Source organism: Papio anubis, chromosome 8 (genome assembly GCF_008728515.1).
Source record: "Papio anubis isolate 15944 chromosome 8, Panubis1.0, whole genome shotgun sequence".
NCBI lineage: Eukaryota > Metazoa > Chordata > Mammalia > Primates > Cercopithecidae > Papio > Papio anubis.
Genome location: NC_044983.1, coordinates 60,342,338 through 60,630,695, shown reverse-complemented (window position 1 = coordinate 60,630,695; position 288,358 = coordinate 60,342,338). Strand labels below are relative to the sequence as shown.

The 288,358-nt window shown below is 37.9% G+C and overlaps 2 protein-coding genes and 2 long non-coding RNA genes across 7 annotated transcripts; 2 read left to right on the top strand and 2 right to left on the bottom strand.

The window, feature by feature from the left end:
* Positions 1-61,552: 61,552 nt before the first annotated feature.
* LOC116276359 lies at positions 61,553-67,642 on the top strand. 2 transcript variants are annotated; one of them, XR_004185834.1, is made up of 4 exons: positions 61,553-62,642; positions 63,237-63,468; positions 64,745-64,894; positions 67,558-67,642. It is a non-coding gene; the product is annotated as an uncharacterized LOC116276359 (long non-coding RNA). The 2 variants fall into 2 exon arrangements; XR_004185833.1 differs by lacking the exon at positions 67,558-67,642 and having other exon boundaries at positions 64,745-65,634.
* Positions 65,131-69,858, bottom strand: LOC116276360. Its single transcript, XR_004185835.1, has 2 exons — positions 69,737-69,858; positions 65,131-65,180 (listed from the first exon to the last, which is right to left on the bottom strand). It is a non-coding gene; the product is annotated as an uncharacterized LOC116276360 (long non-coding RNA).
* A 118-nt stretch (positions 69,859-69,976) lies between these two features.
* On the top strand, positions 69,977-273,798 carry LOC101022119 (cytochrome P450 7B1). Of its 3 annotated transcripts, none has more exons than XM_017962056.2 (7): positions 69,977-70,060; positions 70,351-70,596; positions 240,687-240,823; positions 248,875-249,462; positions 249,942-250,148; positions 260,218-260,393; positions 267,781-268,068. In XM_017962056.2, the coding sequence occupies exons 2-7, from the start codon at positions 70,475-70,477 to the stop codon at positions 268,066-268,068; spliced, it is 1,518 nt and encodes a 505-aa protein (XP_017817545.2). In that variant the 5' UTR covers positions 69,977-70,060; positions 70,351-70,474. The 3 variants fall into 3 exon arrangements, with proteins under 3 accessions (XP_017817545.2, XP_017817547.2, XP_003902858.4); XM_017962058.3 differs by lacking the exon at positions 267,781-268,068 and adding an exon at positions 260,973-267,767; XM_003902809.5 differs by lacking the exon at positions 69,977-70,060 and having other exon boundaries at positions 70,311-70,596; positions 267,781-273,798.
* A 7,240-nt stretch (positions 273,799-281,038) lies between these two features.
* BHLHE22 (basic helix-loop-helix family member e22) lies at positions 281,039-284,325 on the bottom strand. Its single transcript, XM_003902807.4, has one exon. The coding sequence runs from the start codon at positions 283,894-283,896 to the stop codon at positions 282,754-282,756; it is 1,143 nt and encodes a 380-aa protein (XP_003902856.2). The 5' UTR covers positions 283,897-284,325; the 3' UTR covers positions 281,039-282,753.
* Positions 284,326-288,358: the final 4,033 nt, after the last annotated feature.

Here is a 288,358-nt window from a genome sequence, read left to right as displayed (position 1 = left end):
GAAACTTAAACTAAAAAAACACATATTCAAATGCATATTGGTTTTCAAATTTATATCTCTCTTAGCACAATCTTCAAATCCCTGCAAAAGATGCCTCACTTATGTCCTAGAAGCCTAGAAATAGTTTATCAACACTGGTAATCTCATGAATTATTTTAGAATGTTTTCATGGATAAAGAATATTTTTAAAATAATACTAAAGAACATTGAAATCCTGTCTAGTTTTTTTTAAATTCCTCAGTTTCAAAAATGATTACATGTTTGTCTGTAAGGCACTTTCCAAGTGCTGTGATTTTAAGATCGTACATAACTATTATTCAGTCTATTTCTTTTTTAATTCTATAGGCAGAAGTATTACTTTTTGAAGGCTGTTTTGACATTGTGAAAAATGTTAAGAGAAGAGATTTTTCTGCGTTGAAATTTTAATTGCAAGGCCAGAACATCAAGAGGTTCTTATCTGAACCAGAATTAGGGAACATCTTATATCTCCTGATCTTATTTTCAGAGAAAGTAAGAAATATGTTCATCGGAGGCTGACTCTCTGTAGAGGCTTCGGAACAACCAAGCTAAAGACCATTCAGTATTGAGTATCTCTAATTATTAGATTGTTCTGATCCTCCATCTATGAATTTGCATATAAGATTATAAATCCATCTCTGGATTAATCACATGACTAAATAGCAGACATGAGATGAATTGTTACCACGTGCAGTTCATGGCAGTCCTTAGCTTTGGTTACCTTCTTTTTACAGAATTGTCTGCTTCAAAACCTAAGTCCAGGTCAGCCCTGGGCAGAAGTGTGAATTGATCCAAGTTTATCTTTGGACTCTTCTATAGGTAAGCCCCTTGCTTTCAAATAGTTATCAATAAAAGCTCTGAAACATCTGCTAAAAAAGAAAAATTCAAGCCTACCCCAGACCTTTCCAGAGGTAGTTTTTTTGTTTGTTTGTTGTTTTGTTTTGTTTTTTGTTTTTGTTTTTGAGACGGAGTCTCGCTCTGTCTCCCAGACTGGAGGACAGTGACATGATCTCGGCTCACTGCAAGCTCCGCCTCCTGAGTAGCTGGGACTACAGGAGCCCGCCACCATGCCCGGCTAATTTTTTGTATATTTTAGTAGAGACGGGGTTTCACCGTGTTAGCCAGGATGGTCTCGATCTCCTGACCTCGTGATCCGCCCACCTCAGCCTCCCAAAGTGCTGGGATTACAGGCGTGAACCACCGCGCCCGGCCTGGATTTTTGTTTTAACAGGTAAACTTGGGAAGCAGGAATGATGAAGATGACAGTGAGAATGGTAATCAATAATGAATAACCTTGTCTATAAACTTGGCTCTGTCAGCAAGTACTAACTTGCTGCCCACATTTGCTGCCCACATCTCAACAACTTTGGTTATATATAACAAACAGAAATCTTGACACAATAGTATTCAATAGAACCAAGGTATAATGGGCCAATAGATCTTACAATCAATTCAAGCCAGGAAAAGAGAAGTTAAAGCCATTTTCTCCATCTCTCTGGGGCCAGGAAGTCTTTGTTCTCTGCAGCAGTGCATGTGCCTTGCCAAAAGCACATGAACACACATGCCTGTGCATGGCAGGAAATGGCTGTACAAACCTTGACTCTACACAACTTCAGCCTTTAGTGCTGATGGTGTTTTGATTTCAATTCCAAGGAGAGAGAATCTGATTGTCCCAGGTGGAGTTATGTGTCCAACACTGGTCTATTCAGCTGTGGTCAATGGTGCCAAGACCATATAAAAATAACATGGAGGCTACTAGGCTTACACTAGGAGTTGTAAGGAGTAAATAGTTCTTATATATGAGATTGTAGATCAAGAATGCATCAAAACAAGGGTCTCTTATGCACTCTTTCCTAGAGATACTAATGAGTACTAAACTGTCTAAAGTCACCTTTAGAAAGCAGCTAGGTGTTGTGGTTGAGAATGTGGACTCCACAGTGGCCACTATTCAGGCTTGGAGCAGGCTCCAGCATTCTCCATATGACTTAACGTCAATGTGCCTCACTCTCCTGTCTTATAAAATGGGATTGCATTTCTCATGGGTTTGCTGGGAGGATTAAGTGAGCTGCAAAGGTCTTAGTACAGTACCAAGCATATAGTTAAGAACTATATAAATGTATGTAGATGTTGCGTAGGAAAAATAATAAAAATAAAAACACTTAGAAACATAGGAAAATGCTGGTTCTGGGCAATGTAAATCCTGCAAATGTTTCTTGATCATTTGGGGTATAAGGGATACACCTCTTCCTTAAGGAAGCTATAATGCTGAGAGATTGAATCGTGAATGGCTATAGGGCCTGAAAAAAATCAGTCCATGAAATAGATTTGTAAGAGGAGTAGGAAAGAGCTAAAATACTTCTTGTCTCATTGTAAACATAACAGTGGAACTCTGCATTTGTTCTAAGGCATTTTTAGTACCCTGTGGGCCTTTGATAAACATTAAAAATATTGAATATTACTTAATTTTCCTTGCTGATAAAAAACCAAAAACCTTATGCCACCTAACAGAACAGTCTTCACTAAATAGCAATATATTTGGTTATTTTCCACTAATTAAATATTACAAGATTTTATGGGAAAAAAAGAGGAAATTGTCTCTCTCAAAGAGATTCTTATATTACCCAGATATGATTGTAACAAACATACAGAAACAAGGGTACAGTTTGCTGCCCAGTAAGGAAGTACATAAGGAACGTTTATTAGGAAAAGAGTATGATGTTGGGGGATGGGGATAGATTGGGACTGAGGCTAAGAGAGGGAACAAAGCCTGTCCGTATCACAGAGTGCAACTTAACAAGCATCATTCAAGTGCTTATAGTACAATTGGCAAGTTTACAGGTAAATCTCTTTTTTATTTGCAATACATTAACGTTGCTTCTTGAGATGTCTATCTTGCACACAGGCTGTACATTCTTGGAGGGCTGAGAATGTGCCATTCCATCAGTCTTGCTCCTCTTCCCCCCACATACTTGAACACAGAAAGTAATCAGTAAATATGTAGAGAAGTGAACTTGAGGTACAGCTTTATTGGAGTCCTAACCTAAGATGCTTTAGAAGAAGGACATGCTGGAACATTAGCAGCAAGCCAGAGGGGATGAGGAGGAAGTAGGGTTTATTTTCTAAAGCTAAGCTGGCCATAGAACTGCCCTCTGGAAGAGGTCTTACGAGCATGACAAAACCAAGCTTGATTCAGATCAACCAAACACATTCCAAAAGATTGTCAATTATGAGGGGAGCATGGTAATGGGTTCCATTCCAAACCACTGCTCAACATCATATCATAGAGATTTAGATGCTTGTCATATGGGGCAGGATGCCAATGAAGTCAGGACATTAAAAGCCTCTGGAGAGAAAGTGACCTGAGTTAGGCAGAGTATCAGAGCCTCAGCCCAGGAAACATGTTCAGGTTCAAATCCCATGCAAGGAATTGAAATGTTAATCAGAAAACATAGGATAACTTCCAGTTTGGACAAATACTACAAGATTTGGGAATGATTAAGATTGGCAAATTCATGAGTGACAGGATTCATCCTGGCTTGTCAGATACTAGGCTTGCAAGGATATACCAGCCTACTAATGCATTGCTGACCCAGATTCTGACCTGCTCAAGCATTAGGCAAGTCGGGTTCTACCTGCAGAACAAGAAGAAGGACTAAGGAAAACAATGGCTAATGCCATGTGAATCACAGAGGAAGATATGAATTAGATTACAGAGAAGTTAATGCACAGAATCAAAGATGACACATTCCTTAGCAAATGCAGGACAATAGGGAGAGGTAGAGTAGTGGCACACAAGCCAGGCTATCAAGGAGAGCACTCTGTCGCTTGAGGATGACATTGTTTGTACTGTGGCTCATCTATTGATTAGGAAGGAGTAGAGGGAGGCAGAGAGAAAAATGGGAGGGGCACACCATTTGCCTTGGGAGGAGAGAGAAGATGACCTCATGGCCTCCTATCTTGAGATCTGGATGGCAATCTCATGACTAGAGTATAACTCAAGCGAGATAAAGCATAGTTTTTAATTCCCGTTTGGGTACTCATGCTTAACTTGAGGCATTCTTTATATGATCAACTTCTGCTATGAAAAGAGGTCTCTAAATCATGGCACTTTTTAAAAAACTTTTAATTGTTATAGGTACCATAGTAGGTGTGCATATTTATGGGATACATGAGATATTTTGATATAGGCATGCAATACATAATAATGACATCAAGGTAAATGGAGTATCCTTCACTTCAAACATTTATCATTTCTTTTTGTTACAAATACTCCAATTATACTGTTCTAGTTATTTAAAAATGAATAATAAATTATTGTTGACTGTAGTCAGCCTGTCGTGCTATAAAATAGTAGTTCTTATTCATTCTAACTACTTTTTTTTAATCATTAACTTTCCCTAACCCCCATTACCCTTCCCAGCCTCTAGTAACCATCCTTCTAGTCTCTATCTCCATGAGTTCAATCGTTTTAATTTGTAGTTCCCATGAATGAGTAAGAATATGCAGTTTGTCTTTCTGTGCCTGGCTTATTTTACTTGACATAATGTCCTCCAGTTCTACCTGTGTTTTGCAAATGGCAGGATCTCATTCTTTTTTTATGACTGAATAGTACTCCATTGTGTATATGTACCTTACTTTTTAATCCATTTATCTGTTGATGGGTCCCTTGGTTGCTTCCAAATCTTGGCTATTGTGAATAGTGCTGCAATAAACATGAGAGTGATAATATCTCTTCGATATACTGATTTCCTTTCTTTTGGGTACATACCAAGCCAATTCATGGTACTTTTTATGTATGTTATAAAAACAGATGAGTTCATCTATTGAAAACATTTCTTGTGATAGTTTGAACAATGAGATCACTTGGACTCAGGAAGGGGAACGTCACACACCGGGGCCTATCATGGGGAGGGGGGAGGGGGGAGGGATTGCATTGGGAGTTATACCTGATGTAAATGACGAGTTGATGGGTGCAGCAGACCAACATGGCACAAGTATACATATGTAACAAACCTGCATGTTATGCACATGTACCCTACAACTTAAAGTATAATAATAATAAATAAATTAAAAAAAAAAAAAAAGAAAACATTTCAATTAAAGATGCAAACAATGAACACATTACAAAGAATTAACAGACTCTTAGAAATTATGTCTTTCTGGTTTCCAAAAAGTTAGTTGGTTCTTGATGTAAATGAATCCTGCAAATCTGTATACTGAACTCAAGCAGCCTGGGGGAGGAAGGTGGTATTCTTAGGATTGTGTTTTCACATCAATCAACAAGGACATTCTCAAATAAACCACTTAGTTATCATACATTCATTGTCATATCAATTCATTTTTTAAATTAACAATCAGCTGTAATGAAAAGAAAGGATGAGAAACAAAAGGCAATCTGAAATAACAACACTCACTAACCAGGCTTTTATAAGACACTCTGGGAAACATTAGTCTTTAGATGTTGATTGATAATAATCTTACTTCCCCAAATAAGAATTTGCAAGTGTTTATCTTTGGGTAACTGATAGAGACTGAGAGTCATTTCTTAAGAAGCTCTAGCAAAACCACTTCTTTCCCTTTTATCATTAATCATGATTGTGCAAAGCTCTGAGTAAATTTAAATTGTGCTGTTGAGAAAGTAGAACTGGAACGTGTATTGGCTATATTTTTCAGTTCTACTTTCAAACTTCCAGAAAGTCCTCCAAGTGTTCTTTGTATGTCTGTGATTCCTCTTCTCTCCATGATTCCCAAGGTATTTAGAAATGGAATGATCATTTAATGCGTGGTCCAAATCAGGAAACAGAATAAAAGGGGATGGCACTAAGAATCATTTCAGGGCAATTAACATAACTGGGATGTAGCATTACTCTATTTAGAGAGCACATTGAACTCATCTTGCTCTTATCTTATAAAACAACTTATAAACTCCTTTCACATTATTTTAATCAAATTAAAGAATTTTCTCATTAACCTCCATTTAAAAAATATATATAGGAACAAAATACTGTCCTTAGGAACTATATGAGAGAGGTTCTGACCCGTGAGCACAAAGACTGTTAAAGGCAATCGCAGCAAACACATTCTTGAACCTTGGCACAGTCACCTGCTTCTCCCTTCATTTATCCATTCGTGGCTAGTTATTGAGACTCTCCTGGACTTGGGATGTAATGAATAGTGAGACTTACACTTAGCTGTCATATGAGGCTTTTGTCTGGTGAGCAGACAATTGGAATGCAGGAACATAGGACTGTGCTGAGGTCAGTTTATGGTACTGAAGAAGTACCTCACAGGGGCATCAGACCCAGGCACGAGGGTGAGGGTGTTTGAGGGACAGTTTTCTGGAGAAGCAAAAACTTAGTGATGAGTTCATATCTAGGTGAAGGGAGGTGCACAAGAATGGGAAGGGAAGAAGTGAGGAGAGTATTTCAAGCAAGAACAGCATATATACAGGCCTGAGGACAGGTTGATCAAGCAGAACTCAATATAGTTCGGTGTACCTGGGGCATTAGTCAGTGAGGTAGTGGAGGATAATGTGAAGACACTGCAGATTCTCAGGACTGTGAAAAAAATCTAATTTGGAGCCCAAGGCCTAACATAGGCTAGAGATGGCAGAAGTCTGAATTAAGGAAGTAGCGATGAAAATGCCAGACCATCAGGACTCAAGGGAACTTCCAAATGCCATACTGTATTCTTTACATTAGGCAGAAACAGAAAATATTTGTTCCCAGCTGTCTAGATCCTTGAAACCACAGAGTTTTGCCTGAGAACTCTAATGTGTGTTCAGCTTCCATGTCAAGTGTTCTGCAGCCAGAGCACCGAGGGATGGCACCTGACACGCCCTTGCTGTGGGGAGAAGCTGGCTCCCCTCTTCCTTACTTGAGCAGGTACCATGCACCTCACAGGGGCCTCCTGCCATCCCCGATTCCCATGCAAAGTTGTAAGAAGGTTTCAGTTTATTTCCTACCTCTGCATTTTGTGTACCATTTTAAATGAAAAATAAATTTTGTTTAAAACAGAACAAAAAGTACTTTCCTGGGGTACCTAAAAACCCCCTAGAAAATGGAAGCAATAGGGCAGGTGATGACCACTGTGAAGTTAACCAGGACATATAGGAGCAGATGTGAAAGAGTGGAATTTGATCAGTTCCATAAAAATATACTTCATCAGAAGGCCAGCATCATGCACCAACTGAAACCACAGAAACCCTGTGAGTTGCAAACTCTTCTCAGTGACAGACAGCTGAGGACCATGATACCACCTCTCAAGTGGCAGCTTCTCGCTCTTCCTTCTCTTCCCTCTGACTGCCCCTTTTTTTTCACATGGCCTTGACATTTTCCTGTAACATCATGGCATAGTCTTCTGCCTTCAGTCTGTCACTTTCATTGTATATAGTCAAGGACAACTGAGAATTTTTTAAATACTTGATGAAAATCATTAGCTGCTAATGAGTTATATTAAACTAAATATGTGTAAGTGGGGTTGATTCTAGCAACACAGAAAGCAAAATATTTCATGCTTCTTCATAAGAAATGCATATCTGCATCTGTATACTTTAGTGCAGCTTAATTAAAGTGCAGTTAAGAACAAAACATTTAACTGACCACTTACTGTGAATGGGTCCCTGTGCTAGATGCTGGGCTTCAAGGCTTGTTATTACTCCAGTTCCATCCCTGGGGAACGCATAGCAAAGTAGGGGGATTACAATAAATCATCATGTACAGGGTAGGGAAAGCGTTAAATGATGCTGTGTAGATGATTCAGAAAAACCCTTTCTCGTGAATGTAAAAAGATTTCTGCTGTTTTTTTAGTATCAAATCCTCTTTCACTGACGTAGATATGGGTGTGTGTGTGCGTGCGCACTTGGTAAAAATATATGATGGGAATTTTCTGAAGAAAGTGAGAAAATGAAAGTATTTTGTGATTCATTAGTACTTTGGCCCTAAAGAGACCTTAAGTTCCCCTGATGTTCTGAGGCTGATCAACTGTTTGCTCCATCTTGCTCTGGGAGGAGGCTTGAAGGAGTCTTTGTAATCTGTTGTGAAATCATCTTTGTAGATTAATCATCCTTCATTTGTCTTGGATCATTGGCCCCAAGATAATCTGTTAAAGCTGGAAATCCTACCTTCAGGGAAAAAAAAAAAAAAATTGTCATCCAAATTTTGTATACAATTGGAGGAAAAATTCTCTTCTCCAAAATTCTATGTAGAATTTACAGATTCCCTAACGCCTATCCACAGAATCCTGTTTAAGAACCCCAGGTCTGCACTGGACTTCTCTCCAAGAAGACAGAGAGCTGATAGAAGAAATAATCACATTCATGTTTTATTCCTATTTTCAGCAGAGGGTCTGTCAAAAAATTTTAACAAATAACTAATAGTAATATGACAATATTGGTATTTATCTTATAAAATTTATTAAGTGCTTACTAATTGCAAGATTCTTCTCTAAGCAAGGTAGAGTTAATTTGATGCTCACAGCAACCTTTCTGGTCAATTTTATTATCTTCCTTTTGCAGATGAGGAAACAGGTCAGAGAAGTTGTATAATTTCTTCCTGGTATAAGCTCAGATGTAATAAAGCAAGATTCACACCCAGACATTCTGATGCCAAAACCCATGCTCCTAAATAACAACATTAGGGGAAAAATGAATTAGTTAATTAAAATCCTGTCCAAGTGTCTTAAACCTTAAAGTTCCAAGTTTATAATGTATCGTCTTTAAGTTCTTCTGTTGAATACTTATTTAAACTTAGCTAAGAGATAGTAACTCAGATTTTCTATGGTTCAAATTTAAAAGTAATAATTTATGCCATTCTACAGATAAGGAAAAAAATGCCACCAAATCTTAGCTTTTCCAGTTTCATAGATTATCAATACCAGTAACTTCCCTATAGGTTTTGTCATTCATTCCTTGTTAAGAACAACAACAACAAAAATCTGTGCTGTGTTTACCAAGCAAAAGTTCCAACACTCAGGATAAATTAGTCTTATCATGAAGTTATTTGTAAATGTGGATCACAGGTTTTTCCAAATGGGCTATTTCCAACAGAGAAATGAACACAATTATGAGATCCTTGATTCCACTTTTCTTTTCAACTGGTGTTTTTATTATGATTTGTTGCTGTCTTATTTTCCCCACTTTTAGTTCTTTATTTCATTTAAGTTCTCCCTAACCTATAAACTTGGTGAGCTCCCTATAACGAAAGTAGGAAAGATATTAAAAAATAAGATTTTCCAGGTGGGTTCTCCCAAACTCTCGGCTCTCTCATTAGAATAAAGGTTTTACAGTTACATCTGCATGGTTCTATTTAAAGAAGAAAAAAAAAGGTATATAAAAAGGAAAGATAGAAAATAGTCCTCAGTATGTCATCACTCTCCACCCACCATCATCCAGATGTGCAACGGCATTAGAGAATGGTACAAAGGCTCATGGTGAGAGCAAGTATGTGTGCACTAAAACGAAACGCTCTAAGTCCCTTTATAAAAACATCAGAAGGCCTTTTCCTTCAAAAACCGAAGATGTCCTTACCTACAAATGTATCATGCCAAAAGCTTTCATTCCATATGTATATATATAATATTTTGTTTGATACTTAGTTTATAAAAATTAAAGAAAGCAAACCCCTAAACAATAATGTGATTCAACATGTTTCTAGTTGAAATAAGACAAGGATAAAAGTCCGTTTCATCTCATGTTGCTAAAAAATTGCTCTGGGAGTTATATTTTTATAAGCATCCCCCTCCAACTATTATATTTACTAACTAGACAAATGCTGTAAAATACTTATTTATCTATAAGTATGAATGTCTGAATAGAATACTTAAGTAAATGAGCAAGTAACTAAAATGATGACATGGACTCTAATCGGCTTCTAATTTCAGAATAATATTTCACATTATTTGTGAACTAAGAAAAATTAACCCATGATTTTGTTTGTTTGTTGTTGTTGTTTTTAATTTTATTTTACATTGTGGGGTACATGTGCAGGATGTGCAGGTTTGTTACATAGGTAAACGTGTGCCATGGTGACTTACTGCATCTATTAACCAGTCACCTAAGTATTAAGCCCAGCGTGCATTAGCTGTCTTTCGTGATGCTCTCCTTTCCCCCACCACACACCCCCAAATAGTCCGCAGGGTGTATGTTGTGCCACTCACTATGTCCATGTGTTCTCATTGTTCAGCTCCCACTTATAAGGGAGAACAGGCAGTGTTTGGTTTTCTGTTCCTGCATTAGTTTGCTGAGGATAATGGCTTCCAGCTCCATCCATGTCCCTGCAAAAGACATGATCTCATTCCTTTTTATTGCTGCATAGTATTCCATGGTGTATATGTACCACATTTTCTTTATCCAGTCTATCATTGATGGACATTTGGGTTGATTCCATGTCTTTGCTACTGTGAATAGTGCTGCAGTAAAAATAGGTATGCATGTATCTTTATAACAGAAAGATTTATATTCCTTTAGGTATATACTTAAAAATGGGATTTGCTGGGTCAAATGATATTTCTGGTTCTAGGTCTTTGAGGAATCACCACACTGTCTTCCACAATGGTTGAACTAATTTACACTCCTCCCAGCAGTGCAAAAGCATTCCTATTTCTCCACAGCTTCGTCAGCATCTGTTGTTTCTTGATTTTTTTTCTGGCTGTTGTGATTTGGTATCTCATTGTGGTTTTGATTTGCATTTCTCTAATGATCAGTGATGTGGAGCTTTTCTTCATATGTTCCTTGGCTGTATAAATGTCTTCTTTTGAGAAGTGACTGTTCATGTCTTTTGCTCACTTTTTAATGGGGCTGTTTGTTTTTTTCTTGTAAATTTGTTTAAGTTCCTTGTAGAGTCTGGATATTAGACTTTCATCAGATAGATAGATTGCAAAATTTTTCTCCCATTCTGCAGGTTGTCTGTTTGCTCTGATGATAGTTTCCTTTGCTGTACAGAAGGTCTTCAGTTTAATTATATCCCATTTGTCAATTTTTGCTTTTGTTGCATTTGCTTTTGACATTTTCATCACGAAATTTTTGCCCATTCCTATTTCCTGAATGGTATTGCCTAGATTTTCTTCTAGGGTTTTTGTACTTTTGGGTTTTACATTTAAGTCTTTAATCCATCTTGAGTGAATTTTTATATAAGGCATAAGGAAGGGATTCAGTTTCAATTTTCTGCATATGGCTAGGCAATTCTCCCAGCACCATTTATTGAATAGGGAATCCTTTCCCAATTGCTTATTTTTGTCAGGTTTGTCAAAGATCTGGTGGTTGTAGATGTGTGGTCTTATTTCTGAGTTCTCTATTCTCTATTCTGTTCCATTGGTCTATGTGTCTGTTTTTGTACAAGTACCATGCTGTTTTGGTTACTGTAGCCCTGTAGTATAGTTTGAAGTCAGGTAGCATGGTGTCTCCAGCTTTATTCCTTCTGCTTAGGATTGTCTTTGCTATACACGGCCCAGGATGTTTTAAAATCATCTTTCTTTTGGCCTCTTGTCTGATTCACTTGCTATAGAATAGGAAGGAATGAAAAATCAGATGTCAAAAAACTATTCAAATTGAATGTTTCCTTATAAGTTTGAAAGTTCACCTTTTTCTGTGTGCTGCTTCTCTAACTTGTCCCACGGACCCCCATAAGCCCTTGGTTCTGCCACTCTGCAGTTCACTCTTGGGCTCCTTGGCACCTCTAGCTTTAACCAACAGTTCCTTCTCTAGTGCTGTTTTGTCCTGGGTCTTTGTTCCCACACACTATCTGTTGAAAGACATGTGTCTGCCCTCAGCCCAGGTCAAAAGTGACCTGGGTGGCTGAGTCTGTCCATTCAGCTCTTTATGAAAGTAAGACAACTAGACAAAAGGAAGACACTACCCTACCCATTTTAGCCAGGTGACTGCTGGATGGATGGAAGATCTATAGGCAGGAAGAGTGATCTCCATGAAACAGAGTCCAGAACACCCAGAGAGGACAACAACTGCCAAAAGCAAAGACCATGGCTGTAGCCTGATGTCAATGACCCTCTTCCTCCCAGGGAGTGGAAGTTTTGTTTGGTGTATGAAGTCTCATATTTTTGCTGTTGAGGTTGCTGTTAGAAGTCTGCACCAGTAAACTATAACCTGTAAGAAGAACATTATACTCTTTTTTTTTTTTTTTTTTGAGATGGAGTCTCGCTCTGTCACCCAGGCTGGAGTGCAGTGGCGCAATCTCGGCTCACTGCAAGCTCCGCCTCCCAGGTTCACACCATTCTCCTGCCTCAGCCTCTCGAGTAGCTGGGACTACAGGCGCCCACCACCATGCCCGGCTAATTTTTTTTGTATTTTTTAGTAGAGGCCGTGTTAGACAGGATGGTCTCCATCTCCTGACCTCATGATCCACCGGCCTCGGCCTCCCAAAGTGCTGGGATTACAGGCGTGAGCTACTGCGCCCAGCCTATACTCATTTTTTAAACTTTGACAGGTTATACATAGTGGTTATTCAAGTTATATTTACTAAATAATAAGAGATACACCCAATAATTTATGTTCAAGGATGTCCATCACAGGGTTATAATGGGAAAATCAGAAAATATCTAAACATTCAAAGACGAGGGAATGTGTAAGTCAATTATGGCATGACCATAATACAGGGTTATTTTATATCATTAAAAATTATGTTTTAGGAAAACACGTATTAAAAAAAAATTCATGACAGACCCCTATATTTGAAAAAGGATTTAAAAGTTGTGTACTAGAATAAAATTATGGGGGTGTGTGTGTGTGTATGTGAGACAGAGAGGGAGAGAGGGAGAGACAGATAGATAGCACCATATCTTCTATTTTCCCTTCATATTTGCTCTTGACTTTATTCCACGGAGTCATGACAGCCTGGTTTGTCTGAGACACTCCCAGTTTATGCTCATTGTTCTGAAGTTATTGGCATTATTAGTAATCCACTCCTACTCACTCTCAAAAGTGTCCTTATTCTCTTAAGAGATTTATAGATTTTAAAGTCACCCTCCAGCCCTGCAGCTAGGGTGGCTAAGCTGTGTGGACTGCAATAAGTGGTCTCTTGCCCTTTGGCTTCTGGCTAGGTTACTCCAGGAGAAACAGGTGATTGACCCATAAAGGGAGGAGAGAGAGGCTCCTTGAGAGTTCATTCCCACAGTTTCCTCCCTGCAAAGTCATTCTGAACCTGCAATATATCTCCATGGAATCAGGCAGGTGTCTTCACAGAGCTCCTCCATCTCCCATCCTGGAAACTTCTCCCTCCCTTCACGCTCTCATGTTTCTAGGTACTAACAGGTTCCTTGCTGTTTACACTGTTCCTTCTTGTTTCTCTACAACCAGATCACATCTTATAAATAGTGTCTTTCTAAAAAGTGTCCTTAAATTGTCCCCAGTGTGTTTTCTTCTGGGAACCTGGTTGATCGACACAGACAGCAACAGAGTTACAAAGACAGAGAGAACAAGAAAAAGGGTTGCCAAAATATTCTCAGTGGTTATGTCCGTGGGGGAAAAAATGTAAGTGATATTGGTAGGGGGGACTTTGTGTTTTTGTTTTGAATGTTTTCTAATTTTTCCACATTTAGCATGTATTTAGCATTTAGCACAATGTTGCAAAGTAAGGTACACATTTGTTGAATAAACTAATGAATGACTGAAGTACCCTTTTCCCACCTCTAGAATCAGAGTTTGTGTTCACACTGGATTCATGTTCAAACTAAAATGTGCCAATTATTATTATCATATGTTCAGTTTAAAGAATATTATTATTTATACTTGTCATTTATCAAACCATCGCATGACATTCTATGTGCATTATTTAATTCCTACAACAACCAAGAGGTAGATGTTATTAATCCTATTTTATAGAAAAGAAAATGAAAACTCAGAGAAGTGATATAACCTGCCCAAGGCCACTTAGATAATCAGAGGCAAAGCCAAGATTCTAGCCCACTGCATTACACTTTCTCCCATAAATAATATAGACATGAATATAGACAAGTTAACTGGAGCATGGCATAAAATACCTGTGAGAACAGACTGTTCTTTTGTTCTGAGAAAAAAAAATTAACTGGCCTTTTGATCATGCAAATATAAAATAGGAAAAGATTCTGTTCTCTCTGTCTTTCATGAATGGGCTTTAGCTAGGAGATTTTTGATCAAGGATATTCTTGTTAGTGGTGACCACAGAGCTTGGAGACATGGCCACACCCAAGGTGAAGGAGAAAAGCTGCCAGTTCTGGATTCTTAGAGTCCTATCTACCAGGTAATGTGGTACGGTTTTTGTGCTGTAATTCCCATTTGTTATTTTTTTTTTAAATTTGAACATTTATTAGACATTTAGTGATACTACAGAAACACTGATCATTTTTTTAGGTGTGATAAGTTTGTGATTATGTTTTAAAAATCCCTATATTAGGGAGATACATTCTGAAATGTTTACAGAAGAAATAAATCAGTGCCTGAGATTTGTTTCAAAATAACACGGGATGGAGCAGGACGGGTTGTGGGTTGTATGTGGTAAGACCTGCCCGTGTTTGGTCCACAAGGTTCATTGTACTGTTCTGTGGGCCGTTGCATATGTTTGACATTCTTGTTAATTCAAAAGAGTAAAAAGGGACCCGGCAAGGTCTGAGTTCCCCCTTCCCTTTCAGTCTGGCTCAACTGGCCCCCACCCCTGTCAGGTTAACCCCACAGTCTGGGGAGTGTCATGTACATGGTCTTCAGTGTATCTAGTTAAGGGGCATAGTTTGTTCTCACCCCGGCCAAAGAGAATAATCTGTGTCTGTTTCCTCACTTAGGTTAAAGTGAAGACAGAGAAGGCCAGCAGAGGTTGTGGAACAGTGGTCTAGAGTGAGACCACTGGCCAGGGCAGGTGACCACCAGAACCAAACTTCAGAGCACGTAAGCATCCCCAAGAATCCAGAGATATGTGGCACCAGGGACAGCACCGGTGTAAGACCGGGGTGGGGTTTCTGTCATGTTAATTTAAATATAAAAAGGAAATACGACTCCTGTGATCAGTTTTTATGAGTGTATGAATATAGGATATGTATTTGTAATCTTGGCCAATTTCTTAAGTCAAAAGTTATGTACCATTAAGTTTCTTTGATCATTGGAGTTGATAATGAGGCCGATGTGATCTAGTCTGTTCTACTGATATGTTTTACTATTGCAACACCAGTAAGAAAAAAATAGGTGGAATTATTATTGCTTTATAGCAGTTGTAACTATTTTTAGGGCAAATACCTATATTGCTTGCTTCTTCTTATCAAAATTGTCTTGGTAATTTGGGAGACGGTTTTGCTTACCAAAAATTTTTTAATGATTAAGTTATGTTCTAAAATTTTCTTTATTAGTATTTTCATTAGAATCATAATGACTTTCTGATTAATTTGGGAGTAGAATTCACATACTAAAAATGGTAAATCCTCTAAATTCACAAAGTTTGTATTGCACTCAATTTATTCTACTCTTTCAACCTTGCCTAGTAAAAAATTTCAGTTTTCCTCAAATACTTTCTACACATCTTTGTTAACTTAGTGTTAAATATTTTAAATTTTATCATTAGGAATAGAATTATTTCTCATTAGTGGTAGGTGGCAATTGCTAGTATACAGAAAATGTACTAGTTTTGTAATTACTTCATAAGATGCCATGTTATTGAACATTCATTTTAGTTTTTATTAGTTTTTACAGTTGAATCTTTTATGTTTTGCAGAATTAGAAATAATACAAATACGAATTAGCTCATTTCAAGTATCTATTCTCATTGCATATTTTTCTTGTCTTATATTAAATAGAACTTTCAGAACAAAATCTAATAATTGTGTTGATAGTCAATATATTTCCCTTATTCTTAATGTATAGCAAGTGACTGTAGTGATTACCCATGAGTAGAGAACAACAGTCTAAGATGATGATGCAGGGCTAATCTGTCAGGGGGTATTGTCCTTTTTCTCTGACTGTATCCTATTTGAATTTGTTTTGAAATACAACATTTCACTTTTGATGACAAAAAAGATCTCTATATGAGATGACTAGGAAGGTCCTGAAGAAGTAAAATTTTCTGATTCCTTTAGCTACTCACATATATCCCCACTGAAATTACCAAAATCTTACATATTTATATCTATGCATTAAATTCAAATGAAAACAGTGTTGCAATACCTAAAAATATATGTTTGTCTTTTTATGTGTGTATGTGAGTATATTGATATTATGAATTTAGCATTGTTCTAATTCAGATCTTCATTTTTCCTCACCTAAAGTCAATACATGGTATTCCTTTCACCACCTTATCTTCAACAACCCTGTCCAATTCAACCTGGGTACCAATGTCACTGTTTTATCTTAAATGCAGATTTGGCTGATTCGCTACCCTGATGAAAACCTTTAAGCACTCATCCATGCACAGGGTTAATGTTAAGCTCCTGAATTCAGCATACAGAGCTCTAGGTGATCTGCTCCAGCATCTCGCCTTTGTGTCCTGCTTTGTCCCTACCTCCCACCTGCCCTTGTGCTTCCTAGCACTCACTCCCCTGTCTGGCAGGCTGTGCTTCTGCCCATGCTCTGCTCTGCCTGGAATGCCTTCACTTACTTCCATCAGACTTGGCTGACAGGGTACTTCCTTCAGGAAGCTTCTCCCAACTCCCTCCTTCTCTTCTACACTGGTCCTGTCAGGCTCACTTTATCTGTGGTCCTAAAGTGTATGCCTATTTCTATCACTGCATTTAGATTGTTTTTATAAAGAAGTGTTATTGTGTCTGTCAAATTCTTGAGGTAGTGGCTATATCCTATTTTGTATTGTATTCTCTGTCCCTGGCGCAGTGGTTGGCACGTGGGAAGAGATCAGGGTACTTCCTTTAAACTGAAAAAAAATAAACAGAAACAAAGATGTTTTTAAAATAAATTGCCTAGATTTATTTTCTCTTTTTAGGAGTTCTATTGCCATTTACGCACCAGGTATCACATCTGAAATTTTAAGATTTTATTTTACAACGTATATTCCTGAATTTTTTTCTCTAAATTAAGTCTTAAAATGTTTTCCTGTGCCAGGCGTGGTGGCTCATGCCTGTAACCCCAGCACTTTGGGAGGCCAAGACGGGTGGATCACAAGGTCAGGAGATTGAGACCATCCTGGCTAACATGGTGAAACCCCATCTCTAGTAAAAATAGAAAAATTAGCAGGGTGTGGTGGCAGGCACCTGTAGTCCCAGCTACACGGGAGGCTGAGGCAGGAGAATGGCGTGAACCCAGGAGGCAGAGCTTGCAGTGAGTGGAGATCGCGCCACTGCACTCCAGCCTGGGCGACAGAGTGAGACTCCGTCTAAAAAAAAAAAAAAAAAAAAAAAAAAAGCTTCCCTGTTGACTAAATTCCTTGGGGGAAATAGTGTTTGTTTTACGTTTATAATCAAATTGTGTAAAGGAAAATGAGTCTTCTGAATTCAATATTCAGAATATTTAACATTATGTAATGATATTTAACCATTTAATTTAGTCACAACATGTTAATATAAAAAGGGTCAAATCCAATTGAGGTACTGTTTAATGAGTTCTAGGAAAACAGGAGTATATAAATATCATTTATAAAGCATTTATTATGTATCATGCTCAGTGCCTTATATACCTAACTTAATCCCCAGAAAAACCTCTGTTAGTTGAATGCCATTCTCATTTTTTAAAATGAGGAAACTGAGTCTCAGAGAGGTTCAATGATTCTTTTAATGAAATACTATTCCACTTATTTTCATGAGCTAGACTTTCCAAATGAATGAGCTTGTCATATTTTCTACTTCCTCATTTTTACCTCTGAAAACATGCATCCTTCACTTTAAGAACTTCTCTCTTTTTATTTCACTAGGAACCCTATTATAGAGACGAAAAGGCTAGCTTTTGCAACCTACGGTCAGAGAGCAAGTAGCATATATTCTAACAGTTCCCTCTAAGTGTGTCTTCCCTAATGACAGGCAGACCCACTCTGATTCTAGAACTCTTTCAGTGTCAGTCGCTGAAACAATCGCTCTAAGAAATGCATTCGGTAGATCCTTCCTTTAACATATGAAAAGAAACATATGAAAGCTGTCTCTACTAGATAGCTCCCCTAACCAGAGTTCAAATATTAGCAAACTTTATCCGTCTGAAACATAGTCAAGGAGCAGAGAACAACCCAGAGTGCTTTGAACAGTTCAGGCACAGGGAAGGAGTACTGATGTACATTCACTTTGCTACTCTATAAACTCCCTTCCTCACTCAGAGCACATTTACTCCTATTTAGCAACTCCTATTTGTTTTCAACAAATCTGTTTCTATTGTTTCAAAGCCCATTTCATATAAATAGTAGAAAATCACCATAGAGAAAAGCAGTCATTTCCCTCAGATATGGTGGCATGCACAGGAAATGGCAATTGAAAGCAAGGGAAGAAAACAGGAAACTGCAAAGGCATGGCAACTGTTAATATCAATTAGTAAAATGTTTAAAGAGACATTTGTCTAGGATCAACACAGTAGATGTTTTTTCAACTTGATATGTTCAAATAAGGATATGATGACAACAAGAGCTTCTGACCAGTTCTCACTGCTTCAGCCCAGGATCCTGAACTCTGACCCGCGCAGGTAAATGACGTATTGTTTAAATTGTAATTAAGCTGTTTAAGACAAAGTATAAAGTGGATTTAAACAGTCCTGCAGTAGTACAAGTAGAGTCACAGCAGATGACCAAAAGCATTTTAATTAAAAAGGGAAGCAAATGGTCTCAAACCAAAGCTTGCAGTCAGCCAGGCTCTTGATGTTAACTTCACAGGTAAAGTTTTGAACATGGTTTACTTTTCTCCTTTCTCAAGTTTGCCTAAGGCAAAACAGCTTTACTCCTTCACTACTGTCTGCAATAAGTGTGTTGTGTTGTTTTAAAAATAGCTGTTTCGTAAGGTGTATACATGTGTTTGAGTGTGTGTGTGATTAAGTAATTCTTTATTGTGGCAAGGAGCTACTATCGCTGATGAATTGATTTCATTTAGCCAAATTAACTCCGTTAGTTACATGAAAGATTAGGCACTATTACCTTATACTGTTATGCAGAGAGCTACAGAGAAGTACAGAAATGTACATCGAGGGCCAATTACACGTGAAGAACTACTGATAATTATGAGAGCTGGTTAATATTCCTGAATTATTAAGTCTGACAGCATAATCCTGCTTTCTGTGTTGCTTAGTCTATTGTACCAGATGCTTAATGCATAGTAAAATGTGGCAGTGTAGTAGAAGTTAATGCGATTCTGCAAAATAAAGGAAGTTTACTGTGTGGAACACGAAATGCAGCATGCAGAAGTCAAAAGTTAGAACTGATTTTAAACAAAAGGGTGCCTGGAAATCTGAAAACTTACTAAACTTCAAGCATTTCTCTTATTTCCGCATGCAGTGGGGGATAGACGGCTGCAGTCCCCTTCCACCACAACAGCTGGTTAGAGATTACCCCCTCTCCTATCCCTGTTACTGTTTGGCAAAGTCCATTTATACAATGATATAATAACATGCCTTCCCTTGAATGCTGAAACTGCTGTGTATATCCCTTTTGACAGTTCATGTCCAAATATTCATTGGAACGCTCCCACCTGCAAACGCATTACTTTGGGGCCATGGGTCATTTACCATTAAGCTGACAGTCAGCCCTGGTTTGCTGAGGATGATGATGAGCTTTGTTTTTTAAGTATTCAAAAACAATTTCCACAATGCAGCATCAGAGATAAGTGAGAACCATGCACTTGACTGGTTTGTTTTTTAAAAAATGCTAGTTATAAAATTCACTGACATGAGGGAGAAAAATGCACAAGGGGCATTTATGCATGGTATCCTACAGATGATTATAAAAGTTGATTAATATTTTTGAAATTTTAACTCTGACAGTACAATCATTTTTTTTGTTGTTGTTCCTTCTGCTGACTTCAGATGCTTCATGCAGAGTATAATGTGCCTCTAATATTTTCTGCTGTTTTCATGGGTAGAACACATAGAAAGTACACACTATCTGTGTGTGAATATGAAGACATATATAACATATAAGACAAAACAGATGTGTTCTTAAGAATTTTCACTCTCATTTAAAGTGGGTGGAATCCCCGATAGAAAGAATAAGTAGGAGGAAATTTTCTATGACCGGGGATGGCATTTCGTCTCTTAGATAATAAAATGTGTCACTTCTGTTAGTTGGTATAATTAGTTGCAAAGGTGATGAGATATTACGTACCAGATTCTACCCACTCAAACTGAAATTTCAGTTGATATCAAGTCTAGTCAGTGCAGTTTCTTAATATAATAGCTAGCATTTATTTAGCTCTTATAATATGTTAAGGGCACTGCACGAACCTTAATCTCCATGACACCCCTGTTAGGTGGCACTATCATTATTATAATAAATCATTATTCTTATTCTACAAATCTTTAATCCAACGGAGGCATAGACAAGTTAAGCAACTTGCCTAATATCACACAGATAGTTAGTGGTAGATTTGAGATTTGAACTTGGGGTATCTGGTTTCTGAGGCCACACTCTTAAGACACATATAAACACCATCACCATGGCCAGCCTGCTCCCAACACCCTAATTCTTCCCTTCTCCTTACCTCCACCCTGTTGTCTAGTACAAAAGTCATGGCTTTAGTTGATGGGGAGAGATAGAAAGCCTGTATCTTCTTGCTTATAGAAGATGAAGATAAAAAATGTGTAACCATAAGAACAGGCAGACATTTTTATATGCTCTTTAACAGTGGTTTACATTTCATGGCATAAAGGAAATATTTCAGGTAAACAGAGTCTCTTATTTACCAGACCACTCTCAATTCTACCATCATTAATTGCTGGCTTAGTCAAACAGTCATAGAATTTTAATTTTAAAGAGCCTAAGCAATCAAGAAAGCAGAAAATGCTGAGACTAGAGATGTCTGTATTTGATGCCAGCTTATGGAGGTTAGTTTTGCAACAATGGCACCATTGGTTATATCAGCATTCATTTATTTTATCTTGAGATAAAATGAAAATAAAACTACAAACAACTTGAATTTGTTTATCTACAAAGTTGGCCGGGAAAGGTGGCTCACACCTATAATCCCAACACTTTGGGAGGCAGGAAGATCACTTGAGGCCAAGAGTTTAAGACCACCAGCCTGGGCAACATAACAAGGTCTCATGTTTACAAAAAAAATTAGAAAATTATCTGGGAATGGTGGCATGTGTCTATAGTCCTAGATACTCAGGAGCCTGAGGCAGGAGGATCATTTGAGCCCAGAAGGTTGAGGCTACAGTTAGGTATGATCACACCACTGCACTCCAGCCTGGCTGACAGAGCAAGACCCTATCTCAGAAAAAACTTTTAAAAACCTGTCAGATTCCATGGTTTTAGACTACTTGATGTTTTACTTCCAAATTCTGGAAGATATTTTTAGGTAGAAAAATAAGATTTTATATTAGCAAACTATTTCAAAGAAAGAAGAATATTTCCTGTGTATATATAAGGGGCTAATATATACCAATTGTTATTCAAAAATGCTTTAATATGGTTTATATTATCACAACAACTGTCATCAGAATTTCTTTTAGGAATAGACATGGCTTTCCAAACAAAGACAGTCTTTGAGTTGTGGGGAGAAGGGAGTGGTGAATTACTGAAAGGAAGGAAGAGAATGTATATTGAGAGACAACTAGCAGTTTATCCCAGAATTGCACGACTTACTACCTTCCCTTGTTGCCAGAATGGTCAGGAAAGTGTAACAAAACTCAGGAATATTCTATGCAAGGGGCTGTCTAGTGAGTGTGAGCAGCAAAGAAGGACTGAGTTTCCAGCTGAAGTTCACATGTTGCAAGCAGAGACAACTTGAGCCAAAAAGTTGAAGAGGCTGGGAGAATGCTTATTCTCTATGAATTTGTAGAAATCTTGAAGATAGCTTTGGATTCCTAAAAGCTTGGGAATTGAGATGTTGAAGGCAATTTCACCTGGAACATAAGTGGTAGAGTAGCCCCAGCCTGATCAAATCTGCGTCTCCTTATTAACATTTGGAAGATGCTGCAGTTCGGATAGACAGGAGTCTTTATATTTGGAAGTTTAGGGCACACAGATAAAATAAGCAAGAATGGCAAGACTATTATTATTCACTTTCTAAGAAGAAAAAGAGAAAGAATAGATTTGGGATATTTGAAGATGCCTCTCTATGAGATCTCTTCTCCCCTCCCTTCCTCCCCTCCCCTTCCCTCCCCTCCCCTCTTCTCTCCTCTTCTCTTCTTTCTTTTGAGATGGAGTCTCACTCTGATGCCCAGGCTGGAGTGCAGTGGTGCCATCTCGGCTCACTGAAACCTCCGCCTTCTGGGTTCAAGCGATTTTCCTGCCTCAGCCTTCTGAGTAGCTGGGATTACAGGCGTGTGCCACCATGCCAGGCTAATTTTTGTATTTTTAGTAGAGATGGGGTTTTGCCATGTTGGCCAGACTGGTCTCAAACTCCTGACCTCAGATGATCCTCCCGCCTCAACCTCCCAAAGTGCTGGGGTTACAGGCGTGAGCCACAGTGCCTGGCAGAGAACATTTTATTTTCAATATGTCTAGTGATATAGAACACTAGGCCACACATTTGACTTTGGGGCAGTGGTATTTTGGAATTCAGTAGCACAGTGGTACTCAATGATGATTGAACATTACATTCACCTATAGAGCTTTTTTAAAAAAAAAATCCTAAGGCCTGGCTCCATTCAAAACCAATTGAAGCCAATTTTCCAGGACCGGGGCCTAGACATGGTATTCTTTGTGTTGTATTCTAAGCACCAATTGATTCTATATCTAGTCAGTGTTGAGAAACACAGCATGAAGGAATGTTCTATTAGTACGACATGTTCCCATGGAGCATATTAATTAGGCTTTCTACTGATCATACACTAGCAGTTTCAGCTTCAATTATTTTTTATTGATTAGGTATAATTGTAACCTGGAGAACTAAAACACTTCCCCAGATTGAGAAACTAATTTAAGAACTTCAGACACACCTTGGATTGCTGAAATGTTGAATGCCAACCAGTAGAATATTACTTTCATTAATTTTTGTTACAAAAAAGGGAAATGTATTATGTAACATGTTTGTACATTTAGCTCTTTGATAAATATTTTTTTCTGATAATGCAAGCATTATCTTGCAACTTTGGATCTTTGAATTCCTTCTAAGGTTAAAGAGGGTATAATTGGAAATTTGCACATATGCAAAACGTAGTTTGAAAGTGGATATCTTTCAGAAGCAGATGATGCAAGTGGTAGACTTTGCAAGGAGAAAATAGTGTTTTCTTTAGTTAGAAAAAATTTAAATGATAATGTCCCCACTTTTTATAAACTATATTATCTAGTGCATTATCTCACCAGTTGCCAAATTTGGGATATGGTAACATTCTCAGATGTTTAATCTCTTTTTTCATCTGAGGATTTTCAAGTGTGTTGTGACTTGAATATATTATTTTGAGGTTTAGAATTGGGATGTACTCAATTATATCCAACTAGATGGTAGGTACATTCAGCATGCTGGGAGTAAATATAAGGTACTCCCAATACTTGTAGATAACATTGGTCTCAAATAATTTGGACTAATAAAATATTGGATTGTTTAGAAAAATGTCTTACAAATTAAAGCCACTGGCAAATCTTAACTTTAATTTAAATATATATCCAGAATTTAACTACTTCTCACTTCAACTTGCCAGACAAACCACCTGTGAGTCCCTATACATTCTGGCCAGTTATGCCAAGAATGCAAGGCCCTGACCACCCTTCACTCAGGACCTTTCTCAGGGTTGTGTTTGTGATGAGCATCCTGAAGGGTTGGGGCAATCCCACCCCCCAGGACAAAGAGCAGGTTTGCTTATTGCCTATTACCATTATAAAAGAGATGGATTTCCCAAACTCAGTGTTCCTCAGCTGCAATACATGCCTACCAATTATGTAGCATTCATCTAGGCCTGTCCATATTGCCTCTAAGGGACTTGGCAGGACAAGAGGAACCAACACAAACATAAAGCTCATGCTGGTTTCTATGCCTTGGGTAATAAAGTCCTTTGCCTCTGACCCAGGAGTCTCATATATTCTGCCAGGTTCTGTGAAACAGTTACAGTTTAACATATTAGAGTATAAGTGGAGTAAAATCAAATCCGAGACCCCTGACACTCATCAAATACCACGCTAGCCAAAGACACCATCATCTCTTACCTGGATGACTACAGTGGTTTCCTTCTTGGTCTCTCTACTTGTGGTCCTTTACTGTCTGTTCTCAACACAATACTCAGAATGATTCTGTCAATCATGTCTAATTAATGTCACTCCTCTTTGTAAAACACTTCAGTGAACTCTTGTCTTATTCAAACGAAAGTCACAATTCTAACTATGACCTAAAAGGCTCGACATTATCTCTCTTGGCCTCATCTCTTATTACTTTCATCCTTTTTTCTATTTGCACTGTCCCCTTTTCCACCAGACACACTTAGAATTTCCTGAGTTATTCACTAGGTTAGCTCCTTCATTTCTTGCAGGTATTAACTCACTTTCTCAGGGAAGCCTCCTCATCCACCCTCTACAACATTTCCACTGCTCCACTCATCCCTCAGCATTGTATGTTTTATCTTTTGCTTGTTTTATTTTTTTCTTCTTAGCCCTTATAACTTATCTTTTTTATTGTCTGTCTCCATCATTAAGATATAAGATCAGTAAAGGAAGGGGATTTGCCATTTCTAGAATAGTATCTGATATATAGAAGCAATAAGTATGTGTTACATGAATAAATGAATAAAAAGGTCTTGCAAAAGTAATCCAAAAATATTGAATACAAAAGAATAGGAAGCTTATTGAATATCATAATCTAGTTGAAGCAAAAGATGTATTGAGGGACAGTAGATGATTGTTTCTAGAATGTATTGCTGCATTACATACCATCCCAAAACTTAGTGGCTTAAAACAACAATTTATTATTTTTTCTCACAGTTCTATGGTTTGACCACCCTCAGCTGGGCAGCTCTTGATTGATATCTCTCATACATTTGTGGTCAGATGAAGTCTGGGACTATAGTAATCTAATGTGGGCTGGCATTCCAGGTGGTTCACTCCCAGGGCTGGAGGCTGATGCTGACTCTTCACTGTGAGCTCAGCAGCGCTTGCAACTAGCAGGAAAGAATGTTCTATTAATTAGTAAGTTGTACTTTACTTTGTTAAAGGAAAAGTTTGTGATGTCTTCCCCCTGTCTAGGGCATATACATCCTCCAAACCACCCATTTCCTAATTTCTTTTTCTATCCGTACTAAATCACGTATCTGATTCACTATTGGTACCCTCAATGGAGAGTTCAAGTATTTCAGTACTTGAGAAAGGCAAATTAACACATTGGCATTTGATTTACATATCCACCCTTGTCATGTTATTCAGTGTGAATCTATTCTAGACAATCTGAATTATTCTGATCTGCATAAAATCAAATTTCTTCACTTACAAAACCAGAGCCCAGTGGCCCCACTAATAAACTTCCACCTTGTGAGATGCCATATCAGCAGCCAGATGATCTTCCTTTATGTCATACTTATCTTACTTCAACCGAAGATTGCAGGACTTTCAACATGTATTATTTTTCATATAAAGTAGAGAGCAATACTATTGATAACTCACCATTAAACCTACAAAAAATCTTATTGCTTTAAGTTTTCTCTATATTCAGTATAGACTGTAGTAATGATTTCTTTATATTTTACTCATCTGGTTATGGCACTTAATTTACTTAAAATTTAAGTCTATTGAGTTCTTACTGTGTGCTAGGCATTGTATTACATGCCTTATATGCATCATCTCACAAGTGGAACCTTTTACAGCAAAAGAAATAAAGCCACAGGAAGGCTAAAGAACTTGTTAAAAGTCACTCAGCTAGTGGTAGATGCTAAATGGCCCTATTTCTTTAATTATTTTCTATAATCTACCTTGCTTTGTATTTTTTATTATTTGAAAACCTGATACGCAATTTTAAAGAAAATAAGAATTGACTACAGAAATTTTACATCTGCAATGCCAGTGTCAGCTTACTGTGGCTTTTACTTTATAGGCATATTATATATAAATTATGTTATATATCATATAATTATAATTATTTGTATAACACATATGTGATTATAATATATTTTTAAACTTAAAAGTAGTCTCTAAAAATTCCAAATTAAAGCAAGCTAATTAGAAATTCAGCTTTATTTGCTGGATGTTATTTACAAAAAAAGATTAGAAGAAAAAAAATCTAGTATTTCTTCATCAGGGAGTATGGTTTTTGCAAAAGTAGCCAGCCAGCCTAACCTGTTGGATTCATACTTTGCTAAATTGGGGAGAAAATCAGCTATTTCCCAAAATACATTAGCCCATTTTGTGTTGCTATAACAAAATACCATAGACTGGGTAATTCCTAAGGAAAATAAATGTATTTCTTACAGTTCTGGAGGTTGGGGAGTTCAAGATCGAGGGGCCCACCTCTACGAGGGCCTTTCTGCTGTTTCATCCCATGGTGGATGGCAGAGAGCATGAGAGGGCAAGAGATTGAAATCATTCTATCAGGAACCAATTTCTGAGGCAAATACTAACCTACTTTCAAATTAATAGCAATAATCCATCCCAGAGGGCAGAGCCCTCATGACCCATGACCCTCAAGAATCGATCATCACAACACTATTGCACTGGAGATTAAGTTGCCAACACATGAGCTTTGGGGGACACATTCGAACCACAGCACAGCAGTTTAATTTAGCAAAACAGTTGATTAAACTAGTTACTTAGTTGTAGTAAAATATAACTAGGTGGCATGTGCCTATAATCCCAGCTACTCTAGAAACTGATGTGGGAGGATTGCTTGAGGCCAGGAATTGCAAGCTGCAGTGAGCTATGATCTTACCTATGAATAGCTACTGTGCTCCAGCCTGGGCAACATAGTAAGGCTTCATCACTAAAATAAAAAATAAATAAATAAAAGTTTTTAAAATTACACACACACACACACACACACACACACACCCAAGCTTGCGCACATGCACGCACACACACACATATCTGCTGTTGGAGTTGATGTTATCAGTGCTGTTAGAAGTCTTGGCCTCTGTGTTTGGATGGAATTGGATAAGAAGACCTGTCTGACGTTAGGAAGCTCTTAGAATTCTTTTGCTGATCTAGATGCTCTGATATTAGGTTCATGAGGGGCAGGGAATTTCCCTTGAGGTAATGTACCCAGTCATACAAGATTCATTATTTATAATGGTATTTAGAGTTATGTCCTACTTCCAAAAAATTAAAAGGTTTTGTAAGTTACAATGTCAAAGTGCAGTAACACAATTTTCACTAAAATTAAATGGAAAAGTACATGGAATCTTAATGTCTACTGAAGACTTATAGCAATTATCCCTTACTGACAATTCTTTGTTGAGCATCTCATTTAAACTTATAGGAACAGTTTAGTTGCCTGTTTTACCTTTCATCTTTGAATGAGAAGCATTATTTATATGCATTTCCATAGATATAACTGTTTGAAATAGCACTGTTTTAGTAGGATTTCTGCCTCCATATGGCTGAGATTAAAAATGCATACAACTACACATCTGTCAGATGCAACTCATTTTTTAATGAGGCCTCAGAATGCTAAGACAAGTTTCTGTGTGCTTGTTTTGCTGTGTGGCATCACTTCTCTTATGAGCTCAGTACAGTGACCACTTTCTTTTCCTTTTCTGTTTTCTTTCATTTATTTAAATTACTCTGTAAAAAATCTAATACATACCTCATGCTCTGAGCTACATGACATATATAAACTGCATCCCCAGTTGCTAGTTTCCCTCTTCCCAATTCGCCCAAAGTAACCACTTTTTATAAAAAACTGACTACTTATCAGTTACTGGGTAAAAATCAATTACTTGAAGATGCTCAGAAGAAAAGCATGAGAATAACAAAAATCCTCAGAGAGATCTCATATAGATTTCATTTTATCCATGAATGCACAGTGTATTTAAAGAACAATGGATTCTATGAGCAGTTCAAATACATAGTACATAAAGGCAAGTGAAAACTTCATCTTTGGTCAAATCTACATAGAATGATTCAAAAATAACATTGGAAAGGGTTTAAATCTCTTTTCAGAAAAGTCTTCCTCCACTGAGTGGCCAGTGCTTTGTGGAAATTGGGGAAAACCCAAGGAAGAAATACAGGAAAATTAATTGCTGTTCTTACACAAATCACATAAATCCCTTTGCATGAGGATAAAAAACATGATATAAACAAATAGTTTTTACATCTTCCTCTCCTCAGCCATACTTGGCAGAGATTTTCATTCCAATGGATGTGGATGAGTCAGCCTAGCTGAAAAATGTGCTTATTCTAGTCCCCAGTGCCCACTGGTGGAAAAACTGTGTGCGGCTGACTTTCATTATTTTCATGAAGACGAAAAAATGACTGTTTCCAAGAGATTCAATAAGGGATGTGCTATGTAAAGGCTATTTAAATTCAAGTACCTTTGTTCTTCTTGCTGAGAATTGACTGTAACCTTTTCACTTTGCCATTTTAGGTTTTATGGGAAAGTTCTCCCTTATCACACTCAACATGTAATTCATGCGTGAAGAAGACAACAGAACAGAAAGTAAAAACGCAGTAGTCCTGATTGGCAAATACAACACCCCGGGGCAAATCCAGGTTGTTAGGGGAAGCTTCTCCCCTATCACACTCAACATTTAGTTCATGCATGAAGAAGACAACGGAACAGAAAGTAAAAATGCAGTAGTACTGATTGACAAATACAACACCCCGGGCAAATCCAGGTTGTGTTTAACACCTGGCTCTTCAGGTACGAGTATACGCAAAGAAATTCAGCTTTTGTGCCACAAGTCAAGGAAGGTCCAAAGTGAACAAGACACACCTTCATGGAGCATCTGTTTTACTCCCAAGGGCAAGTAGAGGCAGAAAACCATTTGAACCGACAATATATTTAAAACATTATATTAATACTACTAAAATTTTTCTTGATGTTGACATTAAAACATTTTTTTCCTTTTTTTTCTTTTATTTTTTATTTCTTATTTTGAGACAGAGTCTTGCTCTGTTGCCCAGGCTGGAGTGCAGTGGTACAATCTTGACTCAAGGCAACCTCTGCCTCCCAGGTTCAAGCGATTCTCCTGCCTCAGCCTTCTGAGTAGTTGGGATTACAGGCATGCGCCACCATGCCCAGCTAATTTTTTTATTTTTAGTAGAGATAGGGTTTCACCATATTGGCCAGGCTGGTCTCGAACTCCTGACCTCATGATCCGCCTGCCTCGGCCTCCAAAATAAAGCATGATATTTCAAATAAACATTTTTGTTTCAGCTCCCCGATTGAAGACCAGGCTCAGACCACATGCAGAGTAAACTTTTGTCTATATTAGTGAGAGTGCTTTTGTAGGAAGGTTTAGGGGAAGGTAAGGAACGACTGTAGAAGGGAGGGGAAAAAAGGGAACTTGTGCATAAAAACATACACAGTCCTAAAGGACACCATGTGGGAAGCATTCACAGAGGATCCTGGGGCTAAGGGATTAGAGTTTAAGGCAAGCAGAACCTGGGATCAAGAGGTAAGAAGAAAGGTACTAGCAAAATGGAGGGGTAAATTCCTAGGATTGTAAAAGAGCTTTGCAAATGACATAAAGCTATCTCAGTTTCCTATTGCTGCTGCCACAAATTATCACAAACGCAGTGACTTAGAACAATACAAATTGACTATCTTACAGTTACTCAGCTAAATCAAGATGTTGGCAAAACTGAGTTCCTTCTGGAGGCTCTGAGGGAGACTCCATTCTTTGCCTTTCCCAGCTTCTAGAGGCTCTCACACTTGGCTGTGGTCCGCTTCAATTTCCCAAGCCAGTACTAGCATTACCCTGACCCATGCTTCCATCATCACATCGCCTCCTCTGACCTCCCAAGTCCCTCTTTCATTTATAAGGACCCTTGAGATTACACTGGGTCCAACCAGATAACCCCCCACCTCAAGGTCCATGATTTAGTCATATCTACAAAATCCCTTTATCGTGTAAGATAACACATTCGCAGGTTCCAGGGATTAGAGTGTGGGCATCTTTGGGGGATCATTTTTCTGCTTACCCCACACAAGGATTTGGAAGGTAGACTGGGGATACTTGAATTTTGACACTGGAAACATTTGAGGCATTAACTTGCTCCAACACAGCAATGAGGTCTGGCAGGTCCGGAAGTATTAGGTAAATTTTACAAGGGGAAATACTTAAAGAACCACATCTGTGATTTCTTTTACCCAGACTACATGCCTCAGAACTATGGTATTTTAAAGATCCTAGGACAATGTTTGAAACCCCCCATAATATATATATATACACACACACACACACACACACACACTTTTATAAAGTATATACACTTTCAAATATGAAAAGAAAGCCTAAAAATTAATACATTTTGATTAAAAGTCAATAAACTATAACATCCTGTCAACCTCATTACATATTTCTTAAATTTAGAATTCAAAGAAATAGAGTAACGTTATAAATAATTTTTCATTTTGATTTTGTTACTTCTCAAGAATTCCTAAAAGGTAGAATGATGGCTGATAAAGCATATGCAATAAAAATTTCAATAAATTTATTGAAGCAAATAATTTCTAAAGCAAAATTATAAAATATTTTTCATCTTCACAGCAAAGACTTCACAACAAAAACTTCACTATTTTTATGGTGAGCTGTGAATGTGTTTTAATCTCTTTAATATGGTGAAGGGTGGATATTCCCAAAAGAAGAGTGCCTAGGGCCTTGCATGGTCTTATAGCACACACAAGAGGCAAAACCAGGGCTCATGACTAGACAAATGGGTGATGGAGATTTTACCAATGGGTGAACTCTCGGAAATGAATCTTTGATGCAATAGATATGAGGAAAATCTAACTCCATCAGCTTCCTCCAACCCATGAAGTTGTGTAAAAGGAATTAACTTTAGTTGTCTAAATAAAAAGTCCTCCATTTGTTTCCAAATGTTTTGAATTGGAAATAAACATAAGGGGAAATGAGAAAATGAGCATTTTCCCTTCCACTCAATTTTTATATTTGAATCATTTATAATTGATCAGCATTGGCCTCTTCACAGAGGAATTTGAAATGCATAATCTCATTCAGTCTTCACAATAATCCAGTAAGATCAGTATCTTTAGCTCCACTGCACATATGCGAACACAGCTTCTGAAAGGTTCTTGACTTACCCAAGAAAAAACAACTGGGAAGTGGCAGAGGCAGAATTAAATACCAAGTTTACGGCACTCCTACAACTGGTTGATCTTGAGAGTCTTTATAGCATCCCAATTAGGCAAACAAATTATGAGATTCAGAATTAAAGGAAATGGAAATTTGCAAGAATGCAATAAAAGAAATAATTAAATTTGGGGGAAAGGATTCTAGAGGAACTCTTTCTGTCATCATGTAAAAAATCCTTACAAAAGACACACACACGTGTTTATCTGCACCAAAGAATAACAGGATGTCTTTTTTTTTTCATTTGAGTGTATAGGAAAGTAGAGGAAATAGCTCTTTGAAGGAAAAACAGCAGGTGGAGAAGGCCAAACTTGGAGAAGTCACTTTGAAAGCAGGCATGAGGAAAAAGGTCAGGGAATCGTTAGTAACTGATTAATTTTGCATCTAAGACAAGGGAACTGGCTCCGGCATGTTAAATAGCTGAGTAAAATGAAAAGGGCCCTAGTATACTTGTAAAGTTCCAGGTGGCAAGTGAACTGGCTTTTTCTCCCCTTCCTCACTGGAACAAGGTTAGTAAAAGAAATCATCACAGTCTGTATTAGCGTTTGTATTAGCAAATAGTGACTCCTCTCTTTTCCCACCTTGTGCTGGGTACACTACCCTGTCTCATTGCTACTGGACTCGGCCATGTGATTGCAGTGCAATGTTAGTAAACAAGGTGCAAGCAGAGGCCTTGAATGTCTTGTGGGGATCAGTAACCTGACAATCTATCATGGAAAACATGTGCCTCAGATAGTGTCTAACCTTTCAGCCTGAACTTTAGAATGAGACACATGAAGCCATTCACATGTGCCAGGAGCTGCTGGTTTGGGAAGATGAGAAACACATGTCTCCTGACAGGAACCCAGACAGCAGGCTAGAACCTGAAATCTGAAGTCCAGCTCAGCTTAGCCAACTTGCAGTCAACCTGAAGACCCACAGGCATGAGAATAAGTTTTAAGTCTCTGAGTTTGGGAATGCTTTTTATGTAGCATTATTATAGCAACAGCTAATTAAGGCAGAGCTATGCTCCAGAAATTCACCTCTGTCAAGTACTGTAATCTATTAGGAAAGGAAATTCTTATTTTCATCGTTCTTCTTTACAAGCACCTCTGTAGGATTTGGGTGAGTATTAGGGGGTGTTTTTTGTTTATTAAAGAATATTTATGCACATTAAATAATCTACCATTATATTTGTTGAAGCAAGTATAATGCATTATTATTTCTAAGAAGTCTACAAAGTTGGCATACTTTTGAAGAAGTTGCTTCATCAAGAGAAATATGAGAAAATTAAAATTTTTTAATTAAAAAAAAATTTGCAGAGACTTTTACTTACAGGGAGATGGAGTGGAGGTATTTTTTCCTTTTCCTATCTCTACATACAACTAAAGTCTTTGGACCCTATATATATGACAAGTGTAAGACTTGGAAAGGATGGGGGAAAAGGAGACTGACTAGGGACTTTGGAATCCAAAGAATAACATGGTGGAGGGTTCCTGAGTTTTTCTTTGGTAGCAACTTGGAAATGTCAATAGGCACAGACAGAAAACGCACCAACAAAAGCCTGCTCTCTTAAGCCAAAGAACAGGATAGAGGCAGCACAGCAAGACAGAATGCTTTTACACAATAACCGCTCTACTCCAGCCAAACTGCATGAATAAAACTGAGTCTACCCTCATCCATGTCACGAAAAGCTGAGGGGAGCCTGGACTTGCACCCTTGCAGACTCTAGCATTGCTGCGGGGCTGGTGTTAGGGAAAGTTGAGTCTGGAGTTTTCACCTCCACGTGGTAGTAACAAGGGCCCTTCCCTCCCTGTGATGTTAGGAGAGACCACATGAGGAGCCTACAGTTCTGCTCCCTGTCCACACTAAGGTGCTGTCAGCAGAGCTCATGGGGGAACAAGGTACTCATACCTCTCTCAGCCAGGAAGTTTTCAGTGGAGGCTCAGTGGGGAACAAACTGCCACTCCTGACCAGCAGTAACAAGGAGTCACTACCCTTGGGATATCAGCGGGGGCCATGTGGGAAATTTGGGCTTCTATCCTCAAGCGGCAGTAATGAGGCAGTGCCTCTTCTGCCTCCACTGGAGCACTGACAAAGGAAGCAATCAAAAACAGAAAGTTTAAGTGAAATCCAGAATCTTACAACATAACACCCAACATTTCAAAATTTCTGTTGGAAATTACTGATCTTACCCGGAACCAAGATCTCAAACTGAATAAAAAGGATAATCAGTGAATGTCAATACCATGGTGGCAGAGATGTTAGAATTATCAACCATCACAAAAATACTTCAATAAGCAAGTAAAAACACACTTTAAATAAATGAAAAAAAGATTATCAGCAAAGAAGTAGGAGATATAATATAAAGATAATCCAAATGAAAATTTTAGGACTTTAAAACACAATAGGCAACATTAAAAACAACAACAACAACAACAAAAAACTCATGGATAGGCTTAATAGCAAATTTGAAGAAAACTGGAAAATCAGTGAACTGGAAGATAGAACAATAAAAATGACCCAATCTAAACAATAAAGAGAAAAAGATTGAAAAACAAAAGGAGAACATAGAATACTAGGCTTGTGGGACTTAATATAAGATGTAAAATTAATGTCATCGGAGTCCCTGAAAGAGAGGAGAAACTATATGGAACTAAAACAATACTTGAAGAAATAATGACAAAAAACTTCTCAAATTTGGTAAAAGGCATAAGCTTACAGTTTGAAATTGAATGGAGTTCAAATGATGAAGTCAAGAAATCCAATGAGATATCAAAGATAAAGGAAACCTTCAAAGTAGTATGACAGAAATAACCCATTTATAGGGGAAATATAATTTGAATGACATCAGATTTCTCATAAGAAACCATAAGAGACCATAGGGAAACAGCAATCAATTTTGAACTGCTGAAAAAAAAGAACTTTTAACCCAGAATCCCATATTTCTTGAAAAGCGCATAAAAAGGTAAAATATTCTCACTTCACTCAAACTGGTAAAATGACTACATACTATAATACTTAGAGTAGCCACTAAAAAACTATGCAAAGAGGTACAATTGAAAACGTTGTAGAGAAATTAAAATATAATTCTAAAAGATGTTCAAGTTACTCACAGAAAGGCAAAAAAAAGAAAACAGAAAAATGAAACACGGAAATAAAAAGAAACTGTAGCAGGCACAGTGGCTGGTGCCTGTAATCCTAGCACTTTGGGAAGCCAAGGCAGGTGGATCACCTGAGGTCAAGAGTTGGAGACCAGCCTGGGCAACATGGTGAAACCTCATCTCTACTAAAAATACAAAAAAAAAAAAAAAAAATTAGATGGTATGGTGGCAGGCACCTGTAATCTCAGCTACTCCAGAGGCTGAGGCAGGAGAATTGCTTGAACCCAGGAGGCGGAGGTTGCAGTGAACCGAGATCGCGCCATTGCACTCCAGCCTGGGCAGCACAGCAAAAACACCGTCGAAAGAAAGAAGGAAAGAAAGAGAGAGACAGAGACAGAGAGAGAGAGAGAGAGAGAGAGAGAGAGAAAAGGAAGGAAGGAAGGAAGGAAGGAAGGAAGGAAGGAAGGAAGGAAGGAAGGAAGGAAGGAAGGAAGGGAGGGAGGGAAGGAAGGAGGGAGGGAGGGAGGGAAGAGACGAAGGGAGGAAGGGAAAGAAGGGAAAGAAAGAAGGTTAAAAAAAGGAAAGAAAGGAAAAGAAAAGAAAGGGCCGGGCGCCATGGCTCACACCTGTAATCCCAGCACTTTGAGGGGCTGAGGCAGGCGGATCACAAGGTTAGGAGATCCAGACCATCTGGCTAACACGGTGAAACCCTGTCTCTACTAAAAATACAAAAAAATTAGCCTGGAGTGGCGGCACACGCCTGTAGTCCCAGCTACTTGGGAGGCTGAGGAAGGAGAATCGCTTGAACCCAGGAGGCAGAGGTTGCAGTGAGTCGAGATAGCACCACTGGGTGCCCGGGCAACAGAGTGAGACTCCATTTCAAAAAAAAGAAAAAAAGAAAAAAAGAAGGGAGGGAGGGAGGGAGGGAAGGAAGGAAGGGAAACTGAACAAGCAGAGTTAAGCCCTAACGTATGAATTAAATGTAGATGGTCTAAATTCATCAATTAAAAAGCCAGGTATTGGCGGAGTGACCCATGCCAATGTTTCACAAAAAACAGAACTCAACTGTATGCTGTCTACAAAACATTTACTTCAACTATGATATAGCCAGATTGATAGAAAGAGGAGGAAAAGATACATCATGCAAACATTAACCAAAAGAAAGCAGGAGTGGCTGTAGTAACAGCAGATACAGTAGATTTTAGAGCCAAAAAAAATTGCCAGAGACAGACATTAGCATCATATAGAGAAAAAAGAATAATTCACCAGAAAAACATAGCAGTCTTAAATGTGTATGGGCCAGAAAACAGAGCTGCAAAATACATGAGGCAAAAACTGATAGTACTTAAAGGAGATATAGACAAATTCACAATTATAGTTGAAGTCTTCAACATCTCTTGCTCAACAGTTGATAGAACAGTTAGACAGACTATCAGCCAGAATATGAAATAATTCAACAGCACTATTAACAAAAAAGATCTAGTTAATATTTAGAGAAATTCCACTACATAAGAAGCAGAATACACATTCTTTTCAAGGCTCAGTGGATATGCACTAAGACAACATTCTGAACCATAAAACAAACCTCAACAAATTTTTCAAAATTGAAATTATACAGAGTGTGTTTTCAAACGAAAATGGAATCAAATTAGAAATCAATAACAGAAAGGTAACAGGAAAATTTTAAATACTTGGAAACTAATCAACACGCTGTTACATAATTCTTGGGTCAAAGAGCAAGTCACAAGGGAAATGAAAAAATTCATTAAGCTGTAAAAAATAAAAATACAGCATATTAAAATTTGTGGGACCCAGCTAAAAGAGTGCAGAGAGGAAAATTTCTAGCGCTAAGTGTGTACATTAGAAAAAAGATAAAAACATCTCAAATTAATACTCTAAGTTCTCACCTCAAAAACTAGAACAAGAAGAGATAGATAAGAACCAAAGCAAGGAAAGTAAAAAGTAATAATACAGAGCAAAATCAATAAAATTGAAAACAGAAAAACAACAGAGAAAATAAGTGAAAACAAAAAGTGGTTATTCAAAAAGATCAGAAAAATTGGCATACCTCTGGCAAGATTAATAAAGAAACAAGAGAGAATATACAAATAACCAATATCAGGAACAAAAGTGGGAATTTCACTACAGTCTCTGAAGACATCAGAAGGATAATAAAGAAATACTGTAAACAATTCTGTACGCATAAATTCGACAGCTCGCATAAAAATGGATCGATTCCTTAAAAGATGCAAACTGCCATAACTCACCCAATATGGATAATTTGAAATGCCCTATAACTATTAAGAAATTGAATTCATAATTTTAAAACCTCAAAATAGTAATTTCCAGGCCTAGACGTTTTCACTGAGTAATTCTACCAAACATTTAAAGAACAAACACCAATTCTATACAACTTCTTCCAGAAAATAGAAGAACACTTCTCAGTTCATTTCATGAAACTGGTATTACCCTGATACCAAACCAGACAAAGGTAGTACAGAAATATAAGGCTGTACAAAACAAAACAAAACAAAAAAACCCAAAAAACTGCAGACCTAGAATACTCAGGATTAGAGACACAAAGATCCTTAACAAGTTAGTAGCAAACAGAATTCAGCAATGTACAAAAATACTATGCACCATGACAATGTGAATTTTATTCCAGGAATGCAGAAGTGGTTTAATATTTGACAAGTGATCAGTGCAATTCATCATTAACAGACTGAAAAAGGAAAATACATTATAATATCAATCTGTGTAGAAAATGCAGTTTATCAAAACTCAGCACATGTGTATGATTTTAAAAACTCCCAGAAAAATAGCAGTAGGGAGGAGTTTCCTCAGTTTGATAAACGGCATTTACAAAAACCTGCATTATACATTATGGTTAATGACTGAATGATTACCCCTTAATATCACGAAAGGAGTAAGAATGTCTGTTTTGCCACTCTTGTTAAACATAGTACTGGAAGTTCTAGCCAGCACATAGGTCTAGAAAAGGAAAGAAAAGATGTGTAAACTGGAAAGAAAGAAATAAAACTGCCTCTATTTACAGATGATATGATTATCTATGTACAAAATCGCAAGGAATCATACATACACAGAACTAGAACTAATAAGGGAGTACAATAATGACAGAAGATGCAAGATTAACATTTAAAAATCAATTATATTTCTATATACTAGCAATAAACATGTGGACATCAAAAATGTAAAATATAATATTATTTGCAATCACAAAAATTTAAGTACTTGAGTATAAATCTAACAAAACATGTATAGAACTTATATGCTGAAAACTACAAAATATTATGAAACCAACAAAATATTCAGCATTATGAAACCAACAAAAATCTATATTAATGGAAAGGCATTCTTATACACACACGTGTGTATATATATGTACATACATACATACTCTCCTGGATAAAAAGACTGAACATAGTAAAGACGTAAATTTTCCTGAAATATATATAGGCTTAACACAATTTCTTTAAAAATCCTAGCAAGATGTTTGTAAATATGAATAAGATTATTCCAAAATTTATGCCAAAAGGCAAAGAACTACAATAACTAAAACATATTTGAACAAGAAAATGTGGGAAGAATCAATCTACCTAATTTGTAAACTTATTACAGAATTACAGTAATCAAGATGGTGTGGTATTGGTGGAAAAAGGGACACATTGTTTGACTGAACAGAATTGAGAACACAGAAATAGACTCAAACAAATATCCCCAGCTGATTTTTGACAAAGATGCAAAATCAATTTAATGGAGAAAAGACAGCCATTTCAACAAATGGTACTGGAGTAATTAAGTGGATATCTACAGGCAAAAGAACTCAGGTCTCATGTCTTAAAAAAGAATTAACTTAAAATGGACCCAGTACTCTAATATATAATGGTAAACTATAAAACTTTTTGAAAAAATAGAAGAGTAAATCTGAGGAGATTTGACAGCAAAAACAGAAACCATAAAATAGTAAATTGATAAAACTGTATTTCATCAGAAATTTAAAATTTTGCTTTGTGAAGAACCTTGTTAAAGGGAAGAAAAGACATGGTATGCACTGGGAAGAATTATTTTTAAACTACATATCCAACAAAAGATTAACATCTAGAATACAGAAAGAACTCTGAAAATTCAACAACAAAAAAAAACAAATAATTCAATTAAAATATAGGCAAATCACACAAAGAGACATTTTACCTAAGTTGACTTATAGATAGTAAATAAACACACGAAAAGATGTACATTACTAACTATCCAAGAAGTATATATCAAAATGTACAAAGATACCATTACACACGTATCAGAATGACTCAATGTAAAAATTAGGGACAAAACCAAATGCTGGCAAGGATTTAGAGAAACTGGAACACTCATATCTTTCTCACGAGATTGTAAAATGGTACAGCCGTCCCAGAAAGTGGTTTGGCATTTTCTAAACAAAAACAAAAACAAAACCTAAAAATGTAACTGTGTAACTACTGTATGAGTGAGAAATTGCACTCGTGAGCATTTATCCCAGATAAATGAAAACTTAGGCTCACACAAAAAAATTGTACGTGAATGTTTATAGCAGCTTTATTCCTAGGAGCCAAAAACTGGAAAAAAAACCAGATGTCTTTCAGTAGCTGGATGGTTAAGTAAACCGTGTTGTATCCACACCATAAAAAAACTACTCAGAAGTAAAAATGAATGAATTATTTATACACATAATCTGGAAGAATCTCCAGAGAATTATGAGAAATGTAAAAAGTCAATACCAAGAGGTTCCACGCTATGTGATTCCATTTATACAAACTTCTCGAAATGTAAAACATAGAAGTAAATAACAGATTAGTGGTTGTTCAGGATGAAGAAGGGTTGGGGGTGGGAGGGAAGTGGATGTGACTATAAAAAGGTAACGTGGGATCCTCACCACCATGGAATTGTTTTCTATCACTCTTTCAACGTCAATATTTTAGTTGGGATATTGTGCTATAGCTCACCATTTGCTACAACTGAGGGTAAAGGATATGAAGGATCTCCCTCTATTATATCTTGCAACTGCAAGTGAATTTATAATTATCATAGAATAGTTTAGTTTTTTTAAGTATGAGTTTATTTGGTTAGTTATTTTTAGTCACATTTGAACCTTGTATCTCAGAGCTTCAAAATAGCTTATTTTTATTTCCACTGCAGGCCATAAAAAATGAGAGGGAGAGAGAGAGAGAGGAAGAGAGAAGGAAAGAAAGTGAGAGAGACAGAGGGAGAGAGATCATTTTATAAATATTTATCTTATACTGACTATATGCCAAGCATTGTGTTATGTCATGATGAATCAATGGCAGAAAAGTCAGAGTTCCTGCCTTTATATATATATATATGCACACATATATACACACACACACACACATTCACAAATATAAACAAAACCTTATACACCATATAGATATTCATTTAAAATATATGCATAATTGTTTTTAATAATGAGCTCTCATTTCCTCAAATACACCAGTGTTATTAACTTACATAATTAAGTTACAGCTTTTTAAAAACTTTCAAACGGTATGTTTGCAGTAATGTTTTAAAAATGGAGGGCAAAGTTAGTGACCTTGAGAACAGATAAATCTAGGGCTTCTGCTTTCTAAGAGACTGAAAAGTCTTCACAAAGATCCTTAGCATACCCAGCCTTTTAGCTGTGCATTGGCTGCCAGATATTACTGTCGATACCACAGGATTCTCGAGTTATTACTGCTCAGGGCCATTAGGCACTACATTGGTAGAGAATTTTGTGCAAAAGACCTAGAAAGACAGATTAAGTTGGAGAAAAATTAATGTTAAAATCAACACATACATACATTCCACTTCCTTTGAATCTGTTATTTAATCTTTGAAATGTCTATTTTATAAAACATGAGCATAAATGAGCATGCTAATTTATTAAAATGTTTGGAATTTTATATAAGTAATAGGTTAAAAAACCTATTTTCTTATTTAAACAATTAAATCTTGGAAAAAGATATAGTGAATCATTCTTCTTAAATATGTTTGAGATTTTTTTTAAGCACAGGAAAAAGCAAAAATCCTACAACAGAAGGCTAAAGAAAGGAACAAAATAAGCAAAAATTACAGATGATTAATTCATTCAGAGATAATACATGAATTCAGAAAACAGAAGAAAACTACCTATAATGAATGCCCCTCAGAAAGAACATTAATTCTATGAAGTAATAAATCACAGATGAGATGATAAAACAACACATTTATAAAAGGAGATTCCAGAGCTAGATAAACATAATTAAAGCAAAAGAAAACACCTCCACTTAAAACTAAAATATTAACAAATAAATAAAACTAAAAATAGTAACAAGAAATCACACAATTAAGTGCTAAAAAATTCATTAATGTTATAGGGGAAGGTTTGAGGGAGTCTTAGTGAGTCCATGAGCTGGTAATGGCAGGAAGAGGGGCTGAGAAGGTAGAGACCAAGAGATTAATGTACATGGAGAGAAGATAATGGAAACAGAAGACAGGGATAGACCTAAGGATAGTTGAGAAGATGAGAAACCAAGATATAGAAACATGAAGGAAGGGCCAAATAAAGGCATATTCTATTTCAATAAAAGTTATGTATGGAACAATAGATATATATACATATATTTCAAGGAGCATTTATCTATCTTATTATCTATCTACCTACATATATATGTATATATCTTTGAAGCCTCAAGAAGATTTAAAAAAAAAAAAAGAATGTTTAGCTTCAATAGAAAAATCATCACCATTTACCCTCTGGGTTCAACTGACACTTTTAAAATATAATTTACAAAAGTAAGAATAAAAGGATAGTGAAAAACCACTTCATTTGAAATTTTACTAAGAACTTAAACATAGCAAAGCCAAACACTCCTTATTACCCTATGTTTGAAGGTATATACACACATACACACACATATGTATATATTCATATACTCTATGCTCCCCAAAAATATATATACAATTCCACACCAAAAATGGGCAGTGTAATTTGAATGCAACTAAATGCTTAGTAACACTTATGCATGAACCTGGAATACATAAATCTTGTCCATTGATTCCAGATTTCAAGTTAAGGCTATACATTACTATTATTTTTTAGTTCTTTTTCTTTCTTTCTTTTCTTTCCTTTCCTTTTCTTGGGGGGCACTTGCATTATCAAAACACAATAATTCTGAAAACTTTGATGGCTCCTAATTTTGCTAAAGAGAAATGGACTTTGTCTTTGCTCCACAATTGCAAAATATTTTCAGTTTTAGACTTATAGACATCATTTAGAATGCTCAATTGAATGATTTTTTTTCTCATTCCTACTTTATCTAATTTCCTTTGGGTAAATGCCTGCCTTCAGCATTTGTCCATTTACAAACTATATCAAGTAAATACTAGTGCACAAATTTTATAAAAGATAAAAGAATTCTGATACATGCTCTTTTAGCAAAATAAAAGATTGTGAATGAATTCCTTCTTGTTGAGTGTCATTTTTCACCTTTTCCTTAGGAATATATTGTTCACTCATTAATTCTTGAGTGTGAGAAAATTCCTCCAGAACATCAGACCCTGAAAACTCACTGTCTGAGATTTTGCTGATGGTCAATTTCACCAACATTGGAATGTTACTATCTGTTTCAGAAGGATTTATCTTCTGCTTCATTTAGTATAAAGTATGGAATATCTTCCTCTGACAATAATTTTTTGTCATGATGGATAAAAATTAAAAATTTTGAATTATCAATGATGTGTAATGAAAGCTTTAAAAAACCTACAAAAATCTCCTGATTTCTTTGATACATTCTTGAAATACATTTCAATACTTCAGCAGCATAATATGACTGCCACAGGATCCTTTTAAATAACATTAAAACTATGGCATAAAATAGCAGACCTAAGGCAATATGTATCTACTCTTACGTCAGGAAGCACAGACAAATTTAGTTATTAGGAGGGGGAAAAACACCATCAGATGGATTTTAAAAAACACTATAAGATATATGAAAGTTACCTAGAGTTCTGTTTCCCAGTCATGATAACTTTGCCAGTTATCAACAATTAATCAATTACTTAAACAAATATAGTGAACTCTTGGACACACTACTTGTTATATAGATTGGTAGGAGAGGTTTGTGGACCTCCTGCATCCAACAAACAGGCAAGAAATGTGAATAGAGTCAAGCAGAAAAGGAGGAGCATTGAATGCAGATGACCCATGCTTCTACTTCTTAGAGTCAACAGGAATCAAAGGGCCCTTCTAGAATATTAGATAGAAGGTTGCAAATACGCTAAGGCAGGGCCAAAGAGGCAAGGAGCAAGGTCACAGAGGCAGGGAGCCAGGCCAGAGAAGCCAGGGGTCACAACAACAGGGAGCCAGAGAGACACAGAAATCATCAGGACTGCAGGCAGCAGGGAGAGGTGGTGTCCTGAAGTCACAGAACTAAAGCAGCATGAGATACGTGAACAGCTACAAGAAAGGGAAGCTCAGTGTCAGTCTCTTGTTCTGAGAAGGCCAAAGTGTTTCTAGGATAGGAGCATCTCCAACTTTCCTTTGAACAAAAAGCTTCCTCAAGTTGGGACTATTGGACTAGCACAAGTTAAAAGCAACTATGAACTCATAAAGTCTGCCGAACAAATGAGAAGATTAAGTTATGAATGAAAGTCAAGAAAAAAACAAGGAAGGAATAAATTTAGACACTAGAACAACAGATGTAAAAACCTGCCATATACTATATATAATTAAAACCTGAAGAATAATAAAGATAGTGGAATAATTTCTACAAGTGTTGGGAATAAACAATTCTCAACTTAGGATTGTGCACTCAGAAAAAAAAAAAAATTGACTTTAGGATAAGAATAAATATAAGGGCAGAAGTAACAAAAAATGTTTAAGGAAGTAATACACTGTGAATTTACAAAAACAAGTATACCCCAGGGGAAACCTGAAAGAATGAACAGACATTTAAAGAAATGGAATATTTGGAAGTATAAAATAACCATTGAAATAAAAAAAACTCAATGCTTGATTAAACAGCAGATCAGATACAATTGAAAAGAGAATTAATGAGCTGGAGAATATGTCTGAAAAATTTTTCCAGAATATAGGGAATGTAATAAAGGAAATGGAAAATACGAAAAGAAGGTAAGCCACATTTGAGACAGAATGAAAAGACTGATACATACTTACCTGAAGTCTCAGAAAATGAAATTGGAGAACAAAGTAAAAAGTATTTAAGGAAAATTTTCCAAAGTGAATACACATGATTCTACAGATCCCAACAAGTTACACATTTATATGTATCCCATTGAAGTCCCAGAATATCAAAGACTCAAAGATCATTCAAACAGCCAGGAAGTAAAGACAGATACCTAAAAATCAACAATAGTTAAACCACCTCAGACATTTGACTACAGAAATGGGAACCAGAAGACAGCAAAATGTACCTCCAAACTGTTGGGAGTGAACCGCTGTCAGCCTATTGTGTACCTAGCAAAATTATTGTTCATAAAATAGATAATAATCACAAGGGCAACATTTCTAAAAAATTAGAGATGTATAAAACTGAGGCATTTTGCCACCAAGTAACCTACTTTAAACATACAATAGAAAAATCCACTTCAAGAAGAATCATGCTAGAAGGATGGTCTGAGACATAAGAAATAATGACGAAAATGGAGTGATAAACAGGCATGTAAATTCAAACAAACATCATCAATATAAACAATAATGTCTATTATGTGGGTTTTTAAAAAACAAAATATTCAACAAGAGTACTAATGATATCATATAAGGCATAAGGGGGAAAAACATAAGCTAAACTATTTTTAAATCTTTAAAATTTCTGGGGGAAGTATCAAGATATTATTCAACTTTAAAACTTTGTTACATTACATATGTATGACGAAACTTCAAATGTAGCCACTTGTCCTATATGTTCAATAACAGAAGAAAAAATGTTAAAGCATAACTGTCCTTATAACTTGCAGACATATTACTGGGAATGATAGGAAAGTTTAGCAAGATGGCTGGATTTAATATCAATATTAAAAAATCAGTTGGAGGCTGGGCATGGTGGCTCACGCCTGTAATTCTAACACTTTGGGAGGCCGAGGTGGGCGGATCACCTGAGGTTAGGAGTTGAAGACCAGCCTGGCCAAAATGGCAAACCCCATCTCTACTAAAAATACAAAAATTAGCCAGTGTGGTGGCGTGTGCCTGTAATCCCAGCGGCTTGGGAGGCTGAGGCAGGAGAATTGCTTGAACTCCGGAGGTGGAGGTTGCAGTGAGTGGAGATTGCACCACTGCACTCCAGCCTGGCGACAGAGTGAGACTCTGTCTTAAAAAATATATATATCTTAAAAAAAATAAGTTGGAGTTTTGAGCACCAGCAACAAATAGACAACCTAATTTAAAAGACATCAAATAAATTAAAATGGCCAGCAAAACTACAAAGACCTTAAGAATATGACTAATAAAGTGTATATAAAACTCTAAACACAAAATATTATAAAATATTAATAAAAGAAATTAAAGACAAAATAATAGATACCTTGTGCTCATGAATAGGAAGACAGTGTTGTAAAAATGTGAATTCTCACCAATCAATCTATAGATTTGAAGCGACTTCAATAGAACTCTCAGGAGGACTTTTCATGGAAGTTGACAAGATAATTCTAAAAACCTATGGGCTTTTCTTCCTCTTCCTTTCCCTTCCCAGACAATTCAATTCTAAAGTCATTAGGTGGAGCACAGCCAGGTAGGCTTCATGTGGATGGAAGAGGGGAAGGGATGCCACAGTGGTAGGGGATGGGCTCTCAGAGCCCAAATGTGGTGAGGTGGGTGTGCCTGTAGGAGGGCTGCCCAGAGCAAGTAGGCAGAGCCTGGTCAGGGAGAGGAGGGCCTCCACACAAAGGGGTGGCCCAGCATAAGCATCCGGTTCACCCAGTGGGGAATGGAGGTGTCCATATGGAAGAATGATTCAGAGCAGAATCAGACCCTAAGCAGGATGAGAAGTGCATCTTCTTAAAGGGATAGGCCTTGGGGGTTTGGAGACTGTTGTGAACCAAATGTTTGTGTCCTTCTCCAACTTATACGCTGAGGCTTTAACTCCCAATGAAATGGTATTTGGAGACAGGGCTTTTGGGAGCTAAATAGGTTTAGATGAGGTCATGAGAGTAGAGCCCCCATGATGAGATTAGTGGCATTACACATGCACACACACGTACACACACACACACACATAATCGAGGAGAATGAGCATTAAGATTGTTAGGATACATTTGAAGGAAAAGATTTTACCCACTTGCCAGCTATACTTAATAATGGCTCAGAGGCATACAGGTTAACCAATGAAATAGAAAAGAATGCCCAGAAAAGGATACTTACATTTATGGAGTTTTGACATGTGGCACAGTTGCCAAACAAATCAGGGTGGAGAGATGGCTTATTCGGTAAACAGTGTTTTGAGAATGGAATGTTCCCATAAGAATTCTGGAAAGGCTCCTCTGCTTGTCAAATCATCCTTTAAACTCCACGGCCTGTCCAGGTGCTTAGTCCTGGGGTTGCGGGTCACCCCATGTGATGTTTTATGAATTACCAACCAAGTGTTTTTTGACCTGGGATTTTCAAAAAATTATTGCACTTCTCAATTGGTTGCCAATATTCAAAACTAATAAGTTGATATTACATAAAACTGTAGATGGTTATTCTTATTTTCTTGAAAAGTCATCAGAGAACTTTTCTGTAGGCTGACACTGCCTGCCAAGGCCCTCTAGACAGTAGAACTTTCTACCTGAGACTAATCTAATGTGTTCTAATGTCCCTTAGGGCAGCCATTAGGTCTTTTTCGACTCTGAGGGTCTGAGTCGGGCATCAGTGCTCGTTGCTTTCTAGTTGTTTTGACTTTGCCCCTTTGAGTATTCTCCATTCTGTCTTCCAATTATTTGCTCACATTGCCTTCTTCCCTGAACTCCACTGTAAGTTCATGTATTCTCTGTAAGATTTAAATGATTGCTTATATCTTTTTTAAGGTATGTAGGAGGGGAAAGGAAGGTCATCTAATAAATTTCATTGGAGTTTACTTCATTCACTTAAAAAAAAACCACGCTTTTTGAAGTGTACAATTCAGTGGGTTTTAGCATATTCACAGAGTTATGGAAATATTGTCACTATATGATTTTAGAGCATTTGTATCACTCCAGAAATAAATGTTGTTTCCATGAACAATCACTCGCCATTCTCTGCTGTGTCTTTAAAAGCATTACTCCTGCTGGAAGTATTATACTTTGGTAAGTATTAAAGTCATACAATTCAAGTATCAGACAACAGACTGTAAAGGATCTTGGAGGGTGTGCTTGTTTATCTGGATCTGCTTGGTGTTTCTGAGCTCATCCCTTGTAGACCTCTTAATTTCTCTATTCCTCCTGTCCTCAAGGCTGTATCATCCAGTAGATTGACTCTAAGCAAATGAGGTTTGCCTCTGATAGGTGTCTTCTTCATTCTATAAGTCTCCTAGGATTTTCCAGGCCTTCCCCTTTATTTCTAGGTACCTAGGGCACACTCCTTATCCCCAGCCTCCCAGAGCCTTTCACTACAAGGCTCCATTCAGATGTATCTTCCCTGCTTTGGAATATGCCACGCTGTAAAATGCCTCCATGGTACCAGTCCCACGCCCACATCACTAGAGCTTCAGTGAACTAAAGTGATTTAGGTGTTAGGAAAAAAGCAACAATGACTAACCTTATTCAAATGTAGAAATGACAGCTATTGGCACTTTTTAAGTAAGACTTCGAACTGTGAAATTTTAGGCTTTGGGAGAATGTTGTTTTCACTGAAGGGGTGGAATGAATAAGCACTTAGCAAGATCCTTCCCCGGCGTGAGTGACTTTACACAAGTGGTTTTTCTATATTCTTCATTCTTAAGTGCCGTCTATAATGCTAAATTTTTTCTGCATTTTCTTTTCTTATAGTAACATGGTGTAGTAACAGTTCTAAGCTTTTTATTTGCTCTGTGGTGCAAAGAGAAAGGAATCACAACATTGATAAAAGCAGAATCAGATACCTAGGGCGGCAATTTTCTCTACCGATAAATGTAATACATGCTAACAGTGGAAATTTTGGAAAATGTAGACAAGTACAAAAATATATTTTAATCACCTTAAACCCCAAAAGCCATGTTTTGGTATGCTTCTTTTGAATCTTTCTTACGCTCAATATGCCAATTCCCAAAATGTTTCCTCCTCTTTAACTCATATGAGCTAAATTAAACTACCCTTGATATAAATATTGACTCCTAACTCTAGAATTAGATATTTAAATTTTAAATTACTTTTAAATTTTTTTTTTTAAGCAATAAAAGCTCATTGAGGACATTTGGAAATTGCAAATGTTATAAATGACAAAATAAAAGTCATTTCTAATTCTGATTTTCTTTTCTTTTTTTTTTTTTTTTGAGATGGAGTCTCACTCTGCCGCCCAGGCTGGAGTGCAGTGGTGCAATCTCAGCTCACTGCAAGCTCCACCCCCCGGTTTCAAGGGATTCTTCTGCCTCAGCGTTCCAAGTGGTTGGGACTACAGGCACACGCCACCACACCCGGGGAATTTCTGTATTTTTAGCGGAGTCGCGGTTTCTCCATGTTGACCAGACTGGTTTCCAACTCCCGACCTCAAGTGATCTGCCCGCTGTGGCTTCCCAAAGTGCTGGAATTATAGGCCTGAGCCACCGTGCCAGGCCAAGTCATCTCTAATTCTTGATATAAGTAATAAACACAGGCTCTCATAATTTAAATAAGTTCTGAGTTACAGCAAGGAAACCTATGTCTAGTCTTCACACTGCTACTTAAAATAGTGCAAGTTACTAACGCTAGTATTCTGGTCTGGGCCCATAGTGGAATGATTTCCCAGAGTTAGGGCAAATGAGGGCCGCTTCACACACCTCCAGGCGTTGGTAAGCTCCTGCCATTTCAGTTTTCTCTTAACAGAATTTGTTTAAACAAAAGAACACAGGGATGAAATGAAGGCATGCATACATACATATGACATGCTTGTCTAACAACCAAAAGCTATAATCGTATCGATTAGGACTTGCTTTGTTAATTCACCTTGAAAATTGAAAATTGACATCTTTTCATTAATTCTTTAAACTAACAACTCTCATATCCATTAGAATATATGAATATGGCACTATGAGAACCAATGATCCGGAGACAACAGTTACCTACTGTTAAGTCTTTTTTTTTTTTTGAAACTGATAGAAATGCAAAATTTCATAAAAATGAGGGGAAAAGGTGAAATATCATTTGAAAATGATTTTTCTTAAAAATAGTTAACAAAAAAGTATGCCCCAAATCCAGAAGGCCTAGGCAATTTTGTTGGCACACCTCATTTTTCACCTTCCTTTTCCCCCAGTAATCAAGCGTTCTCTTGATTGTGCTCTGCTCTGAATGCAGAATAACTTCCAAGTACCCCTTTGTCACTATTGCCAAGTAAGCATGCATTCTCTAGGCCTTTCACTGCTCAAGGCCCCTCTGGAAATGCTGAGTAGCAGGGAACTGAGGAGGGCAGTAGCTTCACTAAGAAAATATCCAGCAACGCAGTACCAGTTTTCATGTGCAAAGAGCTCATGGAGTTTAGCAAGAGCCTAAAATTTTTGTCTCCTGTGTCATGAAATGTTAATTTCTATGAGGTTTCTGTCTCTTTTAAACTACATCTTGTGAAAACAAACAGGTGCAGTTTTCACCAAATTTTGAGATTGTATTTGGAATGGCCTGATTTAAACTGTAGACCATATACTATGCACAATCACACAAATTACATGTGGAAGATTGAGGGAGCATAATTTCAAAGATTTCAGTTAGTCATATTGCATTAAAAAATGCTTTATGTTTTGAAGGCAGAGCATCCCAAACGTTCCTGAGTTTTCTAACATGTCTGATTTCAAAACTTTTTTCAGCCACAGTCACAAGAAATTAAATCAGACAAAAGGCAAACTCAAAAACTCGCAGATCTTAGCATCACATCATCAAATGCCTGAAAACAAAAATGAGGACACTGAGTCAAAGTTCGTATGAAAAGGATAACCTCTTGAGGACAATGACAAGAGGCATGTTAGTCAAGGACAACTGAGACCCATGCACGGTGTAAGGAGTGGCTGGCCCCAACAGACAGGCAGGCAGCTTCTACAGCAGCTGAAACTGAGGCCTGAGCAGATGCCCCTGGGACTGCAAGGCAGGACAGGTTTGCCATCGGCAGTTAGAACTGGAGCCTGAGGGAAATTTGGCCACCAGTCAGGAGAGACAACACCACGCATATTAAGATGCCACGGACAGAGAAAACAATGGCTTTAATATGAGCCTCAAAGAAAGGAATGCAGTATCAGTTTAATGTCTGAAATTTAGGCTACTGAAGTGGTTATTAACAGGGCAAAAAGAAAATCACCAAAAAACAAACAAAAAAACCCCACAAAACCCCAAATATTTAAAAAATGACATTAAGATAAAAATCACTGCATGACCTTAGGGTGTAGTAAAAAGGAAAGTGGATCCCTTTTATATATCGGGTTGCACTGAGTCCCTGGCAACATCCTTCCTCTTTTAAACAGCCCCAGTTACCACAGGACATTTCCTTCACCTTAAACATTAGTAGGTCACCAGGGTAGAGGCTTGAAATGAAGGTGCTGACTGGTGATTGAGCTGCTTCCCTATACGATGTGCTGCACAATGTGAATAGCATTCATGTGTACATCACATGTCGCAAATGTATGTACATACATATATCTGAAAAATATTTTTTATAAATCTGAAAACTATTATAGCTCTATTTTAATATTATAATTATAGAAAAACATTACAACACTGACTTTTTAAATAAATTCTATATTACTATGATTATGGGCAGGAACTCTGTTAAGGAAAGCTGAACCATATGGCTAGCAGTAAAAGAGAGAGAAATAAAAAAGAAGAGAAAGGGAGGGAAGTGGAAAAGTGAAATAGCATTGTAGGGATTGACCCACAGTTTAAAATTTTAAACTAAGAGAAACTAAGCTGATTTTTTAAATAAGATGAACCAGAGAGGATTTTGGCTTATGATTGAAAGCTAGGGCGGACATTCCTACTCCTGATACACTTTCCGTTTTTCTGCCAGTAGAAGAACCAGTTTCCGCACCCCCAACATCTTCAGCCGTAAAAAAATCTTCTTTCCTTTTGTTTATTGCAGAGCTACCAATTACAGTCACACACCCATTCCCAGAGGTGGAAACGCCACCGAAGAGCTATGTCAATTGAATTTACCTTGTGATTGAATTAGGGGAAAAGTACACAGGTATGGAAGGTACTTATGGCTGGATGAACCAGTGGAGTCACCTCAAAAACAGGGCCCTCAAATTTCTGCAGCTAAGGGTCACATTTTGGCAAGCTAATGTGTATTTTGCATTTTCTTAAGTCTCGTGTTTTTTGTTTTATGGGTTTTTTTATTTGTTTGTGTATCTTTCAATCAAAGATTTCTTGACTCTATCTCTGCGGATGCAGGGACCATATATAAATTCCCTATTTCATTCTCTGTGCCATCTCTGTACTTAATTCTTGGTAGGCATTCAACTATTTGCTGAGTGATGAAACAGAATGGGTGAATAAGTGGATACCTGTCCTAAAAATACTTCTTGCTCTTAAGATTTGAACAGTAATTTAAATAGTAATTTACATCTTAAATCTAAATAGTTGAGAATATGACAGAGATAAATATATTAATATGAAAGGTTGGATTTACAATGGCAAAAAATTAAAACAAATTTTTAAAAATTACTTTTATGCTTTCTACTACATGTTTTTCTATCTTATAGAAGTGAAGTGTAAGGCCAGACGTGGTGGCTCACGCCTGTAATCCCAGCACTTTGGGAGGCGGAGGTGGGTGGATCACGAGGTCAAGAGTTCAAGACCAGCCCGGCCAAGATGGTGAAACCCCATCTCTACTAAAAACACAAAAATTAGCCCGGCATGGTGGCAGGTACCTGTAATCCCAGCTGCTTGGGAAGCTGAGGCAGAGAATTGCTGGAACCTGGGAGGTGGAGGTTGCAGTGAGTGAAGATCACGCCACTACACTCCAGCCTAGGTGACAGAGTGAACGCCATCCCAAAAAAAAAAAAAAAAAAAAAAAAAAAAAAGAAGTGAAGTGTAATTTATACCCATTTCTTATTCTCATTGGTGAATTGATATTTTAATCAAATAGAAGTGATTATTCATTGATATTTTAATATGTTTCATCTCATTCTAACTTTTGGACATTATTGGATTATCTGCATGAATTATTTTATTTTTTAAGGGCCATCAATTTACTAAAATTTATTGCTACTTTTAATGTTTTTGAGCATCTACACCAACAATTAGTCAAGTGGGTACATGTGCCTGTAAGAATCCATGATAGTTTTCCAAGAACTTTATAGGCAGTAAAAGATATAAGAAAATCCATTTTCATTTTCTCTATTTTTTGCTAAAATTGATCTGCCTAGAATAAGTCTGTGGTCAGGGCTTCAGTTTGGTTTTCCTTTCCCACTTCCCCATCTCACAACCAAACTTATCTCATATTACAAAAGAAAGGGTTATGTTTCACCCATCCAAACTCTTATCACAGTGCCTGCAACTTTCTTTAACCAGGTCACCATAAGCCTTTGATAGGGCTTTTGTCTTTCCGTTTCTCATACATTTTTCTGTCCTAGAAAAAGTGGGAGATTTAAAAATTGTGTATTCTGTCTTTACTTGGATATTCTGAAGTCAGATATATTTGCAGAATTCGGTTAGAGAGGTAGTGACAATTTCCTTTTAAAGATGTGTATCTTCTTTCTCCCCAATTCTTTCCAAAGAAATTACTGATGCTGAGGAAGATCCTGAGAATAAAGCAACAAAAGCGTATCAGTAATAAGTATTGAAGGACATCTTGGATTATGTGATCTAGGTGAGAAACGTTTGGAAAAGCTCTGTGCGCTCTATCTATCTATCTATCTATCTATCTATCTATCTATCTAATCTACCTACCTATCTCAGAATTAGAAGGGTTAAGATTTATAGAAAATGCATGCTCTCTTTCCCCTCTCTCCCTGTCTCATTTCCTTTCTGAATAATTTAGTCCAAAAGCCAGTAGGTAGGGCCGAATGTAGTAACACAAAGAGAGGAAGTAGGAATGCAAGACCAGCACCAAGTGTGGGAACCTAAGCAGGGTGAAGAAAGCATCTACACAGTGGCCCTGTGTGGAATGCCAGAGCCTAAAAGGGGTGAGGTGGTTGTAGACATGGGGTGATGGAGGTGGTGGTGATGGGCAGTTGGTAAGTTGTGAGTGGGATTGATCAGGTAAGTAAATATATTGAGGGTGATGGAATCCAAGTTTCTCACTGTCAGAGAAAGGCGTTCTATATATTCATAGACATGCCTATGTATATATACATATTAAAAAGTGCATTTCTAATTAAACTTTACTTTTTAGGTTTACTTATCAATTTCTACAATATATTTAATTTTCTTTGATAAATAATATGCCAATAATGATTGTATTATATCATAATTCAGATAAAAAATATTAGGTCTTATCATCACAACTAATATTTAGAAAATTCAATTTATATACATATTTTATTGTAATTTTACTATCAATAAAAGACCTTCAAGCATAAAAATATGTTAAGATAAAATTCTATGGGAAAAATGGAATGGAAACATGAGTTCAAAGAGAAAATGGAACAATGTAAAATTTCTGATTATTGAAAAAGAGCTTATTCATATATTTTTTAAATCGATGGTGGTGGGAAAAGCTGCTATTGTATTTATATTGCATAGATAAATTAAAAATAATATTACCATTTTATCATACGTTAATAATTAAAACAGTGCAGAAATCACATCTTTTGAAACTAGTTTACTTTATGATGAAAACATTTTATGTCAGCTTAAAAATGAACAGAAGGATAAATGGATTTCCAAAAAATGTTAGAAGGCAAGCAAGCAGCCCCTAAAGGTAGATATTTTATCCACATTTATTATACAACCAGGAAAATGGAAATTCACAAAAATTAATTAACATTCTCCAGATCACAGTAGTAACTGAGAGAGTCTGTTTGACTCTGAATGTGTAAATTTCCTTCTGGGCTTTCACTTCCCCAGCTTTTCCTCACTCCACTCCACTTCCTGTTCAGCTTATCTTTCCAACTGTTGGCCCAGCTGACCCACAGCGGCCCTAAGACCATCACTAGCTACTTGGCTGTAGACTCACAGAGGCAGAGGCTGCACAGAAGCCATGACTTCTCAGACACGTCTCCATGGGCTTCCCCTTCACAGTCTAGTTTGACATTGGATATGCTGTGCTTCACGAATTCTCTGCAAGCTTTAGCATGTCCACCTGCCATAGTGCTTCAGGTGGCCTGGTTAATGCTTTATCTCAGATCCTCCAAATTTCCCTTTTGCACTTTAACTTCCCCAGCTCTTCCCTCAGTTGGTAAACTCTAGCTCCCCTAATAAATCTTTTATTCTCATAATATGTATGATGGCTCTACTTCTTAACACAATTATTGTTATCTAAAGTAATTCTAGAGTAACAAAATCTTATTATTAGCGATCTAAAACTTTTTTCTTTCTCTGGCTAGATTTGAAGACATTTATGATCCCATTGTCAGTGGCAAATTGGGCAATGGTAGTCTATGAATTTCAGTGGAAAAACACTATTTAAAGTATCATCTAGAGCCACTTGAAAAGACTTTGCATGTCCAAGTGGTTGTTACCGTAAAACAATTTAGTGGGAGTAAGTAAAATTATCATGGATTACCTGATTGTTTCTAAATGTGAGGGAGAACTTGGAGGGAAAAACATGAGATTAGGGCTTTACATTCACAGCTCAAGCTCTTGGTAAGGAACCAAAAGGCTTTTATAATGGTCCTAAAGGTGACTTTTATTTTCTGTAGCTACAGAATTGAGGTTTCTAAAAACAAAATTCAAAATCTAATACTGTGGATGGCTACCATGCAATACAAACCAAATTAACAGTTTCTCAAGGGTCTCTTAAGGGATTGACTGGAAAAAGAATAAGACCCTGAATTTTGAAAGGGGGACAATAAGCAAATTCTGATAAAGCTGAGAACTTTAAATGCTAAATTCTACAGAATTTGCTTTGACAATTAAAGAAACAATTCCAGCCCTCTCTGAGATTAGTCTTCTATTGTCTGACGTAAAAAGTCTCTTATTTTCAGAACACCACCAACCTTCCTCAAGATCTACTCCCATCACCTCTCATTGCTTCTAGATCTATGAACAGATGCAAATGCCAGATGACTCTAGGGGTTCAGTTACCAAATATTACCTCATGATGACATACATACACACCAAAGTAACTGCAATGTGTTGCTAAATTCTAATTGACAGAAACCTTGTGAATATGGGTGGCATTGTAGTCTACAAATATTGGATCAGGTTACAGAAGTCTGGTTGAAAGGGCATTATTTACTAATACGGATGCACTAAGCAGAGGTCATGCATTTGGTGTACTGAATTGAGGTGATGGGAATCACTCTAACTAGTTGCTTAACTAAATCTTAGACCTGAAAGTGGCTTATACTGAAAATGAATTTAAGGTATCAGAACTTCTTTTGCAAAATGTGCAAAAAATCGCTAAATCTACTATTTCGGCATAAACTCAGCTCTACACAATAAGTAAATAAATTGGCATGGAATTATGTTCCCATAAAACTTTATTTGCAAAACAAGGCAGTCAACCTGTGGGCTATAGTTTACTGACCCCTGCTAGAGGAAAACATTCAGAGATTTAGGGAGCTCAGATTGCTGAAATTAATTTATCAGGTAAGACCCGCTCGCATACATCCTAAGTCTCCTGGGAAGTTCTATTGAACATTCTCTTCTCTGAAGTTTTGAGAAATGCACTGATGAGAGGAGCACCAGTATCCCTGAAGAGCTCTCAAGCAGCTATTTTCTGCAGATCATGACTGGCCATTTAAAAAAAAAATGCTGTCATCAAAATTTTTCCCTAAAAACAGATAGCTCTTTGGATTCAGTAGAAATGATGGGATCCCTGACTGGCAGGGAACAAGCTGCAACCACCTTTGTGTCTGGCTACGTTTCTTCCCCTTGACTCTCAGTGGGCTTTGGATGGTGTGCAACTTCTGAGGCTAAACTCTAAAAGATGACAGAGTATCTGTCCTGTTTTATTGGGACATCTGTCTTCGAAGCCTTAAACCACCAGATGAGTATTCTAATTTCCCTGACATCACCATGCTGTGAGTAAACCCAGGTCACATGGAGAGGCCAAGTATAGGTGAGGTCTCAGCAAATAGCCAGCATCTACCACCCAGATATGTGAGTAACAGAACATTCAGGTGATTCTTGCTCCCAGCTGTTAAATAACCAAGAGCTTCTGAGTTATCCCAAGTGAGGCCCCAGACATCACGGAAAAGATATACAAGCCATCCCTGATGTGCACTTTCTGTATTTCTGACCTACAGAACATGAGACCATAACAAGATTGTTATGATTTTATATCACTGAGTTTAGGGTTTCTGTTACTGGAACAGAAGAAATGCCACAGACAAGTGGTAATCTGAATGTTTTAATGCACAGAGATCTTTGGTTTGGGGTAAGTGATTATGATGTCCCTAGAATTAAAATAAATAGGCCACCTACTAAAGTCTTACTTGATTTGTGTAAGCAGAAAAACTCTAAGTCTGGGCAATAAAAGATTGACTTGACTCACCATAAATTATGGTTCCTCAACCAATTCTTTTATTTGAATCAGTTCACAAATCAAATAAAAAGAGTAAGACCTCCAGTGAATGATGGAGAGACCAGTCCCTCTGAAGAAAAGATCTTGCCACACTGCTAAAAATTTATACCTAGTCTTCTCCAAAAGAATGTACAGTCACTATCCTTTGGTGAAAAAGAAATAACCAGAAAGTTATAGAAATTAGGCAGTTAATATAGCTTTGGCTTAGATCCATCTCACAGTAGGATCACTGGCCCTGAATATACCCAATGATTATTTACTCAGTTCCAGAATACAGTTAGAATGAACATATTCAGCAATTAGCAGAATTCTTACATTGGTTCCTTGACCTTGGGAATGAGGGCTATTGTAGGAAGAAAGATTAAATGAAAATCCTCAGAACTGCCTCTACTCAAAAAAACAAAAGTAAACCAAAAGCAATGCAAAATTTATAGAGGAAAGGCAGATATTAGTGCCTCATCAAGGACATAAAGAATACAGGTAATTCATATCATATCCCCATTTATTTTGCCTATGTGGCTCATTCAGAAGACAGATTTTAAAGAATGATAGTAGAATATTATAATATTTATAAGGTGATGGTTCAAATTGCAGCTGCCATTCCAGATATAGGTTATTTGCTGCAGCACATCAACACATTCTCTGGCACATTATAGCCATTAATCTGGTAAGTGAAGTTTGCTTTCAGCTGACAGAGCCAGCAATACACGTTCACTGCCCTACATATATAAAATCTTCAGCTGTCATAATAATAATCCAGTCAAAAGAGACCTTTATCATTTCTTCATTCCACAAGATAACACCTTGGTCCACTAAATTAATGTTATCATGCTGATTGGACCTTGTGATGAGACAATTACACTTTCTTAGACACTTTGCTAGACACACATATGCCATCTTGATGAAATTTTTAGGGGTACAGTGGCCAGAGTTCAAGAAAAACAAGTTGTTGCATACAATTTCTCCTACCTCAAGAAAGAGACACGACACCTAGTGGGTCTCGTTAGATTTGGGAGGCAACATGTACCTCATTTGGGCCTGATATTCCATTTAGGCCTGATTCTGATACTCACTTAGGCCTGATACTATTTACTGAGTAGATCAGAAGGCTTACAGTTTTGAGAAGAGTCCAGAGCAAGTCAAGGCTCTTAACAGGTTCAGGCTGTTATGAAAGTTGTTCTGCTATTTTATTTTTTTTGACCAATCAGATCCTATGGTGACTAAACTATCTATGGAAGATAGAGATGCTGTACGGAGTCATTGAAAGGTCCCTCAATATAAATCATAGAACAAATGTTTAAGAACCACTGTTTCTGTATGTAAATATTCTCTTCTTGAGAAGCAACTTTTGGCTTATTTCAGGGCCCTCATGGAGATAAAACACTTGACCACAGCCACCAAATTACCATTCAACCTGAATTATCCATCATTAACTCGGTCTGATGCACCAAACCATAAAGATGGATGTACACAGCAGCACTCCATAATTAAGTAGAACTATTCTAGATCAGGCTCAAGAAAGTCCTCAAGGCAGAGTAATTTCCATGAACAAGTGGATCAGACTCCCAAGGTTTATATTCTTGCTATATTACCTCCTCTTTCTCAACCCACAACCATTTTCTGTGACCTATTGACTTAAAAAGAAAACAGAAAATCTCAGCTTGCTTTACAAAGAGTGCTGCATAAAATACTGGCACCATCCAAAAGCATCTGCAATACTATAGCCCCATGCAGAGGTGTCCCTGAAGAAGGGTTGTTAAAGGAAATTCTCTGAGTAGGCATAACTTCAGGCAAAGTACCTGGTGGTTTGTTCTTCCTGGAAGGAAAGATGGCCGGAAGTACAGATCTACACTGATTTATGAGTAGTGACTAACTGATTGTATGCTGAGGTTATCTAGAAGAAAAAGTGATTAGAAAAGTGTTGATAAGGAGATCTAGGGAAGAGGTATGTAGATAGACCTCTCCAACTGGGCATAAAATGTAAATATATTTTTGTCCCATGTGAATTGTTGCTCAAAGAACAGCCTCAGCAGAGGACGATCATGATAAGTAGCCTTTTTCCTCAGCTATTCCTGTCCTTGAACAATGGGCTCATGAGAAAAAAACAGCCATGGTGGTAGGGATGGATATTCCACATCTTCATGTTATTAATCTTCCTAAACCTGTTTTCTCATATATAAAATAGAGATTACAAAAGTACCTACTCCACAGGGCTGTTGTGATGTTTAAATGAAACAAAAAATGCATGAAAGACCTTAGCACAGTAAATGGCACACATGAAATGATTAATACATATTGAATGACTTCACTTATTTATCTATTTTATTTATTATTGATTGATTGATTGATTGATCTACTCAACAAATACATGTTAAGCACCAACTCTGTTAAAGACCTTGTGTGAGGTTACAGCAGTGAAGTAGACAGGCAAAATCTCTACCTTCACACATTGACATTCTGGTGGAGAGGCTTTCAACAACTCATTACAATGAATTATTATTTAATGATAATGTCATAAGTACTATCAAGAGGAAGTTAATATGCTGAGTAGGCAAAGAATAGGTTGTACTGACCTAGACTTGGGAATTAGAAACCACTTTCCTAAGTAAATGATGCTTAATTTCAGTTCAGAAAGAGATTTGTAATTTCGCTAGTCCAAGGAGGTATAGATATCAGAAAGCAGGTGTAAGAAGGATTATTTGTAAAGGCTGAAAGAAAACCAGGTTCATTCACTGAACCAGATTGCAGTCTATATTGGAATGAGATCAGGGTTGATGGGGAGAGATGAGGCTAGGGTCTAGTCACTGAGGACCACATAAGCTTGAAGGTTAAGAAGTTTGCATTTTATTCAAAAAACAAAATGATACTATTGTAGGGATTTAAAATATTGTAGTAACTTGATTCAATTTGTATTTTTAAAAAATCATCACTATGGTTGTAGTGTGGACAATGAATGGATGAATGAGGCCAGAGGAAATCTGAGGACATGCAGATGAACAGTGGATGATACTGTCTTGGACTAAGTGATGGCTGTAGAGAATAGAAGGAGATAGATTTAAGATGGATTTTAACAGAGTAGTTAAATGACTCAGAACCAAAGCTGGCGCCTCAATTTTGAGCATGGGCCACTGGATGGGGGGTGATGCTTTAGAAAAAGAAGCAGATGTGGTAGCTATGGTTAAGAGTTGTTTGGACATGCTAAGTTCCAGGTGCTTGTGAAACAACTATGTGGGCTATTTAAAAGACATGTGATGGGGGGCTGCATCTAAAGAAATCTGAAGCCAACACATTTAGGAGATATTCCATAGACATAATGTTTAAGGTACAAAGTTTACCTGTTTAGAGTTTGTAGTAAAAAGAGAGGAGCCTCTGAGATTGAGCCCTTTGACATTTAGTGGCCAAGTAGAGGAAGAATTGACCAAGGGGACAAAGAAGCAACCAGAGAAGTAAGAGGACATTCATGGGAGTCCAGAGAAGAAAGTATTCAAAGAAAGTGAGAGTGCTGCTGAAAGGGCAAGTAGGACATGGACTGAAAAATGAACAGTGAGTTCAGCACCATGGAATTGTGCTCTTGCCTCTGGTTACATTGCAGAAGTCTAGTTCCTTCTCCAGACTTTGGTCCCCTGAGTCCTTTAAGGCTCCTAGGATGCTGCTTCATAAAATAAGAAATATGCTCCTACTCTGCTTCTAATTACATGTGAATACATGGGCCACAAAAGGATACTGCCTTGTGCTTCCACTATCTTAGAAAAATTTTAGCAAAATCATTTTTTCTTTCTTTAATAGCCTTTACTTTCTGAGGTTTCAAGTTTTAAAGGAAATAAAAGAGAGAAAAGAGTGGTAGAATTATAGGAAAAATTAATGGCTCCTCATCTAAAAATTATTCTTTCTCTCTCACACTGACTCTTTATCCTCTGAACAAGCTTACGTATTTCATGTGGCCCCAAATCTCTTATCTGAGTGAACTCATGGAAGTCCCATTCCTTTTTCCCTCAATACACTGATAAATCCCTACAGCAAACACAACTGAAGCTGTCAAAATGAGGTCCCTGATAGACACAATTTGGATGATTTTTTTCTAAAATAAATACCTTCCTGAAGTTTTGTATTCAGGATGTTTTCTTCAAATTAAAACTTTAATATTATGTATAGATACTGACCCAACATCTAGAGATATCTGTTAGAAATGAGCTAAATTGCAAGGTAAGCTTCAATAGAAAGGATCTAGTAATGTATTATATATAATGAGTTATACACATACAGTAGAAAAATACAACTAATATTCATACCAATAAATTAGAAATCATTTGCTTGCACTAACTAGTTTGGGAACTTGGTCAAGTTCATTGGACTCTTGTTCAGATAAAATACAGATGAGAATATTTAGATCAGCAATCAGCATGGAGTAGGTACTCAATACATATTAATTTCATTTCAATTTTTAAATATCAGTTTTCTAATTTTCATTAATTTAGCAAATATTTATTGATAATCTACAAAGTACCGTGAACTCTGCAAAGTGTTACATATACATTGGTGAAAAGAGACAGACAGATATGGTGCCTGTTGCCACAGAGGTTACAAAGGACATACGTAAAGTGAAAATAATACTCAACTCACTGAATTTTCAAGGGGGTCATGTGAGATAACGTTTGAAAATGCATCAACTTAGAAACACTATGCTTGTTCATTTTCAGACTTTTATTTGTAAAATAATTATGTTCTGATTCCTGAGTCAGAGATGCAGAGAAAAGTAGGAGGGTAGAATTCTATTCTTCACTTTAATTTCTGTGTGAGTTTTGGAAGGCTCCTTACAACATTATGTTTGTCTTGGCACAGGGGTTGTGTAAGTGCTAGAGGGCTGTGAGTTTTGCTGAGTCTGGCAGTAAGAATCTAGGTAAGGAAGAGATGTCCAGAGTGCTCAGAACTGATTAAAAAAAAAAAAAAAGTAGCAAAAACAAAGAGACATTGGAAAGGAGAGAGGGGTTTTGAGGTCTTGGCACACCCAAAGGCAGGAAGAAGAAATTCTGAAAAGCAGGAAGAGGAAATTCTGAATTAGCCCTTGTACCTTTCTAGACCAGGAATCCAGCCTATAAAGAGGTGAGGGGCAAGTGAAGAAAAAACATAACATGTCTAGAAATGAAAGTTTCTGAGGTGCCTGTAAATGCAGAAAGGACACATGTTGATATTTGTCCATTCATATATGTTCTGACTGACCAGTCACTGTCATTCGAACATCTTTAAGAATAGGCTGGAGGGAACACCATTCTCCCCTACTTAACCAAATATCTACTTACATTTCTAGAAGAAAAAATGAGCCAGGCATAGTCCCAGCTACTTCGGAGGCTGAGGTGGCAAGATTACTTGAACCCAGGAATTGGAGACCAGCCTGGGCAACGTCATTTAAATTTTTTTTTTGTTTTTGAAGATGATGACTCTATTTTGAAAATATTCCATGCTCCTTGTTCAGAAGAAATTTTTGAGAGCTACTTAGCATGGGAAACTCCAAAGCCTGACTCAAATAAAAGATGTGAGTTGAATTTCTTTGTATTATAAAGGCAGGAGGTATTTGATATTTGCTGAGGAAAATTCTGGAGGGACAGTGGAACCAGAGAGGCTGGACTCTGTCAGAGGGAAGCAGAGGAAAATTCCTATTGCCATGTGGCCCAAGAGGACTGGAGGATATAAAATGTCAAGAATTTTTTGAGTGGGATCCCATGTTCTGTACAATATAAACCCCCTGTCCCCCACCCCAAGAAATCTGCCATAAAGATGTTGATGCCTGCTGTGTTTGGGTTTCTTGCAGAAACAAGTGAAGGTACAGAGTGCTGCCTTTTGGTTACCAGCTGCTGAAGGGCCAAAACAGATCTTGCATACGCAGACACAAGTGCCAGGAAGCCCCTGGCTGATGTCTGGGTTAAGTGTGTGTATACCCATCTTAGTTCTATTGCAACCCTGGCAAGCCGACAATTAGACTGTTTTTCAGACTCATTACAAATCAATTTTCTCATTCATTAGTGCTATGTTTGTTCATAAAGCAGAATATTCAAAACTTCCAGCATATGTATAATTAGTGTTATGAATTGCTTTTATAAATGTCAAAATTTAGCAATTTTTGTTGGTGAAAAAAATGCCAGACTTCAGAGAAGAAAGGAGAAAGAGAATAACCATGGAAATGTTAGTGATTAGAAAGCTGCAGGAGAAAATAAAAGGCCTTAGAAAATCTTGAGGGAATTAATTTGACTATTTTCCAGTAGAGCTTTGGAGAGGAAAGCAGGGGGTTGGGAGAAAGCTGGGAACAGAGCTCACACAATGAGGAGACAGATACGAAGGGGGAGAGAAAGAGAAAGACGTGTTTTTCTAGTCTTTAAAGAAGGGTGTGGGTATGAAAGGGCCCAGTGTGAATCCAAGTGGCAACTGGCCCACGTGGAGTCTCTGCTAAGAGGATGGAGCTACTTCAGGCAAGAGCACCATGATAGGCTCAGTGAGTAAAACGTTAGCATGAAGGAAAAATGGTCCTAAGCCCCTTCTGCCGCAGGAAGCGTTTGCTTAATGAAAATGTATACGTACTTCACAGAAAAGCGTAACCTTCCTAAAAAAATGCTTTAGTAGTTTCCTGATAAAATTTTATGGGATTTAGACGTGTTTGGAGAAACTAGTTATGTACCCTCATTGTCCTCTGTCAGGAAAGAGTTGAATGATTTTAAATCGTTCTTTTAGTTACTCTGATAATGCTTAGGTCACATTCCCTATGTTTGTAATCAGAGCAAATGTTTGAATTGACCTCCTAGAGGCTTTCCTTGTTGCAATATTGTAATAAAACCTGACTCATAAAAATTTTTTTCTTTAATAATAGAATCAACTAATAATAATAATTAGCCAAATAAAATTTGCTTTTATTCATCTTGGATTGTTCCCTCTCTCATTAGCAAAACGCCTACAGTAACACTAACCTCTCTGCTTCTGAGATATTACAACTCCAAAGATGAATGCAAGCAAAACCACCACCTGTGTGCTATTTGCCTCCAGCATATTTCTGTAGCATCCTAGTGGACACTGACTGTATTTTGTCACCCAGATTCTCTGTCAGCGTGGAAGAACCTTTGCTCCAAGCTCTGGGATTGCCTCATCGGCTGCTTCAGGACTCACTCTCAGCTAAAGAGAACCCCATCACTTGTGGACACCTCCCCTTTCCTGCAGGCAGTCTGGAACCAGTGACATTAAAGACCTGAACCCTGCACCTCATCTTGGGACAATTCTAAGGGCCACCTGAGTTCCAGATATTATCAAGGACTCAGCTGAATCTTTTGGTAAGACTGTGTCCCAGTTCAGCTTCTCTCTCTGCCTGTTTCCTTCCCATCAGCATGCCTGATGCTGATCCTATAAGCCTGTCCTAAAACACTCTCTTATGATAATATCCCTCTCAGAGTCTGTTTCCTGGGGTCTTTGCTTCTCAGAGTACTGACCTAGCCAAATGTTTTTTAAAAAATGTTTTTGACTCTAGAAAACATTTCCTTAGTGAACAGAGGTGGATGGGAGTGGGGCTGGAGGAGGGAATGGTTCTCATTAAAAGGAATGCTCAGGGAGAAAGTCTTGTGTTTTTGTCCCTAGAAATATGGGGTCAAGGCTAGTGGGAAAATGAAATGTTGGAATAGCCAGTGTGAGTCAGAGATAGAGAGCGAGCGAGTCTCAAAACTTGGCGTGGGAAGTAGGGTCAGATTGTGAGAATGAGCTAAGGTTTAGCACGGGATTGTGATTTTATAAATCACAGTATTCAAAACTCAAGTGTGTATAAGCAATGCCAAGACTGTTAAACAAGAAATGACAAAACTCTCCAATCTTTTCCTTCCTCTTGGAGATAATCAGAGCCATCTGTTCCACCATTTTTGAAGCTGCTTCAAAATAATTATATTCAGGTCTTACCTAAAATTATACTTTATTAAAAAAAAAGGTTTAAATGGAACTACACTCTATTGTTGGGTGTCACTTTGCTCATTCAACAGCATTTTATTTAATAAGATTTTTGCCTGCCATGTCTATATGTGTCCTGTACCAGACTGTGTGCTAGGTCAGCACTACAAACTGACTTTATTGGAGAAAGAAGAACTAAAGCAAAGAGAAAACAACTAAAATCGTTTAAATTGTAAAGAACGACAGAATAAGTGGAAGCATTTGTGATTTAAGATATTTTTAGTCAAGTTTGGTGCCTGCATCTACGATGCCTCACTATTTACTATGTGCCAAATTAAACAATAACTTTGGGGCTTATAGCAGTCTCAGTATAATGTGATTGTTGCAATCTCAGCTGCAATCAGTTTGAGTAGTAGTCACCTTAAGGAAAGAAGAAAGCCACCTATTTTATATTTTAATTGGGCAGAAGTAATATAGCAATAAGCTAACATCTCAGCTGGGCTGAATTTGTCTGATTAACTTGCTTCTACTTATACCCTTTGCCAGTGGAGCAGAAGGTGCTTAACTGAAAAAAGGAAGCCCCAGGCATTTTCATTGTTATATATATATATATTTACTCCTAACAATTTAATCCTCATAATCCTATAGGGAAGGTAGTCTTATATCATTTTTCAGATGGAAAACTTGAGACCAGCCTCAGAGCTAGACAAGGGCCATGGAGGGCCAAGGTCATGGCAGAGTTCAGTTGTCTCCAAAGGGAGCAGTTATGGACAACTTAAGGTAACAACTGGATCCGTAAAGATTGAAGCAAGAATGACTGAGCAGGTAAGTAAAGGGTTAGTGAAAGAAAACTCTAAGGAGGGCAAGGTGACAAGGTGAAAACTATGGGTGACTTCACAGTTGGACATAAGAGCTGAATAACCATGGGTGTCCTGGAATTCTTTTGAGTCTTGGTTTCTTTTATGTAAAAAGGGATAATAATATCTACATCAGAGACTGGTTTTGAAGATTAGGTGAAACAATGTGTGTAAAACATGTAGCCTATATTCCTTTCTTCTTTCTCTTCTTTCCTTCCACTTCTTTGTAATTTTGTCCAGGGGTGGTCTTCATTCTAATCGAAGGTAATGGGAAATCAAAGTTAGTTACAGTAAAACTCATGGAAATGGGAGAGAGATAAACAGCAGTCAATCATTTAGTTATAGAGGGGTTGTGCTTGGATATGATTCAAAACCTAAACCTAATCTGTATTTTATGTCAAAAGTTGATAGGGCCTTTCAGTGTTGGACACTCAATTCTGACTTTACGGACTTCCTAATACTGGAAAAAGAATGTGTGAAATTCCATTTTGGCATTTTCTACAGTGGTACTTTCAGATGTTTCCTAACAGCTGAAGCCTCTAATCTACCCTCCCCCCAGCATATCATTTGCTTCCCAGGAGCTCACAAGATTGAGGCCATATGGGTACATATCCTTAAATTCCCCCATGGTCACTCCACAATCTTCTTCGAGTGGCCTTTTTACTTTCTCTTATCCAATATTAATATATTTAGTCCCCTTCATCCCGGCTTTTTGAAGGAAGTGACATCTCTTTTTTTTTTTTTTTTTTTTTTTTGAGATGGAGTCTCGCCCTGTTGCCCAGGCTGGAGTGCAGTGGCGTGATCTCGGCTCACCACAACCTCTGCCTCCCAGGTTCAAGCGATTCTCCTGCCTCAGCCTCCTGAGTAGCTGAGACTACAGGTGCGTGCCACCATGCCCGACTAATTTTTGTATTTTTAGTAGAGACAGGGTTTCACTATGTTGGCCAGACTGGTCTTGAACTCCTGACCTCATGATCCGCGCCTGCCTCAGCCTCCCAAAGTGCTGGGAATACAGTTGTGAGCCACCGCACCTGGCCCATCTCATTCATTTTTACAGGTCCAATAGACCAAGTATAGTGCCATGAACATAATTTGCACTTAACAAAAGTCAATGATTAAGTAGGTAGACTTGAATGTTTCAGTCCAGTGTATTAGTATTTTCAAAATCTGGGCAGGAGAATTCGGAGGTACATGTTGAAATGCAAGAGGAAATAGTCATCATTCAGGTTTTGTTTACTTTCACAGAGGCTCTTGGGAATCAAAAGTTAAGGCATGGGGGGAACCAAAGCCAGAGTTCAAGTCCTAATGCTAGATTAGAACAAGAACAGAGAAAGAGGCTAGTCTCTCCGGCCACCTGGTAGATGAGGGTCACTTGGCTAGTGGAGTGAGTCACTGAAGTATAATCTGTCACCCTTTCCCTTTCTTTACTTCCTCTACTCTTTCTTTCTGTCACCCTTTTCCTCCCCTCCCCTCCCTTCTCCTCCCCTGCTTCCTTCCCTCTCTCCTTCCTTCCTTTGAGGGGCCTTTTTACTTTCTTTTATCCAATATTAATGTGTTTAGTCCCTTTCATCCCAGCTTTTTGAAGGAAGTGACATCTCATTCTTTTTTTTTTTTTTTTTTGAGACAGAGTCTCGCTCTGTTGCCCAGGCTGGAGTGCAGTGGTGTGATCTCGACTCACCACAACCTCTGCCTCCCAGGTTCAAGCGATTCTCCTGCCTCAGCCTCCCAAGTAGCTGGGACTACAGGTGTGTGCCACCGTGCCCAGCTAATTTTTGTATTTTTAGTAGAGACAGTTTCACTATATTTATTTATTTATTTATTTCCTTCCTTCCTTCCTTCCTTCCTTCCTTCCTTCCTTCCTTCCTTCCTTCCTTCCTTCCCTCCTTCCTTCTAGAGAGACAGGGTTTCTTGCTCTGTTGCTCAGGCTGGAGTGTACAGTAGTGTCCTCTGATGATAGCTCACTGTGGCCTCTAAGTCCTCGGTGGGCTAAAGTGATCCTCCTGCCTCAGCCTCCTGATTAGCCAAGTAGCTGGGACTACAGGTGTACACCACCACACTCAGCTAACTAGAAGTAGTCTTTATGATGGACTGGCATTCGTTCAGTTAAAAATGGAGGACTCTGTTAGTGAGGAGGAAGGGATGAGCAGATATGGAGAGTCAATCAGCAATCTCTGTTAGAGAGGTGATGGGGATAATGGTATACTTTGGAGTTAAAACTGAATTGAACTGGATGGAATATAATGATGCTAATAATGAGCCACCATGAAAGTAAAAGAAAAATAAAAGATATCTTTAGATTGTTTTAATCTGGTTATAGAGTGAAGGTCCCTTTTAACAAAAGTGGAAAACCCAAAAGAAATATATACTTAAAATGTATTGCATATAGATAATAAAGTTTCCCAAGTAAGCCACTGTGCAGATAACACAGGAATATGATACAGTTGCAAACCAATCTGGTAGATAACTATGCAGGCTTCTTCCTTCCACTCTTCTAAGGCAGGGCAATCAATCGTGGGTTTTTGCTGTTATTAATGTGATAAAATAGTATGTATAGTATGGTGTCTGGCAAATAATAAATGTTCAATAAGTAGAGTGAATTCTTATTATTTTAATTATGTTTTTAAACAAAAGTCATCTAGGAGAAAACAAAAGTATGATGACAGAGACTTCTTGTGAAAATCAGTGAGTGGCTCTCTGCAGTGGTTACAGAAATGCCCCAGCATGGAGACCATCCTGTAAACTGGCTCTGCTGTCCCAGCAGTGATGGAAAGCACTCAATTTACTTTCTCGTGGAAGAGACAGAGTGGCTGTCAGTTTACTGCAATCTTTTGGACTGCCTGGAAAATTGAACATACAACAGGAGAAAGGAGAGGCAGGACACAGATTCTGGAATAGAAGTCGAAGACAAAGAGGCTCGTAAACATCAAGATTCTGGGGCTAATCTAGCCATTCACAGCTTTAGAGCCATGGGCAGTAACACTTAAAAAATACACTATGTTCTAACTACCACAAGGTTTTTCACTCTAGCAACTGAAAAACCACTGGCCTCAGGATTTGCAATATTAAAAGTTGCAGCTCATCCACCATCAGATGCTAACTGACCCTGCTGTTCCACAAGCCATAACTACAACTTTGATTGGACAAGAGTCTGGTTTCAGTAACTTTCTCCTGATTAAGAAGACCACTGACCATTGACTGGTTCTGCCCGTTTACAGAGATTACACACTTACCTACCTTTGTATGTAAAATGATCTTTTGATATATAAAGCATAACTGTAACACATTTAAATGCTAAGTAGCCACCCCAAAGTGAACATGGGTCATATGTTACATGCATGTTTGTTCAATAGGCATGTGTCAGGACCACCTTCATGAATATTCATACTCCTCCTGTAACCAGTTAAATATATATGTTTAGCCAACCTCTTTAGCATAAAGCTCCTACCCCAAGCCCCCCTCCTTTGAAGGGCCTCTCTCTGGTCTTGCCTGGATGGCCACCTTGCAGGCTGTAACCCTTTGGAAGAAATAAAGTCTCCTCTCTCCTTTTCAAAACTTAAAAATTGTGAATTTTTATTTTTATTTTATGTATTTAACTTTTAAGTTCAGGACATATGTGCAGGTTTGTTATATAGGTAAATTCATATCATGGGGGTTTGTTGTACAGATTATTTCATCACCAAGCTATTAAGTTCAGTACTCATTAGTCATTTTTTTCTGATCGTCTCCCTCCTCACTCACTCTGTCCTCCAGTAGGCCCCACTGTCTGTTGTTCCCCCCTATGTGTCCATGTGTTCTCATCATTTAGCTCCCACTTATAAATGAGAACATGCCATATTTGGTTTTCTGTTGCTAAGGATAATGGCCCTGAGCTCCATCCATGTTCCTGCAAAGGATATGATCTCATTCTTTTTTATGGCTGCATAGTATTTCATGGTGTATATATACCACATTTTCTTTATTCAGTCTACCACTGATGGACATTTAGGTTGATTCCATGTCTTTGCTATTGTGAACAGTGCTGCAATGAACATAAGTGTGATGTGTCTTTGTGATAGAGTGAGTTATATTCCTTTGGGTATATACCCAGTAATGGGATTGCTGGATCCTATGGTAGTTCTGTCTTTGAGGAATCACCACACTGATTTTCCAAAATACACGTGGCCAACAAGCATATGAAAAAAAGCTCAAGGACACCGATCATCAAAACTACAATGGATTTTTTAAGTTAATAATGTGAACAGGCTGAGTATGAGGGACACGGTGGCTCAAGCTTGAGTATATATGTGCTGGCAGGGGGATCTGTACAATGAAGACAATTTGTGGAGGGCTTCTCATTGCAGGTGGAGGATATGACTTCCTCACAAAGGCAGCCATTAAGAGTTCTGAACAGATTAAAAGCTGCATAGGTCTGTGTTTTAGGGAGGTGGAAATGGGGATGATGGACTGGAAGGGTAAAAAACCAGAGATCAGTTTTGAAGCTGCTGTACCCATTCCAGAGAAGTGTTGCATTGACAGAGCACCCAAGTCCTGGAATAGGACCATGGTTAGAACGGCAAGTATTTATCAGTTGGAATGGTAAACATTTATCAGGGGAGCAACCAGGGTATTTAATCCGAGTCTCATTATGTCTTCTATAAAATACTCATAAAAAAATAGAAATTAAAAACGTGTGTAAACTATCCAGGGGATGGTCATTACTCAAAACAAGGTATTTTAAAAGTTTCTCCCTTATGCTTTCTGAGTACAACCTGTAGTACCTGAACCACTTCTCTTTCGGCCCCTACCACGATGTTCTGCAATCTCTTTTTACCTGTCTCACCCTCTTCCTGTACTGTGTGCCTCATCGGGACTTCTGAAGGCTTACAGCCTAGGTCTTTGTATTCCGTGTCTCTGGCACGCGCCTCTGCACTCCGTAGGCCTCAACCAAAACTTGTGAGCAAATAGGAATGTTAAGGGGGTGAAGGAGGTGGGCGCGAAACGGTTTCGAGGTCGCTCACTCAGCCGGTTTCTGCCGCCAGGCCAACGCCGCTGGGTTGTATCTAAGACATCGCCGGTGTCAGAGCGCAGCCGGCACCTTCTCAAGCATCTTGAGGGACAAGCAGAATCGCTCCTCCTGCAGGGCGCGGGCTAAGAAGTAAGGAACCCAAGGGGCTCCTGTCCAACTAAGAAGCGAAATCCCCCTCCTCCAGGCCTTCAGGGCTGGTTCTTGGGAAATCCTAACTCTTTCCCCTTCTAACTCCTTCCTTGGCCCTTCTTCCTGCCCTGGAGGATCAAGGGCGCTGTTTTCCAGAAGCTGCCGGGTCGGAAACGGTAGGGGAATGGGGCGGTACGCGTGGGTGGAGGATAGGCGGGGAGGGGGCAGTCCACGAACTTTTGTCACAGCCTGGGAGACCGCGGTGACATTCCTGTCTGCTTTGCCGGCAGGCCAGCCTCTCCGGCCCTGGACTAGGGGGCGCCGCCGAGAGAAGCCGCCGCAGGCTGCAGAGTCGCCGACCGCGCTGCTCGCAGGGAGACCCCGGGCTGCCCACCGCGGCCTAGCGCGCGCCGGATGGCAGGAGAAGTGTCAGCGGCCATGGGCCGCTTCTCGCTGGAGTGGTTGGGCCTCCCGGGCCTGGCCCTCGCCGCGGCCCTGCTGCTCCTGGCCCTCTGCTTGCTCGACCGGCGCACCAGGTAAGCGCCTCGGCCGCCCGGCCACGCATGCGCCCTGGGCCCCGCGGGCCGCGCGCGACCCAGATGGCGAAGGGAGTCCCCCTCCATGATTTCCAGTGCAGACAGTCAGAACTTGCTGCGGGGCACTGGCTTCCTCTGGGACTTTGTAATAACAAAGGCTTCTTCTGTCTTTTTCCCACACATACGCATACATATTAAAGCTTTGGGACCGAATTCCATTTGCTGCTCCAGCATAAGTTGTAATAAGCCCTAGGTTGGCGGTATGCATTATGCATCACAGACACATTGTGTGTCTTGCCACTGTGAGTTGATGTTTTATGGCCTAGAAGTCATAGAGCATTTCAGGAGGGGAATATTCTTACATTTCATTAGTTAAGAGAGAACTATATCAAGAAAATGTCAGTGCATGGTGTGAACAATAATTCTGAGTGCCTCTTCCTCAGTTTACCTCCCTGTACCTCATCTGGAAAGCTGAAATAATAGTACATGCCTCGTGAGATTTTTGTGAGTACTAAATGAGTTAATGGAGAGTATTTTATGCAGTTGCTCTATCATTTTTATAAGGACAAAACAAAACACAATAATGACAAAACCTAGACGTATGTCACTTCTTTAACTAATTTGAATTGTGGAAGTAGAAATAGAGAAGTTCAGATAAAATCATTCACTTTGAGTTTAATCTGTTTTTCCTTTCTTTCTGGGTCCTATTTTCATACTGCTCTGGTGTTCATCGCTTTTGAAAACCAAGCAGATGCATTTTGTTGGGTGATAATTGATACATATATGTATGTATATTTGCATACATATATATCAATGTATAGATATCTATGTGTGTGTGATACAGGTTGTTTCTCAATAGTTTTTGGGGAAATGACACCTTTGCACTGCATACAAATATCTATCGTCATTTCTAGAATGCCTGGAGATGAGTACTGTAGAAGTATTTGCCTTTCTTCCCATGTCAGTTTTCAGAGATGTCCCTGGAATGTGCACTCCTCCAGGATGTCTTTTCCAGTGGCTGTGCTTTTGCTTTAGAGGCCAAGATGAGGACTCAGGACACTTGAACTTCAGTGGTATGTGATTCTTTGTAGGTTCCACCTTCTCTATTTGCAGGGTCAGTCAAAGCCAGTTAAGTACCTCTAGGTATGCCTTTAAAGAGAGGTGGTAAAAGAAGGCTGTTGGTTCTATTCCAACTTTACATGCAGGGTAGAAACAGACAAGCTGACTAGGGCAGTTTGGATCAGTGAAGGTAATTGGTGTGAGAATGTGGAACTTGAGGGACAGGAAGGCGAAAGGGTAAGGTAGGCTTTCTCTCCTAGCGTTCTGAGAATAGGCTGATCTTTATATCATGAGAAATTATTTTACTGAGATATTCATGCCATCAATTGCCAATTCCTTCGTATGAGACTGTTTAATGCCGCATATCTATGGGACACTACTTTGATTATATTGCATTTCAGTGTGTAAAAGATAGCCTCATTTGTCCCAGTACAGAGCCATGTTCCTTATTTCTAGTGTTTGGACAATTTACTAATGCTCTACGAAAATGATTTTTCTGATATCACCTCTAAGAACAGAAACATGGTTAAGAGTCCCTGATATATTCTTACAGATTTTTTTAAAGCTTATGCTAATATGCATGAATATATGTTACTAAAAATAGTGGGGAAATATACCCTATGTTGCACCTTGTATTTTCCACTTTGCAATACATTTTAGTTACCTTCCTATGTCAGTTTATAGAAGTCATTATTTGTAACGATTATATAAATATACACCATACATACACAAAAACACACACACAAAACATGGATATCTTTGAGCTTTTGTGGAAATATTTATGTAGGATGGTGGAGTTGTTATCAAAATGTATGTGTGCTTTACATTTTAATAGATGTTGCCAAACTACTCTAAGCCTCAATTTATGTTACTACTAATCATCTGTGCAAGTGCCAATTTCTCCACATTCTGCCAATACTGGTAATATAAATCATTTTAATTTTGCCAATCTGATACATAAAGAAAATGAAGCTTCATTTTTATCCCAAATTTTCATGTATTTACTTTTAAAGGAATTTGTATATTTCTAAAGACAATAATTGTCTGTTTCTTCAATAATTTATTTTTCTACTGGGTTCTTTTTCTATACAGTCAGCAAAGACTTATGTAATAGGAATTTTCATACTTTTTCATACCAGCTGCAATTATTTTTACTATTGTAATTTGCATTTGTTTAAGAGTTTTTAGATATATGTCCTTGCTTAGAAAGCCCTTCTTTTTCCTAACATGATAAAAATATTCAGCACAGTTTTCCATTATCACATTGAGAGATTTTTACATGTATATAGATTACATTTTTATTCTCATTCCATTTTCATCTTTTGAACAATTAGGCTGAAAAGTGTGTAATATTGCATAGTATAGGAATGCCAGATGTTCCAAAGTAAAAATTTAAATATTACCTATAAAAATGGTAAAAAAAAAATTTTAAAAATCGGTAAAAATCAATTCAGAGGTCATTTATTGCCTTCAGACACTTATCAATTCCACCTCTTTTGGCCACAGTACTTTGATTTCCTTTTGTGAAACTGTCTTTTCCCTTATTGGTTATTATCTGGTGAGACTGTCAATCACAGATGCCATTGCAGTATTTATCAGGAGAGATGACAGTGGCTTGGCCTAGGGTTGTGACTGTGAGGTTGATGGAAGGTGGTTAGAATCAGGATATATTTTTGACAACAGAGTCAACAGAATTTACTAATGGGCTAAACATGATGTGTGAGGGAGGTGGGAATCAACAAAGAAGCTTAGAAGTTTTGTTTCCCTTTTTTTTGTTGTTTTTGGTTTTTTGTCTGATTATTTAGTGGACGGTAATGTCATTTCCTTAGATAGGGAAGGTTTGGGGGAATTGAGGAGATCAATAATTCTGTTTGGGGTATGTTAAATAGGCAGTGAGCACCCAGAGCTCAGGGGAGAGGTCCAGGCAGGATACATATTTGTGAAAGCCACAAATGTGAAAAGGGAATTAAAGCATGAACAAGTTGAGATCGCCTGATGAAAGGGTTTGATGGAGAAGAGGAGGGCCTGGGCCACTCTCCTTATGGAAACTGAGCCTGGCAGAGAAAGAGGAAAGTTTTTTTACATTCCTTTCTGGTCCGTTCCTACCAGAGTTCTGAGTCAGTTTTGTCCATTCTTGAACTTCATATAAATGGGATTATACAGTATCCATTTTTGTGTATAACTTCTTTGTCTCAACATAATGATTTTAACATTCATTCATGTTGTTGTATCTATCATTAGTTCATTCATTCTATTTAATTGTAGTTTGTAATATATATAACACAGGAGAAGATTGAGGGGCATAGAATATAGAGTTTTCTATCCACAACCACTTCTGAAAATTGACACTTTTCTAAGTAATTGTTGATTTTTTAATTTTTTAAAATACTTCCACCAGTAATACATGAGAGTTTACGTTGCTCCACATCCTTCCCAGTATTTATTAATGCCAGTCTATTGGTTGGAAGCACTATCTTTCTGGATTTTGGATTTTGTTTTTTTTCCTCTGAAGTGTTGATTTTTGTTTTAGCATGCAGATACATTTCTGGCTGATTATTCTGAACTCATGGAAGCTTAGTTTTACTCTTTGTCAAGGTGAGTCTATGAAAAGGTTGAGATATTTACAGATTCTCTCTTCTTTGGTGATGCTATGATTTGAACATTTGCTTCCCCTCTAAAATTTGTATGTTGAAATCCTAACCCCCAAGGTGACAGTGTTAAGCAGTGGGGTCTTTGGGTTATAATTAGATCATTAGGTCATTGCCGTCATAAATGAGATTAGTCTCCTTATAAAAGAGATCCCAAAGGGTTCCCTCGACCCTTTGTCCATGTGAGGACACCGCAAGAAGATGGACGTTTATGAACCAGGAAGTGGGCCCTCATCAGATACTGAATGTACTTGTGCCTTGATCTTGAACTTCCCAGGCTCCAGAACTGTGAGAGATAAATCTCTGCTATTTATAAGTCAATCAGTTTATGGTATTTTGCAATAGCAGTCTGAATTGACTAAGGCAGATGAAATTCAAACCCTAAACTCTGTCACCCCAGTGGTGGGCAGTGGCTGAAGCTTCTGTGCAGGATTCCAGCAGATCCCTTCCGCTGGGCTTTTTGGGGGTCTTCCCTGAAGATGCACGCGTCCAGAGTTGGCCAATAATTTGAGGGGTGTATATATACAGATTTTTGAGGTGCTTTCTTTTTTTCTAGATTTCTTTCCTTGATTGCCAGCCACTTCAGTAGCCCCAAACTCTGAAACCCCATGCTGATAATATTTGTAGCTTTTTGCTTGAGTTCCAGCTTGCTGATAGGGAGTGCCCTCAGGGCCAATCCTGTCCACGCTGGACCTCTCTCAATATGGGTCTGTTCTTTAAGCATTGCCTCCCCTCCGATATCTGCCTTCTTTTGCCTGTTCTTCAGCGAGTATAAATTGGTTTCTTTTTTTTGTTTGTTTCATATTTTGTTTTCCGTGGAAATGTTGGGTTGGTTCAAGCAACTTTGCCATTTCTGGAATCCAAACTCTATGTAAGAAAGACACCAGTGATTATTTCTAGGTGACATATTTCTATGGGATGGTTTTTCTTGTCTTTGTTATGCTTATATGTATCTTTAAGGTGATATCAATAAATACGTATTTATTTTACAAAACAAAGAATAATAAATTTAAAATTTTATTTTAATATTTTATTTAAAATAAAACTTTGAGAAATATGTTTAAAGTGTTTTAAATTGTCATTTCCATTGGAAGGACCAGCAGTTGGGTAGTCCTTCCCATAGAAGACTTCTTACTTAGAACTGGATGTGTTATGAAACGCAGTTCATCTACAGCAAGTCATTAATAACATGTTTTTGTCCAATAATGAGATATATTTTTAAATCACTGTGTATCAATAATAGACTTAGGTATAGATACCTACTTCCCAAATTATTGTTGAAGATAACATATAAAAATAGTCTGCATTGCAAAAGACAAACATGAAAACAAAGATGTCTCCATTCTTTCCTTGCTCAATCCCTACAAAAATGAAAAAAAAAAATTAGTTTTTCTGAAACAATTAAAATAAATATAAGATGTTTGAATTCTTTTAAATAAATGAAAAATGGATTAAATAATACCTTTTTTAAATGAGGCACTTAAACCAGAATTAAAAAATTTATAACGAAGAGGGGAAAGTATTTACAGAAAATACGATGGGGTGGGGGTGATAACAGATTTTGTTTTTAACTTGCAGTTCTGGATGTGAGACCCAAAATAGACCTTAGTGAGCTAAATTCAGGGTGCTGTCAAGGCTGTATTCCTTCTGGACAGTCTAGGAAAGAATACATTTCCTTGCCTCTCTCAGTTTCTAGGTGCCACTTAAATTCAAATCTCTTGCTCCTACTCTGACACTCCTGCCTCTCGTGAGGACAGTTGTGATTACACCAGGCGCACATAGGTAGTTTCGGATAATCTCCTCATGTCACGATCCTTAACTTAATCACATATTCTGCCTTACAAAGTCTTCCTGCTGAGCCCCCAAAATTCATGTCCATCCTACATTAAAAAAAAAAAAAATGCATTCACTCCATCCCAAATAGCCCCAAAAGTCTTAACCCATTTACAGTATCAACTCAAAGTCCAAAATCTCATCTGTTTAATAGTTCCAGATCTCATCATCTAAATCATAACGATCAGGTATTTGCGAGGATCTGTGTATGATTCATCTTAGGGGCAAAATTCCGAAGAACTCTGTGGGCTCCCATGTGTGTCACAGACATTCACTCATGAGATATTTGTTTTGCCAGATCTTTTCTGGATAATCCCATCTTTATTCCTGGCTTCTGCTGACATGGTTGAGGGCAACTATTAGTCATTATTTTTATGACTATTAGTCATTAAGATTATTCCTTAATCTTTTCAACAATTGATTAAATACTCCGTACAAATGAATGAGTATGTGTGATGGGTTGAACTGGCTTTCTGATTCTTCCCACTGCTAGCAAAAGTTGTCTAGCCATGCCCTTAGCTTTGTCTGCAGAGCACTGTTTCCCGGCAGTGAATCTCCTAATTTAGTGCCTCTTGCAATCTGGATAGGTGGACAATTTCCCAAATCATCAATTCCTGGTTCCTTTTTGCCTACCAGTTCTTCTCTTAATCTATCTCTTTCCTTTCACATTTTATTATAAATAGTGAGAAAAAAAATAAGCTAACCTTTCAACACTTTGCTTGGAAATCTCCTCAGCTAAATATCTAAGTTCATCATTTACAAGTTTTGTTTTCCACGTAACTCAAGGACACAATAGAGCTGGGATTTCTGCAACTTTATATAAGGATCCCTTTTACTCCATTTTCCAATAACGCATTCCTCAGTTCTTCATTTCATGTGAGTCTTCACCAGCAGTGCCTTTAACATTCCTATTTCTACTGTTTATTTTTGATGACTTAAGCATTTTTTAAGATATGTTCTTTACCATACCCCTTACTTAATTCTTTCTGACCTCTCACTAAGGGGGTTGTTGATGTCTATATTTCTACTAACCATTTGTTCCAGTAAATATAGTTTTCTACCATCCTTCTCAGAATTCTTTTAGCATTTGCCCATTACCCAACTCCAAAGCCAATTCTACATTTTTAGGTATTTGTCATAGCAGCACACTACTTCCAGATACCACAAATCTCTATTAGTTTTCTAATGTTACTATAACAAATTACTACTAATCTAGTGGCTTAAAACAACAGAGAATTTATTCTACAGTTCTGGAGGTTAGAAGTCCTCCTGGGCTAATGTCAAAGTATGAGCAAGGGCTGTGTCCCTTTTGGGAGCTCTCACAAAGAATTCATTTCTTTGACTTTTCCAGCGTCTGGAGGCCACCAAGACCTAGGTCATGGGCCCTTCCCCTGTCTTCAAAACCAGCAGCATGGCATCTCTAAATCTCTCTCCTATGCTGACATTTACACTCCCCTATTATAAGGACTCTTGTGATTATCTCGGGCCTGTGCTCACAATCCAGGACAATGTTCTCATCTCAAGATCCTTAATTTAAATCACATCTGCAAAGTCCCTTTTGACATGTATAGCACCAAATTCACAGGCTTCAAGAATTAGGGCATGGACAGTTGAGGGGCATTATTCTTCCTACCATACCTTTTGATGTCAATAATGACCTTATTAAAGCTTTTACTTGATAGGCACCTGTAATAGTTTTTTAGGGCTGCTCTAACAAAGTACCACACACAAACTGGGTGGCCTAAACAATAGAAATTTGTTGTCTCATATCCTAGAGGCTAGAAGTCTAAGATCAAAGTGTTTGCTGTGTTGCTTTCTTCTGTGGGTTGAGAGAGAGATTCTGTTCCATGCCTCTTGCCCAGTTTTTGGTGATTTTCTGGACTCTATGTTATATCATGGCTTATGGAAGCTTAACCCTGAACTCTGCTTTTATCTTCACACAGAATTCTCCCTGTGTTTGTGTCTGTGTCTACATTTCCGCTCTTTGTATGGATACTAGTTATATTGTTTTAGGGGCCCACCCTACTGCAGTATGCCCACATCTTAACTAATTATATCTGTAATGATGCTATTTCCAATTACAATCACATTCTGAGGTACTAGAGGTTAGGACTTCAACATGTGAGTTTTGAGGGATCATGATTCAACCCATAACAGCATCATTTTAAAAAATAGATTCTTCTTATGTGAGTCTAAGATTTTTATCTCTACTAATCAGATATTGTAAACACTCTTGGGCACATTGGAGGAATAGGAGTGATGGTTAAACATTTGAATTAATTCATGATTTAGGCAGGCAGTGTGGCCTTATGGAAAGTTGAAAATAGATAACTTATGGCATAAAGAGTAAAAAGCATATCGTATTTCAAAGCACCCCTCTTTCATACAGCTAAGCATGCCCTTCCTTTAGCTTTAGGCTTTGATTCCTACTAAAACACATTGGTCTTGGGGCAAGGAGCTTTCAACTTTTCTCACTGGACACTCACACTGCAGAGTAAATGAGTTTCAGATTTTTTCCTTTTAATATTTTAAATGTAATCTCCTAGGGTCCTTTAGCTGCCTTATTCCTGTGGATTTTCAAGCTTGCCTTTAGGTGGAAGTGAACTTTCCTCATCATTTTGCTCAAGTGATACTGATAGGGAAAGAACACTGATCCCGAATGTGGAGTATGGTGTTGGCCCAAAAGATCGAACATTGGAAATTAGAAATGACAGGATTTGGGGTCTTCCAGGCTTGATGTTATTCAGAGAAAATTTGATTATTGCTTGTTGGCGTAAATAGGACCTCACGCTTTTCAAAATGTGGTCACGTTTCTCACATGCTTTGATTCTCACATCTATCTAGTAGCTGGCATTTCCATTTTGTAGTTGACAAAGGTGACTCAGCTAGGTTCTGTAGACTACTCAGTGGTCACTACAGTTCTTGGATCCTTTGAATCATCTGTTGAAGGAAGGATTCTCTCTGAGATAATCTGGGAAATGTCAAGTGCTGAGGCTTCCTCTTCTGGGTTCAGTCTTTGAGATCTTTTTCTTGTTGAAACTTTTCCTATGCAGAGCAGGTTGTGTCCCCAGATGGAGATGTGGATTTATGTAAACATCTGGAATGGCGATTCACCACCTTCACAGGCAGTGGGTCATCTTGGCACTGTGGGTTATATTGAAGTAGGGTTTCTCAACCTGGAAATTTGGTGCTAGATGATTCTTTGTAGTGGGTGCTGTCCTTTGCAGTAAAATATTTAGCAGCTTTCCTTGCTGCTATCTATTGGATGCTTGTTGCATACCCTCCCCTTCCATGAAAATAATGAATGTCCTCAGATATTGTCAAATATCCTTTGGGTGAGGGTGGAGAACCACTGCATTGAAGAAGTGGAGGGCATGCCCACAGTCATATTCTGAGTGCAAAGGCTTGCTTGTAGTTAGAGGGAAATTCCCACTTTGGAATAGGTATGAATTATAAGTCAGATAGTAAAACACTGGGACTCTTATTGCCTTATCAAGGTCCTGGATATGGATGAGTGGCTTTTTACTTATACAGTGGAATATTCTCAAAATTTCTCATGATTGACATAAAAAGTAGTCATGAGCACAGAAAAATTTTGAGATGTATGGTTATGAATCGTATACATTTTTGTATTAAAATAGACTTTTTTTCTTAGAGCAGTTTAGGCTTAAAAAAAAAAAAAAAATTGAGTGTATGGCTGGGCACAGTGGCTCATGCCTGTAATCCCAGCACTTTGGAAGACTGAGGTGGGTGGATCACTTGAGGTCAGCACTTTGAGAAAAGCCTGGCCAACATGGTGAAACCCTGTCTCTACTAAAAATAAAAATAAAAAACATTAGCTGGGCATGGTGGTGCGTGCCTGTAATCCCAGCTACTCGGGAGGCTGAGGCAGGAGGATCACTTGAACCCAGGAGGCAGAGGTTGCAGTGAGCTGAGATCACACCACTGCACTCCAGGCTGGGCGACAGAGCAAGACTCTATCTCAAAATAAAAAAAAAAGGAGTGTAAAGTTCAAAAAGCTGCCCCATATGGTAAGTCCTCACTTAACATCATCTGGATTCTTGGATGGAAACTGCAACTTTAAGCAAGACACTGTATTTTCTACAGTAGGCTAATTGATATAAATAAGAGTTAAGTTCCTACAGCATATTTCTGGTCACAAAACCTCATAAAACTTCTAAATAAGGACCAAAAACACTTGTAATTTTAAACATTGAATTAAATGTGATATATACATACATTTAAGAAAGATGAGCAAAAGCAAGTAAGATTATTATTTACCCAATTATTCCAGTTCAGGGTCTCAGGTGGTCAGACCCTGTCCTGGCAGCTGTGGGTGCATGGCAGGAGCCAGCCCTTGACAGGACAGCATCCATCACAGGGGCCACTCACAGAAACCCACAGTCCCCCAGATGGAGATCATTTAGGCACAGCCACCAACCTCACGTGCACAGCTCTGGGATGTGGGAAATAAAACAGAGTACCTGGAGAACACCCATGCAGACCTGGGGTGAATGAACAAACTCCACACAGACATCGTCCCCCGGTTGAATTGATACTTTTTTCTCATCAAGTTATCACAAATGCCATTGAATGAAAAACAACTGTATTTGGGGACCTGCTATACTCCGTTTACCCCTACCTTTCACTGCCCACTCCTTCAATTCCCTTACTATTAACACCTTGTGTTAGTGTGGTCCATCTATTACAATTGAGAAGTCAATACTGATACATCATTGTTAACTAAAGTTCATACTTTACATTAGGGTTCTTTCTGTGTTTTACATTCTGTGGGTTTTGACAAATGTCCAATGATGGTTTGGTTGTGTCCCAACCCAGATCTCATCTTGAATTGTAGTTCCCATAATCCTCAGGTGTCATGAGAAGAACCCAGTGGGAAGTGATTGGATCATGGGGCCAGTTTCCCTCATGCTATTCTCTCAATAGTGAGTACTCATGAGATCTGATGGTTTTATAAGCATCTGACATTTCCCCTGCTGGCACTTCTCTCTCCTGCTGCCACGTAAAGAAGGACATATTTGCTTCCCCTTCAGCCATGTGTGTAAGCTTCCTGAAGCATCCAAGGCATGCAGAACTGTGAGTGAATTAAACCAATTTTTCAGATAAATTAGCCAGTCTCGGGTATGTCTTAATAGCAGTGTGAAAATGGACTAATACAGTAGATTGGTTCCAAGGGAGTGGGACACTGCTATATGGATTCCCAAAAATATGGAAGCAACTTTGGAAATGGGTAACAGATAGAGGGTGGAACAGTTTGGAAGGCTCAGAAAAAATACAGGAAAATGTGGGAAAGTTTGGAACTTCCTAGAGACTTGGAGGGCTTTGAAGACAGGAAGATGTGGGAAAGTTTGGAACTTTCTAGAGACTTGCTGAATGGCTTTGACCAAAATGCTGATAGTGATATGGACAATAAAGTGGTTTCAGATGGAGATGAGGAACTCATTGGGAACTGGAGTAAAGGTCATGCTTGCTATGCAGAGAGTCTGTTGGCATTTTGCCCCTGCCCTAGAGATCTGTGGAACTTTGAGCTTGGAAGAGATGATCTAGGGTATCTGGTGGAAAAAATTTCTAAGTGGCAATGTGTTCAAGAGGAAGCAGAGCATAAAAGTTTGGAAAGTTTGCAGCCTGACAATGTGATGGGAAAGGAAAAACCATTTTAGAGAAATTCAAACCTGCCACAGAAATTTGCGTAAGTAAGGAGGAGTTGAATGTTAATCACAAACACAATGGGGAAAATGTCTCCAGGGCATCAGAGACCTTCATGGCAGCCCCTCCCATCACAGGCCCAGAGGCCTAGGAGGGAAAAATGGTTTTATGGGTCAGGCCTAACTCCTGTCCCACTGCTCTGTGCAGCCTAGGACATGGTGCTCTGTATTCCAGATGCCTCAGCTCCAGCTGTAGCTAAAAGGGGCCAAAGCACAGCTAGGGCCATTGCTTCAGAGGGTGCAAGCCTCAGGTCTTGGCAGCTTCCATGTGGTGTTGAGCCTGTGGGTGCACAGAAGTCAAGAACTGAGGTTTGCGAATCTCTGCCTAGATTTCAGAGGATGTATGTAAACACCTGGATGTCCAGGCAGAAGTGTGTTGCAGGGGTGGAGCCCTCATGGAGAACCTTTGCTAGGGGAGTGCAGAAGGGAAATGTGGGGTTGGATTCCCCACACAGAGTCACTCCTAGGGCATTGCCTATTGGAATTGCGAGAAGGAGACCACCATCTTCCAGACCCCATTATGGTAGATCCACTGACAGCTTGCACTGAGCACCTGGAAAAGCCAGACACTCAATGTCAGCCCATGAAAGCACCTGGGAGAGGGGCTGCACCCTTCAAAGCCACAGGAGTGGAGCTGCCCAAGGTCATGGAAGGCCATCTTGGATCAGAATGACCTGGATGTGAGACATGGAGTCAACGGAGATTCTTTTGGAACTTTAAGGTTTGATGGCTGCCCTATTGGTTTTTGGACTTGCATGGGGCCCATAGCCCCTTTATTTTGGCCAGTTTCTCCCATTTGGAATGGGTGTGTTTACCCAATTCCGGTAGCCTCATTGTATCTAGGAAGTAACTAACTTGCTTTTGATTTTACAGGCTTATAGGTGGAAGGGACTTGCCTTGTCTCAGATGAGACTTTGGACTTGGACTTTTGGGTTAATACTGGAATGAGCTAAGACTTTGGGGTACTGTTGAAAAGGCATGATTGTGTTTTGAAATGTGAGAAAAATGAGATTTGGGAGGGGCCTGCAGAAGTATGATATGGTTTGGCTGTTCTCTCACCCAGATCTCATCTTGAATTGTGGTTCCCATAATCCCCACATGTGGTGGGAGGGGCCTGGTGGGAAGTGATTGAATCCTGGGGGTTATTTCCTCCATGATGTTCTCATGATAATGAGTGAGTTCTCATGAGATATGATGGTTTTATAAGTGTCTTGACATTTCCCCTGCTGGCACTTCTCTGTCCTGTTGTCATGTGAAGAAGGATGTGTTTGCTTCCCCTTCCATCATGATAGTCAGTTTCCTGAGGCCTCCCCAGCTATGTGGAACTGTGAGTCAATTAAACCTCTTTTCTTTATAAATTACCCAGTCTCGGGTATGTCTTCACAGCAGCATGAAAATGGACTAATACAGTTATAGTGTCATACAGAATAGTACCATGGCCCTAAAAATCCTGGCCTCTGCCATTCATCCCTCTTTCTTACCTACCTAACCTTTGGCAACCACTGATTTTTTTTTACTGTCTCCCTAGTTTTACCTTCCCTAAAATGTCATATGGTTGGAATCATGTTTTATGCTGCCTTTTCACATTGGCTTCTTTCACTCAGCAATATGCCTTTGATGTTTTTCCATGTCTTTTCAAAGCTTGATAGCTCTTCTTTTTATCACTCAATTATTCTAAATTACATAGATGTACCACAGTTTGTTAACTGACAGACATGAAAGACATTTTGATGGCTTCCAAGTTTTGGCAGTTATGAGTAAAGGTGCTAAAAATATTTATGTGCAGGATGTTATGTGTACTTCAGTTTTGAACTCGTTTGGGTAAGTATGCAGGGACAACATTGCTGGATCACATGGTAAGCGTATGTTTAGTTTTGTAAAAGTACTATCAAAGTGTCTTCCAAAATGACTGTATGGTTTTGCAGTCCTACCAGCAATGAATGAGACTTGCTTTTTTCCCACATGCTTGAAAACATTTGGTGGTATCAGTGTTTTGGATTTTAGCCATACTAATAGGTGTGAAGTGATACTTATTGTTTTAATTTTCAGTTCCCTGATAATATAGAATGTTGTGCATCTTTTCATATGCTAATTTGCCATTTATATATCTTCTTTGGTTAGGTTTCTGTTAAGATGTTTTGCCCATTTAAAAAAATTAGGTTGTTTTCTTATTGTTGAATTGTAAGAGTTCTTTGTGTACTTTGAATGTTTTGAAAATATTTTCTCTTAGCTTTGGCCTTGTATCTTTAGTCTCTTAACAGTGTCCTTGCAGAATAGAAGTTTTTAATTTTAATCAAGTTCAATTTCTCATTTTTTAAAATGGAACCTGCTTTTGGTGTTATATATAAGGATTCACTGTCATATTTTTTTAACTTTTTTTGTCAAGTGTTTCCCTGCTTTCTGTTGATCTTCTTGTTAGCAACTGAGGTTTTATACTATTCAAAATAAGTGTGATTCAGTTCAGAGTTATATTTGAACATTATTCTGATGAAAGGCAGCTTTCTATAGTGGCAGGAACATCAAACATTCCTGGATTTGAATCTAGGCTCCATCTCTTACTCATTTTGTTATTATGAATAAAGTATTTAATTTTTTTGAACCACGATGCATTAAGTATCTGCCAATACCAGATACATACTAGGTGCTTGATATATGGCAGTTCTACTGAGACTCTTCTTGAAGAATCAAGACATCCAGAGAATTCTACTGTTGAGTTGTTACCTAATGGCCATTGAGGCTCTAGTCAACAGTTCACTATAAATATTAAATGGCAAAAAGGATACTGAAAAATGTACCAGTGGTTCTCAACTTGTGGAAATGCTATCATGGTGGAAATATAGTGACAGACTGTTAGTCTGTAAGCACAGAATTTATAAAGGACATATTAAGTATTCATTCTTTTTCAATTTTAGTGTTTACTTGCTTTTGTTCTAAGTCCAGCTGTCTCTACTTAGCTGCATTATCAGTTACCTATTCAGCACGCTAAAAGGAATCTGGGATCACAGTAAATAATATCTGCCAGCAAGTACCTTTGAGGCACTACTCTGCCTATTCTATTTGTGAGGGATATTTTATTGTGGTGCTTCTCAAACTAGCTGTGATGAAGGACTGGTTTTCTTGGTATTTGTTTTAATTTGCATCTGTCAAGGACTGATACCTTGGTAAATTAAGAAAAATGATTCATAAAATAAAATTTTAAAAATGATACAAACCTAAAGCATTTTTCTTAATTATTAGATTGAACAGACTAAAAATTGTTCTGTAAAATTGTACCATTTTGCAGTCCTACCCGTAATGAATGAGACTTGCTAAAATTGGTATAAAACTTTCTAAATGTTTACTCTCAGGCTTTGCATTTATCTCTTTGTGACTTATACCAGTCATCTCTGCACTTTGAGTGACACTGATCTTTTTAACTATTGTCAAGTCCCTATTTCTCTGAGCAAAGCTTTGTCTGCAAGCAGGAATGATCTTGTTATCTGTAATTGAGGAAATGAGGTAAAGTCAGAATACCAGATTATCATGGGTTATCTCTATTTGAAAGCTTAGAGGACAGTCAGCTTGCACATTGGGTTTCCTTGGCACTAACCAGAGACTCTTTCCTCTTAGTTGCTATTTGGACCAAAAAAAAAAAAAAAAAGTATGGATTTTTTTCTATCTTTCAGCCCTCTCACCCGACATACATATATATCATTATACTCCCCTCTCCAATGCTGTAATTAGTAAGAAATAAGATTAAAATGCTGTTAAGATAAGTTTTAGTCAAAGTAAGAATTTAATGATTTTTTTGAGTTCCGAGATGTTAAGGTTATATAGATAATGAGTTGTTTTGAAATGTTGATTTGTTGACATCACTGTATCACATAAGTCAATTATTTCTGTTTCTAATTACTTAATTACTCTCAAGCAAGATCCTTCGTGCTCTAGATCCCTCACATTGTTACCACTGCCCAGGGAATGAGTAGAACCAGGCTGCCATCATTAGTGGATGTTTTTCTTGTTTCTTCCCCTTTTCTTATAATACAATATAGGAAAAGGATGTGGACAGCTGAGAGTAAAGTCATTTTCAATTCAAGAGTATGCTGAACTTAACAGATGGATTTTTGTGTTTTTTAGAGGAAGTGACAGGGAGATCTCCAGGCACCTCTGTGGCTCTTGGTTAATAGCAAATCACTTAGTACATCATGTTATGCTTTCCATTATAAAGCCCAGAGGTTGGATTGTTTCTTGTTACCATTTGAGACAGATTTCTGGCTTGCTTCACTGTTACATGTTGTCTTTAAAAAATGGTCCTAAGATAGAGAACATTCTCATTGTGTAATAAAAGCATGATAACCCTAAAATCAAACATCTTGTTGTTTATTTTGTACTTCATTCAAAATAACCATTTAATGATTCATGGGACCTTCAGGAGTGCTAATGGGATCAACATTGATGATTGCTCAATTCTGTCATCACATTTTACTGGTAAATCGTGGTTATTCCTTTAAATACTTCATCTGTTTTGTCATAACAGAAAATCAATTCAGAAGTTGTGTTGGATTAGCATAAATCTCTTATCTCTATCAGAAGAATATCTTAGAGTGCTCACCTAATAATGTGGGGCACTATCTTGGTCTGTTTGGGTACTCTAATAAAAATATAGACTGGGAGGATTAGAAAGATCAAAGTTATTTTTCATAGTTCTGGAGGCTGGGAAGTCCTAGATGAAGGTTCCAGCAGTTGCTGTGTCTGGCGAAGGCTCATTCCTCATAGATAGTGCCTGTTCACTGTGTCTTCATGTGGAGGAAGGGGCAAAGGACCTGTTGGGCTTCTTTTATAAGGGCACTAATCCAATTTGTGAGGGCTCCACCTTCATGAATTAAACACCTCCCAAGGTCCCACCTTCTGATACCATCACCTTGTAGATTAGGTTTCAGCATATGAATCTTAGGGTGATGCAGAAAGGCAGATCATAGCTGGCAATTTGTGTATGTGAAGTTTTCTGCAGCTCAGTCTTTCCCTACACTGGGACCTTCTTGCAGAAAGTGGTGTCGTGGTAGGCAAAGAGCATGACTATAAAGCTAAAATGAGCATAGATACAAAATTCAGCTCTACCCCAATACAAATGGTGACTTTTGAGAGGATGGTAAGGGAAGATGGAAGTGAACATCATTGAGATCCTCCTACGTGCTAGCCTCTGTGCGTAGATATTTTGCATCTATTATCTCATTTTATCCTCACTCATATTCAAGAGGTTAGCTATTATTAAGCAATTTTCAAAAGAAAAGACTAAAATAATAAAAGATTAAGGTGCTGTGCTACTTGGGAATAGACCTGGGTTTTTGGTTGTAGATCCATTAGACCATGGTAGACAGAATAAAGCCTTTTCAGCCCCAAGGATAGCCATATTCTAATCTTCAGAACCTATGAATATGGTAGGCTACATGGCAAAGGGGAATTAAGGTTGCAGAAGGAATGAAGGTTGCTAGTCAGCTGACCTTAAAATAGGGGATTATCTTGCAGTTTTTGAGAGGGCCCAGTGGAATCAGGATTATTAAAACTGGAAACAGAAGGCAGAAAAAGGAGGTCAGAGTTATATGATTTGAGAAATACTTGACTTTTGCTGACTTTGAAGATGGATGGTGGATGAATTAGTCCCTGAGCCAAAGAATGCAGGCAGCCTTTGGAAGTTGGAAAAGGCAAAGAAACAAGAGTTTTCCCTGGAGCTTCCAGAAAGGAATTCAGCCATACCTGCCCTGCCAATACTGTGATTTTAGCCCAATGAGGCCCATGGCCTCTGGCCCATAGAACTGTAAAAAAAAAAAAAAAAAAAAAAAAAACTTTTGCTATTTAAGCCCCTAAATTTGTGGTAATTTGTTACAGCATTCTTAGAAAACTATTGTAATGGCCATATTCCCCATGTTCTTTGCATCAAACTACACTGCCTCTTGCAAGGAGGTTCAAAGGGTGAAAAAGATTGGGAGATTGGACCTTGGTGGACTTTTCTAGTTGCTTATGAGGAGCAGGATGGAAAGTGAACATTCTGTAATAAATACTCAGTGCCTTTGCCGCTGTGCTAATACATCATCATTTGAGAATTTTGGGTCTCAGATTTTACAGATTATCATGGGGTCACAGATTAGTATTGATTTCTGTGTTCCTTACCCATAGATTCACAAGTAAGTTTTGAATGTTAGTTATAAATCTAGCAACTCAATGAATTTTAAAAATTGTTTTGAAAATAAGTCAGTTGTTGAAGGTATTGAGACTCAGATATGATTTGGTTAGGAGATTTTTTCTTGCCCAGACCTGGTGCATACCTACTTATGGTTGCCTGCAGCCTGGAGGAGAAAGCTGAGCTTGACTCTGAGAATTTGAAGGGATCTAAGGGAATGGAAGTTGTACTTCACCGATTTCCCAAAAATAATAGAGAGAGCCATCATCTGCAGAGGAAAAATGAACAACTTCTTGTAGGAGAAGGTTTTTGTGCTTTATACAAAGTAAAATCCCATTGAAACTACTCCAGGTTACTGTTCTGTGAAAGGCAAAGGATAAAATTATAGAAAGCTACTTTGCTGAATAAGAGAAGGTGGCATCTATTATATCATGCATTTTTATAGCTGAATTGCTCATTTTTATGGATTTGGCATTTTTTTCAATGTAGAAGTATTTGGGATGGGATCCTTTTTTTTCTACAGGTAAGTGGAAAGGATTAATTAAGTCTGTAATTGCTTAATATAAAAATTAATAGAAATTCTAACAAAAGTATACCCATAACAGGATTTAAATTCATTGTCATTTCTCCTCATAACTTCATCCTAAATAGTTGACATTAATAAAGAAGAAACTTTAGAAGCTTTACTTTAGTTTTAGCACCTAGCATAATATCTGGCACTGAGTAGATTCTCAGTGGATATTTGTTAGAAGAATGAAGGGTGAATGAATGAATAAATAGTTTGGTACAGTAATTGTTATCTTTTTCCATTATGAATATTTTAGAGTTCTAGATATTGATATCAAAAATACAAACTGCATACAAATTGAAACCTAATGTTACAAAACCACATTTTCTGCTGTTCCATTAAAAACTGAAGATTTCATTAGCAAGTGCTTACCTAATTGTGAATATTTTATAAATGGAGAACATATTAGTGTAACGACTTGTTTCACATAAACCTAACTGCACACAGTAATTGGAGTGCAGATGACCTCTAACATTCCTCTTCTGAAAATTCAGTTTAAAATTATGTATAACAGTACATATTTAGGTTTAGGTACTAGACTTTCAGGTTTAGGTTCTGGATTTGTATAACTGTGCTTAAGATTCCATTTCCTGGCATATGTAGATAGTGTTATTTAACAAATGGGAACTTCTTCGTGAAAGTGCTGAGCCTGTTTTTGGTAATCACATAGAATTACACACATTTGGTTCTTAGTACACTTGAAACAAGTAGTGGTATGATGAGAGCTCGTAAACCATTTAAAAGACTAGTTTTCTGTTTGAAAAACCAAAGTTGTCCAGGTGAAAGCAGTGCTTTTTATTAGCTGTATCTTAGAACTATGAATACTCAAATTATCTTATCTCAGGAAGGCAAGAGGCTTACTGTCAGGTCACTGGCATGGAAAACTTAGTGTTGTAGTGTTGTATTTCAGTAGTGCTGTCCTTTAGGGCTAGAATGTAAAGGAATTCTCTGGATAATAAGCAGATACCGCTTTAGCATTGGCTACTCCAATATTGTTGGTTCCTTTTTATATTTTTTATAGTAAGTGTATAGTATTATGGAATTGATTTTGACTTATAATAAGGATGGCCAACACTTTTGAGAGTTGTCTATGAGCTGATTATACGTAGAGGAAAGTGTCTTATATTCACTATTGTATTGAATTTTATTGAATCCTCTTATGGTAACTTTCCTCATTTTATAGAGGTTGAAAGTAAGTTTTATTTAAATAATGTTTCTAATGTGATGCAGTTCAAACTCACAATGTTTGACTTCAAACTTCTTAACAGTTTTTTCCTTTTTCTTATTCTTTTTCAATCTCTCTTACAACAATATTCTGACATTTGCACTCCCCCTTTACTAAAAATGAAAATATTAAGAGCTAGTACATTTTAAGCATTGCTAGAAGAAATGTAAGTATGATATGAATATACACAATTACACACATTTGGACTTTTTAAAAAGAATATATTAAGCCTAAGAACAAAGCAGGCAAAAATGATCTGCTGTCTCCCTCTTGCACTAGATTGTGTGAAAGCCACACTTGACGGTCCGCATTGGCAAATGCCTTTTTTTTCTCTATCCCATTTACTGGCTATTACATCCACTTGCTTACTGGCTTAGTAGAGGTTTGGTGTCTACTGTGTGCCTAGACTGCCCTATGTCAGATGTAATGGAAGGCAGTAGAGAAGATGCAGGAAGCTGCCTTGTGACACAAGGGTAGTAGCCAGGCAAAAGTCACATCTCAGTCGTTCTGAAAACTTGTAAAATTTGCTTCAAGATTGTTTTCAAAAGTAAAACCAGATTGAAGGAACCTGGAATCAAAGGGGAAGGATATTTTCACCCACTGGGAATTAATTATAGACAGTTTAGTGTGTTTCTCATCTTAACAATCCTTCCTAAATGGATTATGCAAGCTGTTGCATGTGTCATCGCTGCAGTTACTATTGCACTTAGAGAAGCAGCATTAAATATTGAATGAGAAAGTGTTACAGACAGTTCAAATATTACTTTATGTAGCAAAACAGTGGTTCCTGATATGTCTCTTGTTGCTTTCAGGTCTATAGCGAACTTTTAATCTTGTTTTGGATTTTGAATGACCTTTTTCACATGGGCAAAGAACCTTAGCACCGAATACAGAATGCAAAACCTTTGTCCTTATATTTCTTTGCAGTCATACATCCAAATTCTTTCACTTACATGCATGTATATGTGCGTGTATATGTATGTATATGTATATATACATATACATATATACACACATGTATAAATATATGTGTGTATACATATATATATATATATATCTCAATCAAACTAGTTCTACCCTTTTTGCTTCTCAGTGTGTCGTACCATATGGTGTAGAGTGTCGTGCCAAAAGATAAAAATATTCCTAGAACATATGAAATCACCAGTCAACTGAAGAAGGGTAAAGACTTTTGACCAAAGCATTTATGACTCTGATGTATTTGCAGGCAATAGTACATGGCATAATACACACAATTTTAAAAAGAAGACATATTTTAAAGTTAAACTGACTCTTACTTTCTAAGAGAATCCAAAAATAAAGTCTTTGTAAATTTTTTTACAGAAATTGATTCAAATCAGTGTTTTTTTCCTATATTGAAATTCTCAATATCCATTTATGGAATTTGCCCTGCTTATTTTAGTCTCTAGAGTTACCATACAATTTGGCTCTTTGAGTTTTCAGAAGCAGAGACTTGGAGATGAAACCCACTGCAGGTGGATGGAGTCTTTGGGTTATAGATAACATGGCCATTACATAGTTTTTCTAACTTATTCCATGGGTAAGATGTTCTAACTAGTAAAGAAAGGTGCAGAAGATAAGATTTCACAACATTCCTAGGGTCTATGTAATAACGTTGAATGACAGTGTGATTCGGGCTGTTTCTTTTGCATCAATAAATAATAAATGGTCCATAAGTGGTCCATGCTATGCCGTATTTTGCTACTCAGATTTTATTCATTTTAGGGCTCAAGTCGACCTGCATTCCTTTATGCTACATTGAATATTGTTTTCAACTACTTAATTAGACAAAAATAGGGAAAAAACTTAAGTCGTTAATTTCCTAGCTGAGGCTTGAGCATATTTTTTTAGTAGAGAAATAAAGTGTTGCATTAAATAGCATAAGTGCTATTGATATGAAATTTCTGGGTAGCAGCTCTGTAAATAGTGTTCATGTTATATGCCAAAAATTCCATCTTACCCTTCATGTCTTCACTAATTATGCGTATTCACTTTTTATATTTAATCACTTCTAATTTTTTTTTTTTTTTTTTTTTTTTTTTTTTACAAAATGACCCTACCTGGGTTTGGTTTTTACATAATGGATCTATAATAGAGAAGATGTCTTTCCTCATCTATTGCTAAGCTCATGGCTGAGATCCCAATAACAAAAGATATATTAACAAGAGAAAAGCACACACATTTATTTAGCATAAGTTTGATGTGACACAGGACCCTTCAGAAATAAAGACCCAAAGGAACAGGAAAATCTATGTATCTTTCTGACAAGTTTGATGAAGAGTAGACAATTGTGCAAAAGTATGATTGAACCAAGGAGGTATTATCTAAATTGGAGGGCAATTTGCAAACTGTTCAGATTCTTCTTGGCATCTCTGTGTCTTTGAGGATAAGGTTGTTCCTTTCCTCTGGGTAGAGGGAGAGTATCTTTGGAATTAAAGTCTTACGACCTCCTTTAGAGAAAGGGCAGCTAGGTCTTACGACCTGCTTCAGGGGAGAAGGAAGGAGGGGAAGATGAGAGTGACCTTCCTGCTTCTACTGTTTTCTCAAATGCCATGCTGCCATATTGTGGGGGAGCATATCCTAAACCACCACTTGCTAAAGCACATCTGAGTAATGCCTCTCCTCATTTCATGTTTATTAGTTTCTTATAAAAAGGAAACACATGATTGAATTGTCTCAAGTGCTGTGTTTATACGATAGGGCAAGAAGGTTTATAAGTATTTTAGGATGATCAAATTTGTGGGACATCTCATGCCCTGTGTGTGACAAATTGATAATAATGCTAGATTATTTAATCCTGAAAAATTGGTTGTTCTTTATTTGTCAGCAACTTAAAGTTTTATAATTGTATTTAGGATATGCATAGATTCAATTGCAAACCGACCTCCTTCTTTAGAGCAGATGATTATCAACAAAAGGAAAAACAAGCAAGAAACACACAGAGACAGCATTTCTGTCAAAGGATGACTTTAGAAAAGGACCAGAATTTTGGCTCTGTCAGGAGCATACTTTTTGCAGGGTCTGTGAAACATTGGTAAGATCAAATAAAGAAGCATCAATGGCAGTGAGCACTTTCCTCTTCGAACTACGGTTAACAAGCCTTCACTGGAATGCTACAGTTACAACCAGGTCAGTAAAATAACTAATTCTCTCCTTATTGAAAGAGAATAAGTAGGACCATGCTGTTTATGAAGTAAGCATTAATGGAGCACCCACAGCAGAAGAAATGGCATGACAACATTTGTCACTAACTTTCTGTAAGGCTCAGTTTTGTCATCTGTAAATGAAGAAGCTGAACCAGATCATCATTTGGGAATGATATGATTCCACAAGGACATTACTATTCTCACATTGACCACCCCCACATTTCACATACATTTCTGCTGTGTGAAATGTGCCTGTTCTCAAACACACCATGCCTTTTTCTGACTTCATGATACCCTTCTTTTCAGCATAAATGCTCTACCTCTGTGGAATTTTCTCAGCTCTCTCCCAGACAGAATTCACTATCTCCTCCCCTAGGTTCCTGCAGCATGTCAGAATTCACATCACAATGTATTATAATTATCAGTTAATATATATTCTCTGGCTGATATGTCAGCAACTAATATGATGATCAAGGTCTATTTTTTACTCATCTCTGTGTCCTCAGCACCTAGAAAAATGTCTGGCACATTGTAGGTCATCAACAAGTAATAACATTAGTGACTAAGGAAAGAACTATGCTTAAATAAAATCAATGCCCAATCATAACATGGAAAACAGAGCCTGTGGACTATTTTCTTTATAGTCATTATTAGTTCACAATATGCCAAGAAACCTGAGAATACACAGTTTACTATAGGGAATATGAGTCATGGCTCCATATTAGTTGGAGCTAAGGTGGTTATTGAGAATTACTCTTAGACTGCCTGTCAAATAAGAACAGTAGTTTCAAGACTCACTGTATCAGGATCACAGGACGCTGAATCCCAGGGTGAGTTCAGGCCATGGGAAACATCTCATATCTGAAGATTGGAGCAATGCTATTTCAGATAATTAGAATAAGTGGTTTTCTTTAATGGAATTTACTTACTAAGGATATTTGGAGCTCTAAATCAGAGACACAAGAACTCAAATCAGATTGGAACTCAGTTCAGAGACAAGAAAACCATTTGTAAAAGAAATCTGGATGAAACTCTTGTTACAGAAAGGAAACGGAGACGATGAAGTATTTGACCATCTATATTTATACTTGTTTGCAATGTGTCAGGTCAAGATATGGCAGAGTGCTAAAGAGCAGGGCTTTAGAATCAGAGTTAAGGAGGTGTTTGAATACTAGCTCCCTTACTTACTTGAGGTAAGACTTCTCACAAGTTATTTTACCTCTGATGATAGAAGAAGTTTTGGAGGCAAACAGTTGATTTTGGAAAGGTTTTATTGCACAGACCCTTGAAGGAAAGCAGATATGTGCTATTCAGTAAATACTTACTGAACTCCTGCAATGGGAAACCCTGAGGCAAGTAGAAATGATAATAACCTCCGAATTCTGCCACTAAGGAGGTTATAACTGAGTTAGGAAGACATGTATAAATATGGGACCTGTTTATACCCATCTTCCAATGTTCACATTTATGTGTTCTATTAATTCAAGATTGCTTAACAAATTCAAGGTTTGTCAGTGTTTATACGTAGTTTTTTTTTTTTAACTTGATCCCCTAAAGTTGTGACTTGCACTAGGAGGAGAGTTAAGGCTACTAGTAGCAACTGTGCCTATTGACATGACTTTTCCAACAATCACTAAGGCAAAAGAAAGGGACTGTTGACACCCCAATATCCAGCTTTCTAATCTATTAGTCTTTCCATTTGTGTATTCCTTTCAGTTCAAGTCAACAAGTATTTATTGGCTACCTATTATATACGTGCTTTGTTAGCTACTGGTTACATAGAGATGAAAGTCAGTTCCTGTCCTCAAAGAACCCTAAATCTATAGAGGTATGTAAATAATCCTGCAATTCCATTACATGGTGTGCTAGGTAATCAGGATAGTGATAAGCCACAGTAAAACAATTGTTGATAATTGAGCTGCATTGGAGAAATTCTTAGGAGTCAGAATTACTGGACTTGGTGTTGGACTGGATGTGGGAAAAGGGTGGGAGAGAGGGAGGGTATAAGGATGAACTAGGCTTCTGATATGAAGGACTGTACTAGGTGCTATGGTTTGAATGTGTCCCCCAAAACGTCATGTGTTAGAAACTTAATCCCACTTCCCTCACATATGACTTAATGTTGCATCTGTCCTCATGAATGGATTAATAGATTAATTAAGGCTGTGGCCTCATGAATGGATGAATGTCACTGCCATGGGAGTGGGTTCATTATTGTCAGAGTGGCTTTGTTATAAAAGTGAGCTCTCTCTGGCTTTCTTGCTTTTGCCTTCTTGCCATGTGATGCCCTCCACCATGTTATGACAGAGCAAGAAGGCCCTCACCAGATGCCATTGCCATGCTCTTGGAATTCTCAGCCTCCAGAACTGTGAGATTAATAAACTTCTTTTCTTTATAAGTAACACAGTCTGTGGTATTCTGTTATAGCAACAGAAAATGGACTGAGGCACTGGGTTATTCAACAAGACAGAGATTGTATAAGAAGATGAGGTTTGGGGCTAACAGAATAAGCCTACTTTGTTGAACATTTTGAAGGTACAGTGTTTATGGGATACCCTGTTGTACTGTTATCGTTTGCAGTTGTAAACATGCACATTAGAAAGCTGAAGAGTAGGCATGTGACATAAAAATATTTTACTTTGGATTTTTTCAAACTGCAATTGTTAGGGAAGATCCCATTTACCTGCGATACTGAAGCTGTAAAGATATGAGCCTGGGAATAGCTTGCAGCTATTTGCCCTATCTAAAGAGAAGCAAGTGTATATTAGAAGAAATTGAAGCTGATGAGCAGAAAAACCAGAGAGGATATAGCTGAAAACCGTCATCATTTATTCATTCATTCGATAAAATTTATTGAATTTCAAATATATACCAGGCATTGTTTTAGATGCTTGGAAAATACCAGAGAACAAAACAGACAAAAAATATCTGCACTTATGGAGCTCACATTATAAGCATATATTAATTTTAAAGCACAAAAAATACATAGATTATCATATAGGCAGTGATATGCACAGTGGAAAAAATATAGCAGGGTAAGAGGGATCTGGAGTTCTGGAAGTGGCACTGGTGGTAACTTTACGTAGGGTGGTAGTAAGATTAGCTCTCACTGAGAAAGTAATATTTGAGCAAATAATTGGACAAAGTGAGAAGGAGGAGGTGGGATATCAGTGGAGAAAGTATTCCAATCAGAGGGTACAGCCGGTGCAAGGACAGTAAGATGGGTTGCCTTATGTCCCTGACAAATGGTAAGGAGACCAGTGTTGTGGGAGTGAAGTGAAGGAAGTACAAAGTTACTGAAAATCGGACCACTGTGAGACTTGGTTTTTATTCCTAATGAAATGGGGATCCATTGAAGGAATAGGAAGAGAGGAGTCGGGTAATTTGATTTTTGTTCTGAAACAGTGTGCAGTAGACAGGGTAGAAGCCAGACACCTGTAAGTAGGTTCTAGAGAAACAGAACCAACAGGGTGTGTGTGTGTGTGTGTGTGTGTGTGTGTGTATGCCTGTGTGTGCGCAAGGAAATTGTAAGAAATTGGCTCACATGATTATTGAGGCTGGCAAGTCCAAAATCTGCAGGGTGAGGCAGAGCACTGGAGACTCAGAGAAGAGTTAGTGCAGCAGTTCAAGTCTCAAGGCCATTGACTACAGGATTATTTTCTGCTCCTGGAACTTCTTGCTGTTCTATTCAGGTTTTCAACTGATTGACTGTGGCTGGCTCACACTCTAGAGGACAATCTGTCCTACTTAAAGTCCATGGAGCTAACAGTTGATTTCATCCAAAACACCCTTGCAGAAATATCCAGACTAAGGTTTAACCAAATATCTGGGCAATGTGACCCAGACAAGTGGATGAATATATGCCAAGCCATCAGAGATGGGATCTTGCATATGAGAGGAGAGTTGGGTTTAGGCAGAGGCATGGATTATTTCCTTCACAGAAAAAAACAGTAAAGGGAGGCATGGTGTGTGCATAGCTAGTTGGTGGATGATGGTGGTGCTGAGAGTCTGTAAAAATTCTCTTCAGATTACTTCAATTTTCTTATAAAATAGGAAGCAAGGTCATTTTATGAGACCGAATGTGTGTGATGAGGTTTTAGGAGTTTGGGGAAGGAAGGGAAGGTGTGTATTAGTTGCCCAGGAAGGTGGATGAGTGAATGGAGTAGGGAATGTGGTAAGATTGCTGGACAGGATGCAGGATCACCCCAGGTTTGTGGTCATTAATTTTAAGTGACACCTACCAGCAAGATTGTATGTTTCTCTCCGTACATGTTCAGCTGCATGGGCAAAGTATGGAGCAGGCAGAGGATGGTGCTAATGGAGTTATGGTTTTGTCTATGAGCTCCATGTAGAATGAGATGGACAACACAGTTGAGAGAGCGAGCCAGGGAGTGAGTATGATGATTGGCCATGGAATTTAAGCTGGGAAACAAGCAAGAGACTACATCACATGGAAGAGGGACTCAGAATAGGTGGAGGGATCAAAAGACCCCTGAGGGCATTGACCCCTGCTCCTGAGGCCAGTTTTAGTTTTACTCCTGACCTTAGTTATGTGAGCACATTCTTCTTTGTGCGTAAATTAGTGTGGGTTGAGTTTCTGTTATTCGAAGCTGAAGAACTCTATCAATTTGGCAGAAAATATAAAGAAAAAAAGAAGTGAGAACTTAACTGACAGAATGTGTAGACTCCAAACAACTCAATGTTCACAGTGTATCAGAAGTATTATTAAAGCATGTACATTTTTAAAAAGAATGAGGCCGGGCACAGTGGCTAACGACTGTAATCCCAGCACTTTGAGAGGCTGAGGTGGGTGGATCATGAGGTCAGGAGATCGAGACCATCCTGGCTAATATGGTGAACAACCCCATCTCTACTAAAAATACAAAAGATTAGCTGGGCATGGTGGCATGCATCTGTAGTCCCAGCTACTTGGGAGGCTGAGGCAGGAGAATCACTTGAACCCAGGAGGCAGAGGCTGCAGTGAGCTGAGATCGTGCCACTGCACTCCAGCCTGGAGACAGAGCAAGACTCTGTCTAAAAGAAAAAAAAAAATGCCCATAGCCCATATCCCACTCTTGAGATTCTGATTCAATTAGTGAAGATTGAGGAAGTTGTTTTCAAAACTCCCCATATGTTTAGAACTATAGTTCTAAACCCGTCAACTAAGTTCTTTAGTGACAGCGTCAATTTTTAGATGCTGCAAATTAATCTTTGAACTAAATGATCAATTAATGTTTGGATTATCTCTGCATGCTACTGGGATATATATGGGGAAGGGAAAGCATGTTTAGATTTCCCCTGGATGGATTTTATAGCTCTAGCAACTAGCCGTGGGGAGAGCCTAATGAGGTCGGCACATGGACTGTGCGTTCATCCACCCAATGTGTGTAACTCTGGTGTGCCAGGCAGCCTTGAGCACCAAGGAATGGCTGCCACTCTCAAGGAGCTCATCTTTGGGTTTTTATTTGTGTTGTTTGTTTAATGTTTATTATGGTGAGTATATTGGTTTTTGATTTATTGTTCAGTAGTTTTATTTTTATGGCAGATGAATACTTTATTGCATATTAAGTGTCCTTAAATAATCAGTGTGTAAAGTATGCCCCTTTTAATAGCTATTTATAACAGGGCAGAGAATATACTGGAAAGAGCTTTGGTCTGCCTGTCAACAGAGCTGTGCTTGAGTTCCATCTCCATCATATCTCAGCTCTGAGATTGAAGACAAGTTCCTCACCCTCTTTGTGCTTTAAAGTCCCCATCTGTAAAATCAGGGGCTTTTCTGGGAACTCTAAGATCTATTCCAACTCTGAAACTTTATGGCTTAACTATAGTTTAATTGTTTTCCAGATTAGTTTTTTGAGATTTAGAGGTGTTCTATTTGGTTTTATGGCACACTGTTGGTCTCATGTATGATTTATGTCTCCCTCCATGTTCTTGGAGTAGTGCATGGTACTACATTGGAGTAGTAGATGGGCTTGATGACAATCTGCTTCCCAATATGGGTTTTAGGGATGCATTGTGGTGAAACTGAGGACATTCACACACATGCATACACACACACACACACACACACCCCCCCCCACACACAAATGTAATTGAGACTATTAACAATAAAGATGAGATAAGGAGGGATGGTAAGAACATTGGGACTTGCTGGACTTCAGAAAGGAAGGAGTTGTCCCGTACTGTTGTCCCTGTATTGTTCTGCGAAGGCTTGAAGGTGGTGGTACTTGACCCACTGTTTGGAGAATGAAGTGGATCTCAGTCTTTAGGAAGAATAGATTTTCAGGTGTGTGCTCAGTGGGATAGGGGGAATGAAGGTGGGGGTGTGGATGAGGATTACATTTGAGGGAGGAGAAAGCGATCAATTTTCCTTGGAGGAACAAAAGGAAAGGCTGGAAATGCAGAAAGTATGGATGCTGTACCACATGACAGCAGATGGCATTGCTGTGAAGTACAATGGATGGAGTACATTCAAGTGTTAATATTTAACTCTTTTTGTGGAAGGTCAAACAATTAAAATTTAATTGGGCATGGAGGCTTAGGATGGGGTAAAAAAAAGTCTTTCGAAAAAAATGGAATACAAAATTGGGTTGCTTCCCTGGGAGGATATACAGAGGATAGGGTGAAGGTAATCAGGTTTTGGGCTCTCAACTTTTATAGACTTTATTAACTTTTTTTTTCTAACATTGATAGCCCCAAAACATGCTCGTCTGCCAAGGAGCCTTTCCTACTTCATCTTTCGCAATATTCCAACTCTCATTGAATCTTACTATTGTTTCAAGGTATAAAAGTCTCTTGGCTGGGGAGAAAAAAGTAGAGAGTCAAATATTTGTGTTTGTTATGATGTTTTCCATCAAGGCATGGTGCCATCCCCTTCCATAGATCTCATTATGAGATTAAATTCCAATAAATTTTACTTTTTAGGTTTAATAGTAATATATCAAAATGTGTAATGCATTTATTTTGTTTTGCTCAATTGTGTGCAACTAATGATTGTGATAATTTAACAATAATTTGTCTCAGAAGAACATTTTTAACAGAGTGTTATGGTCATGAGCATTACACACAATATTTTAAAATTTAATATGCATAATATTTGTTGTGAAAATGTATGATGGGTGGGTGATCCTTAAAAAAACTGATGTGTAGATAATAATCCTGTGCAACAAACTCATAGAGTTTGCAGTTTATGTTGGAAAGCCCACCAGGAAGTTAGAGCCACTCAAAGGTAGGTGATTCTTTTATTGAGGGCTTTGTTTTATTTTAGTCTGTTGTGGTGTGGCTTAGTTTTTAAATGGTCAAGTCAGACATTTGTTTGTTGCCTAAAATTGGGAAAACCTTTGAATTAAAGCTTAGCCACCTACCACCATATAATCTTAGATAAGCTGCTTTGCTGCTGTGGGCCACATAAGTAAATTGGACACAATAAGACTTATGTCATTGTTTGACATGAGGTATAAATGAAACAGAAGATGTTAAGTGCTTAGTAGAGTTTCATGTGCACAGATAGCTCTAAGTGAATGGTCTGTCTTTCTTTCTCTCATTATATATGAATAACTCAATGATTGTTTATCAATTATAAGTCAAATGTGACTTTAAAAAGCAGCCTCTCAGAAAATTATTACAGGAAAAGGTTTAAAAAATCAATTTTTTAAACAAACTAAATATTGAAAATGCATCAGAAGAGCAAATTACTAAAGAATTGCTCTCTGAAATGTAAATAACACATTTTTTTGTTGTTGATGCAGTTGCAAGATTTAATAGAGTGAAAACAGAGCTCCCATACAATGGGAGGGGACCCAAAGGGGATTGCCGCTCCCTGCTTGAATGCCTGGGTTTATATCCCGATCATCGTCCCTCCCTCTGTGCTCTCAGGTGATATATGATTTGATTATTTCTTTACCTCCTGCTTTTAGCCTAATTTGTATTTTAGTGAGCCCTCTTTACTACCTGATTGGTCGGGTATGAGCTGAGTTACAAGCCCCATATTTAAAGGTAGGTGCGGTTACCTTCCCCAGCTAGGCTTAGGGATTCTTAGTCGGCCTAGGAAATCCAGCCAGGCCTGTCTCTCAGTTCCCCCTCTCAACAGGAAAACCCAAGTGCTGTTGGGGAGGTGGCCGATGACCGCTCTTAACTGCTTCCTGCTGAACTGGGGCATAGTAGGGGTTGTGCAGTTGAGATTTCCTCGGGAGGGATGCCTTCAATGTAATTAACATCGGAGCATGGCATAGCAGTCCGGTCCAGGGGTCCGCAGTAGATCTTAGTCATGGACTGCGTCTGGAGTTCATTTGAAAAACCATTTGTAGTTTTACAGCTTTGATTCTGGAAGAGACAAACTTAACAAAGAGGTTAAAGATACAGGGATTGAAATGTGTGGCCTGAAGTGCAGGGGATTATTTCTTTGGCATACTTCATAGGCCCTGACTATCTGCTTGATAGTTTGGAAAAGGTCTGGGCCACTAAGTAATGATTTGGCCGTCTGATGGGTGCTATCAGTGCCTAAGTGAAAGCCTTGGTGAAGGGTTTTTAAATTTCCATTGGTTAGCTGCAGGCAAAAGTGGTTTTCCTTCTTCGTTGGCTAGCCATCCTGAGGGGAGGAAACTATGTCCTTGTGAGGTTCCCCATTCTATTTCTTCTGCTGAGTACTGGGGCTTGGTTTCCCAGAGGGGATTACCCCATACTAGGGGTTCGTCTATATGCATTTCTAATGGAGGGTCCCACCTTGCGGCTCTTTTGGCTTCAATATCTGCTTGGCGGTTCCCTTCTATTTCCCTTCCTTTTCCTTCCTGATGACCCCGGCAGTGTAAGACTGCCACTTCTTTGGGTTTCTGTACTGCCAATAATAATCTCCTAATGGCTTCCTGATGTTTGACAGGTGTTCCCTTGGAAGTTAGGAATTCCCTTTCTCTCCATATTGCTGCGTGGGCATGGAGGACTAGGTAAGCATACTTAGAGTCTGTATATATATTTACCCTTTTTCCTTCTCCTAATTCTAGTGTATAATGGCCTCTGCTTTTGCTAGGATGTCTCTCCCTAACAAAGGAGTGGGGCTTTCAGGCATAATTAGAAAAGCATGTGAAGAGAGTAAGATTTCCCCAGTCACAACTTAGTGGCTGGGAGAAGTATCTAGTGACTTGCTGTCCTAGGACCCCTCGGATAGTGACAGATCTGGAGGACAGTTGTCCAGGACAGGAGAATAAGACTGAGAAGGCTGCACCAGTGTCCAGGAGACAGTTAACTTCCTGGCCCTCAATGGTCAACCATAACTGGGGCTCCGTGAAGGTGATGGCATGGGCTGGCACTTGCCCTGGGCACCCTCAGTCCTGCTGCTGAATCATCTGGTTAGTGGCTTCTGACTCAGAGGACCTTCATCCCCTGGGGCAGTGAACCTTCCAGTGATTCCCTTGACATAAGGGGCATGGACGAGGGGGCGGCTTATTTCTATTTGGACAATCTTTTTTAAAGTGTCCTGTAGACCGCACTGGAAGCAAGCCCTATTAGGCATTCGATATCAGCCTTTTCCCATTCCAGAGCCTCCAAAGTCCGCTTGCCTGAGGGCCATGACTAAAGCAGTGGCCCCTTCCTTTTTTTTTTTTTTAATCCCGTTTGTTCCAGTCTGCCTGCTCCTCCTGATCTCTATTATGAAAAACCAAGGTTGCCAAGTTCAATAGGGTTTCTAAGTTTTGCTCCAGGCCTAAGGTGGACTTTTGAAGTTTTTTCGAATGTCTGCAACTGACTGAGTGATAAACTTACCCTTTAAGATTAGTTGGCCTTCAATAGAGTCAGGTGACAGAGAGGTATGCTTCCTCAATGCCTCCCTTAGTCTCTCCAGAAAGGCAGTAGGATTTTCTTCCTTTCCCTGTGTTATAGTGGACATCATTGAATAATTTATAGGCTTCTTCCTAGTTTTCCTTTGTCCTTCTAGCACGCGAGTTAGCAAATGTCTGCGGCACCAATCTCCATGTTCTGATTCTGTGTCCCAAAGACGGTTACACTGGGAACTGCCTGCTGGCCTCTGGGGAATTGTTCTTTTTCCTCTGTTGTCATCCTATCATTGACCTGACTGAGATACCAGAGATGGCCAAACTCTCGGGGCTGCAGTTATGGAGGCACTTCTCTCATTTGGGGTTAGTGTCTGATCTAGCAGTAACATTGTATCTCTCCATGTCAGACCAAAGGATTGTCCTAACTAACCCTTGTAAAACATCAATATAGCCATCAGGGTTATCTGAGAATTTACCTAGATCTATTTTAATTTGCTTCAAGTCTGAGAGGGAAAAAGGTACATGCTCTCTGACTGGGCCGAATTCTCCAGAATACATCTTAGGGGCGTTTTTGCCTTGGGGGGAACGTTTCCCATCTGAAAAAAGAACATAGGGATGCCAGCACCCCTAGTCATTTTCCGATGAGCATTAGTCCTAGAGCATCTTGTATGGTCCTAATGCTTATTCCTTTCCAGGTTGTGTAAGCACCCATGGACCTCTGCTTATCAGATTAGTTAGCTCACTGATGTAGCAGTCCTGCACCCTTTCTTGACCACAAAGAAAGGGGTCTGGGCTGCTGGATTCTAGTGGTCCTTTACCAGTGTGCCCAACATTGCCTTTGTGCTCAGGGGTGAGTCCTAGAGCTGGGCTGGGTTCCTGAGTATTTCATAACAGCCCAGTTGTCCCATCAAGATGCGTTCCCATAAACAACAGTTCTTATGCAAATTCATTTCAGCGGGGGTGTAGGTAACTTTTTGAGTCAGGATTGAGATAGAGCTTTTTTTTAAAGATGATAACCATTTTTTCCAAAGTGAACCTCCTTTATATCTGTGGACTAGACTGTCTAAGGCCGCAAGATTAGAATTTAGGATAATACACGTTACACTGCTAACTTTTAGCAAACTTTACTTTTGTTGAAAACTTTGTAAATTTGGGATTTCAATTATCCTTTGCTATTAATAAGACCTTGTTTAGTCCAAATTAACTTAGAATTGGTATAGATTTTTTTTTTTTTTTGGATTCTGCATAAAGCTTGGCTGAGTGCAAACAGCTCGCATGTTTGAGCAGACCAATTATTGGGCAATATTCCTAATTCTGCTTCTACAAGAGTTTCCCTATCAATTACTGAATACCCATTGTGGTTTTTCCTCAATCATCTGGGAGGAACCATCTATCCCCGTCCTGTCCTGAAGGGAGTTCCTCCTAGGTCTGGTCGGAACTTTGTGTGGTAATTAAGATTTAAATCCCCTGTTAGGAAATCTGCTGGGTTAAGGGAATTTTCAGTGGTTAATGTTAAATCACCTTTTTCTAACAGAATTACCCTATACTTTTAGATTTTTGAATTAGTAGGCTACCTTTTTGCTTTTTGACTTAGGATAGTTCTGAACTGGTGAAGTGTGCTCACAATGAGTTTTCCTCTTAAGGTTATTTTTCTACTTTCTTCTGTTAGCAAAGCAGTTGCTGCTGCAGTTTGAATGCATTTGGGCCATCCACGGTTACTGGGTTAAGGATTTTTGATAGGAAGGCTCTGGGTTGTCTGTGGTCTCAGTGTTTTCAGGCTACGCCCTTGTTTACACTAACAACAAGGTTGTATTGGAGTGTTATAGGGTCGTGGAGAAGACCTTCAATGATCAATTATAGGTTTTAAATTTATCCTGGCTTTTAAAGGAATAGGGCACACTGTTTTTTCTTTCTCTTTCTGTCTTTCTCTCTGCCTCTCTTTCCCTTCTCTCTCTTTCTCTCTCTGCCTCTGACTTACTCAATTCGCTTTCATACTGATCTATTATGTTGTCATAGATCCAGTTCCAGTTGTTAAAGTACTGGGTTACCAGTTCTAAGGCCCTGACCAAGGAGTCAAGGCTTGGAGGTTGTATTGTGGTGCTGGGCTGGGGGTGGTGCGGGGTGGGGGGTGGGGAAGCTCGGTAGAAATTGGGGGAGGAGAGCATCTTACACAATGGGAGAGCAATCTTCCTAGCCGTTTACAAACTTGGGGCCCTGGCAAGGGTGGTGGGGAATGGGTCCCAAATAACTGCCCTTGTTGAGAGCTGTATACCTAAATTGGGAGGGACACCAGGGACAAGACTCCCTGGGTTCATAGCCTAGATGCCTAAGGACACAGCATAGAGCTTCCTTAGATCCCTTTGGAGATCCAACTTGCTAGAGGAAATGAAAGTCTAAACCATTAGTACCTAGGAGGCGGGATCGGAGGAAGTAGATTCAGAGGTAAGGAAATTTGGGGCTACACTTTCAAGAAAGTGGTAGTCAGGACCCAGGAGGTATGGGTCGGAAGGAAAGGTTGGGGGGCACACATGGGTGACCATTGAGTAGAGACTTCTGGCTGTGCCATGATCTCAGCTGGCTAATGCTGGGAGTTTGGGACAACAGCTTTCTGCCTCTAGTCGGCCCTCGGCTTCCCCAGGAAATCTGAAAGTGGAATTTGATTTCAGGCAGACCAACTCTTCCAACTCAAAAGGGTTGGAGGTTGTTAGAAAGCCCTTCCCCAGACAGCCTCACATGTGAGTCTTAAGTCTGGCAGCCATGCTAATTGTTTTTAACCAGCCAACAGGTGCTTGGTATTTTCCTCTAATTCTAAGGAAGGATAGGACAGAATAGCAAGCAAAAGTGTTCTGATATTACTCACCGCTTTGGAGAATCCCTGTATGAGGCCACCAAATGTTACTGGCGGGTCTTTGTTCTTAGAGCTCCCAAGATGGTGGCGGGCTGCTCCCAAGATGGTGGCAAGCCTTTTGTTCTCTGACCTGGGGTTCTTGGCCTCATGGATTCCAAGGAATGGAACCTTAGGCCATGCGGTGAGTGTTACAGCTCTGTCAGAAGCTGTGGGTCACAGAAGAGAACTGTGGAACCCAGCGACTGGTGTTCAGCTCAATTGGGACGAACACGGGCCCTTAGCCGTGCAGGAACAATGGCAAGCCTTTAACCTGATCAGGAGCGGCAGTGGGTGCCTCGGTGGATCAGGAGCACAGCGGACACCCTGCTGGATCTGGAGGGGTGGAAGTCAGCGGTGGGTTGGCAACAGCAGTGGAGGTCAAGTCAGCAGCAGGTCTGCAACAGTGGCAAACAGCCCCGGTGGAGGGCGAGCAAAAGCTCAGCTCGAGCCATAACAAACATGGATGAGAAGAGTGTGCAGTCGCAAGATTTAATAGAGTGAAAACAGAGCTCCCATACAGTAGGAGGGGGCCTGAAGGGGGTTGCCCGTAAATAACACTTTTTTATTCAACTTCTCTGTTTTAGATTTTTGTGTACTATGTGTGCCTATTTATCTACTGATTAGAAACATCTGAAAAAATAAGTATACTTTTTTTTACAATGAATAATAGTTTTACAATGAATAATAAAATAGGCAGACAAGATATGCTGGAAGGAAAACCTACTACAGGGTCTTTTGGTTAATTTTGTTCTGAAGATAAATCCATAAAACTGTTATGTAAAAGCTGATTGGAGGGCTTTGAACTTTTATGTGAATAATAGCCATGAAAAATGATTTTCTTTCAAGAGGGATGTGAGCTATTGAAATATATGCCTATAATACTGTGTAGATTTGTGCTATTACAAATGGTTGGTAGCCCCAGGTCATTGCATCGTTAAACCACGTTTTCCAATGCATTATGAAAACTTAGTGAAGTAACCTATTTTTTTTACCTATGTGTATTTTAGTTTCTCAAACTGATTCAACCCAAGTATTGATAACTCATTGCCTTAATTTTCTTGCATGTAAATTATCAACACTACAGAAATTTTAAAATGGGTGCTAGTTGTTAATATAAGTAATATTGGGGATTACACCTATAACTGGAGACAAGTCAGAAGAGAAAATCAATACGATCATTCATGAACAGGTAGTTTTATCCTGATATCAAAAATAATTGTAATACATCTTCAGTTTTAAACTTATGTAGCTTTACAAATAATCATTTTAGATAACATAAAATTACAGCTATAATATTAGTGCACCAAAAAAAAGCTACTATGGTAGGTTTTTGGGCTCTAATTAGGATAATTACTATATTCTGTGACTTTCCATAAGCTGAGTGTGTATGTTCTGTGCTATCATTTATAACAGTTTTAGCAAACTAAAGACATTTTTACATTTGAAAATTTGGAAAGCAGTTCAGAACTTCAACTTTGGAACATGCCTGTCTTTTTCGTTTCCTGCTTCTCTCGTAAACCTTGCATTTCTACTCACCATAGAATATGCATAGGAGCGAACGGTTTGAAGACAGTACTGTACACAGTTCACACAAGGTCTTGTTAAGAAGATGGGACTACATCTTCAACCATATGGAGTGCTGAAATTTTGGGGAACAAACCCAAATGGTAATCTGAAGTCTTATTTAGGAAACAAAACTTGTGTGACTAGAAATAGACCAACTCCTAAATATATTCTGGTTTATGTGCATTCTGGTGTAAAACACATGCCACTAAGTAGGGCTTTAGGTGGTCAGCAGAGAGCAGGCAGATTTTCTACCCAAAGAATATGTCCGGCACTCTGAGAACTGATTAGACTAATTTCTAGTTTGATAATTTCCAGTCATTTCTTCCCTAGTGACAAATCTGTGCTTACGTATATATACATTTTTAAAATATTATTAATCCCTTTGAGGAAATGAGTGTTCATTTTAAGGCATTCCCCTCCCCCCAAGTTTTATTGACATATAATTGGTAAATAAAAATTGTATATATTTAAGGTGTTTATCATGGTGTTATTATATGAGTATATCTTATGTAATTATTCTCACAACCAAGCTAATTAACATATACATCAGTTCACATTAACAATTTTTTTTTGCAATGAGATCGTTTAAGATCTAGTCATTTAGGAAATTTCAAATATACAGTATATTATTATTAATTATAGCTACCAAGCTGTACATTTGATCTCTAGAACTTAGTCGCTCACAACTGAATGTTTGTACCCTTTGACTAACATCTACCCATTTTCCTCACCTTCTAATCCTTAGCAACTACCATTCTACTCTCTGTTTCTCTAAGTTCAACCTTTTTCGATTCCACATATAAGTGATATCATCTAATGCTTGCTTTATTGTGTCTGTCTTATTTCATTTAGCATAATGTCCTCCAAGTCCATTCATGTTTTTGTGAATGACAATATTTTCTTCTTTTTAAAGGCTGAATAATATTCTATTGTAATTTCTTTATGTGTTCATCCATTGACAGACACTTATGTTATTTCCATATCTTGTCTGTTGTGAATAATGCTACAATGAACATTGGAGTGCAGATATCTTTTGAAGATGCTAATATTATTTCCTTTGGATATATACACAGTAGTGGGAGTGCTGGATCTTATGGTAGCTCTATTTTTGATTTTTTTAGGAACCTCCATACTGTTTTACATAATGGTTATATCAATTTATGTTCTCACCAACAGTGTACAAGAGTTCCCTCTTCTTCATACCCTCATCAATACTTGTTATTTCTTATATTTTGATAATAGCCATTCTATCAGGTGTGAGGTGATATCTCATCATGACTTCGATTTGTATTTCTTGGATGATTGGTGATGTCAACCACCTTTTCATGTACCTGGTGGCCATTTTTGTGTCTTTGATATAAATGTCTGTTAAAGTCCTTTGCCCAATTTTTAATCGGGTTATTTTAATTTTGCTATTGGGTGATATGAGTTCCTTATATATTTTAGATATTAACCTTTTATCAAATATGTTTTGCAAATATTTTCTTCCATTCAATGATCCTTTTATTTTGTTATGGTTCCTTTGTTGTACAGAAGCTTTTTAGTTTGATGTGGTCTCACTTTCTTATTTTTGCTTTTGTTGCCTATGCTTTTGGTGTCATAACCAAAATATCATTGCTGAGACCAATGTCAAGGAGGTTTTCAGGCCTTGTGTTTGAGTATTTAATCTATTTTGAGTTGATTTTTGTGTATAGTGTAAGATAAGGCTTTAATTTCTTTTGCACAGAGATATACAGGTTTACCAACACCATTTATTGAAGAGACCATTGTCTCCCCATTGTGTGTTCTTGGCAATATTGTTGAAGATTAGCTGATCATATATGCATGAGTTTACTTCTGGGTTTTTATTCTATTGGCCCATGATTCTATTTTTATGTTAAAGCAATTTTGATTATGAATTATTACTTCAAAAATCTTATATCTACATTTTAATTATAAAAGTTGTATAATATATTCTCTGAAATATTGATCCTCTCTTAGGCTCAAAAAACTGAAAATAAAATGGTGAACTCCTGTTTTAACTTTTACATAGTTTTTTTCTAAAACAATCCATGTTACCCATGATGTGCAGCTGTGATTGAGTGGAAAGACTGTTTTAAAATAAATTTGGAGAGCTGGGTTCAAATCTCTGGACTTTCAAGCAGCAATATCTTTCTCACTAATTAGCTGCCTGACCTTCATGTAAATGGCTTAACCACTCTGAGCTTCAGTGTTCTTATCTGTGAAATAAAGAATTTTGTATTCCATGATCTCAATGACCCATTCTAGGTCTGAATTTTCATTTTCATAAAAGTCTAACAGCCCATATTCATATCATAGTTTGATCATTCTTCATATTTTAATTTATGAGGTTCTTTGTTTGCTAGTTCTTGTAATTTGACATATTGCTATTCTTTCTTGCTGGCCATTCTTTTGATTTTCGGTTCATTTCTTGTGCAGTCAACAGAGGGGAACACATGGGAATTTATTATTGCAAAATAGTATAAGAAGTATAGATATTTAGAAATGTAAGTAATCATAAGCATCAGCAAGTCTATCCATTAAAAGTGAGAAAAGTGATGACAGAATTGTTTCAGGGACTAGACTTCGGTGTAGAGGGAGGATTTGTTAACTCAGAAATTAGCAGATGGATGACCTCTTGCATTTTGTCCTGTATGTAACTCTGCCATCAGCTGTAATGTTTCTACTCTGATGTAATCACTAGTTTGCCACGTTTAAGAATACATCTTTCATCCTGGCGAGCTACAGCAGATTCGTATTTCTATAGCTAATTCCTGAATCATTGATTTAGAGCTGATCAGAGTAGGAAGCCCATCTTAAGAGTTATTTACCTCCTTCCTCCTTCCTTTTCTCACAGTGCAGCAGGACTCCATGGTGTTTGGTGAACTTCTTGGTCATCAACACAGTCACTTCGAGTTTGTCATGCTGTAGATGGTGGTTAAAATGGTGTGAATGTCCCAGATAGGAAGCAGTCTGACAGAAGGAGCAGGGACTAAGGACTTGGCCTTTTTTAGCTGGGCAATACTGATCTCGTAGCCTCAGTAGTCCTTAGAATTTTTCGTTTGAAATACAACAATAATCCTAATATTACTATTGAAACAGTACTCTGGTTCATACGTTATTCCATCTGATCCCTACCACAGTGAAGAATGCGAGGTATGAATTTTATCCTTTTTACAGATGTAACATCTTAAGATAGAGGTTAACCTGCCAAGTTTATGCGATGAGTTACTGTGTATGCTCTTTCCCTGCTCCTTGCATTTTAAAATAAAAAAGGGAGAATAAAATTACATTTATTATTTCCTATATGCCAAAGATCTGGCTAGGTGCTTTAGTATATGGTGTTATTAAATATTAAATAAATTTAAAGAATGTTAAATATTCTTAGAAACAATGTGAAACAAATTATTATCTCTGTTTGATAGATGAGAAAACCAAGGCTCAGAAAAGTTAGGAAAGATCTTTCAAAGTCACATAGCTAATAACTGTTTGAGACTTGAATCTGACCCCTTGGACCCAAGGTTGCAAATGAATTTTATCTTAAGGATTAACTTTGGTCAGCTCATGGAGATTGTCTGCAGTAGTGGAGAGAAGGATTCTGAGGCTGTGTCTGGGCTTGCTGGGAAAGAGCATCTCATTCAGCCAGTGATCTTTGTTAATGGAGTGAGGAGAGGAGACAGCACTCCAACCATTTATTTTTCCTCCATAATGGAGCACTGGACTCTACTGCCCCTTTATTCACTGCAGGCCTTTTCTTCTAGGTAACCATAGGAATAGGTGGTATCTTAGCCTGCATTCCCCTGAAAGTGGAGCCTGAGCCTGAAGCAGAGGCTTGTGCATAGGTAGTTTAATTGGGAATGAGACTCTAGGGAACATGAGCAAAGGATAGGGAAGGAGGGAAAGAAACCAGTCCAAAGGTGTGTTATGGAGGTGGCCCCTACTTGCACTTAGTATCTGGTGTGACTGTCTGAGAAGCTTCATGGAATGTTTCTGAGAACTGTCCCCATGGGAGGATCAAATGGGCAAGAAGCATGCATGCACAGGTTCCCACCCCATATTGGATGAAGGCAGTTCTGTGGGTGTTAACTCCTCCACACTATCCAGTGTCACATGTGTGAGTATTCAGGGTTTTATTGGAGTGTCCCACGCTGTAGTATCAAAGAAGCCCAGAGGCAGAAAGCAAGAAGCCAGCAGTGCAGATCAGAGGTGAGGTACTGCCAAGTTGCACCTGAGTGAAGCTGGTAAAAGCCTGTGCTGAACTTGGTTAGTGCCATGGTGGCTAATGTAAGAACTGGGCCTGAGATGATCTTGAAGTGGTGCCGCATAGGACACTGACCATTGTTGATCTCTGTAGCAACTGTAGGCCTGGGAGTCTCCATGAACCTTATAAAGGCTGTACACATGCTCGGGAAATACTAATGCCTTCAGACTTAACTAATTTCTGAACTTTCCCTTTCACTATCCTTTTTCTATGAGAAATTTGGGCATATAACATCAATGTATAAAAGCATAAGCAGTTGGGTATTAATAGTCCTATTTTATGGAATACCTGTTATGTGCCAGTCTCTGTGACAGACTCTAAGTTCATGACCTCATTCAATCCTAGCCACATGATTGTAGTTGGTATTAGTCCTCTGCCTTGCACAGAGGAAACCGAGTGTAGGAAGCCAAACTGAATTGCCTGAGATTGCTCCTACAGAGCAGTTGAGCTGAAACTCAAGCATGCCTGCGGCTGATTCCTAAGCCCATATTCTTTCACTCTGCTGGTTGGTTGACTGGCAAAACCAGAAGGGCTTCCTCTTGTTTGGCCAATGCTTGAGCTCTCACCCTAGGACTCTACAAAATGAACTCACTTTTGGGACTCAGGCTTGTCAACATCCTCCAAGTGAGTCAACTGGAGACCTGGCTGGTCTCCACAATAAGTGCTGGAAATCCCCACTGCACGTCTGACTCAGAAATGTGTTTCTAAACCCATAAATCTTTAAACCGTCTGGGTAAGCACAAACTGAAGTTGAAAGTTCTTAGAAAATGCACTGTTATTTTCCATAAGTGCTTGAAGGTCACATTTTCTCTGGCGATCAGAAACATAAAGATTAAACAGCATGTCCAAAGTTCCAAAGAAAATTAGTGTCAACTTCTTTGAGTCTCAGTTTTTTCATTTATGAAATAAAGATGTGGATTTTATGATCTCTAAGGTCCCTTCCAAACTAAATTTTATGATGCAGAGGCTACACTGAAGCAGATTGTGAGATGCTAGCGGGCAGGGGCATGGTTTCAACATTTCTGTTTTCTCAGCATTTAGCAGAATCTTCTCGCCGTGCCTTGTTCTTTCTGTGGTTTGCCACATGACAGCAGTATGGAAAGCTGGCAAGCCCCCATTCTGGTTCTTTCCTCTACTCTTTGATAGTTCTTTCTATCCTGGCACCTAGAAATTCTGCTTCCAAAACAAACCCTGAGCTTAGAAAATGTTTGGATGTTTATTTCTACCTTAATGTGAAGGATCTTGTCAATGTATTCTCTTTCTGGATGTATTTGCATGTTGACATGTTTGTCTAACTGTGAAATTAAAATGTGTACCCCATTAAAGACATTTCATTAGTCAGTCAACTTCATTTTTGAAGGACAGAGCTCTTCTGAAACTCCAAAGTCATCTCATTCGACATAAAACCCAAACTGCCTCCACATTGAAGACCAAGAAAGAGTTCATTCCATTAAGAACTAGAGGGGAGGAAATGAGGGAAAAGAGTTAAAAGTTGGACATGAAGTCAAATTACAGACCATGGGCACTACCATGGAAGCCAGACACTTCTTTCTCTGGTTACCTGCTGCAAAACCTCCTGGTATAAAGCACACAGGTGGGCGAATGATGTCACTGCTTGGAGTAGGGCTCAGCAGACTACAGTCAGCAGATCAAAGCCAGCCTACCACTTGTACCTCTTTTTCTTTGGTGTACAAGCTAGGAATGATTTTTACAGGTAAATATTTGCAACTGATTTGATGATTGAGAACACTAACTTAGAACTTCAATTAAGTAAAATGTTGACTCCCCCAAAATAATTTCATTCTTTCCATTAGTAGACCTGTATTACCAAAAAATTGTACTAAATTATTCTTATATTTTCAATTTCATCAATGACAAATATGTGGAAATGTTGTCCCCCTCTTGTTGTATAAATATCTATATAATATAACTGATTTTGCCTCTTGTTCCATAAGTTTAAAATATTTACTATCCAGCTCTGTACAGAAAAAATTTGCCGGTCTCCAGCCTGACCAACCTGGTGAAACCACGTGTCTGCTAAAAATATAAAAATTAGCCAGGCGTGGTGGCGAGCACCTGTAATCCCAGCTACTCTGGAGGCTGAGGCAGGAGAATCGCTAGAACCTGGGAGGCAGAGGTTGCAGTGAGCTGAGATCGTGTCATTGCCCTCCAGCCTGGGGGACAGGGCAAGATTACATCTCAAAAAAAATAAATGAATAAAAACTACAAATAATTTGCTGGTCCCTGGTTAACAGAAAAAGAAACCAGACAGACAATATGTGGGATAACAGTGCTATGGGAGAGACTGAGGAAAGTAAAGTGCTGTTACAAATAAAATGGAAGAAGCAGAATGTCCTTTCACTAGTCATATGAAGCACTTACATGGAATCTTTGAGGACTGGTTGGTTTCCCCTGACCTCTGCAAAAGTTTATCACCCATGTTAAAACACACACATACACGCACACACACGTGCACACACCTGGCAGTCAGCCTGCAGTGAGGCAAACGTGACCCTAAGCACAAATCTCAGGTCTGCCATGAACTTACCATGATTTGCCAATTTATTTCCCCTCTGGCCTCACCATAGGTCTCAATGACTGTCCATTCCCCAAAGTTGCAGGTGGAACTGGCAATCGTTAAAGCCAGTGTGGTTTCCACTTCTTGGTCTCCTTGAAAACTTCACCTGTGGTTCCCACCATGCTGCTCTCAAGATCCTTCAAGATATTTCACTGACTGATTTCTTGATCTGAAATTCCCTGTGGAAATATAGGCCTTACCCAAGGCTCAATCCTCAGCTCTCTGCTTTCCTTTCTTCACACTTTCCCTCAAAGGTCTTACTCCTTGAATCTCAACATATCACTCTTCTGCTTAAAAAACTCTTCCGGGGGTTTTCATCACCATGGCAGAGTTCAGACTACTGTCAAGCCCTTTGTAGCTGCACCTCCATCTACAGGATCCTAACAGTCACAACTCACCTTGCTTTCTTTCCATGGCCTAACCTTGCTCAAGGGCTTGAATCTTCTAACTCCAGGCCTCCCTTCTTCCCTCCTGCTTGCCTGCATTGTCTCTCTGCTCACCTTTGCTGGACTTACTTCCTCTAGTCCTTCCAGTCTCTGACTTGACTCCTACTTGTTAAACAAATTATCTTAAACATTTGAAGATTGTTTTAAATGTAATAGATTATCTTTGTGAGCACTTCAACTTACTGTTAGGGCAAACACAGTTCCAATGATAAAACATTCCCAATCCCTGGGACGTCCTGTAGATCTTAAAAATTAAATGTATTAATGTAATGCACCAAGTTGGGCACAAATATTTCAATTCTAAAAATATATTCAAGGTACCCTGCATTTTTTGGGCAGGACTTTTGTGATGTAATCATATCATGTGTATCACTCTCCTGTTTCAGACTCTCCCCAACTTCCCATTCCTGAGAATAGAATGAGCATCCTATCTAGAGCCACGGGGTCCACACAGAAGCCTCCTCGCACTCTCTGTCCCCTCTGTGTATGGGCACCAATCACACTGGCCTCTTTGTTGCATGGGCACGGTTGTGTATGGGGACCAACCACACTGGCATCTTTGTTGCATGGACATGGTTGTGTATGGGGACCAAACACACTGGCCTCTTTGTTGCACAGAGATGGTGAGCTGGCTCTGCTATGTACCCCTCCTCTTCTGACTAGAGCTCAGCCCTCACATTCTTACAATGGGGTCAAGATTGTCACCCAAAGCGCAGCTCAAGTGTCACCTTCTCAGGCCTCTCCTCACCATCCTTTCTAAAGCATTCCTCTCACCCTGTGAAATTATTTCATTTCATTTCTTTATAAATTTATCTGATTTGAAACTTGCTGCCTTGATGTATTTGTGTACTGGTTCTTATCTGTTCCCAGTGACTACAACGTAGTCCTCATGAGGACGGGAGTCTTGTCTATTTTACCACTGCCCTGGCCCCCGAGTTGTCCTGTCACATATTCCTTCCTTTAGAGTGAAGGGGCATACCTCAATCCCAGTGGTCTGACTCATTCTCTGTAGAGTGGTTTGCTTTTCCTCAAACTGGACATTAGTCCTTGGTGTGACAAGGTTTCATGCTTTGACTTCGAAGAAAGTCTACGTATAGTTGGTTAGTATATAGGAGAAGCCAAGTTGGTTTGCAAAACAAGGAGAGCTGATGTGATGCTAAATGTTAACATAAAGCTTCATATCTCAACAAAGAAGACAGACATTTTGGATGCTATCAATAAATTGGAAATCACGAACAAACCCAGATAATAGGTATTTGGCATTTGTTTTTGGCTTTGAAAAAAATGCTGTTAATATTTTTAATGAGGAGTTATTTTCAGTTTTTCCAAATATAAGTCTATTGTTTCATTTTTAAAACAGTGTTAACCATTTAGAGAGAACCACTGTATTCTGGCACTTTATAAATAAAAGTCTTCTCTTTAAATCTTCAGTGGAAAATAACATTTAAAACACAGGAAAATCTTCATATTTGACCTTTAATTTTTGCACACTCTTTAAACTTTTTCAGATTGTTAAGTGTGTGTGTGTACGCTGTGTGTTCTCTCAACTTTCTTCTGATCTCTTTAATATGTAGCAGAAGTAGTATATGCATATAAATTACTAAAGCTTTCATCATCTCTAAGTGGAAAACCTAAGCCAGGGTATTCAGAGACAAGACATTGATGGCTGCCATTGAAGTGCAGAAGTTTCTCAGATTGCACTTTCTTTATGAATTGCAAGAGAAAGTGTAATAAACATTATATATAGATAATATATATTATCTATATATATAATTTGACCCTATATTTGTACATAGGATCAAGGTTTCAGGCATACATATATAGACTTACATATATAGAAAAAGACATAAGATTTTGCAGTTTCTCTTCAAATACTGTAGTGTGTAATTTCACACAGAGAACATTAGAAAAAGATATTCTCTCCTTGAGTCCCATTCTGTGTCTCTTACCACCTACCTCAGCTCTACATAATATCCCATATGTCTTTCCTCATTACTAGCATATTTTAAAGTCATTAGAACTCCGTGGGTGGCAGAGATACATCGGAGAGCAGCTCATAATTAATATAAACCTCTCAGAGGAACTTTGGAGTTTAACTTGATTTATACATATACACACACACTCACACGCACATGCACGCACACAATTTATTTAACAGAAAGTTGAACAAGACATTTCATTATGAAAATATATTCCAAAATACATAGCCCTGTTTGTAAGTAAACTTCTTTATGTAATTTTTTACATAATTTCAGGTGTGTATCACTCATGATCTAACTGCATCACTGACTTGCTTACAGCACCTGGAACCTTATACAATACTTTAAGATTTTTTTTTTTTTTTCTGGAGTACATACATCATGGATCAGGTAGTGGCATCTGCTGGCAATGAGTGATATTGCTTTCTAATTCTATAGGTGGCCTGGTGTTTCATCACAGTGCATCCCTGGAAAGTGGATCATGTTGTTGCTTTTCTAGAACAAACATATTCATAAGAATATAACTAACACAATTGAGTGGCAATGATAATTTACATGTTGGTTGGTATGTGACATAAGAAAGGAAGAAAAATAAACTTTTATTGTGAATTATTGGGTGCCTATGAGGTGCTATGTTGTTTCACATGCTATTAGAGAGATTAAAAGGTCAGAGAGGTTAGGAACTATGCCCAGCTTTACGGGCTGTTGAAGGCAGGATTCAAAACAAAATCTGATCTTATGATCCTTGGTAAATAGTTAGGATGTCCTAGTTTTTGAGGCAGAAAAGAAAAGGCTTTTCAGACAAGGATGAGCACTCCCATATACTGTCAGTTGCATTGTATATTGCTTCAGTTTTTCTGAAAGACAATTTTCCCATATGCATCAAAAGGCTTAAAAGCATGCATGCCATTTGACTAAGCAGTTGTAATTCTAGTAATTTGTCCCTGGGAAATAATCATAGAGGTGCTTGAAGATGATTAATATATGTACTTATTGCATCCTTATATGAATGCTATATATTGTAGCATTTATTATAATAGTAAAAAATAAATAAACTAAATAGCAACCAATAACAAAGGGTGGTTAACATAATGTTATATCCCTAAAATGGAATTATATTCATATATTAAAAATGCATTGTATAGGAGTACTTAATGGCATGAAAATGTTTATACCATATTATTAAAGAAAGAGAAAAGCAGGTTTACAATTCCATGTGATATCATTTTGTGGATAAAACTCTGTATGTGTGTATGTGAATTGTGTGGGTTTATAAGGAACATATACCTAAATACCAGCATTGGTTATCTTTGAGAGATATGATGACAGGTCACATTTATTTTCTTCCTTTCCTCATCTCTATTTTATAAATTGTCTACAATGAAAACACATTACTTTTAAAATTTAAAATAGTTTACATTTTAAGAAAAGAATTTAGAACGTTGTCACAGGAAGCAACCAGGGACCCAGTATAAAGGGACATCTACTGGAAATGGAACTGGACAGGGAACTGTCCCTGCAGCAGGAAATTAATGAGAAGTTGATGTTAAACAGCGAGAAGATCCAGCAGTTGGCATGAGACTGGTGTCCTGGCATGATGCAAAGGGAAGGTCAAGAAGTGTACAGCGGGACAGATAGCATCAGTGATGCCTGGAGGGCGGGGTGCCCAGCCGTGGTTCCTGGAGAGTAGTCTTAGTATAGGAATCACCTTTGTTCCAGAGAAATTGGGAGACCCTAATGAGAACAAAACACAAAAGTTAAGATTGGTGCTGGGAAGTGGTTTAAACCCAGGGTAGAGGGAGAAGTAAGTTCAACTCAGTATTAAGTTATTGAACAGCAGTCCCAGGGACTCTTCACATTTCCGCTTGATAACACTCCAGAAAAGCTTGGTTCCCTCTCCTGCTACCAGGCTAAGGATTTGGAGAATCATTTGTTTGCAGATAGTCAAAGCACAGTATCTACTGTACTTAAAGGTTGCTTAGGGCTATTTATGTGCTTGGATAAAGTTGGGAAACAGACAAATTAAAAATAAACCAACAGATGGAATCAATATCTTCTTTTCGACTTAATTTTTCCCTAGGAATCAAAGGTGATTAAATTCATCCCTTTGACTTCAAACATGCCCGTAAATTGAGATCCTTTTCAACATCTAAATGTTTTACACCTGTGAAAGGTTTGGGTTGTAAAGTTTTGGAGAGAAAAAGACCATTGGATTTGGGACAGTAGATCTAGATCCTGTTAGTTGCCATGCCTTGCTGGGAAACTGAGGTCATTTCATCCCTGAAACTTCATGACTCCGGACCTGAAACTTTATTCTTATTTTCATGTTCATATCCTCTGTCTCATCTACCCACCCCTAACCTGCAAATAAAAAAGCCTTGAAAGGAAAATCAATCACAGAAAGTTAGACAGAGGGGGAAGCTTGTTCTTTTTTCCTGGAGTATCCTTACAGACTGTATGGCTAAATGTCTAGGAGCATTTTAGCATGCATTTATTCATTTACTTATTCATTCAAGAAACAGTGTACACCTGGTTTTGTGCCAGACATTGTGCTAGGTTTCAGGTAAACACAAAAAAAAGATGCCTCACCTGCTGTCAAGAAACTTTGTATGTAGTTAGTGGAGGATTTTCAACTCCTCTATCATATTTTCCCCTAGAGAAATTGAGCTTCCTTTCTCTTCTCCTCCGACTTCCACCCACCCTGTTTTTAAGAAGAAATATTTCAATGGAAGTTGATTAAATATATGGGTAGTATGGAGGTAGAAAAGTACTGAAAACCGCTGGTCTGGTGCAGGAGACAAACTCATATACAGGGAATTACAAAGTGCCATTATAAGAACTATAACAAGATGATATTCTTTGTACCATAGAAATACAGCAACATGAACATACCTGACCCCATGTATCCTGTCCCGTTTCCCAGAGTTTCTTACATATCTAGCTTTAGGATTCAATAAGTCTTCAAATCTACTTTTAGATAGCTCTGAAATCCACTATTGCTTTCTGTCCCCACTCCTCTCCCTCAGTCCAGCTTGCCATCATCATTTACCTGGATAACTATGGTACCTTTTCTCTCTACCCCCTTCTAATCTGTTTTCTACATTTAGTCAGACTGATCTTTCTAAAATACAAATCTGGACTGGGCATGGTATCTCACACCTGTTTTCCCAGCACTTTGGGAAGCCGAGGCGGGTGGATCACCTGAGGTCACCAGTTCGAGACCAGCCTGGCCAACATGGTGAAACCCTGTCTCTACTAAAAATACAAAAATCAGCCAGGTGTGGTGATGTGCACCTGTAATCCCAGCTATTTGGGAGGCTGAAGCAGGAGAATTGCTTGAATCCAAGAGGCAGAGGTTGTAATGCGCCAAGATCACACCACCACACTCCAGCTTGGGAGACAGAGCGAGACTCCATCTCAAAAAAAAAAAGAAAAGAAAACAAAAACCAAATCTGGTGATGTCGCTCCCCTACTTTTATACATGTAGAATAAAATCTAAATCCTTTGTGCATGTGAGGTTAACCTTTGTGAATTCATCTCTGGAGTCATTCAGTGTTGTAATCATCTGCATAGTTATCTTTCTCTAGCTGTAGACTACACAAGCAGCTCTATGAAGATGGAGACTGTAGTTTATTAATCAGCACATGAATGAGCCTAGCACTCTGCCTGGCACCATGCTCAACATGATTTGTTGAGTGAATGAAGGATGTGAGTTTGGAAGTCATATTTAGCTGAAGTCATGGGCGCAGATAAAATTCGGATGTAGGAGATGTTCAGTAAGGGTTTTGTTGTATGAATGGACAGAAAATAAGGGTTTGTAGACTGAGAACAGGCATAGTCAATAGAACCCTAAAGAATACTAAGCCTTTCACTGGATGGTAGGGGAAGGTAAATCTGTGAGAGTGATTGTGAAAGTCAGAGGAAAGCTAGGAGAGAGTATGGGAGGCATGCTAAACAGCAGAGAATTTCAATAGTGTTTCCTTGGATCTCCAAGACCCAGCACAGGGGCAGGTAAATGAATAGGAGAATGAATGACCAGCAGATTCAAATTCTGCAGCAAAATCAAATACCAAAAGAACTGAGAAGTATTTATTGGATTTGAATTACAGTTGCAGTGGAGTGTTTGGGGCAGAAGACCAGGGAGGGATTGTAGGAGAGGAAGGAGAAATGGTGAAGATAGACCACTCTTAGAAGGAAAAGGAAGGATAATAGACAGGGGAGTGTGTGTCTGTGTGCATTTGAAGATGGTAGATACACCAAGGGTGAAGAGCTCCACTTTTTGCTTTGCTGCTCACCCAACATCAGAGCTCCTCAGCAGGTGCTTCAGTCCTGGGCAAAGATGACTGAATAGTAGATGAACTGATCTTTGTAGAATACAGATCTGATGATGTATTTCATCAGACATCATCACTGCTTCAACATTGGCCATGGCTGGCATGCTCAAAAATCTTCTTGTGGTCCCCAGAAGAGGAGTTTGGGTGAGAAGGACAGCAACAGATCCTGAAGTTGTGAAGCGTGGCTTCCAGGTGCTGCAATGGGTCATAGGCTAGGCAATGATCTTAGTTCTTCCCCTGAAAGTTTTTACCCTTACCCATTGGGTGACTTCATACTTTCTTTTGCTCTATGTTCTCTTTATAATTTCTCTAGAAATGATGATGACAATGGTGATGATGATAATAATAATAATAATGAATAGCTAGGTGCTGAGTTAAGTGCTTTTATGTGCATAATCTAATTTATTCCAGCCAGGAGCCGAGTGAAATACATAAAATTATCCCCATTTTAGTAAAGTTAGTTATATAAATATTATATTTACATATATAAATAATATATACATAGTTTGCCCTTGAACAACATGGGTTTGAACTGCACAGGTACACAAGTATACATGCATTTTCTTCTACTTCTGCCACTCCTGAAACAAGGTCAACCCCTCCTCTTCCTCATCCTCCTCCTTATGATTTTTTCAATAACATTTACTTTTCTCTAGCTCACTTTATTGTAAGAATATAGCATATAACACATACAACATAGAAATGTGTGTTAATTAACTTTTTATGTTATTGGTAAGGCTTTTGGTCAATGGTACGCTATTAGGTAAGTTTTTGGGGAGTTAAAAGTTGTATGTGAATTTCTGACTGTGCAGGAGTGGGGATCAGTGCCCCAGTTTCTACCTTGTTCAAAGGTCAACTGTACACTTTATATATTATGAGTATAGTATATTCTATTAATATATAAATATAATATACTATATGACTTATACTATATTACTGTAACACTATATTAAGTATTATGTTTATATATAAAAACTATATAATATATAAATATATAGTATGTATAAATATGCCTATGTAATATACAATATATACTTATGTATGCTTATATGTAACATATACTTATGTATGCTTATATAGATCTATAAATAACGTAATAAATATATTTAAAATAAATAATTTGTAATTCACAATGAACTTATAATTTATGATAATTCATCAATTCAAATTCATATTGATATAGTTTATATTGATCTATAGTAGTAACTTACAATAAAGTCAATGACTTAGAATTTATTTTTATAATCATACTTTGTATTTAGATTTTAGGAATAAAATATTCTATAAAGTGAGGGTATATACAATTTTATGGATTTATAAATGCAGATTGGGATTAAATATATTCCACAGAAGGTAGTTACTAACAAGAGTATGTCAAATGTTCTTTTAATCTCCTTTGTATCTTTAGAGAGTTATGACATGAATGAGGGGTATTCAGAAAAATATGTAACATTGGGTTTGGTTCTCTTCCAAAATTTTAAATTGTAAATAATAGTAACAAAAAAGTCAATTATGACAATTATAACACGTTTACTTTCCTGTTTCTAATAATTCATTTTTGAAATTGAAATATTTCTCTAAGCTAACAGGTAACAATTGTCTTGCTCTCAATGCTTACTATAAAAATGCAAAGTAAAATAGTATTGAGATCATAGCCACATATAATAGTTACTACTTCTTTTAAATCACCAAAATACTAATGCATCTGGATCAATACTTGAGTCTTCACAGTCATTGCAACCAACTGAATGCAAAATATATTTTAACATATTCTGTAAATGAGTGATGATAGCATGCAGGAATGACAGTGCCTCTTGCGTTATTCTCATTGCAATTCCCTGGACTGATTTTTCTTGTGGTAAAACAAAACCAGGAGAAAAATGCTTTCTTTTTAAAGTAACCTTAAGGCTTGCCTTTAAATAGACAACAGAAGCTTGGGAGATCAATGCTTGGGGACTTAAGCTGTATTATTATTGTTACCATTTAGTATTGCAGAATTACTACCCATACCATACATGAAAGTCTATACAGTTTTAACAAAAGACCTGGCTATATTGACTTATGAAAGGGATTTTTTTCTCACCTCTGAAAATACCTACTTTTTTCATTTTAATTCAACTTAGATCCATCTAGAGAGTTTAAATATATTTAAAATTTTTAGTGGAGAAAATTATCCTTTAATATAAAATAGATTTAAAAACATGCGTTGAATGGTTGACTCAGGGGCTTTCACTAAACTGGCCATGAATGCTGAAACCATCTGTTTTTCTGGACGTTGTCAGGGTGAGTGTGGCAGAGGCAGCTGTTTGCAAAGGGACGCTTTAGATGATGAACCAGCCCATTGTTTCTAAGCAATTCACTTGCATTCAGAGGCTCTACCCAAGCGTACTATAGAGCAATCAAAATCAAACTATTGTTTGTACCAATCATATTGATCTGAAAAGATTGTGGTGGGATGACCCCATTGTAGATGCAAATAGTTGTTCTGAGCAGCTGTATGCTGGCCAATATGTACCTCAGTAGGAAACAGGCTTGGAAGCTAGAGGGCTCTCTGCACCCTACTGGGGGAGGAAAAATGATTATACCCGATTGAACTGCAGTTTAAAGGGACTGGGGGGAATGAAGACACAGGTCTGTTAGTATTAGTGGTAATTTTCCTTCATGAAAAAATTAACTCTAGTGGCAAAGCCATTTTTATATTAAAGCTTTCTGCACACTATAAATTTAGAATCTCCAAAAGATTAGATAATGACTTAAAACTATAGCACAAAAAGTCATTGGCTTTGGTTTTAAATGTCAAGTCCTGATTAGCTCTACCAATTAGAAAATGCACAATCTTAGCTTATCTGGAATTATTCATACACTGTTTAAAGTTTTATAATTTATTTACAACTCAGAAATATGTAGAAACAATCTTGATATTGCAATGTTTGCATAAATATTAAAAAGGACATTTTTGTCTATGCAGAGAGCAAATGGAAGCATACAAAATGAACATTATACTGCTGCATTCTTTAAATAACCAGAATGCTGTATCTTACCCATTAACATTTAAGCTTTTTGGTTGTCCTTGTCACTTCATTGCATGCATGCTAATATCTTCTCATATAAAATTTAATCTGTTGAACTAAATGAAGGAATTAGTATCTGAAAGACATCTTTCATTAAGCAATTAACGAATCTCTCCAACAAATCTACAAAAGCATATGTGTTTATATTTAATAATTATTTGTATGATCAGCCAGTTATAACACATACATACATTTAGTTTTAGTCATAGTATTACTATACCTCAACTTACTGTCATTATACTGTAAAGCCCTAGTAAAAATGTGGTTTAAACTGGTTATTTGCTAAGGAGTACATACATCCGTAGTTTATTGACTTTTGCAAGTCCTTTGAGGTTCAGTATAGAACAAAGAAAATTCCCACAGATAGAGATATTTGGTTGTGGATCAAATCTTGCTTTATATTGCAGTGAAAACCAGAAGTGTTATAACAGGGCAAAATTAAGACAATTCATAGGTTTGTGGAGTACATCTCAAAGAAGGGTCAGCACCATTTGTGCCAGTTAACTTTCATTGTCAAATATAAGGGGCCAGGGTAAGACTTTGAGTGTTTCTTAAGAAAATGAAAGAAAAACATCGTATCTTTAGTTATCCACAATTTCCATTGCCTAAATAATTATTTCCGAGCAACACTTTAACTAGTAGCCTACTCTGCTTTACTTGAATATGTTCAATTGTCTTGGTGTTACTGGGATTGTGACATGGGGTTGAGCTGATGGAGCATTCTACCGTGGCAAATTCTGTCCATCACTAGGTTGGCAGGCCTATGTAATGAGAAAGGGGAAAAAAAAGATTCTTTTTCATTAAATCTCTTGATTTTTTCTTGAATTAACTGGTAGATGAAGATGATTTGATATCTCATGGAAAGGTCATGATATATCTATAAAATAACTCCATCATTTCAAACTTCTTAAATATTTTATGCGGAAAATTAATAAACAGACAATATTTTATTCTTCTAACACATAGTTGACTGTATTTCCCCTCTCCTTTTAGGAGAATAAATCCAATCATAATTTCTAAAAAAGCCAATATAAAGGATTTATTTCAAGAAGTAATTTCCAGGTTATTTTCCTAGAATGAATAAACATTTGACCAAAATTCTCATGCCTATCTTTAGAAATAACTATAGTTTTAGTAAGTGATATTTTGAATGGTGACATGAGGTGCCAAAATGACATGTGAGCAACCAAAGAATAATTATGTAATGCTCATAACACTTCATTTATTATTGGATTCTACTATGTGCTCATGGGGATGTTAAATTTATATGGAAAGAAACAATATTCTGTTCCAAACAAATAAATTAAAAATATATTAGTAGGTATTAGGGGCTGTATTTTGCGCCCCCCCCCCCCAATTAATATGTTGAACTCCAAATATGAGTAGCTCAGAATGTGACCGTTTTTGGAGACAGGGTCTTTAAATAAGTAATTGAAGTTAAATGAGGTCATATATATGGGCCCTAATCCAGTCAGACTGGTGTCATAATAAAAGGAGGTACACTCAGAAGCACAAGAGATGCGCAACTACGAAGAAAAGGTCAGGTGAGGACTCAGTGAGAAGACAAGCCAAGGAGCCAGGTCTTGGAAGAAGTCAACACTGTTGACACCTTGATCTTGGACTAATCCTGCGGACACCTTGATCTTGAACTTTTAGCTTCCAGAACTGCGAGAAAATAAATTTTTCTTGTTTAAGCCACCCAGAGTGTAGTGTTTTGTTATGTCAGTCCTAACAAATTAATATGGTATGCTGAGGCCATGTTGTAATTTACTTTGCTTTCCTTGATTTGGTAAGTCTTTTCTTGCAGCTCACAACTAATTAGTGTTGAATCAATTAACAGATATAGAGCCTACTAAGTAAGGCTAATTATTTCTAGCATCCCTTTCTTTCTTTTTTTTTTTTAATAAGATGAATGAACAGATCTTTTGTGAATGTCCAGGAGCCCTCTGGGAAACTCCAGAGATAGTTTAGATATTTAAAAAATGGAAAATATTTTGTTGTTTGTTTGGTGTTTTTTGTTTGTTTGTTTTTTGGCTAATCTGAATTCTGATGTTAGGAAGGCAAAATCAAGAGTTGTCAGTGAAAATTTGATCATTTCATTAAGAGGGTATCATAGGTGCCTTGGAAGAAAGATTGGCGTTGGCTTGGCTGCCTGTTAGTCAAAGTGGCAATACAAAATTTGTAAATAAAACATAGAAGAAGGAAATGAAGTTATAATGAACCCTAGCATTTAGAAATGAAAAACGTTTTAAAACAGTCAAAGACATGATAAAGTATGCAAAAAGTAGGAAATTATTCTGATGACATATGGAGGGTTACAAAGAAAAAACTTTTTGCCACCTCTGATAAAGAGTAGACTGAATTCTCCAAGACCAATTTGACATTTTAACAGAGAATATAAAATTTGAATATAACATTTTATTGTAAAGCATTCATGGTCTTTTTTTTCTTATTAATAAATCCATCAAAACAGAAAGTTTTGCAAAATTTTAACACATTTCAGTGCTTTTAGTTAGTATTATTTGCAGTCACTAGAAACCAGGGCAATGAAACTTACTTTTTACAAAACTCCTACAATTTTTTACATGTGTTCAAATTATGCCTTTATTATCTTCTTTTATATCTTAAAATAGCCAGGTACTTCAAAGAGGATCTATTAATTACCACTGTAGTTTTTTTTCAGTTTTTATATAACAACTTGGACATATACTCTTTACCTTGCATAGGCAACCTATTTCTCTACCAGTCTACTAGCTTCTCACTCTCTTACATTAACTAAAGCTCTCACAGAATGTATATTTAAATAGGAGGCCAAAATACATATCATTAATTAATGATGGTTATGGGACTAATGGTTCAGCATTATAATTCAATTTGATTGAACAGATGCATAATTTTCTATTTTTTATAATCATAGATTTTATATAAGAATAGTGTTAACCTATCTGATCAGTAAATCAGTATAAGAAGTTTAGGAAGTTTATACTAACTAGCCTCTGTTGATATCTACACAAAAGCTTGCTGGGATTTGATTGGGATTGTGTTGAATTTATAGATCATGTTGGAAAGAATTGACATCTTAAAAATATTGAGCCTTCCAATTCATGAACATAGTTTATCTCTACCATATATTTATATCTTTAATTTCTTTTATTAGAGTTTTGTAGTTTTCTGCATATATATCCTGTACACATTTTGTAAAGCTTGTAACAAGCATTTCATTCATTTTGGTGCTATTGTAAATGGTATTGTGCTTTTCAATTCAAACCCCAGTTTTATTGCTGGTATATATGAGAGTAATTTCCTGTCATATATTAACCTTGTATCCTATAACCTTACTATAATTGATTATTTGTTTAAGAATTTTGGGGGCTGGGCACAGTGGCTCATGCCTGTAATCCCAGCACTTTGGGAGGCCAAAGCAGTGATCTCCTGAGGTCAGGAGTTCGAGACCAGCCTGACCAACATGGAGAAACCCCATCTCTACTAAAAATACAAAATTAGCTGGGCGTGGTGGTGCATGCCTGTAATCCCAGCTACTCGGGAGGCTGAGGCAAGAGAATCGCTTGAATTCGGGAGGCAAAGGTTGCAGTGAGCCGAGATCACGCCATTACACTCCAGCCTGGGCAACAAGAGCAAAACTCTGTCTCAAAAAAAAGAAAAAAGAAAAAACATTGTTCAAATCTCTGCGATTTCTACATAGAAAAATCATGTTATGCACAAATAAAATTTTATTTCTTCCTTCTTCACTCTATCTTCCAGTCTGTACACCTTTTATTTTATTTTCTGGTGTTAAAGCTAACAGAATTTTCAGTAAGATGTTATATGGGAGTAGTGAAGGCAACATTCTTTCCTTATTCTCTAACTTAGGGAAAGAGCATCCAGTTTTTCACTATTAAACAGCATGTTAAAGGTATGTTTTTTATCATTATTTTTTATTAAGTTGAGGAAGATTCCCATTAGCCCTGGTTTCCTTAGAGTTTTTATCATGATGGATCCTGGCTTTTGTCAGATGCTTTTTCTCTATCAATTGATATTATCATGTGATTCTTTAGTCTGTTGATGTGGTGAATTACATTAATTGATTTTCAGATATTGAACCAAATTGCATACCTGGATTAAATTTCACTTGGTCCTGGTGTATAGTTTTATTTATACATTGATTTACTAATGTTTTGTTGAGGATGTTTGCATTTATGTTTAAAAACCACATTGGTCTGTCACTCTCTCTCTTGTAATGACTTTATTTGGTCTTGCTATTAGAGTGGTGCAGGCCTTATATGATGAGTTAGGAAGTGTTCTGGAAGAAATGATATAGAATTGGTATTCGTTTGTCCTTAAATGATTGAAAAAAATTGCCAATTATATCATCTGGGCCTGGTGCTTTCTTTTTGGGAGATTATTAGTTAGGGAATGGATTTTTTTTTTTGATAGATATAGGCCTACTCAAATGATATATTCCTCTTTTTATGAGTTTTGGTGTTTATGTATTTTAAAGAATTGGTCCATTTCACCTAAGTTATCAAATTTGTGGGCATAGAGTTTTTCATAATATTCCTATTAATCTTTTAATGTTCATTGGATCTATAGTGATTACCCCGCTTTCATTTCTAATATTGGCCAGTTATATCTTCTCTGTTTTTTGTTGTTGTTGTTGTTAGCCTGGCTAGAGACTTATCAAATTTATTGATGTTTTCAAACAATCAGCTTTGGTTTTGTTGATTTTCTGTATTGTTTTCCTAATTGTAATTTTGTTTGTCTCCTGTAAGGTATACTATTACATTTCTTCTGCTTGCTTTATGCTTAAGTTGATCTTGTTTCTATAATTTCTTGAGTTGAATGATAGATTATTGATTATAGATCTTTTATAATTAATGAACTTATATCATAAACATAATATGTAAACATATATATTATTGACCGATGTACTTCTTCCTTGACCCATGTTTTATTTAGGAATTTGTTGCTTAATTCTCAAATATATGGAGATTTTTCAGCTTTTATTCTGTTTTTGATTTCTAGTTTAATTTGACTGTGGTCTGAGAAAACACTTTGTATAATCTCTTTTAAATTTGTTAAGGTGTGTCTTACAGCCCAGGATGTGGTCTGTCTTGTTAAGTGTTCTGTGTAAGCTTGAGAGGAATGTTTATTTTACTGTTGTTTCTTCTCCAGTGTTCTTCCTCTCTTTATGTAGATCCATGTTTTGTTTTATTTAACCTATATCATTTTTCTTCTCCCTAATGAAGTTCTTTTAACATTTCTTACAGAGTAGGTTGTCTGGTGATGAATTCCCTGTTTTTTGTCTGAAAAAAAGTCTTGACATATCTCTCTCACTTTTGAAGGATAATTTTGGTGGATATCAAATTTTAAGTTGATTTTTTTTCACACTTTAAGTATTTCAATCCACTCTTCTTTCTTGCATGAAAAGAAGTCTACCATCGTTCTTATCCTCTTCTGGTTTCTTTCGAGATTTTCTCTTAATCTATTTGTTTTTTAGTTTGAATATGATATGTTGAGATGTGAATATTCAAGAGAACCACTTGGTGCTCTTTGAATTTTCTGTGTATGTAATTTCATATCTGTCATTAATTTGGAAAATTCTAAGGCTTTATTACATCAAATATTTCTTCCATTTTGATCTCTCTTTTCTTCTAGTATTCTAATGATACATCTGTTACACATTTTGAAATTGTCCCACAATTCTTTCATTCTTTGAGGTAAACAGACATTTTAGTTAGAGAATTTATGGAAGTCTTGCTAGGTGTTGGGCTGTGTTTAATGTTTGCTGTAGTGGTAGGTGCCGGGGCCTCAACTTCCTCTAGTGTTCGTTTTTGTCTCCACTTTTGTCTTTGAGCTTCTCTAGGAATTATTCCTTAAATAGATTCTATGTGTTTTCTACTCTTCCCAGTAAACTACCATTATACCAGAGTCCTGCTAATATGGTGGTAAGGCATGGGAGAGGAAAAGCATTCCATAATCTTATGATTAAATCTCAGTATTTTACGGGGTCTGTATTCCTGGGCTGTGACCTTCACCAGTGTTTCTTAGCTTCCCTCAGTTCCCTTAGGTGAGAGAGAAAGGCTAGAGAGAGTCCAGTAGGAGAAATGCCCTGTGCCTGGGGTGGGAGTAAGGCTCTGGTAAAATCCTTCCCCCGGAAAATAAGCCTTTGTTATAGAAAATGCTTTGTGAATATTTCACAAATACTCTTTCCCTCTGCCTGCCAGAGACAGAAGGGAATCTGTTTTAGCTCTTCTCTATGAGAACATGGCAGAGTTCCTGGAGGTAAAACCCTTAAAAGTGTTGGGGGCCCAAGACTGTGGCTCCCAGGAGTTTCTCACTATTAACACTAGTCCACACTCACCCCCCAGGAATTTGTCAAAATTAACATTTAAGTGTTTCCTACCAGTTTATGACTCTAGTGGCTTCTGTTTCAGGTAAACTGATCTTGGCTGTCGACTCTTTGGATTAGCCTGATTCTCCAGATTTTGGGGTGGCAGTTTGCCTTGCAAGCTCAGTTCTCTGAAGCTTCCAAGAAAAATTGTTGATTTTTAGTTCATTTAGCTTTTCCTTTTGTACAGACATAAGTGATGACTTCCCAGCTCTTTACATATTGGAGCCGAAACCAGAAGTCTAGTTAGTATCTTGATTAGAAAAAGAACCCAAATTATGTTTTATATGCGTGTGTGTGTGTGTGTGTTTATGTGTGTGTATGTGTGCTTTCTTGTATTATATTCTATCCTGATAAAATTATGGAGAAAACAGTTTCTTTTAAACCAGTGATCAAACACTGAAAAGAGAACAATGATCCGATTTGCCAATGATTCTGTGAACATAGCTTCTTATAGGAAAATGCTTCTGAGCTAGTAGTTTCTTTCAGAAGATTTTTTTTTTTCTTTCTTAATAGACTAGCACATTTAAAGTGTTAGAAATTCAGTTTTTGAAAAAACTTTTCTGGGATTTTTAAGAATGCTAAATATATGGAGTGCTTATTGGTATCTATAAACCAATCACAATCTTTTTTTATTTCTAGAGACTTCACAATATACATTTTTAATTACTCCAAAGTTAGAAAAGTATTTTTACAATTACACATGAGAAGTAAATTCTTTTCTCAGTAGAGGTATGCAGATACTTAGAGAACTTACAGCTTTAATTTTACATATTCAGCTCCAGGTCAGAATAAACCTAGAATATAAAAATTCAGATCTGAAAGAGAATCTGCTTTTCAATGGAAGGTAAGACATACATTTGCACAGACAGAAAAGCAAAAAGACTAACAAACCAATATCTCTGTTGTCTCTCATCTGAAAAAGAGTAATTCCTGTCTCTACACAAAAGAGATCACCAAATAAGTAGAACATAAAACCAAATTCCCAGTTACTACTGCCACCAATCGGGAATAACCTGTTGGCTATGCACAAACAAGAATAAAAACAACATTGGCCAAGAACAAAAACCAAACAAACAAAAACACAAGTCAGAAGAAAAAAAATAGAAAAATTTAGTCAGCGAACCTGAAATTGTGTTGCCTCCTGGAATCCTTTCATTCCAGGATCCAAGAAAAGATGGACTGAGAAGAGGAGCCTAGGAGGTATATTTTCAGGCAATGCAGTTTAATTGACTTCTCAGACATCTTGGTACTTACAAGGCATAATTTTTGAAAAGTTAAAAATATAATTCTTATACAAATATGGAAAGAACATGCATTAACATTTATTTAACTCTTTAATGAGGGAACTAGCAGGATGAAAAAGCTGGATTATGCTTTACAGGTTTGAATGCCAAGCTGAGAGTACCGGATTTGAGCTAGTGTACTTTATCACTTTTAGTTTTGCCATTTGAGATTTTAAATGGCCAATGTGGCCCCACTCTAACAGACTTGCCAATGTAGCTTTTCTTTTCTTTTCTTTTTTCATTAAAAAGAAAAACAAGATTTATGTACATTTTTTCTTTATATTGAGGGATAATCTTTAAGTGGAGCCAGGCATGGTGAGCCATGCCTGTAGTTCCAACTACTCGGGAGGCTGAGACCAGATGGTTGCTTGAGTCCAGGAATTCAAGGTTGCAGTGAGCTATGATCACATCACTGCACTCTGTCTAGTCTGGGTGACAAAGTGAGACAATATCACATACATAAAAATAGACCTTTAAAATTTGACTGATTAAGGATGTTTTTCATTCAGTATATAATCACTTTACACAGAGAGCTCTAGAACATGTCTTCTGTCTCATTAATTTATTTGTTAAAATATACTTATTGAGAGTCAGGTATTGTGCCAAGAATGTAAAGGTAAAAAAGATAGACAGTGCCTCTGTCCCTAGAGATTTTATAGTTCAGCCTCAAGTATTAATTAGGTAAAAATTTAAAATAGCATATCTGTTATAGACAGTAGACAGAATTAGATTAGATATGAGATATGGATTTGGTAAAATGAAAAGTGACTAAAATTAAAGAAAGCAAGCAAATAAAATTTTTGAAACTCCCAGGAATTAAAAAAAAAAAAATTCAGGCTGGGTGTAGTGGCTCACACCTGTAATCCCAGCACTTGGGAGGCTGAGGTGGGAGGATCATGAGGTCAGGAGTTCAAGACCAGCCTGGCCAACATGGTGAAACCCCATCTCTACTAAAAATAAAATAATTAGCTGGGCATGGTGGCAGTCGCCTGTAGTCCCAGCTACTTGGGAGACTGAGGCAGGAGAACTGTTTGAACCCGGGAGGTGAAGGTTGCAGTGAGCCAAGATCATGCCACTGTACTCCAGCCTGGGAAATAGCAAAACTCTGTCTTGAAAAAATAAAATAAATAAAAATTCAGCTTGGGTTAGTTTTTGACTAAAGCAAAGAGATTTGTTTGTATTTTCTTGCATTTTTTGTTTCTCTCGCCCAGCCTTCTTTTTCCATTTGATCCATTCGTGTGTCATCAGAACATTCCATAAGAGATGGATGGAGTACCAAGGGAAGGGAAGCATGTGTCAGATGATTACAATGATTTGAATCTAATATTGGTAGAAGAAGTCGAAGAAGTCACTGATTTGGAATTTATATGGGTGTTTTTCTCGTGGAAAAGGCAAAATTCAGATCTATATTTTTAGTGACACATTCAAGGTGTGTGTTTATTTCCGTAATAGGGATGTAAACACAAAGACTTCCTGATAAATTTATTTATTTTTCTAGATACCTTGATTCTGTAGTGATAATTATTATTTAATGTTGTCAGAAGGAAAAAGGCATTTACTCTCCAGGAAGTGTGTAATACTTAGGGCATAGGTGAAAACATTAAAAATTTATTTTTATTTTTTAATTATGCCCTTAAAAATTTCTTCTTTTAAGCATGCTTTACAACATATATTAGTATTGTAGGGGAAGAAACATAACTTTACCTTCCTCTGTTGATCAGGCACTGTGGAGACAGATACACTAGAGTCCCTCTGTAAGAATTCTTACCCTTTTCCAGTTTTCCCAGGATCCCATCTGCAGGCTCCAGAGCAAGTGGAATGTCCCACAGATCCCATTCTCATTGCCAGAGTTGTAGGGGAAGAATTATAATTTTCTCTCTACTTTTTCTGAGTTATTTGCTGGAACACCCCCCCCCCACCCCCCCCATAACAAGAGACAGATTAATAATATAAAAACAAATAGAGGCTTATTAACATGTATACATGAGAATAAATCTCAAGGAAGGGGTTTTGAGTTCAGATTTAAATATCACCTTCAGCTGAAACAAAGAAACATTTTGGAAAGGTTAGTTATGGAAAAGTGACCAGGAAAAGCACAGCTAACAAGGGTAACTTTTGTTATCCAGATATAAACAGGCACCTTCTCTTGTGATTTTAGTCATCCTTCTCTTCCTGGTACAGAGAGTGGAGACACCCTTAGAAATGGAGATTTCCTTTATAGATACAAATTTTTCTTACAAAAGGGTAACTTCTACTCTGTTTTTGAGCCTCTCCTGTGTCTGTAATTTCTCAAAATCAGTTCAAAATAATTATTATGCCAAAGGGGCATATTTTACAATGACATATTTTTTCTAGTATAGTATATACATTTTAGAATAAATATTGTATATCCATTTTTAAATAAATATATAGATATTGAGGGAACATGCACTTCTTATAGAACAGGAACTCACTGAGACAAGTTTAGAGAGCAGTGGTCTAGGGCAGGGGACTTCAATCCCCAGGCCATAGACCCAGTACTGGTTCATGGTCCACCTCCTTAGCTGCACCTCCTCCAGATAAGTGGCAGCATTAGATTCTCATAGGAGTGACCAATCCCTGGTGCCAAAAAATTTGGGGATGCTGGTCTAGGGAGGCTATTGTCCTAAAATATTTTTCCCATTCCTTTTTCTTGGTAAAAACCAAATGAGTTATAATAGTGACCAACCTAATTTTCACGCAACCAGTATACTTATGCTTTTGTTAAATAAAAAATGAAAAAAAAGTCTATAGAGAAGCGTGTTTATGCTTTTCTGTAGTTAAAAGTTGTGTTAGCAAATAAAGGGGTGTCTTTACCCAGTAGAACAATTTAGGGATGCTTAGAACAATCCTCACATGATATATAGGACTACAAATAAACATTTGTTAACCTAGTAGGTTTTAGATACTAGGACTAGGCACTAGGGATCTGCTGTGGTTTGAATGTTTATGTTCCCTTCAAAATTCATGTTGAAACTTATAATTACCAATGCAACAGCGTTAAGTGGTGGGGCCATTGGGAGGTGATTAAGTCATGAGGGTTATGCCATCATGAATGGATTAATGCATTATGAAAGTGCTTGAGAACCAGGTAGGCCTGGTTTCCGTTTTTGCCCTTCCATCTTTTCTACCATGTGAAGACACAGTATTCAAGGTGCATTTTAGAAGCAGAGATACCAGACACTGAACCTGCTGGTGCCTTGATTTGGGACTTTCCAGCTTCTAGAACTGTGAGAAAATTAATTTCTGTACTTTATAAATTACCCAGTCTCAGGTATTTTGTTAGAGCAGCACTAGTGGACTAAGGATCCAGTGGTAAAAAAGGCAGATGTGATCTCTGTCCTCGTGGGGTACACAGGCGAATTGTTTATCATACACATAAGTTTGTGATTATTATAAGAATTGAATGTGTTATTATTTGTAAAGCACTTACTACAATACCTGAGCACAAAGTAAGCACACAAATACATATACATTTTAAAGCAAAAGTACTGAATATTAACAGAATGTATAATGGAGTGGTGTTCACCTAGTCTGAGCTTCCCTGAGGAAGTGACTTTTATTTTTATTTTTTAATTTTAATTTTAATTTATTTTTTGAGATGGGGTCTGGCTCTATTGCCCGCACTGAAGTGCAGGGGCACAATCATAGCTCACTGCAGCCTCAAACTCCTGGGCTCAAGCAGTCCTCCTTCCTTAGCCTCCCAAATAGCTGGGACTATAGGCATGCACCACCATGCCTGGCTAATTTAAAAACAAACAAACAAACAAACAAACAAAAATTGTAAAGATGGAGTCTCCCTAGGTTTCCCAGCCTGGTCTCCAACTTCTGGCCTCAAGTGATCCCTGTGTCTTAGCCTCCCAGGCAACTGGGATTACAAGCATGGGTCATAGCACATGGCAGAAGTGGTTTTCAACTTGAAACCTCAAAGCTGAGTAGAAATTTCCAAGTACCTTCCAAAAATGCCAAGCCTGTGTCAGCCTTTACACAAAGGCTGGCTTTCTAGGTGTGACTTGGCAAGCAGTAGTAGTGTATGGTAGAGAAGAGCTGTCCTGTGCATGTGGAACTGATTGGCAATCAAATTCTTTTTTGTAAATACTGCTCGCTACTGTTGGGTAGTTGTGGAGAAATAATGCCCATAAAGCACTAGTTAGTCCTCAGATGGTGGGTCAGAAGTGTTATCTCATCCTATTTCACCTGTGTGGGCATCAAAAGCCACTGTGTATCCACTGGAGGGGAGGCATGCAATGCAACCCTGAGGAATTTCAACCTCTGTTGCATCTCTAGCGCATCAGATCATTGTTCATCCTTCGATATAGGAGGGGACCCATCTTTTTTCTTATATTTAATTCCTTCATTTTTTTTTTTTAATTATTTATTATTATACTTTTAAGTTGTGGGCACATGTGCATAACGCAGGTTTGTTATTACATATGTATACTTGTGCCATGTTGGTCTGCTGCACCCATCAACTCGTCATTTATATCAGGTATAACTCCCAATGCAATCCTCCCTCCCTCTCCCCCATGATAGGCCCCGTGTGTGTGATGTTCCTTCCTGAGTCCAAGTGATCTCAAGTTGTTCAGTTCCTCACCCCATGAGTGAGAAATACGCGTGTTTGGTTTTCTGCTCTTGTGATAGTCATAAGAATGATGGTTTCCAGCTGCATCCATGTCCCTACAAAGGACGAAACTCATCCTTTTATGGCTCCATAGTATCTCCATATGGTGTATATGTGCCACATTTTCTTAATCCAATCTGTCACTGATGGACATTTGGGTTGATTCCAAGTCTTTGCTATTAGAATAGTGCTGCAATAAACATAATGTGGTGCATGTGTCTTTATAGCAGCATAATTTATAATCCTTGGGTATATCCCCTCAGTAATGGGATGGCTGGGTCATATGGTACATCTAGTTCTAGATCCTTGAGGAATCGCCATACTGTTTTCCATAATGGTTGAACTAGTTTACAATCCCACCAACAGTGTAAAAGTGTTCCCATTTCTCCACATCCTCTCCAGCACCTGTTGTTTCCTGACTTTAATGATCGCCATTCTAACTGGTGTGTGAGATGGTATCTCATTGTGGTTTTGATTTGCATTTCTCTGATGGCCAGTGAGATGATCAGCATTTTTCATATGTCTGTTGGCTGTATGAATGTCTTCTTTTGAGAAATGTCTGTTCATATCCTTTGCCCACTTTTGATGGGGTTGTTTGTTTTTTCTTGTAAATTTGTTTGAGTTCTTGTAGGTTCTGGATATTAGCCTTTTGTCAGATGAGTGATTGCAAAAAATTTTCTCCCATTCTGTGGCCTCTGTTCACTCTGATGGTAGTTTCTTTGCTGTGCAGAAGCTCTTTAGCTTTAATGAGATCCCATTTTGTCAATTTTTAGCTTTTGCTGCCGTTGCTTTTTGGTGTTTCTTTAGACATAAGCCCTTGCCCATGCCAGTCCTAATGGTACTACTCAGGTTTTCTCTAGGATTTTTATGGTATTAGGTCTAACATTTGGCCCTAATCCATCTTGAATTAATTTTCGTATAAGGAGTAAGGAAAGGATCCAGTTTCAGCTTTCTACTTATGACAGCCAATTTTCTCCTAAAAAGCACCATTTATTAAATAGGGAATCCTTTCCATTGCTTATTTTTCAAGCAATACGTAAGGAAAGAGATTTAATTGACTCACAGTTTAGCACCACTGAGGAGGCCTCAGAAAACTTAACAATCATGGTGGAAGGGGAAGCAAACACGTCCTTCTTCACAGGGTGGCAGGAAGGAGACGTGCAGAGCAGAGGTGGGAAAAGCCCCTTAAAAAGCCATTAGATCTCCTGAGAACTCACTCACTATCATTAGAACAGCATTAGGGGACTGCCCCCATCATATAAACACCTCCCACAAGTTTCCTCCCACAACACGTTGGGATTACAAATCAAGATGAGATTTGGGTTGGGGACACTGAGCCAGACCATATCATTCTGTCCCTGGCCCCTCCCAGATCTCACGTTTCTCACATTTTAAAACACAATATGCCATCCTAACAGTTCCCGAAAGTCATAACTTATTTCAGCATTAACCCAAAAGTGCAAGTCCATGGTCTCATCTGAGACAAGGCAAATCCCTTCTGCCTATGAGCCTGTGAAGTCAAAAGCAAGTTAGTTACTTCCTAGATACAATGGGGGTACAGGCATTGGGTAGATATACCCTTTTCAGATGGGAGAAATTGGCCAAAACAAAGGGGCTACAGGCCACATGCTGTCCAGAATCCAATAAAGCAGCCATTAAACCTTAAAGTTCCAAAATGATCTCCTTTGACTTCATGACTCACGTCCAGGTCACACTGATGCAAGAGGTGGGCTCCCATGGCTTGGGCAGCTCTGCCTCTGTGGCTTTGCAGAGTACAGCCCCCCTCCCAGTTGCTTTCAGAGGCTGGCCTTGACTGGCTGTGACTTTTCCAGGTGCACAGTGCAAGCTGTAAGTGGATCTACAATGCTAGGTTCTCAAGGACGGTGACCCTCTTCTCACAGCTCCACTAGGCAGTGCCCCAGTGGAGACTGTGTGTGGGCTCCAACTCCACATTTCCCTTCCACACTGCCCTAACAGAGGTTCTCCATAAGGGCTCCACCCCTAAGGCACACGTCTGCCTGGACATCCAGGTGTTTCCACACATCCTCTGAAATCTAGGTGGAGGTTCCCCAACCTCAGTTCTTGACTTTATTATACCACAGGCCCAACACCACGTGGAAGCCACTGAGGCTTGGGGCTTACACCCTTTGAATTCATGGCGTGAGCCGTAACTTGGCTCCTTTTTGCAGCTGGAGCTGAAGCATCTGGGATGCAGGACACCATGGCACAAGGGCACCTTGTCACTAAGTCTAAAGACATGGTGAATGAAACCATGTTTTCCTCCTAGGCCTCTGGCCTGTGATGGGAGAGGCTGCTGTGAAGGTCTCTGACATGCCCTGGAGACATTTTCCCCATTGTCTTTGTGATTAACATTCAGCTCCTTGGTACTTACACAAATTTCTGCAGCAGGCTTGAATTTCTCCCTAACAAATGGGTTTTTATTTTATATCTCATCATCAGGCTGTAGAGTTTCCAAACTTTTATGCCCTGCTTCCTCTTGAATGCTTTGCTGCTTAGAAATTTTTTCGGCCAGATACCCTAAATATCTCTCTCAAGTTCAAATTTCCACAGATCTCGAGGGTGGGGCAAAATGCTGCCAGTCTCTTTGCTAAAGCATAGCAAAAATCACCTTTATTACAGTTCCCAACACGTTTCTCCATCTGAGACCTCCATACAGTTCCCATTGTAGTTCCCAACAAGTTTTCCGTCTGAGACCAGGAAGTTCCAAACTTTCCCACAACTTTCTGTCTTCTTCTGAACCCTCCAAATCGTCCCAACTTCTGCCTGTTACCCACTTCCAAAGTTGCTTCCACATTTTTGGGTATCTGCAGCATCACCCCACTCCTGGTAACAGTTTACTGTATTATTCCATTCTCACGCTGCTGATAAAGACATACTAGAGACTGGGAGATTTATAAAGAAAAGAGGTTTAATTAACTTACAGATCAGCATGGCTGGGGAGGCCTCAGAAAACACTGTGATGGCGGAAGGGGAAAAGAAGCACATCCTTCTTCACAGGGCAGCAGGAAGAAGTGAAGAGTGAGGAGGGAAAACTCCCTTATAAAACCATCAGATCTTGTGGGACTCACTTACTATCATGAGACCAGCATGAGGGGACCACTTCCATGATCTAATCACCTCCCACAAGGTCCCTCCCCTAGTATGTGGGGATTACAATTCATGCTGAAATTTGGGTAGGGAAACAGAGCCATACTATTTCATATATACTGTGTGTGTGTGTGTGTGTGTGTGTGTGTGTGTGTGTGTGTGTGTGTGTGTGTGTGTGTATGCAGACAGTCCTTGCTTCATAGGGCTCCAATTTACATGAATTTCAGTAACTATGGTTTAGTTATATAATACCAGTATTCCAACAGCACAGTTCAAATTTTAGGTACCACATTTTGTTAACTGAGTAATTGCATAACATATATATTTGAATGCCAGGTCTTTAGTTCACAAATAATTAGGTAGGATAATAGTACTCTTTATCTTAATCAATGCAGGACTAACTGCGTCACTCTTTTTCAAAGTCTGCTGTGATGGGTCACCTCGTACATCTGGCGATTCAGTTCATGCACAGATCACAAAGCATGTACTTTTGTTGCCTCCTTGTCTCTCAGTGATAAACCTATGGGATATTTTACAAAAATGGAAGCTTAAAAGAGGGAATTGGCCAACAAAGATGACTGGGCATGGTGGCTCATGCTTGTAATCCCAGCACTCTGGGAGCCTGAGGAGGGTAGATCACCTGAGGTCAGGAGTTTGAAACCAGCCTGGCCAACATGGTGAAACCCCATCTCCTCTAAAAATACAAAAAAAAAAAAAAAAAAAAAAAATTGGCCGAACATGATGGCATGTGCCTGTAGTCCCATCTACTCAGGAGGCTGAGGCAGGAGAATTGCTTGAACCCAGGGTCAGAGGTTGCAGTGAGCTGAGATCGTACCACTGCACTTCAGCCTGGGTGACAGAGTGAGAATCTATCTAAATAAAAGAAAATACAGCAAAGAAACAAAAAGTGATGAAACTGTAGGTGAAATTAGAATCAAACATGTATAGAAGACATAGCTGACTAGGAATGTTGACAGCATAGCCATTCAAAAGACTAGATTCACAGCTAGAGGTACTTAGTGAAGGTGAACAATTTACCAACATAAATGAGAAAACTATTTGTGACAAAAAGGACAAAGATGTCCCAGAGGAAGTGACACTGACAAGAAACTTTACATTAAAGGAATGCTCCAAAATATTTCATAACATTCAAAGCACACAGGATAAAATGTTAGAATCAGATCCAAATTTAGAAAGGAATGTGATGATTCATCAGGACATAGGCAAGATGCTTACCCCATTTCTTGTTGTAAGTTTCACGACAAGAAATTCAAGCTATTCTTGGTTAAGATTTTTATGAAGGGAAAAAAAATCTCCCTCTTAAAATGTCTTCTAGTGTTTTAAATTTCACTATGCTGAATAAATATTAGTTTTATTAATTTTTTATTTCTCTAATATTTATAACTAACATAAAAGTTTTTAACGCCTTGACAAACAATTTTAAAGGTCAAAGAACAATAATAAATTTTTCCATTTGTTATTAAGACTGCTTTGCACAGTTCCGCATAAATGGTCATGTTTATGGCTCTGCACCATTATGCAAGTCAAGGACTGCCTTTATGTGTGTCTGAACATGTCTGTGTAAGATTGCGTGTGCATGATTGTATGTGTGTATGTGTGCATGTGTGAATGTGTTTTTGTATGTTCTGATCAAGTAATGAAGGATAGGAAGTCCTGGATTAATATTTTTCACTTTGTTTTGATGTGTCAAGTATCATAAGACCATCTGAAATACATATTTACATTAGCTGTTATCTTAGAGCTTCTCTTTGATATTTTTACAGTTTTTCTGAGACAAAGTGTCAATCTGTTTCCCAGGTTGGAGTGCAGTGGTACTCCACAGTTGTCTGCAGCCTCAACTTCCCAGGCTCAAGTGATCCTTAGACCTCAGCTTCCCTAATAGCTGGGACTACAAGAGTACACCACCACACCCAGCTAATTTTTGTATTTTTTGTAGAGATGGGGTTTTGCCATGTTGCTCAGACTGTTCTCAAACTCCTGGACTCAATGGATTCACCTGCCATGGCCTCCAAAAGTGCTGGGATTATAGGTGTGAGCCACTGAGCCTGGTCTAAGGTAGAATTTCTTGGGTAGGATATTCTCTCTTAACAGTCTTTTTTCACTCATTGCATTATAAACAATTCAAGAAATGGCAGAAATTTCTTGAACATTTTGAAACTGAATTTCAGTTGTTTTCCTGATTTTTTCTAGAAGTGTTTGATAATTCTCTTGAGTTTTTCTTAATGATAATAATAATTCTAATAAACACAATAATAGCAGCCAACATTTACTGAACATTTAGTATGTGTCAGCTTCTTTGCAGAACATTTAATACATATTTACTCAACAATTATAATAACTTAAAATTTGAATACATCTGGAAGGAGAAGTCTTTTACACATCGATTGTGGTTGATGTAACTGACACCTTAAGAGTTTTTCACTTCTGAGGTAGGGGGCTAACGGTGTGGGGAAGGATCTGTTGCTGATCTCTGCACTTTTGCTCACCACATGTGACCAAGTGGCTTTAGTGGCGTGAGACTTGCTCTCTAGAGAGGAGCTGTAAGATCTGACCACTGAAACCACCACAAGGATCTAAAATGTGCTATTACCTTGTATTTGGTAACACTATACTTGGTAACTTGCTTGTATGACATAAAGAAACACGGAAAAAGAACCAGCCTAATAAGTGCCTAGAGATACTGGCAGTCCATGATAATTAAACTCTCCAAATCCTCCCATAGAAAACTCAATGAGCTGTATTTACTTCTTTCTGGCATTATAAAAATTATGTATCCTTTTATGTGCAGAGACAGTTCCTTAGGGATGAAGAGTTATGCATGCTCATTAACAGAAGAATGTGTACCACAGCAGGTACTGCATGCTAAACCCAAGACTTATGACCCTATTGTCCACATGAGTGGCAAGCATAACTTCTCCATTGTGGTGGTGAATGAGAGGATGAAGAGATAATGATGGTAATGAAAGAGGTTAATTTAAATGTTCTTGCTCCATACTTCGGTTGAATATTCAGATATATTTCAAATAAACCATGCTTCTTAAAAGGTTGGAATCCAAGTGTGGATTTTTTTGTTTTGTTTTGTTTTTTGCTTAATTTCCTGTGTTTTGAAATAGAAGATAACATTGGAATTCTGTGTTAGAATTGTCCAAGCACATTGCCCTGACTGTGAACCTTGAGTATTGGTTTTAAGTCTGTCAGTCTAAAAAAACTTTAGATTGTTCTCATCGAGCTTTCTAGACTGACTTTCCCTGACTCTGTGGGCATGTGTATTAGCATAATCTTTGCCTAAAGATTTCTACTTGGTCAACTGTTCCCTATAGTCCTTTTCAGTTTAGAAGAATGCAGTATTGGGACAGATGCGGTGGCTTTGATGTTGGAATCTTCATGATAATTCTTCTTTTCAAAAACTTAGGTCCTTTGTGTCATTTACTATTATGATCAATGTACATATTGTGTGAAGACCTAATTCATGAGAATTATCATGAAAATTGGTTCGTTGACTACATATACATTAAAAGATCTCAAGTGAACAAAAAGTAATTTGTGAGGAAAAAATAATTCAATGAAAGCAACAAATGCTAGGGAATTACGTCATTTGGAGGCCTAGTCAGCAAAGAGAAATGGTGAATTATTATACTTTTTGCTTAAAAGAAATAAGAAGTATAAAAATTTAGGCTCTCAAATGAAGGAAAATGAATTGAGAGCCTTTATAATACTGTATTGTCTCAGATTGGGTTCCTCAGAAGCAGAACTCCCAGGGGAAACCCTTAAGTGGGCAGGGAAAGCACAACAGGGAAGGGAGAAAGTGGAGGAAGGGTTTGACTTAGCTTGGACAGAGTCTCCCAGAGGGGGACTTCATTCAGTCTAACCCTATAGCACTCTGGAGTATGAATTAGACCTATTTGTGCTGCAGGTTCACACTCCTTCACCCCATACTCATTGGATGATAGTCTCAGGGTGTGCAAAGGATCATAGACCCTCAGGCACTTCCCACTTTCTGCGCTTGTTGCAAAGTGGCTCCATCAGCCTGAGAGTTGTTCTCCAAAGAGCTACAGGAGTTGGGAGTGGGGAACTGAAAGCACCAGACTACAAAATCGGGGTGGGGTGCATGCAAAAGCAGCAAGAAGGAATGGGAAGGAATAGTAATGTTGTGTGCTATACAGATGATCCTAAGTTAACTTCAGAGTCATTTCCAAAAGAAATTCTCCCAAATAATAATGATGGTTATCTGTATTTGTACAGGCCACACAAGCTTCTCACATTTATTATCCCATTTAATCTTTGTGTTAGCCCAACGAGGTAGAACACTCAATCTTGCAAATCAGGCAGCTACTGTTCAGAGAGGCTAGGTAACTTGCTTAAAGATACAGTGCCAAAAAATGGAAGGCCAGCAACCCTGACTCCAATCCAGTGCCTGTTCCAAAATAGGAAGTTGCTTCTATTCTGTACTTTTTTAACCTGGTTAGTTTCCCTGTGAGATTCAAACTACTTTTTGTAACTGGGTTCATTACTGGGTCATTAGTCAATACATATTTTCTAAGCTGATTTCAGTTAAATTGAATTTAAAAGGCAGACTTTCTTATCCCCCAATGTACATATTCAGTCTCTACAGTTTCTCAGATACTTGTAGATTTATGGGGATAGCCTATGGGTCATTTTAAGTCACTTCTGAAACAACTTTGTTAATAAAAAGAAGAAAAGGTTTGGGAATAAGAGAAACAATGAAGGGCATTTTTTAAGGATCAAAGGGGTAAAAGAAGATTTCTTATCCTACATGTTTGTTCCATAAAAGGGATCTATATTTCTTTAGTTTCAGACAACACCTTAATTAAACTCCAGTGGGCCAGTTTAATTAAAAAATGTCAGTCAGATTCTCACAGGAGGACAAGATACCCATGAAACAGACGGTCTGCTTCCTTTGTGATTACTCAGAAATCTCTAGCCTTGCAGCCACACGACAGTGGATGGTTGTGGTGGGCAGAGCTTGTGGACACCCACTGAGAAGGGTGGGCTTTTGGTGGACCAGTGAGCAAAGTTAGGGCATGATAAAGGAGAAGAGATACTAGGCAGCTGATCAGAATCTAGATTATCAACGGTCAGAGATGTTCTTCTCTATCACTGTGTGATACTAATGGATTCATAGTCGTATTTTCTGTTTTCATCACCAAAAGATATCTAAGAAGTGTGTCAATCTTCCCTCCCTGCTCCTCCTCCTAACCTACCTTCCTCTCTCCCACTCTCTGCATTCCCTTCTGTGATCTGACAGGCCCAAGCCTTGCAGTTATGTATGTGTATGAGAGCCTTTTAGTAGCTACTTCAGCCCGAACCCAGCTCCCCCTGTCAGCAAGGAAGCCACCTTCTGAAGCCGTAGGGCAAGAGTCAGGGAGAGGGGTTTAAGAATCACAATGTATTGAGGACTTAGAGTAGTCATTCCTGCTTCTAGGTGTTTTAAATGCATTATTCCATGTAATGCTCACTTTAACATTACCTCGCTTGACACAGGGGGAAAGTGGAGAGAGACATTCAGTGATTCTCCAAAACCATAAAGCAAGTGTAGAAGTGGACAAGGTGTAACACCTTTCTTTCTCACAATAAGGGTCATGGCTGATACTTTTATAACAAAACACAGCTTAACAAGAGAAAAGCATAGCATCTTTATGTAAATAATCAACATTTTTATGTGACTTGGGAGCCTTCACTATGAAGACCCAAAGACTCAGGGAACACTGCCCATTTTTATGTGTAGGTTTGGTGAAAAATGGACAGCTATGTAGAAACGCGATTGGACCAAAGGGTGTGATCTATTGGTTATGGACTGATGGGGAAACCCAACAAGGCCTCCTATCTGTTCAGATTCTTCTTGGCTTCTCTGTTGTAGTATTTCTTCCCCGTGGAATGGGGCAGGAACCCTCTGGAATGAGGGTCTTATGACCTACTATCGTACAGGGTTAGGTCAGAGCATTTCTTTATGGCCAGCTTCTACACAGAAAGACAGGGGAAGGTTAGAGTAATATTTCTAGGTTTTATATCTGTCTTTGGGGAAAAGGGGAACTGCCTTGGGGAAGAGGAATTCTGGTTTTTCTGACTCACCTTAAGAGAGAGCTAGGGGCGAGAAACAGGAGGGCAGGAGGGCAGAGAGATCTTTGTTCTGAGGCTGCTTCTGAGCCCGACTCCTTTTAGTTCAAAGTACTCAGCACACCAAAGCACCATACTTTGGGGTATCATTTTCTGAGCCCCAACACAAGCAAATGAAGAAACTAGGAATTAACCTGCAAAGCTTCCCGTTACCTGAAAAGCTTCTAGCCAGACTCGCTTCTCAGACGTCTCTTCTCTATTTGTGAAAATGACTTTATTGTTTTAATCTGATTATTTAACTATTACATGCTCATTGTAAAAATCAGATATATCAGAATAACATGCTGTTGTCATTGAGGACTTTTGAAAAAAAATCATTCTTTTGGCTGGGTGCGGTGGCTTATGTCTGTAATCCCAGCACTTTGGGAGGCTGAGGCGGGCGGATCACCTGAAGCCAGGAGTTAGAGACCAGCCTGGCCAACATGGTGAAACCCCATCTGTACTGAAAATACAAAAATTAGCCAGCGTGGTGGCACATGCCTGTAATCCCAGCTACTTGGGAGGCTAAGGCAGAAGTTGGGAGAATCGCTTGAACCCAGGAGGCAGAGGTTGCAGTGTATCAAAAATGCACCACTGCACTCCATCCAGCCAGGGTGACAGAACGAGAATCTGTCTCAAAAAAAAAAAAAAAAAAAATTATTCTTTTGGTTACCAGCCAACCCTCAACCCTTGTCCCCTACCTCCCCCAACCCCTTTGCTTTCTATGCTTATATCAACAACCTGTACATAGCCTTTCAGACCTTTCTCTGTGGGCATATAATCAGATCAGAACTTTGTACACACATGTACGTGTAGGGATTTTGCCAGTTAGTTTTTTAGAGATGTGTTCTCTGCATCTTACTTTTTATTTAAGAGTGTATCATGAAAAATTTTCCAGTCAACTGGTGTAGCTTTAACAGACTCTTTTAACCTTCTATAATATTCCATATTATTAATGGTCCACAGTTTTTCTACTTTGTTTTCATTTTTTTTTTCTTTTTTAGCCCCAAGAAACAATTCTACAGCAAATATCTTTGATTACATATGATTTAAAATCATATGTAATGGTGCTGTGGTGCTTTTATTTCTGTGAGATTGGTTTCTTAAAGGTGAGGTTTTAGGGTTGAAAATGTTTGCATGAGTTATTTTAACAGATATCTTCAGATTGCCTAAGCAGTTTCTAGAACATGATTATGCATTATAACAAAAATCCATCAGACATAACTATGGACATGTGTTCCCAACTAAAATCTGACTTTTATAAATCTTGACTGTCTTAGTCAAATGTGTTAATAAAGATTTCAACCCTGGATTAGGTACAGACTGGAATGGTAGTATGCTTACTTGTGAATTTCCCTACTGAACTTCTGGGTTACTTAAAATTCACAAAAATTCTAAAAATTTTACTTATTGGGCATTTGGATAACAAATTGTTGCATAGCACATCAATTTTGGCATTTATTGATAGAAACTTGTTGTGTCATTATAGAATGATAGGAATTTAGAGGGGGAAGTGTTACACTGACTAATACTGATTTTATCTGTGTATGGTTCCTCCATATACTGTAGAAAGCACCATGAACTGTAGAATTACTGTGAATCATGTCTTGATGGAATGTGTCATTGGAGCATGCTGCAGAGTTATCTCATGTAGTGCTTTGTTGAAAGCCTATTTCCAAAATGGTTTTCAAAATGTTCAAGTTTTTAGAAAGAAGTAGACATTTATTTAAATTTACTTTAAAGACCACTGATTCAGGACTAATGATTGTATAGTTTATTAATCAAATGTATTTAGCAGAAAAAAAAAGCCAGCTACAATTCACTTACAATTGAGATTTTACTCTATTTTAACGTTATTTTAATGAGCTACAGATTTGAATGTGGGCTTTGTTCATCTGTTGCTTCCGCTCAATTGCAGTTTCACCCTAAGAAGACACAAGACAGATTGATCAGGCTTCCAGTCATTGTGAGGCTTAAATGAAGTGAACAGGGCCTTATGTTTCTCAACCAAATGAGTGGGTTAAGGCAAAAAATAATAATAAAAAAACCCTCTCCCCCCTCCAAAAAAAATCACTCTATACACCCTTTAAGTCATTTGTTTGCTTTTCTTAAATTTTATACTATAAGATCCCAGTTTTCCTAGGTAAGCGTCAGGAAATGAAACCATAAAAGTGAAAATTGCAAATATCCCACAGAACTATTAACATGTGTCCATGTAAGTGAAAAACTACTGTATTATCTCATTTTTTGACACACACTAATTTCAATGCAAAAGTAAAAGCATTAAAATTATGTTAGATTTTTTCTAGTAGATAATGTCCTTATGTCCAAACTTAGAAAGGTATTTATCATTTAATGCTTTGTTGAAATTATTTCATGTTTATATGATTTCTTTACATTAAAATGAATTTGTTTAAATTAAAACGTGATTTTTATGGCTAATATTCATAACCATATTTTCAACACTGAGTTTGTTTTGGGGAACTTCTCTGATGGGCCACATAAGGTCTGGGAAGCACATACTGGACAGCTTTAGGCTGCTCTGTTTTCCATTTGTAAGTACAGTCTACAGAGGCCAGGGCCTTCCAACATGGAGTTTTCCATTGTAATTATACACTAGTTTTGCTGCTTAAGATGCAAAAGGAACTTCACTTTCAGGAAGCAACTTAGAGCATGATCGTCTTAAAGCTACAGGAAGCTGTATGGCAGCTTTGGCCAATTTCATTAAACAAGAAATTAATTATAGTTTCTGAACTTCCGTGGCTCAACCTCATGATAACAAGAAAAGCATTGTGTGCTCCTGTTATGCTAATTTTTAAAATTATAAATGGTTTATAGTTAATTGGAGGTTTATAAGTTAAATTTTTAGACAAGAACAGCCCCTGATTAACAATAATGAAATTTCTATAAACTGACATTTTTGGTGGAATGATACAGATTCTTTTGACTTATTTGAATAATTCAATAAATGAAACATTTACAGTAGATAATGTGATCTATATCATATGTGTCATAATTATATAGGATATGTATCGATATCTATCATAAAGATATAGTGTTATTTACTGCAAATGTTTTTGTAGATATGAAATATATATCTGCAAATATTTTCATCTATATAAAATATTATTTTGTATATATTAGATAGAGTCAAGGACAGTTGTAAGTCATACATATTATTAAGACAATTGCAGGAGGAGAGCCTGCTGTTGCACAAATGTCCTATTGCTAATACTATGCATCACAAATATTAATCTTTCAATCATCTTTCACCTACATTTATACATTGGTTTTGCTTAAAGTGAGACAGACCTAGTTTAGTTTTCCCTGAGAGATTGTTGGTTATTTTAATTTGGCTTTTTACAGATTGATATATTTAGACCCCTAAATGATAGATAGATGTGGTAAGACCAAAATAATATCAAATAAAATACAGAAACTATGATTTTTTTTAAATTAGTGGGAAAAAATGGTATCTATATGATCCTGTTTGAGCAAACCCAGGAATTCACTTAACGCTTTCTAACAGTCAGGACAGATGTTTGTTTTGTACTGGAGCTAGTATAAGTTGGTGAATGACAGAATTGTTTGTAATTTCGACAAAGATAGGCGTTTTTTTTCTGTTTGCTTTTTGAGTAAGATTAATTTCAAATATTTAATACATTCACCTTTAAAGCAAAAAGAAAGCAAAAATAGCAAGAAAGTTTAGATTGACTTTATAGGTTAAAAAAACAGGTAAGAATTAGTTTTCTATACTTTGTCATTTGTGATGTTTGATTTTGTAACATTTTTTATTTTGATCTTTTGTTTCGGTTTTAAATAATAGATTTTTGTTTTAAAATATTTTATTTATATATTCAATTTCTGATAGGTTTTCGCATAAAGAAAAAAGCCTTTGTTAGTAATTTACAAATAGATTAAATCAAAAAGATAATTGAGAAGCTTTTTTTGGCAACCCCTGCTGAAATAGTATATAGCATTTTCATTACCCAGAGACCATTATGCTAGTTATTAATTTTGATAAAATTTAAAATGCATCTACATATAGTTTCACAACTACATAATTTAAGGGAATATTTTTGACACAAGAAATTTATATTTCTTGAAATAATGTGTCTTTTAAAGTATTCACATGGTATATACATTTAGGTCTCAGACAAAGATGTATGAATTAAAGTTATATAATGACATATAGCCAATCTTAAAGAGCTTAATTTCCTCTTAATGGCATGCATATACAACCATTAGTGGATGTTTTTGCATTGCTTTGAGTATTAACATTTCCTCTGAATATTCTATGTATCTAAGTAACCATGTTTGTGGTTCATTTCACTTAATGATCATTCATATAAAATTAAAGCTCAGAGTATTATTATTTGCTTCAGCTAATACCAGTTATATTACTCTTTTATAGGTCAGCTGATATTTTCGCATGACAGATTTTCCCAGTCTCTTGACTTTTTCGTTTTATTGTGTTGTTTCTGTCATTGATATTGTCCTCATAAGTTCAAGGTGAAGTTTTCAACCTCAAAGTTGTAAGTCAGATTTCATGTAAACAATTGGCAACAGCCATCTTCGACATCAACTTTTTATTCATTAAGCTTTGCATTCTGTTATGTAAATGACCATACCTGTGTGTCTGTAAAAAATCTCCATTTGTAATGGTCACATTAAAAAATCCTTAGCTATTCAGTGTTTTTCTGCAAATAAATGTAAAGTGGGTGCATTGTGCCTTAGATTAAAGGCTAGTAAGGCAGACAAAAGGGACACCATTGCAAATTAAACCATAAAGGTCTGAAGTATTATTAAGAGGTTCACAGATACTATGTTCCAATCAGGCTCAATAAGGGTTGAATTCCTATTATGTTTCTAAAGCCTCCAAAAAGACATGGGAAGGGACCCAGAGTTAAAGTCGCCAAATAGAAAGCACTTAGGCCAAGAGCACATGAATGTATGGCTGGGTAATGTGCCTTTCATCTTTGAAATAAAAACAGTTCAGTTCAATTGGAACTGAAGTTTCCACCCTTTGAGAAAGTTTATTTTAATGAGTTTTCATTTTATGCGTGGACTGTTCTTTAATCGAGGCTGTTCCATTGAAGTCTTACCCAATGAAGACGCAAGACAGATTGTCCAAGCTTGCGGCTATTGTTAGGGGTTGATGAAGTGTATGGGCCCTTATGGTTGATAACAGAAGTAGATGGTCAAAGCCAATAAATAAAACCTTAACTCTGATTGTTGGGTGCTTTATGCTGAAAAGGTTTCCATTAGCATGGATTTTTGGTTTGGAAGGACTTGTGAACCCAAAGGCAGCGTGTAGCTGTGTCATACAAACTAAGTCACTTAGACAAGCAGCAATCTGTCCTAGCTGATAAACTCAGTTTGGCTTTTAAAATTTTAGACTTCTTTTCAGAAGTCAACATTGTTAATATCTTGACAGACAATTAACTTAATAATATATGAATCACTGCACTCACTACTGATTTATCGTGAAAGTGTAGTTTAAGGAGGTCATGTATGCTTTGCTTTGTGGGGATCTTAATGATGTAAATTTTAGAAATATAAATTTAATGTATTTTAACTGGTCAATATCTGAGTGTGTGGAAGGGAAAAAGAGACCTTATGGTTTTAGTCATGGAATGAACTAAATTGTCATAAATGTAGGTTGCCCATCAAAATGACCTTTATATGCTCTCTTAAAATTTTTATTATTCTAAATGCCATTTAATCTAATTTCTTGGCAATGGATATGGTCAGTTGTGTATCCACTGTTGTCCTAAAGTTTACCAAAACTGTGTGTTTTGAGCTGAAGTTCCTTAAAAATCTGTTCCAGTGACCTCACAACTATATGTTAGAAGCCACTATATCCCATTATTTCAATCATAATTGTTGTAGTAGAACAGATGGAGCCTTGATGGCGCCAAAGGGGTAGCCCTGCCCATAATTGCCTTGCCACTGGAATGTTGGGACCTCTGGGAATCTACTTTATATTTACCTTCCAGTTACTCTAAGGAAAATCCACTTCTGATAATTGTGGGACACAGATGCAAATGTGACCCTTAGCCCATATCTTGCACCTGCCATCCTACAGGGACCTTGTCTGCCTGGAATGGACCACTCTACCCACAGGAAGCACCATCAAACTTCCACCCCAAACAACAGCCATCAGCTAACCTCAGACCTGGAGGTGAACATAATGGCTGCATGTTTGGCTTTTGGGGGATAGACCCAAGAAGGAAGCCCATGTATGCCACAGAAGGGGACTGCTTGCTGTTGAACAGGGAATCCCAATTTCTGAGCAGCTGGACCATGAGTATAAAGATGGAGGGGCTAGGGCAGCATGTCCCCTTGGTACTGGATTCCTTGCCTTTGGAGAGAGGTGTCAGTCTAGGAAGATTCAGGGTGGAAACCCTGGTGCTTAGTCCTGATGTGCGATCCTCCCGCACTGGCCTCCCGAAGTGCTGGGATTACAGGTGAGAGCCACCATACTTGGCCAAAAAAACAACTCTTAGAGATGTGCATCAGAATGGACATGGTGGCTTGTTATGGCTCCAAATATGTTATTTTATACTACTGAGACCCTGGAATGTATTGTTAACACCATTGACTCTTGGGCTAATGATGAACGAAGAGGTAGTTAATAACTGTGACTTTGAATATTCAGTAGGGATGCAACTACCTGCAGTCAGTGATTTATACTTTATTTAGGCCGTTGAAATGCCATATACTAGATATACCAATATATATTACATAAATAGCTTGAGTTGTACCTTTAATGCTGTTATACAACCATGATCATTAAGGGTGGAATATATGAACTGGTGACTGTATAGCAATTTGTAGTAATAAATATAGAAATTTATTTTTAATTGTTTCATGTCTATAATTATAATGATTTGCTAGAGATGATAGTCTTATATTACAATATTATCATGATTTGCTAGAAAATTTTTATTTAAATTTTTTTTCCAAAAAAAAGCTATTTTTTTTTTTGAAGGCTGGGTCTGGTTCTGTTGCCCAGGCTGGAGTGCAGTCGTGCAATCTCACCTTATTGTACCCTCCACTTTCTGTTCTCAAGTGATCTTCCCACTTCAGGCTCCTGAGTAGCTAGAACTACAGGCCTGCACTACCACGCCCTGCTAATTTTTGTATTTTTTGTAGAGATGGAATTACGCCATGTTGCCAAGGTTGATCTCAAACTCTTGGACTCAACCAATCCTCTTGCACTGGCCTCCCAAAGTGCTGGGATTGCAGGTGTGAGCCACCACACTTGGCCAAAAAAATAACTTAGAGATGTGCATCAGAATGGACATGGTGGCCTGTTATGGCTCCAAATATGTTATTTTATACTTTCGGACTACCTAAAAGGTAGAATAGATACATGATTTAGGGGAATCATACAATTTTGTTTCATTAAACAATTATATCCCAATGGCACTCATGAATGGTAAAGAGCTAGAAAGTCAATAAACAGTTGTGCAATTTTCACAACATTCTGAAATGTTCAAAATGATTGGAAAATTAGCAGTGACAACATGGAATCTCGTTGATAGTATTTTATCTCCATTCCTTTTACAGTTAAAATAATAGAAAAAGTGGAATAGCTATCAATTGTTGAATATTACCAGTAGCCTGAACTCACAGAGTGTTTCTCCCTTTTCTTCAGTTGGGGAACAAATCACAGGGAACTTAGTGGTTTCCCCTGCAACTGTAATTATAGGCTGTGTCTGTGTTAAGAACTAAAAGATTCAGTTGCTTAAATTTATGTTCATGTTACTATGCTATAGAGGTCTTTCTCCTTTCTCTACATTTCCCTCTTTTGGGTGTAGAAAGAAGCAGTGGGAGTTAGGCAGTGAGTTCTCTCACATTTTCCCATTTTCCCTCCTCTGTTGCCAGTGATTTTGCTAAAATCAAAGTAATGTTATGAGGATTTTTGTAGGGGTGTGAGGAATGGAAAAAAAATAGAGGTAGGATCTTGGAAGTGTAGCAAAATGGGATATTCTTTCCTCTTCTCTATATTTTGTAGTAAAATCTATAAGGAGGAATAAAGTGACTAGCAAGGATAACGAGAGAAGTCAGGATAGTGAGGAAATGAGAAGCCATGTGAACAGAGGCCCAAAAGTGTTGTCTGCTAATTTATATAAACTGTTCAGTGGAAGCCCTTTTATGTCCCTTTCCCTTCTAAGCAATACTGTGCATACTTTAGACCCCTGTTCACAGTGATTTTCCACCTCTTCCTCCAAAAGATTAGGTTTTTTTTGTTTTTTGTTTTTTGTTTTTTGTTTTTTTACAGTCTCTTAATATATTTCAGCGGTGTCAGATATGTTTTAAAATTATAAAAACTTTTCTAGCATTTTTCGTTTCTAGAAAGGGCAATTTAAGTAGTAAGATGCCCACTTTAACAAAAACAAACAAACAAAAGTAACAGTCTTTGAAGTGTAACACAAATCTTAATTTCTATCAAATTTCAAAGTAGACACCTTGGAAAGTGACAAAGATACTTCCAAATTTCTGCCCTGTAATTCATGGGTTGGGTGCCTTGGGAGCCATCAGGATCTCAGGCCATTTACAGAAGTGCCCTGCCCTGTTTCCTTATTCCTAGATTTGGCTGGTTTGGTTGTTGGATGGTTTAAATTCCCAAATAAGGAATATGGGCAGTTTTATTCGTACATTGGGAGAAAGGAGTATACGTCTTTTTATAAGACATCCCATCTCTCTGCAACATTAGATTAAATATTTGTTTTAAAAAAATAAATGTTGAGTGTATCCTGTTGATTTTCTTTACCTTTAAAAAAAAAATCTCACCGTCATTGTGTGCAGTCATTCATCCTGAGAGTAGAATGATGGGGACATCAGTTTTCATACGTTACATGACACAGAACCAGAAATGAGATGTTGTTGTGTCCAGACCTGTCCATCACTGAGGATTGACCTTAGACTTCCTGATCAATTCTGACAAGTCACTGACAGTTTGCAGGGGAAGCACATATGTGACAAAGGACAAGCAGGGCTACATGTGTCAGCAGGAACCCTCTGATTCCAACTAGAAGGAGTCAAGTTGCTAACAACTGTAGTATCTGGATGTTTTTAGTTTTCTTTTAAAATATGGTTTCAGAAAATCACAAGTACACATTGCTCCAGATACACAATTTTCCTGCTGATTTAGTCCATGGCTACATGGCAGGTCACAATGGTTTGAACGCTAACATGTTCTTCATCTTTTTGCCAGTTTGTTCATGCATTTGCACACATTTATTGACATTATTTTGGATCCTGGAAGATAAACGGTAAATTGATATTCTTTATAAAAACCACAACTGAATCGTTTTAAGATTTAGCAGTGTTTAGCATGAAAATGGACACATCTGACTCAAGTTTGAGGCTTAAAGTGTTAATATCTGTCCATTGCACAGACGGTACAGAGGCCATATAGCATGGTTAAGAGCATGAATGCTGAAGCCAGAAACACAGGAATACAGGTTTGAGTCTTTGCTCCACTCAAAAAAGCTGGGTGACATTGAGCATGCCATCACCTAATCTTTCTGGGAGTTAGTGCCCTGATCTATAAAATAGGGATATAAGAGATCTTATCACCTTGTGTGTTGGGATTGTATGCGTTACTACTTGCAAAGCATTAAAAACAGCGCCTGACACAAGATAGACGTTTACAATTATTAAATTCTGTTGCTGATTCTTAATATATTTAAAATGCAGTCACTATGAGATAGCATAATGTAAAAAGAGAATACCCATGAGTTTATAATTTTGATCAAATTTTGGGAAAATTTGGGCCCTTATCTCTTGAAGATTTTTTTTGACTCCCTGTCTCTTTCCTTCTGGGATTCCAGTTACTTGTATTGCTTTATATTACCCTACTGGTCATTACTACTTTTTAATTTCTTTAATGTTTTATCTTTTTTTCTCTCTTTCAGATAGTTTCTATTGCTATTTCTTCAAGTTGACTGACTTCTTCTACAGTATCTAATCTGTCAATTTTACATTTTTTTTGTTACAGACATTTCATTTTTCATCTCTTAACATTTCCATTTTTTGTATCTTCCATTTATTTCTTTTCAAGTTCATGTTTCTTCTCTATTCTTGAACAAATGGAGAACATTGATCACATGATATTTTGACTTCCGTGTCTGCAAATTCCATTCTCTCATTTTGGAAGCCTGTTTTATTGATAGATTGATTTTTTTTCCTCTATATTTTCCTGCTTATTTGCTTGCCTGATAACTTTTTATTGCATCCTGGACATTGAGAATTTTATGGTTTGGGATGCTGGATATTGTCAGAGTCTTTGTGTTGGGTTTTGTTCTGGCATGCAGTTAAGCTTTTTGATGTCCAGTTGATTTATTGGAAATTTACATTCAAGGGTGGGTCTGGAAGCAGATCATTTGACAAGTCTCATAGACTACACATATACTGACAATTTTTGTTTGATGATGCTACTTATTAACTTATCAATCAGCTCTCTATCCATTCATCCAAATAATGTTTTATTCAATTTTTCTTATATAATAGAATAAAGATAAACAGGAATCCTCAAGGAGCTTACAGTTCAGGAGAGAAGATCATTTAGGTGTAAAACATTATCAGGCCCTAATTATGTACTAATAGGATTATATGCAAAGTGCTGTAGCATCTGTCAATATCTTACTTTTACCATGTGTATATATGGATGTTCAACCAAAGTATAATCATACAACATTTTCTTTTCTCTTTCAGTCTCACAGTGTTTAAGAAAATTAATTATACAAATTTCTGCACTGTAAGACTATATATATAATACATAAAATATACATACACATAACACACACATATATAATGAGATATATACATATAAAATGAGAAAATGTGTATATATATACATATAAATGAGAAATATATATGTAGGCATATATACATATATAATGATATATATAAATGAGGAGAAAAATATACCCACATTTATAAAAATTCAAGAGTGTATTTAACAAATATATGTTGGTTGACTGTAATATGCCAGTTCCACAACTGGAGCTACAACCATGAAAAAACAAAAAAACAAAATCCTTTCAACATGCAAATTTAACATGCAAGATCAAGTGGTGATAATATATGATGTCTTATAAAATGATGACTCTGTGTTTATTTTCCCACTTTTAAGTGACATGATGATTCTAGCATTGAGTTAATGGTAGAAAGTTGCCCCTAGGCAGGGCTGCCTGTTTTCTGTTCTGAGATCCAGAATGCAAGTGCTGCTGCTGATGGCCAGTTCCAATAAAATGTTTTGTTTTAAAAAGGATTGCTGATGTATCTATAATTTTGTCTGAGAAGGTGCTATTTTTGTAGCTACAAATTGACTTCCTTTTTTAGGATTTTAGAGTATGATTTTCAAGAAGATTCTTAATTGCAAACGAAAAGTCAGGCTATGAGCTACAACTACAAATGTTACTACTGTTGTTGTTCCTGCCTCTGCTACGTAGCTCTGATTTTCTTAATTGTCAACACGTGCCAGTGCTCTGTTAGGCACTGTGTTCTTTGCTTACTTTCTCTCTTTTAATCCTTGAAAGAACTGTGTGAGGTGAAGGATAATAATAGTGCAGAAGAGAAAGGATTGGCCATAAAATCATTTTTAAAGTATTTATGAAAAATGAGACATAGTCACCAAGACAGAAATAATTTTTAATCTGCTATATTGAAAGTGCTATAATAAGACTATTAGCACATGCTACATTGCACATTGTAAATTGCAATTAGCATTGTTGATTTGATGACTAAGTAGATAGCTTTCTGAGCAAGCCTTATTTGGAAAATTCAATTCAAATTCTATATTGTTTTATAGAAGGAAGGCATATTATAAGAATATTTAGAATTTAAAATAACCCCCACAAGGGTGCCTCCTCAGTATTATGCCTTGTTGAAGGGCAAATTCCCCAGTTAACTAGCTCTCTGAAGAACTACCTGAAAGTTGAGTCAGAGACAGATTAGAAGGGTCAGTGTAGATGCACATGGGGAATTCTTTTCTGTAAACCTTGACTTCCTTCTCTAAGGCAGGGACTCATTTCAGAGAGTGACAGATGACAAAACCAACACTGGGCAGATGGCCTTCCCTTGGCACCTCACCCTCTTTGTAGCGCCACCATTTGTCCCTTCCCAGAAAGCAGCGGTGGCGGGCTTCTCTGCAGTGACTAGTCCCAGGCAGTGGGGCCGCCAAGCAGGAGAGGCGCCAGGAGGTTTACCGTGCAGCTGTGAAATCGTTTCCACTCAGCTGTGAGTTGTATACAAATAGAGAACTGGTTTGCTGTGATTCTGCTAGTCTAGAAGTTGTCGCAGATCTCTCTGTGCTGAGCTGACAGCAGATATGACCACTATCATTAGAGTTAAGGGCTCCTAGTGCCTCTACTCTTGTCTTCTTCTGATGTATTAAACTTTGAGAGATTTGAAAACCTTTTACTCCCTCCCTCTCCCTCATCCCCACATCTCTCTTCCCCCTTCTAAAAATATAGAACAGAAATGGGCAAACTGCAATGTGCTTATTTCTATATGTGCAATTTGTTATAATGGTAGATGAATTATTTTTAAGCTGAAAAGTATGTGTGGTTTGATTCTTTAAGATCTTGCAGGAGTTTTCCTAGTTTAAACTACTACAAAGTAGGTATCTGCTTTTAAAATTGGGCTGCTTGAATATTTTATGTATTTTCAAATATGAAGCTTAATTTGAAAGGTATTTTATCTATTTTATAAGGTGCTTTATGTTTACATATTATATATAAGAATATAAATAAATATAAATAAAATATATTTATAGGTACTTTTTATGTGATTTATATTTTACAAGGTGTTTTGTACTTACGTATTCATCTGTTACTCAACCATGGATTTATCCATTCATGAAATTTATTGATGTACTACCGTGTTCTGGGTACTGTTGGCCTACAGTGATATACAAAGGAGGTTTCTGAATCTAAAAATGGCAAGTGTCCTAATTGAGGTGTTAGCAGAATTCAGAGAAAAGAAAGATTATTTCCAAGGTTGGAGGAACTGGGGATGTAAGAAAAGTCTAAGAGAGAAAGTGTCGAATATGGTGCCTGGTATATAGGAGCTACTTAAACAGTATTTACTCCTTGAATGAATGATGAACGAACAAGTGAAAGAGAAGTATCCTTTGGCCTTGCAAAGTGAGTAGGGTGGCCAATGCCAGACCAAAGGCAAGCATTTGAACAAAGGAAGAGAGAAAATTCCAGGCAAAGTTAGGGAATGGAGAGCAATTCAGTCTAACTGGATCAGGTATGGGTGTTTTAAAAATAGAGGGCATCAAACTCTACAGAATTTGAATTTTATTTGTATCATAGGAAGCCATTGAGAGTTTCAGAGAGGATGGGGTGACCTGGTCAGATCTGTGCTTTACAAAGACTGGCTGGCAACAACTGGTAGGCTAGGAGGGATGGATAGATTCCAGAACCACAGGGACTGGTACTGAGACTAATGCAATCAGCGAGCCTGAATCTGCTGTGACTCTCTACTGCTTGAACAATACCCTCAGAAAAATGAGCCGAGTGCCATTGTTGTTATCTGATAAAACTGTTCTTGATATGGCTTGTAGAAAATGTCAACCAAGTACTGTGGCAGGACACAATCAGTCATGAAATCAGACTACAAAAAATTGCTCTCAATAAAGTGTGAGGTGAAATAGCTCATGAGAAAAAAAAATGAACATAGTGAAACTAACACAGAAATCAAGTCCTCTGCAATCTATTTTACTTAATTTTCAACAATCTTAAGTGTTTCTGGGAGAGTACTTTGTAAGTTGATTTATTTTTTATTTTTTATTTTATTTATTTATTTATTTTTCTTTTGAGACGGAGTCTCGCTCTGCCACCCTGGCTGGAGTGCAGTGGTGCTCACTGCAAGCTCCGCCTCCCAGGTTCACACCATTCTCCTGCCTCAGCCTCCTGAGTAGCTGGGACTACAGGCGCCCGCTACCACTCCCTGCTAATTTTTTGTATTTTTAGTAGAAACGGGGTTTCACCATGTTAGTCAGGATGGTCTCAACCTCCTGACCTCGTGATCCGCCCGCTTCTTACAGACGTGATCTACTGCGCCCGGCCGATGTTTTCTTTTTCTTTGTCCTCCTTTGAAAAGGCTATACATTGTGTATGCCACTTATCCTTTTCTTGTGCTTGTAACACAAATTATGATTCCATCCAGATTAGTGATTGTTAAGCCATGTTAGTAATTGGGGAGGGAAACTGTTCATTTCAAATGACAGGTGAATTCCATTTTCAGTGGTTAGCTTTTGATTACATGTCATGTTTGTAGTGGTCTATTGAATTTTTAAACTGCTGTAGTCTGATTGTGTTTGTGAAGTCTCTGTTCACTCAAAAGAAAGGAAGTGGCTACTACAACCTCTTCAGTGCCGAATAAACCGCCCTAGATAAGCTTGGCCTATACTTTGACTATAAAAGAATGTCTACCTGGAGATGATGTCACAAATTAGAGAACTGGTTGCCTAGCCACTTACCAGGCGATATGGCCTTGAATTACACAGACATGTTGAAATAGATATTAGACTCTGGAATCTGGGAAATAATATTGTCTCCAATATTCATTTTCTTGGCCTCTAGGTACCTTCAAACTAAATGAACTCCATTAAGGATGAAAGTATTGCCTTAGTAGAACCCTCAGACTTCCATTTTCTCTCTGGAAGGCTTGTTTTGCATACACATATGTTGCACAACATATGGATTTTTGAGTTGTCGAGGTATAAATTCTAAGTGCATATAAATTTATTATTGTTTAAAGCTGAATCATTCAAGGTTTCTAATACAAATTCTGGTTTTGTGTTCTACTGGGTGGTATTAAGTGGATGAATTGCTCAATTGTTACAACTGCTTGGCAATCCTGTTTCCCTTTTTGATATTGGATACCTTGTTTTACGAAAGTATTTTTTAAGCTGATGATAATCTTTTCTCCTACTTATTGAGGGTTTAGTATGTGCCAATAAGATGCCACTATTATTGTACTACATTGGAGATGAAATTCAAAGAGGAAAGACATGTGCTTGATGTAAGCAGCTTAGCAAGGTCCAACTCAGGTCTTCCTGCTCTCGGTGGTGATTCAGGACAGCCTCTTTATCAAGCAACATCCTTTTTATTATTGTGATTAGTTTACTATTTTTAATAAGGGATGAAATGGACCTAATTAAATCCAATAGATAAGAGTCCTTACTTAGGACAAGAACTTCTTTCTGTTTTCCTGATGCAACCAGGATTTCTTGCTGCAACTTTCATATAAAAAATCAGAGAAATGTAGGGAACTTTTATAATTGCAAAGCTTTTGACAGGTATTTCTATTTCATTAGAATTAAGATCCTGATTAACAAAGAGAGATGAGAAAGTATGTGCTTAAATGATGAACACTTTCTTAGATAGTATATGGAAAGAATGATTGTTTCAGAAACAACCATCCTCCTAGTTTAATAGTATAAAAAGAATGCCTACATTTTAAATATTTTCCCATATGCTCATTATTGGCACACTTTACTCAGGACCTAGTGGTCAATTTTACCATGTATTCTAACTTCAGCTTCACCTTTGTACTCTAAAATTTCCTTGCATTAGGATCAAGTTTAGACATATACTTTTATCTCAAAGTCAATTCTACCAACTATGTTTTCAGAGAGAAATATTATCATAAGCCTGAAATCTTATGCCAGATAATTAGAGGGGCTCTTAATGCTGTTTTCTTTTTCCAGCAAAGTACTTTAAATAGATGCTTCGTTAAAGTAGTTCTTATGTAAATAAAAAAATTTAAGGCTCAGTTTAGACCTTCTTGGTTAAAATAACCTGTTGGAGTTCAGAGCGCTTATATACCACAATGTTAAATACTCTAAATGCCAAAGTACCATTTTTCTGAATTTTATTGTTCTCACTGAATCACTGCATTATCTTGATACTTGCTAGCATTTTCAATGCAATTATTAAAACAGTTATGGTGGCTCTAAAGGAATGTAATTGGAAAAGAAAGATGGCCTGTACTGGGTGAAATTTTTAATTAATCTTTCACTGTTAAATTGTTCAAAATTAATCAAGTATATTGCCTATAAGAAGGCAACTACACTTTACATACTTTAGTATTATCATCACCAAGCCATATATTAAAAGTTAATTTCTGATTTAAAAGTGTACTTTAACTGCAAAACCATCAATTCTAAGTAATTCTATTACTCCCCTCACCCCCAAAAATCTTATAAAAACCAAAGGACATGATAAAGCGAGTGCTTTGTGCTTAATGTTTTGAGATTTTTTTTTTTTGGCGTGGAATTTGCAACATCAAATTAGGATATATGATTTCATGAAATAACTAATCTGAATTGGAGAATGCCATTCATTCACTCACTGATTCAGTCATTCATTCCTGTAACACATCTATGTTGAAAAGTGATGTTTTAGACAATGAGAGTAATGACTGAAATGCAATAGCAATTTTCTGACATATTATGAAACAATAAACAACTTAAATTCTAATCACGGCTGTAGATAAATATCCTTGGGGATATTTGAGAAAATTATGAAAAGGTGGCATTCCCCCCCCTTTTTGAATTATGCAGATTATGTTCTCCACTGGTTCTTGCTCTTTTTGCCACCCTAACATACCAGAGTGATAAGACACAACCTGCCTGATACACTTAGCCCTCAGGAAGTGCTTCTTAGATAAAGGGAGAAGGTCACTTATCTCTTTGCCAGAGCTGGGAATGACTGAAAGAGTTCCTTGGCTCTCTGCCCATTGCTAGGTTGAGAATTATCAGTAAATGAGATCAGAGGTAATTACTGAGTAGGCCACAGTGATAATGTCTAAACACATCTAATGCAAGGTCCTTATGATCCTAATAGTCAGTGGAACTAAGTAAGTGTAGTTGATTTTTTCCCCCAATAAGTCAACTGGTTGTTGATTTAATTGATTAACTAGATATTTTCATGCCACACAGACATACTCTAGATGTCAACATAAAATAAATATATTTATTTTGTTGGATATTTTTAAAGATGTGATTGTTGTGATCAAGACCATTTTAAGATAAATGTGTAACAGGTATTTCTCAAAGCCAGAACAGCACGAAATGTTGTATATCCCTGAATGCAAAAGTCAAGAGGTATGTCTAAGACTTTTCTGCTTTCGTGTTAGAGCAGTCTTGATCTTACCACCTGGCTTTCAGCGAGTATAAGAAGCTATTTCAAAGAGGCAAAGATGTAAAAAAAAAAATGTGCTACTGTTCTTAGAATCAATGAAATAAGGTTATACCTTTTCCTGAAAATTTTCTATGTTCTGATACATATTATAGTTTTAAACCTGCAGGCAAAACACATACAATGCTACACATTGAGACGTTACTCAGGAAAGTAATCTTATATGACTCAAATGGGGAACCCACTGAGATGATTAAGATATATCTGTGGAATTTATAGACATTATTCATCTACCAGATATTGCCTCTTGATAGAATATCCTGGAATGCCAGGTTTGATTGAATGACTTGAAATTGGGTAAAAATCTTTTCTGTACTGGGCTAGCCATACAGTGAAGTCAGCTGACACATGGGTAGAATAGACAAACAATTTAATGTCATGATCTGAGGAAGTTAAAAAAAAGTTTTTATTTCTTCATGCCATGGATTATCTCTGCCTTTCCTCTTTTTAAAAATACAAATGTTTCTTTGAGAGTTAACACATCATACTTCTAACAACTTACTATGAGTTAGTTTTTGATTGCTTTCTGTCCTGACTAGGCATATAGAAAGAAAAGTGCAGAAAACAAAAGGATAACCCTGAAGAAAAACTTGAGCTGTTTCTCTGGTTTGTCTAGTCTTCTGTCAGGACATCATTTATTACCCACAATATTCACTTGAGAAAACAACTTTGAGAAACCAACAAAGAAAAAGCCAAAGAATGAAGATGAAGTCCTTCTATAGTTCAAATCGCTCATGTCTGTGATCTTTGAAATATGACATTGGACAATCAATTTAATTGCTCTTTTTTAAAAGGTAGAATGTTACATTGATTATGATTTCATGTTATCTAAAAGTTTCCAAAAAATGCTGTAAAGAGAGAACCAGATTAAAACAATCACATGTGTCAGTTTGTTTTCTAAATATTCATATATTCTCCTCCCTTTCTGAATGACAGAGCCAGTTGACCAACAGCTGTTTCTATTATGTAGTTTGGGATATGCTTCTTTCGTTTGTTCACCCTATTAATGTGAGGATTTCTAATGTTTCATCCTTCAGACAAGGAACTGGTCCTGATGGCCTAGCTGCTACCTATATTTTCCTGGCTTCTTTTGTATGGTGTTAAATATGATTTAGAGGTTTCATCAAATTGTATTTGCATTAAAGGAAAAAACCAAGCATGTAAGAGCCAGACAGTTTTATAAGAAGAGTAGAATATCATGGCGTAGGGAGTTATGCTGTGCTTCTGTTTTATGTATAATTAAGCAATTCAAGCAAATCAAGATAATTTATCTTAGCAACTAGATGATTGTTTTTCTCCTTTTGAATAGGAACTGTCTTTTATTTTGTTTAAAAATGCATCCTTACCTTCTGTTTTGGAACAGAATAGAAGCATTTAAAAAGACAGAATTTCGTATTGTTGAAAGAAATGTGAGACAAAGCTGACAACCCGTTCATAAGGCCCTTTCAGCCCATCTCTAGGCATGGTGACATTGGTACAGATAGGGTTTGTCACCCATACATTTACAGCTTATTCCAGTCTCTTCATAAATTGACTAAATTTTTTGAAAGAAAAAATATATAGATGTATAAAATACCCAGTTACAGGTTGTGTTCTATTTAGCCCTTGATTGAAACGTATTGCTCCTTAGTATCTTTTAGCTATGAAAATTATAATATGGAACAGAGATTAGAATGAAATTATCATGGCTAGAAGGCATTTACTCAGTGGTGGCAGCCACATAAACCAGGGTCCTGAGAATGATGATAATACATTAGGTTCTGCATGCCCGATATTATTGCCGTACATTATGTATGTTTCATTTATACTATTTCACACACACCAGCAACGCTGACAGATAGGTAATTACTCTCTGCGCCAATGAACAGTTATCAGCACCACCGCTGTTTATTGCTGGAATGAAGTGCGTTTGTCAGTCAAGGTCACTTGTTTGTGTGTCCTCTTTAATAGTTCCTTCACAGTTGTTGAACTTTGCACGCAGTTCTTATTGCAGAGTTCCTGGAGGTTACTTTACTACATAATGTGTTTCTGGTGTTATCAAAGTCACTTGTATTTATTACTTTAATTGATAAACAACGAAGTCACAGGAAGCAGAACTAAAGATGTGAAAAAACATATTTTGCTAGTCAGCTGATCCCAGTAGGTTTTCAGTAATGAATGACCTCAAGAAGATGCATTCAGCACAGACCCTTTCAGGTTGTGATACGCTGCCAGCCTAAGCTAGTGGAATCTCATTTTATAACGTTAACCTTAATTTCAGCTACTGATGGATACTGACACAATTTCATAACTACTATAGAGTTAACGTTTTTCCGTCTAGAAGTGTTTTTCTTTGTTCATTTCTTGTGCAGTGCAGAGGTTATTTTCATGCTTAGTATACTTATATAATGGGCTAAATCCATTTGGTTTGACTTAAAACCAGTCATGTTTATTTGTTAGATATGTGCCATTAAAGCCTCCCCTTCTCATAAAAAATATTATCAGTCTAATGCTGGTTCTCCTCATTGTGTTAAAGCACCGGTCTTGTTCCAAAATGAACATTGCATGGTGCATTTTTTAGAGTAAAAATAATTTCAATGCCATTGTGTCGATCCCATGCAGCCTGTAATTTCATCTGTTATAAAATAAAGAGAATGGTTGGTCTTTTTATTTTTGTTTGTTAGCTACAGTGCTTTATTAGAAACTGGAATAACCTCTAGGATATAATAATTTATCCAGTCAAGATAACTGGAGTTATTTCCTTAAGCCTGTGATCAGCTTGAGTTTGTGTGTTGGGAGATTTATACTGCCGTTGCTTATTACCAAAGAAACAGTTAAAAAGGATTTATGGTAGTGCCTGTTATGTGTGTGTCTGGAATTTTTGTGTATTTAACTTCTCTCCTTGCCTATCTCTGTTTTTTCCTCTCTTAACATTATTGTCAAATAGAGAGACTATCTATACCTACAATTAAATGCAAATTTTATTCAGACGTTTAAGCAGAATCACATTCATTCATTAAACCAAATGATTCTTTTATTTGAAAAAATATATCAGCACATGGTAATATCACACCATGCTTACAAGGGCCTCTAGTTCTCTGTCAGTGCAAAAGTTTACTATTTCATTATTAAAGGATTAAACTATAGCAAAAGGTGCCTGGTGACCGTGAATGTTTTAGTTAATTTGATTATGCCTATAAAGAAAGAATTTAATTCCATAGCAGCCACTGGGTCTTATGCCTGGCAGTGTGGTTCCAATGCATTACGGGCATGATCTTGTCCTGGGAGAGACTGAAATTGCCATTTGGGTGAGGTATGGAGGAAGAGATGAGCAACTCGGTTCACTGGTGAACCCAGGTTAACACCATGCCTCGACGTTTTCAAAATGCTTCCTTTTCTTAGTTCTTAGTTACCAGAGTGTTACAAAGAAAGGGTTTTGATCTCATGTAGATAGCATAGCATTAATTACCCTGACACTAATTAAACTGCATCAAACAAATACCACCGTGTTCCTCAGGGGGACAACAGAAGGCAGTTTAAAATAATTACTGGAGCTTCATGCATGTGTGAAGTTTTCATTACTCTTAGGACACAAGCAAAAGAGATTTGATATCATTAAAATAGCCACCTTTTAGTGATTGCAAGAACAACAACAACCACAACAACAAAAAGTGACTAAAATTTCCTTGGAGCATATTGATGTCTAAATAGTGGTGGCTTCAGTTCTTCAGAATGGTAACTTTTCCTTAAGAATTGGAAGTCTGTGAAGCAGGAACAGGTGTTCCAGTCACATTCTGGTATGATTATGTATTAGCTTATGTTTGTCAGACCATTTCATTAACCACCCACTGCTATCACATATACATATACTTTGTTCTTTCTGAACCATGAAATGAAATGCATATATCTTCACTAATGCTTGCTATCAATGTAAATGAGAAAAAGAGGCTTATTACCAATCACAACTCCCATGAAGTCCACACCTCTGTACGCTTACAGGTAATAAACATCTTTTTTGTAAGTAGAACACAAGATATATTGAGTTCTGCCTGTAATAAGAGATAGTGATCTTGTCCCACTTTTTTGTTCTAATAGATGGTACTTCCCATACATAGTTAGACACAATGCTATGGGAAGCAAGCTTCTCTTAAAACTAGAAGTACTTGTTATTTTTGAGATCTGACATCACTCTGGACTTAAGCAAACTTTTCTGGTCACAGACAATGGACCTTTTGTGCCACTGCACAAGTGCACTGAATTAGTGGTCACTGTTATTAGGATCATAGATAGTCCCTGTCCTGGTGGTTGTTAGAAAGGACTGATGTCAAAATTGCCAAATGGATGGTATAAATGATTGACAGTGTTGCTGTGTTAGGGCCAGTTATGGTGACCATGGAAGTTGCTCATGTTTGATTGCTCTTTTAAGTGTGTGTGACTCTGCACATGTGTGCATGATGTGTGTGCGTGGTGAATTCTGTGCATCGTTTCCGCTGTCTGCTCAGTATATGAACACAGCACATTCCACAGTTTTGTCCTCACAAGGTCACTTATCCTATTTATCTCAGTGACATATGAGCAGTGGGACTCAAGTTGCCTGGGTTCTAGCACCAGGTGCCAGCCATCGTCCCTGAAAAGGTGTTGGGAATTAAAACGGGAGAGTGGTCATTTCCAGATTGATGCAACTCATATTTCATTCAGTGAGTGACTCCTTGAATGTGATTATGGAGTGGTTCTGTGTATGCAGTACTGCATAACATAAGCCATTTATTTTTTTACTTCCTTCTGAAAGCAATAATTTAAGGGAATTATGCATTATGAGGATTTTCCAGTAATTTTTTTAAAAATTAAAATAATGCTAGCTATTTTAGGAAACCTGTTCAGGAAAATAACACTGAATTAGTGCTTTGCAATTGTCACACTAAGCAAAAAATGGAACAAAACCGATTGTAGAAGAATAAAAAATTAATCCAGTTGTAGAAATTTGATGTGTTCAAAAATATGCAAAAAATATACTTTTGTTCCTTTATAGCCAGATGGTTTGTCCTATTTTAAGCTGATAGTAACTTCATACATCTCTCTTGAATGTCATTGGTTTTAACTGGCAGACAGTATCTACTATTAGAATTTTCCTTATTCCTGGATGATCTAAAGTATATTTTTGGAACATTTGGATGATCATACTGTACACCAAGAAAATTTTTTCATTACACTTAGCTCATACTCAAAAAAGTGTTTATATAATTTTAAAAAAACCTCTTAAAATGAACAGTTCTTTTGACATGATGTTGACAGAAGTCACTTTGATGTAGTTTAGAGTCATGAATTTTCTATCTGTTCCATTTTTCCTGGGGCTCCATCAACTCAGACATCCTGATCTGTCATTTTGCAACTCTTTGTGAAGGCCTTGACAGATAGAGGTTTTGACAAGTGCTGGACATCAGCAGCAATTTAGAATAAGCAGTGTATATTTCTCCAGGTAAAGTGACAAAATGTCTAAAAGTGTCAGAAGAACTATGTGGCCTGCAATCATCTCTAATACTATAAAGCAAGCCTCCATTTACGTTCTGTGTTGCAGCATGGTATGATGGCTGAAATTTAAAATTCTGTCAGAACCTATGATTAGAGGGCATCTGGCTTATTTACAAGTGTTTGCAATATTAAGAACCTTAGGGTCACGAGAAAAAAAATCCTTTAAATTTCTAATGAGTGAATGATTGGGATAATCACATAATGTGATAGGAGTCTTTAAAACTATAAAACACTGTTATATATATTTTTTGTTTCTTCAGTACTAATTTGGGTCTTTCTTTTTAATGAAAACCTACTTTCCTGTGCTGTCTTCAGAGTGTACAGTTCAGAGTTCAATTTAAGAGAACTTTCATTGGGTACTAATTATAACAGGTCATTCAGGTTTCAGACATGTCAGCATTTTTTCTGGTTAAATTTTCTATCAATGACTATGTAATAACTGCAAATATTGTCTCGCATATTGAATATGTTGTTCTTTTCATATAATTATTTTGTGTCTGTATTCACTCAAGAAACAGCTGTTAAAAGTTGAGTGGGATGCAAAATGGCACAGCCTGAAAATGTTCTTATTCACTCGGCTAACTCCCTTTTGATGTGATACCTACTGGCAGGGTCGCGTGGTTAATTCAACTTCTTTGACAGCCATCAGCACTACTGACCAGTGGTTTGGGGTTTTCTAGTGAGGGGAAAGGGTAGGAAAGAATTCCATAGTTTAGTTTTTTTCTCCCTGCTGCTGGAGCTAAAGCTTCTGCCAACAACTATCTAAATCAACACCATGCCAATGTGCTCTGCAGACCAAAGGTCACTCCAACATCTGGCCCCACTGTCTGCTTCTTTCAGGTTTGTCACTGGGCAGCATCTGCTTATGGATTCTTTCTCAACCTCTCTTTGATCTCTCTGACAGTAAAAAGAAGCTTCTATCACCCATCATGTGTTAGGACTTGAAAAAGAAACTCGAAAGCATGGGACATTGGGAAACTGGTGGAATTTTATGTTTTTTGCTCTTGTATGCGTTGAGCATTCTATTTAATACAAGGCCATGGACTGAGGTGATTCTACTCTTGATTTCCAAAAGCATTGTCATAATCAATAAGTCCAATCTGTGAAAATATCTGGTCTATGTGAGCCCTGTCTTGTCTCTCTTGGTCAGGATTTAAAAAATGAAAACTGAAGAGCCAAACTGGTTTTGTTTTTGGTTTGTTTGTTTTGTATTGACTCTGAAGAGTCCATGGTGATAGCTCTTGTCTGCTTTTCTGACATTTCTATCAGTAGTTGAGATCTCATGCATTTTTCATCCATAGTGTGGAATGTAGAGCACAGTTTGGGGATGCTACATAGTCTCTGGGTGAGTATTGGTGAACATGGTCAGCCTTTTCGTGAAGCAAAGCCCAACAGCATGTTCTCCCTGGCAGCAGCGGTATATCTCCTGGATGAGGCACAAAAACAGCCCCGTAATCTGTTAGTTCTTCCCTCATTCCTTCAGCCCTCCTCCCTCCAGGTGAGTTCTTATGATCTCCAACCTGGAGTTCAAATTCAACCAGCACAACACGAATGCTGACTCTGTGCCTGGCACTATCCTTGGTGTTGGGGATACAGAAATGGACAAGACAGACACACGTCCTGTTCTCTCAGAGTTAACAGTCTGGATTGACGCGTGGAAAGGGGGGCTTACACATTTTCATGTCATGAAAAACTGAATGAGTTAGAATGTGTTTGGCCTTCACCAAGAAGTGGCAATCCATTACTGTATTTATATGTGAGTATAATTATAAGAGTTCACAGCTATGATTGTAACACAATTTTAGTTCTAGTCCAAATCAAATGCCAAAACTCTCAGGAGAAAGATGATAATGCATTCTCCAGCACCTAACACAGAACCTGCCAGGCAATACACGTTGTGGAGAGAATTTGTGATTTTCTTCCATTTTCGTTCATTCTCCAAACAGATTGGCAGTTTCTATTTTCCTTCACCCTCCAGGAAACTAAAGCAGTAGATAAAACCTTTTTTTTCCCCTGTGTGATTTAACTTTGGCTAACTAAAACAAGAACTTGTGTTTGCAGCATTTGCCACAATTTCACAGCACTTTTACTGCTTTATCATCATTTATTTTTCACAAAATTCCAGAAATGTACAAGAAACCCAGAATTTAGCTGTTAAGTCCACAGTGACTGAGAGAGCATTCAGACCAGAAATTTGCATGTATTTTTATAATTATTAATTTTTAATATCTCATGTTCATCTCATAAAAGATTTACCTAGGAACTTGTTCTGTCAGTTAACCACTGCTTCAGAAAGTGCTTAAATAAACGATGAAATGTTAAAAAAAAAAAAAAAAAAAGCAATATCATATGCGACTATTTCGCATGGGAATCAGTCTAAATACTTTATAGTCACAAGTCAATGCTAAGGTGAAGACTGACAAAGCTAGCACAATGTCTCCTTAGCCATATATATTCCAAGAAGACTGGGGCTCAGAGTAGCTGGCTTCTCATTTCCTCTCCTGTTGACTAGTTTAGCAACCATGAGCAAGTCATTTGAGCTTCCTGGTTCTCAGGATTTCATTTTTCATCTGCAAAAAAGGGTCTGAGAATTAGGTGATAAAAATAATAATTTATATCTGATGTTTTGCTTTGCAGTTATAGTTTCCACATATATTATCCCCTTTAACCAGAACTTTATTTCAATATTTTAGGAATCTGTAGTTTCATTATAAAGACTAAATGTTTGATTTCCAAAAGTATTGTCATAATCAATGAGTCCAATATGTAAAAACATCTGGTCTAAGTGAACACCATCTTGTCTGTCTCGGTCAGCATTTAAAAATAAGGCCTTCAGTGCAGGCATCAGATTATAATGACCTTGTGTGATAACCTCATACCTGCTTTGGAAATTATCTAACTGTGGAAATCCAGTCCCCTAAATGATAAGTGCTTGTATTGGCAAAGAATAATCATGACTCTGTTAATAAATCTGTTATTGGGTCTTCCTTGTTCTGGACATTTAGCATTACAAAGTCAGAGGAATGAATTAATGTCCAATAAATTATAGGAATTATAACTATTCTATTTATCATATGCATTTAGATAATTTAAGAATAGAATCTACATTTTAAAACTTATCTTTAATTGCATCATTTGAAGTACTTGAAAACATTTTGTACATCAAAAAATTTTTCTTTTCTTTTAAAAGCAGCCAGATTACAAAAGAGCCCTTTTTTGTTAACCAGCCTGCGAATTTACGTATATTACTTTGACCACTAGAGGGAGTCTGCATTGTCAGGAATGCCAAGCCCAAGAGAACATGAAACAGGCTGTTTTCGGGTGTTGATGACACATCCATTGTCTGTCCACGATATCATATGCATACAAATTGTCATAGTAATCACATTAACTGTCACTGGGTTCATTATTTTCCTTAAAAAAAAGGAATTTGACAACATGTTTTATTTTGTTCTTTTTAAAAAGTGTACAACTTTTAAAAGGTGACAAAAACTTACAGTGCTTCCTTAAAATAACAGAGATTTAGCAATCTGAAGAACATGAGGAATTAAATAACATAAATTAGTGATAATCTGATCACTTCCATTTTAGGGCTGGTTTTGTAATCTGGAAATGAACATGTCCTCCTTCTCCCTCAGCCCCCCCGCCCCTCCTTCGTTGTAGGCAGCAGCTGTGCAGGGTTTTTGCATCCTAACCTACTGACGTACATCGCCCCTAACCTGCAGGGACTTCCTTCCAGAGTGAGAGGGTAATTGTGGCTCATGTCCGGTCAGTCCTCAGACCCTCTTCTGAGACTGCCAAACAAGTGGCTTTGCGTGTGTATTTTTCACAGAGCCGGTTTATAAATGAGGAATTGAGCTGAAACCACCTGCTCGTTTCACCTCAGCTACCAAAAGCAGAGGGAGGGCAGGGACAGTCATTCCTTTCTCAGCATGGCTGGTTTTTAGTCAGCAGCATATAATTGAAGGGTTCAATGTTTTTTGAATTTCAGGTTTTCAACAGGACCCTTGAGTTTTGCTTAAATGTCTTAACTTACACGTTATTGACACCAGATTCAATTCATTTCTGGCTTGCCCACTTCTCATTACCCATGTACTCAGAACTCAGGACAGAATGGGCACTTGAAACTGCTGTTGGTTTTGACAGATATGTATTTATGTATAACTTTTGTTCCTGCATTTTGATACAGGTAACTTTGATATTCTGGGAAACCACTACATTCCTCCCAGATAAAACCTGCCTCAGAGTGGCCTCGCACAGTGCTTCTCAAACTACACATAGAAACAGACCACTTCTTTTATTTCCTTTCCAATTTTTTTGGATTAATACTTCTGCAAAATACAGTAAAAATAAATGACTAGAAATAAAAAGCATTTGAAATATTAACTAATTTTCTATTATTATCTTCAACAGACAAAATGATTCTGTGAAATTGCTGTAAGAGTTTCTATGCTCTTCTTCTCCTTTCTGTCTCTCACCGTGGACCAGCACATGCAGTCCCAAGGCCAGCACTCTGACTTGCACTGGTCTCATAACACTCTCATTTTCCACCCTACCCCTGCACCTTCCAGACTCATGCAGAGCTCCAACTTTAGTGGAACTCCCCTATTCTTCCTTATCTGGAGCAAGGCCAGACTTGGAAGGTTTTGCTTCAGTACTGAACATACAGTGGAGGTAAATAGAAAAAGCCATATTTAAAATTACAAAGCAGAGTTGGTGGCAGTGTCGGTTTAATGAAAATAAGGTTTCAAATATTTGACCCTGAGCATGTAATTAAAAGTTTATTGCAGATGATATTTTCTAATCACCTCATACTACAAAAGATTCAATATTAAATTATTTCTTTTCTTATGAATTTGGGGCAGGAATGAAGCAATTAAAGGGGGTCTTCATGTTCATGAAATATTCAGTAGGTAGAGAATCTGGAGAGCTTAGTAAAATAATAGGCTGAACACACTGCCTTATTTTTCTTTCTTTTCAGTTGCCCTTTGAAATAGAGCTGATGGTAATTTTGTCTTCCAAGCTTCAACGCATATTGAGGACAGATTAGCTAAACACACTGGTCTGGGAATCAAGAGACCTGGTTATCATCTTGCCACTACTTACTGGCCAGATGGCCTTCAGCAAATCACTTTAGACTTCAGTTTTCTCTTCTTAAGATGGAAAGACTGTTACCTCTCTACTTCCCTCACAGGCTTGGTTGCTGGGAAAATCAAGTTAACTAGTCAGTGGGCTTTGGAGACCAACAAACAAGTCACACACACACATGTATATATGTGTATGTGTATATATTGCATGGTTCTTTTATTTAATCATGTATTTCTCTTGAATGCTCTTGAAATATATACCTTCTAAGTTTATCGTTAACCCATTCCATCTATATTTTTATGGTCCTTTCTCACCCTATCCCTAGTCCACCCATAAGTTTAAGCACATGGTTATTTTTATTCTTTTTTTGAAAGGTAAAAGATAAACTTCAAATATACACAATACAGTTTATTATTAGAAATGTTAGAGGAAAGGATCATTTAAATATCATCTCCAAGGTTTCATCTCACTTGCCCAGTGTTGTGAAGCAGAGGTATGGTACTGAGCTATGCTGTCTGGATGAGAGGGAGCCTGGCCTCTGAAGGTTCAGTGTAAAGACCCATTGCTGCCTCCTTGCCAAAACACACACACAGACACATGCCTGTATGCACATATGTGCGCACATATACATACCTGCACACACACACGGATGCACACATACAGAAATGTATACATGTGCATGCACACATGCACACTTACACAAACATGTGCACACACATTCCAAGTGCTTGATACTCAGTTGTCTCCCAAAAGCCATGGCCAGACCTGCACCATTTCTGCATGACAACACTCTGTCATCCTGGCTAGGCTCTGCAAGTGATGATAATGGGGCTTCCTTTGGAGAACAGTGATTGCAAATGAGACCACAAGGTCACTGCCCTGGAGCAAAGAAGCAGGTGGTCTTAACGCTGGGACACTTGGCAAAGCCTAGTCCTGACCAGCCTCTTCAGTCCATGAGGAGACAGCTTTGAACGATTTGACTCCAAATGTGAAATTCTGGAAATAGAAAATGGAAAAGCATTTTTCACCCTAGTAAACTGGAACATGTGGCTGGAAGAGTTACATGTGGCTCGAGAACAGTTTGGAAGAATTACAAAACCTCATTCATTCATACATACATTCAAACATTTATAGAGCGTCTATAATGTACCAGGTCCAGTGCCTGGTACTGGGTAGACAGTAGCAAGAAAAAATAATCTGAGTATCTGCTCTCATGAAAAATATGGATAATTATAATACAGGTGTGGAAATGACTCCAGGAGACTTTTCCCTCTTCTGCTATCTTTGAAGGTATACTCAATGTGGTAAAGTCAGATGAAGCTGTGGAATCCAAGCCTGAGTTTATTCTGACCTTTACACAATTATAGCTGTGATCCTCTCAGCCCACCGTGATCTGGCTTCTGTTCTCTCTCCGCTTCTCTAAGACACACTGAGAAATGTCCATGACCATTTTCTGTTGCTCTTAGATAGATAGCTGACCTAGGCATGTCAAAGGAAGCACTCTTAGGCTGGGGTGTGGTCCAGGCTCCATCTCTGTGCACCAGGGTCTGGTTCGACAGCTCGGAGTCTGAATTTTTCAGTGAATACAGATTAACCACCCTCTCGTAAACTGATATACACGTAGTCTCACAAAAGACATGAGTAAGTGATAATATCCATTTGTTAATTTGCAGTTAGGAGTGAACCCTTTTAGAGACATAAATGCTTATATGTGCTAGTCAGGGTATCCCCTTATTGCCATGGAGGTAACATTGATATTATGTTGGTCTTCCAGAGGCTGCTTCATGAGAATAGAATCAGAGCAATGGAAAGTCGATAGTACTGTGATTCTTTGGGGTAGGTACCTATTGTTAGCATATGTGTATTCATTTCTGTGATCCTTTCCATTTCATCTGTGAGGTTTTTTTCTAATAATGTTTTGGCCACAGAGGCCATTCGGTTGATGCTGACTGACTGCAGTCCTTTGAGACAGGATTTGGATGTCTATACTCTGCAACTTCCAGAATAAACATGTTTGAGGTATGTCAGAAAGGTGGCCTTTTGGGTATTCACAGTAACTGTGTGATAAGCATGGTCTGTATTGGGGAAGGCGCTCTGACTTAAGAACTACAAGGCAGGAGGCTTGCTCTGGCCCTGCCCGTTACTGTGGCAGTCACTTAACTCCTCTGCAGGTGGGGGACGTTGGACTGGGTAAGCAGTAAGGGCCTGTCCAGCCTCAGTGCTCAGATGATCCATGACTGTTGAGCTGATGTTAGTGGCAGGCTTGTGAGTTCCTCAGGCTACACTAAAGTGGAGGTACTTTTTGTGCCATTGTCATTGCATTGAATATGTTGTTTCATGTACTTACTATGTCTCAGGCACTTGGATGCAACAATGAGTAGAAACAAGCCCATTTCATTTACAGTTGAAAAGGACTTTGGAGGCCATCCACATTCCAACTTTAACCACCACCTCCCCCAGTTGCCATCACAACCATACGTTCATGTTGGTGCCTGTTTATATGTACATATGCTGGCTGTGTGTGCCAGTGGGAGCCCTGCTTTTCTGGCCATCTGTATTCTGTGACAGTGGACAAAAGTTAAGAGAGGAGAAGGTAGGTAGCCATTTGGTTTCTCCTGTCCTTTATTTTAGAGCTTTCGAAAGAGCTGATAAGTGATCACTAAGCCCGCTTAGCATCCCTAAACTATACACCTATTTAATGGTTGAATTTGTGTTGATAAGTAAGAAAATTTAATCGTTTTGGTAAAGTATACAACTTAGATAAATGTCCATGTCTATTGAGGCTTTTGAAACTTTGTAGAAGCTCTGGATGTTGTATAATGTTGAAGTAATACATTGGCCATTGGTAGGACTCCCCTCACTGTCATTGTTAAACCGCCTCCTCCCCAATCCCTGGGAAGCCTACCTTGGGAGTTGTTTCATCCCAGAGTATTATAGAACAGAATTGCTCATCAAACCAGGAGGGGGGATGGAGTGGTGAATTTCGCGCAGTGACACATGTGCAGTCCCTTCATGCCATAAATATTTGGTTCCATTTCTTACTGGAAGGCATAAAACTAATTGCTTATGTGCATGTTTAAGCCACAAAAATGTCCTGGCAGAAAGCGAATGCCTGGGGATGTTTGTATGCACATCCCACAGCAGAGTGAACAGGAGAAGTAGTTCCAGCTAAAGGAGAAGCATAAGCCTGCCTTGGAAAATGCTTTCGCGTTTCAAAATCTATTTTATATATATTTTTTGAATAGAACAATTCTCACATATTTCTTTAACCATGGCTCAACATATATATACTACTGAAAATGCTGGTTATTCCATCAAATTTGAAAAAGAATAATACATATGTTTTTATTGTTGATGTTTGTTTTAACCAGCATTTTCTAAGCAGGTCCATAAAAAAGAAATTAGAAATTTGTAAGGCCTCATAGTTTCTTGGCTTCAAAGAAGGCTACAAATAAGAGTATCTCTGTCCACCCTTCCTCTAAAAAAAATACACAACATCTGGATTTGCTTAGTACTTTTTTTTGGAGACAGGGTCTCACTGTATCGCCCAGGCTGGAGTGCAGTGGTGCGATCACGGCTTACTGCAGCCTCAACCTCCCAGGCTCAATCGATCCTCCCACTTCATCCTCCTGAGTAGCTGGAACCACAGGCGTGCATCACCATGCCAGATTAATTTTTGTATTTTTCTTTTTTTTTTCTTTTTTGTAGAGATAGGGTTTTGCTGTGTTGCCCAGGTTGGTCTCGACCTTTGGGCTCAAGTGATCCACCTGCCTTGGCCTCCCAAAGTGCTGGGATTTCAGGTGTGAGCCACCGTGCTTGGCCCTTGATCCTTACTTTTTAAATAGAATGTTTGGTCATAAACATGGGGAAATGGTGGCATCAAATAATTTATTTATTTTAAAGAGTATCTAGTATTGGAATATTCTTTTAAAATTAGGAAAAGAGTATTACATCAAGACATATTTCTCCTTATTTAAAAGGAGAACACATATTTTAACATAGTAATTATGTAGCTGTAATTTATGTGAAGAATTTTCCAAAGAGTGGAGATGCAATTAGAAACCAGAATCAGGCCAGGCGTGGTGGCTCATGTCTGTAATCCCAGCACTTTGAGAGGGTGAGGTGGGTAGATCATTTGAGGTTAGGAGTTTGAGACCAGCCTGGCCCACATGGTGAAACCCCATCTCTACTAAAAATACAAAAATTTGCCAGGCAGTAGTGGCACTTGCCTGTAATTCCAGCTACTCAGGAGGCTGAGGCAGGAGAATTCCTTGAGCCTGGGAGGTGGAGGTTGCGGTGAGCCGAGATTGCGCCACTTCGCTCCAGTCTAGGTGACAGAATAAGACCCTGTCTCAAAAAAAAAAAAAAAAAAAAAAGAAAGAAAGAAAAGAAAAGCAGAATCAAGTAATTGTTTTGCTGGTCTGTTAGCCAGTTAAAAGTTGCATATAACCTATAAAAACAATGGATATTTCAACATAGACCAATTTCATTCATAAATAACAGCACGGAAGAAGGACCGTGTTGTGCTTTTCATGATTTGGGGGATAATATTTCTTATATATGCCTGCAAGTGTCAGTATGTGAGACAGGCACTTATGGTGCCTGCCCATGAAGTAGGATCTATGTGCGTGAATATATTTGTGAGGGAATTCAATTGTTAATATACTCCTTCCCTCTTTAAGGAAACCCTAGAAATAAAATTGAAATTATAACTCATTTATGAGTATTTTCTGAATTTACATAAACATTTACTTCATTATTCCTTTAAAGAGTGAACTGGCATAGGACATTATAAATATTTATGTTTTATAATTTGAAATTTATACAGATTTTAAAGAATTGATCTCAAAATGTATGCTATGTATTTGGAAATAAATAGTATTTTTAAAAGTAAAGAAAGTTAGATGCTTATCTATTTCATACAACTAATTTAAACATTAGGAAAGAAATGGAAGGATATTTAAACTTAATGGCAGACAACCTCAGAATTTATTTTTAAATTAACGTTTTTTATTTTTATTTTTTATTTATTTATATTTTTGAGATGGGGTCTCGCTCTGTCACCCAGACTGGGGTGCAGTGCCACAATCATAACTCGTTGCAGCCTCCATCTCCCAGGCTCAAGCAATCCTCCCGCCTCAGCCTCCTGAGTAGCTGGGACTACAGGTGCACACCACTGTGCTTGACCAATTTTTGTATTTTTTTCTTTGTAGAGACAGGGTCTCCCTATGTTGTCCAGGCTAGTTTTGAACTCCTGGTCTCAAGTAATCCACCTGCCTCAGCCTCCCAGAGTGCTGGGATCATACGCATAAGTCACTGCACCTGTCCCTAAATCAACAGTTTTTAGCAACAGCACCTAGAAAACCAGAACCCAAATAACTTTCACTTCAGCCAAAGTTGGACTTCTGAAAGCTTATAGGGAAGGTGTGCGTTTTAAAGCAAAGCATTGCCTCCTTGTAGGCATTGCTTTTTCCATTCAGTGTATCTTCAGCTTCTAGTGTTTTACCTGGCATGTAGTCTATATTAAATAAATGTTTATTGCTAAATAAATAAGTGAATAAAGAAAAGAAGGGAAGGAGGGAGGGAGAAAAAAGGAAAGAAGGAGGAAGGAAGAAGAAGGAAGGAAGGAAGGAAGGAAGGAAGGAAGGAAGGAAGGAAGGAAGGAAGGAAGGAAGGAAGGAAGGAAGGAAGTTGAAATGAAAAAACTTCAAAAGCTAGTTTTAAAAGGTTTTTATATATTAACTGTAGTCACTATGGCCACCACCCAAGTCTCTAAAGCTTTACTCAGAGAGAAGATGGAGACGGAAGAGTAGAAGTGGGCTCATGGGCATTGCTGCAGGACCTTCGCAGATCCAGTGACCGAGCCTGAATATCAGGTTTTATGTGCAGACGTCTGTATTATCACCAGTGCTCTCACTGAGTCCAAGCACAGTGTTTTATGCTGAAACATGTGTTTAGGCATGAAAGCAGAGGGAGCAATGGTTGAGGATTTTTTTGGTACTAAATGTATTTGTATGTATTGTGCTCTAGAATGAGAGAACTCTACAAACCCAGGAGATGGCTGGGAAGAGCTACCAAGTTTAGTTATCCACTGCCTCATACTGAAGAGAATCTTGCAGACAACCTTAGGTAGATTCACTGAAGGGTGAGAAATATAGTATCTAGAGAAAAGACCTACAAGTAACGAGCGGGGCTTTAATTATTACACTTTTCACACTATTAAAAGCAGGTGGAGCTGTTTTCCCAGCTATATGGAATAACACATACTTGAAAAATACTTGGAGAAACTCTGAATTATCCAAGGAGTAATTTTTAAAGTAAGTTTTATTGTGTATTTTTGAGGCTTACATAATTTTAAGAGAAAAATTTGTGTTTCTTGAGCACCTGTTATGTGCTACATACTTTAGATGTTACCACATTTTGTTTTCCTTTGTTTTGTTTGGGGCATTTTAAATTTTTCTTAATTGAGATGTAATTCACACATGGTAAAATCCACTATTTCCAAGTGTACAATTCATCAATTTTTTTTGTATATTTACAAAGCTGTGAAACCATCACTACTATCTAAGTTTAGAACGTTTTCATCACCCCAGAAAGAAACCCTGTTGGCAGCCACTCCTCATTCCTTCCTCCCCTCATCCCTAGGTTACCACTAATTTACTTTCTTTCTCCACGAATTTGCCTATTCTGGACATTTCGTATAAATGGAATGATACAATGTGTGGTCTTTTGTAACTGACTCTTCATTTAGCATAGTGTTTTCAAGTTGTCACATTAGTTAATAGCTCTTTCCTTTTTATGACTGAATAATATTCTATTGTGTGGATATACCACATCTTCTTTATCCATTCATCAGTTTATGTACATTTTGATTCCTTCCACATTTACGTACTATGCAGAATGTTGATATTAACATTTGTGTGCAAGTTTTTGAATGGACGGACCTGTAATTTCTTTTCTCTTGGATATATGCCTAGTAGTGAAATTGCTGGGTCATTTGGTATTATTGTGTTTAACTTTCTGAGACTCTGGCAGACTGTTTTACACAGTGCCTGCTCCATTTTACATTCAGTGTGTGAAGGCTCTGATTTCTCCATATCCTTATGAAAACTTGTCATTTTCTGGGTTATTGATAAGAGCCATCCTAGTGGATGTGAAGTGGTGTCTCATTGTGATTTTGCATTGCCTTTCCCAAATGACTAATGGTGTCGAGTGCCTTTTCACGTGTCTATTTTGTATATCTTCTTTGGAGAGATGTCTAGGAGTAATTTCATTTGATATTATTGTGCATTTCTATATTATATAGAAGAGAAAAATGAAGACAGACATTAATTGGATCTGTCACCAAACATTTGTTGAGCGCCTGCTGGCAATTGCTTGGGAAGGTGCCATTTGTAGGTACATTTGAGTGACATCATCTCTGAACTGGGAAGAAATATTGACATGCTGATTGTGACCTTATACATTTTTTAAAATAAATATATTTAGTATGGAGTTATATAAATAAATTATACTTTAGCATTATTCTGCTGCTTAGCAAATCTATTAACTTATTTAATTATTTTAACACAGCCTGATACAGGGTTTATCATATACTTGGCATTCTAGGCATTGTTGTAAGCACTTTAAAAATATCAATTAATTTAATTCTGGTAACAACCAATAGTTGATATTGTTATCGTCCTTAGTTTATAGATGAAGAAGCTGAGGCAAAAAGAGATGAAAGAACTTGCTCAGCACCACACAGCTAGTGAGGCAGTATGGTTCAGGACCACCTGATTTATACTACCACACTCTGCTGCCCCTCTTACGCTATGTTGTCTCACTCATACACTGTATTTGGGATGAGGAGTGTATAAAGCCAACCATGCATTGATTTAACAATTATTTGCTGAATGCCTACCCTGACCCACTTTCCTGGTCAGAACCTGTGCCCTCATGGGGTTTACCTTCTAATGGATGAGACAGATCATACCCTGCAAGCAGAAAGACCAGTTATCTGTGAGGTGATATAAAGAAAAGGAATGAAGGTAAGGGAGAGAGTGTGATGGGGTGGTGAAAGGAGCATGCAGACACGGAGTCAGGAGAAGCTTTTCTAAGTAGGTGCCATTCGAACAGCAACAGGAATAAACTGAGCCATGAGGGTGTCTAGAAGAACAATATTCCAGACCTAGGAACCTGCGGGTGCAAAATGCCCCAAGGTTACAGTGTGACTGGCAAGGTGTAGGAACAGGGAAAAAAAGTATTTTTAAAGGCTCACTGGAACATCAATCTGGAGAATACACAGTTTATTTTTATTTTTGTGGGTACATAGTGGGTGTGTATATTTATGGGGTACACAGGATGCTTTGATGCAGATGTGCAATATTTAATAAGCACATCATGGAGAATGGGCTGTCCATCTCCTCAAGCATCACTTTAAGTTTTTGTCCTTTGAGTTACAAACCATCCGATTACACTCTTTTAAGTCATTTAAAAATATACAATTAAGTTATTACTGACTATAGTATCCCTATTGTGCTATCAAATAGTAGGTCTTATGCATTCTTTCTATTTTTTTGTACCCATTAACCATCCTTCCCCACAACCCACATTACCTTTCCAGCCTCTAGTAACCATCTCTCTACTGTCTGTGCCCAGGAGTTCAATTATTCTGATTTTTAGATCCCACAAATAAGTAAGAACATGTGAAGTTTATCTTTCTGTGCCTGGCTTATTTCACTTAACATAATGTCCTCCAGTTCCATCCATGTCGTTGCAAATGACAGGATCTCATTCTTTTTAATGGCTAGATATACTCCACTGTGTATATGTACCACATATTCTATATCCATTCATCTATTGATGGGCACTCAGGTTGCTTCCAAGTCTTAGCTATTGTAAAAAATACACTGTTAATGGGGGAGAAGCATTAGACCAGAGAAAGGCTTCTGTGATCATGCAGCAAAGGGATAATGGTGATCTGGATGGAGAGGAAACACTACTTGGATTTGGAAAATATTTTGAAGGTAGAACAAAGTGATTTGCTGATGTTATATGTGGGTTGTGAGAGAAAGAAGTCAAGATTCAATCAAGTTTTTTGGCCTGAGCTACTGGGTGTAGTGGCCTGCCATTTGTTGAGTTGTGGAACACTGAAGGAGAAGCATTCTTGATATAAAAATTAAGCATTCATTTTGGATAGGTGAAATTTAAGATGTTAATAGACCTCCAAGTGGAGATGATGGATAGGCAGCGGGATTAGGAGTCTGGATTTCAGAGGAGAGCGCCAGGCTGGAGATTTGAGCTGACATGTCTCCAGTATACCATGGTATCAAGCGCTGTTGCAACTAGCCTGGACACCACGCTCTAGAGCAAGTGCAGAGAGGAGCAGATGTTTGAAAACTGAGCTCTGAGGCTTTTCAGTGTTCAGAGATATTGGGAAGGTGGGGAACACAGAAAGGGGAACTGAGAAGCATCAACCAATGATGTAGAAGCCAAATAAGGAAGCCACATAGAAAGAGTGTTTGAAGAGAGGTCACCGAGGAATAAGCTTGTCTCAGACCTAAGTCCCAGGAGACTGTCAGTGGTTGAAATGAGGAATGGAGGAAATATCTGATCAGAAATGGGCATCTCTATTCCTCTGTATCCCTTGCAGTAAAAAAAGGTTAGTGCCTTTTGGTTAGGCACTTTCCTACTTTAAAAAATGCACACTTGCTCACTTTTGTCTGTAGGATGAGTCTTAGCTGCTCAGCCTTGTGTTCCACATGCTTCACAACCTGGCTTCATCCCACCTCTTTCCAGCTTCGTCTTTCACAATCCACGACTTCCATCCCAGCCAAACTGCACCCTATTACTCTGGCAGTGTTGAGCTACTTCCTCATTTCTAGTTATCAGTTTGCATAGCTGTGCATTCACTACTGCCATCCCATCTGTCTGGCCTATCATTTCCTCCTCTCATTTTCTAATGAACGTTTGCCCATCTATAAAATCACAGCTCAGATGTTACCTTCCATGGAAAGCTTTCCCCTGCCACTCCAATAAGAAATCTACTGGGTTTTTCTCTTAATACCTTGACAACTTGCTCAGTTATGCTTCTACATTGGCTACAGCTCAGTGCACCATATTTATATCCTGTACCATCCATGCCAAATGTGTATTAGCTATCTATTGCCGTGTAACAAATTGCCCCCCGAATTTAGCATCTTGAAACAACAAACATTTATTATCTCATGGTTTCTGAGGTCCGAGAATCTGGGAAAGGCTGAGCTGGGTGGTTCTGAGTGGTTTCTCATGAGGTTGCAATCACAATGTTGGCTGGGCTGCAGCCATCTCAGGACTCAACTTGGGCTGAAGAATCTGCTTCCAAGCTCACACACATGATTGCTAGCAGGCCTCAGTTCCTTGCTGGTCATGGGCCAGAGACGTGCTGCTCACTATGCAGACTTTTTTACAGGGCTTTTTTCAACATAATAGCTTGCTTCATCAGAGCAAGTGATCTGAGAGAAAGGCTCCAATACTGAAACCACAATTTTTTATAACCTAACGTTGGAAGTGACATAGCATCACTTCTGCCTTACAATAGTTGTCACACAAATCCATCCTGGTTCAACGCGGAAGAAAACTGCACAGGGTGTGAATATCAGGAGGTGAAGTTCTGTAGGGGCCATCTTAGCGATCCTTTGCTGGCTGCTGCAAAAGGAACAAACCTGTCCTTTCAGCTTCCTTCCCCCACCACTACTTATAGTGAACGGTTAGTGGAAGAAACACTCCGTGACGACTGGGGAATGATTAACTGGCTGAGCAAAGAAACAGGCCCAGAGAATGTGAAGTAGTGTTGACGTTCTGATCCTATTTTCCACCAAAACAGAATGTGCAAAAGCGGGGAGAAAGTTCTAATTATCTTTTCATCGATAATTAGAAATGCTTTTATTTCTGTTTTATTGTCTATTCATTTACATCCACAAACATTTTAAAACTTGTACTTAAGACACAGATTGAACCAATCACATTGCTGTTCTCTAAATGTTTGAAATAAATTCCACTGAGAAAATTGAAAATTCTGGTGAGAGGCAGGTGGAGTGGATGTTGAGCAACGTATAAGTAAACAAGGAAAGTAATTTTGGAAAGAAGCATTTACAGATAGAGTGGACCTGGGTGGTATTTGGTGCAGCGTACTTGAAGTGAAGATGGCGTGAGCTCACTGGGCCCAGAGTTTCCATGGAAAACGGATCTGGAAAGATGCTAAGGAAAACCTTACTTTCTCACAAATGTAACATAACATTGTTAAATATTGTTTCAAATTTTAATTTTAATTTTAAAAGCTAGAAGAAGTGAAAGCATATAATCCCATCAGGATCAGCTGAATCCTTTTATTGCCCTCTGATGTGCTTCATTGAAACCACATTTCTGCCTCAAGTATCTGAAATTTGTGTCATTGGCAACTGTCACTACCTTTATTTTCTGTGTTTAATTTTTGAAGGGCCCAGGGAGTGGTTTTTTTGTGAATTCTTTTAAGTTGTAGACACTTTTATTTTCTACATGAAACAATGCCTCAGTGCCACAGGAAACAGAAGGTCTGATTTCATGTTTTTCGTCTAAATCAAGTAGAAATTTGGGACTGCTGTCCTTCAGGCACAGACCTGGTTTGGGTAGGGACTGTTGCGTTTTCCTCCAGTGAGAGGATGAGGGATTGGTGGAGCTCATCAACTGGATGATATAGGAACATGTTAGGAATATATTAGGAACATATTAGGAATGTGAGAGTGTTTTTGAAAGGAAGGCTTGTTAGACTCAAATAAGATTTGATAGACTCAAATAAGCATGTGCAACACTGGAGAGAAGAATGAAGGTGCGATGAAAGAAGTTTAAATGAGAAAGTCACAGGAGGAAAAAACAGAATAAAATAAGACAAAGAAAGAAAAAATATCACGTGATCTTTCTTATATGTAGAATCTACAGTAGTCAGACTCATAGAAGCAGAGTATAAGGGCTATTTTCAGGGAATAGAGGGAGGGGGAAATGGGGAGATTTTGATCAAAGGGTACAAAGTTTCAGTTATGCACGGTAAGTTTTGAAGATCTACCCTGCAACATAGGGCCTGTGGTTAACAATACTCTATCATATATTTATAATTTTGCTAAGAGGATAAGTTTTATGTTAAGTGCTTTTACCAGAAAAGGAAAACAACAGAAAACAAAGCAAGAGACAAAAGGAGGCAGAAGGAAACTTTTGGAGATACTGGATAAATTTATTGCATTAGTTGTTATGATGGTTTCGAAAGTAGATACTTATCTTCAAACACACCAAGTTCTATACATTAAATATATACAGATATTTATATGTCAATCATATTTCAATAAAGCAGTTTAAAAGCAGTCACAGGAGGGTTAGGAAAAGATAGGTTGGTTTTCCTAATGAGAATAAAATCTGCTATAATGGGGATAAATTCAAGGGGAAAGGTTTTTCTGTTCCCTTTCATGTAAAACTTTCAGAAATAAAAATGGAAGTTAGAAAGCAAGAAAAAAATGTTGGAAAACATATAATAATTTGTTTAAAAAATATGGAACTGTCTCTGATAGGATTTACTGGCTTGAGCCTTTTGCCCAATTTTTTTTTTAAAGAATCATATTTAACTTAGAGCAATAAAAAATATTTTCAAAGGGAAGAACATGTTTTTAAAGATTATTTCTATCTATCTACACAGCACAAATCTGACAAAGAACTTTCCTTCCCTGTTTTTCTCTATAAGCCCCTGTCACTGGCATGTAAAGTAGTGATGATAGAAATCCCTGTCCATTGATTTCTACAAATAAGTTATATAGGGAAGTCTCAAAGTAGACACTGTGTTTGGTCAGCTCTTTATTCTCCAAGCTATTGAATGAGTGAATGAATATATGAAATGTAGAAAAATAGTTTGACTATCAAGCTAACATGCTGTCTGACCATCTTGATGAAGTGGGATTTTAACAAAAAGATTATGAAAGTTTCACAGGGTTATGAATCGCCAACTCTACCTTTCCTGCCCACTAGAAACTCAAACCATACAAGGACTGTCATATATATGCAACATATATGCAATCAAATATATTCTTAAGCCCAGTTGCCATTACGCTGTCTTGCTTTTCAGAATTTGGCACCACAATTTATTTGCTTCTCTCTCTCTCTCCACACACACGCACACACACACGCACGCACGCACACACACACACACAGCATTGCTATTAAACAAAAGCAATTCCGTCAAATTCCACAAGAGTTCCAATTTCTTGGGATAAGAAGGGCCTGTGCAGTTCTCATCCCATGTGGGTAGGATCCCATCTGAAACATCAGCTACATTTGCCTACAGGCATGGTTCTCACTGGATATTCTCTACCTCAAAGCAGCGTTTTTCTCTTTATTTCTCTATAGATAGAAGGGTCATCCCCAGCAGCAGCAGTATGTGACCAGCAGAGAAGGAGCATCCCTAGCAGCAGTATGTTACCAAATACCGACTGTAGACTCTGTTTTGCTTTGCTCTGAATATCACCACATACATCCCACCTCTTTGCTTGTTCAGAATATCCTGGGAAATGACAGATAAGCCAGCATTTTATTTGTAACTAGTAAGTTGATTTTGTTGTCACCGTAGGTTTTTTTTAATCAGTATAGATGTCTTCTTTTGTTTCAATGATTTTTCTAGGATTAAAGAATTGATGCTAAATAAACCCAGCGAGGCTATTGATCACAATATGCCTATATGCCTCTCTAGGTATGGATCAATGTCTAACTCTTTTAGGGACTCCCGGCAAGGCAATCAGTAGACTCTCAACCTTGGTGTATGCAGACAGCAGGCCTGATGAAATGATACCCACTTTTATAACATACCCAGGCTCTCCTTCTCAACAAGTAGGAATTTGAGCATTGACTATAGGCTACATGCGTGGTAGGTTTCACCCATAGTCCCTATACTGAGAGTGATACAGAAGACAAGTTGGGATGAAACAGACAATGAAAGCAAGACATACAGGTCAGAGCTTAGGACAGCTCTAAGCATTTAGGCAGAGCAGGAGAATTTAAGTATAAGGCAAGAGTTTGCAACTAGAGAATCAAACCAGAGTCTCCAGAAAGACAGGTAGAAACAGCATTCGCTGGAATCATGGCTTAACCGCAAGAAATCTTTCTTGGGTTCCTTTAAGCCTTGGGAGGGAACTGTGAACAGCAATGAGCTGAATCTGACATCTCAGTAATAATAACAACAATAAGAACACCTAATGTTGTCAAACACTTATTATGTGCCAGAAAGTACACTAACTACATGGCAATGATCTCATTTAACAGACCAGATTTTATATTTAGTTTATTTTAAAACATAGATCTTAAGATACATTTCTATGTTAAAAAAAAAAAAAAAATCAAGGAGCGTGGTTCCTTCTTATGCATTCCTTCCATCACGTTACCTTTGGGGATATTTTGATGAATCCTTAATTTTCTGACATGCAATGATTTTAGATTAGATTTTTAATGTGATGGCGATAGAGCTTTTATAGCCTGTCCTCCTCAGTTGCTTGAGAACGTTCTGGTAAGCTGTTAGTCCTGTACTTGTATGTAATTGTCATTTCTCTGGAAATTAGCTAATATAATCACCAGGAAATCGTTGCTTTCTTTCTTTCTTTTTTTTTTTTTTTTTTTTTTTTGGCTCCTATTTAGGTGCCGTTTATCTCATTTCTGTTTTTTTTTTTCCTACAAGAACTTTTAGCTCTTATTAGCTGTTATTTAAATGTTACTAGTACCTCTATAATGATAACTTATATCCCAGCACATCATTTTGGTTGGCTTTAAAAGGTTTAGGGTTTTTTTCTGTATGATTTTTGATTATCTGGTAAGCACATGAGAATGCTTTGTTCTGAATTTTAATGGCCAGTTAGGGTAGGAACTGCCACTTTTTGTTTTGAATATATTTTGCCACAGTGTATATTTTTTCCCTGTAACTCAAAATATTGTATGACTATTAGGCTTATAACAAGCTTAATTCAAATTGTACGTGTAAATATATTTTGTCTAGTGGGCTTTTCTGTTAACATTCCTGAGTTTTTGTTTTAGCATCATAATGTGTTGCCTTTTACATTAGAACAAAAGCCCCCAAATGTCGGTTCATCAGCTGACAATACCAGTTTTGTCTCTTAATTAGAAAAGAGAATAAAGCTGTTTAGGGGTGTCAATAAAATGACAGATGCATCATTAGCAGACGGCTATGGTGGATCAGTTTTGTGCAAATACTTGGAATGGAATTAATAGGAATTTCTGCTAACATATTTAAATTGAAAGCTTGGGGGAAGAAAGCAGTGTTTTAATGCCGTGAACTAGTCAAAGAAAACGAGAGCAAATGACCATTTAATACTGAATTAACAGTGTAGGAGAAATCAAGTTGCAATAGAGAATATATTACTGAGAATTTTATATATTATTAATATATCACAAATGAGCCATTATGAGTATTATATGATTAATTCATTTAATAAATATTTATTGAGGGTCTACTATGTGCCAGGTGGTAAATTTAATTAGAGTATACAAGTGAGTCCAGACCCAATGTCACTGTCCTGTATAATTAATAGGACAAAATTTCAATTCAACCCTAAGTATCTGAAGGGGTTCTTCAGAGGTTTTGCATTAGATGGCCTCACAGTGTATAAAACCCAGGTCATTCAATGTGATTCAAAGGTTAATTCCATTTAGTCCATATGTCCTAAATGGTTGGCAAGGTTGTTTTAGCAAGTACAGGCAGGTGCACATGGGTGTGCTAAATGCATAAGATGGTACATTGTTTTTTCTAGTCATCAGGAAGCACTTTACTCATGAGATTAAAGCACTTTGTCCAATTCAATAATTATATTCTCAGTGCCTAAAATAGTGCCACTCTAGAGTAGGTACCCCATAAATATTAATGAATGGTTGAGAAAATAATTCACATAAAACTGAAGATAAGCAATAGGTTAATTGGATAAATATTAAGTCAGATATGGGTTGGCATACTAAAAGACTTTTGTTTTGTTTGAAATCTATTCATTTGTTTGTTTATTCTGTCGATGCTTAGAACACTTCTGCTGTTCCATGCACTCTGTCAGGACTGGGGAGTTGAGAGATGAAACACACAGGCCCTGCCTTCAAGGAACTCTGAGTTTGTGATGAGTGGTTTTAATCAGAGACCCCCCTGGAGGTATATGGTCCTAGGATGTAGAAGAGTGCAGAGTATCATAGACCTCTAAGACCTGGCCTTGGAGCTACGTACAAAAGTTGGTTTTTGTGAATCTCAGCAGGAAAAATGTATGAACCCCTATTCAGGACCTAGGTATATGCTATTGTAGGCAACCCTGAGATCAAACCTGGAATTTCAAGTGCATCCTCTAAGGAACAGCCACGCTACCACTTCTTGCTGTCAGATTCCACATTTCAACCACCTTTGTTTCAGTGTTGTACCTGGTGTACTTGACCCCCCAGAGTGGATTTTTAATACTTCTTCTATATGACAGAATCATTTAGTGACAGTTAAGTAATAATTAGTAATATGTATTTTCTTAATATTTTGGTTTTTAAAATTAATAAATAAGAAATTTCAATTGTATAGCTATTACTCAAAATCGGTAAAATAATAATAGTAAAATACTAAATAATAATAAATAATAATAAAATAATAAATAATAAAATAATGCATGAACTGAAATTTGTATTTACCAAACAAAAATAGCACATTGTGCAGTTTTCATTGTTTTATTATTTAAAAATTTTAAATATAAATAAAAATTCCAGGGTGTTATAAAGAATAAGGGGATTATAACACAAGTTTTCCTTACTGTTACAATCACTGTGCTAGCATACTTATTTAGAATCTACTGTTGAAATGAAGGAACTAGTAGAAGGACTAGGTTAGAAGGAATGAATTACATTTAAAGTGAGTTTACACCTTTTTGTACAGTTAAGAACTTATTCTTGAAATGAATGCAGGTAACTGAGCCTAGGTATATCAGGAGGGCCAAGTGTATAACTGGTTCTCCAAATTTAACTTCCATGAAGAACACCATGTTCATGTAAAGAAATGTAAGAAAAATGTTCTAACTTATAACCCTGTGAAACTCAGTGGACTGAAAGTATCATTGTTTTACAGCATATCATTTAATAGTTGCTATTCATGGTGGTGCACCCCAGTCATTAAAAAAAAAAAAAAAATCTTTAAATTGTGATCATTGTGCAATAACTTTGAGTCAAGAAAATTTGTGATAAAATTTACAAATATTGCTATTCAGGATATTTTGTGATAGTTACAGCTATACAAAAATGAGTCATCTGAAATGCTCCATTCGCTATGATCCAAAACAAAAGTTTTTTTTTTTAATTATTGAGAATACTTTAGGTATCTACATGAATTTTCATTGGTAGCAGATGTGCTTAGAGCTAGGTACCCCTGAAAGACTCTCCTGTACACTACGGGGTATTGTAAAGATCAACTTGCTTAGTTTCTGCAAGAAAGAAAATGTCCCATTCTTTTTGTCTTCGCCTTTTATCATGTAATAACCACAAGGTGAAAAAAACAAGCAAAGCATCAATGCTACCCCTTATTACCATCAAGTATTTAAAGTTATCATTATTTACTCATTCACACATTTATTCTTTCAACAAATATGTATCAAATTGCCATAGCCAGGTAACTTGCTAGGTGTAAGGCAAATCACATCCAACAAGGTCAAGGGTATGGTGGCATTGACAGACAAAGAAATCCCTTTCTACAGTAAAGTGTGGTCTCTGTGCCAGTGACAAAGCTGTGCATCTTCAGGTTTGGGAACATAGGCATTCTCAAAAATGGAAACACCAAAGCAACAAAAGAAAAATGGCAATGGATCGGAAGTATCTGTCTCTGTGTGCATTGTAGATACAGTCGGTACTCAGCTGTTAAATCCAGCAAAAATTCCATTGCTTTAATTAATTTCTTTGTGCTGATTCTTCCTAGTAAGCCTTAATTTTAACAAAGTTAATTAGGTTGAAGATTAAAAATCCCATTAGTGTCGATCATTCACTTCTGGGCTCTGTCAACAAGGTACTAAAACCTTGCTCAGTTTCAGAGGGCCAAGTGGAGGGAAGGGGTGAAAAAAGGCATATGAACCGGCTGCTGGGCATTCTTCAAGACCAGATATTTTATGCTGTTTTTGAAGATTTAGGTGGATATCAGATATAATCATTTTAAAGCATATTTTTTTCCTTTTCCAGTCATCACTCATCTTTCATCCTTTAAACCTGTGGCTGTTTATTTTCTGAAAGGTCCGCAGCGATGGTTACATTTGCTGAGAAACTCTATTCCATCTACTCTGATTATCTAATTTGCAGATTTGCAGGGCATAGATTTTTAGTCAAGGACCTGTTTCTACTGTCACCTTGTCTGCCCATTTATTATGGTTAAGGACTCAATGGTGGCTAATATCTTACTCGGAGCAGGAAAGAACAAACAATTAATAGAATCACGAATTACCTGCAGGTCATAATTCTGTTCAAAATACTGGTTAGTTTGAGTTATGTGTTCCTCCTTGGCTCCCACATCCAACTTACAATGGGAAGAATTGCACAAATTCAAACATGTATTGTTAAGATTTGCTCCCAGGACATGGCTATAGTGTTAATGTAGCAGCCACACAAAAAGAAGAGAGGACCAAGTCCAGAGCAGGGGCGCGTAAGCTACAGGCTGAAACCTGTTATCTTGTTCACAGTGGAAAGTCGTTAATGGGGAAGGAACCAAAAAGGTTGAAGACAATGAGAAGCCATCTGAAATCAAGTTCAAACAGGGACATGGCAAAAGCATTCCAACTCCTGAACAGAGCTGAAGGCCAAGGGGAATTTGATCAAGGTTTAGGATTAGAAAAAATCGGAGTATACATAATGCAGAACAGGATTGTCCAAGCCAATTTATCTCAAAACAAGGTGAGGGAAAATAACAACAGGACACAGCCCCCATAAAATTTTTCTGGGTTACCAGCACCCACAAAAGATGGAGAAACTCCACAAGACTAGAGCAAGGAGGGAGACAAGGTATGTAGCTTGTGCCTTTATGGTGTGTGTGTATATCTGGGGCAGAGAGGAGATGTGTAGCGTTGCATAGAATGTTCTGCACATAGTAGATCATTGGGAGTGTTGGGTTCACAGGGGAAGCCTACTGATATACAGCCTAATGTCTTTCCCTGGGCTACTGCCTGTAAGTCCCTATCACAGTTCTTAGCATGTTGTCACCCCTAAATAAATGGTGGTGACTACCACTGGCATAATAATTATATACATAGTTCAGATCAGTGTGAATAGCTGGGACCACTGTAGTCTGACATGTGCAATGCGAAAAGCAAGGGTTTCAGTTACAAATAGTTTATTGACATAATATCACTGAAAAATTGGGCATTGGGCAAGCTCTATAGAATGGTCTTCTATCAAGAACTGATGACAGACTTGAGTAGCCTCCAGTTGCACAATAGAAGTACCTGTTCATGGTGGATGAAAGGTGGGCCTTCTTCAGATGAAATGTCCTTCTTCTTGGGTCTCAAGCTCTTCACTGAAGTAATGAAGGTGAAGAGCTAAGTTATCTCTGTTGCCCATTTTAATTCTAAAATTCTATGATTCAGGACTCTAGATGAGTGTCATTATCTCTGCTTGACTTAACATGGTCTTTCCTTCTCCTTTCCTCTTTGCTGAAAAAAGTCTCAAGCCTTCCATCCTGACATACGGCTCTACTGCTATGAAAATCCTTTTCAAGCCTATTGGGCAAAGCATTGTGTTTCTCAGAGCAAAGGCCGTAATTAACTCTTTAGCTCCGCCTCTTATCTCTCCACACACTCCCTATTCTGGTCAACCTCTACTGCCTATGAGAATCTGCTTGAAAATTGTGCAGAGTAGATTCTGGTTCAAAGCAGCAACCTCTGCACATGCTCTCTGCATCACAGCTCAAGACAGGAAGGGAAGAGGTCTTAGAGTGACAGTCAGCAGCACGACCAAGAGCACAGTCCTAACTCACTCAGTTAATCCCTCCCAATGGGTAGAATCATTGTTTTAAGACTTAACTTGACCAGAAATACTTTTGAAACCTTTAATGAAGCCAGCACCTTCCCCTGCCTGTAGTCCCTCATTCCAAGCACCCTGTTATGGAATGACCTCACATGGGCTTATTTTGTCTGATCATCTAGAAATTGAGCTGCAGAGACCCAGAATGATTCCTCTTGGGATGCAGCTAAAAGCCATTCTGAGTTTGTCTTTCTTATGTACAGCTTCTGAAGTCAATGTTGTAACCCTCTCATTGTACTTCATTTGTTTTTTTTCTCCCTTGCCTTTGAACATGACTACTCTGTTCCTACTTGACATTCACAGAACTCAACTGCACAGAGTAAATATTTTTAAGCAGGATTAGACATCAGTTCTTTCTTACCACTTGAAAATCTGCAATCCAAGAAATCCTGGAAAAGAACAAACCAAAGGGGCTCACTCTTTGATGATCGCCTTGCCTTTCACCCACACTTGGTCTTTAGCTATTAACATACTCATTACATTCACTCTCAGAAGTCAGCTTATCTGGGCCAAGAAACATAAACTGTAAGTCGACATTCCTTGAGAGTCACGCCTGTGTCTTGCCGCACCATCTGAAGTGGTTACTTGCCCAAATCTCCCTTTACTGATAGGAGTCACAGCTCTTGGATGATAAGGACATCTCTTAGGTTCAGGTTTGGAGGAATCCCAACTTTTTCTCCACATTTTTTCCTCTGCCCCTCATAAAAACACACACACATCAGATAGGAAGATCATAGGTAAGAAAGATGAAATATAGGATCTTTTGTTTCTCATGAATAACCCATCAAGTCTGTTAGGTTTAGAGTAGGGGTGTGTTTTTGCTCTGAAGGAGGAGAGGGAGTTAAGAAGGGGAATAATGGGGTCAGAGAGGGATATTTGTTCTGCTTTGGACTTTGTCTACCAACTGTGTCATGTCTATATTGCTTTCAAATGAGTGCAGATAAAAACAATTGCATACCTTAAACACCTTAATCGGTCACCTCCATTCATTAATCAAGTGAGAAACAAGAGCCTCCAGTTCCAGGTTGGTGTAATTTCAGCTTAGAGGAAACACTTTCTGCTCATTAAGGTCTTAAACTCAGCTTGTTTCTTAGTTACCTGAAATTATAATGGCCAGTCTTTTACAAGATCATATTATTAATCTATTCATTATTTATTCAAAATAATTTATTGAGTGCATATTATGTAAATTACTTTCTGCAAGATCTATGGAAGGAACAAAAAAAGTAATGAGAATGCCAGCTCTTATTTCAGCATAAATGTCGCAGCTTCAGAGACACCTCCCCTGATCACTCAGTCTAAATGTAGCTCACCACTCATGTGCGATCATATTTATCTTGTTTTATTTTCTACATAGCCCTATCACTCATATATTACTTTTGACTAGTGATGTATTTAAGTGATTTTTTTGTTTTCCCCTAGAAAAACGTAAGTTCCAAAATAGGAGAACCTTGCATCTTGTCCGCTCCTTGTATCATTTGGGTTTTCTGGAGAAACAGAACCAGTAGGAGATATATACGTGTGTGTGTGTATGTATGTGAATGTATCCATACACACATGTATTGTATTTTATGTGTGCATAATGTATGTTAAAGGGTTGGCCCGTGTGATTGCAGGAACTGTCAAGTCCAAAATCCATGGGGCAGGCTGGCAGGCTAGGGACTCTCAGGCAAGGGTTGATGCTGTAGCCTCAAGTCAGATTTTCTACTTTCTCAGAAAAACTTGGTTTTGCTTTTAAGGCCTTTCAGCTGATTACATGAGGCCCACCCCTTATTATTGAGTGCTGTCTCCTTTAATTAAAGGTAACTGATTATATATTAGCTGTATCATTCCATTGCCTTGGAGTGCAAAATCATGAATGAAGTACTTCATCCAACAAGTTTTTTTAAAAGCTGGGTTTTTTTAAAAATAATGATTACATAAGAAATATGAGGGTTTCTCTTAATGTAAAAAGTTTAGTTGACACAGAGTAAAAAGTGAAAAGCCCTTTTATCTTGCACCCTTTTTTCTGCCCCCACCCCTGCCCCAAGTTCTATTGGTAGTTTGGTATGAAACCTTTCATATCCTCATTTTTGCATTTATTTTGTGTATACATGGAGGGGAAGACATTTACATAAATTGAATATAGTTGTTATTCAATAACACACCTTTTCACTTATTGCATAGACCCTTACAAGCTATGATCCTGCTCTCCTTGTGTTTATGATCCAGGTGGGGAGACACATCATCCACAAGGATATAATTAAGCCACAACACTGGCCAACGTATTATTCAGAGCTAAAATAAGTGATACTAACACCAGGGTTTAAAAAAAAAAAAAAAAAGACTATGAATTCAGAGCAGAGAAGAGCCTTGTGAAAGGAAGGGGTAAGCAAAGACCTACAGGAGGAGGGTCAGGCATCTGTATCAGGTTGTTATTTCACTGTTCTTTTTCATTGCGTGACAGTAACTAAAACCCAGTTGGGCGGCTTTCTCCTTGCCCTCTCGGGGCCTGTAACTGTCTGTCTTTGGTTCAGTTTGTCTCTGCAGGTGACAATGACAATGAGCTGTTTTCTTGGGAGAATGTGCTGCTGCAGTTTGGTACCTGCAGAATGAGTGGCGCTCCTGCCTCCTTTGAGTTATGATCTTCTTGGATCTTGTGGGTCAGCTCTTAATTGGGTAGGGGAGGTGACTCATTTAAGCTATTTTGTACTCAGTGTTATATTTTACTGACTATAATAAATGTCATTTTATTAATTAGTTTGGTAATCCCTTTTATTTCCAGGAAAATGGCAGAAACCTATATTTTTTCTTTGTGTGTACTTAGAAAAATTGTAGAATTTTTATAAAAATTATCCTTAAAGAAGCTAGAAGACTACATAATTTTACCTATATATAGTATTGAAAAATAAATGTAAACATGTAAGAGGAAATGAATAGGAACGTTGGTGTAAAGTGAGGTGTTCTCTTTGCTTTAGCTCTACTGCTGGCTGTATCTGACTTTCAGGTAGGGGCTAGGCATATGAAATGAATGGAACCCAAGTGTTACAGAGAGGCCATGTGGTACAGGGCAACACGGCACAACACAGACAACAGAGTGTGTTCTCTGAGTTCTGCCACTAGGGTGTGGCATTAAGCCAATTGTGTTGTCCTTGCAGGGACAAATTGGAGTTGGAATAGCCCTTAAGCATGTTTAAGTCCTGAAACACTGCTCACACACAATCTTACATTTAATTCTAACTTGTGAAACAGAAAGGCAAATCTGGAAGCCAGAGCCTAGAATAAGGCTTAGAGTACAGTTTGCAAACCATAAATTCTATGGAATGAAATGATACCTGTTTCCCCTTTGGAATTCTGTGGAAAATTGTTAATGAGATAATTCATCCAAGTTTTTACAAAGCTATGTTTTCTTTAAAATAATGATTACATAAGAAACCTCCAGAGTTGCTGGGGAGAGGTGTGTGTGTGTGTGTGTGTGTGTGTGCACACACGCATGTGTGTATGTGTGTATGTAAAACATTCATTCCCTCCCTATGGAGAACTCAAGAAACCCCTAAGGCTTAGCCTACAGTTTGCAAACCATAAGTTTAATGAAATGATGTCTGTTCCTGTTTCGTAATTCTTTGCAAAATTGTGGATGAGGTAATTCATCCAACAAGTTTTTTTAAAAGCTATGTTTTCTTTAAAATAATTATTATATAAGAAATATGAGGGCGTCTCTTGCTGTAAAAAATTTAGTTGATAAAGAGTAAAAAGTGAAAAGCTCTTTTATTTTGCACCCTTTTTCCTGCCCCTACCCCTGCCCCAAGTTCTATTGGTAGTTTGATATGAAACCTTTTATATCTTCATTTTTGCATGTATTTTGTACATACATGGAGGGGGAGGCATTTACATAAATTGAATATAGTTATTCTGTAATGTACCTTTTCACTCAACAGTATGACTTAGAAATCATTTTGTATCAGTACGATATACTTAATTCTTCCTAAGAGCTGAAAGGTGCTAATAGTGTATAACGATTCACTTTTGCCCCATGCCATCAACAGCTCTGGAATTATCAATCTTTCAAATGTCTCCTGTCAGAAGGGCCAATTTGATATGTTCATTTCTTTAACTTATTTTCTCTGATCATTCATTGTGCACTGTATATTGGCAAAGTAGGTTTCTCATTATCTGTTATGTTGAAAATAACCTTAATATCTACAAAATGGTACCCATTTTAAGTATAATATCTGTTTAGCAGTGTTATTGTTATGCTGTCTGTCTCTGGTAAGAAATTTAGACCCTGTAACCTATAAAGCAGTTTTTCTCTGGGATTCGAACATATTTTCATGGACTCATACTCATTATTGGTCTTGGATAGAGAACATTTTAGTAATTAGAAGAAACTTGTAGTTCTCGTGATGAAATATAAATAGAATTTTAATTTATAAATGCAATCATTATCATTCTCCCCTTGATTTAAATTGACAGGTTTGGCAATTATAAAGTTTTAGTGTTCTCTTATTAACCTTTTCTTTTTCTCTTTTTTTTTTTTTTTGGTCAATTTGCTTCTCAGTTTAATAGAGATTTTTTTCCTTTAAAAACAAAACAAACCAAAACAGTATCAAGCTCCTTCAAATTCTTATTTCATGTACTAGTATGTCAAGTAAGTTGCTAAGCCAATCCATTATACGAGGCACGGATCTCCTAAGTAAATGCCAGTAAAAGGAATAGATTTAGTAAGATTAATAATCATTTTAATTTATAGCACTCTCTTTCCCAAAGACAGTTGGGAAGCTTTGCAAACATTTGAACCAAAAATGCAGTTTAAACCACTGGGAAACAGATATGTAAACTTGCTAAAAAAATAAAATATGAGCCTCATATAGTGGTCCTTCATATTCAGAGATGACACATTCATATTATATAGTTATCAGTTCAACAAGTTTTTATTGCATTTTATTTGTTGTCCTCAAGCCTTATTTTTGATAGATGGTCCCTAAGATATACAGGGAGCGTCCTTTCAATAGCGTGTGAGTGATGAAAAGCAAAACAAAACAATTTATCAAATCACACTGCATACATCCCTATAAATTTAGAGAGTGATGAATCTGTAGACCTATAGAACGTGGCATGTCATGTATTCATCAAAGGTAAAGCCCCAAACATCTCAAACACTGCTGTTGACAGGAAGGCTGGTATTGCTTGGAAAAAAAGAAAAGAAAAGGAATTACCCTTTGAAACTTTTCCTACACTGTAAGAATTCTTTGGAAGATTAAGCAGTTGTCTGTAGCATTTGAGTTCAGAGTTGTACAGAGAATTTGATAGGACTGTTTCAACAGAGGATAATGCCACTGCGTTCCTATTTAATAAAATGAAATGGATTTGCAAAAACACTCAAGAACACCTACTATGTATATGCTATATCTAGAATTTATAGCTGCTAATGAAGGACCAAATAAAATACTTCTTTAGAATGTAAAAAGGAAAAAAGAAGACTAAACCTTTGTTTCTTCCCCATCCTGCTTCAAGGAAGACAGTGGTTTTTCCCATCACAGATTATTTTGCAAGTGCAGATAAAAATCATATTGACCTAAATTGATTCCCTAATGGCAAGGTACCCGACTGATACCTAATTAGAGGTGAGTCTTATCTTTTGTCATTTTGCGAGCAGACTAATACATTATCACATTATACTTTAATATAAAAAGATCAGATAATCATAGTTATTATTATCTTCCTTATCTGCTTTAAGTACCCAAGATTTTTAAAGGTCACTATTGTCACCAGGTCCCAAAGCATTTGTTTCCTGGGAGCATTAGGAAGGTAGTGGCTTGTAAAGATCCTCTTTAGCTCTTTTCAGAATAGGAAATAATTAATCTCTTCAGGTGCTGGCCTGGCCCTCTGCACCAGCATGCTCCGAGTAATTGTGCAGTTCTATTGCACGGGGACTGATATGGTGGACAAGCCCCCTGAGGGAATGTGCCCTTCTGCCAAATTTCAAATTACTTACTTATTAGGGGAAACTTACTTCAAAAGCCCTTTTGCGGTGGTTTCTTTCAAATCTATAATTCCAGCAGTACAGCTTAGTACATAATATTAACAGGGTGGGGTTTCTTTCCTCCTTCTATTTTTCTCCTTCTATTTTCTCCAGTAGGTTCTTTTTTCTCTTAGAGAATAAATAGGTATGTTTAATTAAGGAAAATATCTTCCAAATCAACCAGAAATGACTCTGGTGGATAGCCCCTGATTATGTGAAAACCGTGGCTTCTTTCTATAATATCCTGATATTTCCGAGGTTATTTGAGTGAGAAGCATGGCAGTAAGGGTATTTGAGAGAAAGCGCTTTCCTGTAGAGTTGTAAAGACATTAGAAATTGAACAAACTAACATTGTAGGGTAGGTACGTTTTCACCTGGAACTCTCAGGTTAAATCATCACACTACCTTAATACAACTTTCTTTTTAAATAGCCAGTAGCATTTGTTGTTTTGGTGCTGTATGTAATTTGGTAAGGCAGGTAAGGACTTCCTTATAGCAAACCAAATAATTATGATGCTAAATAATAGTGACAATACTGTGGAAGAGAAAAAATCCAAAATAATTGAATACCAGACTATTTTTCACTTCAGTGTGGTGCTCTGATAAACTTTACTCATTTATCTTCATTAAATCAGTTATAAGTTAGTGTCATTTGTCCTGCCACTGTGACAAGCTGTTTCCTGCCCCAGGGGTCAGACACACTTGTCCACCCCACCTGGACACTCTTCCTAGCCTGACCCCTACTCATCCTTAGGATCCAACCCAAATGCCAACTGCTCTGAGCTATTCTCCCTAAACCCTCCTACCGATTTGTTTGTTCTTATTACTCTCTTACATGTAACCTTATTTATTCCTAAAATATTCTGTATTTTAAAATTTATTTGTTATTTCATTTATTTTTCCTTGGTAGACTGCAACCCCTGTAAGGGAATTTTGTCTGAATCACTTCTGTGTCCATAATGCCCAGGACAGTGAGTGGGACTTAACTATTTGTTAAATGCATGAGCTGAGTGACTCTGACTCTGTCTCTAAAACATAACATTTAAAGGATTATTTTGAGTAACTTTTGTACTTTTGATTGGTTATAGAAGAGATACATCTTTATTATTGGGGGTTTGAAAAACTCAGAAAAGCACAAACAAGAAAAAGAAAATTGACAATAGTGCCAATACTTAGAAACAATCACAGTTAATTTAACATCGTGGTGTGTATCATTCAAATCTCTTTTCTCTTAGTGCATGCATTTTTAAAGTAAATCATTTTAAATGGAACATTTAGAGACTATATTAACTTTTCAAAGACAATATACTTAAAGACAAGCTTTCCCATGTTTGTGAGACCTAACTTGGCAGTCGTAAAAAGTGTCCAAGAGATCCTATTAAAAACTTAAGCCAGGCGCAGTGGCTCACGCCTGTAATCCCAGCACTTTCGGAAGCCGAGGTGGGCAGATCGCCTGAGGTCGGGAGTTCGAGACCAGCCTGACCAACATGGAGAAACCCCATCTCCACTGAAAATACAAAATTAGCCGGGCATGGGGCACATGCCTGTAATCCCAGCTACTCGGGAGGCTGAGGCGGGAGAATCTCTTGAACCTGGGAGGCAGAGGTTGCGATGAGCCGAGATTGTGACATTGCACTCCAGTCTGGGCAACAAGAGTGAAACTCCATCTCAAAAAACAAAACAAAACAAACAAAAACTTAAAATGCTGCTCTAAAGGTGAAGCAGTTTGGCTAAGTTAAAACAATTTGCCCAAACTTAGTTTGCCTAGTCTTGTTTATGTAGCTCGTTAAGTATTGACATTCTCTTTTCTTTGAAGGCCCTCCTCCAGCATTTATGCCTTTTAAATCCCTACCCTTTTATTTCATATAAAAGGACCCCTCCTCCTTGAAGCCTTTCCAACTTACTTCATAAAAATATGACCACTAATCTCCAAAACAAGAGAGTGCTTTATACTGCATATAGTCTTAGTTCTCCCAACTTTAATCATCTTTATCTCCTCCCACCCCCGTACTCCTTGATAACGAACTCCTAGGGGAGGGCAAAAATCATAACTTTTAATTGGGGTACTGCATACAGAACCTGACCTGGTACCTGTAACAGAGTAGGGACTCAACAAATGTCTGTGGAATTAATTAATAAATATTAATGTGCATCCCACTGACAGTAATGGACTAGCATCATTTTCATATATGACACATAGAAAATAATTGTATAAGTTGCCAAGGTCCAATTCACTGGCCAGCCGTGGTCTGAGTGCTTTTTTTTATGATGATGCTAATGGGACTGGCAGAGATAGATTCTAATTCCATGCATAACCAAGCCAAATTGTAGTTGACTTGGCTTCTTTTGAACAAACTAATTATGCCATTGTTCTGTCAGTATTTCAACTCTATATTCTGTCTCAATGTTTCTCATGCTTCAGTACCCTTAGGACAGACAAGAATTCATAGATAAAGGATAAGTGCCACAAAGGTAACTCTTATTAAGGAATAAACCTCAGCTCACAGCCCTCTCCTCATCACAGGTCTTTTCCTTAGGTCTTTGCACTCATCAAGAGAAAGTCCATGAAACTTGGATGAAAGGACGTCTGCTTAACAGAATCCCACTTCCAGGGCAATGACTTTAGAGAGCGTCAAGCCTGCAGACTGGGAACCTGACCCCCAGCTTCACTGCAATGGCTGAACTCAAATCCCAGCTTCCCTATAGGTAATGAGAGACAAGTGTCTTACCTCTCCTAAGTCTTGGTTTCTCTCTCTCTCTCTGTAAAAGAGGATAATGATAAAAATCTGTTTCAGAGGGTGGCTGTAGAGATTAAATTCAATAATCCATTTAAAGCACTTGGCACAATGTCGGACATAAAAGGGTTCTATAAATATTAGCTATTATTACTAAAGTTGAGCCAGAAGCAGTAGTTGTGTGTGTATGTATGTGTGTAAATATATATGGTGTGGCCTGAAAAATGCTAAACTCTTCTTGGCTGGATTATTCAAATTGCAAATAGACAGGTCCGATCTCAAATACTGCCTTCCATCTCCCCCAGCACACATGTGTGTGTGTGCACACCCATGTACACTTACATCCCCCAAGTGACCTCAGGCATGGGCAGTGGGTGTGCTCTGAGGGACAGCAATGAGAAACCGCAGCTGCTTTCCTTCTCTGGCCTGTGTGGATCCTGAACCTGCCCAGCTGGCATCTGTATTTTCAACCCTGCTGGAGGGGGCAGAGCGTGTGTGACCAGGGAGAGCAGGGTCAGGAAATTTCCTCTAAGACCCCCTTTATGTCATCTACCACAGTGAAAAGCACATATGTCTTGTACTGTTGTGGTAAGGACTTGTAAACACATAGCTGAAGCATTGGGCAACTTAGGGAAAAGGCTGAGTGGCAAGGAATAGGCAAGAGAGATGCATGGTGTTGCCAGATGAGAGTGAACAGAAATGAAATTTTTGGTCCTTAGAGAAAGGATGAAGAGAGCAGCTATCTCTGCCCCTTTCCTTGTCCTGTCTGTTAGACATGCCTGCATATTATTTGTAGTTTGAATGTGAGATTACACAGGGCAGGTGAGACAGAAAGAGAGAACCCAGGATTTGAAGTATCACTTTGTTGGAATGACCTAGCAAAAGTTTCCTTTTTATTTGCAACTTTCAGGAGGTAGAAAGGTTTATCAGCTATTTTATGCGTCTTTTAAAAAATGATATTTAAATCAAGGAGACCCTGTCTATGAATGGAGAAGGAAAGTGAATCATGGCAAACCATATTTCAGGAGCTGTATCATCTGATTCAGAAATGACTGCTGTTGATTCAGCCCCCTCATGTTATACAGAGTGAAGCCTCCATTTATTTAGTCATTTATTCATACGACCATTTTTTAAAACATTTAAGTGTCAAGTCCTGTGCTAAGAGCTTGGAAAACAGAGATAAATTTAAGACACATCAGTAGGCATTCAGAATAATTAGTTGAACAAAATGAATCAATATATGATTCCTCACTGTCTATTATAAATAAACATTCATAATAAAGTCAGGTGGCTATCTCCCCACAACTATTTACAAAGTACCATTGAAAATAAAGCAGGTATCTTCTAGCAAGGAGAGGATGGACGGAGGAAGATCAAACAAAGGTTCATAAGAAAAAGCTTGTTAGAACTAAACATGAGATGATATGTAGAAACTTGCTAAGTAAACAAGAATAAAAGGTAAATATAAGGTATAAGGAAGAGAATCTTTCTGAAATGGCCTGTGTTCCAGAATTACTTGAGTATAGGAGTAGAACAAAGGGAGAAAAAGGAATGAGGAAATGTGAACTCACATAGATTGTCAGAGGTCAGGCTATAGGAAAGGCAGAGTAGCTTAAGGAAAAATGCAGGACTGGGGTCAAACATACTCCATTGAAATCCCATCTCTGTCAATTAATAATAACTTTTTGACCATGGAAATTTCCTCTGAGACCCCATTTTTTTTCATCTACCATAGTGAAAAGCACATATATCTTGTAGCATTGTGGTAAGGACTTGTAAGCACATAGCTGAAACCCTGAGCACATAGAAAGTACTCAATTTTTGACTGTGATCATTACTATTTAAATGCCTTGCTAAGGAAATTTTGCTTCATTTTGTTTGTTCCAACAAGACAATAGGGGTTTTAATCAGCAAAATGACATGGTTTGCATTCACATTCTAGTTGAATGGGAAGGATAGAATTTGCCTATGATTTGGGCAAGTTGCTTAAACTCTCTGAGCTTTAATTTGCTCATCTTTAAAATGGAGACAGGAATAAAACTTACCTTATGCTATTGTAAAGGGTAAATTAGATCATGGAAAGCATTTAGCACTGTGCCTAACCCCAAAGCAAGCAATACTTCTTAATTATCATGTTGATTATTTTTATGCATTATTTTTTTTATAGAGGCAGCCTCTTGCTCTGTCGCCCAGGCTGGAGTGCAGTGGTGTGATAAAGCTCACCACAGCCTCGACCTCCCAGGCTCAAGTAATCCTCCCTTCTCTGCATCCCAAGTAGCTGAGACTACAAGTGCATACCCCTGCACCCAGCAATTTTTAACTTTTTTTGTAGGTATGGAGGTCTTGCTATGTTGTCCAGGCTGGTCTCAAACTCCTGGCCTCTCACACTGGTTCATTATCTTTATAGGGGTAAAGTTGAAAGCAAAGTGAGTAGCCACCCAGGAGGCCTTTGTTGGTCTAGTTGAGGAGGAAGCTAGGGCCATGCCTTGTGAGATGGGTTGGAGTGCACAGATATTAGATATTTATGAATGAAAATTGACAGGCCTGGAATTCATTGAGTGTGAAAGACAATCTTGATAATATTTTTTCCTCCAATCAAAACCGCTCAACTACATGGAAACTGAACAACCTGCTCCTGAATGACTACTGGGTACATAACGAAATGAAGGCAGAAATAAAGATGTTCTTTGAAACCAATGAGAACAAAGATACAACATGCCAGAATCTCTGGGACACATTTAAAGCAGTGTGTAGAGGGAAAGTTATAGCACTAAATGCCCACAAGAGAAAGCTGGAAAGATCTAAAATTGACACTCTAACATCACAATTAAAAGAACTAGAGAAGCAAGAGCAAACACATTCGAAAGCTAGCAGAAGGCAAGAAATAACTAAGATCAGAGCAGAACTGAAGGAGATAGAGACACAAAAAACCCTCCAAAAAATCAATGAAACCAGGAGTTGGTTTTTTGAAAAGATCAACAAAATTGACAGACCGCTAGCAAGACTAATAAAGAAGAAAAGAGAGAAAAATCAAATAGACGCAATAAAATTGATAAAGGGGATATCACCACCGACCCCACAGAAATACAAACTACCATCAGAGAATACTATAAACACCTCTACGCAAATAAACTAGAAAATCTAGAAGAAATGGATAATTTCCTGGACACTTACACTCTTCCAAGACTAAACCAGGAAGAAGTTGAATCCCTGAATAGACCAATAGCAGGCTCTGAAATTGAGACAATAATTAATAGCCTACCAACGAAAAAACGTCCAGGACCAGATGGATTCACAGCTGAATTCTACCAGAGGTACAAGGAGGAGCTGGTACCATTCCTTCTGAAACTATTCCAATCACTAGAAAAAGAGGGAATCCTCCCTAACTCATTTTATGAGGCCAACATCATCCTGATACCAAAGCCTGGCAGAGACACAACAAAAAAAGAGAATTTTAGACCAATATCCCTGATGAACATCGATGCAAAAATCCTCAATAAAATACTGGCAAACCGGATTCAGCAGCACATCAAAAAGCTTATCCACCATGATCAAGTGGGCTTCATCCCTGGGATGCAAAGCTGGTTCAACATTCGCAAATCAATAAACGTAATCCAGCACATAAACAGAACCAAAGACAGGAACCACATGATTATCTCAATAGATGCAGAAAAGGCTTTTGACAAAATTCAACAGCCCTTCATGCTAAAAATGCTCAATAAATTCAGTATTGATGGAACGTACCTCAAAATCATAAGAGCTATTTATGACAAACCCACAGCCAATATCATACTGAATGGGCAAAAACTGGAAAAATTCCCTTTGAAAACTGGCACAAGACAGGGATGCCCTCTCTCACCACTCCTATTCAACATAGTGTTGGAAGTTCTGGCTAGGGCAATCAGGCAAGAGAAAGAAATCAAGGGTATTGAGTTAGGAAAAGAAGAAGTCAAGTTGTCCCTCTTTGAAGATGACATGATTGTATATTTAGAAAATCCCATTGTCTTAGCCCAAAATCTCCTTAAGCTGATAAGCAACTTCAGCAAAGTCTCAGGATACAAAATTAATGTGCAAAAATCACAAGCATTCTTATACACCAGTAACAGACAAACAGAGAGCCAAATCATGAATGAACTTCCATTCACAATTGCTTCAAAGAGAATAAAATACCTAGGAATCCAACTTACAAGGGATGTAAAGGACCTCTTCAAGGAGAACTACAAACCACTGCTCAGTGAAATAAAAGAGGACATAAACAAATGGAAGAACATACCATGCTCATGGATAGGAAGAATTAATATCGTGAAAATGGCCATACTGCCCAAGGTAATTTATAGATTCAATGCCATCCCCATCAAGCTACCAAAGAGTTTCTTCACAGAATTGGAAAAAACTGCTTTAAAGTTCATATGGAACCAAAAAAGAGCCCGCATTGCCAAGACAATCCTAAGTCAAAAGAACAAAGCTGGAGGCATCACGCTACCTGACTTCAAACTGTACTACAAGGCTACAGTAACCAAAACAGCGTGGTACTGGTACCAAAACAGAGATATAGACCAATGGAACAGAACAGAGTCCTCAGAAATAATACCACACATCTACAGCCATCTGATCTTTGATAAACCTGAGAGAAACAAGAAATGGGGAAAGGATTCCCTATTTAATAAATGGTGCTGGGAAAATTGGCTAGCCATAAGTAGAAAGCTGAAACTGGATCCTTTCCTTACTCCTTATATGAAAATTAATTCAAGATGGATTAGAGACTTAAATATTAGACCTAATACTATAAAAACCCTAGAAGAAAACCTAAGTAGTACCATTCAGGACATAGGCATGGGCAAAGACTTCATGTCTAAAACACCAAAAGCAACGGCAGCAAAAGCCAAAATTGACAAATGGGATCTCATTAAACTAAAGAGCTTCTGCACAGCAAAAGAAACTACCATCAGAGTGAACAGGCAACCTACAGAATGGGAGAAAATTTTTGCAAACTACTCATCTGACAAAGGGCTAATATCCAGAACCTACAAAGAACTCAAACAAATTTACAAGAAAAAAACAAACAACCCCATCAAAAAGTGGGCAAAGGATATGAACAGACATTTCTCAAAAGAAGACATGCATACAGCCAATAGACACATGAAAAAATGCTCATCATCACTGGCCATCAGAGAAATGCAAATCAAAACCACAATGAGATACCATCTCACACCAGTTAGAATGGCAATCATTAAAAAGTCATGAAACAACAGGTGCTGGAGAGGACGTGGAGAAATAGGAACACTTTTACACTGTTGGTGGGATTGTAAACTAGTTCAACCATTATGGAAAACAGTATGGCGATTCCTCAAGGATCTAGAACTAGATGTACCATATGACCCAGCCATCCCATTACTGGGTATATACCCAAAGGATTATAAATCATGCTGCTATAAAGACACATGCACACGTATGTTTATTGTGGCACTATTCACAATAGCAAAGACTTGGAATCAACCCAAATGTCCATCAGTGACAGACTGGATTAAGAAAATGTGGCACATATACACCATGGAATACTATGCAGCCATAAAAAAGGATGAGTTTGTGTCCTTTGTAGGGACATGGATGCAGCTGGAAACCATCATTCTTAGCAAACTATCGCAAGAACAGAAAACCAAACACCACATGTTCTCACTCATAGGTGGGAGCTGAACAATGAGATCACTTGGACTCGGGAAGGGGAACATCATACACTGGGGCCTATTATGGGGAGGGGGGAGTGGGGAGGGACTGCATTGGGAGTTATACCTGATGTAAATGACGAGTTGATGGGTGCTGACGAGTTGATGGGTTCAGCACAGCAACATGGCACAAGTATACATGTGTAACAAACCTGCACGTTATGCACATGTACCCTAGAACTTAAAGTATAATAATAATAATAAATTTAAAAAAATAAAAAATAAAAAAATATTTTTTCCTCCACAGTTTGCCTTTTCCTCTACTGAGTAGGCTATAGTTAAATTTATTTTTCTAAAACATGCATCTCATATTAAAACCTACACTTCCAGAGCAGTGAGGTCCATGTTCCCTGAATGTCCCTATTAAAGGAACCATTGCAGTTGAGAGCCACAGCTTAAAGGAAGAGGTGATTGTGAGTTCAGCAAAACTGGAACAAGTATTAGAGACTACAGTTGAATTTTAACAAATCAACAGAAGTCCTGCGGGAGCTGTGACTTCCAATCTCTGTCAGCTCTGCCCCCCTCTACTCTCCACACAAATTTAAATATATTAAAAGGATTATTAACAACATTAAACAGTTTAACAGAAATCAGCCTAAGCAATGGAAACCATCTGGATATATCTAGGATCAACTGCTCTGGCTCCACTGATAGAAAAACAGTTCAAATCATCTCTGATTCTCAACAAGAAGAAGGAGGAAAATAAAAACTGGCTTACTTGCAAATAAATGACAGTAAATCATACCAAAATTCTTGAGGTGACAGAAGCTAACTTTCAGGGAGATTGAGTTGACCTTATATGGAAGATTTGGCTGTCTTCTTGCAAATGTTTATAAAGTACTCTTTAATTTTTGTCAGAACTTTCATCTAGAAGAAACCTATGACATTTGTTCTAATCCCTCAAGTTCAGAAAGGCCATCCTCACGCTACTCAGACTCATGAGAATGTGTGCAAATTACAGTGACCTCCTATTCTTTTCTTAGCAATTCCCGTCAAAACCTTATCCTTCTGTAAAATCCTGTATGTTGCAGTTTAAGGCCACCATGATTTGCTGTCTTTTAAATTGAAGAGCTGCAAGTTATCGTACATCTTCTCTCACATTTGCAGGCTTCCATTAAGCTTCTCCTCGATTTTCAGAAAATTTCAAAGTTTTTTCAATCCTCAGTGATTAGTTATGTGTTTCTTACTATACTTTCCAGGTTAACCTTTCTCCTCATAGCAGAACCAAGAACTAAAACGATAATCTAAATTCTAGAGTATTGCTCACTGAAGTACAAGTACCCACTGCAACATTCCTGAGTCCTTCTGGTTAGCCTACTATGATGCCTCTCAGAGTGTAGTGGTTGGTGCTCCCAAATGTCTCCTAGTGAAGCTATCCTGGTAGTCATGCCTCATATGTTCCTCTCCCCTTGAGTATGGGCTAGGCTTATTGGCTTGCTTCTAATGAAGAGAATACAGCAGAAATAATGGGAAATTACTTCCAATATTAGGTTACAGAAAAGACTGTGACTTCCATCTTGGGCACTTGCTCACTCTTGCTCTGTAGGATCACTCACTTTAAGGAAGCCAGTTCATGTGTCATGAGGCAACTCTGTGGAGACGCCTGTTTGGTTTCAAAGGATTGAGATCTACAACAAAGGCCTATAACAGCTCAGCTCTGTCAAGCCTTCAACTGAGACTGCAGCCTTAACTAACACTTGCGTATAATTTCATTCATTGCATGTACTTGATTTCATACAATTCAATGAGACCTTGAAACAGAATCACTCCAAGCCATGCCTGGAATCCTGACACACAGAAGTCATGAGATAATGAATTGTTTTAAGCCTGTTGGTTTAGGGGTAGTTTGTTACACAATAATGACAACAAATACAAAAGGCTAAGATTATGGATCCTGGAATCATAACGTATATATGAAAGCCCTGCCTGCACCATGTTTTAGTGAAGTAGCCATGGGCAAGTTATTTAACTTTTGTAAACCTCAGTTTTCTAATCTGTAACAAAGCAACAGTAATAGTGCTTTCCTCATAAAGATGGTTATTTGGAGATTAATTGAAGTCATGTGTGCAAAGTGCTTGACAGACTACCTGGCTCATAAGCAAGTACTCAATGAATGTTAGTTGTTTTGTTGTTACTATTTTCAGGGTTCATCATTTTTTAGTATTGACTTTGCCTAGGGTTTTATCCTTTAGTCTCTTCCCATTGACTCTCCCCTGGTAGATCTCATACACTCAAAGATATTAATTCCCACCTCTGCACTGATAACCACCAAGCCTCTACATCTTTTACAAACTCAAGATGGGTATTTTTTTATGCCTGTTGGATAGCTCCACCAGGCTGTTTTGCCCACACGTATCTCAACTCAGAAACTCAGAGTTTGTTCTTACACCTTTCCTTCCAACACAGACTGGCTGGAGCTTCTATTTTCTCCTATTTAAGAGAAGTTATGATCTAAGAACTTTGCTTTGAGTATGAATAACCTTGATTATGCTAATCTCTTAAATAAAAAATTACAAGCATACAGTGATCTTTGTACAAGGAAATTTATTATAATGTTGTGCTAAAACTTAGGAACCATCGAAGTATCTATCAATAGGAGATCAACTAAATTATGCTCATAAATAATATTAATTAACATTTATTTAGCCCTTGCTATGTGACAGGCCCAATTCTAAGAGCATTGTATATATTGTATCACTTAAATCACTACAATAATTCTATTTATATTTATTCAGTGGAATACTGCATGGCCTATTTTAAAGGATACCATAGGTATAGATTTACTGGTATGCAAAGACAGTCATGAAATTTTGTAAAATGAGAAAAGCAAATTATTGAAAACTACATATGATAGCATATTACAATACTTAAATGCATAGATGTGAATTTATGTAGTAAATAGTTTTTATTGTAGTCAGTCACTTTGCATGGTTTTTAAATGCTCAAATTCTCCATTACCATGGTTTAGTAAAATACCAGTTCCCCAACAACACAGTTCAAATTTCAGTTACTATAGTATATTCTGTGAAAAATAAAATGCAAACTAGCTGCTATAGTTTGCAGATACAAAGCTATTGTGCTGCTAGCTTTTCAGCCCCCAAATCACTATGTAAATAACAGATGCACATCATGGTCAAGACCAATCACATCACTTCTTTCCAAGTCTCTCAGATTAGTTCCTGCACATGTGTGTGATTCTGTTCATGCAGGTGTGCAGTTGTGTTGCTTCGTTGTCTCCTACTGATAAACCTGTGTGTAAAATTAGGTACTTGAAAGAGGGAATTGCCCAAGTAAGATAAAAGTACAGCAAAGAAACAAAAACTGATAATGCTGGAAGTCAGATGTGAATTTTATATAGAGTTCTAGGAGAGACCACTGATCCTGGGAATGTTGGCACTGCTGCTATCCTGGATGTGCAGCCAGAGGAACTTAGTGAAGGTGGACAACCTAACAACATAAATGAGAGAAGTGGTCGTAATGAAAAAGATGAATACTTACCAGGGAACATGTCCACAAAAAATAACTTCACAGTAAAGGAACTCTCAGATATTTCACACTGAAAATGCAAAGGATAAAATGCTAGAAACTGATCCAAACTTAGAAAAGGGTGTGATGAGTCACCAAAGCCTGGAAAAAATGCTCATTCCATATAAGAGTTATAAGACAAGGAAATTTATAAGTTATAAGACAAGGAAAAGGAGGCAAACACTGTTCAAAGTACTCTTCATAAGTTTTTATTTTAAAAAAATTTACTTCTCAGTGTTTCTAATGTTTTAAATTACAGTGTACTGAATAAGTATTAGTTTTACTATTTATTTCATTTCCCTATATAAGTATAGCCAACAATAACAGAGATTTCAATGCTTTGAAAAAATCTTTTGGAGGTCACAGAACAATTATAATATTCTTCATTGATTATTAAGATAATACTATGGTCCAAATGTTTGTGTTCCCCCTAAATTCATACATTGAAATTCTAATCTGTAAGATGATGATGTTAGGACGTAGGGTCTTTGAGAGGTGACTAGGTCATGAAGGCAGAGCTCTCTTGAATGGGAATAGTGCCCTTATAAAAGAGACCCCAGGAAGCTTGGTCATCTCTCCTGCCATGGGAGGATACAGGTAGAAGGAGCCGCTTTTGAACCAGAAAGTAGGCCCTTACACGATGCCTTGATCTGCTAGTGTCTTGATCTTGAACTTCCCAGCCTCCAGAACTATGATAAATAAATTTCTGTTGTTTGTAAATCACCATTTTTGTATTTCATTATAGCAGCCTGAATGGACTAAAACAGATCACTTTGCAGTTTCAGCTTACACTGTTGTTATTTTTGTCATCCTCTACTACTGTACAAAGCAAGGACTGCCTGTATATACTAGTAGAAAAGTCTTTAGGATGTACATTAGGATGTTAAAGTTTATTTTGAGGTGATTGGATGACAGGTGATGTTTTGTTTATCTCCATTCTATAATGTCTCTACAATGAATACGTATTTTTAAAACCTAATGTAGTTATTTAACCATCTCTTCCTTTAATATACATTTTTGAACCCTACTCCTGTTTGGCAGTGTGACAAGTGCTGGGCATTTAAGGATGAAAAAGACATGGTTTCTTTAAACAGGAGGTCATGGGTTCATACAAATGTCTGCCATGTTACATGGAATTTTTACCCTGTATGCCACATATAATAGAGATATGAAAGAATGTCAGGAGAACATCCAGGAGAAAGCTCCAACTCCTCCTGGGGAAGTTGAAGAGGGCTTCTGGCTTTTTATTTTTAGACTCTAATATTGGGTCCTCATTACCTAGAGCATTTTATTCTAGAAATCACTAAAACCTAGAGCCCTCTTTCTAGAAAAACAGTCTCTGTTCTAGGCCTCACAAATGAACATAGTGAAGTTACTGAGGTCATGGAACAATGCACTGAATGTTTTACGATAAATTATTCAGATACTTGTTTTATCTGCTTCCCTCTGTCACTAAAGCTTGATCTGAGGGATCTCGCACTATTTTGTGTTTGCTTTTGTTTTTCACACTGCTTTTTTTTATAAAAGCCAATCCTTTGTTATCAAAATTTTTGCTAGCAATGAGCACAGAGAAACTAAGGTAATTTAGCATTCCTTGGGCCCAGGAGTGTGTGACTGGCAGAGGAGCCTCCTAGGCCACCAGTCTGTGTTATCACTGGGTTTTGGCTGTAGTTTCGAGAGTTTTAAAATTAAATTTTAATGTGTTTATGGTGACTTAAAATCTGTTGGTTTCCCCAATCACATTGCAGGTGTAACATCATGTTATTATAAAACTGACAGCATCAAGGAGGGACACTTCTTAATATCAATAAATAGAATTCAGAAATGAAAACTGTACCAACTGAAAGGATTGCACAATTGGGCTTTTTTTTCAGGTCTCCTCAATGAATTGTTTTTTAAAATGGTTTTATCTTTGATTGTGTGACCTCATTCCGAACAATTCTTTCTACCTAGTACTTTGGGATATGGTGGTGCATAAGAAATGTCCCTGGTGTCTGGGCAGCTAGGCCTTCCCTGCAGCTCGGCCACCATGGTGCACTTCATGGGCTTTCTGCAGGAGGCAGCACAGCATATACAGCTTTTCCCAAAATGCAGTGGAGCTTTCGCGGTCAGGAGATGATTGTGGGTGTAGTAGCAATGTTGAATCACCTTGTGAGAAAGTTACCTCACTTGCAGTTTGCTTCAAAGCTTCAGTAAGTCAAAGACCACGTCTCCACCCGCCATGACATTTACTAATCTTTCTGTTTAGCCAAGAGAACAGACCGTGGGCCTGGAGCTTTCAGCAGGCTAGAATATCTAGCTAAAACTTATAGCAATGTTTTTTATTTTCTGTTTTTTTTGTTTTGTTTTCTTTTAATTTAGGGTAGCGATTTATTTATTTCAAAGAAATGAGCCTTTTTTAACTTTTATTTTTGATTTGGGGCTAAACATGTGAAGTTTTGTTACATAGGTAAACTCATGTAACAGGGACTTCTTGTACAGATTATTTCATCACCTAGGTATTAAGCCCAGTACCCAATAGTTATCTTTTCTGCTCCTCTCCCTCCTCCCACCCTCCACCCTCAAGTAGACCCCAGTGTCTGTTGTTCCCTTCTTTGTGTTCATGAGGTCTCCCACTTTTATCTCCCACTTATAATTGAGAATATACAGTATTTGGATTTCTGCTCCTGTGTTAGTTTGCTAAGGATAATAGCCTCCAGCTGTACCCATGTTCCTGCAAAAGACATGATTTCATTCTTTTTATGGTTGCATACTATTCCATGGTATATATGTATCACATTTTTTTATCTGTTTCATTAATGGGCATTTAGGTTGATTTCATGTCTTTGCTATTGTGAATAGTGCTGCAATGAACATCTGTGTGCATGTGTCTTTATGGTAGAAATAGTTTATATTCCTCTGGGTATATACACAGTAATGGGGTCGAACGGTAGTTGTGCTTTTAGCTCTTTGAGAAATCGCCGTGCTGCTTTCCACAGTGGTTGAACTAATTTACACTCTCACCAATAGTGTATAAGGGTTCCCTTTTCTCCACAACCTCACTAGCATCTCTTATTTTTTGATCCTTTTTTTTTTTTTTTTTTTTTTTTGAGATGGAGTCTCACTCTGTCGCCCAGGCTGGAGTGCAGTGGCGCGATCTCGGCTCACTGCAAGCTCAACCTCCCGGGTTCACGCCATTCTCCTGTCTCAGCCTCCCGAGTAGCTGGGACTACAGGTGCCTACCACCATGCCTGGCTAATTTTTTGCATTTTTAGTAGAGACATGGTTTCACTGTGTTAGCCAGGATGGTCTCCATATCCTGACCTTGTGATCCACCCACCTTGGCCTCCCAAAGTGCTGGGACTACAGGTGTGAACCACTGCGCCTGGCCTTTTTGACCTTTTAATATTAGCCATTCTGACTGGTGTGAGATGGTATCTCATTGCAGTTTTCATTTTCATTTCTCTAATGATCAGTGATATTGAACTTTTTTTCATATGCTTGTTGGCTGCATGTATGTCTTCTTTGGCAAAGTGTCTGTTCATGTCCTTTGCCCACTTTTTAATAGGGTCGTTTATTTTTCTTTTGTAAACTTGTCTGTTTCTTATAAATGCTGGATATCAGGCCTTTGTGAGATGCATAGTTTGCAAATATTTCCTCCCATTCTGTAGGTTGTCTGTTTATTCTGTTGATAGTTTCTTTTGTGGTGCAGAAGCTCTTAAGTTTACTTAGATCCGATTTGTCGATTTTTGCTTTTGTTGTAATTGCTTTTGGTATCTTTGTCATAAAATCTTGGCCCATTCCTGTGTCCAGGATGGTATTGTCTAGGTTGTCTTCCAGGGCTTTTATAGTTTTGGGTTTTACATTTAAGCTTTTAATCCATCTGGTGTTGCTTTTATATGTGGTATAAAACAGGGGTCCAGCTTCTGTCTTGTGCATATGGCTGGCCAGTTACCTCAATACCATTTATTGAGTAGGAAGTCTTTTCCTCATTGCTTGTTTTTGTCAGCTTTGTCAAAGATCAGATGGTTTTAGGTGTGTGGCCTTATTTCTAGGCTCTCTATTCTGTTCCATTGGTCCATGTGCCTCTTTTTGTACCAGTACCTTACTATTTTGGTAACTGTAGCCCTATAGTATAGTTTGAAGTTGGGTCATGTGATGCCTCCAGCTTTGCTCTTTTTGCCTAGGATTGCCTTGGCTATTTGGGCTCTTTTTTGGTTCCATGTGAATTTAAAAATAGTGTTCCCTAGTTCTGTGAAGAAAGTCATTGTAGTTTGAGAAGAATAACATTGAATCTATAGATTGCTTTGGATGGTATGGCCATTTTAATACTATTGATTCTTCCTATTCATGAGCATGGGATGTTTTTCCATTTTTTTGTGGCTTCTCTGATTCCTTTGAACAGTGTTTTGTAATTCTCATTGTAAAGATCTTTCAGCTCCCTGGTTAGTTATATTCCTAGGTATTGCATTCTTTTTGTGGAAATTGTGAATAGGATTATCTTCCTGATTTGACTTTCACCTTGGCTGTTGTTGGTGTACAGGAATGCTAGTGATTTTTGTACACAATTTTGTATCCTGAAACTTCGCTGAAGTTGTTTATTAACTGAAGGAGCTTTTGGGCTGAGACTATAAGGTTTTCTAGATATAAAATCATGTTGTCTGCAAACAGGGATCGTTTGACTTCTTCTCTTTCTATTTGGATACACTTTATTTATTTTTCTTGTCTGATTGCTCTGACTAGGACTTCCAATACTATGTTGAATAGGAGAGGTGAGAAAGGGCATCCTCGTCTTGTGCTGGTTTTCAAGGGGAATGGTTCCAGCTTTTGCCTGTTCAATATGATGTTGGCTGTAGGTTGGTCATAGATGGCTCTTATTATTTTGAGTTGTGTTTCTACAATACCTATTTATTTAGTTTTTAGTTTATTTGGAGTTTTTAATATGAAGGGTGTTGAATTTTATCAAAAGCCTTTACGGATAGTCGTGTGGTTTTTGTATGTAGTTCTGTTTATGTGATAAATCACATTTATTGATTTGCTTATGTTGAACCAAACTTGTATCCCTGGGATGAAGACCACTTGATCATGGTGTATTAACTTTTTGATGTGCTGCTAGATTTGGTTGGCAGATATTTTGTTGAGGATTTTTGCATCAATGTTCATCAAGGATATTGGCCTGAAGTTTTCTCTTTTTGTTGTGCTTCTGCCAGGTTTTGGTATCACGATGATGCTGGCCTCATAGAATGTGTTGAGGAGGAGTCCCTTCTCCTCGATTTTGAAATAGTTTCAGTAGGAATTGTACCAGCTCATGTTTGTACATCTGGTAGAATTTGGCTGTGAATCCATCAGGTCCTGGGCTTTTTTTGGTTGGTAGGCTATTTACTACTGATTCAGTTTCAGAGCTCATTATTGGTCTGTTAAAAGAATCAATTTCTTCCTGGTTCAGTCTTGGGAGGGTGTATGTGTCCAGGAATTTATCAATCTCCTCTAGGTTTTCTAGTTTATATGCATAGAGGTGTTCCTGGTAGTTTCTAGTGGTTATTTTTATTTCTGTGGAGTCAGTGGTAACATTCTCTTCATCATTTCTAATTGTGTTTATTTAATCTTCTCTCTTTTCTTTATTAGTCTAGGTGGCAGTATATCTATCTTATTAATTTTTTCAAGAAACCAACTCCTGGATTCATTGATCTTTTGAATGGTATTTCGTGTCTCAATTTTATTCAGTTCAGCTCTGATTTTGGTTATTTCTTGGCTTTTGCTAACTTTGGAGTTGATTGCTCTTGCTTCCCTAATTCTTTCAGTTGTGATGTTAGGTTGTTGATTTGAGATCTTTCTAACTTTTGGATGTGGATAGTTAGTGCTATGAATTTCCCTCTTAACACAACCTTAGCTGTGTCCCAGAGATTTTGGTATGTTGTATCTTTGTTGTCATTAGTTTCAAAGAACTTCTTTATGTCCGACTTGATTTCATTATTTACCCAAAAGTCATTCAGGATCATGTTGTTTTGTTTTTGTTTGTTTGTTTGTTTTGTTTTTGAGACAGAGTCTCGCTCTGTCATCCAGGCCAGGGTGCAGTGGCACGATCTCTGCTCACTGCAACCTTCACCTCCTAGGTTCACACCATTCTCCTGCCTCAGCCTCCTGAGTAGCTGGGACTACAGATGCATGCCACCACGCCCGGCTGACTTTTTGTATTTTTAGTAGAAATGGGGTTTCACCATGTTGGCCAGGATGGTCTCGATCTCCTGACCTCATGATCTGCCCGCCTCGGCCTCCCAAAGTGCTCACAGGTGTGAACCACCGCGCCTGGCTGCATGTTGTTTAATTTCCATGTAATTGGAAGATTTCGAGCAACGTTCTTAGTCTTGACTTCTATTTTTATTGTGCTGTAGCCTGAGGGTGTGTTTGGTATGATTTCAGTTCTTTCACGTTTGGTGAGGATTGTTTTATGTTCAATTATGTGGTCAATTTTAGAGTATTTTCCACGTGGTGATGAGAAGAATGTATATTCTGTTGTTTTTTTGGATGGAGTGTTCTGTAAAGTTCTATTAGATCCATTTGGTCCAATGTTGAGTTCATGTTCTGAAAAGGAATGAGCCAATTTTAAAAAGAGACTGATAAAATACTATAACCAGGTGTATCATGGATATGGCAAAAACATTGTCAGTAGTCTATGAATAACAAAAGTTTGGAATCATTGGTAGTTTGGAAAGATCATAGACTAGGAGTCAAAAGACCTAGATTTACATTTTGAGTATTTGTAATTTTAGAATGTTTGTAAGCCATTAGATTTCTGTATCTCAAATGTTCATCTGTTAATTTTCAGGTAAAATTATATGTGATTCACAACAATAGATATCATTGATAGACCCTTTGTTATGAGCTGGAATGTTTCTAAAGATTTCATACACACTATTGAATACTCACAACCACCCAGCAAAGGAAACAGTATTATTATCTCTGCTTTGAAGAAAAGGTAGCTGTCTTAGTTCACTCAGGCTACTATAACAGGATACCATAGACTGGGTGACTTATAAGCAACAAATTTATTTCTCTCAGTTCTGGAGACTGGGAATTCCAAGATCAAGGCATCACCAGATTTGGTGTCTGGTGAGGAGTGCTTCCTGGTTCATAGATGGTGCTTTCTCACTGTTTTCTCATATGGCAGAAGAGGTAAGGGAGCCCTCTGAGGTCTCTTTTATAAGGGCAATAATTCCATTCATGGGAGTTCTGCCTTCATGACCTAATCACTTTCCAAAGGCCTCACCCCCAAATACCATCACATTGAAGATTAAGTTTCAATGTAGGAATTTTGAGAGAACAAAAACATTCAGCTTATAGCAAGAGCCAAGATACAGAGACAGATCTTATTCCAAGATTACACATTGAGTAGATGGTGAAACCAGGAGTCAAACTCAGATAATCTGACTCCAGATACTATGTCCTTAACCACCAACATTGTCTGAGAAACATTTGCAAAATTTGTTTTAAATTACAGAGTCTCAATATGTTCATATACTTCTCCAACATTATCTTTGAGTCACACCATTTTGTTTTATTGAAAGAGCTGCAGCCTAGTGTGGACCTGTGTATTATGCAGTTCTACAGAGCAGTCTTGGGAGTGGGTCTCTCAATATTCTGGCTACCCTGCATAATAGAAGATTGAGTCTCTTTTTTTTTTTTTTTTTTTTTTTTTGAGATGGAGTATCGCTCTGTCGCCCAAGATGGAGTGCAGTGGCATGATCTCGGCTCACTGCAACCTTCACCTCCCGGGTTCAAGCGATTCTCTTGCCTCAGCCTCCCAAGTAGCTGGGACTACAGACGTGGGCCACTATGCCCAGCTAATTTTTGTATTTTTTAGTAGAGACGGGGTTTCACCATGTTAGCTGGCCAGGATGCTCTCAATCTCTTGACCTCATGATCCACCCGCCTCGGCCTCCCAAAGTGCTGGGATTACAGGCGTGAGCCACCATGCCCAGCAGTTGAGCCTCATTTCTTAGCTCTATTAGAGAAGAGAGAAACCATCTCAGAAGAACCAAGTGGTTTTGGTAACATTAAGGAATCTCTAAAATCATTCTCCAAGTCGTATTTTTTCAAAGCTTAGGTGATCAGAGTACACTGTGGATGTCTCAGCCTTCTTCCTCGTCTCTATCTTCCCCCACCTCAAACACACCTTTATAGGTTGTTTTAATTTAGAAATTTAGCACTTGTGGTTACATTTTATACACACAATGAATACTGTAAGAGGTTCCACAGGTCATTGGCCTCGTCTGAGCCCCACCCCACGGCATTCTATGGAGAAGGCCCCAGAATACTCTAGAAGATGTATTTACTGGGATGAAAGGACGTGTGAAGGCCAACCTAGAAAATTTTCTGCTGCTCTTAGTTTGTTATTAAATTGTAAGTTTCTTAGAGGTCCAAGTTAAAAAAATAAATTTCAAGATTATTACAATTTAAACTTTTAAAAATCTTTGCCAGGCTTATATTAGAAAGTGATTTTACCCATGACATAAACAATTAAATATTTCTTTTTTTGTTTTTTTGAGACAGAGTCTTGCTCTGTCACCCAGGATGGAGTGCGATAGCGTGATCTAGGCTCCGTGCAACATCTGCCTCCCCGGTTCAAGCATTTCTCCTGCCTCAGCCTCCTGAGTAGCTGGGACTACAGGCGCATGCCACCATTCCCAGCTAATTTTGGTAGAGATAGGGTCTTGCCATTTTGGCCAGGCTGATCTTGAACTCCGGACCTCAGGTGATCTGCCCACCTCAGCCTCCCAAAGTGCTGGGATTATAGACACGAGGTACCACGCCCAGCCAAGAATTAAATATTTCTATATATGACTGATCTATGACTTTGTTTCTAATTTTTTTAGGATATTAAGGCAGTTTGTAGTAATCTATATAGTATTTGATGCATTTTATTATTAGGAACAGGTACACAATCTAAATAAACTTGACCAATGTAGACCATCCAACTTGTATATTTTTTTCTGGGAGTATTAGTAGAGAGAAATTAAAAATAGTATTTCCATGTAATCCAACAATCCCACTTCTGGATCTCTATCCAAAGGAATTCAAAGCAGGATCTCAAAGAAACACAAGCACACCTAATGTTCACTGCAGCACTATTCACAATAGCCAAGAGGTGGTGGTAACCCAGATGTCCACCAGCAGATGAATGGATAAAGAAAATATGGTACATACATACAAAAGAATGTTATATAGCCTTAAAAAAGAAGAAAATTCTGCAATATGTAACAACATAGATGAAATCTGAGGATGTTATATTAACAAAAATAAGCCAATTACAAAAAGGCAAATGCTGTTTAATTTCATACATATGATGTATCTACAGTAGTCAGTATGATAGAAACAGAAGGTAGAAAGGTAGTTGCCAAGGGCTTGGGGGAGGAAATTCAGGAGTAATTGCTTAAATTGATGAATTGATTAATTTATTGATTCATGAAAGGTAGTTGTAAAGAGCTGGAGGGGAACCGATTAAAGGGTTTAGTGGGCATAGAGTTTTGGTGATGGAAGATGAAAACCGTTCTAGAGATCTGTTTTACAATAGTGTGAATAAAGATTACTAAACTGCACACTTAAAATGGTTGAGATGATAAATTTAATATTATTTGTTAGTATGATTTTTTAAAAATACACAGATTCTGGAGCATGTGGGTAAGGATGATGCTAATTCTTATAGGCTATGAGGTATCATTCATGTTTTATTTTTAGACCTCAGGTCACTTTGGATGGTGGACAATTGATTCTAGACCATGGATTTTGGATTATGGGAGAATTACTTGACTCTTCCATATCCCATTCAGCAGAAATTACAATATGCATTTTATGGAATTAAATATGAGGAAAGTTGCATAGCATCTTCTATACTTCTTGCCTTTACCATAACCTCATTGTGATAAGAATATTATCATCACAAGGAAAAATAATTATTACAAAGTTGCCAGTTATCAGCAGAGGCTAGAGCAAAACAGAATGAAATAATTATTTTAAGTTTCTACTTTACTGAGATACAGGGCCATCAAGACATCACTTAACAAACACTGAAATTAAATGATGTGTTAATGACATGTGTTGAGACAGGATGTGAGTACATCCCATAAGAATCTGAATGAATCATTGTGGAAATTGCATTTTCATGTGGAGATCTGAGCATAAATATGTGTGGCCAGGACAGGTACCATCATTAAATAGCATTGTATTTCTGTTAAACAACCATATTCCTTTGGCAAGGGTATATGAAGACCAGATATTACAGGGAAAAGGGGTAGATGCATGGACTACGGTTAAATTCAATGGAGAATTATGACAAGGAATAATGAAATACAGACGATTCCTAGAAAAAAAAACAAGATCAAAATAAGAAGTGAATTACAAGGCAGAGCGCATAATCCATAATCACCTCTATCATTACAGTCACCACAGTATACCACTAACTTTTTATATATACCTGTTCCCATCTCTGTCAACATTGAGCTCTTTCAGGGAAGATCCTCTTATTCTTCCAAGTGCCCTTGTCACCTATTATAGTGCTTGACACAAATTGAGTGTGGAGTAATTGCTTGAATTAATGAATTGATTAATCCATTGATTAATGGATCTGTCAGCTAATTGTAGCCATAAAGCTAAAAGTAGCCATCCTTCCTTTGAAATCATTGGTATCTAAAAGGAACTTGTGATGTGTAGCTTTATGTGTCAACTTGACTGGGCCATGGCTACCCAGATTAAACATTATTTCTGGGTGTATCTGTAAGGTTGTTTCTGGATGAGCTTAGCACTTGAAGCAGTGAACTCAGTAGGGTAGATTGCCCTCCCCACTGCAGGAGGGCATCATCCAGTCCATTGAGGGCCTGAATAGAATAAAATGTGGAGGGAGGAGGAATTTTCCTCTTTTCTCTGCCTCACTGTTTGAGCTGGGACATTGCATTTCATCTTCTGCTGCCTCTGGACTGGAATTTACAGCATCAGCTCCCCTGGTTCTCAGGCCTTTGGACTCAGACTGAATTATATTGTCAGTTTTCTGGGTCTCCAGCTTGCCGAAAGCAGATCATGAGACTTACCAACCTCCACAGCCACGTGAGCCAATTCCTCATAATAAATAAATATATACAGGCATATTTTGCATTTCACAAATATTACATCTTTTATAAATTCAAGGTTTGTGGCAGTCCTGCATTGAGCAAATCTATCCGCACCATTTTTTTTTTTCCCAACACCATGTGCTCACTTCACATCTTTGTGTCACATTTTGGTAATTCTCACAATATTTCAAACTTTTTCATTATTATTATATCTTTTTCAGTGATCTGTGGTCAGTGATCTTTGGTGTTACTGTTGTCATTGTTTTGGGGCTCCAAGAATTGCACCCATATAGGACAGTGAACTTAATCGGTAAATGTTGTATGTGTTCTGACTGCTCCACTGACCAACCATTCCCCCATCTTTTTCCCTCTCCTCAGGCCTCCCCATTCCCTGAGACACAATAACATTGAAATTAGGCCAATTAATAACCCTACAGTGGCCTTTAAGTGTTCAAGTGAAAGGAAGATTCACACTTCTCTCTCTTTAAATTAAAAGCGAGAAATGATTAAGCTTAGTGAGGAAGGCAGGTTGAAAGCCAAGACAGACTGAAATCTAGGCCTCTTGCACCAGTTAACCAAGATGTGAATGCAAAATAAAAGTTCTTGAGGAAATTACAAATGCTACTTCAGTGAACACATGTGTGAGAAAGTGAAGCACCCTTGTTGCTGATAGAGAAAAACTTTTAGCAGTCTAAATGAAACATCAAACCAGCCACAATATTCCCTAAGCTAGTCAAGGGCAGTTTGTGAAGTTTAAGGAAAGACACCATCTCCATAACATAGAAGTACAAGGTAAAGCTGATTGAGAAGCTGCAGCAAGTTATCCAGAAGATCTAACTAAGATCATTGATGAAGATGGCTACATGAAACAACAGAATTTCCATGTAGACAAAACAGTGCTCTATTGGAAGAAGATGCCCTCTAGGACTTTCGTAGCTAGAGAGAAGTCAATGCCTGGCTTCAAAGCTTCAAAGGACAGATTCTCTTGTTAGGGGCTAATGCAGCTGGTGACTTTAAGTTGAAGCCAGTGCTCATTTGCCATTCTGGAAATCCTACAGCCTTTAAGAATGTGGTAAATCTACTCTACATGGGCACTATAAATGAAACGATGTAGCCCAGATGTCAGCCCATCTATAGCATAGGTTACTGAATATTTTAAGCTCATTGTTGAGATCTACTGCTCAGAGAAAAAAGATTTCTTTCAAACTATTACTGCTTGTTGACAACACACCTAGTCACCCAAGAGCTCTGATGGAGACATACAAGGAGATTAATGTTTTTGTATTTGCTAAAATGTCTGTTCTACAGCGTGTGGATGAAGGAGTAATTTTGACTTTAAATTCTTATTATTTAAGAAATACATTTCCTGAGAATATGGCTGCCATAGATAGTGATGCCTCCGATGGAGCTGGGCAAAGTTAATTGGAAACCTTCTGGAAATGATTCACCATTCTAGGTGCCATGAAGAGCATTTGTGATTCATGAGTTTTGAAAAAGTTGATAGCCTTTTTTTTTTTTTTTTTTTTTTTTTTGAGGCAGAGTCTTGCTCTGTCGCCCAGGCTGGAGTGCAGTGGTGCAATCTTGGCTCATTGCAACCTCCACCTCCTGGGTTCAGGTGATTCTCCCGCCTCAGCCTCTGAGTAGCTGGGACTACAAGTGTGCACCACCACACCCGGCTAATTTTTGTATTTTTAGTAGAGACGGGGTTTCACCATATTGGTCAGGCTGGTTGTGAACTCCTAACCTCGTGATCTGCCCTCCTCAGCCTCCCAAAGTGCTGAGATTACAGGTGTGAGCCACCGCGCCTGGCTGCCATACTTATAGATGACTTTGAAAGATTCAAGACTTCCTTGGAGAAAGTAACTGCAGATGTGAAAATAACAAGAGAACTAGAATTAAAAGTGGAGTCTGAAAATCTGACCTAATTGCTGCAATCTCATGATAAAACTTAAACAGGTATGAGTTGCTTCTCATGGAAAAGCAAAAAGAGTGGTTTCTTGGGATGGAATCTACTCCTAGTGAAGATGCTGTGAACATTGTTGAAATTACAACAAAGGATTTGGGATATTCCACAATTAGTTGATAAAGCAGCAGCAGGGTTTGAGTGAATTCACTCCAATTTTGAAAAGTTTTACTGTGGGTAAAATACTATCAAACAGCATCAAATGCTACAAAGAAATCTTTCAAGAAAGGAAGACTCAACTGATGCGACAAACTTCATTGTTGTCTTATTTTGAGTAATTGCCACAGTCACTCCAACCTTCAGTAATCACCACCCTGATCACTCAGCAGCCATCAACATCAAGGCAAGATGCTCCACTAGCAAAAAGACTATGACTTGCCAAAGGCACAGATGATCCTTAGCATTCTTTAGCAATGAAGTATTTTTTATTAAGATATGTACATTTTTATACATAGTGCTATTGCACACTTAATGGACTAGAGTGTAAATATAACTTTTATATGCACTGGAAAAATGAATAATTCATGTGACCCACTTTATTGTGACATTTGCTTTATTGCAACGTTTGCATTATTGTGGTGGTCTGGAACTGAACCCACAACATCTTCAAGGTATGCTTGTGTGTGTGTATTTATATACACACACACATACATCCTATTGATTCTTTTATTCTGGAGAACCCTGACTAATACAAAACTGTATGGCCACATGAGAGACAGTTGCAGGGTCTTCTGTGACTGGGAGGCCAAATTAAGGTGGCAGATTTTCAGGAACCAAAGTATGTGTATTAGTATAAACAGACATATGTCCAAATGATTTATATGAGTGTTGATAATGAAATGTATACGCTCTGGGACACAGTACCCCAAGGCTCACTACTGCCCCAAGATGGATGTTGAGTTGGTCATGTAAGCCTGTAAGCACCCCATTCCCTGCCTTTCCCACCTGGTGCTTCACTTCTGTATACATAAATGATCAAAATTTGTGCCCTGAAAACAAGTATGTTACAACAATGTTTAAATGTTCTATAGCTGACCATAATTTGGATATTCAACAAAAGGTTAAAATCCTGTTGATTTTCACAGGGACAGTTCATTGCAGATGCATCATCACCAAACCTTAATTACATTGTTCAACAATGGCTTGTTCTCTTGTCTTCCTCTAGTGAGGAACCTGTGATGAATTCTAAAATGTTAAAATAATGGTTTCCAGCCCATATTAAATAAATCACCATCGGTGAAGGTTTGGGAGCAAAATTTTAAAAATCTTCCCTGGGGGTCCTATAGTAAATTCAGGGTCAAGTACTGTTACATTAAAATTTGGGAGAAAAAATAAAACAGGAAGACACATTTAGGGAATAGTCCAATGAGGTAGACCCTGGGTAGAAAGTAGGACAATAGATTGTGACACATTATAGGACTTCAAATCAATTTAGTGGGTTCCAAAAAAAAAACTTTTTTAAATAGAAGAGGAAATAGAGTACAATACACATAGTAAGGTATCATTTTGTGACTTTTAGTTATGTCTACATATTTATATATCTATACATGCATACGTGTATTACATCACAGTGTACATGCTAGACCAAAAGTATTGGCAAAACATTGATCTAGGATAATGAGTACAGATATTAACACATATTTTGCAATCAGTGTGAGGTATGCAAAGAACCATGTAGTTCATTACCTGAAACAAAACTCTTTTTGTTTAGCTCTTATGAGTCATTTTTGGCTAGGTTACACTGCAGTAACAAATAACTCAGTGGCCTACAACTCAAAGAAAATTTTGCTCAGTCTATATATTTACCATGAGCCATTATCTTCCTTCCAGTTTCCAGATTTAAGGAGAATATTCTATGCGTGACATTTTTTTACTTGTGACAGTAGGAAGAGAACATAGTGCAACCATGTGATGGCTCAAACAGCTTCTGTTGGGAAGTGGCGTGTGTTGCTCCTAACAGTCCATCAGCCAAAGAGTCACATGACTAAGCTTGGTACCCATGGGACATCAATTAATAATGCTTTTACCAGGAGAAACAGTGGCTACTGTGAACACCACTTCAGTCTACCACAGTGTATCAGATGTTTCCTTAAAAATTTATGTTTAAGAACCATCAAGTTATCATATTCCTTGTTTTCAAGACTTTATTGAGATTTTGGAAAGAATCAGTTTGCCTGAGACTTTTCAAGTAAATATTGCTGGTTCTAGTCTCAAATAACTTTTGGTGCCCTTGTCTCTTTGATACAGATAAGGCAACTTTCTTGGTAATATTGAAGACTTTAAAACTTTCTGAGACTGAATCACATGTCCTCATCTTTCTTTTATTTTGCTTTAGATGGCTTAATTTTTGTATTTTACTTTTATCAACCAGAATGATTCTTTTAAAAGAAAAACAGGCATTAAACTGGACTAGGATTTCATGTAAGTCATTTCTAGAGATATTCCTTGGAATCTGGAGGTGCAGAAAAGGTATGAATAGGATGTAGGATTTGAAAACCCTTTAGCTACCACACTCTGTCTGGTATCAAGTGACTCATTTTGTTTCCAGAGAATTAATGTTGGTTCCAAAAATTAGCTCTCATATGGCTCATTCAGGTAACCAGCATTGAATATGGAAATTAGATTTTTGTTCATACAAGTTTATTGCACTATAGTTTATGAATCACAATGGCTAAGTGCCAAACTCCCTTTCAAGCTAAGCAGCCTCTTTGCTATATTATTCCAGCTGAGTCTTTTATTTGAAGTGTTTCTTCATCTTGGCTCATTTAACCATAAACAGAAGTTGCCCTATGGGAGATAACATCTTATGCTTATTTACTTTATAGGATTATCACCTCTGGGCTCATGAGAAGTGCAAAACATATCAGAAAAGAGAAAAACCTGATTTCAGAAAGTCAGAACTCCCGTAACCATGACATTTACCTAACTTTCCTTGGGTAGTGTGGGTCACAATCATTGGATTGTGAGTTAGGAGACCTGGTCCCTGATATTTTTTGCCTATTTGATGCTGTATGACTTTGGCCAAGTTATTTTACATCTCTGATTCTGTTCCCTTATTTGTAAAGCACACAGTGAGCTAGGTGAATCTTCCAAATCTCTTCTAGTTTCAGGACCCTGTTCTATTTATGGAATTTTGCAGAAGTCATATGGATTGTTTAGCAAAATCATTAAAGGAGAGAGTTCTGCTTGGAAAATACAAAGATAAAAATGTTTCTTTATAAATAGATATGGTACAAAAATTGCCAACAATATCTAAGCTTAAACCTAACATTTAAGTTCTGTAGATAGTCCCTTGCTTTCTTTACCTAATGATAGAAATTTAAATATACTATTTGCAATGATATATTTCATTCAGAAACTTGTCTGATAGTTGAAATATGAAATTAATCATAGAAAGTCTCATTTTTTCAGGAGGTTTGTCGGGATGTAATATATATACCATGAAATTTATCCATTTTAAGTGTACAGTTAGGTACATTTTAGTTAACTGATAGTTTTGCAGCCATCACCACAGTCCAGTTTAGCACACTTCCATCAGCCCCCAAAATTTCCTTAAGCTTCTTGGCTTTTAGTCCCTGCTCCTACCCTCAACCCCAAGGGAGTGCTTATCTGCCTTTTGCCTCTATTTTTATCTTTTTCAAAAAATTTCATATAAATGGAATCAGATGTCTGGTTTCTTTGTCTTAGCATAATGCTTTCGGGAGTTTAATCAATGTTGTTGCATGTATCAGTGATTTGTTCTTTGTTCTTTTTGATTATGAAATAATATTCCATTGTATAGATACACCAAATTTTGTTTACCCATTCACTAATCAATAGACATGTGAATTGTTTCTAAATTTCCACTGTTATAATTAATACTCTTATGAACATTCACATATAAGTCTTTGTATGGACATGTGTTTTTGTTTCTCTTCAGTAGAGACACTTAGAAGTGGAATTGTTAGGTTGCATATTTTATGTATGTTAAAGATTATAAGAAACTGCTACTTTTTTCCAGGTAACTGTACTATTTTATATTCCTGCCAGCACTGTATGAGAGTTCCAGTTTCTCCTCATCCTTGCTAACACTTGATATAGTTATTTCTTTTTTTATTTTAGCCACTCTGGTGGGTGTATAGTAGTATCTCATTTTAGTTTATAATCTGCATATTCTAAAGATTTGTGATGTTGAACATCTTTTCATGTGCTTATGTCTATCTTTTTGGTGAAATGTTTATTCAAACCTCTTGCCCATTTTTAAAATCAGATTGTTTGTCTCCTTATAGTTATAAGGCTTCTCTATATATTCACCCCTAAGTTTTAGGGGACTTTCCCTGCCATCGGCATCTGTGATTTCAATGTATCTAAACTATTTAATTCTTTCATACAAATGCTTTGAAATAAAATCCTGTTGTAATAACTGAGTGGAATTTTTAGTTTTGGACAAGAAACAGAATAATTTTTAAATGTTCATTGACAATCATTAAGAGTATTTTGAGGACTTATCTGTAAGCTATCAAAATGGTAATTTTTTTTTTTTTTTTTTTTTTTTTTTTTTACAAATCTAACAGTAGCTTCTGTTTTCTTAGTTTGTGTCCTATTTATAGAGAAGGAAAAAAAACACCTTCTATAGATGTGTAAGAGTCTGTGAAAATCCAGCTATTTCTGAGGAGAGAAGAGGAAGTATCTGAGGAACCAGAAGGAGAGAGAGACACTAGAACCTTTGTTTTTAATGCTTCCTATTCTACTGTGAGTTAAGACATCTGCCTTCCAAAGGGTGGTTTGTGGAAGGAATTAATGAGTTACTGACCTTGGCATCACTTTTACTAGATTCCAATTTAAAATACATTTACACATGCATGCACACACACAGGCGCACACACACACACGCACACACAAAAGTAGCATATTTCTTTGCCCTAGGTTCTCTCTGCCAGTTCTTCCTAGTCCCCAGCCCCTAAAACAAATTAATATCACTTCCAGGAGTGTTGGAGTAGTTTTGGGAACAACACAGTGAAATAATAAAATCCCTTATTCCACCCTGGAATTGTAACTAACAACTTGTATAACTATAGAGGACATCATCTTTCCTTCATTCCTGACTTCTACTGCCAACTTTGCCTGATATCTTCTGTCTATTCTTATCTCCACACATGGAAATAAACTAAAAAATATTCAACCTACAAATATTACTCCAAATGACTTCAGCAACAGTCTCCAAAAATCTATAAAGAAAAATTCAAAATTGGTTAATGTTAACTCTTTGTAGGAAATACACTTCCATATATTTGTATACCATGCTCTATTTCAAAGTCCTCAAAGCAAAATTAACATTTAAAAAAATCTCATTCATTTAACTAGAAAAGAGAGGTAGCTCATCAAAGCAAGATTCCCTTCCAGCCACCATGCGAGAAAGTCCACCAGTCCTGCAAACACACACAGAGCCTTGTTGCAAATATGAACGGATGCTAAGAATCTGGAGCTGGTGAGGAAAGTCGCCATCATGAAAGAGAGAAAGCATAACCTTAAAAACTGAAACAAAGAGACTTGGAGAAAATAGACAATTCAAGGAACATGAAAAAAACATCCCAAGAAACCATGTTTAATAGTCTTAGAAAAATAATAGTAGAAATTGCATTTATGAATCAAGAATGATATACAGTTTTTATGAGGTATAATCAGAGAGTATAAGAGAACTTTGGGAAATTAGAAATCTAAAAGTAGAAATAAAATAATCTATGAAAGGGATAAAGTCAGGAAAATCTGTCAGTAAGTGGAGCAAAAGAAAAAGTGATGGAAAATAGGAGAGGAGCTATATGAAAATAACAGGACCATATGTCTGACCATATTGAGAATTTAGAGAGCACTGAAGGAGATTGATAAGAATTAGTGATGAGTACATAGAAACGAGGCACATGCAAAAACAAAGCAAAGCAATTGAACACTATCTAAATAATGAAAATGGTGTAAACATTGAAAGTTTATTTCACAAAACTTGGAAGGGTACAGACAAGATGAGGTAGCCTAAGCAAAAGACACTGCAAGACTTAAGATGTCTAAAATATGTAAGAGGTTATGTCTAAAATAATTTGACAATTTGTAAACTATGATTTCTGTATATAAATATGATGCTGTGCCTTCTATGTCCCATGTTCTAATACTGGTGATGATGGATTTCCTGAAGTAATCATACACTGTTGATACAGTGACTTAAAATCATCAAAGTCAGGAACTGATCTTTGGAAAAGAATGGTATGTTCCCAGTTGTAAAGCCCTCTAGCTCATGACAATATCAAAACACTGCCCTTCTCAGCGTCATGTGCTGTGTAAAGATATGATTAGTTTTTGCTGTGTTAATAGTTTATCCAATATTAAAATATAGGCATGAGTTAACATATTATGAAACAGGTATAGCATATGGGGCCTCAGGCTTTTCATTATCTTCCCACTTCAGCAAACTAGAGTATCCTTGAAGTGCCTTTTCTATGATTCTGATAAGCTGTGCTTGATTATTTTGGTGTTGATTTGCAGAATTTGGAACTTTGTTTCTCCATTGACATGGGTTGATAAAATGTCATTTGTTAACTTGACTATGCATTTATACATCATTCTCATTGATCTGTATATTGTCATTACCAAGGCTTTCTGGGCTAGTCCTCTGTTACAATTTAGTTTCCACAAAACTGTGGGTTCTAATTTTTATTAAACATTTCAAAATCAAATGATTTAATCAAATGTAAGAAATGATGAGTTAATGGAATTGATATCTCTTCCATGGAGTCCAATCAAATCCCATCTGTAAAGTAAATTAGCAACTGATCATCTCAGAAATTACAAATTCAGTTGCATGGTTTCCTATTTTAATTAAGGAGCTGAAATAACTTCAATTATGAATCGACTTCCCCCTTTTAGCATTGTCTAGGCTGTTTAAACATTTTTGACTGGCTTTCTCCTAAGATCCAGTGCACTTCAGAACTACTTATGTTCCCCTGAGTGTGTTTGCTTAGAGAATACAAAGCCTAGAATGTTACAGTTTCTTTCAGAGCAGGCAGGTTATTCTGGTGCCTCATCTGTGACCAGCAAATCATATATAGCAGCCCTAAAATAAAATCTAAATTAGCAAATAAAGAAAGTAGTCAAATGAATGAAAAAATCTTTAAAATTAGTACCTTATTGAAAATAGGAAAAAAAAGTTCAGGAGAGAGCCGTGATTAGATTTGTATTTTAGATGATCCCAGGTATTGGTGCAGAGATAAAAAATAATAATAAATAATAACTAACATTTTTTATGCTTACTATGTAAGTCATTGTGTTCAGTTTTTTATATTCATCAACTTATTAAATTCTCACATAAGGAAAATACCACAGTGTATTCATTTTACAAATGAGGAACCAGAGGCAAATATAATTAAATTGACCAAAGTTACCAAGATCGGAGTTGGCAGAGCCTGGGAGCTGAGCCACACAGTGAGACTACAGTGCCCTAATTCTGGGTGGTGACATTAGCCAGGAGGCTATTACAGTCATGCACATGAGAAAGGATGAGGGTTAGATCCCTAGAACCCTGTAATCCAGGGTTAAGTTAATAGAGAAAGGCACTCCAGTGGTGTGGTCATTCATCGTTTGTGGAGCCTGCTGGAAACTCAATTAAGTTTTAAATGATAGTTTTAAAACTCTACCTTGACATTATTTCCATGGTGCAAACCTAAGCACCCTTCCCAGATTAAAAACAACAACAACAACAAAGCTCTAGACTTCTCTGGTTGAAATCCTACATTGATACAAAGAAGCACTTACAAATCACTCACTTGATCAAGGCATTAGTATTAATATAATTCTGCTAATGGAATTGAGTTTACAAGGCACATTCTACAGACAAAGCTTTATTTGGATCATAAAATTACATAGATGAACTGATAGCTAAAGATTCAGCTGGTATATGGTTTGAAGAGTTTTGCTCTGGAAGGTGAAAATACATTTCATCATATTCATATTGATTTTGCTCTGACTTCATCTGAGAAATTCTGTGGAGAAATGTGTGACTATTCAGCCTTACTTGCTTTTACATTGCCATTATATGTAAAGCTTTGATTACAAGTGCTTGAACAGTGAATATCTTTAAAGGAAAATTAAATCAAGTTTTAGGTCAAATGCTGTCCTGATAGAGTCAAAATATTTCAGAGTAAGAGGCTTCTTTATTCTTACAGACCATTCTAGAGTGATCACTAGACTAAAGATAACAGACCTATCTAGACTGGTGCAGAAATTAACAAAGATCAGAGAGCTGCATTATTGATAGCCCGGAAGTGGCATTTTATACAGGAATTTTTCATTTATCTGGTGTGTGAACACCAGATGTCAATCACATACCACCAGTGGATTTGCAAGATTATAGGACTGGGGGAAAAATGAAGGTTAAGCACAGGGGACAATTGGGGTAATGAATTGCATAATTTTTCTAGACAGAGTTGGATTAATGTTCATCCTGAGAAGAGATTACATCAGTCTGATTCTTGAAGTAAACAAATATTAAGCAGATAACTTTACTCAAAAAGGGGAAAAGTATCCTAATCCCTAACTCTACATGTGAGATGCTCTTCAGTTTGGCAAGGAAGTAGACACTATGTGCTCTATGTCACAGGTTTCTTGCTTCAAGTAGAACCTTGAAGAGACCATCAGGACCTTCAGTTGTCAAGTCTAACAGCTGCACTGCAACTGTGAAAAGCCTTTCTCCCTGCTGAGGTTGTCACAGGAACTGATTCTGCCTGCCTCATTTGCATGTCACCTGGACACTGGTGAAAGTAATGGGATATCCTTAGGTTGCACTGTGTGTCCATACTTTGTACAGTTAGAGCAGCTAAACCTCAGTGTCTACTCTTCATTTTTGGAGTACAGTTCAGGTGGGTTCTGCTTGTCCTCATGGTGAATTTCAGGCTGATTCTCCACTTAACTGACTTAGGAATGTTGAGCTTTTTTTTTTTTTAAATCAACCTTGGATTCATTTGTAGACTGTACTTTTTATCATCAACTACTTTTTAGAAGTCTGTGCCTTCTGTACATGGATTTCATTTTTAACACCAAAATAGCATTTCTTTTTTTTTTTTTTTTTTTTTTTTTTGAGATGGAGTCTTGCTCTATTGCTCAGGCTGGAGTGCAGTGGCACAATCTCAGTTCACTGGAACCTCCATCTCCCAGGTTCAAGTGATTCTCCTGCCTCAGTCTCCTGAGTAGCTGGGAATACAGGTATGTGCCACCATGCCCAGCGAATTTTTGTTTGTTTGTTTGTTTTTTTGTATTTTTCATAGAAACGGAGTTTCACCATGTTAGCTAGGCTGGCCTCGAATTCCTGACCTCAGGTGATCTGCCCACCTTGGCCTCCCAAGTTGCTGGGATTGCAGGCATGAGCCACCACACCCAGCCCCAAAATAGCATTTCTTTATTATTTAAAAATCTGCACCTAAAAGGACATATCACTTCTATAGGAATCTTTCTCAAAATATTGTTATTAATACCTCAATCTAGCCATGAAAATATATCAGACAACCCAACCCAAATGGAGGGACATTCTACAAAATAAATGACAACTACTCTTCAAAAGCAGTATGTTTATGTCATGTGCAAATCAAAAGATATCAATGATAAAACCTTTGTAATCTCACCACCTGAGATTAATGCCTAGTAACATCTTAAAGTAATATATATCAGACTTTTCTCTTTGCATTTTGCAACTACTTTATAAAAATTGGATGACTATATTTGTATGGGTCAATTTCTAAGCTCTCTACTCTGTTCCATTAATATATTTGTCTATTCTTTCATCAATACCACACTCTCTTTGATTCTTATGGTTTTATATTAAGTCTTGACATCAGGTAGTGTTAAGTCTTTCCACTTTGTTCTTCTCCTTCAATACTGTCTTTTGCCTTTCCATATAAATTTCAGAGTCAGTTTGTTGATATCCATAAAACATCTTGCTAGGATTTTGATTGGGATTGCACTGAATCTGTAAATCAAGTTGAGAACTGACTTGACAATATTGACTCTTCCTATCCATGTGCATAGAATATCTCTCTATTTTAGATCTTCTTTGATTTTTTAATCAGAGTTTTATAGTTTTCTTCATATATATTTTATACATATTTTGTTGGATTTGTACCTAAGAATAAATTTTTTACACTAAGTTAACTTCGTATATTTTGTTTTGATTAATGTAAGTAGTATTGTGTTTTTAATTTCAAATATCAATTGTTCATTGCAGTTATATAACAAAGCAATTGACTTTTGTATATTAATCTTGTATCTTGCAACTTTACTATAGTATTTTATTAGTTCTAAAATTTTGTTGTTGATTCTTTGAGCTTTTCTATGTAGATAAAAGAAACAGCTCAGGCAGAGAATGAGTAAGCAAAACCACAGATGTGCAATTGCTTATAAAATATGAATAGCAGGGAAAAACTAATCCTGCTGTGTATATCAGCTACTTTCAAATACTCTTATCTCAGTCTGAATGATAAACCACCAAGGTTGGTATAAACATTCTCCTTTACAGGTGAAGACACTGAGGATCTACATAGATAGTGTTCCAGATTTAAAATTTCCCCATGAGTCAAATGTGCAGAAATATAACTTTATTTCCTCATATCTGAACTCAAATTTCTCTTGAGCCCTGATTTTTGGTGATGACTGAAAACACTGAAGACTTATAGTGACATAGCTTGGCCACTTCTGATTCAAAACCTAGTCTCTTTTGTAAAATCATTTAATAAAATTTAAGACTCCCTCCCCCACTTCCTTTCTGTTGATCTGGTGAGTCCTGTTGTGCAAATGTTCCTATTGGTCCTCTTTGGCTTCCCCAGGGTGCCTCCTCAGATATCTTTGGGTTAGTCCTCCACCTTTGCGTTCATTGCTAAAATGTGCCCAGTTGGTTGTAAATCTCACCTCATTTCCTGGCAAAGCAATACATTGTGGCTTTGTGCTTTCTTGTCCCCACCAGGGCTCTCACTGGGGCTTCTGGTCTCCCTAGACTCAGCCACATCTTCCATCTACTCCTCCTCCTTTGGGATCTCCATCCACAGCCTTGTATTGAGATACTCCTCTTCCCAATATCCTGACAAACATGCCAATTCTTGATTATCAAGAGTTGTTGGAACATTTCTAAGTTTCCTTGTGCTAACATCAGAGCCCAAGAAGAGTGCGGGGATAAAGAGTGTTTCAAGAATTCAGTTCCAAGATATACTATGAAGCAAATTACCTTTTCCATTGAGGTTGCTGCCAAAGTAAGTCAAAGAAAGGTAAAACACAGCAGCTTCCAAAGCGCCTTGCTCAAAAAAAAAAAAAAAAAAAAAAACAGTCATTCAAACTTTCAGAATTATCATCAGATACTGTAATATACATCAGTTGTGTAGTTTCTGAAATTTTAACCACATACACAAAAAGAAAATCTTCATTAATTCAGGAAAATAAAAAAATAAAACTAAGGCACTGTTATATATATTCAGTCACCTAATACAAATATATTACATCTTTAAACATTTTTAATAAATACATAATTTCATTTTTTCTAGTTAGTGTGCATGTATAAAGGTTGCTCACCACCTACTTAGGAAGTTATTGCAATAACCTGAATGCCCAGTCTAGAATGATTACAGGAAAAATGGAAAAGAAGAAATTCCTCTGACAAGTATAGATTGCTATAAGAAGCGCTGGACTTTTTTTTTTTTTTTTTTTTTTTGAGACGGAGTCTCACAATGTCACCTGGGCTGGAGTGCAATGGCGCAGTCTCAGCTCACTGCAACCTCTGCCTCCCGGGTTCAAGCGACTCTCTTGCCTCAGCCTCCTGAGTAGCTGGGATTACAGGTGCCCACCAGCATGCCTGGCTAATTTTTTGTATTTTTAGTGGAGATGGGGTTTCACTATGTTGGCCAGGCAGTTCTTGAACTCTTGACCTCATGATCTACCCACCTCAGCCTCCCAAAGTGCTGGGATTACAGGTGTGAGCCACTGTGCCCGGCAGCGCTGGGCTTTAAATGTCTAAGGAAAAAAATGTGCAGTAGGTCACTAGTCAAATTTTTAACGTGTTTATTTAACTACAGGTATAGCATGAAGATGAACTTCAAATATTATGAGAAATTAAGTATTCTGTGTTGGTCTACTCTTTTAAATTTCGATCTACCTCTTCTTAACTAAAGAGAAATGTCTTAAACCTCTTTATACTTTACAACTATTTTATGTATTTAGATTCTTCTCTAGTATTTCATTTTATTTATTTTATTTTGTTTTATTTTATATTTTATTTTATTTTATTTTAGACAGAGTCTTGCTCTGTTGCCTAGGCTGGAGTGCAGTGGTGCAATCTTGGCTCACTGCAACCTCTGCCTCCTGGGTTTAAGTGATTCTTGTACCTCGCCTCTTGAGTAGCTGGGATTACAGGCAAGCTTTACCCTGTCCAGCTAATTTTTTGGCAGTTTTAGTAGAGACAGGGTTTGACCATGTTGGTCAGGCTGGTCTCCAACTCCTGGCCTCAAGTGATCTACCCTCCTTAGCGTCCCAAAGTTCTGGGATTACAGGCAGGAACCACCACTCACCATCTCCAAAATTTGTTTCCAGACAACTTTGGACTGCAGATGACATTTTGCACACACTTTAAGATATACCCTACAACTTGTATGAAAGAAACTGCAAGCACTGATGCAATGGTACATGCATAGAACTTGGGTTTAGTTATCAAGAGCATGTAGAAGCTCAAATTTGTGTGATGTCTTAGATGTGTTCTCATAGTCCTTTAAATGGTAATGAGAAGATTTGAGGAAGTGTGTGTTGTTTGAGATTATAAGGGAGTAGGGAACATAGTATTTGTTAGTTCCCCATCATTGCTTTTGGACCTGTTTCTTTTAAGTTTTGGAACTTGATCATCCCCAATAAGCACTAAGCATCCTATATCCCTACTCAGCCATGGGCAATGTATATTTCATTTTCAAAGGCAGAGCATGAGAGAGACAAATAGCAGTATTTGTATTGTGCTGTGTGTCAGCAGGCCTTTCTCGATCATTACAGTGATGTCTTTCCTCCCTAAATAATTTTTACAAATATACTGATGAAGACAGATTTCTGTTATCTATCTTTGATGGGTCATAAGTTGAGCAAGCACTGTATTTTTTCCTGAAAATATGCACAGTTGTGACATGGTGTTTAATAGTCTTAAGCTTACTGCTGCCAAAATAAACACAGCTGTAAGAAATGATGACCCTCTCATCGTTGTAACAATAAAATAGCTTCCTAATGTGCTTCCCTAACTCTGAATGTTAAATTAATATCCCCTGGATTTCTGAGTCCCATCCTTTCCCCCCGCGGTAACCCCATGAAGAATACAGCTTTTGACCGAATGACAGAGCATAGAGGATGAAATTAGTTGCATTAAATTAGAATATGACAAAAAGCCTTTCTAAATCTTTGTCACAATGCAACATTCAAGCAACATTAAACCAAACAAAGTATAAGTAGATCAAAGAAGAGAGTTAATATTTTGAAAATAAATTTGGTGAACTAGATCACTTGCAAATTTGAAAGTGTCATTGATAGCATGTGAGCTGTGGCAGTTTGTAACTTGGGGATCCTATCCTACAGTTACACGTGTGGTCTCCTCTTATTCAGTCTTTGGATATGGAATTAACTGTATTAATGGTTTTTTTGGTTTTCTTATATTTCTCATAAAAGCAAGTCTCCATTGCTAAAGCCTGAATTCAAGAAAATAATGGGAGAAAGTATGATGAGTAAGATTCCCATTACTATGCAGTGTTTCTTGTTTTCCTATTTCTAAGTATGTGCATTTAAACAACAGCATACATTTTGTAAATTAGCATTAAGATAAATTATCTTCTAAAAAGAGAAAGCAAAATCTTTCCTTTATTTCTATCATAACTTGGATTTATTTTAACATTCTTTCCCCTGAAATATCTGAGTTTTATTTTCAAAGTTAAATTCTACCACGTTGGGTTGTGAGAAAATAAAAGCCTCTAATAGGGTTAATCTAGCTACATAAAAGTCTATGCTGGGTATGATCATAATCTTGATCTTTGATTAAATCTGAGCTAGTAATATCTTGTGATTAATCAAAATGGGTTGCACCGCATGTAGCACAAGTCGTCTTCACAGATGGGCTTCAGAATCAGAGTTCTTTTGAATATTTATTTTAATCCTTTCTAGGGTAAAATGGCTTTATTTTCTGTTTTTGTTTCTTTTTACCTTTTTTAATTTAAATCAGATTGAGTTCACCAAATAAATAACTAGGAAGAAGTTTTGAAGTTTAGTCTTGCTAAGATTACAAATCAACAAAGAAAAAACTTGTATTTTAATTGATAGTATTCCAAAGGATGTTTTGTATGTTAAAAATGCAAATTATTAGTAAAATTTAACAAATCATCTCAATCATTGGTAGTTTGAATAAAAAAGTTATGAAAGACTATATCAAAATAATACCTCAAATAAATATATGGAGATTTTTATAGTTCTCAATTTAAGATTATTATTTCTCTTCTGATTATGTATTTCATGTCTAATTGACATCTGATAACAAAGAGCTTTACTTTGGCAAATAAACTTTCCAACATCTAACACCCAGGGCACAGCAAGAGCCCTCAGATTCACATGCACAATGTCTGTCAGCTCTGGCAGTGAGCTGCTTTGGTGGTTTTTTTCCCTAGGTCCACAGGTTAACTGACTAATGTTTTTATAGTCAGAGTGCAGCTGTGGGACTCCAAGTCTTGCATCCTGGTACACAGCTTGTCCTTACATAGTTTCATGACTTTAGGAAAACTTGTTGATCTCTTAGGCCTTGAGAACTCTTACCTATAAAAGTGAGAAATTGCAAGAAAGCCTCCAAGGTGCCATCTAGTTCTAAACTCGGTGATAAGTCAATTCAGTGAAAAATTAAACAATAAATACTTCAATATGACTTGCACATCCTAAAGAACACATCTCCATTTACTATATTAAGTACACTTAGGTGGGTTTAAAAAACTTCAAATCCAATAGTGCATCGTCCCTCTACACCTTTATTATATAATATAATTGAAGGGTTCTTAAGATTAAAAAAAGAAAGAAAGAAAGAAAGAAACCCTCATAACCTTTATTTGTGGAAAGACCTAAATGCCTATACGTGAGTTGGAATTTAAAATGAGGTGGAGTTAGTTTGACTGGGTCTAAACATATAAAAACAATATGCTAAAGAGAAAACAAAATAATCAGTAATTGACATTGTTTACATGATTTCCGACAAGCAGTTTGAGTAGAACTTAGATTTGGCCTGTTCCACTGCACATCACCAAGCACATAGCAGATGACACAAACATTAATCAAAATAAGTTTAGGTCTCATTGATGAAATTGATCAAACAGCATTTATAACATGACTTGTGAAAGACCAATAAAATCAGGCAGCTGATCATTTGTTTTTTATCAGTATTATAACTAACAATTTCATAGAGTAAATTATATCAGTTGATTTCGTTTCCTGGAGATCTTAGTCACAGGTACCTACTTATGATGACGGGAAACAGAATAGGAAATAAATAAAACAGATTGTAACGTAACTATCAGGCAGTCATACAGGCCTTGCAAGACACAGTTCCTTCAAAAAGTTGCTCACCAGGATGCAAATGCATACGAATGATATTATGGGCCCAGCACGGTGGCTCACGCCTGTAATCCCAGCACTTTGGGAGGCCGAGTTGGGTGGATCACGAGGTCGGGAGATCGAGACCATCCTGGCTAACAAGGTGAAACCCCGTCTCTACTAAAAATACAAAAACAAATTTAGCTGGGCATGGTGGCGGGTGCCTGTAGTCCCAGCTATTTGGGAGGATGAGGCGGAGAATGGCGTGAACACGGGAGGCGGAGCTTGCAGTGAGCCGAGATTGTGCCACTGCACTCTAGCCTGGGCCACACAGCGAGACTCCGTCTCAAAAAAAAAAAAAAAAAGAATGATATAATGGACTTTGGAGATTCAGTGGGAGTACCCAGGGGGAAGGGTGAAATTGGGGTGAGGGATAAAAGACTACATATCGGGTACAGTTACACTGCTTGGGTGATGGGTGAACCAAAATCTCAGAAATCACAACTAAAGTACTTATCCATGTAACCAAAAACTCCCTGATCCCCAAAAACTGTTGAAGTAAAGTTGCTCACCAGAAGTTATGCATTGAACCATACATACTGGAGAAGCTCAGTAAACTCATGTCTATGATTAGAATCACTGAGTAAGAGAATAGAAAGAAGCAGTGCAATCCATGCAGTCATCTTCTAGATTCAATAAATAAACCACCTGTATTCAAATAAGAATGGAATGATTTGATTTTTCTTTTGTTCTTTTTTTTTTTTTTTTCCTTATAGGAGACCCGGTGAGCCTCCATTGATAAAAGGTTGGCTTCCTTATCTTGGAGTGGTCCTGAAATTACGAAAAGACCCCTTAAGTTTCATGAAAACACTTCAAAAGCAACATGGTGACACTTTCACTGTTCTTCTCGGTGGTAAGAAGCACTTTTATTAATACCTTATATATGACATAATTTTTCACTTGTTCTTTAAAGTCTTTCTGTTTTTCTCTAGGCAAAATGTAGAATATTTGTATATTTTTATTTTATTCTGTGGAGCTAATGTGAAAGAAAACTATTATTTTTAGTTCAGTGATCCTCACATTAAAAATCAAATTACAGAACTCTCTTCATGGTACTTAGGGAACCCCTCTTTCCAGCCATCACCTGTCATTTTGGTTTGGTGTAGTTTGGTTTGAAGAATGGTAGAAAAAATATATATACAACTGTACAAAAGCTAGAATGTGTTTTTTAAATTAATGCTCTTTATTTTGTAGAGCAGTTTTAGGTTTATAGAAAATTTAGTAGTTCAGAGAGTTCCCATATACCCCCTCCCCCAATCACAGTTTCCCTGACTGTATCTATGTAGTATATTTGTTACAACTGATGAGCCAATATTGATCAATTATTAAAAATCCATGATTTACATTGCAGTCTATTCTTTGTATTGTGTAGTTCTTTGGGTTTTCACAAACGTATAAGGACATGTATCCGCCATCACGGTATTATATGGAGTAGCTTTACTCCTCTAAAAATTTCCTGTGCTCCACCTATTCATTCTTTTTTCCCTGCCTCTGAGTCTCCAGCAACCACTGGTCAAGAATGTATTTTTCATTTTAAAACTTTCATTGCACTTCAGACTTTAATAAAGTATTCACCAAAACACCAAGACAAATGAAGAAGAAAAAAACCAGCAAGATTGCTACACACCCCAAATATTCCAGGATTGGGAGAAGCTGGACTGTTCCTAGCTTACCCTTTTTTAAGACCCAAACGGTGTAGCTGTATCAGCTATTGATTGCTGAGTAACAAATCCTCCAAAAATTTAATGGCTTAAAATAACAACTGGTCTGGCCTGAGTCACTTGTGTGGCTTGTCTGGACTCTGGATGGGAGCTGGATGATCCCAGATGGTCTCATCACATGCCTGGGTGGGCCGCCTTGACCACAGGGTCTTTCATCCTCAAGAAAAGTTTCTTACATGGCAGTTAGCGTCTCAAGGGAGTGAGAGAAAAAGCTTCAAGGTCTCTTGAGGCCTAGGATCAGATATTGCAAAACCTCACTTCCACCATATCCTATTAGTTAAACCAAGTCACAGTGCAGCCCAGATTCAAGGGCAGGAAAAGAGACTCCACCTCTTCCTGGAAGGAGTAGCAGAGCCACATTGCATGGGTGCACATGTAGAGAGATGGAAGGAATTCATTGTACACAACCTTCCACATCAGTTTATGGCCTGGGCTAGCTCTTCCCTCTCTTTGCTTTTCCACGTCCTGCCTATGCTCTGAAAGCTGATCTCTACACACTAGATTACCCACACCTCTTTGCTTGTTGAGTATTGCCAGTGGGAGGGCAAGAAGAGGCTGAGTCTCACTCCTCACTCTCACTGCGGCTCTGGTAACACAGTTCATTCTCCTTCCTTCACATGGTAACTGAAGACATCCAGTATAATCTCCCTTAGATCCCCATGTATCTACCAAACGTACCTACATTTCCCAATGATCTACTACCTTTTCTCCAATTTCAAAGAATGTTCAAGACACTCCATCTCCCTGTCCCCATGACCCTTTCTTCCTGCCTCCTCTGGGCTGGTACATCTTGATTCATTCTCTCACACATGCATCTTCATTTTTTTCTTTCTTGGGTTCTTACCATCAGTTATAATCATGCTTAAGGTTCTCCTCTAGTTACTTTCCACTTTTCTTCTTTTCTTTTTCATCCAGCTCTTTCAAGAGAGTTGCATATATTTGCTATCTCTAGTTATGTATCTCCTAGAGCTCTCCTAACTATAACCAGCCTTCAGCCTTGCTGAAGTTATTTCCTGGTCCACCTACCTAGACCTCTCTACCTGGTTTGACAATGCTGATCGCTTGTTCCTTCCTGAAATACTCTACTCCTCCTTTACTCTCCATACTCCCCATTCTGGTTCTTTATCTAAATCATCTACATGCATGCCTTTTTCTTAGCTCAACCCTTATGTCTTCCTTCAGCCAGCCTTGGAAGTTTGTGTTCTGTTCTTAGAGAGCCAGTAATTTTCTTCTGCCTGTAACTACTTTGCTGAGGGTCAGAGGCAACCTTTGGAAACTACAGTGACTTAATTTCAGTGCTACCATTTTAATGCAGTATTTGGGAGAAATGATCCAACTGGAGGAAATTATCAGCATGATTGAGTTCTCACATGGACAGACAGTTTCATCACAACTTACTCCTTTGCCTGGAAGCTGGCTAGTCTGAGGTGGTGGATCATGAGGTCAGGAGTTCGAGACCATCCTGGCCAGCATGGTGAAACCTCATCTCTACTAAAAAAAAATAAATAAATAACAGTACAGAAATTAGCTGGGCATGGTGACATGTGCCTGTAGTCCCAGCTACTTGGGAGGCTGAGGCAGGAGAATCACTTGAACCCAGGAGGCAGAGGTTGCAGTGAGCCGAGATCACACCACTGCACTCCAGCCTATTGACAGAACGAGACTCCGTCTCAAAAAAAAAAAAAAAAATTGTATGCACTCTGATTTCAGAAAAATTGAAATTGAAAACAATCATGCATTTTAGAGGAATTTTAGTATATACAGTAGTCCTCATAAGGCCCCCCGAAGATCAGGTCTCCACCATCCTTTCCAGCCCAGTCTCTTGTTGCTGCTCACCTTGTGCTTCACACACCATGAATGCACCATGTTGTTTGAAATTTCCTCCTCACACACCATACCTGGTGGGGCCTCTGGGTTTTCTTTATCTTGCTGTTCTTTCTGCCAGAATGTTGTTGTTTACCTGACTGACATGGACTCAACTTTTGAGGCCAGAGTCACACATTATTTCCTCTCAATAGCCTTTGCTGACTCCTCCTATATTTGGTGCCTCTTCTCCAGGGTCCAATTACTCCCAGTATCACTTCTGTAAGAGCATTTAATATATCGTGAAGTTATTACCAATTTACTTGTCTGTCTCCCATCATTATTCTGTTAGCTTCTCTATTGTCAACATTTAGTCTAGAGCTCAGAACTGATTCTCAATGAATATTGGATGGAGAAACCCCTAATTCCTTAGAGCTGATGAAACACTGGAATACTGTACAGATAAAAGCCTGAGCTGGTGCTTCTCCTCTAAGTGAGCCTTGGGCTTTATGGTACCAAAACTATATTGTTCACTTAAAAAAAAAAGTCATTCTTACTTTAAATAATTAACGCCGGTGTTTCTAATGAAGAGATAGAACAAGTGATTGAAATGTTCAGTTTTTCTTTTTTTAATACCAAAAATGTACAAAAATAACCTAAGATGATTGTGCAGAAAGTTGTGGCAGATTTGAATCACTTTATTTACTTTTCAGAAAATTGTCAATTTCTGCTGACACTTGATTTCTTAATCTTAGGTACCAAGAAGCTTGCTGAATTTCTAACATCTAAATAATTTGACCATGGTTATGTTTGAACTCAACAGTAGACAACCACAGTTAAATGTGCACGATACCTCCCTTTTGCTTCTTACTAGAATTTGAATAAATTCCTGTCAAGAAATCCCGTTAATGTATATGGTTCTAATGATCAGTTTGCAAAGTAACTCATTTAGAAAATGTGAAATGAAGAACAAAGTCTTCCGCTCTTGTCTCATGATGTGATTTCACTGAGTGTATGTTCTTGCATGATGAGCAAATGATTGTCATCCCCAAAAGTCTCAAGGGACATGGATGTCATCTTAATAAAGAAATTAAAAGGTACATCTTTTCATGAGAAACCATGTAAATTCTTGACCTGTCGCAGAAAATAGTTCTCTAATTGGTTTTGTGTGGTGGTGCAGCGGAATCGTTTTCCCTAGATGTCAGCCCAGCAAAGCACCACTGTACATCATTGTCAGCAGCTAGTGAAATCTTCCTAATAAGAGGGGGGATATGTGCATGTGGCCATCCTCATAAAGTACAAAGTTGACTCTTATTTCACTCTCCCAACCGATATTTGCAGCTTGAGATTAAAAAATTCTATTGTAAAACAAGCTAAACACAGAGATTAAAAGCTTCTAATTATGAAAATTGTTAAAATTCAAATTTGTCTCTTTTTTTGGAGAGACAAGTTCTCCTTTTGTCACCCAGACTGGAGTGCAGTAGCATAATCATAATTCACTGCAGCCTTAAATTCCTGAGTTCAAGTGATCCTCCCACCTTGGCTTCCTGAGTAGCTGGGACCACAGGTGTGTGCCACCACACCTGCCTAATTTTTTTTAAGGTTTTTTGTAGAGATGGAGTCTCCCTATGTTGCCCAGGTTGGTCTTGAACACCTGGCCTCAAGTGACCCTCTGGCATTGGTTATATTTTTTTATGGGACATTTCTATGCCAAGCAGCCAATTTTTGTGGCTATATATATATATATCTTTGTATAGCACCAAATATCTGAAATGAAAACATCAAAATTCGATTTATAATGATCCAGATGTCAAAACTTTTTGTTTGACATTAGGATGAATGACTGAATTTTTAAAAAACATCTACGAATATACTTTGAATTGTGTAGCTTTACCTTCCTAAAGAATTAATTTTAAGGGAAGTGGAAAGGCTACTAAGGTGTAAAATCTCTTATACAGCTTATACAGGAATGCTAGAGTTAATATTGTAAGGCCAGTTAGCTCCTAAAAAGGGAAGAGAATGAAATGATTGGCAAGGAAGATATCAAAAATTTTGACCTGACTTCAAATTTAATGCATCTAAGAATGATTTATATTGTATTTTTCTTGCAGATATGGCCCCACTTTGACATTTATATTTTAGACAAATGCAAACTCTGAAATTCTTTAAATCAATATTTCATATCAACTGCTGACAGCATTCTCTTCTTTTTGGAAAACATGGAAAAGGGTGTTGTTTTTACCTCGTGATCTTTGTAAACTAGGTAACATGCCTGCTGACACTGGTCATTCATTTACATAAAATCACCCTGGAGCAAAAGTTAATGTTGCTGCAAGAATACACAGCCTTCAGAATACCTTTTCAGAAAAGTTCCTTTGTTAAGAAATTTAAATTCATTTTATGAATGTATATGAGTTTTCCTAACTGTCTGATTAAAGATCACAAAGAAACTCTGGTTTTGCATCTCACATTAGCAGATGGTGGACAGATGGTTTAAATTAATATTAATTTTGGAAAACTTAGCTTAAATTGTTTATACTGAAGATTAAAAGTTGGAAAGCCAGCTAACATCTCCAGGGTTATTAGTACTTCCAAACCCACATGAAAAGTAAAATCCGCAAAATCAAAATGTCTTCTTCTGAAGCAATTCACATGTCAATCAAAAAGATAGTAGGTAAAACATAATGCCTTGATGTTGAAAGACACTGAAATAAGAATGAGAAAGAGAAAACACAGATCCTAGTGTGAAAAGTGCCTTGAAAGGAGTAAGATTAGATCTACAGAAAAACAAAGCTAATCAGTACTGATTTTTATAAAGAACCGATATACAAACAACTGCTTACATTTTTAAAAGCAATTTATTAGTAATTGGTTGCTAACTTGAACCATTTTGTCCACATTCAACTTTTATTCCTTTTATTTGAAATTAACTTCATTGTTTTTTTCCATACCCTCATTCCCAAGAGGGTGGGGATAGGAGAGAGGAGGAAATAGAGACAGAGAGAGAGGGAGAAGGAGAGAGACAGACAGAGAGAGAGAGAGAGAGAGTAAGAGAGAATGAATGTGTGTATTTGTAATGATTGTAGACAAAACAAAAAATGTAACATGTATACAGCCTCTACTTCAGTAGGCCCAATAACAGGTAGCTCATGCTGTCATGTCTGAATATGTTTTTCTCTTTCCACTTAGATTTAGATTAATATAGAAAATTGTAGAAAAAAATTCAAAATATTCTCTAAATATTGTGTGTTTTACAAATTGAATCTTTTATACACTCTGGTAATATTAGGGAATAATTTAAAATAACCCCAAAGATATTTAGCAGAATCCTTTTATTTAGTGAAAGGAGAAAAGTATGAATCACCACCTGTGAAAATACACAACTTTGCCTAAAATTATATCTTTTGCAAAATAAGAGAATTGATTTTTTTCAATTATTTGTCAGGGAGATGCTGGCAATTTTATTTAATTAAGTGGCTATGATAAAGCAGGTGTCATAAAATATGCTTAAATTGGGTTGAATCCTTTTTGCTCTCCCCAGAGCACATACACACACACAAATTTAGTTTACCTTGTAGAAGACAGCTTTAGGATCTGATCAGAATGAACAGCCACTTCTAGCTTTACTGGCATCCTAGATCCACTCACATTATTGAATTAATCAAGGGGAAAATGAGTGAATACAATTTAAGTCATCTGAGTCATTTTTAGAAAATAAATCATAGCACATGTATATTCATGTATATTAAAAACTTAAGTTGTGTTGCAAAATTGTGAAACAAAAACATATTCATCTGTTTCTACGATTAGGTTGAAAATTACTTCAAAACTTTATTTGAAATATCTTGCACCAAACTGAATTAAATTTCTATGATGCCATTTGAGTTACCACAAATAACAAGTGAGAAGTTGTTCCACTAACAAAGCAACACACACACACACACACACACACACACAGACTCAAACAGGAATAATGACATGAAAATAATAAATAAGTAGATGTTAATGTTCTTAGGATCATCTAAAGTTTATGCCTGTTCTGTACAGGAAAGACATTAAATGTCATTATTGATTACTACCTGCGTGATATTTCTAATTAGAAGGAATCTTAAAACAGCACTCTAGTGAGAAGACAAAGAGTAGTGCATGGTGAGTAACTTCTCATCAAGGGTCTGCCACTGAAAATGGCAGCATGATCTTGACCCTTAACATCTCTTGACTTTCTTCAACTTTATCAGCTGATAAATGCAGAGGGTAAGCTAGCAATTCTCCAAGGTCTCTGCCAATTTTGAGAGACAAACTATAGTATGACTGTGTTCCTCAAGATGCCTACTTATAAGAATTACTTGAGGACCTTATCAAAAAGGACACTTGTGGGACCCCCTCCAAGCCTTCTGAATCAAAATCTTGCAGTAATCTGTATTTTTTGCAAGCATCCCAAGTTTTTAAATCGATGTTTGGGTAACACTGATATGTGGAAAAGGTAAATGTCATCACCTCCAAGAGACCTTGATGATAACTCCAGGCCAACTGAAGCAAACTCCACTTTTTGCTTCCCTTATGCTGTGTTTCACCTCTGCCATGTCACAATCCATAAGGATGCAGTGATTTCTCTGCATCATTGTATCTCAAGAGGAAAGGGATCCAACTAAGATTCCGGATCTTAATCAATGTGGTGAATGGTGAATGAATTCCTGAATGAATGGATGAATGGATGTGTTCTAGTTCAGACTCCTGTGTCAGTCACAAGTCAGTATGTGACCTTGAACATGTTATTAAATCTCCCTCATCTATAAAAGTGAAAATGCTGGCATTAGTGGATTTTTGCTAGTGTTGAATTAGACATTTATTTGTGAGTACCTGCTCCATACAGTATGGTCATTTATGTGAGTTAAAATTATTGTATTTGAACAAAACTCAGATGACACCTAAGTATGAAAAAGCTCTTTATGAAGTATAAATACTCAGAAATGGAAGGGCATGTTGCCAGTTTGTTTTCTGCTTTACTGAGGGAAAAATATGAGAAGTATTGAAGTCCAGGGATTATGAGAATATTTAAAGGATATTTAAAATATTCAGGTACTTTAGTTAGAATAAAAATTGGAAGAGTAAGCCATCTTTTTAAAGGTTAGTAAGAACTTCAGGATATTTTACTTCATGTTTCTAGAGTGTTTTCCACCATCTTTCATTTTCAAAGGAAACATGTAGTGTACCTTCGAATAAAATGGATTTGTATTAAACTTTGTGTCTTAGGTATTAGGGTCTTTCTAATTTTGATTAAAATATTTTTAAACTCATGGTGTTTATTTCTGTTTTATTAAGAAATGAACTTATATTCTCTCTCTCTCTCTCTCTCTCTCTCTCTCTCTCTCTCGTTTAGGAAAGTACATAACATTTATCCTGGACCCCTTCCAGTACCAGCTAGTGATAAAAAATCATAAACAATTAAGCTTTCGATTATTTTCTAATAAACTATTAGAGAAAGCATTTAGTATCAGTCAGTTGCAAAAAAATCATGACATGAATGATGAGCTTCACCTCTGCTATCAATTTTTGCAAGGCAAATCTTTGGACATACTCTTGGAAAGCATGATGCAGAATCTAAAACAAGTGTTTGAATCCCAGCTACTAAAAACAACAAGTTGGGACACGGCACAGTTGTATCCATTCTGCAGCTCAATAATATTTGAGATCACATTTACAACTATATATGGAAAAGTTCTTGTTTGTGACAACAGATTTATTAGTGAGCTAAGAGATGATTTTTTAAAATTTGATGACAAGTTTGCATATTTAGTATCCAACATACCCATTGAGCTTCTAGGAAATGTCAAGTCTATTAGGAAGAAAATTATAAAATGCTTGTCATCAGAAAACTTAGCCAAGATGCAAGGATGGTCAGAAGTTTTTCAAAGCAGGCAAGATGTCCTGGAGAAATATTATGTGCACGAGGACCTTGAAATAGGAGGTAAGAACTTCTGAATGAGTACTTGCCTAAAACAAAATAATTTACAATAGACCTTTGAAATAAAAAGACAAAATGGTGACCTTGAAAATTTTTTATGCTCTTTCTAATTGGCTAATGATAAAATGTTTTACTCTGATATAACCCTGTATGATAATTTTTTTTTTTTTTTTTTTTTTTTTTTTTTTTTTTTTTTGCTGAGGTGGTAAAACAAGATACTTAATGGTGATAATGAGAAAGAGTATAACTAAGCTGCATTTACTCCTCTTATCTCATCCCCCAGCACCCCGCCCCCCGATACACATTACATTTTAAACTATTCTCATTAAGCAGAAAATTAGACTTCAGAAGCCTATTGGTTCTCATTAGCATGCACTGATCCTTGGCTGGGTCTGTGTCCTAACATCTTTTAATTAGCACACTGCAAATCTAATCAGTGTAATAAACGCTATTAATCTTCCTTTTCACTTATTTTCTCCCAGCACATCATTTAGGCTTTCTCTGGGCCTCTGTGGCAAACACTATTCCAACTATGTTCTGGGCAATGTATTATCTTCTGCGGCACCCAGAAGCTATGGCAGCAGTGCGTGACGAAATTGACCGTTTGCTGCAGTCAACAGGTCAAAAGAAAGGGTCTGGATTTCCCATCCACCTCACCAGAGAACAATTGGACAGCCTGATCTGCCTAGGTAATTTATTTTTATCTGTTATGAAGAGAAGAAGGTACCTCTCTGCAAACTCAGTTTATCACTCATAGCTGTTTACCAAGAGGTAGAGGACACAGCTGCCTAATTGACATAATAACACCCATTTACATCAATTATAAATTATGTAGTTTATAGCCGTAGATACTCTCATTGCATGTAAACATTAAGGCCTAGGTAATTAACTATGCAAGGTATGCAAAAGGCTAAACCAAAGCTTTGCAATTATTTGAAAAAAAGTTTATGCCTATTAAATCATTTGATTCTGAGCATCTGTTGATGTGCTAATGCTTTCCAACACTGCTGCACTATCTTGTCAAGAAGTATTTAGGGATTAAAAAGGAAAGTGTTGCAAAAAAGACACCCTGTGTGCAAATTATATTTCTTGCCTAAAATGATATCTATATTTTCAAGCACAGGTTAGACGTTTTATGGAGTGTGTGATCCTCAAAAACATAGAAAAAAGTTTTCCATTGGAAGTTCATGATTTAAACCCACAAAAAAAAATAAAAGAAGGAAAAAATAGAAAAGAAGAAAGGGAGGAGGGAGGGAGGGAAGGAAGGAAGAGAGAAAGGGAGAAAAAAGGAAAAGCAACAACTACAAACTATTCCTGTGAAACATTGATATTTTATAAAATATTCACTGACTCGTGAGATATACATGGTCACTATTTCAAATATGTTTGAGGCTGGTAGTGACTAAGGTTGTTTTGTATTTCTACATAGGCCTGTACCTCAATGACTGGAGCTTTTAATCGCAGCAGATTTCATTCCCCTTTACTACTTTGAGAAGGCTGTTCACTACCATTCCCTGATTGAACTTCTACTGCCAAAGTTAAATTCCATACCAATGAGTTATTCTCTATTCTTTCTGTATTGACATTTCATCCTGCAGTATCCTTTAGGGTACAATATTCCAAGTTTCTTTGGACAAATGCAGGAACAAATGTTCACATATTTCTGTTTATTCCTTTGACAATGTAGGCAAGCATTTTAGTCTATGTTGGTCTCAATTTTTTATCTTTTAAATATGTTCCAGGTTATTTAATGGGAACTTTCGGGAGCAAAAGTCCTCCCAGGTTTGGTCAGTGTTCACCATCAGTGGCCATTTAAGAAAATGGTCCAAGTGTTCTAGAGATTGTTCTCACTTCTTAGGCTGAGGCCCATTGAGACAATGCCAGAAAGCATGCCTTATACTGGCAGTCAGTTAGGAAAAATGTGTTGCCTTGTAGTTTGTGTCTTTAGCATAGGTTATCAAATACATTTTATATTTTCTTTAAAAAAAATCTCGACATTACTAAAATACAAATGCTCTTTTATTTTTCTTTGCAGAATTATTGGGGAACAAATATGGAACATTTGTGTAAATTTTGGGTAGTTGCTCCACTTGGATACACAGTATTTTCTGGCATATTTATAATTTCTATGAAGATCTAGGTTGCATTTCCCATATATTCAAGCAGTTTCCCTTGCATTTTATGAATAAGATGACACATATTGGGAAGTAAGGCAAATACACTAAAAGGAATATGTGTTTGTGTTCTGTATAGTTATTACTCTTAAAAAATCTAGTTGTAATTCATCCACTCTCTTTTTACTTTCAACTTTTTGCTATTAAAAAATCATTTTTAAATTTCAGTATTAAAGCAGAAACATTTAAATTTATTAGACCAGAAGAAATGGCAGATTCCAGAGTTATAATCTGAGTCCATTTAAGCCCATAGCTAGAGCTAGAGATTTTCACTGTTGGATCCCTCATAAATTTACAAGTCTCCTGTCATTGATGAATGAATAAAAACAACAAAAATCCCAAGCAAGTTTAGATCCACCTAGATAAAGGCAGTACCTTCAGCAGCCTGGATGGTTCATCACGACCTCGGTTACCAGCAGAGGCCAGTGCTGTTCATTACGAGAATTTAAAATGATGGGGCCGACTGTGATCTAGAAAATAATGTGTATGTTTTTTCTTTCAAAAGATAGAAGGTTTATGCAGATCAGAGCAAACTTATATGTGAATTAGTTACATAACAAATAACCTCTGCAGATAGTCATAGCTCAGTTGTATTTCTCCGTATTGAAAGAGCATGAACTATATGTGCAAAGGCAAGACGTACACAAATATTTACCACGTGCCATGTGGTATGTGTGTATGTGCTTATTCTTCTTGTCTTCTTTAGGAAACAGTTTTATGTAGTTTAAATGCAATGTCTTAAAAAAATTAAACTTTTATCATTATAAGAGGAAAAAAGATAACAATGACAAAATGATTGCTGTACTTTTTCCAGGAAGTAGGATTTTGGCACTATTACAGCAAAGAGAAAAGATGTTCTTCTTTTTACAGAAATTTTGCATGTCAGCACACTTTGATTATAAAGCAGAGTTGAGAAGGAACTGCCAAAGTCTGTTTAAGTAATTTAAAGCAATCATCTGCTGTAAGAGGTTATGATAGATTTGTCCTTTTTTCCATGCTCTTGAGAATCTCTCTTTAAAACTATTCTACTCTTATTTTAGGCAAAGAAAACAACTCTACGTTTTTTCTATATTTATGTATCTTGTTAAGATTCTGCTTATCGTGACCTCAGTAAAACATTTTATCTATTAATAATTAGTTAAGATCTCTATAATTACATTTAAATGAAAATTTAAAATAAGTTGGTAGATATGAGGTTTCAGTAACTGTTACTTGGCACTTAAATCTCAGTAGGAAAAAATTGCTGATAGAATGGAAGTTTGAGAAACTCTGAGGGAAAAGTAAGAATTTTTCAGTTATCCCAGAAAAAATCTGGGGTGGAGTTAGTATTTAGAACTGCAGGTTTTAGATATAGGAAAAAGAAAAGTATAAAAGATAATTCAGAAAGACAAAGATAAGAAAAAAAGATAATGCAAGGAGTAAAAGCTCTCAAAATTGGAATTTTGATAAATCAGTTGCAAATAACCTTGATGAATACCACTTCTTAATGGTTTATTTGAATAACAGATAAATAACTTAGTATAATGGTACACGGTATAGGCTCAATAAATGTTATCTGTTGTTATCACCAAATGACATTTAACCTCTGCGATGTCCCTATGTAGTTTATATTGTTTTCTTCATTTGCAATTATTTATGAACATCATGCTCAAGTCTACCTTACCTCATAGGAGCGCTCTTTTGATGACTCACCGGTGAAAAGAGCAAACATACTCTAGAATGTCAAGGTATATTAAAACTGTCACATGGCTCAGGTGAATTGCAGATACCTAATGTTGTTCAGTGACATATTCTCAAATTGAGAAAAGTTGCAAACATGGTCCAGTTGTGGGATATTAAAGTAAAGGGAGATGCCTTAAAACTGGAACTGGGCAAAATCTGTAATACTTTTTTAAAAAGAATATTATAAATTATAACTCTAGAAGTGTGAGCTTGCAGTGAGTCCACATCAAAATTTGATGAAAGATTTGAAGCCAATTGTGAGTAGTTGGTGTGGAACGGGAATACAGAAAGGAAAATACTAAGGTCCTTTAATAACAAATAATAATGCTCATTAGATGCAATCCATGTTAAATATATTAACGATTTCAATATTCCAAAGTAATCTTATAGACATTGTTTCATGTCATCATCACCAGGATACTCTGGAGGACAGTGACAGCTATTATTTCGTCACTTTTACAGATGAGAAAATTCTCAGGGTGCTAAATACCTCATCTAAGATCATGGAGGTGATAAAGGAGAAAGGCAGGTCTTTAACTCAGGTTTTCTGACCATACCCATGCTTTTCCCCTCAGGTCTGTCGGATACCAGAGCCCTTGAGACCTTTTTTCATTATCCCAGCTGACAGGGGAGAGGAATTCTTTGTATCTCAGTTCTACAAAGTCAGGCATGATGTGCATGTGGGCAAGATCAGGCAGCATGGGCCAGAGGATCATACAGTTGGCTGAATTTTTAGCTTCAAGATAAGATATTATGAATGATAATATTAATAATTATTTGAATATGTGCCTGCCACTGTGTTGTTTTATGTATATTAGGTTATTTAATTGTCAAGTATTTTTATTCAATTATTGAATAATGAGGTTCAGAAACATGATTTAACTAACGCAAGTCATACAGCTAGATAGTGGCAGAACCAGAAGTTGATGCCAGATCTAACTTTAATGCCTACCTATAATGACTGTCACCTCAGAAAAAAATGCTCTAGAAATGGACTGGAGACCTTGACCACTATTTTTTATAAGATATGTATTACTGATTCTCAAATGCAGTTGGGTTTAAGGATAAGGGTAGAGCTAGAGGTTCACATTAGAATCTTGTGTGTATTTTTTTTAATATAAGTGAACTTTTTATTTTAGAATAGTTTCAGATTTATAGAAAAATTACAAACATAATAGAGAGCATTCCTGTATACCCCCTCCCACAGTTTCCCTTATGAACATTTTACATTAGTGTGGTATATTTATAAAGATTATGAGTGTTATTTTGAAAAAGCTCATTTGAATATTATAAAATAATTGTATATTCGAAAGCTTAAAAGTTTACATAATTCAGACAATAGTGAAGTTTAACAACATCCTCTCTTCTGATGAGGATTTACAGAAGATATAACTTTAGGAACTCCTAACTGGAGGAAGTGGGGGAAGGATATTCTACAAAGAGGTACATCAGAAACTCAGGGATGTAAATAGTGAAAATTTTCTATCTAATATAAGGAAACAGCAGTTAAAAAGTGAAAAATAATGATTTTGATGTTCATCGGATTTTCAGCTCAGCACAAAGCTAAGGTGGTTAGATAATATAATGAATGCTGGAAACAGAATGTGAAAGGATTGAAAAACAACTTTAATGAAAATGCAAATTATTGTATTTAGATCTAAATATCAACTTTGTAAGAATAGGATGAGAAATGTGACTCAGCAGAAAAGGGTTTACAGCAATAGTTCTCAGCCTTGATTGCTCATTGGAACCACCTGGGAGGCTTTAACCGCTTTGCATACCTTGCCCTACCCTTAGAGATTCTGATTGCATTGGTCTGGGGTGCAGGCTGATGGCTTTAAAAGCTCCCTAGGTGATTCTAATGTGCAGCCAAGATTCAAAGCCTCTAATTGAAAGGTTTTAGTTAATGCAGTGGTTCTGATTCCATTATACTGGAATGGGGCATTTATTTTTTTAAACAATCCCAGGTGATTCTAATGCGCATCCAGGGTTGCTGATAATCTCTGGGATATCAGAAAATTTAAAACAATAGTGATATTATTTCAAAAATCTGTTGCTCCTCTGCTAGCAGGAAATAGTAATAGAAGCATGGTGTCTAGGGACAGAAATTAATAATTCTCTACTTTTCCAACTAAAATAGTACACACCTGGTTGTGCCAAGTCTTAAGAGGCAGATTGACTAGTTGAATTCATCCAGTATGGCAAAGGCTAAACAATGTATCATCTCTGACACACAATTAGAAAATGGCATGATAGTTGTCTTTACATACTTTGAAAGTGTTGTTATGTGGAAGAATGATTAGACTTTTTTGGCCTGTGTGTTTTATAAAGGGTGGAAATTAAAAGGAGGAAAATTTCACTTCAATATGAAAACTAGCTTTCTACTAAAATGGGCTTTCTGAATGCTACCATTGGAGTTATCCAGTTAGAAAATGTGTAGTATCAAATTACCAAAGGAGTAGATTTTAAGTGTTCTCACCACAAATAACTGATCAGTATGTGAGGTAATTGCATAATATGTTAATTATTTGACTTAACCATTCCAGAATGTATGTGTATTTCCAAACATCAAGTTGTACACCATAAATATATCCAATTTTTATTTGTGAATTAAATAAAAGCAACTGTGCAATATCTTCAGTAGGATCTCGGGAGCATTCCTGTTTATATGTATCTTCCAACTTTGAAGCACCTAGATTGCATTGTCCATGAAGTCCAAGTCCATGTGCTGTGTTCCTTTTTCACACCAGCAACAGTGGCTCAGTGCTCCGAGCAGAGTTGGGCCTTAATAAACATTTATGGAACATATGAACGCTGAATTTACATGTCTGTATTTTATCTGTGAACCAAAGACTGTGTCTGAGATGCAGAGTGAAGATAGGCATTTGTACCAATTCAGATTTATTTTTAATCTTACTTAAGATATACAATTGTTGAGCCACAGATTAATTATTTTGCCTCAAATTATATGATTATCACAATTTCTTATTTAACTTCTCAACTGTCTTGAAGATAGTTATGTAGAAATGCACACACACACACTCACACACACACATCATGAGCTTCACTCCATTCCATCACACCTTCCAGAGTACACCACCTCCATATCCAACCCCTCTCCCCCTTTTACAACCACCTTCTCTTTAAGATCACCCAGTGTTCAGCCCCAGTGACTGCAGCAGGGCCTGGCTGTTCATTTCACTCCATCCATTGCTGCTATCCTCTGATCACCATGGGTAATCAAATGGCATGCCAGCCTGCACCAGTCATTAAGATGACCCAAATTAACAGCCTGGCCATGTCACAGTACATTCATTCCACATATACAGACAAGGCCTAAGTGTGAGGCAGAAACCTAGATATGCTTATTTGTTTTTGCATTGTAACATGCATTATTGATTGTCATGAGCTGCTTTAGTGCTTTAAATCTGCAAATGAGAATCATCCGTCCCTTATTAGAGCCAGAATTGAGAACTGAGAGCAAAAGAGAACATGTATATGCCTTTTTTAACCATAATTTTTTATTTGTTATTTACCTTCACAGTTGTGTTGTAAAAGATTTTAGCTCAAGACATTCCCTGGCATCTCACTTAGAAGGGATACTTAACCAAAATAGTTTTGTATTCTGAAAAGAGAAAGAAGTCTTCCCTAGCCAGGTGAAGAATGTAGTGCATGCTCTGAATTGTGAGATCGTAGAGGGAATTTTGTAATCCAATTTCCTAGCGTATACCGGTCAGTAAAGCTCAGTTCTTAACAACTCACAGGCAGCCTTATCTTAATCACAGTTGCAGTTGTTGGCACCTTGCGGTGCCTGGTGTAAATTTTATCTCAAAATATTTGCGTTCTTGATGGCCATTTTTCGACAATGCATTCTAATAATTAGAGTCCTATTACCTGCTAAATGTTAGTATAAATTAACAATCCATTATACACAATAAGTTTTATAAAACATTTACAGATAGAGATCTTCTTTAATTAAAATTAACTTCCATGTGAAAGCCAAGTGCATTAATGACTCACAATGACCTTTTATTACCTGCAGTCCCCTGTTTTGGCTGGATGATTGACAGCTTGCTGTTTGGCTACCATGTTGAATTTCAGCTGACAAGACTTTTCATTTTAACTCAATTTGCCCGCCTATCACAAGCTGGTGGCAGGCCAGACCCAAGTCACCCAGCTTTGCCTCAGCAGCTTGCTCTAGTTCTCATTAGTACGCATTTATTCAGTGGAAATTGGAAGACAAATGCTTGAAGGCATGTGAACTAAGTATAGCAAATTAGGTTTAAAGACTGAATATTTATAAGTATATGGAAAGTTTTTTTTTTAATTCTAGAGCGAATTGAGAACTGAGTGCTAGCTTTGGTATAAAAGAAATTAAGATAGAAGGGGGAAGATTCTAAGAATAACAATACTATAAGCTTTTTCTTTCCATTTTGGAAACATGTAAAATCTCTCTGACAACACCTTATCAAATAAAAACCTGGCTTCTCTTTCATGGAGTGGTTGCACAAAGAAGTTTAGCACCTCATGTGTGAGAAGGGGGAAAAAATGAGGGTCATGTTCATTTGTTGCTTGGTTATCCCTTGGTATGCTTTAAATTGCCTTGTTTGTTCGGCACTAGCACAGAAACAGATGTTGCTCTACCGTGCAGGATAATTTACTGTACCTCCTGGTGCAGCATGGAAGTCCTCCCAGGGCCCAGCTGGTCTGTCAGTGGCACTGGCTGGTGTCTGCTCAACTATGACAACTACAAGTAGAGGCTGCAATTTTTTTATTGTGCAGTTGTCATTCTTCTCAACGTATAGCTCTGCCTGCATTTGTACTGGGGCTGGTGGAAAAGCTGCTGGCTTTTGTGTCTGGATGTTATTCTGCAGAGCCATGTAAGCTCTACTCTCCATTGTTGATAATAACGCAACTCATTACTTTTGTCGTCTAATGATTATCGGCATGATCGCTCAGAGCGAGAGCCAACCTCATCTCGCACACATAACTGGTACTGGAAGGTAAAACAGATTTGTCACTTACGATCTGACCGCTAAGCCACACTTTGCGCTCCATTATTGTGATTAACTTCTACATAAGATATGCTTGCCCAATTGTCATTTGTGATACTGCGGTGGGCGCAAGCTGCCATGCTTCCCGAGAGCACATCAGCCAATCAGATTTGACCATGTTATTCGGACTGTTACATGCCTGCTCTGTCACAGCAGCCATCCCACAATTATTTTGCTTTTGTGTTTCTTCTTCCCACACCCCTACTGGACTTGGGTGAACAGCATTGCTACATATGTCAGCTACCATTTCACACCACAAGCTAAAATGATGCTGTGCTATTGTTGCTCCAACAGAGCCAGCAGCAGTACATGGGAGGCCGACCCTTGCTTTTCACCACAGAAACGTTGGTCCTTAGTGCCCTGCCAGCTGAAATCCATCGTGTCAGGTGCCTTGTGGCTATCTGCAGTAGACCCCATGCTCCAAAACCAAAGTTCTTTTCTGGCCTCATCACCAACAAACCGATTTGACTCTGCCTGATTATAATAACGAAGGCAGTCCAAGAGAATATGCACTGCCTCACTGTACGTCACATTGAATCACCACACTGGCCACAAAAAGCTGACCGCAGCCTCATTTCTTTAGACAAATGCATGCTTAAGGAAAAACCTCCTGGGAGAAAGCACCCAAAGCTACATGATAGCCTTATGCAGGCTGTGCATAGATTTAAATTTTACTGAAATAACATTTATTTTTGGCTGATGCAAGCCCTCACGGATGGGCCTGCCTTTAATAATCTAATAATTGAGTACTCTGTGTTTCAGAGCTTTACCGAACACTGAGAAACTGGGCTGTGTGTGTGTGTGTGTGTGTGTGTGATTTCTAAATTGCAAGTCATAAACACGACCATTTGTTATCATGTGAAGGGGGAAAAAACTCCATTTGGGGCTTTTTTTTCACATTGCTGATTAGAGAGAATCAAGCTTTATATTCTAGGACCCATTCACGCTGGTGGAAACATAGTCAGTTTTGATTATGAAGGGAGAGATGCAGACCTAGACAGGAGCTACACGCTGATATGCATGCTATCAGAATGATTTATGCAAATTATGCATATTATTCCCAAAGGAATTCCTCCTCAAACTGCCAGGATAAATTGCCGGAAATTAGCCATAAAATCTGTCGTGCTAGGAGCAAAAGGTGAAGGCCATTGGGAAAGCAAGGACATTCGGCTTCTGGAATCTTCCAAGATATGATGGTGCCTGTTATTCTCCCTGGATGCTGAGGAAAATGTGGTTTTCTTCTGAATCCTCTAAAAATGTTTTCCTTTTTAAAATTTTCCAGCAAATGTTGACTCACATTTTATTTACAGCTAGCATAAAAGAAATTAAGTGTTAAGCTGTCTCAGAAAGCACTACTACAATTACTTTACTATTAACTGCCTAAGTGGTTATTAAATGGCTAAGCCTCGCTTTAAAGCATCAGAGTTCTAAAGGTTTGTGGAATGACTCACCAGCTGTGTATTTTAACTGGGATATGGTTTTAATTTCAAACATGTATACCCATAACACAACATTCCTCTCTAGCAGGATCATCCTCTCCTACAAAATCTTAATGACTTTCTGCCCAGGTACAACACTGATGCCTTCTACCTGTGAGATGCCCCTAAGCCTTGCTGGAACCAGACCACCGCCCCTGCTCACATTCTGTGCAAAGCCACCCTTGGCTCCCTCTTGGTGCTCAATGTATGTGATGAAGAAACAGTATCCTTTTCAATCAACGCTATTAGTCATGAGCTTTTATTGCAAACTGAGAGCACTTTTCAGGAACAGCCCTATCTTAATAAGCTATCATTTTTTTTTTCCTTCAGAAAGCACCATTTTTGAAGCTTTACGACTGTCTTCATATTCAACCACCATTCGTTTTGTTGAGGAGGATTTGACTCTCAGTGCAGAGACCGGGGACTATTGTGTGCGAAAGGGAGACTTGGTAGCCATCTTTCCTCCAATCCTACATGGTGACCCTGAAATCTTTGAAGCTCCGGAGGTAAGTAAACATCAAGCCTATAATTCTTAGATCCTGCAGGCACATTCCTCTTCCATCCCTCTCTCTTCCTTTTGCCACTTTGTCCCAGAAGAGGAAACAGACAGCTTGATGGCTTCTGTTTTTCCTCCTAATAAGAAAGCTTTCCTCTTTACTAAAGTGTTCCCTAAGGATATCTTTGAAAGGTTTCATTATCTATAAAGAGAAATATAGCGATGAGACTAAATGCTAGTTGCTTCAAATGAAATGGACATTGCGCCTTGGCCACTATTACATTTTGGCCAAAATTGTATTTTGCTTGGTGGAGAATTACTGAAAACCATGGAGGGCTAGCTAAGGTGGCTTAGAGAATAAATGATGATAACTATTTTGCTAAGTGTTTCCAAAGTGAGGTTGACTGTTCCAAAGTCAGATAGTATCATTGCTGTAGTTAAGCCCATATACTTTTCCACCTCTTACAAAAGGTATGTGCCCCTTCTTGATCAATTAGTATGGCATTATGAACTTTGAGACTGTAAAGCTGCTGCTCATGGGTGAAGCTCTGAGGGTAATTGTGTCATCTCCTTGTGTTTTTTTCTGAAGCTGGAGTTAATGAATATCAAAGACTGGAAATTAATCCACCCTGGTTCATCCCTTAATACCACTTCAGATATTCACCACCTGCATGCAAATTGAATACAGTCCTATTCTGCCTGTGTTTTTCAGGAAGTAATGTTGCTGCAGCAGTTTTTGTGTGTAAAATGCCTTTTTTTCAAAGGGAAACTTTGCTGCTCTTTTTGAGCAATTCATAGGTGGACCACCTCTAAATCTAGTTGCTAAGTTAGATGTTTTGCATCCAGGCTGAATTACAATATTGTTGAATTTTGAAAATTAACAATAAGAGAGCAGATTCAAATACAATTAGAAAATTTGCATTTATTTCAGCAGCAAAGGTGAATGACTTAAGTGTGGGGGAGTGTACATGTAGTTTCTGTGTGTTTCAGAAGGAGGGGGCATTGTGTGAATGACAATAACAAATAGGTTGTAGAGTATTAGCAAGTGAAGGAACATTCTGCAAACAACAAGCTTTATCTCCACTTTTGTAAATATCGGAGGACAAAATTATATACATAAATGGATATTCAATAAACAGGGCAAATGAATAGCCAATATCCAATATCTGGAAAATATTTTTAATTTTTATTTTTATCTACAATTATGCATTTATTTAACTTCAACTTACTATTTTCATTATGTAATTATTCCACTAGTCATTAAGTTTATTATTCATATCATGATGGTAAAATTAACGTTAGTGTTATCAAGAAACAATAAATGTCTTTATATCACTATGCTTTGGACTCCTCTTATTTCCTACCCTCATGATGGAAAATACCTTGATTTAGACTTTTAGGAACTTAAAACTAAAAGTTAAAAATCGAAAGTATGCTAATTTATATTTTTTTCTTTTGGAATACTCAATAGCAATGCCCAGACTTTACATAATAAATCAAATAGTAATCAGAAGGGCTTGCCTCATACAAAATCTGTGGCAGAACAAAATTGCAATATTGTGAATACTGATTTAGCATCATTAGAGTAGCTTTAACTTGAGTTGATGAACGCTTTCTATTATTTACTAGATTTAACATTAGCCAATTATCCCTGACTAATTTTAAAATAAACTAGCTAATTTATTGTCACACCATTGTTTCCTTGAAATTAGTTGGAGAATGCTGATAATTCCTGGCACAGAAAAAAAATGATATAGCTCACAACCAGTTTTGTAGAACTTGGGAAGGTCTTATTCATTCTATAAACATTTTCTGAGTGACTACCACTCTCAGACATATCGATTATTCCTTTGTTTCTTAACAACTTCATATGGCAATAAGTAGATGCTATAGATGTCCTTAAAATAGATGCCCATCCCAAGCCACCATATACTGACAGTAAAGAAAAGGAGATAGTTCTAGAAAAGTCTACCATGAGCCATTTGTTGCTGAGAGCATGGTTCAGGAGCTCATCAGAGACACATTCATCACTACCTGCCTTTTGTATCCAACACACCTTGAATGAGAAAACCAAGCCTCAGATGTTGATTACAGGCAATAGGTGTTAGGCCAAAAATATAAGGAAGGCAGATACAGGGATAATTATTCTTGGAAGACAGAGAGACAAAAACCTCAGCAGAACATAGATTCTCCCAGCCCAACAAGGCATGGTTTCAGAATTTCCAAGCTCCAAAAGACTAAAATTTGGCATTCCAAAGACAGGCCGTGGTCTTCCATCATACTTGAGAGCTATTGGATCTGCATCTCCCTATTCCTGGAATGCCCCTTCTTATTTGTGCACCCAGCAGGCTCCAAATTACTCCACAGGAATCACCTAATCACCTCTTCATTGACAGTGTGCTGATTTCCACCTCATTCCTCAGAGAATTTGCCATTGCTCACACTGTGGCCTGTGTGTACCCTTGTTGTGGGGTATAACACACAGTATTTTGCAATTATTTATTTACTTGTCCTTGCTTCCATATGCTGTAAGCTCTAGAAGAGGAAGGACTATGTCATTCCCATCTCTGTATTATCAGTGTCTAGCACACAGGAGGCTGTACACATAAGTTGAATAAATAAGGGGATGCTTGGATAGATAAATGTACTTAAAGTGAAAATATGCTTCAGTTATAATTTTAAATCAGGACAGATATTGCACATTAACATATGTACTGGGCCTAAATAGATCAAATAAAGAAGTGATTTGTGTATAAATATAGCAATAGTATTGGGAGTGTTAAGTACTGTGGCAAAAGGAGATGCCAGGAGACATCTAAATAGGACCGCTGGCTACTTCTGAACTAGCCTTCAGCTCTTGCAAGCATTTAGACCTAGTTTGGTGAAGTCATTTTGATTTTTTATTTAAAAGAACCTGAAAAAATAGACTTTTGGGTGAAGGTCTGAATTTTTAAATATTTGGAAAAATGAAGTTTAAAATACAATATGGGATAAATAAAAGGTGTTTTGGGACTCAATTGAGCCTATAAGCTGCCAACATGTACCCTCTATATTAGGAATTATTCTTTCCCTGAATATTGGTTGCTTAACTTATTGTAATGTTAGCCATTCAGGTGGCTCAGTAGTAAATAGTGATGGTTTCTTTTCAGCCACACAAGATACAGAACTGGAGCTATATAGAAGCTCCATAGAGAAGACCAAATCTAAATCTGTTCATTGGCTTTCCTAGGTCCAGAGGTGCTGAGGGATAAAGGGAGACGTGGTGACATTGTGGGGCTCATAGGGAGAAAAGATCAGACATTTAAGGTGACAATGCATTATATAACCATGTAGGTAAAGAAACATGGTGAAATAACAATGTAATTCCAAAGCCTTTGGAAGATCCCCCAAAAGCTCTGAAGATGAAAGATCTTCTTTGTTTAACCTAATGCAATTCTGCCCTATCTACTTCTTAGAGTTGTAGAGATAATAAAATGATTAATAAATTTGAAAGCCCTTGAAAAAAATTCTAAATCACTAAAAGAATTGTGGTACCAATTATTATTTTGATTATTGCCACTGTTCTTAGAATGACATGACAGATGAGGAGGTACTCTCAATAAATTTTTATCTGTATTGCCAAGTGGAATAGAGATTGTGCAACTAGTAGACTTAAAGGAAACAAACACATATCAAATATTTACTATCTAGAAATCACTTTGATGGGTATAGTGAGTGATAAAGAAATAAAAAGGCCCCTTCCCTACAAGCTTGCTGTATAGGGACTCACATAGCTAATTTCTCATAGTCAGGTGCTTCCTATTGAGAAAAGGTTTTTGCCATACCAACAAATTCACAATTCTACTTACCATATTGGAACTATCAGTGTGCTGGTAAACCAGGGCTCTGAGCCCTGATTTGTAGTGTTTGTCAATTTTCATGGTATAAACTACCCCCTTGGCCAATTTCATGTTACTAATGTGAAGACCCTAAACACATAGTCAGGAAGAGATGTGCACACTCTGACAAGCTGGTCAAACTGTCTGCAACACACTGCCAATTTGAACCCAAGTCATGAAGATAAAAAGGGACTTCTGTACTCTGCCATCTTGCCTCCAGGGGCAACAGTGTAGCCCCTTAGCCATCCATTCAAAACACTGACTTTTTTTTTATTATAAGAAAATCATATCTTTTGTCTAATTTATTTTCCCATACCCAAAATTATGAATTGAGTGGATTCAAGACATGATCCTATTGTGTGTCACCTACTTCAGCAAGACCATGTTTTATGCCTTGTAACTTCAATGCTTTACATACAGGAAGTGCTCCAAAAAAATCTGTTGAACTGAACTAAACATAGTATTTGGAGAACACAAATTAGGGTGTTATGCAATCTTCCTTTGTCACGAATACCAAAATCTTTTCTCTATCCAGAAAATTGTGTCCTCTATCCAAACTTGATTTCTAGCGCTTCAATATTATGCAATTTTCTACTATTTGTAAACACTGAATATTCATCGACTCATCATACTCTACATATTTATTTACTCATTCAATATCTATGTTTTCTTCAAAAGCTTGAAAATGGTTTTAAAATATACTTTTTTCTCATGTATTTATTCATTAATTCAACAAACATATATGGAACCTCTACTATGGGAATAGCATTGTGTTGAAGGCTTTACACATACAGAGATAAATAAGAAAATGTGATAGCTCCAAACTCCTAGGCTCTACCATCTCCTGAAGGTTAGCTCTGTCTTTAGCTTGGTAGCAGTTCCAGACATCATAGTCACACATGATGAGGTCCAGAGGAGGAAAGGTAATCAACCATTTCTTTTTGTTTTATTTTCTTCACAAAAAGGGGACTTCTCCTAGATGTCCCCATAGATTTTCCCTTGTAGCACTGACCAGATTGTTTCACAATTCTATCCCAAACCAGTCAGAGACCCGAACAGTGCGATTACCAAGATTAGTGCCTAGACACATTTTATCCAGAAGAACAATGTTGAGGAGTCAACTGCAACTATCATTAGAGGAACAATGGGGAACTTCCGTGTCTTATACCTTCTCTTGTGATTTTTCTATTCTCATCCATTTAATTGACTATCTTTAATTGTGAAGCACCATGCTTATTATGGTCGCTGTAAAGAATTTCAATTAGCTCGATGAATTCCAAGATTAAGTTTTTCCAAATGAATGGATACATCTTGAGCTTCCTGTATGTTTGTTCTGTGTCACTGTGACCCCAGAATCTCAGTGGTGAAATTATTATACCCCGTCCCTTTTCAGCTAAAACAAAACTATATCCCTAGCAGCTGACACAGGCCCTTCTTAACATTGGTTCTTGCTTAGGTTTTCCATGCCTAGGCAATAAGGCAAATTGCAAATAAATTTTAACTCAAAAATATATTTATGCTCCTGCACCCTTTGAACTTGGTGGTGGTCACAGAGCTAAAGACAGCGGCCATTTCCATTTTAGTTTCATAAAATAAACAACCGAATAGGAATTTCTAAGATGTTTACTATGAGAAAATTGAATAGAATGTCATGGAAACTAGAGGGATGGTGTTACTCGTTGAGTAGAAATTTGAGGGCACTGAATATAAACACTAGCTGAAGGTCATGGGTTAGGAGCACTCCTGCATCATGTGTTGACCATGGGCCTCTCAGAGGTTAGCACATTCATTTTCACAAAGAGGAACCTGAAAACCACGGTGATTTCTAGCTTATGTATGATATCAAGACACTAAAAAGTCATAATCCAAGCTAAGTTTTCATTTTGCATTTGCTGGCTTAACTAGTGGGGCTACAGTGAGAGGCTTCCTAACAAATCATATCATAGCAAAGCTCACTTAAACTGATTTGGGTTAGGCAGGGAGCTCTTGGATAGAGGGCCAATCTCCTCAGATTGGTCAGCATGAAGGAGGAAGCAGCAGGACTAAGCTCAGGCAAGCAGGCCTGAGTCCCAGGAATGGAAGAAGTTCACCAGGAGAGAGTTATATTTAGTAACTCTATCTCCAGTGACCCTGTATGTCAACAAAGGGTGTCCTTGTTCATTGAGCATTGATTAGATACTGTTTGGATACATCCCAGAACTATGGTGAAATACGCATTTTAAAGGGCTCAAAATATTTATCAGGAATTGAGCAGTTATAAAAATGCAGATAAATTTTGCCATTATCATTGCATCCACTTGCAAGTTGGAAGGAAATGGGAACTACTTAGAATTTTTCTAAGCTCAACTACTCTTCAAAATAAGTATTCTACATAAATAAGGACAAACCCAATACTTTTAAAGGAAATGGTTCACTGTCCTTAACAACACTGGCTTTGAGTGAGAAAATTAAATCATTTGTGATGAATTCAGAATCTATCCACATATTGCAAGATTTTCACCTTAACCTGAAATGCTTTGGATCTGACCTACTTTTTTGCATTTGACTTCATGTAGTTCATATCAAAGTTGTATGTGAGCAAGTCTAATGTTAATGAGCACCAACTACAGGAAATACTTGGTCGTTTCCATGCAAGCCACAGACATTAATTTAATCAATGGCTTAATTCACCATAGGCTTAAATAAGGTCACTCCGTCCCCTCTAAGAAATTCAAGTGAGAGTTGAACCATAACCCTTTGGCAGCAAGGCAAAATTAAGAGGGCAGGCCCAACACCCTAAGTAAAGCAGTCCCATGATTTCCTGTAACAAAGTAATATAACTTATTTATGAAAATACATCAGAAACACCTGCCACCCTAGAGTAAACCCAAAAAGAGCTGATTTTAATAGAACTTTCATGGAAGAAATTAACTACAACATCAAAAAACAAACATTGATTTTGTGGCTTAGCTCCTTTCTAGTGTTTTACCTGAATCTTATTATTTTATATTTGTTTATTCCAAACATCAGCACTGGATCCTAAACTAATAGTTTTCATCTATCAGTAGCTGGTGGGGAAGGGATAAGAGAAACTCAAATTAGGAATCCACAGTTAGGCACCTCCTGTGGCTAGTTAGGATTCATCAGACGCGGGTAACAATGGCGGTCTCACCGGAGCCCTTGCCTTCTATCCAACATTGGTATAATCAAGTGCGCGTATGTCAGGACGCACCTTAGGGAGCAAAAATAGAGATATTGACACTATACTTGGGAAGCTCAGCTTAGGAGAAAAATACAAGCGGAGAAAAAAAGTCATACAGCTTTTTCATATTTCACTTTGATATGGCGGAAGTAATTTCCTAGTAATACTTGAGTTTTTTGAAAGTTCATACTTAATTTGCACCCAGTCAACTTTTTCTGGTGTTCACCTGATTAAAAGGAGCTTTTTAAGACAGGCAGAGAGAGCTAGCAACTTTGCGGACTTGAACTCAAACTATCTCATGTAAAATGTTAATTTTAGCACTGTATTCTTCTTTACAGGAGTTTAGATATGATCGTTTTATAGAAGATGGTAAGAAGAAAACCACCTTTTTCAAAAGAGGGAAAAAGCTGAAGTGTTACCTAATGCCATTTGGAACTGGAACCAGCAAATGTCCAGGCCGATTTTTTGCACTTATGGAAATAAAGCAGTTGTTGGTTATACTTTTAACTTATTTCGATTTAGAAATAATTGATGATAAACCCATAGGACTAAACTACAACCGCTTGTTGTTTGGTATTCAGTATCCAGATTCTGATGTTTTATTTAGATACAAAGTGAAATCTTAGAGAAGCTAAAAGGGCAGAAAACAAATCTATCGAAATTACCCTAAACATCCTAAGCTCATCTATTTCTTTTTAATTTCTGCCAATGTAATTGCTTTATTTGTTTAAAAAGTGTTAATTTCTATTTGATCTGATATCAGTCCAGTTTGTCCTTAGTCACAAAGCCTATCATAATATAAAACAGGATGGTAGCATGAAAATGGACATCAAAATCAACTTAAGGGTAAGCTCCAAACAGGGTTGTGGTTATTTTTTTAGTTTCTCCTTGTGATTTTTACGTGTTATAATAAGTGTACCTTCACACCAATAGATTGGGCACTGTGGAATTTAAGTCACTCAAATTATTCTCTAATATGTAAAATTACACTTCGAACTACTAGAAACTTGTGCTGGAAATGGACACAGTGTAACAAAGTCCAAATTCTCACAGAGGAAGGAAATTAAATTTCCATGACTTGCACTGGATGAAAATGTTCCCTTCAAGTATAATATCAATAATACCTATATTTCCAGGATATGTGTGCATTAAATGAGTTTTTTAGTAGACTAAATGCTTCAACTTCACTTCAGTATTTAATCATGCTTAAATGTTCCTCATTACTTTGTATACTATGGCTCGATAGAACAAAATTTCTTGTCATTTAAGACCTTTCATGTCCAAGTTAGATACTGATAAGCTTTAATGTATAAGAAAGCACAGAACCTATTATATATTCAGAAATTGCCCTAGACATTAGTATTAGGTTTATTATGGGAGCAAATGTTGAAATAACTACGGCATTGATTATAGCATTTGGCTTTAGTATACACTATAAAGGTTATGCAAACATTGCAATTAATCCTTTCCTAAATGCTTCCATGTATATAAACTGAGAAGCTAGATGTAGTATTTGGTTTTGATGTCTCACCTTTTGGATTTGGAGTTTATGTGTTCTATTTTGAATTACAACATCATGTTATGCAGTGTAATTTCATATGACACATGCAGCATTGTGGTGTGAATAATTCAAAGATTTTTTTTTCAATTGAGACAGTATCTGACTGTGTTGCCCAGGCTGGTCTCAAATCCTGAGCTGAAGTGATCCTCCCGCCTTGGTCCCTTGGGAACCTGAACTACAGGCATGTACCACCAAGCCCAGTGATTCAAAGATTCTGATATCAGAGTACCATATGAATGGCATCTGACATAAATGGTGATGCAATATATAAGCAGGCAAGGCAGGTAATAAAGTCCAGTTAATTCATGCTTCATTAATTGGAATTTCTAATATTTCAGAAATTTGCTACTGTTTTAAGGAAACTGACAATATTTACAAAATATTTATTTAGTAAATAAGATAGTATAGTATGTATTTTATCCTTCCTGAAGTACATGTTCTGAATGTTCCTTCAGTGAAGGTCTGCTGGTGCAAATTCTATTTTTGCTTGATTGAGGTGTCTTTATTTTTACTCTCATTCTTGAAAGATGGTTTTGCTGGATGCACAAATCTAGATTGACAGTTATTTCCTCACAACACTTTGAAGATATTGCCCGTTCTTAAGGCATCCATTCTTGTTACTGGGAGGATAGCCGTTAGTGAGTTTAATTACTCAATAGGTAGTCTGTCTCTTCTCTCTGGCTACTTTAACGTGTCCTCTTTGCCTTTGATGTTCTTAGTTTCTTTCTGTTTCTCATGCTTGCATGTCCTGCTACTTCTTGAGTCTGAGCATGGATGTCTCCCATCAAGTATGGAATCTTCTCAGCCATTCTCTCTGTGAATATTACTGTTCTCCCACTGTATATTAGGTCCCCTCACTCTACCTACATCCTTTGATCTTTTCTCACCACACTTTGTATCTACAACTTACGCTCCACATAATTTCTTTAGATGTCTCTTCCAGTTTCTTCTTTGAACAGTGTGTCTAATCTTCTGTCCAACTCATCCATTGAATTTGTTTTTTCCTTCTTTTGGCTTTAACTTCAGGTTCATAGAGTTGAGTGATCATTCTGCTTATACTCTTTAGTTCATGATACACAATTATAGTTGGTTCTAACAAGGCACCTCTGGCTTTATTTACTTTTTCTGTTTTGTCCCTAATACCCACTTTCATATCCTTTCCTAATATCATAGGCAAATATTCTAATATGTTTGATGTATGTCTTGGTATGTGTCTGTTTTCATGTAATATATATTGAGTACCTATTTTCTGCAAGTTTTATCCTTCCAAATTTTCTTATGAAGTACTGTCATTTTAAAGATATATTCATATTTCTGTAGTATATACATAGTATACAATTATATTTAATCTATTGCTTCTAACTGCTGCATAGCATTCCATAATGTGCACACATTTTGTTTTGATAATCTAGTTACCCAGTGATGGACACTGTCAGTGGGACAGTTGTTGTGGGAGAAAGGCCAAAGCAGAACTTAAAAGCTCTTCTGTCACCTATCCTCACACTACTGTGCCTAACCATCTCAGCCCTGGGCTGCTAAAAGCCTTGTCCCCAAGCCCCACCCATACACACACACACACACACATTTATTCCATGATAACTTTAATTCTCCCTCAGATGTTCTAAATTTGTTACGTCCCATCCTCAGAGCCATCCAATCCTCTCCATTCTGTAGAGTCGCCAAGGTTGATTTTGAGTCAGAGTGTCAGCCTCCAGCTTGTCAACCTTCACGTTTTCCATTCCACTGCGTTTGCTAAGTTCAATGATTACCTTTTTCAGTTTTAGAATTCCCTTTTGTTCTTCATATATGCTGGTTATTTTTTATAATATCTTGTACCTTTGTTATAAACTCAACATCCTTTTTCATTTCTTTAACTGCATGAAGCAAACATTTTAGATTCTGTATCTGATATTTCCAAATCATTGGTGTTTTGTGGATCTAATTCTGTAGTTTATGTGTTTTTCTGTCTCTGTTACCTGGGATGGCTTGTTTACTGAGCCCATGTTCTTTGGATTTTTATCTCTGAAAAATCTTTAGACCTAGATTTAAAGTTCATTTCTCAAGAGAGAATTTGTATTTGCATTTGTCAGACTGCTGATACTACTACCAAACTCAAATCACCTTAAAATTTCAGCTTGATTATCTGGGAGTGGGGAGTATTGTGGTTTCTAGCCCTAAATCAGGTAGAATATAACCCTATTATTAGGAATAGAAAGAAGACATATTTGGGGGTTCATTTGTTTATTTTTACATAGAGCTAAGATTGAGACGGGCAAATATACTGACAGTTTTCTCTGTGGAGCAAAGTTTCTTTCTAGTTCACCTACTAAGTATGTTGTCTCTGCAAGTTCTTGGCTTTATGCAAAGGCCTTGGATTTTACACACACACACACACACACACACACACACCCTGGGCCCTACGCTTTAGTCCACCACAAAGCATAGTCTGTCCTTTTTGTACTTGGATGTCTAGTTTGCCATGTTGCCTGAAGTGGAAGTTCTACCATATTTTTAAATTCAACTTAGTGGTACACTTTTGTGATGTTAAGGCACAGAGAACACAGGAAATTATTCCATTCTGATTTCTGCTTATTTTATAATTGGAGATGTGTACAGGAATTTAGAAATGTAAAGTAAGAATAAATGAAATGGTTGAGAAAAGACTATATAAAAGGAATGAATAGTAGAACCAAAACAAAACATTGAGAGTCTTGTGACAGGCTTAAATCCAGTAACTAAATAGTGTTTACAAACAGAAAAAAAAATGTCCTGGATAAATCAGTTAAAAGATGCAGATTCTGGCTGTGACATAACTGGCTTATTATTAAACAATTTCCCTCTCAGTGCTTCAATGTCCTCATTTGAAAAATAAAAATAATAAGGCCCTTTGACATCAGGGTTCATTATAAGGATTAAACACAGTAACATGTATGGATTTATGGGATAATGCAATATACCAATGCAAAATGTAATGAAGATACTTAAACAATGTTGTGCCTTTAAAAAATTGCTCTTATGTATTGTTAAAGGGAATCGTTTTTTATAGTCATTTGTTAATTCATTATTCATTTATTCAACCAAACATTTATTGAGCATTTTCTCTGTTCTAGATATGATTGATGCTAGACACTGGATTGCCCTTCCCCTTCAAGAACATACTATTTGTTAGGGAAAACAACACATAGGAAACCAATTTATTATAAATGCAGTTGTAAGTGATAAATTCATCTCTTTAAAACTATTTTAAAATTCTGATTTATCACTAGTTCTAACTAGCCTTCCATCAAAGTAATGGTCTGTAATAAGAAATCACTATGTATAATTATACACAATAAAAATATCTACAACAGGTATTTTGATAACATGATAATTAAAACCAAATATAGTCATTGAGGCTCCAGAATATTTTAAAACTGTATTGTATATTGTAAAATCCCATCTTTTTTTTTTTTTTTTTTTTTTTTTTTTTAGATGGAGTCTTGCTCTGTCACCCAGGCTGGAGTCCAGTGGTGTGGTCTCAGCTCACTGCAACCTCCACCTCCTAGGTTCAAGCAAGTCTCTTGTCTCAGCCTTCTGAGTAGCTGGGACTACAGGCACCCCACTACGCCCGGCCAATTTTTGTATTTTTAGCTGAGACGAGGGTACACCATATTGATCAGGCTGGTCTCGAACTCCTGACCTCAGGTGATCCGCCCGCCTCGGACTCCCAAAGTGCTGGGATTATAGACATGAGCCACCGCGCCCCATCTTTTCATTTTTATAGCTTCACCTAAGTTTTTAATTAAAAGAAATAAATAATTAATACCCAAGATATTGTTTTATATCAATGACCAACAGTAATGAAATGCTCGGTTAGCAGAAACTAAAGCCCTGAAGCGATTAAGAAAAAGCTACCTGTCACTAAATCAGCAATGCTTATAAGCAAGCTAGAAGAAAACTTTTATCTGCTTTGTTTTGGCTTTCCTGGCATACTTCCTTATTTCATCTTCATTTTATAATTAAGTTTTGGGTCACAAGACTAAGGCAAAGGAGTTTCCATACTGAAAAGCTACATTTTTTAATGCTTATTTTATCATAAAAAATAATTTGGGTAACACTTTCTGCAAGCAACTTCTAACTTAACAGTAGAAGTTTAAAACTGTTCGAAGATCAAAGCACAAAATTTATCTAGGTTTTGATCCTAGTATAAAAGAATGGCAAAAATTATGTGAACAAGAATTACATGCCCTTAGAATGTGCACTTTTTAACCTGTTAAATTTGCCAGTCTTGCAAACTATTATTTACTTGCATTGCGTAATTAGATATTCATTTAACATACTCAAGAAAAAGTTAGCAAGCCAAGATGACATTGTAGCACTATTTTAAATTATAATGAATGATCACATAAAACTCTTTAGTATTTATCTAAAGTAATTATTACTCTACTTCATTTGTTTATCTAAATCAATGATCATTGATGTTTGAACTTTTTGGCTTAAATGTTTGTTTATACTACTTGCTAGAGTAAGATAAATTTAATACATTAAAAACTCTACACAATTTAATATAAGTAATAATTTGTCAATACTTATGTTTTAAAATATTTTTAGAAAGGAGTGCTGTATATTATTAAAACAATTTTCTGAAATTATTTGTTTAATATTATCTTTGATTTTAAAATGACATATATGTGGATTTACGATGAATCAAATTGTCCTAAAAGATGTCAGGTAAGAAATGCAAGTACTTTGCAAGTCTAATACTTAATGTTCTTTTATGTACAACAAAAATTTAATAAATTAACTTTCAAAGCAAGGATGACTGATTGTGTCTCTTTATTGTCCTGCTAGGAATATGTTGGGTAACAGAAGATTTGATTACAAAAGAAAATTATTTGGAAAATAATTTTGCTCTCTGAATATCTCCTCATCTCCATTTTCTGCCCCCATACACATGTATTCTTATCATCTGATACTCTCCTGAAAGTACCTTAACTATTTCAGAGTATGTTTCAATATATTTTAACTTATTATTTATTTGTAAAATAACAAACTCAAAAAATATCACTAAGTTTTTAAATGTTTATTCTAGGCAGGCTGACCTTGCTAGTTTACAATTCTTAATAATCACTATTAGTGTGGACAGAAGTATAAGCACAATAAATGGGAGAGAGTTTTTCAGTAGATATAATCTTTGTCATCAGCAGATCTCTTCACTTTACCACAGATAATGAATAAAGCTGAGTAATATTTGGACAGTATTCTATTTGTTCATAAAACTAAAATAAATTGTAAATAAAGCATATACTACAGAATGCTGGTGATGAAAATGAAATGTGGGTTTTTAGTAACTCTATATACAGTATTTTACTGGGACACTGGGCTTTTCTCAGAGACACTGGTGTGAGTCACTAACATTTTACAGGAACTGGCCTGAGACTGAGAAGTCGGCTAGAAGGTGTTCCTGTTCATTTGAACTAGTCAGCTCAGTATTGTTTATTTACCAACTGGGATAAATTATGTCACTAAATAGGTAACCTGTGAAATAATTACCTTTTGCTTTCAACTTTATTCTAGAAAACACTTATAAAAATTTGCAGAACTTTCCAGAATTAGCAATGATCATGTGAATAATAATGTGTATTTTCTTTTCAGGATAAAAAAAAAAAAAACCCCAATGGCTGTGCTGTGTTTTTTGAAAAGTGTTTGATACTGCTTACTGTTAATTGTTTGTTGTTAATTAATTATTTTTATAAGGAGAGACACGATATATCACAGACTACACCAAAAGTAAATGTTCAGAGATATAATCATGAAGCATTTTACTTCCCTTACAGCAAACTGTGCTCATAGGAGAAACTAGAGGAATGGAAATAACAGGTAAAGGTATCACTGTCTAATGATTCATCATTGAGTCAAATTGAAACATTTCTAAACATGAAACATATTAGTTGGAGATTCTTATTTGTGTGCAAGAGAATATTTACTATATATAACTTTTATTTCTAAGAACTAGCCATCATAGTTAACAAAAAATCTGTGTCATTATTGCCTGATACCAAAGTTTTTAATAAATGCTTTTGTCTTTTATATTAAAATTAAGGTTTGAATGAAATTACTTCAATTCCATAATTCCAAGGACTAATGAGTTTATTTAAAGTTTTATAAATGTATTTGTTTTGTTTATCAAATGGAATATCGTTAAAAGTATTTGTAATCACTGAAATTTTTATAAGTGAAAACTATACATGTGGTAGTACTTCCTTCGTGCTGAGCAATTACACATTTATTTTTTAAAAACTTTTTATTTTGAACTAAGTTTAGACTTAAAGGAAAGTTACAAACATAGTTTTTATTTTTCAAGAAGGAGGTACTCGGACTAAACAATGCTTGCAGAAAATTAAATTAAGGAGTGGTCCTAGAACTTCACCAGTTCAAGATCTTAGTTAATTCTTGATCTTTGAGGATAGTCATCCACATCAACTACTCCACAGGACAACATGCTGTAAATCCAACAGAGTAGCAGGAATAGTTTGAGTATGTGAGCTACCCACATCTTCCATAGGCCAAATAATTGTTTTGCTTTCATAAACCATAATTTTGTAAACTTTTAAAGGAGCTTACTTTGTTGAATAATTACAGATTTTACTTAACTTCACTCTCTTAAGAAATCTGCACTTTAAAGAGATGTATGCCTGATGCTTCTCCAAAGGAAATTAAAGTAAGTTATTTAGACGCAGATATTAACTGACCCTGCTTCCCAATACATCAGACATTTAATAGAGAGATATCATTTCTTCTTTCCCAACTCTTCACATTTCTGTGGAGGCCTGCTTAGAAAAATCACTTCCTTTCATCAAAATCTTAGATGGAGAGCAGCAGCTCAGTCAGCCTGGCATCTGAATTTTGACCATAGTACTACTGCAGAAATAGACTGCACATGGCAAATGTAGCTGTACTTACTTAATGCATGATTAATTATTTTGACTAGTTAGGTACAAAAACTGAGTCTCTCTCATAATCGGAAATTGTTTATCTGTTTTCTGAAAGTGGATAAGGATATGTAACAGAGAAATCCTTACCACAAGTTCTTCAGTAATTGCCAGAGCAAGATAAATGTATAAAATGAGGTTAGGCCATGAAACATTTTTATGTTTAAATTTAAATTCTCATCTCTAAACACCTCTATTAACAGGAGATTTGAGATGCAACCATCCTCCTAATAAAAAAAATGAAATCTTTAAGATTGAGAAACATTTGTAAATAACGGATCCTTTAAATATCTCTGAACTTTATTCTAAAACTTATAAGGAGAAATAATAATTGCTTTATATAACCACTGATACCATTTTAGCATTTGATGAAGATGTTAATTTATGGTTGGTTAGCAGTTTATGGCTGTCATTAGTTTTTCAGTTTGGTCCACATTAGAAATCTATTTTTCTTTTTTATTTTAATCTCAGACAATTATATAAAGATATAGTTATGTTTTATCTAAAATGTATCATTCTTCTATAACATTTCAAATTATTCACAGATCATAGTTCTTATATGTGCATATATGAATTTAAAAATACAGCAATAAAATGCTTGAAACAGATCATAAATTTGCTTCATATTTTATTGCATCTCTGAATCAGGTTGAGGAGACAAGGGCAACTATGGTCTTTGGGAAAGAATTAACTCTTTCCCAAGCTGAGAAGGAGAATAACGCATTGTGCATAATTAAAGCCAACTCCCAATCAAAGCATGATGGTGACTTGTGAGCCTTATCCATCATATATGTAGTGGGATTGGGGGTGGTGAGGATTAATAACTGCCAAATCCTCTTTTCCTCTGCAGTCTAACCTTCCCAACCCATTCATTTCTCTTTCAGAGCTCTCTAATCTATATTTCTGTACTGCCCAAATTAGAGAAAAGTGGAGTAGAGAAAGAAGGAAAATTCACACGCACATTCTAGTATACTTGATAATTTTGCAATAGTTAAGAAACAGTCTCCTGGATTTGTTAAGACGAGTAATTTAGAAAAAATGGTAGAATTTAACCCAAATAAAACCTCAGGGAAAGTGAACAGAGTTTCCTTGCCGCATGAAGAAGCGAGGAGCTCCTTGGGGTTTAAAACCGGGGCGCTTTCGCAGATGACTCGGGTTTGGTGCGGCTGCGGGATGTCTCTTACAAGCCTGGCAGCTACGTGTGAATCCACATGCCTGCTGCCATACAGGGGACAACCCGATCCTTGAGCCACCCTCGAAGGACAGTTTGAGGCAGAGCCCCTGAAAGTTCTCCTTTTGTCCCAAGGAACTTGGCGGTTGAAGGGCAATTGCGCCCGCAGGGGTGGCTGGAAACGCAGGTCCAGGGGAAGCCCGGAGAGAAGGGGTGCTCTTCGGATGCGGATCCCCGAATCCCTCCGGATGCAGATCCCGAATCCCTTCGGGAGCACTGCGCGAGCAAAACAGCGCGGTGGGCGCCAGTGCTGTGTGAACGTCGTTTGGTTTGATTGCAACCCAGGGCTGCTGGACCTGCTGGAAGGCGGCCCCTTCCCTCCTCCCGTCCTGCCAGGTCCCCAGCACAAACACTCTTCTGGTTAGGAAAACAGGCTCCTGGTTATCACCCCCAGCCCTGTTTACTGGAACTTTGGTTCTAAACACCGGTCGATCAGAAGAGCCAGAGATTTGCCAGGCAAAAAGACTCTCACCCTAAGAGTTGTTTCTACTGTTAAACTGAAGTGACTGGCTCCGTGTTTTTCCTTCTCTTTCCCTCTTTCCATCTACTATGTCTAAAGTTTGATTTAAAAGGCCGAGTTTAAATAAACCTGCAACTCATTGGCTTGGCAAATCCAGAGACTTTCGAGTTGTACATGCCAATGCAGACCGCGCAGGAGCCGGGCTCATTTACTTTGCCAACACAACAAAAAAAATGTTAATTGATGTAAAGTTGCTTGGCACGTGGATAATTTAGTCTTACCTGCATTTTAATTGAAAGAAAACCTATTTATGTTTCCGATGTTCAGGTTTTGCGATTTAATTTTGTTTAAAGGCACCTTTGTGTAGTTGTTCCCTCCCCCTTCTCCTTTCCATCTGAATCACGTTTTCATAAAAGGTTTGACTAAGTAGTCTCACCTGACCAGGATTCATTACCTCCTGCATTCCATGAGCACACTTTCGGGTTTCCACTCGCTTCCTCGCTCCGCCCGGCAGGGCCGCCACGATGTGCTGCGAGCCGGGAAGTGAACTCATGATTATTTTTCAAAGTCTGGGAAGTGTATTATCCTTTTTTCTAGTGGTAATTAGTTACCATAGCATCTAATACGTAAATGTGCCCAGAGCACACCATTAACAGTTAAACGGAGGATTCAATTTAACACATGATTATATCTTTCATAAGTCATTACATTGGAAAAGTCAATGCCACTCATTCTGGAGCAATCGCAAGGTCGGGGCCGCGTAGAAAGGTTCGGTTTCCGCGTGCTAGACCAAGAGTGCGAGTTGGTGGAGAAGGGAATTCTGTAAGTCTCGGCCTCCCTGCTGTAAGGATGGATGGTGGGTGCGATAGGAGGGAGAGGAATTTAAGCGTAGCACAGGGTCTTGGAGGGGTTGCCCAGCTGCGGGGACTGGTGAGAGCATTGCAGACCGCGTGCGGGTGCGCGCGCGCGTACACACACACACACACAAGCACACACACTAACACATACCACAGGGAGGGAGAAGCAGGGGTAACTAGAGAGCTCTTCGAAGATGATCATTTGCTGGTCCTTCTGTTGGTGCCCAGTGTCAAGCTGGCGATGGGACCCTAAGTGAGAATAAAAAGCCAGTGGGATTCTGAGTTTTTGCTTGGCCTCATCTGTCCACTCTCAGCTCTGTAAGGAACACCAGCAGCGAGATCGGACTGGCAGGATGGGTGTGCCTGAGAGAAGCACCCCAAGGCGTGGTGGATGCCAGAGCAAGCTCAGGGGTAGCCAAGATACCCTTGCACTCTGGCTCATGCTGCAGTCTTAGGAACCAGGCTGTCTGCTCTGACCCAAGGAGACTTTTGCAAGACCACACTGACTACCCCGATGTTCAGTCCCCCATTTCTGACCTGTGTGCTCTATGCTGGACAGACAGCTGGGGTCAACGGTGTGTAGGCTAACTCTTCAGACTAGGCCAAAACTCAGGGCTCAAACCCCAGAAAGAAAGTGCTCCAGGGCTTTATCGGGAGTGGAAAGAGTTGTTCCTCCAATCACTGGCTTCCTTTTCTTAAAACTGCTGCTGAAAACCCTTTAGAAAGGTAGGAGTTAGGGCAGAGAGGATCACCTAAGTAAACCACAGAAAATTCCTCTCCTGTTTCTTTCAGATGTCCCATGTTTATTGCTAAAACCACAGGCTGGCCAATTCCTAGGTTTGGAAAGAGGGTTGATTTGTCTAAAATTATCAAAATGAAAATAAATGTTAATAAACCTAATACATTAAATAATTATGCCTATTCATGTGACATTTGAATTTATTCTCAATATTTTCCTATCCCCACCCCCATCCATTTCAAGTCTCCTTCAGGACTAAGATTGAAAGCTGAGTGATTAAAAAGAGGAGGATTCTCATTTTTTAAAATTTTTCCCTAAAGTTCAAGATATGCTATTCTGTACAATTTTTAATAATAGTTGAACAGTACAAAGGTTGCAGAGGAAGTATTTCAAGAAGGCCTTCTAATAATGAGAAATATTAAACAGTAAATCTTGCAGCAAATGTGTCCCCTACAATGTTAATATGCAAAAGGAAAAAAAAAATCTGACTGGTGGTGGCTGTGGTTAATTCCTAATCAGAATGATGGACAGCAGGGCCAGAACAATACAAACTAATGGCTGTGTTGCTGATCACTTTACCCCTTGATTAAAGACACCCAATTATGGCGCAGAACAGTGTCGTAATTATGTTTCTTAATCACATCCAGGAGGTTTAATTGCCTTAACGATGTGTTTCATTAAATGAATTTAGGTATTATAGTCGACAGTTTTCATACACAGTTGTTTTCAAATTAACATAATATTAGACATCGTCATGGAAATTGTTTTAATAATCATAATTAGACGCACCCAGGCTTTGTCTGGTAAATGCTGAGAGACGGGTCGGCTCCTGCCTGGGGGCTGCCCTGGTCTCCTCCCTCCTTCTGCCCTCACTCCCAGTCTGGGAGGGCTTCAGCTTCAAGGCCCTTTGCTGTTATGTTTTCTGAAAAGTTACAAGTTCTGATTAATCTTTTTTGATGGCAAGTGGAGCAGAAAATATCCTTCCTCACCCCCCACTAAGTTTGATGGCATTTAGGGATATCTTTATGAGCAGAGGCTGTATAGACAAAAATGCATTTAACATACTGGGTACAGAGGAAACATCTAACTTCTGCACCACCACCACCACCACCACTACTACTATCTCTGCAACCTGCGCCACAGTGGAAAATCACACCTTCTATATTTGAGGGCAATACAAAGGTCAAAATACAAGTCTCGACAGTCATTCTTTAACAGAATCAATGCCCAAATCAATCCAAACTTGGAACCTAAAAGTCTCATTATCAAGCGACACTAGTAAGTTCTGATCATCTCTATGGGGATTGTTTATGCTTATACGATTCAACCTAATTAATTCTTTTTATCACAAAAAAGCAGAAAGCCACAATGAAATCAGCGCTCAGAGAATACAAGTGCATTTTTTCCTTGGCCTTCAGGCATTTGGAGGTAGAAATTTTGATGACAAACTTTTTAAAGAAACTTTACCCTCTTTGATGGGCCCTGGCATGGTTAACAATGCCATACAAGTGGAAAAAGATTTCCAGGGAGAATATGGCCTTCAAAGTTCATGCCAGTAGCCAGAAACTTGGAATCTCTTCTGGGTTTCACCACTGACCCCATTCATCTCTCCTCCTTATAACAAGTAAATAAGTAAATTAGGGCTACTTCTAATTGTGCCTCCCTGCAAAAACTTTAGTTCCACCTTCTCTGAAACTCCTTTCTTTTTTGTTACCTTTCAAGCAAAGAGTAACACAGAAGAGAGGTGATTGCTTCTTCCACAAAGCACAGCATAATAAAATGTTTGATCAAAATATTTTAATAAAGATTCTTTCTGACATAGATACACATACAAATGGTCGTACATGGCTGTCATAGTCTGATTGACCTATTTAATATATATATATATCATTCTTTACACATCCAAAACCCGCCAACAGATCCATCACAGCTCCCAACTCACCATCCAACCTGACAAACTGAATTTGTATTATCTGCAAGGAGTGGAAAATAGCAGGACTCCATTTTTAAAAAAGATTTTCTTGATTTTCATAGGACGGAAAGGCAGTCAAACAGCCATGCAAAACTAAAACTGAAAGCTCACTTTGGGTAAATAGCTTCTTGTTCTTCCTTAGTTTTATTTCTTTTTAAATTTTATTTTTTTTAGAAAAATAACAAAGGATTTCACACCATAGGCAAATCAAACCAGTCTTTTAACTTAAATAATTCTCCACAGTTAAAATAACTTATATATGTACATATATATTAAAAGCAATTAAATTAGACCTTTTAAAAATGCACAGCACAGCCTGGAAAAATATTTGCTTAGTATGTTCTTACGTATAGGATCTATTGCTGTGATGTTTTTCCCTTTTGGAATGTAAAGGAGTCCCCTTTCAAAAAAGAGATCAATTCATTCATCAATTAAGAATACACCTTTCCTGTAATTTTTGGACTGAAGCAATTTATTAAAGCTCAATTTAAATACAGGGATGATGCAACTGAAAATATCCAGGTGACCTTGCATAAACCTAAGCAGCTCAAATACATCAATATTTCTCTTCATACTTGTTGGCAAATAAACCTTTAAACACTTGGCACACAGTATAAGTAATCTATAAAACAATCTTAGAGGCATTAAAAAAAATCTGCACATAAGACCCATGACCTTAACACATGATAAATACTGTTGATGTGGAAGGGTCATTGAAGAATAACAAATAAATACCATGAATTGTTAATACATCATTGCAGAGTAGAAAGTAACAAGGTGCACATAAATATTTTTAAATGCAATTCTTTCAGCCACAGTCAGTTTTTTTTTATATCACTCTCGCCAAAACTTTGAGCGTTTTCACAGGATTAAAGTTCAGAGACAATAAAAAATACAAGTCTTCCATAGCAACATGTCTCTCTCTCGCTCTCGCGCTCTCTCTCTCTCTTTCTGGGTTTTATTTCCCCCTCACTTAAGTCAACATTTCAAGTTTTTCTCCTGGCTCAGAATCAAAATTTATTTTCAAGTGCCCTTTCTGATTTGTCTGAATGAATATTCCATCTCTCATGCTACCCAACCCCTAACCCCTCCTCTCCCCCTCAGCACTAGCCAAATTCACAATTATTAGTAGGATTAGTATTTTGCCATTCAAACACTCTCCAGGCTTAATAACCAAGCACTACTTCTCAAATTATTTTTCACCTTTAAGGAAGATTCCACTTCCTCGCGATCTAGGCTGCCACCAAAGTTGCCACTTTTCTGAGAAAAAAAAAAGACATCCATACTCCATCCCAACTCCACCTCCCTCCTCCCTCCCTCCCCACCCCAAAGACCGAGATTCTGGGGATGTCAAGGCTAAAAGTCCCGTTTGTCTCTGATACTTCTCCTCAGTTCTTGCCTCTGCTTTGTTTGCTCTGCAAGTGTTTCACAACTACGAGAGGACCAAAATAAAGGGGGTGGGGAGCAGCTTTTCGCTTTCCTCTAGATTTTGGGTCGGTCTTGTGTTTTTAGGGGTGTGTTTAAGGCTTCTCCGTGCACTGTTTGCAGAGGCTGGAGGAGACGCTGTTGAACAGGGCGCACTTCTCCGGGCAGGAGGCAGCCGGGGGCAGCCCGGCGCTGAACGGGTAGCCGGCCGCCTGCTCGTAGGCGCCAAGCGCCGGGTGCAGGGCAGCAGCTGCTGCCGCTGCAGCAGCCGAGCTGGGCAGGGAGGCAGCCGAGATGGCTTGGCCCTGGTTGAGGTAGGCGACTAGGCGCCGCATCTCCTCCAGGGCCTGCGCCTGCATGAGGATGTAGTTCTTGGCGAGCAGCAGTGTGGCGATCTTGGAGAGCTTTCGCACCGAGGGGCTGTGCGCGTAGGGGATCACCGCGCGCAGCTCGTCCAGCGCGTCGTTCAGGTCGTGCATCCGCCGGCGCTCTCGGGCGTTGATGTTAAGCCGCAGCGCCTTTTGCTCTTTGGATTTCTTGCTGCTGCTGCTGCTGCTGCTGCCGCCGCCGCCACCGCCGGCGCCACCACCGCCACCGCTACCGCTGCTGCTACCCCCGCCGCCGCCGCCGCCGCCCAGGCCCCCCGGGGGGACGCTGGCGCCGCCGTGGAGGTGGGCATTGGAGCAGCCCTCGGCTGCCTTCGCGCCACCACCTCCCGCTCCTGGGGAGGCCCGCGGGTCGGCTACTCCGGCCCGCAGCACCAGCTCGCAGCGACCGTCGCTGTCGTCGTCGGGGCTCTGCTCGCCGCCGCTGCTCTCGGCCACCGAGCCCCGGCTCACGCTTTCGCCGTATTTGAGGCAAAGGGCGGCCCCGGCCGGCAGGCTGCTCAGGCTAGGGTCGCTCCCAACGCCGGCTGTACCTACTAGCAGCCCGGGGACACCCACCCCGCCGCCGCCGCCACTTCCCGCGCCGCCGCCGCCGCCGCCGCCGCCGCCTCCAGGCGGCGGCAACAGCAGCCCTGCCCCCTCGGGGTCAGCCGGCTCGAAGCAGCCCAGGGGCGACGAGGAGGAGGACGCCGGGCGTTCCCGAGGCGGCGGCGCCAGGGACAGGTCCATGCCTGGGGGCGTGGAGCGGAAAGCCGCTTCCAAGCGCTTGGCTGTGGAGGCGCTCAGGCTCTTGTGCAGGAAGAGGTCGTCCTCGCCGGCGGCCGCTGCACCGAGGTGCATCCCGCGCTCCATGGTCCCGCGCCGGCGCGCAGCCCGGGCCGCCGCGCCCGCCGCCGCCGCCGCCGCCGCCTCGGCTCCGGAGTCAGGCGGCCCCACAGACGCGCACGAGCCGGGCTCCGGAGCTGGTGCGCGCGTCGGTCCTGGTGCTGCCGGCAGCCCTCTCCCCTTCTTTCTTTTTCTTTTTCGCCTTCCCCCGCGCTCGCCGCCTCCTCTTCTTCTTCTTCTTCGTCTCCAGCCGATGGTGCTGGCTGCTGGGGCTCACCATGGGCCGCGGCCCCGCATGGTGGGAGGGTGGGCGCGGAGGGAGTGGAACCGCCGCCGCAGCCGCCGCCGCTCTGAGCCCAGCCCCGCGCCTCCTCTCCGCACCGTTTATCTTGCTTGGATTCACCTTCAAGAGATTTCCGGACCCATCAACCAGCCGCCGCCACAGACGGGGGAGTCTTTTACATCATTATCTCTGAGTAGGTTATTATGAAGAAGACTCGCCTGTTGGGACAGCGCTTTCTACCCAATCAGGTTAACGTTTTAATTAATAGGATTAAAACGGTAACAAACAATCGCAGGCGCTATCTGGCCGCGAGTCTGAATAGTTTCATTTCCCAGGTCTGAAGACAGGCAGCAGCTAGAGCTTTATAAAAGGCGCCTGCTCCATTATTCTGCCTGCCATCTGTATACACAGCTTAGCGCATATGTTTGCAAGGCGCTGGGTCCTGTTAGTAACCCAACAACTGCCTTTAGCTTGACATGTGTGGCGACTTTCACTCATCAATGAGCACACTAAAAGCCCTACTTAGAGCCGAGGATGTTCTTTGCTCCTTCAGCAAATTGTAGATCGGCGGCGAAGCCTGCGAGTCCTGTGGAAAGCAGACGCCCCCACCCACCGCACCCCACCCCCCACTGCCCTTCCCTCGCCACTGCTGTCTCAGCTTGTGCTAAATTACCCTTCCGGGCGAGAATTATACTCCACCCCTGTTGGTAGGATGACTGGGTCTGGATTTGGGGATGGGACTTTCCGAGAGGAGGTGGTGTCCCAGTTGGCTTGCCCAAAATTCACTCTAGATTTTCAGCTAGTCAGAGAGCAAAGCAGTCGTCCCCCCCGAACACTCAGCCTCATTTCCACACCCCCCACTGCCCATTTCCTACCCAAATGGGAAAAAGAAAGGAAAAAAAGCAAAATGAAGAGCAAGTGATCATGCAGCCCATTTTTTGTCGTTGTTGTTTGTTTAAGGTGGGATGGGAGTGATTTTGCAGTGGTCTCCAAATAACTGTTAACAGTGATGATAATTGTGAAGTACACAATTTCCTAAACTGGAAAAAAAGAAAAGAAACAAACAAACCGGTTTCTCAAACTTTCCTTAAGATGAAAATCTGGTTGCTTCAAAACAGTAAACTTCACCAGGAGTCAATTCCGCTCCCACACCAAGTGAGGCATTTATGCATATTTATTTACCCGGAAGCCATTTAAGGACATCTGGATCAGCCTCGGTTGTTCTTGGAGGGTTCCGGAAGGGAGAATGTGGAAACAAGCGCTCGTCTCCGGATGGGCAATGGTACACGCGGTCCTCTCACTCCTGAGTTCGGTCTCTGGGTACACATGGTATTTAGCAGCTGGTTTCCATCCTTAAGACATAAGTAAAAACAATATTTCCCAAAACCTTCCAATAACTCTTTCTTATATGGCAGAATTACTGAAGACTATGCAATTTTTGGTTTCTCTGTTTTCATTAAAAAGCTTTTAATTGTGGCTTTCAGAGTTGGCCCCAGGTGTTGGACTCTTTTCATTACATTTTGCTCTAATGTGATGAAATTCTAATTCTCTCCTTACCATATGGTTAAATTTCCCCACTGAGAATTAGTTGAAAAAGGAGAAATAATCTATTAATCTCTGTAATAGAATCACAAATGAGGTTCGCCACAGAACCTGTTTTTGAATGGTAATATCAGAACAGTTGGGCACCTTATTTCATAAAGGAAGGGTGAGGGCGACAAAAAATGTCTGTATTTTCACCTGGAAAGGATGAAAAGGGGCCCAGCAGTATCTTTCCATAGTAATTCTCTGAGATCCAATCTTCAGGGGACAGAAATACTACGTAGACGTCGGTGACCTACGCTCCTTTGGATGTCCTGGAACCTAAAGATTGAGAAAGATCAGGCGGGGCTGCGGGGGGCTCTTGTGCCTGAGACCAAGACCAGGGTTTCTGCAGGCTTGAGCTGTCCCACGTGTCTCGTCTGGGACCCTGAGGTTGTTTATGTGCAGGGCGGCCCCTCGCTCACCGCAACCCTCCCACCGTCCCTCCCCTGGCGTTCGCAGCTGTTAACCTCTCCCTTTAGAAAGCTAAAGACACGCTAGTGTTACTGTTTTTCAATTAGCAGCTTTGTTTTCACTGGGATCATAAACAAAGGTTCTCTCTAAACCTAAATGAGTCGTGTATGCATGACACTGACTTATCAAAGTCCTTGGGTCACTTTCGGGAGAGCGGAGGCTGGCCCGGTCTTGGCTCTGGGCAGGGTGGGAACACATCTCACAATGTCTGACTTAGTTCTCCAGCCAGCTTGCCCTTTTTGTGGTCTACCACCTTCCGCGGGGCGCCAGGATTCCTGCCGGCCCGAAGTGGACATTTGAAGGGAGAAGGATCGATCATGTCTGGGACTGGTGGGGGGCTCCATGCGGGGCTGTGAGCAGCAGAACCGGGATGGCAGAGCAGGGGCGACACTGAGGGCGGCAAAAGCCCTGCCAGCTCAGCTAGACCCAGGATCTTCGCAGGACCTTTGTCTTTCGCCCTTAGACAACAAACACTTGAGCGCACCTCGTGGCCCTTCCCCGACCCCACCTCCACGACCTCCTACCACCTCCCTCCTCTCCCTGGCCATCCAAACTCCTGGAACAAACTTTTGCACAACTTCATTTTACTCGGTAGGAGCCAAAAGCCTCTTCCTTTTGTAATTCAAGAAAATCCCCCTAGTCTTCCCGGAGGAGGTGGCTGCTTAATAGTCGCTGAAAACTTTGCTTGGGGAAACGGCCGAAGAATTTATGGAAGCTCTAAATACGGGCCTTACAACAACCGTTGGGGAATGGTCTTTGAGGTTTATGCACTCGTAAACTTTTGCTGATTGCTTCTGGGAAGTTGTCAGGCACTTAACACTGCATTTATCTTACAGGGCAATGAAAACACATCTGCCCGGTGTCTCGTTACTTGGTTTAATCGTCGCCAGCCCTAAGTCACGGCCTGGGCTCCTTCTCCTCAACTGTGTGGGATCCCGCCGCCTGGTTTCGGCCGGGCAGAGGGGTGACGTCAGCCGCTCACACAGTGCCCCCTGGCCGCTGGAGCTCGGGAAATCTGTGCACTCGAACTTGGCTCCGCCAAGAAGGTGGGCAAGGATCCGGGCTCCTGATGGAACTGGCAAGTTGGAAAAGTGGCAAAGGAAAAGCCAACGTGAGCGCTTTCGGCTTGCACGGACAGAAAGGGTGGGAAATCAGGTCACGGCGAAATCTTCTGACTCACAGATGACCGCTTAGAATGAAACTACGGAAGAGAAGTCCTCTGACTCTGCAGTTTCACAGAGGGTCACTGAGTTACCAAAGCAGTTGGGAAACAGGGGCAGAGGACTGCCCCCAGTCTGCCGGCAGCAGGGGTACGGGGGACAGCTCGGGACACTCCGGGGACCGAGCAGGCAGTGGGCGCCTTCCCCGAGGAACACCCAGCCCAGCGCCCCAGGTTCTGGGCTGGTTGGCTCATCGAGACTGGTTGGCCAAAGCATCAGGAAAGGGAACTTTTTCGGCCGGGTGTTGGATACCAAATTATAAACGCCAGGGCAGCTTGTGTAAAGATGAATATCGTTTTGTTACTGCGGGAGGGAATACACCTACTGCTTTGAAGGGATTTTAAAATATTCAGCAAGCAACACCGCATTGAAACTAGTGCATTGAGCTGCAGACCAAACTAATTTCTAGGTACTATTTAAATTCCTTAATGGTCATCTTGATATTTGCTTGAAATTTGAGATAGGAACCCAAATAAAATCAGAACGGAACATAATCTGCTGTAAAGAGCAAAGCCAGGAGTTCTTCTTTGTTATTTTTATAGTCATGATAAATAGTTTATTACTTCACTAGTTTGAAAAGTTGCAAGTCTGAATTTCAGTAGCTATGTGTGTTTTCTGAGAAGGAAAATTATCTCTCTGTGTGTTTCCATTTATCTCTTTCAGAACATTCTAAAAAGTAAAAACAAAGTTTGGCAAAAATGACAACTTTTGCTTGAGAACAGCCCTGGAAAAGCGAATCCACTGAGAGCCGTGGGAATTCTCCGCCAGCTGTGCTTCCCCAGCCGAGGAGGAATCCAACCCGGAATATCATTTCTGGTCTCCACCGCGGAGGCCCCAGCTGGACCCTCTCCCGAAAACTGCTCGGGGAGGGGGTTGCGGTCTCAGAGCCCTCCACTGCAGGGTCCAAGCCTCAGTAGCCGGGCGCAACCTC

Excerpts from the sequence above, each read along its gene's own strand:
- LOC101022119 (XM_003902809.5), top strand. The coding sequence starts at position 70,475 with ATGGCAGGAGAAGTGTCAGCGGCCATGGGCCGCTTCTCGCTGGAGTGG. Across the intron at positions 70,597-240,686 it reads TTGCTCGACCGGCGCACCAG|GAGACCCGGTGAGCCTCCAT; the intron begins GTAAGCGCCTCG and ends TTTTCCTTATAG. Across the intron at positions 249,463-249,941 it reads CGAGGACCTTGAAATAGGAG|CACATCATTTAGGCTTTCTC; the intron begins GTAAGAACTTCT and ends ATTTTCTCCCAG.
- BHLHE22 (XM_003902807.4), bottom strand. The coding sequence starts at position 283,896 with ATGGAGCGCGGGATGCACCTCGGTGCAGCGGCCGCCGGCGAGGACGAC.